Here is a 288,358-nt window from a genome sequence, read left to right on the forward strand (position 1 = left end):
AAGTTCCCTATCAGTATGTCATTGGAGTGTGGGAGGAAAACGGAGTACCCGGAGGAAATCCACACAAACACGGGGAGAACATACAAACTGTATGCAGATGTTGTCCTTGGTCGGATTCCAACCCAGGACTATGCAACCTTAGGACGCACAGACACTTGAAAGGTGGACATACCTAGGCGTCCCGGGACCACCGCCGAAATTGGCAGCTTTGCATCATCTCTGCTGTTTTTAGAAACAACAGTAAGAGAAGGACGCTGGAGACAGGGGCGACTATGAGGTGATTATTTTAGGCTACCCCTGTAAAGTAAATAACGCTCCTATTCAGTCTCGGACTTGCCCACAGGAAAATCCCCCGGTGGGCCCCCAGTCCACAAGCCCAGCATCTCAAATAACTGATATCAATATAATGAACTGGCTAGACTATCCAGTTTATTATTAGATGGCCTCTAGGAATAGAGGAGGGCCAGCCAGTATCTTGTCGTGTCTTGTTGCTATCTGTCTCTGTGTAAGCAGGTCATATTTGCATGTGGGCCCCCAGTATTAATTTTACTGGCCCTAGGTATCCCACACTGCTCCTATTACCCTGTACATCTACTTCAATGCATGCAGTGGCTAGTAGATAGGTGAAGATAGCAGGACCATTGCCTTGCCCAAGTGCAGTGTTCCCCAACCTGTGGTTCGGCTGTTGCAAAACTACAACTGCAATCCTGCCCTGACATCCAGTGGCTGATGGCAGCTGTAGTTCTACAACAGCTAAACAGCCACAAGTCTGAGATCACTGCCTCACACAGAGCGGTAAGCGACAGCTACGACACAAATCTTCGCCGAGTACCTAACACGCATGCGCACATCGGCGCCCACTACTGACGAAATAAGTGTTCGCCTACACTTCATCCTAACCATGGCGGGGCTCGGGGACTGTGAGTTCCTTGTACGGAGGGCGCGGGAGCTCGTCCAGGAGGACACCTGTGCGGCCCGGGCATGGCTGATCACCGCCCGCACCCTGTACCCGCAGGACTTCAATATCCAGGTGCCTGGAGCTGTAGGAGAGCTGAAGCTAGGGAAGACCTATGAAGGATGAGATGTGCAGGTCCTCCTGTGCCTGCACCCCTCATCCCCTCCATAGTCCTCCTGTGCCTGCACCCCTCATCCCCTCCATAGTCCTCCTGTGCCTGCACCCCTCATCCCCTCCATAGTCCTCCTGTGCCTGCACCCCTCATCCCCTCCATAGTCCTCCTGTGCCTGCACCCCTCATCCCCACCATAGTCCTCCTGTGCCTGCACCCCTCATCCCCACCATAGTCCTCCTGTGCCTGCACCCCTCATCCCCTCCATAGTCCTCCTGTGCCTGCACCCCTCATCCCCTCCATAGTCCTCCTGTGCCTGCACCCCTCATCCCCTCCATAGTCCTCCTGTGCCTGCACCCCTCATCCCCTCCATAGTCCTCCTACTGTGCCGCATACCTCCATCCTTTCCATAGTTGTTCTGCCCTATTGATCATTCCTATCCCCTCCATAGTCTGCCTGCCGCACACCCCCAGCCCTATCCATCCTTTCCATAGTTGTCCTGCCCTACTGATCATTCCTATCCCCTCCATAGTCCTCCTGCTGTGCCGCACACCCCCAGCCCCTCCATAGTCGTCCTGCCCTACTGATCATCCCTATCCCCTCCATAGTCTGCCTGCCGCACACCCCCAGCCCCTCCATCCATTCCGTAGTCGTCCTGCCCTACTGATCATCCCTATCCCCTCCATAGTCTGCCTGCCGCACCCCCCCAGCCCCTCCATCCTTTCCATAGTCGTCCTGCCCTACTGATCATCCCTATCCCCTCCATAGTCTGCTTGCCGCACCCCCCAGCCCCTCCATCCTTTCCATAGTCGTCCTGCCCTACTGATCATCCCTATCCCCTCCAAAGTCTGCCTGCCGCACCCCCCCAGCCCCTCCATCCTTTCCATAGTCGTCCTGCCCTACTGATCATCCCTATCCCCTCCATAGTCTGCCTGCCGCACCCCCCAGCCCCTCCATCCTTTCCATAGTCGTCCTGCCCTACTGATCATCCCTATCCCCTCCATAGTCTGCCTGCCCTACTGATCATCCCTATCCCCTCCATAGTGTTGCAGGTTCCATCATGTCACAAGTATGGTGTGCTGTACAGCTGTAGGGGCCAGCTGTCAGTCCATGACTTCTAGGAGGTGCAGGTCTGGGATCATTGCATGCATAAGGCCATGTTTGTGTCACATTCTCCTCGTGTTGCCTTTGTATAAAGGTACAAATAGCTTGCAATATGAAGTGACCTCATAAATAAGACGGGATCTTGCAGTTGGATCTCATGTGATCCCATCCATTCATCTCCATGGAGCCCTAGTTTCAAAATGAATGTGCATTCAACTTTCATGAGTTTCAGGAGCCTTGAATTCACATGTGTGGTGACCTCACGTCTGTTTTTCCCTTCTTCAGTATGAGATGTACACTATTGAAAGGAATGCGGAGCGAACCGCCTCAGCTGGAAGGCTGTTGTACGACATGTAAGTCTTCTTCACCAATAGTATTTCTATTAGTATATTAGGGCTGGGAGTAGTAACACGTAGCGGCACAATGATTCAAGTCAAGACTATATTGTATCTATACCAGTGTATTACTGTACTGCGGCAGCAGGAAGCGCATGGCGTCTTAGCAACCAATGGCGCCGTGCGCTCCTGCACTCAGAAGAAATCCAGGCCGGTATCACACGGTCTGTGTTCCACGGACGTGTGCATGAGGCTTAAAGCAGTGCTTCTTAAAGGGAACCTGTCACCTCCTAAATGCATGTAAACCCGCCCGCAGTGTGATACTAATCATACTTTTCATCCTGCAGTCCGATGCTGCATGAGGTCAGAAAACGATCTTTTATCCTCCGTCCGCGCTAATTTGCATGTCAGCTTGAAGTCAAGGGGGCAGCGGCCTCCTTGATTCAAGTCAAGGTAACCACGCCCCCTCTTGCCTTTGAGTGACAGCCTGCAATTCGGCTTCACTTTCCGAAGTCTTGCGCATGCGCGGTGCCCTCTGTTTTACTGCGCAATCCCATGTCAGGGCATGGGATTGCACAGTAAAATAGAGGGTGCCGCGCATGCGCGAGACTTCGAAAAGCAAAGCCAAATTGCGGGCTGTCACTCAGTCAAGAGGGGGCGTGGTTACCTTGACTTGAATCAAGGAGGCCGCTGCCCCCTTGACTTCAAGCTGACATGCAAATTAGCGCGGACGGAGGACTAAAGATCGTTTTCTGACCTTATGCAGCATCGGACTACAGGATGAAAAGCATGATTAGTATCACACTGCGGGCGGGTTTACATGCATTTAGGAGGTGACAGGTTCCCTTTAACCTTTTCACTGCAAGTACCCCTGGTGATAAGAAGTTTGAGCCAACTACCTACCTCCAAAGAAGCAATAGTGGTAAATGTGAACAAAATAAGGCAATTCTTACACACCTGTTAAAGGCTCTGTTCTAAGCCTCTGTTAGCATTCATTCCTTTTTGGCAGGAAGAATAACACAGCATGCAGCACCAATCTTCCTGTCAAAACGACAGACACCACATTAGGACCCATGATGGATGACTTCTTTTTAAATTACATTCTACACTACCTAACATACAGGAGAGCACAGCTCTACATGCCTCTTACATTCAGTGATATCTCCTCTGATTTACATATTCTCTTTCCTCATTTGGACCAGACCACCATGATAATCAATTCTGTACTGCAGAAACAGCCCCTTTGAAAATACTAGTACCAAACAGGTAGTATCCCCGTTAATACAGTAATTATTAGCACACTGTGCCCTAAAAAATAACAGCGCCCAGCAAATAGTGTCCCTGACAGTAATAGTGCCATAAACATAATATAAAAATAATTGTGCTAAGCGGATACTGTGCCAGGATGCCTCCCACAGTCATGGTGCTCCCAAAAGTCTCACCAATAGTAATTCTCTCCCAGGGTGTCCTTAGTGTGCCCAATAGTAATAATGTCCCCCATTGTGCCCCAGAAGTAATAATGCCCCCATGATGCGCAAAGTAGTAATAATGTTATCCTTAGACCCCTCAGTAGTAATAGAAAACGACCCTAGTGCCCTCAGTAGTAATAATTCCTCCTGTAGTGCCCATAATAGTAGTAGAGCCCACCATAATAGTAATACTGCCTCCAGAAGTAATCATGCTTTCCTATAAAGCCCCAGTGGTGATAAAGCCCACCAGAATGCCCCCATTAGTATTAGTAGTATGCCTAAAAGTAATAATGTCCACCTAATGTCTCAGTAGTAATAAAGCTTCCTTAATGTGTTCCAGTAGAAAAAAAGCCCCCTTATATTGCAGCCAGTAGTACTAATGTCTCCATAGTGCCCCCAGTAATAATAATGGCTCCCCTAAGGTGCCAAAGGAAAATGAACTCCAATCCCCCCATGCTGCTCAGGCAGTCCTGCACCCCTGCGCTGTTCTCTGATGAGTAAGTCCCCATTCCCAAATTAGTGCTGGATAAGCAAATGGGGCAATGGATAGTCGAGAGGGATCGTTGCTGCTCTGACGCTGCCCACTGCACCCTTTGTAATAAAAATGTCAGAACATTTGCTTCACATGCTTTGGTAGTGAAGTTCCCAAATTTGGGAAATGTGGGAAAAATGGAGTCGGAAGTTTGGCTTACCAACTTAACATCCTGTCCTGACCACTCAGTGTCAAAAAACTGGAAAAGGGAAGTTTTAGCACTTTGAGAAGATTCTGATAACCCCCCCTTTATTCCTTAAAGGGGTATTCCCATCTCAGACAATGGGGGTATATCGCTAGGATATGCCCCCTTTGTCTGATAGGTGCAGACCCCTCCTATTGTGTAAGCCACCCTCCTTTCATTTCTATGGGGCTGCCGAAAATAGCAGTGCTGGCTCGGCTAGTTCCGTCAGTCCCATAGAAATGAATGGGAGCGGTGACCCCGCAAGTGCGGTGCGCTCCCATTCAGTTTTATGGGGGGAGCGCTCAGTGGTGGCTGGACCCAGAGACCACCACTTACCCGGCTCCGCTCTTTTTTTTTTTTTTTTTTTTTGTTGCAAAGTACAGTACCAAAAATTACATCATTATTTCATCATACCCGGCTCCGCTCTTGATATAGGTGTGGGTCCCAGCCGGGCGCCCACACCTAAGAGACAATAGGGACGTATCCTAGCAATATGCCCCCATTGTCTCAGATGGGAATACCCCTTAAAATGTTCCCGCATGTATGTGGCCTGGTAAAAACTGCTTACGTATTTCAGATTAAGAGAAAAAAAATCCTTAGTGTTAGCGTAAAAAAAAGTGTGTTCCTTACTAATGGACTAGTCAGTAGGTTGAGCGCAGTTTCACTATGTCCCCTGTATTAAAATGTACCGGTCTCATTTGTTTGAGGCGCCCTTTCTTGGAGAACCTGACAGATTTTTACAGTTATATTTGTATTTTTAAGGTTTGTGAACTTTTCGGACCAACCTGTGGTTTGGAGGGAAATTAGCGTGATAACTGCTGCTCTTCGGAATGATTTACAGGACAAGCAAACACAGTTTTTAAGAGGTAAAATGTTACCTGGAATCTTTAAATACTTTGTTTGATGTTTGAAATATTGCATGCATTATCTTGGGCGTGGATTGTAGATCCAGGTCATAGAAAACAATGAGGCACATTTATTAAGACAAAGAAAATGAAAATATTCACATATAAGCTGATAATATGTAATTAAAAAGATCATCAATTATTATAATGTTTTTTTTTTTAAGGGTTTGTCCGGGTTCAGAGCTGAACCCGGACATACCCATAATTTCACCCAGGCAGCCCCCCCCCGGTCATGAGCATCGGAGTAGTTCATGCTCCGGTGCTCTACCTTGCCCTGCGCAGGGCAAGGGCTCTTTTATTTACTATAACACACTGCCGGGCAGAAGCTTCCGCCCAGCAGTGTGTTCAGTGATGTCACCGGCTCTGATGGGCAGGCTTTAGCACTGCCCTAGCCGTTTTACAGGCTAGGGCAGTGCTAAAGCCCGCCCATCAGTACCCATGACGTCACCGGGCTCACTGCTGGGCGGAAGCTTCCACCTGGCAGCCTGAAGGAGAGCCCGGTACGTCACCGGAACTCCACAAAATGCCTTTTCCCTGCGCGATTCAGCGCAGGGCAAAGGACAGCATCGGAGCATGAACTGCTCCAATGCTCTTGTCAGGGGGGCTGCCTGGGTGAAAATGGGGATATGTCTGGGTCTGAACCTGGACAACCCCTTTAAGACCCCAGCAATGACATTGTGGTGTACAGCTGGGATGAAACTACGACTCCCATCAAGCACACTTGCTGGGCTGCTCTTGTAACTCCCATAGAGGTGAATGGAGCTTGCTAGAATCAGTTGGACTGACGGAGGTTGCTGACCCCTGGTGTAGAGCATATTTAAAAGAAAAGAAAAGAAAATTCAAAAATTGTCCTACTGGTAGGATCCTCACCAATCTAGTAGCCCCTATCCACAGGGTAGAGGATAACTAACTTCTAACAACCAGAATACCCCTTTCACGGTAACTGAAGGGGTGAGCGTATGTTCACATGCAGCAGATTTGTTATAGAAATTTATGCAACTGTCCCATTCGTCTGAATGGAGCTTGTAGATATACATGCTCATTAAATAAAAACTAAAAAAACACACTTTCTGGTGAGTGGATTGAATGTTTCAAGGGGTTGTCTCACTTCAGCAAGTAACATTTATTATGTAGAGAGAGTTAATACAAGACACTTCCTTTGCTGGCTGGATTAATTTTTCCATCACAATATGCAATGCTTGTTTCCATGGTTACGACCACCCTGCAATCCAGCAGTGGTGGTCATGCTTGCACAATATATGAAAAAACGCTGGCCTCCTGGTGGCCGAGACCGTGGGACCGCACATAGGATAGTGCTTTTTCCTGTAGTGTACAAGCACGACCACCACTGATGGATTGCAGGGTGGTCGTAACCATGGAAATGAGCAGTGTATAATGTGATGGAAAAATGAATCTAGCCAGCAAAGGAAGCAATATGGATAATAACAATACATTAGCAAGTGCCTTGTAATAACTTCCTCTACATGATAACTATCATTTGCTGAAGTGACACAACCCCTTTCAGTCACAGATGTCACTGCTAGCTTCTCCCCTCCCAGGAAATAAACCTTTTCAATCTGCTCCCAGCACCCTGAGCATTGCTTCCTGATATAATATGGAGTTCAGATCTAAGTACCAGGTCTTGTTTCAGTCACAGCGGGTGTTTAAAGTCAGTAGGGCACCAGAAAGTCAGTAGGGCACCAGAAAGTCAGTAGGGCACCAGAAAGTCAGTAGGGCACCAGAAAGTCAGTAGGGCACCAGAAAGTCAAATTTACACCAACTATCATTCTTGATAAAGTTGAAATGCTGTGGAAGGCCACGCCCCAGCTAATAAGCCCCGCCCAGGTCATAGCCACACTTCAGAAAATGAGCAAGCATGGCGTCCAACCCTTTTCTGGCGTGCACAGGGGTTGATGTCTTACACCTGTCCTAAGATATGATAGCGGTAGTGCATAAACCTCTCCTTCACTCCATAGGAAGCTGTAGCTGCACCCACGTTCTTCCTTCTCCATGTCTTCAGTTTGGTAAATGAGGAGGAATCTGTGCAGGCTCTTCGTACAGTAAATACAGACTGAGATGGAAGGGGAGGAAAATGTCACTTTCCCTTATTAAGAATGTTTACAGAGTTTCTACTTCGGATTTAGAGTTGGCGCACATAGACATATTTTTTTTTTTTTTTTTTTCGCACCTGGTCTGCATTTTGTCCTGGTCGGATGTGGAACCTTTCACTTGAACGGGGCCGCAGAAGATGCGGACAGCACACGGTGTCGGGGGGCAGCGTCTGTTAGGCATTTTACTACCAGTAAGGGCTCATGCACACAGGCACCGACTGTGGGGCAGCCGCGTGCGGATTACGGACCCATTCACTTGAATGGGGTCCACGATCCGCATCAGACAGTCCACACTGCAAAAACGTTGTGCATGCACTACTTTTTTGCGTTGCGGAGGCACGGCCAGAAACAACACGGAAGCACTCCGTAGTGCTTCCGTGGGGTTCTGATCCGTGCTTCCGCACCGCATCTCTGGGTTTGTGGACCCATTTGCACACGGCCGGTGCCCCGTGTATTGCGGACCAGCCATATGGCCATGGCGGGGCAACGGCCGTGTGCATGAGCCCTTAGGGGCACAGACCATTTACAAATGCCAACATATGTGAGAATATAGGGCATATAGAGATTAGGAAAGTGGGTGGCAGCGCGCAGCCACAGACATGGCAAACCAATCTAAGTTCCTGCCACAGAGACATAAAGCAGGACGCCAAATACAGTAGTATCACGTGCCAAAACTGTGCCTCCTACTGATACTTTTAAATATGTCCTCATCAGAAAGATATATTAAAATAGAAAAGAATGAAAGTTACGTTTTAATTCTACTAGCTGGTGGAAAAAAGGCAATTGTTGGTTCCAAAGGACTATATGTAAATAGTGTGTCCGTTCTGTGGCACCCGCCGGAAAATAGAACATGTCCTATTCTTGCCCGTTTTATGGACAAGGATAGGACTATTCTATAGAAGGCAGGACATTCCGTTCTTCAACATGCAGAACGCACACGGCCGTATCTGTGCTTTGCGGATCACAAAACAGGCTATGGTCGTGTGCATGATCCCTTCTGGAGGGCTACATCTGAAGGTAGATGTTTTACTATAGCTCTACATATACGGTGCTGTAGTCCAATATTCCATGTCGTGATTAAGTGTTGTATTTTCCAGGCCTGTTTGAGGCACTTCCCGGTCGTGTGCAGTGTGAAATGTTATTGAAGGCTACCGAGCAGTGTTTTAATACACTGGAACGGGCGGAGATGCTGCTCCTTTTGCTGAGACGGTTTCCGGAAACCGTAGTACAACATGGGGTAAGGAGATTTACATTAACCTCACTTACACACAGCTAAAGGTGTGTTTACACCGGGTGAGGAGTAGACGCTTGTCGGGAAGGAAGTGTTCCTTCCCAACAGTCGGCGGTTCGTTAAGTGGAGGAGACTGCTACATTTACACCTCCATAGTATGAAGACAAGCGATCACTGCTGCTGTCTTTCATCCCCATACAAAATCTGTGCTGTTTATACTGCTACCTGGGAACCATGATTGAGGTGTCTGCACCAACTATCATTTCACCCGAATGGGTGATCTGCGGACCTTTAGATGGGCAGGTTATTGTATGAACGTTTGTTCGCAATATTTGGGCCGTGTAAACTCAGCTTAAAGTTTTCTCTCATGACAACATATCTCCTATCCACATAGTAGAGATAAGTGCCTGATAGATAGGGGTCCCCACTGATCACTAGAAGAAAGTCCTGTGCTGCTCAGTTTGGATAGAGCTGCAGACATGCATGCACGTCCACCACTCCACGTAACTCTATGTGGCTGCAGGAGATGACCAAGTGCATGTACTCAGGCATCCCCATAGAATTGAATGGGTTATCGTACATGCATGTTTGCCACTCCACTCACACTGCAGAGTGTTGCCCTCGTTCCAATGAGCAACCATCAGTTATCAATGGGTGGTGTGTGAGTGGGAGGCAATAAATGTCTGGTCTCTGAGGTATGAGATGATCCAGGAGAGGACCGAGTCTGTGCTACCAACAGATAGGTAAATCCTCTAACAGAAGGGAGAGATCAGCTTTGCCAAAGGCAGAGGACAGAGTAATATCATTTCGCTTTAGCAGGTTTTTGGTTAAGGCGGTTTTAGTTGATTGGTGTGAACAGAAGCCAGATTGAGCTGGGTGAAGAAGTAGGAAGAGAGGTGGGAGGATAGCTTAAAGTGGACGTGTTCAAGTAGCTTTGAGGCATTCGGGAGATGTGATATGGAGCAATAGCTAAAAGAGGATGGGTCAGCGGAAGGCTTTTTAAGGATGAGTGTGATGGTAGCATGTTTAAAACAGGGGAAGACACCAGTGGTTAGTGATGGGTTAAAGAGATGGGTTAGGGCAGGGATAAACACTGGTGAGGTTGGGGATGAGGTGGGATGGGATCTGGTCTAGGGCACAGGTTGGGAGAAAGTTGAAAAGTTTTCCTGCTGAAATGGTGGAGTAGGTAGTTTTGGAGGAAAGGGATGGAATAGCTGTATAGAGGGGCTGCGGGGACTGTAGGCTGAAGCTTTCTCTATCAGTCTGTAGTTTGTTGTGGCAAAGTTTTTAGCTGAGGTTAGGGAGTGCATTCCTTATTTATAACATTACATTTTGTGCACTTTCAGGAGCTACACATTTAACCCCCTTCGCTACCAGTGCCATACATGTACAGCGCTGGAGCGATAGGCTTGTGCATGCAGCAGGCACCATGGTCGGCAGGTCTCCGCTGTTTCAAACAGCAGAGATGCATGGCTAATGACTGCGATCTGCATTATTGTCTGTAAAGCCTTTAGATGTCGTGATCGTGTGATCACGGCATCTAAAGGTTAAAAAAAAAAAAAAAAAATAGAGGCGCTTCTTTACTGACATCATCTGTGGCCAATGAGGATGCCGGTAATTGGTTTCAACACAGCTGGGTCTCTCCAGGGCATTGAAGCTGCAATTCTTATTTTGGCCAGCAGGTGGCAGGCCAACATAAGAAGTGAGCAATTCTGTTCTCATCATGGATCTATAAGAACCATGATGGTTCAGAATCTAAAAAAATAAATAAAAAATTTGTAGCCTCAAACATCAGCTGCAATACCATAATAAAGTGAAATAAATAACAAAAAAGTACCTTTTTATTTGAAAAAAATCTATAAATAACAAAAAAAAATCATGGGCATCAAAGCATCTGAAAACGCCCGTACTATTAAAATATAAAAATATTTTTCTAATACGGCGAATGGGGAAAAAATTATCAAAATGGCCGATTTGCCTTTTTTTTTTTTTTTCTCATCGCTTCGCTTACCCAAAAAAGTAATAATATGTGATCAAAAAGTCGCACACACTCCAGGAGTCGCCCCCCCCTCTAATCTGTTATTGATGACCTGAGGGTAGGTCATCAGTATTTAGAGAAAAAAGAAAGACAACCTCTTTAATGATCAATGTACACTACAAAAAGCCACATTCTTAGACACCGCATCTGATATGGGGCTAACTGGGGTGTAGAAATGTAGGATCCACAATATCACATTAGTATCCATCCTTTGTTTGCAGCACAAGGTAGAGTGGTGCTGCTGTTGCATTAACACAGTAGAGGGGGGCGCGTTCTTGACTTTTCCATGTTTACACCTTAGAGTGTCCGTTCTGTCTTTTCTCTTTCACAGGTTAGCTTGGGTGAAACCTTGCTGGAAGCTGAGAGTCTGGAAGACCAGGAATCCCCTGTAAACTGTTTCAGGAAATTGTTTGGTAAATGCAATGGCATAAAATATAACTAGTACATCATCAAATATCTGAAAATGGGGTTGCTGCCTAATCCCTTCCTGCCCTGTGCTGCAATATTACATTACTGTGAACTAGCATACTAGTAAGGCCCGTGCAACCACTTGCTAGTGTCAGCTGGCACCCTGCTCTAACTGCAACGACTGGAGATAATTTGGATCCTGGTCATTTAAACTCCTTTGGGTAGAACTAGCTTATTTGCCCATTGCAACCAATCAGATTCCACCTTTCATTTCTGACAGCTCCTTTGAAAAATGAATGGTGCAATCTGGTTGGTTGCTGCAGGCAGTTTAATAAATGACCTCATAAGTGTTTAGAGAGAGGTAGGGTGCTCCTTTCTCCCCATTGTCTCTCCAGTCTGCAATTTTAGGGTGCTGAGGGATGCTGTAGCCTAACAGTGGCCTTCCCATGCTGCCATGTACAGAAATAATATTCAGCCTGCCTTTGGCCTTTTTGCTGTTATAATGCACTACAATACAGAAGTTTTGCAATGTTTTCCGTTGAGAAACAGAATCTCCCACATTACTGACTGGGTTTGGAAAAATGAAAAAAGGCGATTTTTTTTTTTTTTTTTTTTTTTTTTTTATAGAAATGCATTTAATTACATAAAGTAAGACAAAAAAAAACCTGTACATAATTGGTATTGCCACACTTGTAACAAGCAATACAGTAAGAAATGATCACACTATTTATCCCATGCAGTAAACATTGGGGGGGGGGGGGGGGGTGCCAAATTGCTGTTTCATTCCACTCTGCTGAAAAACGCAATAAAAATCATCACCACTGAAAATGACAACTCATTCTGCAAAAAAAAAAAGTCTCTTTCGATTGGAAAATAATAATGGGATTGTTCTTTGAATGCAGCAATGTAACACAAAAATACTGAATAGTATCAGATTATTCTAGAAGCAATAATAAAGGGATGGCACCAGATAGTCATAAGAATAGATGCTGTACAGCTGTTACAAGGGGCATGCCACTAATTACCAAAACAGAAAAAACGTGGATAGAACGGCACCCAAAAAAAGCGAATTCCTTTTATTGATTTAGAACATAGTAATAAAATATTAAAACGGACATTTCAGTAGAGGTTACAGGTCTGCTTTAACTTCTCTTCCTTTTTTTCTTTTTATATAGTGTGTGATGTTCTACCTCTTATTATTAACAACCTGGATGTCCGCTTACCCTCCAGCCTGTTATACAAATACCTGAACAAAGCTGCAGAATTTTATATCAATTATGTGACGCGATCGCCACAGACAGATGCCCAGCATCAAGGTATAAAGGACTGAATTCTCTAACTGTGAAATGCAGTTTGGTAATTGTTTACCTTCATTTCCACTTAGTTTAGATGTTTGCTTTAGAACATTTTCTATGTTATGATGTTACGTTCCTTCATGCTCAGGTACACAGGATACATCTGATTTACTGTCGCCTACCAAACGAACCTCCCAGAAATACATCATCGAGGGTCTGACAGAGAAATCTTCACAGATACTGGACCCTTGGGATCGACTTTTTAAAATCATATCTGTGGTTGGCATGCGATGTGAATGGCAGATGGATAAGGGAACCAGGTTGGAATGTATAATGTGCTAATCATATGAATTCTTTTATTTCTTGCGCCATAATAACTGATGATATAGAAAAATAGTTGTTTCTTCAGAATATATAGCGCCTCACTGTTGTATGGAGCGCTTTTAAAGGGAACCTGTCAGTGGCAAAAGCCATCCCAAACCGCCAGCAGAACCTTCAAGTAGACTAAGTGAGTTTCGAATGATGATTTTCTTACTGCATTCTGATGAGGCAGAAGTATGAAAAACGTTATTTTATTCTCCGTCTGCGCTATTTTCCAGTCAGGCTTGAAGTCAAGGGGGCAGCGGCCTTCTTGCTTCAAGTCAAGGTAACCGTGCCTCCTTCCCTGCCCCTTCGCTGTGACTGACAGCGCTTATGCCCCGACAGCTGGCTTTGCCAAACAGCCGGCTGTCAGTCACAGGAGAAGGGACCGGGAAGGGGGTGCGGTTACCTTGACTTGAAGCAAGAAGGCCGCTGCCCCCTTGACTTCAAGCCTGACTGGAAAATAGCGCAGACGGAGAATAAAATAACGTTTTTCATACTTCTGCCTCATCAGAATGCAGTAAAAAAATCATCATTCGAAACTCACTGCCGGCTACTTGAAGGTACTGCTGGCGGTTTGGGATGGCTTTTGCCGCTGGCGGGTTCCCTTTAAGTCTGTCAGCAGTTTTGACCATGCCAAACTGCTGACAGTGCTAGGTAAGGGGCTAGGAAGAGCAGGACAAACACACATTTTGCCAAGCTTTTCTTTTCAGGAGTAGTGTAAATATGGAATTTTATTCTGCCCTGCACTGCTTCTTCAGGTGGAAATGGAGCTTCATTGTGAAGTGGGACAGCTTGATGCTAATATCTGTAAAGCGCTGTAGAATATAGTAGCGCTATATAAGTGCATAAACTAAATAATAAAAGTGCCGTCTACACTGAGCTGCTTCACAGCTGATCTCCTCTGTTCTATAAGGCAGCTGTAGCATCCGACCAAGAGACCACTACAGCAGTCACTCGTCAGAAGAAGCCCTTCCCTGGGCAGTTCCAGGAGTAGAACCTGGCAGAATAAAAGTTCATACTCTCACCCTAACCCTAACTATAAAACTCCACCAAAGGTAGTACTTTAGTGCTCTCTTCAGCCCCTACCTAGTGCTGTCCAAAACTGCTGGTTACTCCCTGTAAATCCACTTTTGCTTATTCTATCATTCCAATTTGCCTTTCCTATAATTGATGATACTGGAAGGTTTTGTGGGATAATTTGTGTGTTGTATTTTTCTATGTAGGACTTTTAATGACCTTTTTAATCGCGTCAAGGAACTCTGTCGTTACATCAGCAATTTTGACAATGAAGCTCATGCAAAATATAAGAATCAGGTTGTGTACTCCACTATGCTGATATTTTTCAAAAGCGTCTTCCAGTACATCAGTGCTATTCAGCCTTCCCTCTTCCAAGGTGTGTGCATTATATATGTTACTTTACCCTGATAATGACCATACATCGTACATGTACAGGAGCTTTATGTATGGCGCAAGATTAGTTCTTATAAGAGCAGGTCAGGTCCCTGGCTGTATGTGACAGCTGGGAACCCCAAGAAGAAGACAGCAAAAATGAGTGGCGCTTGGGTGCAACAAGAGCAATGGAGACTCTCTCATTGCATTAAAGGCCTAACTTGCATATTAAGAAAAAGTATCATAACTGGAATGAACCCTTTAAAGTTGAAAAGTGCAAAATACAAAAAAAAATCCCCCCCCCCCCCCCCCCCCCCCAGAGGTCTTTTAAGGGCATATTTTGTGCCAGAAATATATTTTTTAAAAAAATAGTTTTTCGCTCTATAAGGCACACCTAGATTTTAGAGGAAAATAAAAAAAAAAAATTTCCTCACACCTAACTCCCAAATGTTAATTAGATCTTAGCTCAGTTCCCCAAAAAGACCTCAAATCAGACAAAAAAATTAATCAGCTCAACTCTCCTGCTGCTCCTGAGATCCAGCATTTTTTCCTGCCGCGCTGTGCTGGAACCTGACACCGCTCCCCATTCATACTGTACGAATAAGCACTTCCATAATGGAAGCGCTCATTAGTTTGTCCTATAAGACGCATTGACATTTTTTGGGGGGGAGGGGGAGTGTGTCTTATAGGGTAAAAATACAAAAAAATGTATAATAAAATACCAATGAAACTGCCTCCATTGTCGTCCCATGCAAGTGTAACCCATTTTAATAATTTATTTTTATTAGTTTGCATATTTAAAGAATACATTTATGATTTTATATATTATTTTTTTTTGCAGTTTTTCCTAAATAAAGCTTAAAAAGGGAAAAGATCTCTAACAAAAAAGTTAATAATGACCCCTAGGGCTCAAGTAGAATATCAGTCACATAAATGATTTTGGTAGTCCAGCAAATAAAGTTAGGACTGTTAACTCACAAAACGTGTCTGCTCATTAACCCCTTTACACTCCATGCAGTAAATGTACGGCCGTACATTTACTGCATGGAGATGGCAGCAGCTCCATGCTGGGACCCCCATCAAATTCAATCCCAAGAATGGAAACCCTGTATCCCCTGCAGCCCCCCTGAAATGAACGAAGCAGCCATTCACACATGTGGCTATCTCCAGAACTCCCATAGAAATGAATGGGGCAGCCACACACAAGTGCAACTGGGCGCTCCATTCATTTCATGGGGGCTGCAGGGGATACGGGCCCCATTCTCATGACCGGTGGGGGGGTCTCAGCAGTAGGACCCCCCACCCATAATGTTAAATAGGGGATAACTTCTACCAACTGGAATACCCCTTTAATTATGTATTCTAAGAGGGCTGGAAAGGATGGAACTCCTAACTGATTGATTCAAAAAGTAATACTGTTAATATATTTATTCATACTTATGTTTTCAAGGACCAAACCCTGCCAGCCAAGTTCCCATTGTCCTCCTGGAGGACACCTCAAACGTTTTCAGTGAAGTTGAGATTAATTCTGGAAAGCACTTGCACAAAAGGAGGAAACTTGCAGACAGCAGGGAGAAAACTATGGTAATTTTAATTTACTTTGTTTGTATTTTATTTCCGTATGAACTAAGCACAAAAACAATTGCTGAGAATAGTTTAGATGAAAAGCATGTTTTCGGTCGGCTTCAACTCTAAAACTGTAGTGAATAAGAAATGCATACACCTCTTATCCAGACCAGATTTTCAGTTTTGCCATATATTAGGCATACTGACCATCTTATTTAGGACTACTCCCCTTTACAATGCAATTTTGGATGGTCGCTTCAAAGGTATCACTGTATTTTATTTGGTTAAAGCAATATTTAGGCGTTTCTGTAATTTTTGTGGTCTTTCATAGACATTAAACTGTTATATAATCTAGTGTTGGACAGGGGTGCCTAGGGCCCACCAGTGAAATTCCTTTCTGGGCGCCTACTGTACAGCTACATGCAAATATTATGACCCACTATTCACATTAAAGCTGTTGTGTCCTGTAGCCCCTGTCAGTATCCTGTTGACTAGCTCTTGCCTTGAACACGTGTTCACACAGCGGCAGGCAGCGGCAAGGTGGCTGATATGGGGCTCCCCTTGGCAACTCTGAGACGATGGGTCCCTGGGGAAAGAGTATACTGGCTGCCCTGCTTCTTTACTTAGAAGTCATCTCATATAATCCATGTGGGAACATGTTCACGTTAAACATATTTATTGTGTTCTTTAGAGTTCAGATGATGAAGACCTCTCAGGAAAAGGTCGAAGTCGTCATGTGATTGTTAACAAGAATGATCTTGCTAACCCTAACGAAGTCTTAGAGAGCTTTAAAACTGCAAGAGAATGCTGGGATCTTCTTCATTCTTCAGAAGCTCTTGACAAAGGTAAAACCGAAAACTCAACGGATAGTACCAATCTTCTCACTTCTGCTTTACACACTGGTACCAGTGGCCTAGTTCTTCAGTTTCCCATTACTGCCGTGCCTTTTTTTGTCCTAATCAAAGTGCCACTTTCCATTAACACATGGAAAGGCAGTGTAACTGCCCCCCTGGGTAGTGGTACTAGAACCCTCCACCACCACCACCCTTCTACCTACCAGCCACAAGTAGTGGGTAGTGAGGTAATGTAAATAGCAGTTGGCACCGTTAAACCCTTAGATGCCTGCTCTCAACAGCCACCACCGCATCTAAGGGGTTCGACAGTTGTGTTGTCACACCTAATGGCCCCTCCAACATCATTACAGGGTACCGTTGGCTTGTGATACCAGCCAAAGGGGTCTAAAGGCCCCTTTACACTGGCAAATTTTGCAGGCGATTGTCAGAAGGAAGTGTTCCTTCCCGGCAATCACCTGCTTGTCAACAGAGAAGACTGCTGCATTTACATGCAGCGGTCTCCTCCACAGTATGGGGAGCAGAAATTGCTAATGCTGTCGCTCATCCCCATACGGGCTTGTTGTTTACACAGCACAATCTGCTGCCGCCAAACGACACTTTAGCTGCCTATACACATGATCCAATTACCTGCCGAACAAGCGTTTTGCCTGTTCATCGACGGCACCTGTAAAGCGCCAGATAATTTCCAACGAGCGTTACTATGAACTTGGCAATTATCTGGCGGATTCTCAGTTTGTGTAAAGGGCCCTTGAAAATGGCCTATGGTCAGCTGTCTACCGAAAGCTTTTAGGCTCTGCCAGTGGCAGGGTCTAATAGGCATTCTGTCGTTCAGTACTGACAAGTATTGCAGTAAAACCATGATCAGTCTGTTCCAGCCTCCTAGTGCCATAATCGTACTAACCCATAGAATAAAGTAACATGTTATTTATGTGCAAAGTGAACGGCAACTTAGTTCATGAGAATTGCTGATTTTTTTTCCATTTCATCCACCATAATGGCTACAGATCAGATTGACCCCTTGACCTCTGTAGGGGCAAGAATACACAGAATACACAGAGAGTTTGAAAGTCCCCACCCACTCTCCCTTCCCACACTCCCTTCATTGTTTCCTGTGACAACGGGGGCATTACACACAAAGGTCTCCCAAAAGGAAGGTGAAGAGTTTTTCTCGCCCAGTTTCCTTGGGGGACACAGAAGACCTTGGGTATAGCTCATCTCCATAGGAGGCGTGACACTAAGTGAAGACTGTTAAGCCCCTCCTCCACAGCTATACCCTCAGCCTGGAGAGAGAGACTGCCAGTTTTTGCTTAGTGTCCAAGGAGGCAAGACACTCCCTGCTCTGCAGGGCTGGTTTCTCCTTGTTTAAATTTTAGATTTTTACTTTTTTCTTTTCTTTTTGTTCCAGATCATCAGGGACAACAGAGACGCACTAGACCTCTCTGTTTCTCCCGGGGTTGAGCTGCGCCAGTGCCGGTCACCCGCACGGCTGCCTCCCCCACAGAAGGCAAGGTGGATCAGGGCAGCCCAGCTCCCCTACATCCCGCCAGCGCAAGGGTCGCCCGCACGCCAAGTCCCCCTTCCAGCGTCCTGCCACTACGGTGCCAGTAGCTGAAGGGGCGACCCTGCTGGAACGGACCGAGGGTGAAGACGTCTATGGTGAAAGATTGGCTTCTCCAGCCCAACGTCCCCGTCCCCCCCGGTCTCCTGCGTGCCTGACCCTATACTGGGCCTATGGACCCTTCTGTCCCTGCTAGACCTAGGCTGGCCCCTGGGCTGCCGCAGGGCGACATTCTGCTCCCTCTCTCCTGGCCTCCATAGGTCATTGGCACCCTTCTCCCTACAAGAAGAATGCCTGGGGAGCTGCAGAGGTCCGCAACTAGCTGCCCCTGACGGAGGGGTTATGCAGGCGTCCCACCCTCACAGGCACCCGGTCTCAGGGTCCCCCTCCCTCTTACCGGCTACTGCTTCAGGGCCAGAGCCTTGCTGCTCCTGACCCTACTCTGCCCTCACGGGCACCGGCCCAAGGGCAAGGTGGTTGTGGCTGTTGGCCACATGGTGCGCTGTTATAAGCCAGGGCCCGCTCCATGGGTAAAATGGCTGCCGAGCGCAGGGTCCTCGCTTCTGGGCAGCGGGGTGGGCACCCGCAGCCTGCAATATGAGCGCTATGCTTCAACAGCCCCAGGCCGACCGTCGGAACATTCCGGTCGGCCGGGCACCGCAGGCTTTACGGCCGCGATCCCGGCGCTCTATCCGGGTCCCCGACTCTTCCGGCCCGCGGGGTGGGCACCCGCGGCCGGCATGTGCATGCGCCGCTTCGTTCCCCGGCCGGTACTTGAATACTGTGCGGCCCCGGTCAGCCGGGCGCCGCTAATAATTTAGGCCCCGGCTTCACGGCCTACAATTACTAGGCCGCAAAATTCCGGCCTCTGTTGGAGGGGGCTGGAACTTCTCCAGGCGGGAATTCTTTCCGCCGGGAGGTTCCCCCGCCCCCAGGGGATCGCAGCGCCGCCCTCCAGGCCGGATCCCTGTTAACCCTTTGGGTACAGGCCGGCTTCAGATGGCCTGTATGGGTGCCCCCAGGGGATCGCAGCGCCGCGGTACAGGCCGGCTTCAGATGGGCCTGTATGGCTGCCCCCAGGGGATCGCAGCGCCGCCCTCCTGGCCGGATCCCTGTTTAACCCTTTGGGTACAGGCCGGCTTCAGATGGGCCTGTATGGCTGCCAACCCCCCCGTGCCCCTGTAGGTGGCTCCCCTTTCTGTTATATATATATATATATATATATATATATATATATATATATATATATATATTATAAAAAAAAAAGAAAATTGCAGCCTCATGTCAGTACATGCCCCCCTTCCCTAGGCGGCATGTCGCACTCCCCGGCTGCGGCGCTGCCAGGGTCATTTTACCCTCCTAGCCCTCTCTCACGATACGGCGCTGGTCAAGTGCATGCGGCCCTTTCTGTAGGCAGCATTCGTCACCCTCTTCAGTTATGGTACTGCCATGTGCGGGACCCCCCTCCTGGGCGGGATACTGTACTCTCCCTGGCTGCGGGTTGGCCTTGTGCATGATCCCCCTTTCATTGGCGGACTACTGCAGTTTCACCGGATACGGTGCTGGCCATGTGCACGACCTCCTTCCATAGGCGGAACGCTACACTCTCACTAGATTCGTTGCGATCTGTGCATGACCCCCTTTTCTTAGGCGGAATACTGCACTCTCACCAGATACGGTGCTGGCCATGTGCACGATCCCTTTCCATTGGTGGAACGCTGCACTCTCACTAGATTCGTTGCCGATCATGTGCGTGACCCCCTTTCATAGGCGGAATGCTGCACTCTCTGAATTCGCTGACGCCCATAGGCATGACTCCCTTCCGTGGACGGCATTCGGCACTCTCACTGGATTCACTGCCAGCCATGTGCATGACCACTTTCCATAGGTGGTATGATGCACTCTCATTGGATTTTCCCTGTGGCGGCATACATACACTCCCTCGGTCGGTGATGTTCTCTCGCCGGTACGTTGTTGGCCATGTGCATGAACCCCATACATGGCGGGGTGCTTGCACTCTCACTGGATCCGCTGCCGGCCATATGCATGACCCCTCTTCCGTGGGCGGTGTACGCACTCTCACTGGATTCGCTGCCGGCCATGGGCACGCCTCCTTCAGGTGACATGCACACATTCTCACCGACTGATCGCACTCTCCCTGGATGCGATGCTGACCGTGTGCATGACCCCCCCCCCTCTTTTCTGGGCGGCATACTACACTCTCACCGGATACGTTGCTGGCCTTGAGCATGGCCCTCTAACATGGGTGGAACGCTTGCGCTCCCATTGGATACCGTGCTGGCCTTGTGCGTGACCACCCCTCATTCCATGGGCGGAATTTTGCACGCTCACGAGATTCAAGGCTGTCCTTGTATGTGCCGTATTGGACTTGCACATGTTCCCCTTCATTGGGAGTAGTTACACTCTCACGAAGTTTCGGTGTTGGGTGAGTTGTTGCACACTCACTTAATGCTAGGATAGCCCTGTGCATGTCCCCCTTTCACTAGGTGGACCTCCTGCATTCCTGCTGGATACTGTGTGGCTATGTGCATGGCGCCCTTCGGGGCGAAGTATGGTATGCCCTACTTCTCTGACGTAGGTACGGCCTTGGGCATTCCCCCCTTTTTTTGGGGCGGGCTTTTGCACCCTTGCCGACTGCAATTTGCCAGGTACATTTCCCCCCTTTCGGGGCGGTCAGTTTTGCGTTCAATCGCATACCATACTAGTAACATAGTAACATAGTACATAAGGCCGAAAAAAGACATTTGTCCATCCAGTTCGGCCTGTTATCCTGCAAGTTGATCCAGAGGAAGGCAAAAAACCCTGTGAGGTAGAAGCCAATTTTCTCCACTTTAGGGGAATAAAAAATTTCTTCCCGACTCCAGTCAGAATGTTTTGTGCATAACTCCTTTTCAGTTTGCACTTTGCACTTCCGTAGATACTGTGGCACTCTGGCTGGCCTTCGCTGAGTGATATTTTTGCAGTGAGTGGACGTTTTTGTGCGTTGTTTGGGCCGTGTATACCTTCTCGTCCCGTAGGTGGGTTGGCCTTCTCACTGCTTACGGGGCTACTCGTACGTATCCCTCCTTTCCTCCTGCGACATATTTTTTTCTCTTGGGAGACGGTGTTTGCAGCAAGCCTTGCACTATTCTCTAAAGAGATCATTCTGTCCACCTGTGTAAGCCTAAGGTGTTGTCCAACAAACAATAAATGAATGCCTTATATATAAGTAGACGGCCTCTACCTGCTCGCTACTGCTCCGAGCTGGGCGGTGCTCATTCATTTCGTTGGCCCTTCCGCCGGGGAGTGTTCGTGGTTCCTAGACACGTACCCATTCGTCTTCCCGCAGCATTGTTTCCCTGCGCTAGTGGTCACATGGTCGAGAGTGCTGTCTGCAGCGCCCTTCGCATTCTATGTTGGCTCTGGCGGGACTACGGTCCCCTCGCCTACTACTATTTCCTCCTACCAGGTTCGGGCCGCTCTTCTTGAGAAGGTCACCCAACTTCTCTTGGGTGCTCGCTTACCCGGGTCCGGAGGACATCCACCTTGAGTTCTTCAGGATATTCGCCTTCTGCGAAGCGGTGAACCGGGCGTCTCAGTGTAGCGGGGTTCTGCTTTTGAGCTGTCCTATGGCTTCTCTATGCCCACTCCTCCTTTCTTTTGGAGGGTGTTATCCCGGCCTCTGTCTCGACTGCCTTTTCTCGCCGGTTCTGTTTGGCTCCCACTCGGTACGGATCTCTCCGATGTGGCTTCTGTTCCGGCCACGCTTCAGAGGATGTTCCTTCTCTGCCCTCCCCTCTGGGAAGAGCATGGTTGTTCAGGTGGATGGTTCTGGTGTCTTGTCCACACTGACTGTACTAGCTGTGTACCTATCTAACGGGTCTACCGCGTTCTGTCCTCCCGCTGGGTGCAGATTGCGTTTTTTCCATTCTAGGCAATGTTTCTGCTATGGATTTACCTTCTCGGTAACTTGGGAGGACTACCATTTAGTCAGTCTTCCTGTGGTGGCTACATCAGCTTGGGCTTTAGCCTGTCTTGTCCTGGCATCGGGCGGTTGCTGGGCGGACCCTTCGGTTCCTGTCCATCTGCTCCCCCACTCCGGGTGGATACGGGACAACATTGTTCGGGGCCGACGGGACCAGTTCTACCGACCGTTCTGCCCGTGTTACTGATCATTGGGTTTTCGCCCGCTTGCCCAGGCGACTCTAGTGAGCTCGCTAGTGTTCGCTTCTAGCCGAGTTTTCGTCCAGGATCTGTGGTAGGACTTAGGGCTTTACCTGGGGTTCTGTGGGAAGCTGGGCGTTCCCCCACTCTGCCTTTCTCTCTCCATGGTTCTGTCTTTCTCCAGCCCGGCCTGGACCTGGGGCTGGGACTCCGTTGCTTGAGGTATCAAGTGTCGTTCCTGTCCTTCCTCTTTCAGCGTTCCCCGACCCTCTGGGCCTGTCAGGAACTTCTTCCATGGAGCGGCTCTTGGGTTCCTTTGTACTGCCCTCCGTTACCGTCCTGGGAACTACATACTGGGCTCTTGGCGCTCCAATTTTTCCTTGGAGCCGTTACAGAAGTCCTCTCTACTCCTTCTGTCCTGTACGGTTGGGTTTCTGTAGCCATCGTGTCTCTGACTGGTGCCTGAGTGGCGGCCCTTCTTGTTCCGAGCCTTCTGTCTTCCCCCAGGACAGGGCTGTTCTCCATTCCGTCTCTTCCTTCCTTCTGAAGGTGGTGTTTGTCCTTCATTTCATTGAGGCAGTCGTCCTCCCCTTCCCACCCCCGGGAACGGACACTTCACCGATTTGGACGTTGTTTGGGCCTTGCAGTTTTTTACTTGGAGATCTCCGACTCTTGTCGACGTTCGGTCTCTTGTGTTCCCAGGAGGTCCGCGCAAAGGGTTGAGGGCCTCCAGGGTGGCTTTCCTCCGCTTTCTCAGTGTGGCTCTTGCTGTGGTTGTCGCACCAAGGGCAGGGTTCTGCTTTTGGTGTCACCATTCATTTTGCCAGAGCTGTCGGTTTTTCCTGGGCCGGAGGCATTAGGCTTCGGCCATGCATTTGTAAGGTGGTCACTGGTCTTCATTGCACACCTTACCGAGTTCTACAGGGTGCATACTCTGCCTTCGGCGTATGCTGCCTTGGGCCGCCTGGTCTGCAGGCGGCGGTTTTTTGTTGCCTTCGGGTGCTTCGCCTTGGTGCTGTGGTCCCTCCCCCTTTGGACTGCTTTTGAACGTCCCAAGGTCTTCTGTGTCCCCCAAGGAAACTGGGCGAGAAAACGAGATTTTTGTATAACTTACCAGTAAAATCTCTTTCTCGCTCTTTCCTTGGGGGACACAGCACCCACCCATTCTTTGTTCTTCTCTGACTGTTTCCGAGTTTGTTTTACCCTTTGGGTAGTTGGCTTGTTGGTTCCACTTTTTGGACTTTGCCTTTTCTCACTACTTGGACACGCAACTGGCAGTCTCTCTCTCCAGGCTGAGGGTATAGCTGTGGAGGAGGGGCTTAACAGTCTTCACTTAGTGTCACGCCTCCTAGGGAGATGAGCTATACCCAAGGTCTTCTGTGTCCCCCAAGGAAAGAGCGAGAAAGAGATTTTACTGGTAAGTTATACAAAAATCTCGTTTTTAGTTTTATACTTTTGTTCTTCCTTTTTCTTTTTTTTTTTTTATAATTTATTTTCCTTTAACCCCTTTCCGCCCAGCGCCGTAATAGTATGACGCAGCGGGACGTGACTTGCCGCCCAGCGCAGTACTATTACGGAGCGCCGATCAGTGACAGGGTCCAGAAGTCACTGATAGCCGGACCACTGCTGTATGCGCCCGCATCGGTGAAAACACTGATGTCGGCACATTAACCCTTGATGTGCCGTGGTCAGTTCTGACAGCGGCACGTGCGATATGTGGAGAGGGAGAGAGCTTCCAGCGGGTCCCCGCGCTGCTGTGACGGGGACCCGATGGCAGGGGAGGCAGCCCGATGCCTTACTTGGGCATCGTGGCTGCCTTCCATGACAGCCTGTGAGATCCAGCCCTCTGGATCTCACAGGCAAGCTGGCTGAAGTGTATTACACTGTGTAATACACTCACAGCCAGTGCATCACAATACAGAAGTATTGTGATGCATTGTAAAGGGGATCAGATCCCCAAAATTTGAAGTCCCAGAGTGGGACAAAAAATGAAGTGGAAAAAATATATATATTTTTTTAAAATTTAGTTTCAAGTAAAAAAAAAAAAAAAAAGCATCCTTTTCTCAAAATGAAGAAGTCTGCCACCTTATCCCATAGTTTCCAAAATGGGGTCATTTTTGGGGAGTTTCTACTCTAGGGGGTGCATCAGGGGGTCTTCAAATGTGACATGGCAACTTAAAATTATCCCAGTGAAATCTGCCCTCCAAAAACCATACTGTGTTCCTTTACTTCTGCACTCTGCCGTGTGCCCGGACAGCAGTTTATGACCAAATATGGGGTGTTTTTGTATACTACAGAATCAGGGCAACAAATATTTTTTTTTGATCAAATCTTTTTATTTAAGATCAATTTTTTTTCTTTTTTACATGTGAACAAAAGCAATAATACACATAAACCCACCCCAACCTCCCCACCCCCTTCCCCATCCCCAAAGTCCAGGTGCAGTTTTTCCTTAAGAAGAGAAAAAAGACAAGAGTCCACAGCGTATTACGGATTACAATCCAATGTACATTCACGCCATTCGCACAGCAGCTCCTTCTTATTACTTTTATAAGGTACCTTATGTTTTATTATTCTCATTTTCCTTTATTACTACCTGTAACTTCCCTTTCTCTTTCTCTTTCCCTTTCCCGTCGTTTGTACTAAACAGTAAGATGAAAGTGTTCAATCCATGCATACCATATTTTGTTAAACTTTTTGTTGTTTCCTCTTTTTTGATACACATAGCTCTCGAGTTGCACCAAGGTGTGTGTCGTTGTTATCAATTCACTTAGCTCCGGTGGGTCTTGAGCTATCCATCTGGATGCTATCCTCTTCCTAGCTTGATATAGAATGCGCTGGATTGCCAACTTGGCCTCTCTGGAACCTGACACTTCCCCAACACATCCCAAAATACATGCAATAGGAGAGCATTCAATCGAAATCTTATAAACCTTGATAATGAGGTCTACCACCTCCTTCCAATATCTGCGTAAACGTGGACAGTTCCACATTAAGTGTATTAAGTCTGCCGACGAAGCACCACACCTTGGGCATGTATCATCAGTACGAAATCCTATTCTATACAACATTTTCGGGGTCCTATATACCCTATGAAGCAGTAGCAATTGCGAGACTCTGTGGGCCTCACTCACCGCTATATTTGGAAAGTCCGCAAGCACCTTTTCCCATTGATCTTCCTTCAATCCTGGAACATCTTTTTCCCATTTTTCAAACAGTTGTAACGGATTTTTTTTATGTATGGCCTCCATCAAACTAAGGTAATGCAGCGATATCACTCCCCCCGAGCCACCACCAGTGGCCGTGAGGTCTATAATTAGATGCTTCTGGGCCGGCACCAATTTCTCCTGCCGCTCCTGCACTTGGATGGCGTGTCTCACTTGTAAGTATACATAGAAGAGGGATTTGGGCAATTTGAACTCCTGTTGTAATGTAGAGAAATCTTTAAGGGACGTGTCTCCAAATAATTGCCATATCCTATCCAAACCAAATTTCCTCCATGTCCTAACGCTTGAAACCTTATTAAGTTCTGTATACATGATATTTGGCCAGATTGGAGTATACTTCGTATATCCTTCGATTCCTGCCATTTTCCTGGTTTTCCACCATACCCTATGTATTAGATCTAGTACCCCATATTTCTTCCCTATTTCTTTAAAAGCACCTTCCTCTAATGCTGATAGGAGGCATCTCCTGTTAAGCAAGTGTTTTACTATTGTACCTGTCTTATTCACCTTCTCTACTTCACCCCAGCCCCTCAAATGCTGCATTTGGGCCGCCAGAAAGTAAGCCAGGGGGTCAGGGACATTCAGTCCTCCCTGGGTCTTAGACCTACACATGGTACTCAATTTAATCCGGGGAATTCCCTTCTTCCAGATCAAATCTCTAAAGATGGCATTGAAAGTATAAAACATCCTTAATGGAATCCACACGGGGGCGTTGTGTAGTACATAGAGGAGTTGGGGCATAAGGATCATTTTAAGCAGGTTTGTTCTGCCAACCATAGATAGAGGTAGTTTCGACCATGTCTGTACTTTCTTTCTGAATTTATCTAATAATGGTATTATGTTCAGCTCTATAAAATCCCTATTATTCCTGGATACCTGTATTCCTAAATATTTAAAGTTCGACACTACTTGCAGCCCCCCTGCCGAAACAGGATCTACCGCCACGCCATCAGCAAATGGCATCAGTACCGATTTTGACCAGTTAATTCTTAGACCTGACATTTGTCCAAACCTATTAATAATTTCCATGGCAGCTGGCAAGGACGTTTCCCATTCATCTAGAAACATGAGCAAATCATCCGCATATAATGCTACTTTTTCAGTTACCGACCCGTATGTAAGTCCTTTAACCTCCGTTGATAAGCGTAGAGCTTCCGCCAGGGGCTCAATTGCCACCGCAAACAGTAGCGGCGACAACGGACATCCCTGACGGGTACCCCTCCCTAAGTTGAATATGTCTGAAAGGCCCCCATTTACCTGTATTCTAGCCGTAGGACCTGCATACAGCATTTTAACCCAATCAATAAATACTGATCCTACTCCCATCTTTTCCAATACCAGGAATAGGTATTGCCATTCCACGCTGTCGAATGCTTTGGCCGCGTCCAAAGACGCGACCGCCGCATTCAAGGCGTGGACCTGGCCCACCTGAATATTCAGAAAGAGTCTCCTGATATTTATTGCAGTTGACATGTTTGGCATAAAACCTGCCTGATCCTTGTTTATAAGTGTGGCGATAACAGAGTTAAGACGGTTAGCCAACATTTTGGCCACTAATTTGATATCCGCTTGCAGCAATGAAATGGGCCTATATGACTCTGCCTCTACTGGATCTTTACCTGCCTTAGGTATAACAACTATAATCGCCTCGTTCATTGTATCAGGCAATTTACCTACCAATTGGGCCTCATTAAGTACTTCCAATAACTTAGGCAATAAAATTGGGGCAAATTGTTTATAAATCTCGGCAGGTAGGCCATCGCTCCCAGGAGCTTTATTGTTAGCCATGTCTCCCAATGCCACCTCTAGTTCTCTCAAAGTGAAGGGGCTGTCTAAAAGTGTCCTTTGGTCCTGATCCAAAGTGGGTAAACGTAAGGGACAGAGGAAATTCCGGATGTCTGCTTCTGTAGCTACAGTTTTAGAAGTATATAGATTCCTATAGAACTCCAGTAATACTTGGGATATTTTCCCTGCATTAACCTGCACCGTGCCGTCCGTGTCACGCAGCGCCGCCACATAATTAGACTTCTGCTGAGCCCTAGTGATCAGAGCCAGCATCCTACCTGCCTTCTCCCCCTCTTCATAATACGTTTGTTTCAAGAAGAACCGCTTATTACGGGCATTTCTAAGGAGGCGCTCATCTAGCTGCTGCTGCGCCTCTTTCCATTGAGTTTCAAGCTCTGGCTTTGGATCCGCTATATATTTGTTCTCGGCTGTCTCTACCGCTAGGAGCAACTGTTTGGTTAAAGCGCTATTCTCTTTTTTCCGCCCATTAATTTTAGCAGCCAGTATCCCACGCAGATAGGCCTTCATCGTATCCCATACTATTATCTTACTGGCAGAGGGGAGATTTCGTTCAAAAAACTCAGTTAAATCATCTTTTACATCTGACAGATCAGCTAGGATATTCAACCAGAAGGGGTTGAACTTCCATTGAGTAGTTCTGCGCGACACGGACGGCACCATCTGGAAGGTCGCCACGATTGGTGAGTGGTCAGAAATTTGTCTTGGTAAGTATCTAATGTCATGCAATAGGTGACCCATTTCCTCATTGCCCAGAATGAAATCGATTCTGGACAAGGAGCCAAATGTGCTGGAGCGACAGGAGAACTGCCTAGCGTCAGGGTACCTTAACCTCCAGAAATCCAGAATGGCTGCCTCCTGTAGTAACCGGCCGAAGGGAGTGAGATCGCTGCTGACAACCTGTGGGGAAGCCCAGAATTTATCCATTGCCAAACAAGGTATGTTATTAAAATCTCCCATCATTACGGTAGGTACATTTGGTCTTTCCGCTATCAAAGCAATTAGCTGCTTCATCACTTGTGGGGAATACGGTGGAGGGATGTAGACACCAATAATTACACATTCAACTGAGTATAAGGAGCCATGTATGTACACATATCTACCCTCTCTATCTATTTTTTGGGAGAAGCAGGAGAACGCGATAGATCTGTGTATCAAAATGCTAACCCCCCTTGCATAGGCAGAATAGGTGGCATGAAAACAGTGAGCAGCCCATCTCGGTGTAAGAATGTCGGTTTGGTCCGGCAGTAAATGAGTCTCCTGAAGACAACAAATCAGGGGCTGATACTTCCCAACACCATCTAAAACTGCCCTCCTTTTGTTTGCTTCCTTAATTCCCCTGACGTTCCAGCTGAAAAAGGTAACCTTACCAGCCATCAATACGAACCTTCCATCTATATATGAGTCGGGTCTTGGTCTGACCTGACTCAACAGCGTGTTTATACTGTGGTCTCATTAAGAATAGTAGTACATACCTGCATAACCTGGTTTCTAACTTAACCCAAACCCCAAACATAAAAACAGGACAGACAGAACAAACAACAAAAAGACAAGACAGGAGAGAAAGGAAGAGACCCCTCCTTCACTCCTACCTGAGGTAGTCTAAGATAAGGACACCGGTGTGTCCGACAGGTCCCTGCTATTACTCCCAAGGGGACTGCAGGTTTAAAGAGTCAACCGTGTCAGAACCACCAGCTCCTCTTACATGTTAGACCTTTAGCGGGAGAGGCGTGACGCACCCTGATTCTTAAAACTATACAGTGCTTCTAAGAATTCACAGTACATTTACATTTCCGCTCTCCACTTCCTCTCTGCTATAATTCGCCTAATGTCATATGAACCCATTAAGTAAGTAAAGTACACAGTTTTCATCAGTGTAAGGCATATTAAAACAATAAACTGTAGATGATAATGCAGCCGCTATCCCTACGTATAAACTGTCTAATCACACAGACACATTATCACGCATTCGCATATATGCAGTCACACAAACCGAACCGCTACAGCCGTCCTTCAGTCGCCATCCGCCTGTGGTTCAGCATTTCTCAGACGGCTTTCGTGACTGTCCACCCATCGGAGGGCCTCTTTGGGGTCTTCGAAGAAATTGGTTCTTCCCAGAGCAACTATCCGCAGCCGCGCTGGAAACATCATGGAGTAAGGAACGTTCAGGCTGCGCAGTCGCCTCTTTATATCTTTAAATCGTGATCTCCGCTTCTGGACCTCCATCGAGTAGTCTGGAAACAGCGACACCCTTTGGCCACCAATGGTTATGTCAGGCTGTTCACGGGCTTTACGCAGGAGAATGTCTCTATCTTTATAGTGCAGAATTTTCATGAGAACCGGTCTTGGCGGGGCCCCCGGTGGTAACGGTCTGGTAGGCACCCTGTGGGCCCTTTCCACAGCGAAAAGAGGTGTCAGAGTCTCTCTTCCAAAGGTATCTCTCGCCCAGGTTTCAAAATAATCTGACGGGTTAGAGCCCTCAATCTTCTCCGGTACCCCCACTATACGCACGTTATTTCTCCGTGAACGATTCTCAAGGTCGTCCTGCTTGGCCATTAGAAGGGCTATTTTCTGTGTATGATCAGCAGAGGCTCTTTTTATAGAGGGTACGATATCCTCCATTTCCTCCATTCTCCCCTCCAGGGCAGTTGTGCGGTCCGCCAGGCGCTTCAGATCATGGCACACTATGGACACATCTTCCTTTATGGAGCCCACCTGCATTCTCAGTGCCGTTAGTGATTTTCCACATTCGGTAACAGCTTTCAGCACATCCTTAAGGGTGGGTTCCTCTATATCAGGCTCCATTGCGTAGGTATCATCTGCCTCAGTGTAGCCTCGCAACACCTCATATCTGTTGGAACTGCTGGCGGGAATATCATGTGCGCTATTCTCCTCACCCTCACGGTTATGGCCGAGCCGAGACAAAGATCCACCTTGCTTCCCGCTTGACTCCGGTAAGTCTTCACGTTCCGGTGAGTGCGCAAACTTCCCCAGCTTAGCAGCCGCTTCCCGCTGGATGTCTTTCGCGCGGTCACTGCGCCGTGGCGTGTCAGGCCCGGCGCCATCTTGCAGCTCCCTGCTCGGGCCTCTAGAATCTTTCTTTGGTCCCATTTTGCCCACAAATCAGCACAAAAAGCTTCCGTTTCGGGCGGACCGGTGACAGCAGCACCAGAGCTTCAACTGTGGCAGGTTAAAGTCAGTTTTTTAAGGGTTCTTTTCAGGATAAAAGACGAGGTGAAGCGGGAGCTTTACTCAGCACGTCTGCTCACATCCTCTGCTAGCCACGCCCCCCCAGGGCAACAAATATTGAGCTTTGTTTGGCTGTTAACCCTTGCTTTGTTAGCAGAAAAAAATGGATTAAAATGGAAAATCTGCCAAAGAAGGGAAATTATGAAATTTCATCTTCATTTTCCATTAAAGGGAGTCTGTCACCACATTTAGGCATATTAGACCGATCAAATAGGGTTATATGATCCACCCAGAACTTAAAAACGGTACCTTTGTTGTAGAAAACGGACTTTTCTTTTAGCCGAAAATGAACTTATAAGGTTATGTTAATGAGCCCTCTCAAGTGCCCAGGGCGGTCTCTCAATCCTCGGAGCCCCAGGCAGCACCTCCTAAACGGCTCATAACCCCGCCCTCCGTGCGCCTCTGCCCGCCCGTTTACTCCCCTCCCCTGTCCTTTTCCACTGCGGCTGTGCGGTCCAAATCGTAGCGGGCGCATGCGCAGTAGGTATCGCGATGCCCTGCCAGGAGCGGGCATCGCAATGCGCATGCGCCCCTTACAATTTGGACCGCACAGCTGCAGTGGAAAAGGACAGGGGAGGGGAGTAAACGGGCGGGCAGAGGCGCACGGAGGGCGGGGTTATGAGCTGTTTAGGAGGTGCTGCCTGGGGCTCCGAGGATTGAGAGACCGCCCTGGGCACTTGAGAGGGCTCATTAACATAACCTTATAAGTTCATTTTCGGCTAAAAGAAAAGTCCGTTTTCTACAACAAAGGTACCGTTTTTAAGTTCTGGGTGGATCATATAACCCTATTTGATCGGTCTAATATGCCCAAATGTGGTGACAGACTCCCTTTAATTCTTGTGGATCACCTAAAGGGTTAACAAAGTTTGTAAAATCGGTTTTGAATTACCTTGAGGGGTGTAGTTTCTAAAATGGGGTAATTTTTCGGTGGTTTCTATTATGTAAGCCTCACAAAGTGACTTCAGACCTGAACTGGTCCTTTAAAAAGTGGGTTTTGGAAATTTTCTGAATAATTTCAAGATTTGCTTCTAAATTTCAAAGCCTTCTAACGTCCCCAAAAAATAAAATGGCATTCACAAGATGATCCAAACATGAAGTAGACATATGTGGAATGTAAAGTAATAACTATTTTTGGAGTTATTACTATCTATTATAAAAGTAGAGTAATTTGCAGGAAGCAGAGCGGGACGCCGCACGCGGAACGGGAGGGGGGGGGGGGGGACCGAGCCAAGATCTAGCTTTTGGATTCCCAGCAAGGTCCGGGGGCGGCGGACCTTCGGGACACGTGTGGGGACATGTCATCTCGCCTGGGACGCGGGCTGATGACCTCAGACGCCGTTCCATGTGAAAAAGAGCAGGCAATTCTGACAATGCTGTCTCCACTGAATCCAGCAGCATGTCAGCTCCAGAGGCTCCTGGGACCCGCACGGACAGCGCAGACCCACCTTCGGCCGCTCCCTCCGTGAGTTCCCCTGTGGGGAATCTGCTTATGTCTTCTTTTTTACTTTTATGATAGCTTCTGATAGCTGGTTGCTCTTCTCTTTTTAGGGAGTGAAATAAACTAAAATCAAATCTAAATATATTAAATGTGCCACTTGTGCTAAGAAACTTCCAGAAAGTTACAAAAAGAAACTATGCAAATCTTGCATTAGTGATCTGTTATAGGAAGAGCAACCATCTATCCTTATGGAAGTAGAGTCCATGATTCAGGATGAAATTTAAATCCTCCCTTACGCCGGTTCCTCCTATGCCTCCTTCCAAAAAAACAAGGTTATCAGCTCCATCCTCCTCTGATACAGAGGACATGGACGAAGAGGCATCCGCCTGTAGACATGATATTGATGAAGATCAGAGGGTGAAATAGTCGAAGACGATAAAAGGTACTATTTTTTTTATGGTTATTTTCATCTAAGTGAGCAAAAACTATAGCTGACAGCTAGTGGTTTGTATGGTGAGGTAGCTTTAGTTATGTATTATTTATACTTTGGTGCTATTGGCACTACTGGCCTTTAAGTGATGGTAGTCAATGTTTGAATACATTGATATGCTACGTATCATACATGTGGTATCAGGGAATGACAGACATTAATTCCCTTTTGAATATGGTTTTTCCTTCAGTGATATAACATCTATTCCTCACCGGAGATAAAGTTCCTGCGCACCTGCTGGCTGCGCAGGCCATGCGCACTGTTCATTCCTTCAGGTCACCTAACTCCAAGTTGACACGCATGGGCAATAGCGTGCTTCATTATCCATCCTTTAGAAAGGACATGAACATGCGTATTGGGCACTTCTTGAGTTTACTCACTTTTAAGTCGGCGCGCATGGGCAATGGCGCACCTTATGTTCAATCTACTAGAGACTAAGTGCTCATGCACCTACTGCCTGCGCAGTACATGCGTACTGGGGAGTATCATCCCGTGAATCTTCTAAGTCGGTGCGCAGGTTTTGGTAGCGCATGATGTCAGAAGGATACCTCCCCTGCCTCGCTTTTATTCGCTAACAACAAAATAGGGAAGGTGGTTACTTTAACTGTCTAGCTTTCCCATTCGCTACTTTTTGTAGCTTTGGATACCACGCTGATCAATTAGATAATTGAGGCAAATATACTTCCACTTTGGTTGTCGTCTTCAACTCTGCCCAAACCCCTGAAGAAGCCAGTGTTCTGGTGAAACATGTTGGGGGGCAGTTGCATGTTTTAAACAATTGTTGTCCATCCTAATGCAGCTTTCTAGTCTAGCAGTCCTCAGGTAGGACTTTTCATTCAATCATAGCAGCATAGTTGAGCTAGTTGTAATTTTCAGGCCAGTCAGCCCTTTCAGCTATTAGCCATAGGAGTGTTTGCTGTGTGTGAATGCGTCTTGACAGACAAGTGTGCTGTGCTGTGAGCTTTTGTGTACAGCAGCACAGTAACCTGCTTCGATCAATTTATTTTCGTATCTAACCACTGGTAGTTTTCCTACACTTGGCAACTCACACATTGCCCCCCCATGTTCAAGCGCTGCAGATATAGTTGTCGGGAATAGGAGATAGTTGCTAACGGGGTGAGGGGGATGTGCACTATGTTCAGTGCATTTGGGGTGGAAACGAAGTGTTTTAACTGTTTGTTATGTCTCACAGACGTTTTTATTATTATAAACAATTAAAAGTGGGTCAAGAAAGGTTTAGGCCATTTTTGGCGTTATTTTTGTAAATGTTGTAAAGAAAACTTCCCTGCCATTTGAGGATTCATCGCGGTTACGCGACCCAATGGAACGAAAGGCAGATGCCCTTTTGAGAAAATGCTGGGAAGCCTCCATGTTTGGGGTAAAGACAAATATTGCGGCAACTTCTGTGGCTAGGGCCATGTATTTCTACCTTTTTTAATTTGTTAGAAAATCGGATTAAAAATAAAACATTTTGCACTCCATTCCCCCTTCTTAGGTCCGCCACTGCGTTTCTAGCAGACGCCTCTGCGGAATCAGTTCAGATTTGCTGCCAAAGATGCGGACCTTTCAAATTCAGCTAGACGAGCGCTATGGATAAAAGGGGGCGACAGGACCTCCAAAGCAAAGTTGTGCTCCATTGCTTTCTCTGGAGAATATGTCTTTGGCCCTGTACTAGATAAAATCTTAGAGAAAGCAGCCGATAGAAAGTAAGGGTTCCGGAAGAGAGTAAAAGGAAACCTTTTTGTGCATTCAGTTCGCAATCCAGGAGAAGAGGAAAAACGGGGAGCTCGAGCTTTCAGAAGGGGGAGAATGTTGGGGATTCCTCCTTAATCCCCAAAATAAGCAGAACGAAAAACAATGACACCAGAGTAGGAAGAGGTTGAGAAAATTTCTGACCCGGTGGGAATATGTAACATCAGATCCCTGGGCTTTAGACATCGTGAGAAACTGTTACAAAATAGAATTTTCCTCAACTCTCCCGAGAAGATTTCAGACCACTTCCCACAGTTTCACCATTCTATCAAAGATATGCCAGGGCGTTCTAGAATTAAAAAAAATCCGGCGTAGTAAAAAATGTAACCGAAAAAGGGAAAGATTTCTATTTAAGGCTATTTCTAGTCCAAAAACCAGATTGATCTTTCCGTACCATCATAAACTTAAAGGGAACCCGTCAGTGGCAAAAGCCATCCCAAGCCGCCAGCAGTACCTTCAAGTAGCCGGCAGTGAGTTTCTAATGATTCTCTTACTGCATTCTGATGAGGCAGAAGTATGAAAAACGTTCTTTTATCCTTCGTCCGTGCTATTTTTCCAGTCAGGCTTGAAGTCAAGGGGGCAGCGGCTTCCTTGCTTCAAGTCACAGTAACCGCGCCCTCTTCCCTGCCCCTTCCCTGGGAAACCTATAAGACCTCTAGCGATCTAAAAGATGCCTACTATCCTATTCCCATCCATCTAAACTCACAAAAGGATCTCAAATTTGCACTAAGAGACCCCAAGGGCATATTGCATCATTTCCAATTCTCCGCTCTTAAATTTTGGTATTTTCTCAGCGCCAAGAATCTTCACAAAGTTGGTAGTCGAGATGATATCACCTCTCCGACAGGAAGGTCTATTAATCTTCCCATACTTGGCCGATTTTCCTTATAGTAGGAAGTTTAGAAACAGAAGCAGTCAGACAAACAGACTATTATTTGCAAAGGATAACGGACTTAGGTTGGTTAATAAACATAAAGTCCTACTTAATCCCGTCATCCAACAGAAAGTTTCTGGGAGTAATGTTGGACTCTGTATCCCAAACATCATTTCGCCCGCAGGGAAAGATAGAAAACTCCAATGTCTAAATCTGTGCTCTACCAGAATGGCTAGGATCATTCTAAGTCTTATGACATCCTGCATAACAGCTGTAGCTTGGTGTCAGGCTCACACCAGAATTATGCAAACCTGCATCCTAGGGAGTTGGAACAAAAAACAGTCGTCCCTAGACAGAAAGATAGTCATTCTATACAAAGTCTGATCTAAATTCATGGGGAAAAAAAAGCTAAACCTATCAAAGAGCGTCATCTAGCTGAAAGACCCAGAGATACAGATTGTGACAGACGCAAGCAGTGTGGGTTGGGGAGCAAAAGTAGCCTCCTCAACCTGGCGGAAGGTGGTCAAAATAGATAAAAAACACATCCTCAAATAACAGAGAGTTGCGAGCGGTCTGGGAGACTCTAAGACCCCTTGCAGATGAGCGAGTATTCCGCGTGGGTGCAATGTGTGATGCGAACGCATTGCGCCCGCACGGAATCCGGACCCATTTATTTCAATGGGTCTGTGTACATGTGCGTTGGTTTTCACGCTTCACTTATGCGTGGTGTGAAAATTTCAGCATGTTCTGTATTCTTCTTTTCTCGCCCAGTTTCCTTGGGGGACACAGAAGACCTTGGGTATAGCTCATCTCCCTAGGAGGCGTGACACTAAGTGAAGACTGTTAAGCCCCTCCTCCACAGCTATACCCTCAGCCTGGAGAGAGAGACTGCCAGTTGCGTGTCCTAGTTTTTGCTTAGTGTCCAAGGAGGCAAGACACTCCCTGCTCTGCAGGGCTGGTTTCTCCTTGTTTAAATTTTAGATTTTTACTTTTTTCTTTTCTTTTTGTTCCAGATCATCAGGGATAACAGAGTCGCACTAGACCTCTCTGTTTCTCCCGGGGTTGAGCTGCGCCAGTGCCGGTCACCCGCACGGCTGCCTCCCCCACAGAAGGCAAGGTGGATCAGGGCAGCCTAGCTCCCCTACATCCCGCCAGCGCAAGGGTCGCCCGCACGCCAAGTCCCCCTTCCAGCGTCCTGCCACTACGGTGCCAGTAGCTGAAGGGGCGACCCTGCTGGAACGGACCGAGGGTGAAGACGTCTATGGTGAGAGATTGGCTGCTCCAGCCCAACGTCCCCGTCCCCCCCGGTCTCCTGCGTGCCTGACCCCATACTGGGCCTATGGACCCTTCTGTCCCTGCTAGACCTAGGCTGGCCCCTGGGCTGCCGCAGGGCGACATTCTGCTCCCTCTCTCCTGGCCTCCATAGGTCATTGGCACCCTTCTCCCTACAAGAAGAATGCCTGGGGAGCTGCAGTGGTCCGCAACTAGCTGCCCCTGACGGAGGGGTTATGCAGGCATCCCACCCTCACAGGCACCCGGTCTCAGGGTCCCCCTCCCTCTTACCGGCTACTGCTTCAGGGCCAGAGCCTTGCTGCTCCTGACCCTCCTCTGCCCTCACGGGCACCGGCCCAAGGGCAAGGTGGTTGTGGCTGTTGGCCACATGGTGCGCTGTTATAAGCCAGGGCCCGCTCCATGGGTAAAATGGCTGCCGAGCGCAGGGTCCTCGCTTCTGGGCAGCGGGGTGGGCACCCGTGGCCTGCAATATGAGCGCTATGCTTCAACAGCCCCAGGCCGACCGTCGGAACATTCCGGTCGGCCGGGCACCGCAGGCTTTACGGCCGCGATCCCGGCGCTCTATCCGGGTCCCCGGCTCTTCCGGCCCGCGGGGTGGGCACCCGCGGCCGGCATGTGCATGCGCCGCTTCGTTCCCCGGCCGGTACTTGAATACTGTGCAGCCCCGGTCAGCCGGGCGCCGCTAATAATTTAGGCCCCGGCTTCACGGCCTACAATTACTAGGCCGCAAAATTCCGGCCTCTGTTGGAGGGGGCTGGAACTTCTCCAGGCGGGAATTCTTCCCGCCGGGAGGTTCCCCCGCCCCCAGGGGATCGCAGCGCCGCCCTCCAGGCCGGATCCCTGTTAACCCTTTGGGTACAGGCCGGCTTCAGATGGCCTGTATGGGTGCCCCCAGGGGATCGCAGCGCCGCGGTACAGGCCGGCTTCAGATGGGCCTGTATGGCTGCCCCCAGGGGATCGCAGCGCCGCCCTCCTGGCCGGATCCCTGTTTAACCCTTTGGGTACAGGCCGGCTTCAGATGGGCCTGTATGGAACCCCCCAGTGCTCCTGTAGGTGGCTCCCCTTTCTGATATATATATATATATATATATATATATATATATATATATATATATATATATATATATATATAAAAAAAATTTTTTTATATATATAACTTGTGGGCTGCGCAGGATGCTGCAGCCTCATGTCAGTACATGCCCCCCTTCCCTAGGCGGCATGTCGCACTCCCCGGCTGCGGCGCTGCCAGGGTCATTTTACCCTCCTAGCCCTCTCTCACGATACGGCGCTGGTCAAGTGCATGCGGCCCTTTCTGTAGGCAGCATTCGTCACCCTCTTCAGTTATGGTACTGCCATGTGCGGGACCCCCCTTCTGGGCGGGATACTGTACTCTCCCTGGCTACGGTTTGGCCTTGTGCATGATCCCCCTTTCATTGGCGGACTACTGCAGTTTCACCGGATACGGTGCTGGCCATGTGCACGACCTCCTTCCATAGGCGGAACGCTACACTCTCACTAGATTCGTTGCGATCTGTGCATGACCCCTTTTTTTCTTAGGCGGAATACTGCACTCTCACCAGATACGGTGCTGGCCATGTGCACGATCCCTTTCCATTGGTGGAACGCTGCACTCTCACTGGATTCGTTGCCGATCATGTGCGTGACCCCCTTCCATAGGCGGAATGCTGCACTCTCTGATTTCGCTGACGCCCATAGGCATGACTCCCTTCCGTGGACGGCATTTGGCACTCTCACTGGATTCACTGCCAGCCATGTGCATGACCACTTTCCATAGGTGGTATGATGCACTCTCATTGGATTTTCCCTGTGGCGGCATACATACACTCCCTCGGTCGGTGATGTTCTCTCGCCGGTACGTTGTTGGCCATGTGCATGAACCCCATACATGGCGGGGTGCTTGCACTCTCACTGGATCCGCTGCCGGCCATATGCATGACCCCTCTTCCGTGGGCGGTGTACGCACTCTCACTGGATTCGCTGCCGGCCATGGGCACGCCTCCTTCAGGTGACATGCACACATTCTCACCGACTGATCGCACTCTCCCTGGATGCGATGCTGACCGTGTGCATGACCCCCCCCCCTCTTTTCTGGGCGGCATACTACACTCTCACCGGATACGTTGCTGGCCTTGAGCATGGCCCTCTAACATGGGTGGAACGCTTGCGCTCCCATTGGATACCGTGCTGGCCTTGTGCGTGACCACCCCTCATTCCATGGGCGGAATTTTGCACGCTCACGAGATCCAAGGCTGTCCTTGTATGTGCCGTATTGGACTTGCACATGTTCCCCTTCATTGGGAGTAGTTACACTCTCACGAAGTTTCGGTGTTGGGTGAGTTGTTGCACACTCACTTAATGCTAGGATAGCCCTGTGCATGTCCCCCTTTCACTAGGTGGACCTCCTGCATTCCTGCTGGATACTGTGTGGCTATGTGCATGGCGCCCTTCGGGGCGAAGTATGGTATGCCCTACTTCTCTGACGTAGGTACGGCCTTGGGCATTCCCCCCTTTTTTTGGGGCGGGCTTTTGCACCCTTGCCGACTGCAATTTGCCAGGTACATTTCCCCCCTTTCGGGGCGGTCAGTTTTGCGTTCCATCGCATACCATACTAGTCTTGTGCATAACTCCTTTTCAGTTTGCACTTTGCACTTCCGTAGATACTGTGGCACTCTGGCTGGCCTTCGCTGAGTGATATTTTGGCAGTGAGTGGACGTTTTTGTGCGTTGTTTGGGCCGTGTATACCTTCTCGTCCCGTAGATGGGTTGGCCTTCTCACTGCTTACGGGGCTACTCGTACGTATCCCTCCTTTCCTCCTGCGACATATTTTTTTCTCTTGGGAGACGGTGTTTGTAGCAAGCCTTGCACTATTCTCTAAAGAGATCATTCTGTCCACCTGTGTAAGCCTAAGGTGTTGTCCAACAAACAATAAATGAATGCCTTATATATAAGTAGACGGCCTCTACCTGCTCGCTACTGCTCAGAGCTGGGCGGTGCTCATTCATTTCGTTGGCCCTTCCGCCGGGGAGTGTTCGTGGTTCCTAGACACGTACCCATTCGTCTTCCCGCAGCATTGTTTCCCTGCGCTAGTGGTCACATGGTCGAGAGTGCTGTCTGCAGCGCCCTTCGCATTCTATGTTGGCTCTGGCGGGACTACGGTCCCCTCGCCTACTACTATTTCCTTCTACCAGGTTCGGGCCGCTCTTCTTGGGAAAGGTCACCCAACTTCTCTTGGGTGCTCGCTTACCCAGGTCCGGAGGACATCCACCTTGAGTTCTTCAGGATATTCGCCTTCTGCGAAGCGGTGAACCGGGCGTCTCAGTGTAGCGGGGTTCTGCTTTTGAGCTGTCCTATGGCTTCTCTATGCCCACTCCTCCTTTCTTTTGGAGGGTGTTATCCCGGCCTCTGTCTCGACTGCCTTTTCTCGCCGGTTCTGTTTGGCTCCCACTCAGTACGGATCTCTCCGATGTGGCTTCTGTTCCGGCCACGCTTCAGAGGATGTTCCTTCTCTGCCCTCCCCTCTGGGAAGAGCATGGTTGTTCAGGTGGATGGTTCTGGTGTCTTGTCCACACTGACTGTACTAGCTGTGTACCTATCTAACGGGTCTACCGCGTTCTGTCCTCCCGCTGGGTGCAGATTGCGTTTTTTCCATTCTAGGCAATGTTTCTGCTATGGATTTACCTTCTCGGTAACTTGGGAGGACTACCATTTAGTCCGTCTTCCTGTGGTGGCTACATCGGCTTGGGCTTTAGCCTGTCTTGTCCTGGCATCGGGCGGTTGCTGGGCGGACCCTTCGGTTCCTGTCCGTCTGCTCCCCCACTCCGGGTGGATACGGGACAACATTGTTCGGGGCCGACGGGACCCGTTCTACCGACCGTTCTGCCCGTGTTACTGATCATTGGGTTTTCGCCCGCTTGCCCAGGCGACTCTAGTGAGCTCGCTAGTGTTCGCTTCTAGCCGAGTTTTCGTCCAGGATCTGTGGTAGGACTTAGGACTTTACCTGGGGTTCTGTGGGAAGCTGGGCGTTCCCCCACTCTGCCTTTCTCTCTCCATGGTTCTGTCTTTCTCCAGCCCGGCCTGGACCTGGGGCTGGGACTCCGTTGCTTGAGGTATCAAGTGTCGTTCCTGTCCTTCCTCTTTCAGCGTTCCCCGACCCTCTGGGCCTGTCAGGAACTTCTTCCATGGAGCGGCTCTTGGGTTCCTTTGTACTGCCCTCCGTTACCGTCCTGGGAACCACATACTGGGCTCTTGGCGCTCCAATTTTTCCTTGGAGCCGTTACAGAAGTCCTCTCTACTCCTTCTGTCCTGTACGGTTGGGTTTCTGTAGCCATCGTGTCTCTGACTGGTGCCTGAGTGGCGGCCCTTCTTGTTCCGAGCCTTCTGTCTTCCCCCAGGACAGGGCTGTTCTCCATTCCGTCTCTTCCTTCCTTCGGAAGGTGGTGTTTGTCCTTCATTTCATTGAGGCAGTCGTCCTCCCCTTCCCACCCCCGGGAACGGACACTTCACCGATTTGGACGTTGTTTGGGCCTTGCAGTTTTTTACTTGGAGATCTCCGACTCTTGTCGACGTTCGGTCTCTTGTGTTCCCAGGAGGTCCGCGCAGGGGTTGAGGGCCTCCAGGGTGGCTTTCCTCCGCTTTCTCAATGTGGCTCTTGCTGTGGTTGTCGCACCAAGGGCAGGGTTCTGCTTTTGGTGTCACCATTCATTTTGCCATAGCTGTCGGTTTTTCCTGGGCCGGAGGCATTAGGCTTCGGCCATGCATTTGTAAGGTGGTCACTGGTCTTCCTTGCACACCTTACCGAGTTCTACAGGGTGCATACTCGGCCTTCGGCGTATGCTGCCTTGGGCCGCCTGGTCTGCAGGCGGCGGTTTTTTGTTGCCTTCGGGTGCTTCGCCTTGGTGCTGTGGTCCCTCCCCCTTTGGACTGCTTTTGAACGTCCCAAGGTCTTCTGTGTCCCCCAAGGAAACTGGGCGAGAAAACGAGATTTTTGTATAACTTACCAGTAAAATCTCTTTCTCGCTCTTTCCTTGGGGGACACAGCACCCACCCATTCTTTGTTCTTCTCTGACTGTTTCCGAGTTTGTTTTACCCTTTGGGTAGTTGGCTTGTTGGTTCCACTTTTTGGACTTTGCCTTTTCTCACTACTTGGACACGCAACTGGCAGTCTCTCTCTCCAGGCTGAGGGTATAGCTGTGGAGGAGGGGCTTAACAGTCTTCACTTAGTGTCACGCCTCCTAGGGAGATGAGCTATACCCAAGGTCTTCTGTGTCCCCCAAGGAAAGAGCGAGAAAGAGATTTTACTGGTAAGTTATACAAAAATCTCGTTTTTTCACAACGCTGGCCCCATAGAAGGGAATGGGGCTGCGTGAAAATCGCATCCGCACTTGCTTGCGTTTTTCACGGATGGTTGCTAAGAGATGTTGTTCAGATATACCTTCAGTTTTTTATCACGCGCGTGCAAAACGCATTAAATCGCATTACACCCGCACGATAAAAACGCGATCGCATACAAAACTGAATGACTTTGCTTGCAAAATCTCGCATTTTTCACTGAAAGCATTCGTGATGCATCCAGACCTAATCCGCTAACGCTCGTCTGCAAGGGGCCTAAAGGTGACTCAAGGTCTTCTAAGCAAAAAACATCTAAAAATATTTTCAGACAATACAATAGTGGTCGCCTATTTAAACCATCAGGGGGGCAACAAGGTCCCCAAGTTTGAGATCTGTAGTGGGAAAAAAATAATTCTGGGCAGAAAAAAATGTCCTGTACTTTACAGCGGTTCATCTCAGGGTGTCAGAAATTTTAGAGGCAGATTTCTTGAGCAGAAAAACCCTAGACCCAGGGGAATGGTCTTTAACCCCTTTAGGACAGCCTTATTTCACCTTAAAGAGGACCTTTCACCTTGAAAAACATTGTGAACGAAGTATGCTGCCATGGAGAGCGGCGCCCGGCGATCTCACTGCACTTACTATTATCCCTGGGCGCCGCTCCGTTCTTCAGTTATGCCCTCCGGTATCTTCTCTCACTAAGTTATAGTAGGCTGAGTCTGCCCTTGTTCTGCTAGGCGTCTCCTTCTCCTAGGCTGTAGCGCTGGCCAATCGCAGCGCACAGCTCACAGCCTGGGAGAAAAAAAAACTCCCAGGCTGTAAGCTGTGCGCTGCGATTGGCCAGCGCTGCAGCCTAGGAGGGGGAGACGCCCACAGGACAAGGGCAGACACCGCCTACTATAACTTTAGTGAGTAAAGATACCGGAGGGCATAACGGGAGAACAGAGCGGCGCCCAGGGATAATAGTAAGTGCAGCGAGATCCCCGGGCGCCGCTCTCCATGTCTGTATGCTTAGTTCACAATGTTTTTCAAGGTGAAAGGTCCTCTTTTAGGACCAGGCCATTTTTTGCAAATCTGACCAGTGTCACTTTATGTGGTGATAACTTTAAAACGCTTTGACTTATCTAGGCTATTCTGAGATTGTTTTTTTTCGTCACATATTGTGCTTCATGACACTGGTAAAATGAAGTAAAAAAAATTCATTTTTATTTATAAAAAAAATACCAAATTTAGCAAAAATTTGTAAAAAATTGCAAATTTCCAAGTTTCAATTTCTCAACTTCTATAATACATAGTAATACCTCCCAAAATAGTTATTACTTTACATTCCCCATATGTCTACTTCATGTTTGGATCATTTTGGGAATGATATTTTATTTTTTGGGGATGTTACAAGGCTTAGAAGTTTAGAAGCAAATCTTGAAATTGTTCAGAAATTTTCAAAAACCCAATTTTTAGGGACCAGTTCAGGTCTGAAGTCACTTTATGAGGCTTACATAATAGAAACCACTACACCCCTCAAGGTATTCAATACTGATTTTACAAACTTTGTTAACCCTTTAGGTGTTCCACAAGAGTTATTGGCAAATGGGGATGAAATTTGAGAATTTAATTTCTTTGCCAAATTTTCCATTTTAACCCATTTTTTTTCTACTAACAAAGCAAGGGTTAATAGCCAAACAAGACTGTATCTTTATTGCCCTGACTCTGCCGTTTACAGAAACACCCCATATGTGGTTGTACACTACTGTACGGCCACATGGCGAGGCGTAGAGGGAAAGGAGCGCCGTGTGGTTTTTGGAAGGCAGATTTTGCTGGACTGGATTATTTACACCGTGTCCTGTTTCAAACCCCCTGATGCACCCCTAGAGTAGAAACTCCCTAAAAGTGACCCTATTTTGGAAACTTCGGGATAAGGTGGCGGTTTTGTTGGGACTATTTTTAGGGTACATATGATTTTTGGTTGCTCTATATTAATTTTTTTTGAGGCAAGGTTACCAAAAATTTTAATTCTGAAATTTCATCTCCATTTAGAAACATAGAATGTGTCGGCAGATAAGAACCATTTGGCCCATCTAGTCTGCCCAATATACTGAGTACTATGGATAGCCCCTGGCCCTATCTTATATGAAGGATGGCCTTATGCCTATCCCATGCATGCTTAAACTCCTCCACTGTATTTGCAGCTACCACTTCTGCAGGAAGGCTATTCCATGCATCCACTACTCTCTCAGTAAAGTAATACTTCCTTATATTCCTTTTAAACCTTTGCCCCTCTAATTTAAAACTATGTCCTCTTGTAGCAGTTTTTCTTCTTTTAAATATTCTCTCCTCTTTTACCTTGTTGATTCCCTTTATGTATTTAAAAGTTTCTATCATATCCCCTCTGTCTCGTCTTTCTTCCAAGCTATACATGTTAAGGTCCTTTTAATCTTTCCTGGTAAGTTTTATCCTGCAATCCATGTACCAGTTTAGTAGCATAGATGCACCCCTGTGCCATTAACTGTTGAGGAACACCTAAAGGGTTAATAAAGTTTGTAAAATCAGTTTTGAATACCTTGAGGGGTGTTGTTTCTTAGGGCTCTTTCACACCTGCGTTCTTTTCTTCCGGCATAGAGTTCCGTCGTCGGGGCTCTATGCCGGAAGAATCCTGATCAGTTTTATCCTAATGCATTCTGAATGGAGAGAAATCCGTTCAGGATGCATCAGGATGTCTTCAGTTCCGTAACGGAAAGTTTTTTGGCCGGAGAAAATACCGCAGCATGCTGCGCTTTTTGCTGCGGCCAAAAATCCTGAAGACTTGCCGCAAGGCCGGATCCGGAATTAATGCCCATTGAAAGGCATTGATCCGGATCCGGCCTTAAGCTAAACGTCGTTTCGGCGCATTGCCGGATCCGACGTTTAGCTTTTTCTGAATGGTTACCATGGCTGCAAGGACGCTAAAGTCCTGGCAGCCATGGTAAAGTGTAGCGGGGAGGGGGGGGAGCAGCATACTTACCGTCCGTGCGGCTCCCGGTGCGCTCCAGAGTGACGTCAGGGCGCCCCAAGCGCATGGATCACGTCATCCATGTGCATGGGGCGCTCTGACGTCATTCTGGAGCGCCCCGGGAGCCGCACGGACTATAAGTATACTGCTCCCCCGCTCCCCGCTCCTACTATGGCAACCAGGACTTTAATAGCGTCCTGGCTGCCATAGTAACACTGAACGCAATTTGAAGACGGCTCCGTCTTCAAATGCTTTCAGTACACTTGCGTTTTTCCGTGGAGTACACGCCGGATCCGGACAACGCAAGTGTGAAAGAGCCCTTAGATGGGGTCACTTTTAGGGAGTTTTTACTCTAAGGGGGCTTCAAAAGGGACATGGTGTCAATAAAAAAGGCCATCAAAATCGGCCTTCCAGAAACCATGTCGGTCCTTTCCTTTTGCGCCCTGCCTTTTAGTGATACTGCAGTTTACAGAAACGCCACATTTGTGGTCGTAAACTGCTGTATCGGGGTAATAAATATTAAGTTTTGTTTTTGGTTGTTAACCCTTGGTTTGTTACCGTAAAAAATGGATTGAAATGGAAAAGTGCCAAAAATAGCTGTTTTGGCACCGTTTTTTTTGGACCGTGTTAATCTTGGGGGTTGGGTCATGGGATATTTTTATAGAGGAGATTCTTACGGACGCGGCGATACCTAATAAGTTAACTTTTTTTTTGCAATTATTTAGGTTTTAGACTATTATCCTTTTTGATACAAATTTTTTTTTTGTATCCCTAAATTCAGAGTTTTTTTTTTTGTTTTTTTTTTGCCGATTTATCTTATGTGGGGGCTCATTTTTTGCGGGATGAGAGGACGGTTTTATTGGCACTATTTTGGGGGCTATATCACTTTTTGGTTGCTTGCTATTAAACTTTTTGTTATGTAAAAAGCAGTGGGTGCAAATGGTTGCACACAAGCTTCCCGCTAACACCCAGAGTGGGGGGACATTCTGGGGGTTGAATACGGGAATCTCGCCCCTCGTACACACAAAACTTGTAAGTGTACCCTGAGGTACTCTCACAAAGTTTGTACAGCTTCACGCCATATCTCGCCCGCTTTGAGGGAACATACTGGCGGAAAATGAGTCTCCCCTTGAACACAATGAGAGACTCATCAACCGCGACCTCCCTTCCAGGTACGTAGGCCTGTACAAATTTGGCCCCAAAGTGATCGATGACCGGCCGTATCTTATACAGACGGTCATAGGCAGGATCACCTTGGGGGGACATGCTGCATTATCTGAATAATGCAGGCATTTCCGGATGGCCTCAAACCGGGAGCGTGTCATGGCCGTACTGTAAAGTGGGGTCTGGTAGAGGACGTCCCCACTCCAGTAATGCCTGACACTAGGTTTCTTGACTAGGCCCATATGCAGCACGAGGCCCCAAAATGTCCTCATCTCGGCTGCACTGACCGGCGTCCAGCCAACGGGCCTAGCCAAAAAGGAGCCTGGGTGTTGAGCAACGAACTGTTGGTGGCGCAGACGAACCTGTACGCCCATTAGATTTACCAGTTGGTCACTGAAAAAATGACTAAAAAAAGTCATATTCAGTGAAACCCACTGTGGAAATCTGGATTCCTGGTTGGCCTCCAAAACCAGGAATCGCAGGCTCAAATCACTCTGGGGTACACCAGACAAGTTCACCGGCAGGGAGCTCCGGTTGATTTAACTGGTGGGCCGGAAAACTAGTATGAGCCCCAGAGCTGCTCGTACTAGGGTGGGCCACAGGGTTCCTAACATGGCCGTCCCCTTGCTCCACCTGGCGGCGTCTCCGCCGACTTGGGGGCTCATAATCATCGCTAGATGACGCGGATGACAACAGGAACTGGGACTCTCGGAGTCGGAGGCAAGCTGAGCGTATGCCTCCTCGGCCGAGAACGTCCGGCGGGCCATAGGGGAGTCTGCGTGTGCATGTGCGTGCATGTAAATCTTTATTTGGTGTGTGTGTGGGGCACGGGTGTTCACGTACTCGCCCTAAGCCTAACGGACAAAAAAAAAGGGAAAAAAAAATTCAAAACCGATGATCAATCGTCTGAAGTTGATCAGCGGTGGGGTGTGCGATGCGCTAACAGTGGCTGGACGCTAAGAGTGCCGGCCACAGTCAGCGTACGCACAAAAAACAAAAACAACTAAAAACTGCCTGCGCCCCAAAAAAGTTGGGGGGGGGTCAGGGGGGCAAGCAGCAGCAGGGGGTTTAGGGTCACACAGCTGTACTTTTTTTCACCACTAACTTTCCCTTTATTTTCCCTGCCTAGCCCAACCTTTCCCTAATTACCTGCTGATAAAGATGGGGGTGCTGGGGCACAGATGGGGTTGCGATCCACACGTGCAGGCAGCGCTCCTCTCTCCTCGGGCTCCGGACACAAAAGGAGGAGGAGAGGAGCGCTTCTATCATTTGAATCTCCCGCCGGCCTGCCCTCCTACCAATCAGAGGCGATCCTGAGAGGTGATGTCACCATCACCACTCAGGACCGCAGGATGGTGATTGGTGGAGTAAAATCGCACCACCGATCACCATCCTGTTCCGGGTTATCGGCTCACCAGAGACCCGAATAACCCGGAAACGCAGAAAACCGCAGGTCTGTATTGACCTGCGGTTTTCTGCGAACGCCGACATGGGGGGGTCACAGGACCCCCCGGCGCATCTAGCCAAGGTGCCTGCTCAATGATTTAAGTACCAGGACAACATGCCGTACCAGTACGTCATGTGTCCTGAAGAGGTTAAATCCAAGAATCTTTCAAGAAATATCCGCCAAATGGGGCTTACCGCAAATAGACCTGTTCGCCTCAAAACTAAATTAAAAAGTCAAGCGTTTTTGCTCCTTAGATCCCAGAGAGAGGCCATGGGCAGTAGATGCTTTTTCCATAAAATGGACATGAGATCTAGCATATGCCGTCCCTCCTTGGGCTCTAATCCCTAGTGTTCTACAGAAAATTCTAATAGACCCAGTAATGGTGATATTTATAACCCCCTACTTGCCCAGAAGAAGCTGGTTCTCCATTCTAAAGAAAATAGCACTGGAGGATCCTTGGTTAATACCCTTTCAGAGGTCTTTTCAAACTGTCAGCCTGGATCCTGAGAGCGAGGTCTTAGGGCTGTTTCACACGAGCGGATGCCGTGCGTGACATCCGCTGCGTGAATGACAGCCAAGACCCGATGCGGACAGCAGAAGCACGGAGCATTAACATGACTGATAATGCTCCGTGCCTCTCTGTGATCTCATCAATCATGTTAATGCTCCATGCTTCTGCTTCGGGTCTTGGCTGTCATTCACACAGCGGATGTCACGCACGGCATCCGCTCGTGTGAAACAGCCCTTAAGGAGTAAGGGACTCTCGGACAAATTTATATGTACATTAAAGGCCAGTAGAAAGAAGATTACTTCAGCTATCTACCAAAAAATCTGGAAGAAGTACTGTAGTTGGTTGGGGGAAGACTCTCCAAATATGTCCTCCCCATGTATTCAAAAGATTTTAGATTTTCTTCAGAAAGGGCTAGACCCAAGTCTTAGGCCAAGTACCCTAAAGGTCTATCTATGATACAAATCTAGTTGGTCATAGATGGGTTAGAAGGTTCATAAGTAGCATCCAGACTTAGACCATCATTAAATCCTAAGGTTTCTCAATGGGATTTAAATTTAGTCTTAAATGGGTTGACAAGAGCACCTTTTGCTCCCATTTCAGACATTTCAATTAAGCACCTCTCCTTTAAGACTGCTTTCTTAATAGCCATAACATCAGCTAGACGCCTGGGAGAAATCCAAGCCCTTTCATGTAGAGAACCTTATCTTTCAGTTTTTTCCGACAGGATAGTTCTAAAATTGGACCCAGGGTTCCTTCCTAAAGTGGTTTTAAACTTCCATAGGGACCAGGAAATTGTCTTACCATCTTTCTGTAGTGATCCAAAAAGCCCCACAGGAGAACAATTTCATCTTGTAGACGTGAGGGAGACTATTATCCAGTACCTGGTGGCCACTACTGTAAAGCTTTTAGGAAAGATGACAATCTATTGATTCAGTTTGCGGGACGCAATAAGGGGAAGAAACTTTCCAAAGCATCCATAGGTCGCTGGATAAAATCCACTATATCATGTTATGGCTTGTTCATGGGCGGAGAAAGCTGGTGTATCTCTTAATCAGATATGTAAGGCCGCTACATGGTCTAGTATCAATACATTCATAAAACATTATCGTCTAAATATCTCAGCTTCTACAGATCTGGCCTTCAGCCAGAAAGTTCTGCAAGCAGTAGCGCCCCCCCTACTGTATAATCTGTTAGTTGTCATCTGTAGCCGTCATGGTGGATTCAAGGAAACAGAATTACCTGTAAGTCTAATTACATTTTCCCCCTCATTGCCCCCCCCCCCAGAAAGACACCTTTACTCTTCTATTTTTCTACTTTTTGTAACCTTTGCAAATTATATCTGTTCTTCACTCCATTAATGTAGAGTTCTCCAGAATTTGTCTACCGTGGAAGACAGACACTTGGTTGTGGTTAAGGATATTCCTAACAGATATGGTCATTTATCAGGTAAGCACTTTTTTGTCTGTGTAAGTTATATTCTACTTAGATAATTGATTAGCCGGCACTCACCATCTGTATTTCATACATATATTGGGTTTATTTATAGAAGATAATTTTTAAGAACTGTAGGATAAAATCATCATAAAAGATGATTAAAAAACATGCAACATCGAATAAAACATTAAATAGACATTAAAGGGGTGAGCCACTATAGACCAAAGTCAATCAAGAAAGTGGAAAACCGCGCTGCTTAATACACCACCTCCCTTCTTTGTATGGGTTACAAAAGGCACAGGGAAGGATCTGCAAGGGGTATACCCGAGGATCCCTCCTCTCTCCAACACTCCTGTGGGTAATTAAAGGTCGCAACAATAGTGAAGCCTAGACTGCCACCGTCACGTGCAAAGATTTATTGTACTTACAACAGTATCTCTGATAAAACGCATAAAACAATGGTATGCACACTTCGGTATCGCCCGACCCAGGTTTCGCTGTCACGCTTCGTCAGGAGCTCCTTCCCGTGCCTCTTGTAACCCGTACCAAGAAGAAAGGAGGTGTATCAAGCAGCGCGGTTTTCCACTTTCTTGATTTACTTGCTTCTGTGATCTTCCCACATCGCATTGAAAACCTGCAGCGCAAGATTACAGATACGTACACTAGTGACTTTTTTACTGTGAATGACTATAAACCAAAGTGTTACCATATATTCTACTTAGTCCATCAACCACAGAGATGAATCTTTTCAGAGTGTCTGGTCTTTGCACTCATTATTGTTTGCATCACATTATTAGTAAATCTACCACAGTCTATCAGTTTTACCTGGATGCTTATCTTAAAGGGGTTCTCTGGGAATTGAGAAAATGAAAATACTTAATTACTTCATTATAAATATATTCCCAAATACCTTTCATTAGTTATAATGGCTCGGTTTGTCCTGGGAGCAGTCATTAGGAAAAATAAATGGCCGCCGTCCTACTAGTCCACACAAAATCTGTCCTAATAACAGAGGAGGACAAGTTAAAGAGCTGCGCCATCTTCCTCTCTTACTTGTCAGGGATTATGATTAGTTTAATATGATCTTCAGATGAATCTCTGTAGGAATAGAGTTCATTAGGAGACATGAAGTACAGAGAGGATAGTGGGGGTGTAGATAATGAGCAGCATCACTTGTATGCAGTCTCCATTACTACAGTCTGTCCGGTCCATCCTCTTTGTACTTCATCTCCTCATAAACCCCATTCCTACAGAGATTCAGCTGAAGATCTTATCTGTATAAGTAGGAGAAGAGGATGAGGCAGCTCTTTACCTCGGACGTGGCGATATGTAATATATATTTTATATGTAAAATTGGGAAAGGGGGTGATTTATACTTGGTGTGTGTTTTTTATTTTATTTTATTTTTAAACTTTTTATTTAATAGTTATTTCCCCCATTAAGGGTCTAGAACCTGGGATCTTTTGATCCCTTGTCCTATTCACCCTTATAGAGCTTTATTAGGGTGATTAGGACTTTACACTCTCCCTGCTGCCCTTTGCTTTGTGCACACAGCAGCAGGGAGTTTACCATGGCAGCCAGGGCTTCAGTAGCGTCCTGGCTGCCATAGTAACCGATCGGAGCCCCGTGATTACACTGCTGGGGCTTCGATCGGAACTTCTACCAATGAGGATGGGAGGGGACCCTGTGGCTACTGCCACCAATGATTTAATACTGAGGGGGTTGGGGGCGCACTGCGCGGCCAATGATTTAAAGGGAGTCTGTCACCAGCATTTCACTTTTTTAACCCTTCCCACAGCTCCCTAGCATGCTTACAGTTAATAAAAACGTTACCTCTGGCATCAATCCTGAACTTATAGAACCCTCAAAAACGATCTTTATAAGATATGCAAATGAGGGCTCGCAAGTGCCCAGGGCGGCGTTACTCTCTTAGGTGCCCTGCTTGCTCAGCCTTCTCATTGCGTCCCCCCGCCCCTTCCTACCCTCTGCCCGCCTTTAAGAGGTAACGTTTTTATTAACTGTAAGCATGCTAGGGAGCTGTGGGAAGGGTTAAAAAAGTGAAATGCTGGTGACAGACTCCCTTTTAATACTGGGGGGTGCACTGCACCACCAATGTTTTTAAACCATTAATACAAAAATACATGAGGCGGGTACCGGCGACAGAATCACATAGCCGGCACCCAACCTCTATGACAGAGAGCTGTGATCAGCGGCAGTTAACCCCTCAGGTGCAGCACCTGTTTCTGCCGCCGGAATCCACCTCCTGTTTTTGTATTAATGGTTTAGCTATCGTCATTGGTGGCGCAGTGGCCACAGTCCCTCCCCTCCTCCGCCCCTCTCTCTCCTCATTGGTGGCAGCAGCAGCAGCACAGGGGGGAGTGAGGAAGAGACTCCTTCTCCACTGTGCTGCTGAGGGAACATGGCACGCGCAGAGAGCAGCACGCTCCATGTTCTCTGATACTAGGCTGTGCAGTAGTGCAGCCTAGTGTCAGCAAATTGCAGATCATGGTATCGAATCGATACCTGTACAAAAGTATCAATTGGGTATCGATAATTCGATACCTGGTGCAACCCTTCTCCCTAGACAAAATGAACCATTATAGCTAATGAAATGTATTTGGGAATATATTTATAATAAAGTAACATTTAAGTATTTTCATTTTCTTAATTCCCGGAGAACCCCTTTAAGTGCTATGAACAAGTATAATTGCATTATTTGTCATTTGCATTATGCCTATTCTTGGAGAAAACATTTTTCCAGTTAGTCTTTATTAAAAATGTTTAACCATTTGTCTTCTGCAGTCAACATTTACACACATACAGAGCAGGTTGTTCTTTCTCTTTCACAGTGGAATCCACACAGGAGCTGCCTGATGCTTGTTTTCTAGAGCATAGAGCTCATAAATGCCCACTTAAGATTGAATCTGTATCTATTTCATAAGAATTAATCTTGGGGCTCATTCAGACTACTGTATTTGTGTCTAAATCTGTTCCGCAATTTTGCGAGTCGGATGCAGAGCCACCATGTGCTGTCCGCATCCCTACTTCTGTTCCTTGGCCCGGCAAAAAAGATAGATGTCTGTTTTTGCAGACAAGAACAGGCATTTCTATCATAGGGCTGGCTGTTCCAAAATGTGGAATGCCCGCGGCCTGTACCCATGTTTTATGGATCCGCAAATTGCAGGCTGAAAAACAGATACCGACCTCTGAATGAGCCCTTTAAAGAGGACCTGTCCTCTCCTGACACATCTGGTTTAGTAACGATTTCCATTCCCTATTAAGTAACAATTCTGGAGCATCTTTTCTCGAACTATATGTTGTGCTGTTTCTCTGTTATTCCCACTATAAGTTTGTTACCTTTCACCTTGTCATAGGGCTGTGTCCCTGCACTGATTGGACAGTGTCAGACTATGCAGGGACCCCCTTCCTCCCACAACTGGTAGCATCCAGCTGTCAATTAATTAATGAACTGGTTTTGGTAATATCGGAATGCGACGGCAAAGAGTCATAGGAATAGGCCAAAAAATTGTCATTTCATGTGACATACCATTAGTTACTGACAGTAGTCTAGATAGGTCATCTGTAAATGAGCTTATGAGCTCTCAGAAAAGCAAAGAAAAGACTTGGATCTTCAAACATCTCCTTTGATGAATTTCACTGTGAAGGGGGAAACGACAACATTCATTGTATGTGGAAAAAGACTAAATGGAAATTTTAGCCCAAATAAGCACAATGCAATAATAAAAAATGCAATCAAAGCTGCCTTTGCCTTTTAAAGAGGACCTGTCGCCACAAAATACTGTGTAATCTGCAGGCAGCAGACTGGATAAGCTCCAATGGACAATAAACAAGTCCATCGATGCTTGTTCACATCTTAGGCTACTTTCACACTGGCGTTTCTGGGTCCGCCTGTGAGATCCGTTTCAAGGCTCTCACAAGCGGCCCCAAAACGGATCAGTTCAGCCCTAATGCATTCTGAATGGATAAGGATCCATTCAGAATGTATCAGTTTGCCTCCGTTCAGCCTCCATTCCGCTCTGGAGGCGGACACCAAAACGCTGCAAGTAGCGTTTTGATGTCCGTCTGACGAAACTGACCCAAACGGATACAATGTAAGTCAATGGGGACGGATCAGTTTTTACTGACACAGTATGGTGCAATTGAAAACGGATCCGCCTCCCATTGACTTTCAATGTAAGACCAAACGGATCCGTTTGCATTATGAACAAAAATTGTATTTTATTTTTATTTATTTTTTGTTCATGGTAATGCAAGCGTTTGCATTATAGGTGCGGATCCGTCTGTGCAGATACCAGACGGATCTGCACCTAAACGCAGGTGTGAAAGTAGCCTTACACAGACCGTTATGGAATTATTGGTACTGCAGTTGTTCCTCCCTCATTCACTTCTATTCATTATCAACAGCCCATCCCTGATTACACAGACCTATCAAAAATGAAAGGAGAGGAATGCTTGTCGCTGACGTTGTCCCCCCACATCCCTGATTACAAAAGTACTGCCGATAATTTTTCATCCTTTATTCTGATGAAAGATTCAAATCAGGACAATTTATAGTTGCCAGTTATCTGGAATGAGCATTCCTGTGAGCTCTAGCTTCTGATAATAGGCCCGAAATTTACTAACTGGCCCTTTCACCGAGGGTGCTGTTGATCACTGCTAAGACTGCCCTTGTGTACAACTGAACTTAGGCTACTTTCACACTAGTGTTAGAAGAATCCGGAAATCTGCATGCATACAGAGATCATATGTGTGCGGATCAGTTTTTCCAGATGACACCGGAGAGACTGATCCGGTATTACAATGCATTTGTCAGACGCATCCGCAAACATATGATCTCCGTTTGCATGCAGATTTCCGGATTCTTCTAACGCTAGTGTGAAAGTACCCTAAGTTCAGTTTTTTTTTCACATTTTTAAAGGTCTGCGAACGCACAGACCGGAAAACTGGATTCGTCAATGCGGTAATTTCTTGATCACTTGGTACCGGATCCGGCATTAATACATTTCAACGGAAATTAATGGCGGATCGGGCATTCCGGCAAGTGTTCCGGAATTTTGGCCGGAGAAAATACTGCAGCATGCAATACCGTAAAAGAGAGGGAACTGAAGACATCCTGATGCATACTGAACGGATTGCTTTCCATTCAGAATGCATTAGGATAAAACGGATGCGGTTTTTTTCTGGTATTGAGCCGCTAGGACGGAACTCAATACCGAAAATCTGCCCAGCTCCTTCTGCGCTAATAACTTGTTACCTGCAGATTGCACTGCATTTTCTGGTGACAAGGTTCCTTTTAAGGCATTTGTGACTGATACAGTAATGTAGATTTAGAGAAGCGCTTTACTTTTCCTTAGATAATTCTTGTATACCTGAAAGTGAGGGAAACAAAACATGGTTTCTAGTTCATCTGTGCTTTATTTTTTATTTTTTCCCCCTCAAATTAAGTGTAATGTTTTTTTTTTTGTTTTGTTTGTTTTTACCTGCGGTTTGTCTTTTAGAAGTTTCTGGTTCTCCTTTGATATATTGTTTTCTTCCTAAAGGGGCAACACAAGAAAGCAATTAACAGCCTTCATCTCATGGCAGCCTTGCATGGGCCTCATTCACCAACACAGCAAATGATGACTCAAGGAAACTTGGAGCAGCAAAGGTCACTTATCCAACTTGCAGCCTGCCACTTTGCCCTCGGGGAGTATAAGGTTGGACTTTAGTTTGTGTCTATGCAACTTATTTAATATCCTAACAGATCCCCAGCTTTCTCTGTGCATTCACACTACTGTATTTTGCGGTCCCCAAAATGCAGATCTACAAAGTACAGGTGACGTCCGCGTTGCTTCAGTTTTTTTTTTGTGTTTTTTTTCTTTTGTGGAATCATTGACTTCCATAGGTCCATGGTCCTCATTTGCAGCCAAGATTGGGATATGTTTGTTCGTTTTTTGGAACGGAAATATGGATATGGAAAGCAAACTGATGTTTTCCATCTGCTATTGGTATGTCTATTCTGCAAAGGATAGAACATGTCCTATACTTAGTATTGTTCAAGGACCAATTGACATCAATGGATCTGAAAACAAAAAAAGGATGCAAAACAGATGTCAAACATATTTTACGGATCAGTGTTTTGCGGATCGCGAAATACATACGGTCTTGTGAATGTACTCTAATTGGTTGTAGTCCTTTCTGTAGTGGAAATAATTCCTACTTAACTTTAGAATTATGCACATCGACATCTAAAAAGCATACGTTACAGAGAAGACTGATGACCTTCACCAACATAGTAGGTGCGGGTCCATTTATTTGAGTGTTGCTAATCACACTTGATCACTCTTCACACAGCCAGGTATCTGAAATGGTCACCAAAAGATTTTAGACTGACACAAATTTTGGATTTCACAAAGTTTGCTGCTTCAGTTTTTTTTTTTTTTCAATTTGCATTAACTCTAGATTGTTATTAAGAATTATCAGATCAATTCCAAATGTCCCATTGAAATTAAGTCAATCACAAAAACCCTATTTCAACTGCATTCCAGCCTTGCCATAAAATGACCTGCTGATATAATTTCAGTGATCTTCTCGCTGGCTCAGGAGAAAGTGTTAACAAGGACAAGGCAGCTAATATCACTCCGTCATGCTGATTGAATTAGAAGAGCAGACTGGTTGCTTTTCAAGGGGGTGGTGCTTGAAGTCATTGTCTTCCGTTAACCATAGTTACCTCCAAGGAAACCTGTAGTCATGTTTGCTTTGCATCAGTGGGGATTCACAGGCAAGACCATTGCTGCTTGAAAGATTGCACCTAAATCAACCATTTATCTGATCATCATGAACTTCAGTTGCTGCGAAGAAGGCTTCAGAGCACCCAAGAAAGTCCAGCAAGTGCCAGGACCATCTACTGGATCGGGTCACCACCAGTGCAGAGCTCCCTCAGCAATGGCAGCAGGCAGGTGTGAGATCATCTGCACCCACAGTGAGGCGAAGGCATTTGGAGGATGGCTTGGTGTCAAGAAGGGTAGCAAAGCAGCTACTTCTCTCTAAGAAGAACATCAAGGACAGACTGACATTTTGCAGCAAATACAGGGATTGGACTGCAGAGGACCGGCATTTTCTCTGATGAAGCCACCTTCAGACTGTTCTGAATGTCTGGAAAAATGATTGTCCTGAGAAGAAAAGGTGAGCACTACCATCAGTCCTGTGTCATGCCAACAGTAAAGCATCGTGAGACCATTCATGTGTGGGGTTGCTTCTCCTCCAAGGGAGTGGTCTCACTCACAATTTTTCCAAAGAACACTGCCATGAATAAAGAATTGTATCAAAACTATTCCAAGAGCAATTTATCTCGATGATCCAGGAGCAATTTGGTGGTGAACAATGCTTTTTTCATCATATTGGAGAATCATGTCACAAAGCAAAAGTGATAACCAAGCAGCTTGGCGAACAAAACATTGAAAGTTTGGGTCCATGGCCATGAAACTCCCCACATCTCAATGCCATTGAGAACCTGTCATCAATCCCCAAAAAGCGGGTGGACAAACAAAAACACAGAAATTGTGATAAACTCTAAGCACTGATTAGGCAAGATTTGGTTGAAATCTGTCAGGATTTGGCCCAGAAGCTGATATCCAGCATGCCAGGGCTAATTGCAGAAGTCTTGAAAAGGGGTCAACACTGGAAATATTGCATCTTTCATAAATCTGTTGTATTTGTCAATAAAAGTAAAAAAAAAAAAAAAGAATGAAATGCTTATAATTGTATTTCAGTATACTATAGAAACATCTGACAAAAAGATTGAAAAACACTGAAGCAGCAAACTTTGTGAAAACCCAAATTTGTCAATCTCAAATTTTGTCCTTGGCTGGACATAGTGATCCTCTGTTCTCTGCAGAGCAGCTAATAGAAATGGCTTCTTATTAGCTCCTGTGGGGGAGCTAATAAAAATGTCTGTCTTCCTTGCAGAAAGCTATTTCTATTAAGACTTCTTCACATCTGCATTGGAGGCTCAAAAAGACCACACAAAGTCCTGTATGCAGAACGTGCAGGTTAGGCTTGTTTTGCATATGCGTGAAACAGGTCTGGCAGGCTGTTCTGGCTTGGAACAGCCTGCTGGGTCCGTCCCTGCCATGCGCAACCTCGGAATTCCATCAGGTCCCATTCACTTTAATGGGGGGGAGGCGGAGATCCGGCCACAGCCCAGAAAACATGATGGTGATTTGGACTGGACAGAATTCCAGCAGCAGGGACTGATCCTGCCGGATCTGTTTAATGTATATGTGAAACAAGAATTACCGTACAGACTTCATTGTAGTCAATGATGTCTGTTCAGCTCTATTCGTGAGAGTTATGTGCAGAATCTCTGTCACGTCTGTTATTTTTGTTCTGCTCCTATGACGTAGCGGATCAACGGAAATGACTACCGGTGATGTAAACTCACACTTAGCTGCTCTGCAATGAACAGAATCACTATGCAGAGATCTGGCTGTGAGGAGAGTGCAAGAGCATGTGTGACCAGCAGCACTCAGCTGAGTATATGGACCTGCACATACTATGTAAGTAAATGCCATCAATTCTCAATGGATCTTTAACAGCATGTAAATGGTAAATATACTCATTTTATAAATCATAAAAATGAAGCATAACTAAATCTAAAGACCTTTTTATTTTATGCCCACAGCCAGCCTCCATGAATAGAAGACTAATACTTACCTGCTCCACTCCGCTCTGGTCCTCCGTGCTTGCTCCTACATGTCCATGTTCTGCTCTCCGGGCTGTTTACATCCGGTGCTGCATGGGCATTGTCAAATGCTCTACCGCAGCCAATAACTGGCTTCAGTGGTGATATGTCGGCCACTTCACTGCTGAAGCCAGGTATTGTCTGCAGCGGAGCTTGTCACCATGCCCATGCACTGTAGGATGTAAACAGTTCGGAAGCATGGACATGCTGGATCCAACACAGAGAACCAGAGCGGAGGGAAGCAGGTAAGTATGAATCTTCTATTTATGGAGGCAGACTGAGGGGTCTTTCCAGAGAACCCCTTTAAGCTGTGGTCATTGCTCATTATATTGCTGTAATGGAGAATCGGTAACAAGTAGCCAGCAAAATAGCGGGTAAGCATTAGGCTGCGTTCACACGACCATATCCATTTTGTAGTCCGCAAATCGAGAATCTGCAAAATACAGATGCGGTCCATGTGCATCCTGTAAAGATGCCTACTCTTGTCTGCAAAACGGACAAGGTTAGGACATGTTCTATAATTTGCGGCACGGCCACAATGTTTCAGACAGCACACGGATGACATCCATGTGCTGTCCATGTTTTTTTGCGTGCTTGTACGAATGACCAAAAATATGGTCATGGGAACATAGCCTAATTCCTGGGTAGTGACTTATGTATAAATGTAAGTGCCCATTTACCACTTCTTAATTTCCCACATGTAGTTAGCTTTTACTCCCTAGGCATGCCCAGAGCAGCAAGGTGTAGTGTGCCTGGCTTCAGCACAGTACCACTCGCTGCAATGTGCATGTCCACAAATTAAAAGGCAATAATGCAACGACAGCTGGAGTGCACACTTGACTCTTCGGGACAGCTGGAGTGCACACTTGACTCTTCGGGACAGCTGGAGTGCACACTTGACTCTTCGGGACAGCTGGAGTGCACACTTGACTCTTCGGGACAGCTGGAGTGCACACTTGACTCTTCGGGACAGCTGGAGTGCACACTTGACTCTTCGGGACAGCTGGAGTGCACACTTGACTCTTCGGGACAGCTGGAGTGCACACTTGACTCTTCGGGACAGCTGGAGTGCACACTTGACTCTTCGGGACAGCTGGAGTGCACACTTGACTCTTCGGGACAGCTGGAGTGCACACTTGACTCTTCGGGACAGCTGGAGTGCACACTTGACTCTTCGGGACAGCTGGAGTGCACACTTGACTCTTCGGGACAGCTGGAGTGCACACTTGACTCTTCGGGACAGCTGGAGTGCACACTTGACTCTTCGGGACAGCTGGAGTGCACACTTGACTCTTCGGGACAGCTGGAGTGCACACTTGACTCTTCGGGACAGCTGGAGTGCACACTTGACTCTTCGGGACAGCTGGAGTGCACACTTGACTCTTCGGGACAGCTGGAGTGCACACTTGACTCTTCGGGACAGCTGGAGTGCACACTTGACTCTTCGGGACAGCTGGAGTGCACACTTGACTCTTCGGGACAGCTGGAGTGCACACTTGACTCTTCGGGACAGCTGGAGTGCACACTTGACTCTTCGGGACAGCTGGAGTGCACACTTGACTCTTCGGGACAGCTGGAGTGCACACTTGACTCTTCGGGACAGCTGGAGTGCACACTTGACTCTTCGGGACAGCTGGAGTGCACACTTGACTCTTCGGGACAGCTGGAGTGCACACTTGACTCTTCGGGACAGCTGGAGTGCACACTTGACTCTTCGGGACAGCTGGAGTGCACACTTGACTCTTCGGGACAGCTGGAGTGCACACTTGACTCTTCGGGACAGCTGGAGTGCACACTTGACTCTTCGGGACAGCTGGAGTGCACACTTGACTCTTCGGGACAGCTGGAGTGCACACTTGACTCTTCGGGACAGCTGGAGTGCACACTTGACTCTTCGGGACAGCTGGAGTGCACACTTGACTCTTCGGGACAGCTGGAGTGCACACTTGACTCTTCGGGACAGCTGGAGTGCACACTTGACTCTTCGGGACAGCTGGAGTGCACACTTGACTCTTCATAAAGCATGCAGCATTTTAAAATTTTGATTTTGTTGAATTTGCTGCATCTGAAAAAAATAGGCTTGTTTGAAAAACAAACTCAGGTTTATGGCATAGTGATATAGCATGGTAAAATGCCCCCAGATGTAACTGCATGTCCAAGGTTTGCAAAGTGCCTTTGGAGCAGGGTTATGAGCTAAGCCTACTCCATAGGCATGTAATACAGCCGACACCTTGCCACAATGACTGGATCGGAGATAACTGTAATCCCAGTCATGTATCCCCCAGGTGCCGTAGCGAATAGCGACCTTGCCATCTCTGATCGGACCCCTTGCGGAAAATCGCTGGTTTACAATTGGTTGCTATGGCAGCCTGGGGGCTTGTGAAGTCTCTAACACCTGTCATACCATTCTGCAGGACTTCACAGGCAGGCAGTAAAAATCCCATAGGCTGCAATACTATTCTATTGCAGTCTATGATATAAGTGATCAAAGAATCGTATGTTAAAGTCCCCATACTGTATTGGTATTGCTACAGCAGAAAATGTCCGAACAATTAAAATATTTGTGTGTGGTGAGCTCTGTATCACCTTGCCTCCTCCCCTCCAGAAAAATGTTAATAAGTCATCAAAAAGTCATATTTACTCATTCTGCAGACTAAAATATAAAAATTATGGGTGTCAGAATATGGTAAGACATGGTAAAAACTATATAAAATTGATATCGCTGTAATCATACTGAACCGCAAAATTAAATTTTTAACTCAGTGAATGCCATAAAAAATGGCACAACTGCATTTCACGCCTTGAAGATTTTTTTTTTCTCCCCCACGTTTTAGTACATTATAGGGTATTTTGAATGGTGCAATAAAAAAAAATACATTTTGTCCTGCAAAAAAACAAGTCCTCATATGGCTATGTGTACAGAAACGTACATATGTTTGACTCTTAGAAAGTGATGAAGAAACTAAAAGCGTAATAAAATTTGGGGGTTAAAATCAGTATGGTCCACTAGCTGTTGTAGTGGTCATGGTGCGGTATGAATGGAAACCAAGGCTTATTTAGGCTGTCCGACACATTCCCCTGGAGTAGAAGTCGCCTTCTGAAGTGCTTCCTTTTTTCTGTATATATTTGTAAATCTCAAAAAAGAGTTTGTTAGTGTATTTAGCTTCCAGCAAACCTACTTTATATGTTTGTAATGTATACTAATGTAATATTCTCGTCTCTCTTCCTTTTAGCTAACATGTGAGAAGGTCCTGGAGCTAATTAATTTTATTGTACCCCCACCACAAGAAGTTTCCAAAACGAGGGAGGAGCAGTCCAAAGTTAAACCGAAATTCAGAAAAGGTATTTTATGCAGAGTCCTACCACTTCAGAAATATCGCACTCCCTTTAAGATGTCGTGTAATGCTCCACTGTTTTGTTTCCTTATTAAAAGGAACTGTCGCCGGGTTTTACTCTCAGGGCTCATGCACACAAACTTACCATGTTTTACAGTCCGCAAACACTGATGCCGCCAATTTATGGAACGGGCGGCCCATTATAGAAACGCCTATTTTTGTCCGCAAAACGGGCAAGAATAGGACATTATCTATAATTTTTGCGGGACCACGGAATGGAGTAACGGATGCAGACAGCACACGGAGTGCTGTCCGCATCTCTTGCGGCCCCATTGAAGTGAATGGGTCCGCATCCTAGCCGCAAAAAATGCTGGTCTGGTGCGGAACCAAACCACATTGGTGTGAATGCGCCCTTATTAATAGTTGCCACATGGTCTTTTAATCAGATCCAGACAGCAGGGCTGAGCCTTTATCTAATTGTAGCGGTCTTCTGTGACTGGAGGTGGAACATGACTGGTCTCCAGGTCAGATCCTGGGGTTTGTCCATCTCTTCTACTGGTACTGACAAAACTATGCTTGATCTGTCACCCTTACCCTTCAAGTAGGAATTTACATTGTCTTACACCCTTGTGCTGTTAGCCCCCCGTCCCCCTCCATTCCAATTCCCATTGTGTTTTGCTTCTTAATCTTATAATATATCTGCTTTTCCCTCAGATTTATGGACTGGGTATTAATGTAACTGTCAGACTTTAATAAAAATATATTGAACCATAAATGGTTCCCATTATGCTGCATGCCTTGAAAATATATTTCTAAAGGTATACCTATTGGTTAACTACATACTTACGAAGCTCCGTAGGGAAATGAAAGGGGTTTTGAGAGTACCTTTTTAACTGTTGACCTGTCCTCTGAATAGGTAATCAGTATCTGGTTAGTAGGGATCCAACGCTTGGGACCCCCACCTTCTCACAGCTTTCCCTTGACCAGTGATGTCATTTTCATCGGTCACATGGCTTAGGATCATTCAAGTGAAGGGGGCTGAGCCGCAATACCAAGCACAGCCACTATACAATGTTCGGCGCTGTGCTTTGTGAGCTGAGAAGTACTGGACTATAACCTGACTAGCCATGTTCCTGCATGCCCCCTTAAAGTTCCAGCATCACACATGTCAATCTGAAGTGACTGTGCACAGAAGTGTGGCTAGCCACTATACTTCTTTGCAAGGGGAGGTTTCTCCTCGCTGGGACTATCTTCGTCACACAGGCCCTCCAGCTGCAGTGTGATCACCATGCTGCACACTTCCTTCAGCCGGGAGAGTGCTTCACTAGACTTAATGGTGCAGGGATTAGAATAAAATGCCATTGACACAAAAAAGGGCACCTCACGGGTGGAAAAAAACCACACTGCAAGAATATAAAAATGCCTGTTTTGTCCTGTATTTAATATTTCCCTTAGACTTCGATGCAACATCTGAAACTGGTGTTTCTTGCCTAAAAAAAAAAAAAGCAAAAAAACCACCAGAAATGCACCAAAAACTCAAAACTCTTCAAAAACGCCCCCCAAAACATGTGTGACATCAGCCTTAGGCTCCATTCACACGTCCGCAAATGGGTCCGAATTCGTTCCGCAATTTTGCTGAACGGGTGCGGACCCATTCATTTTCTATGGGGACGGAATGGATGCGGACAGCACACAGTGTGCTGTCAGCATCCGCATTTGCGGAGAGCGGCCCCGATCTTCAGGTCCGCCGCTCCGCAAAAGATAGAACATGTCCTATTGTCCGCAGCTTGCGGACAAAAATAGGCATTTCTATAGGGGTGCCGGGTGGGTGTGTTGCGGATCCGCAATTTGCGGGTCCGCAACACCCCATGGACGTGTGAATGGAGCCTTAGGCACTAAGAAAACCGACAGTTGGTACTAGGGCCATGAAACCGCATGACGAGTTGCGCCAACTTATCATGACACGTGATTTTTTGATAACTTTGCTGCAATTTGCCATTTTGACATTAATACAGTCATGCACAGTTCAACACTATTAATAAATCCAGCAACTCCCCCCAATTATGTTAGTCCACGGATGTGTGAACACTTGTATTGACTGTGCAGTGAAACGTCATCTCTCGCACAGGATTAATATTGCACCCCTGGATATCTGGCTTTATCGCTGTGTAATATGTAATGGACCCTCACTCCCAAGCAAGACCACCCAAACCAAAGATTATGAAAGAAATGCACAAAACACTTACATTGGGTTTTAAATAGAGATACTTTATTTAGAATCAAATTGATGTATTTTCTTTCAGTGCCTCAAATTTATTCTCAGGCCAATTGCTATGAATAGGGCACTGAACATGGCACAACCCCGACTCACAAAGATTCACCCCCCCGCACTCAGGAGAGGAAAACCCCCTGTGGGGGAAACCTCTAGGGAGCCATGGCTGGAGGGTTGCCCTTCCCTTGGGCTTAGGTTAATGCCAATATGTAACCACATATTTTCTCAGAAGGTGTACATTTACAATTAGATATGATAGAAATTCATTATAAATATGACAAAGGACATCGAATAGTCATACAGGTTAAAGAAACTGATTAGTAAGCAGTTACACAATATTAAACACTCTGTGCCAGCCTCTTACGGAGATAGCCAAATTCGACCACTCCTGGCCTTACACATAAATTTTCAGCAGCTGGCGCTGGATGGGAGGGAGATCTGGCTGCAGCATCTGTCGACCTATTGATGGCTAGGGCTAATTTGGCTGATCTGGCTGGCTAGGCGGATAGGGCTGATCTGGCTGGCTAGGCGGGCATCCCCTTCCTCCCTCTACAGATGGTGAAGCTCCAGGTCTCCAGACACATCAAGCATTGCTCTGCAAATGGCCGTTTGTCCTTCTGTTATGGAATCTTTTTCCATGGCTTCTTTATGTCATAGATATGTATCTATGACATCAGCAGCACCGTTGCCATAGTTACTACTTGTGTTTACTACCGATGCATGGCACTTTCACTTTGAACTCGCCCACAATGCTCCAAAGTATTAACCCTCTATTGACTGGCATTGTGCTTTTCTACAGAAGCCTGTAAGATGTAGTAGTCACTCGGCAGGCTTTTCATCAGTATGGCGATTTAAACCATTCCCTAATAAAGGGAAGTTAGTGAATGTTTCTCCAGATTTGGGGTGTGATGTGCACATTAATGGCCTAAAACCTTATTAAACATGTAAATGAACAATGTAAGAGTGAGTGTGCCATCACCAAATGTCTCATAGATCAGCTCCTCTTTCTCTTTGGAATCTATATAGTAAGGCAGGGTCAGAATAAGGTTTCTGGGAGTACGGAGCAGTCCATTTATTTAAGGGGGGGGCAGCCTGGACTACTGTGAGGCCCTCCTCCACCACATACAGGGGGACATTTAGTAAGGCTTGTAGTATACCAGATGTAAATTTCAGTGCAGCGTGTACCATAGCATAAGTGCCAATATTTCCTAGTTTGCCTACGGAGTGGGATGGTTGTAGCATGCAAAGCATTTTCTTCTCCAGGATAGAACCCTTGTGATCATCAATATATATAATATGCCCCACCTATTCCACGATGCATTACGCCCATTTTCAGGAGACGTCACACCCTTTTCCAGCACATATGGGCCCCAGGTGCTGATGAAACATTCCGGCACAACAACCCGACATGTCCTGTGAGGATGACGGGAGTGGTAGTCATGGCTTGGATGGGTGCATTAGTTGCTCATGGTGAAGTTCCCCACTCTGGTGTTCCCTGGGGCCACGCAGTGGATGGAGGGGTGCAACTCTGCCTCCCCTTGGGGCACACCCTGGTATTGGGTCTCCTGCCTGATGTTGGCTGTTGTGCCCTTGATGTTAAATGTGTGTAGTGATGGGTGCAAGCCAAGAGGACTGGATCGGCTGATGGTGGTGCAGGACAATGACCAGGTCATTTTTAAAGGCAACAAATTCAAGGACACTTTTACTGAGGTAGTTTTGTCAGATCATAAACAAAGTCACTGGTAGTAATAAGTTCAGTTTTTCTCGAGTACATGCACAATCTTTCCAAGGCTGAATATAAGATAGCAGGCTATAAGATGGCTGACTCCGGGTCTCTTTACAACTTCCCAATTCGACCAACTTCCCAAAGCGAGTAAGTATGCTTCCCTCCACAGATCTGGCAAGGAGGGGTTTTGAAAGCTTAATAACCCTTTTTAAGTTTATAGTATGGGTCATTATATGTATATGCAGCTTACCTAGGATCTCCACCTTTTCCCGCTAAAGGAATACCAGCCTAGTTTATGCGGGTAAAAAGGAAGTGTGGCTTCAGTGGCATTTCTTTGTACATATATTTGACACAACAGCTGTAGCCCAGCTTATCCGAACTTAAACTAAATGATAACTGTTTATACTGTAGCGACAGTCAGTGAGAGAAAATGTCTTTTCTGAATGCTAGAAATCTTTTTTTCATAGATATATATAAAATATTTAATTTTATCTAGTGGCAGTCATTATTGCTTTTATACAGTGTGTAATAGTATCCCTAGAAAAGCGGTGTGCATATTTCACTCTAAAGATCGGGTATAGACAGAACAAGGACAGTATAAAATTGAAAACTTTGATGTTTTTGGTGAAAAGTATTTAGTGCGACTTATTTGAGGCAGTGATGCAGAGGCTGGTAAACGTCTGGGTCATGGTGTCAAACTGCCTAATTAGGTGCAGAGGGGTGATCTTCTCAGGCCTCCTTCACACGTCCGTGATAACATCAGTGACAAGATGTTCAGTGGTTCATTTGTGAGGATGTCTAGAAGGATCCTTGTTTTGGCTGTTTTTTGTCATCTGTATTCCACGTACACTGCTAGGATGAAAATTTAATTTCCAGAGCATCTCCTACCAATGGTCTGTAAAAATCATTGACACAACATGGATGCCATCCGTGTTGTATCGGTAGTTTTCATGGTCCCATAGACTTTAATGGACGTGTTTGTTCTGCATCACAGACCAAAGTAGTCTTGTTTCTCAAATTTTTCCACTGACCCATGGTCAATGGAAAATCACTGATGTGTAAATAAACACATTAAAATCAATGGGTACATGTGCTGTCCATAAAGATCACGGACAGCACACATCTGTGAATCACTGACATGTGAGACGCCTCACACATTTTCTGGATGAAAATTAGACCCATATGTAACAATTGGAGCAAATATGCTGTCTGATGCACAGAAGTCCATGTTAATCCTCCGCAAGTGGTCATCTAAAGTTTTTTTTATAGGGAGAGGAGATCTGTGCCTTACTTCCTCTCCCTACAGTCTGTTGGCATGTCCCTTACTGCCCCCCTCCATCTCAACGCTGGATGAGATTACAGCCACTGAAGGGGGACTGCTTCAACCTGGTGTAGCTCAGGCTGCATAGCAGCTAGAGATATGAGCCAGGTCTTTTTTAAAGAAATGCACTGCAATCTGCATGCCTCAAGTTAGAGCAAGAGGAGCTGAGCAGATTGCTATAAAGTTTGGTGAGAAAACATTCAGTAAAACTTGTAGTTTAAATCTCTGCTGTTTCTGACTTCAGTTGTACATGGGAGGAGGTGTTACCAGTGATTGATAGTATTTTCTGTGTAAGTGTGTATACATAGGTGGCTGTCAGTCACTGATAGCTGGACATGGGGGTGGTCTTAAATTCCAAAAAAAGAGAGATTGATATTAATCTGCTGAGCTCCTCCAGCTCTATAACATGCTGCCTGAAGATTGCATTGCATTATGGGGTGACAGATCCTTTTTAAATCTGACATTTAGAACAAGACTAGGATCTCATTCCAGATTTGGTTTCCAGGTATGATGTCCAGCTGTATGGCATCTAGCGCTGCAATTCTGTTCTTTCTCTGAAGCTGATGAGCTTTAAAACGAGACCTTGCTCATAGCGCTAGCTAGCTACTATAAAGCCTCCACCTTAGCCAGGTTGTCAGCATTAAAACAAGACCAAAATCATTGCAATAGATCAGAAATAGCCCTCCGAAGCCGCCCTCCATCTGCAGCCACACAGCCCAAAGGGTTTATTTTAAACAGTATTGTCCTTTTGTACTTGAATGAATCCTGTTCAGGCTGATTAAAGGTAAAAAGCAAACTGCCTTGGGCAATTTATAAGGGTAGAACCTGGTGATAGATTCCCTTTAGAGGGGTGTTGCAGTCACCGTATATAAAGTTACGCCCTATCCACAGAATAGGGGATAACTATTAGATCTGTGGGGGTCCTCCCGCTTGGTCCCACACCAATCATGAAAACGGGTTTTCCATGCAGCTCCTCGAAATGAACAGAGTGGCAGGTTGGGCATGCACGTTGGCACACTATTTCTATGGGAGTTCTAAATGGTCCAATTAAGTCAATCAGTGCTTTTACAATGTTGAATAAACATAATGCCTACTCTGGAGTACCCTGAGCAGTAACGCTGTCAAAGACGCAAAGCTTGTTACTGTTACAGCCCATTTTGCTATTTAGTGTTAAATCCTGCTGCTAATATGCCGTACTCTTTTATGTTCTGTATATGTGATGGCACATCTGCCCTCGAGTAATGTCCAATCACATGTCTCTTACATTGGAAGTCCTCTGGACAACAAGTGGCTCGTGTTGCTAAAATTAAGGTATAGCTGCTCCAGTGAAGGCATCGCCTTATGTTTTCCTGGGTTTTTATTTTTACATTGTCTCCTTGTGATAATTGTAACTAGAAAAAAAAGACAGGGCATTGAGAATCTTTCATTTAAAGGGGTTTTCCAGGCTTTTTATATTGATGACCTGTCTTCATGATGGGTTATTAATATTCAATCAGTGAGGGTCCTACACCCCACACCCCCACTAATCGGCCTCTGGTGCTGGGACTGCCACTGTTGTGCTTCCTGTTCCATTCAAAGTGCTAGTTCCAGTGCCAAAGGCTGCAAGGAACAGCTGGTCAGTGGGGGTATCGGGAGTTGGATCCTTACCAGATACTAATGATCTGTCCTGAAGGTAAGTCCTCAAAATCAGGAGCCTGGAAAAGCCCTTTAAAACATGCTACAGAAGTATACACTATACTGAGTGATTGTTCCTGTTTGTATTTTAGGCTCTGACCTTAAGCTGTTGCCTTGCACTAGTAAATGCGTAATGCCTTACTGTCTTCAGCTGTTATTGGCAAGTATAAAGGTAAGTAACTTATCTTAAAAACAAAAACAAAAAACTTGAACCTATAAATTAAAGACTCGGACTGGAAATCCATGGTCAGGGGACTGAGGATTTTACCAAAAAGAAAAAAAAACCTCTCCGTACTCCAGTCTTTACTCCTTCCAGTCCCTGCTGGACCAGAAGTGTAATGTGCATGTCACTGCTGCCAGGCCAATCGGTGGCCTTAGCAGTAATTTCGGGCACGTCATGTGCCCTTTTCTGTGCGTCACCAGTGGGGTGTGGACGGAGCAGGGACTGGAGCTCGGTGCTAGACCCAGACTGCTTTTAACAAATGAGGTTTTCTGTTTTAACTTTGACACTGGGAATCCATGGCGCCAGAGAACTCCTTTTAAAGGGCTTGTTTATATTACAGAATCAATTTTACAAGGAAGTTAGCAGAGGAGGGGTCCCATGTTTAGGACTCCCCTTTATTAGCCAGATATAGGGGGAGGTTTCTCATTTAGTTTGCTCCAGAAAAGTGGTGTTCAAGTCGCAAACTGTATGTTTTCGACTTCTTAAATATGACTTTGGAAAAAATAGTTGCAAGTGCCATTTTTTATGACAGTCGCCACTTTTCTGGGGACGTGGCCAGCTCCTGCGACAAATCTATCTTCATTTATGCCAGTTTTCTATCGCAAATGAAGCTAGAAACCTATTGCAGCTCTGAGCTGCCGTAATTTTCTCCTTAGGTGCACGGACTGCCGGAGGATCCACCTAATTTATGATGAGACTTGCGTCTCATCATAAATTAGACACATCCTCCGGCAGCACAGCGGAATATCGGGAGCGATAGAAAGCGCCAGTTCTGAAAAGTCTCTCCCATAGTCATTCACGCAGCAGAAACACAGCTCATTGATCTTAGTGAGAACTGTGCAGTGTTTAATTTTACCTGCAGTAGTATTGCAGGGTAATGGAAAATTTTTGTTGAGTTCACCTGTTTAGAGCTGATCTCAGTAGCAGGACAACCTGTGATCGGGTGGCCCTTCTGACAAATATTCTACAGTTTTCAAACCAGCACCTGGATCTGAATTCGTTTCTAATTGCATGTAATTAAAAATTTTGTAAAACCACTAAGTTATTCAGTAAAATGTATCTATAGTGCCATCTGCTGTTTGTTCCCCCCCCCCCCCTTATTTCTTTGACCTGCTCACTGAGATGGCCGCACATGCTCAGTTTCATCTTTCAACTGCCTCCTGAGCTGTGATAGGGAGAGCTGAGACACGCCTCCTTAGCTGCAGCAGAAAAGACACTCCCCTTGAGCTGTCAGCTTGATATAAATCTAGCAGAGCAATGAATGAGGAGATGAGGTACAGGGCTGGTTCTAGCTTTGTTAGAAAGAGGTTGTCATGTATTATATATTGTCTGGTTTTCAAGTTTTACATTAGTCAGGGGATAACCCCTTTTATGGATACATACACAGAAATGTACATACTGTATATACAGACAGAATACTCGGCAACATCTACTTGCATTTCAAGCATTAAAGGGGTTATCCAGCAGATAAAAAACATCTTTTAAAAAGGGACAGAATGTGTGACAGAAAGGGAAAACCAGCAACATTCACCAGTACAGTCAACCAGTGCCGTTCTTACTTGGTCCTCGCTTGTCTTCCTGGTCCCTCTCTCCATACATAGAATATATCAACTGCTCATCAAATGACTGTCTGAGGTCGGTCACCATTGTGGCCAGTGAGTGGATTGGTTGAGCATGTGGAGAGCCACCAAGAAGTATAGTCCTGCTCAGGACCCTGTAATCATCAGAACACCAAGGGATGGCCTGGGTGATTTCCTTGTTTTTGTATTTTTAACCCCTTCTGACCCAGTTGTTTGGAGGACAAACCCTTTAGTATCTTGAGGGATCCGTATTAGAGATTTTCAGATTTCTTTATAATAGAAATGTTATATCTGGTCAGTGAGGGTATGATATACCTTTTTTAATGTGACTTTTATATGTCTAACATTCCTTCTCTTCCGGTGAATATGGTTTTAGCCTCCCAGATGTTTCCTCTCAGATTCAAGCCAACTGCGGATAATAGATGTCCACGAGATTCTGTTGTAAAATGTACTTTTTGCTTTGTGAGATAGCTGCATTCATAGAGATGCCTTTCATGTAGCACTTCATTTCTTACTTGTGTAAATGCATACCATGATTTCATGACCACCCTTTGCCTTTCCTTCTTTAGCTCAGAGCCTTCTCTGATAATAGAGATGATATGGCTCTTGGTCACCTGATTGTGTTGTTGCAGCATGACTGGCCGAAAGGAGAGAGCCTGTTCTTAAAAGCTATAGGAAAGATTTGCCAGCAAGGAAACTTCCAATATGAAAACTTTTTCAACTACATAACAAGTATGTTCATATGATATTTGCATTGTAGACTTCTTACCACAATTTAACAAATTACCATAATATGTTATTAAAATGGTATCAAACTGCTTTTAAAACATTTGCATGACACTGGACAGCCGATTGGTCCGTGAGCATTGATTACAATGATGCTGTGCACGTCCTGTGCCGCTCTGGAGAGTGTGCTCGGCTGGGCAGACTAGATGGGCCAAATGGTTCTTATCTGCCGACACATTCTATGTCTCATGACAGCTTAGCTGCTGCTCTAATAGCTGAGATTGGATGAACCTCAGATCCTGACTGGTCACCAGGGTAAGGACTGACCTACCGCAGCTTGATCAGTGGGGACTGGGGAACTCCTGTGCAGTTAGTCCTGGGGACCTAGAAAAGACCCCAGTGCTGTCTGTATTCTAAGCCTGCTGCTAGGATACACACAGTATGATGTATAGGCATATGGAAGTATGAGTGCATTATTAATGTAAATAATAATCCCTTAATGTGATTAAAGTGGAGGGAAAAAGTCTAAAAATTTTACTATTCTCTTAATTTGTAAAAACAAAGCAAAAAACTACACTTAGTAGGTATTGAGATGAGGGTAAAACCTGAAGAATAAATCTGTTAAATCAATGATTAAAGTGTCAAATGTGAGTAGTATAAAAATAGCAATTATGAAAATCGCTCTTTTCTATATCCGTGCAGCAAATAAATATTTGATATAAATAACACAATAAACCATGTACTGTTAAACACAGTGCCTGCGAAAATGCAATTTTCGAAAAAGGCATAAAACAGGGAGCATACAGCCATATCAGTTTAATTAGAATTTTTTTTTTTTATTACTGTGTCATTAAAGGGGTTGTCCGGGTGTTTAATATTAGGTAATCAATATCAGATTGGTTGGGGGGGCGCGACTCCTGGATAGGTCATCAGTATTAAACACCCAGAAAACCCCTTTAAAGCCCAGACTTTAAGAACAACACTCGGCCGTTCCCAGCCCACAGCAGTGACCTGCCTCTGCCAGTGATTGGCAGTTTATCAGCAGTCATTTTTTGTGTGTCAAAAGGCACCAGCAAGTACAGATCTGCAGGGGATCGGGAAGAGTTGGAAGTGGAGCAGTGAGGGATTGGTTAGGATATATATATATATATTAAATTTATTTTTTTACTTCCAACTCATATAAAGATACGTCAGAAAACAGACCAGAGTTTAAATACTGTTTAAAAAAATAAATAAAATGTATGTGTTCAGCACTATTCACACGGCTACAGAGGATATGCCATAAATGTCTGATAGATGTGGGTTCTGCACCAATCTCCAGAACGGGGACCCCTGTTCCAAATGGTGTGGCAGCTGCCACATCCATGGAGACAATGAGTGGGGAGATAGTTGCCCTCAGCTGTTTTTGTAACTCCCATAGAAGCAAATCAAAAGAGCTACAGGCATGCACAGCCACCTCTGTATTCATTCTTCGACAGGATTGACCAGGTTCCCCTGTTTTGGAGATAGGTGCAGATCCCAGAGGTAGGACCTGAATGTATTAGATATTTGTGGTGTATCCTGTGGATATGATTAACCCTTTAAGGACCCTCACTGTACATGTACGACGCTGGTGGACGTGACTTAAGGACCAGCGCCGTACATGTACGGCGGGTGCAGGAACTGCGCCCGCCCGATCACCGGCAGTCACTAACAGCCGAGCCTCTGCTGCATACGCCGGCATTGGTGAAAACACCTTATATGCCGCTGTCAAAGCTAACCGCGGCAAGCAGAGGGTTTGCGGAGGTTACGGGTGCCCTCTGCTTACCCATCGGGTCTCCGCGCTGTAGTGACGGGAGCCCGATGGCAGAGAAGGCAGCCCGATGCCTTCCATAGGCATTGGAGCTTGCCTTCTACAGAAGCCTGAGAGATCCAGCCATTAGGCTGGGTCTCACAGACAGGCTGTCAGCATACAAGCTGACACGCAATGAATTACAATACAGGATGTATTGTAATGCTTCGCAGAGGGGATCAGACCCCAGAAGTTGAAGTCTCAGAGTGGAACAAAAATAAAAAGTAAAAAGTGTTTTTCATAATGGGGAAAAAAAGTTTCAAGTAAAAATAATAAAATAGAATGTTGCCAAAATAAAACACAAAAAGTTGTAGACATATTGGGTATTGTTGCGTCCGTAACTATTGGCTCTACAAAAATATCACATGATCCACCCCCTCACCTGAACGCCGTAGAAAAAAATAAAAACTGTGCTAAAACGATCTTTTTTTTTTTTTTTTTGTCACGTTACCTCACAAAAGTGCAACACCGAGCGATCAGTCATATGCACCCCAAAATAGTACCCATTAAACCGTAATCTCATCCCGCGAAAAATGAGACCCTACCTAAGACAATCGCCCAAAAAATAAAAAAAAATATGGTTCTCAGAATATGAAGACACTAAAACATGATTTTATTTTTCGGTTTCAAAAATGCATTTAAGTAAAACTTAAATAAAAAAAGTATACATATTAGGTATTGCCGTGTCCGTATCAACCTGCTGTATAAAAATATCACATGACCTAACCCCTCAGGTGAACACCGTAAAAAAAATTTTTTTATAAAAACTGTCAAAAAGCCATTTTTTGTCACTTTACATCACAAAAAGTGTAATGCCAAGCAATCAAAAAGTCATATGCACTCTAAAATAGTACCAATCAAACCGTCGCCTCTTAACGAAAAAAATGAGCCCAAAAAATAAAAAAAACATGGCTTTCAAAATATGGAGACAGTAAAAAATCTTTTTTTTTCTAAAATACTTTATTATGTAAAACTGAAACGAGTTATATAAAGTAGTCATATTTGGTATTGTCGCATCCATAACAACCTGCTCTATAAAAATAGCACATAATCTAACCTGTCAGTTGAACATTGTAAAAAATAAAAACGGTGCCAAGACAGCTATTTGTTACCTTGCCTCAGAAAAAGTGTAATATAGAGCAACCAAAAATCATATGCACCCTAAAATAGTCACTTTTTTGCAGTTTCTACTCTAGGGGTGCATCAGGGGGTCTTTAAATGTGACATGGCAACTTAAAATTATCCCAGTGAAATCTGCCTTCTAAAAACCACATGGCGCTCCTTTCCTTCTGCGCCCTGCCGTGTGCCCTTACAGCAGTTTACGACCAAATATCAGGGTAATAAATATTCAGTTTTGTTTGGCTTTTAACCCTTGCTTTGTTCCTGGAAAAAATGGATTAAAATGGAAAATGTGCCAAAAAAGTGAAATTCGGAAATTTCATCTACATTTTCCTTTTAATTCTTGTGGAACACCTAAAGGGTTAACAAAGTTTGCAAAATAAGTTTTGAATACCTTGAGGGGTGTCGTTTCTAAAAGGGGGCCATTTGTGGGTGGTTTCTATTATGTAAGCCCCACAAAGTGACTTCAGACCTGAACTAGTCCTTAAAAATTGGGTTTTGGAAATTTTCTCAAAAATTTCAAGATTTGCGTTTAGCCTTCTAACGTCCAAAAAAAGAAAATGTCATTTACAAAGTGATCCAAACAGGAAGTAGACATATGGGAAATGTAAAGTAATAACTATTTTAGGAGGTATCACTATCTGTTTTTAGAAGCCGAAAAATAGAAATTTTGAAGATTGCTAATTTTTTAGTAAATTTTTTTTTTTTTACTTTATTTTTTATAAATAAAGGTAAAACATACTGACTCAAATTTACCATTAACATGAAGTACAATGTGTCACGAGAAAACAATCTCAGAATGGCTTGGATAAGTAAAAGCGATTTAAAGTTATCACCACATAAAGTGACACATGTCAGATTTGCAAATAATGGCCTGGTCTTTAAGGTGAAAAATGGCAAGGTCCTGAACGGGTTAAGGTGGGAATTCCCATTTAACTGGGGATGCAGTTTGCTCCTAAGCTGTAGTCAACCGGAATTTTATTGTTTTAAAATGTACTTCTAATTCTAGTCAATGATAAGCGTGCTTACTAATACTTTTTCTAATATTCCTCATCAATATTTTATCTCCTTAACCGCATTGCGTATAGAGTGCCATGTGTTGTATGCCTCTGGGCTCTGCCCTCTAAACCCCAATGCACTACACTCTCATCTTCTTATTGGAGGTGCCTAGGAGGCAAAGCTTGTACTCTGTGTCCTCTACATTATGTGAGCGTTGGATAGCAGACCCTGGTGAACAGTAGACTAAATGGTTGGTTATAGCTGTTTATCTACAAGACATCTGTACAAAAAGGAGTAGGACTTAGATATACATTTATCTGTGTTAGTGAGAGATCCCTTGTTGGACATCTTTCTCACCTGTATCATGTACTGAATTTTGTCCACAGACATTGACATGCTTGAAGAGTTTGCTTATTTGCGGACCCAAGAAGGGGGTAAGATTCATTTGGAATTGATCCCCAATCAAGGAGTGCTGCTCAAGTGAGTGTCTTTTATTAACTTCATTTCTTTAAATATTCTGTTACACATATGGTATGGTAGGGTTACCTACATTTTCCTAGCCTAGTAATATCAAACATAAAGGAAATTAGATGTTTAAGATAATAAAGAAGTCAGAAAACGTGCAATACTGTAGGCCTCAGTGGCATCTTTTTCTGTTTCCTTAAATATGCAACAATAGATCTTATGATTAGGGATGAGCGAACCCGTGAAAGTTCGGGCTCACCGGGTTCGCCCGAACTTCAGGTCAAAGTTCAGGTTTGGGACCCGAACGTGACCCTTAAACCAACCCCATTAAAGTCCAATGGGGACCCGAACTTCACTTTGTTATTTTCCGTTCTAACATGGTTATATCGGAAAATAATACCATTCTTAAGACAGAATGCTAAATAAAATAGCCATTGAGGGGTTAAAAACTCACCTCATCCACTTGATCGCGCAGCCGGTATGCTCTTCTTTCTTCAGGACTTGCAAAAAAGACCCGCGATGATGTCACCACAGGTCCTGCTGAATGAAGATAGAAGGACCTCACCACAGGTCCTTTTGCAAGTCCTGAAGAAAGAAGAGGATACCGGCTGTGCGATCAAGTGGATGAGTCTAGATCCACAGCTCTTTATAGCCAGGAACATGAAATAAAGTGTCTTAGAGAGTATGTCCGGACTTTATATAGCTACAGTATCTGCTATTAGTCTTTTTGTTTTTCACTATAGTGTTTTGCAGCTAAGGATAAGTTAATACTCTTTGCTGTTTTTGAAGGAGTTCTAGCACTACCCTGGGGTTGCTGCAGCAGGAATTCATGCCTGTCCTACAGGCCAGCATAGCAACCAGTGACAGGTACTAAAGTCCACAAAACCTGCTCATGATGTGCGGTGTCAGTCAACATTTTGTCACAGCCCCATAGTTTTTGATGTTTTATGTGCAGTACTTTGCCCATATATTCTTTTTATTTCAGTTTGATTCCTCATCTCAGTGTAAATTTGTGACATTCAGCATTCTCCCCATGAGTGACTGGTGTATGTTGCCAGCTGGCCGCTTCTACATCACATGTGACAATGACATAAATCACCCATTATATACTCTGTAGAACAGTATGACTATATGTTAAGACATTATTGGTACAGAAGAGAATGATTTAGGGCACTGTATTTTGAGTCTCCATGCCAGATATTGAGGGGGGGAGTGGTGAGGGAGTTGGGGTGTAAGCTGTGACAGGTGATCCAGTTAAATAAAAGTGCATCTATTTCCAATAAGACTTGATGGGTGACATGTAATGCAGAATTTCACACCACAGATGAATCAAATTTTATGCAAAAGGTTAAATCTGCATGTAATACGCTCATTGACAAAAATAACACACCAAGCAGTTGTTGGAATCAAATAAATCTGTATGAATGAATGTAATGGTATATGTTCAGTAGGTATTTATTATATTGGAGCCAAAGGAGAAGGTTATTGGGGAAAATTGTACAATTGTAAGGAAGCTCTAGTATCCTGTTGGGCCACCTCCAGCCTGGATAGAAGATGAGATACGGTTGGGCATGGAGGCATTCAGGTTCTGTATGGTAGCAATTACGCTGGGTTCACACCTGAGCGTACTGAAGGAGCGCTCTGTATGCGCGATTTTATCGGGCGTTTACTATTCACGGCCGGCAACAAGCAAACGCCCATTGTCGCGCGTTCCCGGAAGTCTATGTACGGGAACGCGGGACAATACGCCCCAAAGAAGCTCCTGTACTTCTTGGGGCGTAGGGCGTTTTACAGCGCGTTCGTACGCGCTGTAAGGCTGGGTTCACACTTGAGCGTTTTACAGCGCGTTCAAACGCGCTGTAAAACGCTCAACACATGAAAACCAATGCTTCCCTATGGCCCTGGTTCTCACTTGAGCGTTTTACAGCGCGTTTGAACGCGCTGAAAAACGCCCTACGCTCAAACAAGTTCTTGAGCTGCTTTGGGGCGTTTTACAGCGCGTTTGTGGCCATAGGACATTGCAGTCAATCACACAAACGCGCGTCAAACGCGCGTTTACTATTGCAAAAAACGCGCGTCAAAAACGCGCGTTAAGCGCGCATATCAAAGACGCTCAGGTCTGAACCCAGCCTAAAACGCTCAAGTGAGAACCATGCCCATAGGGAATCATTGGTTCTTGCCTGTTGAGCGTTTTACAGCGCGTAGGAACGCGCTGCAAAACGCTCAGGTGTGAACCCAGCCTTAGGGATGAGCGAATCGACTTCAGATGAAACATCTGAAGTCGATTTGCATAATACTTTGTTTGAATACTGTACAGAGCGAGCGCGCTGTACAGTATTAGAATGTATTGGCTCCTATGATTTGAAATTACTTTGTGAAGTCTCGTGAGACTTCGGGTAATAACTTCATAAATCAATTTCTACAGTAAAAAATTTCCCAAACTCTGGTTCGGTTCAAAGTGGAACCGAACCTGAGTTCAGAAAATTGTTTTTTTTTTACAGTAGAAATTGATTTATGAAGTTATTAGGCAAAGTCTCGTGAGATTTCACGAAGTAATAACTTCAGGTTATCTGAGCCAATACATTCTAATATTGTACAGAGCACTCGCTCCATACAGTATTCAAACAAAGTAAGGCTTCGTTCACATCACCGTTAAGCTTTTCCATTCGCCTGCTCCATTTAGGAGCAGGAGAACGGAAAGGACAGAGAAGGCACATAACTGAGCCCTTAGGACCCCATAGACTATAATGGGGTCCGTTATGTTTCCGCTCAGAAGATGATTTTGGAGCGGAGACAAAAGTTGTGCATGCAGGACTTTTGTCGCCGCTTCAAAATAATCTTCTGAGTGGAAACATAACTGACCCCATTATATAGTCTATGGGGTCCTAAGGGCTCAGTTATGTCTTCTCAGTCCTTTCTGTTCTCCTGCACCTAAATTGAGCAGGAGAACGGAAAGGCTGAACGCTGATATGAATGAAGCCTAAATATGCAAATCGACTTTGGGTGTTTCATCCGAAGTCAATTCGCTCATCCCTAGTAGCAATCCAACATTTCTATATGGTGGGTTTTTTAGTTTAGTTTTTGTTGAAGTGTGTATATGCAGATGTTGTGGTTGATTTGTCTGTGGCTTATAAGCAAATGCCCGTTCATCGAGTAATCAGGACCTTTTAACTTGTTAATTAAATCCTAGTTTGCCGGTGGCAGATCGCGCCGTGTAATAGACACTCTTCTGCCGGCAAACGACGACACAGTATAGGGATGAGCGATGCATTAGTGATCGCTCGTCCCTATACTGAGGAGGAGATCTCTGCATGTAATAGTAACGGTCTCCTCCGCTGACGAGCAGGTGATTGACTAGAGGGAACGCTTCCATTTGCCTGTGTAATAGGGCCCTTACACAGAGAATGCTATCAGTCATTGAGAACACCTCCCCTGCATGAACAATAAAATCAGGAAGAGCAGAGATTTAAATGTATAAACCACAAGTTTTACTAAATATTTCCCTACAAAACTATATACCAGTCTGCTCAGCTCCTCCTGCTCTATAACATGCTGCCAGCAGATTGCACTGCATTTTGTGGTGACAGATCCTCTTTAACTTGGGGTTATTTATGGCAGATAGTCCATTCAAAGTACACAATAGCAAGGTAAGTTTCCAATGATGGCATTGACCAGGAATATTTCTTTATAAAATGTTGCACACTTGACTTTGAGGTTATATAGGTTTGTAGCTTACATCACTACCATGATGACTAGTGATTGTGGAGCTGTGCTAATGCTGTCCAAGTGGTTTTTGTATGAGACAGAATTGTTTTCGTGTAGCGTGGCTAACATTATTTCATTGGGACTTCAAGTAGTCTGTGCTACTGTGACATTTATACTATTTAAAGGGAAGATATGACTTCCCTATTAATTTCTTACCTGCTCAGTGACAGGACTCCTGTGGTAATCAACATTTTTCCACCATTAACAATGAAGACATATCGATTTTAGGTTATCAATGTTTGTCTGATCAATGGGGGTCTACCCCTATGATGACTAGAATATGGGGAGGTTACACTTTTCAAATAGCTGTTGTGCTAGGCATGGATAGGAGCCCTACCACTCCGACTGATGGTATATTGATTGGATATGGCATCAACCTCAATGGCTGGAAAGCCGTGTAGATTAAAACACTGATATTTATATTTTGAAAGCATTTTTTTTTTTTTTTTATGGCAGACATCATACAGTGACCCGTGGCATTACAAAAGGAGTGAAAGAAGACTTCCGGCTGGCTATGGAACGACAGGTCTCCCGTTGCACAGAAAACCTCATGGTCGTCTTGCATCACTTTTGTATTAATGAAAAGATTTTGCTATTGCAATGCTTAGCATAACACTGACCATGCTAAGATTGCAGCCTTGTATTGTAAATATGGTTATTGTGTCCATGTATTTTCCACGTGTCACTGTAAATAAAGTGTTTTTTCCTTTAGACATTGTGCACTACATATACCTTGTGGAACTCTTGCTGCAGCCTGGATATTCACATACAGGTGAAACTCGAAAAATTAGAATATCGTGCAAAAGTTCATTTAGAATATTATGAAAAGGTTCAATCTTGTAGGCACAAAGGGGTACCTGAGATTGTGACTTTGGGGTTTTCATAGGCTGTAAGCCATAATCATCCAAATTATAACAAAGGCTTCAAATATCTCGCTTTGCATGTAATGAGTCTCTCATGTTAGTTGCATTACTGAAATAAATGAAAAATTTGAATATCGTGAAAAGTTTTGAGTTTCACCTGTAGGTCCAGATCGTCACTAACCTGAACCAGTAACATTTTTATCAAGCATGTGCACATACAGAGAGGATCCATCATTGCTGGAGTCTGGAAGCCTATATGTCAGGGCTAGGCAACCTCCGGCACTCCAGGTGTTGTGAAACTACAACTCCCAGCATGCATACTTGCTCTGCTCTTCTCAGAACTCTCATAGAAATGAATGTAGCATGCTGGGAATTGTAGTTTCACAACAGCCGGAGTGCCGAAGGTTGCTGATCCCTGCTCTATGTGAAGGCAGTATTCCAGCAGGTAGCTTTCCTACTGAGACTTAACATAATGCACTCATTCACCAAAAAAATAAAAATTTAATATTACTACATAAAGAAGTTGGAATCAAATGAAATGTAACAGTATTAAAGCTAAAGGAAGCTCTTGTGTCCTGTTGGGCCACCTCTAGCCTGGATACAAGATCAGATACAGTTGGGGGTGAAGGCATACCGGTTCTGTACGGTATCCTGAGGCACATTTGCCTACAGATGTTACAGCTGCGCCCGTGGATCCTGCACACTCATAGGTAGCTGAAATCTGGCATCCAGCTGGTCCCATAAATGCTCGATTGGTGAAAAATCTGGCTACAGCGCAGGCCAAGGAAGTGTGCAAACTGTATCCTGCTGGAAGCCTTGCCATGACATTTCTATCTGGGTGTGTTTTTTTTTTTTTCTTTTTTTTTTTCTCCTGGTCAGGTATCCTACTGAAATTTATGTTATAGCATTACTAACCTAAGCACCAAGGTTAGATGCCATGTCTGTTATTTCTTCTGGAAACATGATTAAATTGACAAACTGGGCGTTACCATTTTCCTCATGCTTTTTATCCCCCCCAGTAATAAAAGGAAAGAAACGCTGAACTTTACGTGGAGCGCATGGACCACAAAGGGTGCACAAAAACAACCGGTCATGGGCAATGTTTTGGTTTCGGCAGTGTTCAATTTATTCGTAAGACAACGTGTTTCGGGGTGCTAAAGTCCCCTTTATCAAGTCACCATCAGATTGTATCATCAGCATTGGGCTCCTGGATGTTTGTTTTTAGCATGCGTTTTTCTTATGTCTATTAGACGTCTTCAGTGCAAGTCAAGTGATGAAGTCTCCTTTAGACAGTTTAAGGAGTCCTTGTATTTTGGAGGACCTCTCATCATCAACCACCACTAGTCTAATAGACATTATAAGAAAAAACACATGCTAAAAACAAACAACATCCAGGAGCCCAATGCTGATGATACAATCTGCTGGTGACTTGATAAAGGGGACTTTAGCACCCCGAAATGCATTGTCTTACGAATAAATTGAACACTGCCGAAACCAAAACATTGCCCATGACTGGTTGTTTTTGTCCGCCCTTTGTGGTCCATGTAAAGTTCAGCGTTTCTTTCCTTTATACCGTTACCTGAGTGGCCCCTTCCCAAGGCGATCGGACGAATCTAGGCTGCACCAACCGTTACTCATCCATATTTGACCTTCATTGCGGTTGCGTCCAATTGATGCAAACTATTTTCTTTCAGTATAAATTTGATTTTCTGAACTTACTCACTCACCCTATGAGCGCCTTCTCTATCCCATTGGCCACTATTTGCTTTTTTCCCCAGGAGGAATACCAGAGGAACAGCAGAATGTAGAGTTCTAAAATAACCAGCATTCAGAGAACTGACGGTCCTCTTTAAGTGAATTACATTTGACAGTGATCTGACATGGTTCTCATATCCAACTACATTTCACAAATTCATAAACTGTAACATCTCATTCCAGACTTGAACCACTGTTTATTAAATGGACTGCTTCATAACCATTCATAGAATATTTTAAAACAATAAAAATAACATTTTACATTATTGGAAAAGTAGACCGCTCCAGGTCTGGCTAAAGGATAAAAAGGTGCAACTGGAGATAAACTTGCATCATTAGTGTTTGCTCGCATTTTAGTTTATACATGAATTCAATAGTGAGGCCACAGACAACTTTATAAAAGAAATGTGTTCCCTTTTTCCCCCTGCCCTTTTATACAGTGGCTTATGTGATGAGAAAGAAATTTTAAAAAAAATCCACAAATTGATGCTAGGTAGATATTACTGTATGGTCCAGTTCTTGATGAGAGATCTTTGCAGTCTAGGATTACTTGTGAATGAATCAGAGGTCAAATCTTCCAGAATATCCTCTTCTTGTACAGGATATATGCGATCAGGACCCAAATAGAAGTAGCTACAAGATTCTGGGTAAGGTGCTGTCCATGTGATTGATTGTCTTGCATCTTCCACTTGAACGGGAAATAGTTTTCAAAGACTTCATGGCCAACATAAACAAGAATAGAGTTCATCCCTGAGGAGGAAAAGGGATTCTATATAAAAGGGATTGTACAGTTGATTAAAATAGTTTTAAAGGGCTCATAGAGATGTGAACTTTGTCATTACTTCCTGGTACCTCTCGTCACAGGAAATGACCACTCAGTGGTGCCGTTTTTGGTAACCCAGAAAACCACCTTAAAAGGGAACCTGTCACCTCTACTATGCTGCCCTCACCGAGTACTGATCTGCCAAACCTTGCCGTTTGCAAGGGAGAGGTGTCTGAGACTCACTGGCCCTGCCCTCCGTCTCCTGACCATGACCGTCAGGTTTCTATCCCATGCATAACATGAAAATGAATTGTCAGGAGGTGAAGCCTCTCCTTGGACTCATCACCCTTGCAGTGAGGTTCATCAGGTCAGTACTCACATGGAATATTCTTTGCAATATAAAAGGTACATTTTATTTAGTGATTTTTTACAATCCAGATATCCAAAGGTCCCTATGGACCGAAATGTCCGGCTCACATATGATGGATAGTGGTTACGTAACATTTAATTACCTATAAACCTGGATCATGAACAGTTTATTGTGAAAATCACTAAATAAAATACCTTTAAATTGCAAAGAATATTCCGTGTGGCACATATTTATACTACTGTTGGATGACCGTCGGATTTTGCTGGCACCAGGAAGTGCAAAACAGTGTGCGGTACTCCATTCTCCAATATAGTACTCTTAAAGCACTGACTGTCATCACGGAAGGGACAGACCGCTGTCTCTACACTATGCTGTCCTCAGTGAAGGCAGCATGGCGCCAGTGACATATTCAAAGAAAACTTTTAAAGGGAACCTAATATAAAAACACCTGCAAAACTGCATTGTGCAAGGCTAGTTTAATTTGCGACATGTTTCTTGCATGTAGCTACTTTACAGCCCAAAGTCTAAAGCTTCCTTGATCTCAAAGGATGTGACCTGATCCTTTTCTTCGTTCTAACTGCTCATGTACCGAACTTGTATTACACCACTCTCATTACATGACTGATCGCTGAAGAATAAAATACAGTACCACTGACAGTGTTCTGAACTGCATCTTAGGGCAGGGGTCGAAATGCGGACTGGGGATGTCACACCAGCTGTCCGTACACAACTGACCTGCCATCAATGCATCTATGACTAAAGGCTTGCCATCAGAATCATAACTACCAGCTTGGCCAGGTACACAAGGTCCTGATGCTGGCCAGTGTCCGGACATTTTGGCATTGTATATGATGCTGCTTACAAAATCCTTAAAGAGGTTGTCTCACTTTAGCAAATAGCATTTACTATGTAGAGAAAGTTAATACAAGGCACTTACTAAGGTATTGTGATTGTCCATATGGCTTCCTTTGCTGGCTGGATTAATTTTTTCATCACATTATACACTGCTCGTTTCCATGGTTACGACCACCCTGAAATCCATCAGCGGTGGCTGTCCTTTCACACTATAGGAAAAAGCACCAGCCTATGTGTGCTCCCATGGTCCTGGCTGCCAGAGAGGCCGGCACTTTTTCCTATATTGTGCAAGCACGGCCACCACTGATGGATTGCAGGGTGGTCATAACCATGGAAACGAGCAGTGCATAATGAGATGGAAAAATTAATCCAGCCAGCAAAGGAGGCAATATTAGGTATACTGTCTGAGAGGTCTTTTTTCCCCCACTAACAAATAATACATCTTCATGTAATCAGTCTTCAAAACATTAACACATCTACTGTTCGTCTTCATGACATACCTTCATTTGAGTGCAGACTCAGGGAAGTGGACCCTTATAAAACCAGTTCTTATCATTAATCAACATTTTAGCCCGTAGGCATAGTCCGCATCTTTTTAAGCCAGATTGTGTTTATGGGCTGAAACACCATACTGTCATGGTATCACCATAATAAACACTAATTTTTGGCTAGATATGTGTACTGTTGTAATAAATAGTGTCTAAAATGTTGAGAAACTTAAGCCTAGGCAACAGGTGGACATTTTTTAACCTATGCAGCAAAAATATGTAAAAAAAAATAATAATAATGTTGATACTTTTTTTATTCTAACCACTGGTGCATTGTATATGGTGTTTTTTCATGATTTGACATTTTCTTACCTGGATAGAAAAATGGGCCACCCATCCAAACCCTTTTTACATCCACCAGAAAGTAAATCAGCATCAGCAGGAAGAAAGCAAAAGAACTTAACGTCGTCACATAGGAGATGGACCTATATGGGTTAAAAGTACATGAACATATGAAGGGTCATCTATGTGCTCTTGCAGGTAGACAACATGTGCATAGACATTCAGGGGGCTGAATGGAGACATGAGCTATGTACTTTCAGAGGACAGGAGATACTGTCACTGTAAAACAAAATGCCACAATAAGTGTAAACCTTATATTTCAAGCACAAAATTCCTTTATTTATTAACAGTCTGCCGGATCCGTGCTAACGCTAGTCCACCATGCCACCAGAAGTCCGCTCCGGCCCCATTCACTATAAGCAGAGAGGTGGCCGGACCAAAGCCGCAGCATGTTGTAGTCCGGCTGCCTCTCGGCATGTTTGCTGTGCTGCAGCCGAACCTGGACACGGTGGACTAGCAGTAGTACGGATATGGCAGGTTGTACAACCCATTTATATATTTGTGTAGATACCTTGGGTTTAAGTGACCTGAACTCACAGCATCATAGATTCCTATAAGGGCTCATGCACACGACCAGATGTATTTTGCGGTCTGCAAAAAACAGATCTGCAAAAAATACGGATGACGTCCGTGAGCATTCCATTTTTTTCAGAACGGAACAGCTGGCCCCTAATAGAACAGTACTATCCTTATCCGTAATGCGGAAAATAATAGGACATGTTCTATCCTTTTGCGGAACGGACATACGGAAACGGAATGCACACAGAATAAATAAAAAGAACGGACAAGAAAAAGAAAATACCGGTACATTTGTGTGCATGAGCCCTAATGCTGTGTGTTCAGGTCAGTTAAACTCGTAGTCAGGCCGTGACACATCCAAGTGATACAAATGTGTGAATCCAGCCTAACTGCATACAACCCCATCCAATGTTCAGACGAGGTGTACTTCATGATGGGGTTTACTGCTATTTTACAGTTATTGATAAACCTTTATCAGGATATGCATTATAAATGCTAATTATATTTACACACAGAGGCGAAATTAAAAAGGTGGGCACAGTACAGCTAGATGGTGATCGTGCCCAAGGTGCTCCAGTCCAACACTGGCTACATCTACAGTCAGGTCCATAAATATTGGGACATCGACACAATTCTAACATTTTTGGCTCTATACACCACCACAATGGATTTGAAATGGAACGAACAAGATGTGCTTTAACTGCAGACTGTCAGCTTTAATTTGAGGGTATTTACCAGAGGTTTTTGTTCACTGGAATAAAACCTTCATTTGTTGAGCATTTAGTCAAAATTGCAGAGATGACACCCTAGAAAGAAGAGAAATAAAAAATATTTTAAAAAAATAATTATAATCTGCATATTTTCTACACATTTGTTAATGCTTGTACAGTTTCTTCTGGAATGATGAATGGCCATCTTTTCTCAAGTACGTTCCATCATATTTTACAGAGGTATTCTGGTTCCATAACATACACTTTAGTCTTTGATGGAACCAGAATACCTCTATAAAATATGATGGAACGTACTTGAGACAAGATGGACATTCATCATTTCAGAAGAAAAACTGTTCAATCAAAATGTATATGATAAAAATGTATAAACTTTTTCAAAATACTTTCTGTATCAATTCCTTGCAACTTTCAAGATCTCTGCTTGCTATCATACAGTAGGAACCTTTATAGTTTACTGCCAGTGAATGAATGTCTGTCCTAGTTAAGAACTTGGTGCACAGGTGATCTTACAGTACAGTTATCATTGCTAGGTCTTCTAACAAGCTGTCACATGTGTGTCCCAATTTCTAGATTTTTATTCCCAGACAATTAATTTAATGACTGCTAGCAGGGATCTTGAAAACAGTGGAAGGGAAACAAATTATATTGGAGAATTGCATAACTTCTGTGTTTAAAACAAATGCTGAAACCGGAATACACTTTGTAACAGTAAATGCTTCTGATGGAATGTTCTAGTAATAGGTAACTGTGTTATTGTATTCTCCATTAACACCAATCCAATAAAATTATTTAAACATGAAATCCATTGTAAGGCCAGTTTGAGACAAGCATGTTCACTGGATAAAACACACTCAATGTGGAAGCAGAAACTCTGCTCCTTTGACTGGACCACATGGTATTATACTGATTTATAATGCTGTGCGTCTCTGCCCGACCTCAACTGTAATGATTCTTACTGATGGCATTATGTGAGTACAAGTATCTCCACACGTGTATTCCACGGACTAATATCGGCTAGTTCTCAATGCATCCTTTATTCATTTAAAACAGGAAATGTAATATTTCATATAAAAAGAGGTAAAAAATCCTTATATGTCACATTTTATCTTTCCGTATCCAGAAATACAGAAAGATAAAATGTGATGTATAAAGGTTTTTACCTCTTTAAATGAAATATTATATTATGTTTCCTGTTTTAAATGAATAAAGGATGGATTGAGAATTAGCTGATATAAGTGCGTTGATATGCAAGTTGGATGGGCAGCTAGTGGAGCTGCTGTGTATGAGGACCTTGCCATGTATTTTTCGATATTTGGGATTGATTAGGTTAGTAGAAATCATCATAGTGGAGGTCAGACAGACACACACAGCATTATGTTATAACTATTATACTGCCGTGCGGTTCGGTCATAGGAGCAGAGTTCATTACAGCAATTCGCTCTCCCACACGGACCGTGTGTCATGCAGTGATCATGCTCCTCTGAAACTGGCCTAAGAATCAATAACGTCAACAATCTGTAATAGATATTAATATATATATATATCTATATCTATATCTCTCTCCCATCACATACCATGAATACACCCCATGTGAAGAACCTCACCAGCACCTGCTTGTGTTGATTCTTGTAAAACACAAGAATTTTCCCAGCCTGTAACACAGCAGAAAGACAGAATTATTAAAAATGAAAATTGCACCCAAGAATAGCTTTGCAGACATATCATGTACACCTATTATGCATTTATCAGTTTTGACGTCTTCCTTGACATTCCGAGAAAATATGGGTATGAGCAGCTGTAAAATGCAGCCGTTTTTAAAACCTCTTCTGCACTGCAAATCGTTAGACTAATTCTTAAAAGGTGTTATCCGAGAATTTAATATTGATGACCTATCCTAATGATAGGCCATCAATATCAGATCAGCAGGGTCCGACTCCCAGAACCCTCGCGAATCCACTGTTCGAAAAGGCTGCAGCCCTCTGTGAGTGCTTGGGCCTCTTCCTAGACCAGTAACGTCACCATACATCGGTCACAAGGCCTAGGTGCAGCCCAGTCCCATTCAAGTGAATGGGGCTGAGCTGCAATACCAAGCACAGCCACTATACAATGTATGGCGCTGTGAAGAGACCGGAGTACCAGTGATTGGTGGGAATGCTGGGAGCTTGACCCTTGCCGATCCGATATGGATGACTTATCCTGAGGATAGGTCATCAAAATGAAATACCTGGATAGCCCATTTAACCGCTTATGCACAGGCCTCATGCAAACTATACAGTGGCTTTGTTTTGTACACAGCCGTAACAGAGTTCCCATAGGGCCTCTACTGTACCTCAGGCACAGCTGATAGGACAGGTCTACAGTAGATACAGGTTACAGCGTTTACTATGAAGACACGTGAATCATTGTCCTATGTAATTTACTATAAAGATCTAATTACCTGGAGTCCAAGAAATGCCATTACCACAGAATTTATAGTTCCTAATATTCCTTCGGGATCATAAGGCATTTTTGTTTTATAGACTACCTGCAGAAAAGTACATATGTTATCAGGGTGGCTGCAGAAGATTCTAGAACTTACATTCTATTCATATGTGAAACAACCATCTACATGGAGAAAACATGTTCTCAGGTGATCGCATTTGAGTAGTGTCTGTAGAAGAAAAACAATGTGTTCACTTATGGGACAACTTGCTTCCATGCCTTAAGGTCCCTTTACACGGGACAATATTACAGCAGATAGTCAGGAAGAAAGCGTGCCTTCCCGACAATCTGCTCATTTACATGCAGATCTCCTCCAGAATACAGGGAGGAGCGATCACTAATGCCATCGCTCGTCCCCATCTGCTGCCAGTAAACGATCATTTTTGCATGTGCACAAACGATCGGATTACACAATGACTGTACATTATCATCGCTAGGAACGCTCATTAGCCATAATCTGTGCGATTCTCAGCCCGTGTAAAGGGCACTTTAAGTATGGCAGGACAAATTGCACTCTGCACGACTTTACAGTACATGTACAGTATTTCAGCAGATCATTTCAATTCATCTCTGACTAAACATATTGTTATACAAATGCTTAGAGGGTGTCTGTCAGCAGGATCAACCGTATTAAGCCAGACATACTGCCTTGAGTGTTGACCCTGCTGATTAAACTGACGATTGTCTTGGGGGAAAAAGAGACATTCATTTATGTAAGTAAGGGCTTCAGTGCACCAAGTGGCGGGGTCTTCTCAATGCACTTCAGCTCCGCAGCTTTCCATTGCTGGCCATACCTCACAGTGCACTGAAGACCTTACTTGTATAAAGAATAAAAGCCTTTTTTTTCTCAGGAATGCCACAATTCATTTTCACAAGGCAAGCATCATTTTAATTTGCTCGAACAACCCTACCAGGCTTTATGCTTGGAGTAAGGGGGTTGACTCCTGCTTATATATGCTCTTTAAAGAGGGTTTAAAAAGAAAAGAAAAAGTAGCAACAAATGTAATAAGATTAGAAAAAATAAATAAAACACACACAACTTACCCTGTTTCTCCGAGAATAAAGCCTACACCGAAAATAAGCCCTAGTTTGATTTTTCAGAGTTTTTGGAGTAGGCTTGAAATATAAGACCTACTCCAAAAACAAGCCCTAGTTACAGTTCAATAAAAACAGTGCTCAAGCAGCTATACATGTAAAAGAAAGCAGAGCACTTGCGGCAGAGTGATTCGGCAAGCAGTTCCGTCGTCGGACAGCATTGTAGCATGCAAACGGACAGCATTTGTAGACTGATCCGGATCAGTCTTCCAAATCCATTGCAAGAACGGATCCATCTCTCCGGATGTCATCCGGAGAAACTGATCCGTTCTATATTTTTTTTCACATTTTTAGGAAGAACAGATCTGGCATTGCGGTATTTTTAATGCCGGATCCGGCACTAATACATTTCAATGTAAATTAATGCTGGATCCGGCATTCCGGCAACTGATCCGGAATTTTGGACGGAGATAATACCGCAGCATGCTGCGGTATTTCCTCCATCCAGAACGCCGTTCAGTGACTGAACTGAAGACATCCTGAACAGATTTCTCTCCATTCAGAATGCATGGGGAAAAAACTGATCAGTTCTTTTCCGGTATTGAGCTCCTGTGACGGAACTCAGCGCTGGAAAAGAAAAACGCTAGTGTGAAAGTACCCTTATGCTGATGTTCCAGAACATTATGACATGATTACATTTGAATAAATGTTTTTTTTCTTTAAGAATAAATGTGTGATTGTTCATGGAAAAAATAAGACATCCCACGGAAATAAGACCTAGCTTTTTTTTTTTCCTAGCAAAAAATAATATAAGACCCTGTCTTATTTTTGGAGAAACACGGTACCTTCTGTGGTGCCCTTCCGGCTTTGCTTACATCCTGCAAGTGATGGTGGCCAAAATGGCTGTCACATGCCGTACCAACTTGTTCCTAGGATGTAATCAAATGCTAACAGGAAACCACTAAACATTGAGGAGGTGAGTGAAGAGTACATGTGTTTTTTACTATATTACATTTGTTGCTACTTTTTTTTTTTTGCCTTGCATAAAATGGTAAGCATCTCACACCAAGCCATGTGTCCTAAAAGCCTCTCATCAATTTTTGAAATTAAGGAAAAAAAAATACATTCCAAACAAATTCTGGGAGGCCTGTATTAGGCCTCATGCACACGACCGTTGTGTGCATCCGTGCCCGTTGTGCCGTTTTCCGGTTTTTTTTCGCGGACCCATTGACTTTCAATGGGTCCGTGGAAAAAAATAAAAAAATGAAAATGCACCGTTTTGCAGCCGCATCCGTGATTCCTGTCCGTCAAAAAAAATAGGACCTGTCCTATTTTTTTGACGTACAACGGTTCACGGACCCATTCAAGTCAATGGGTCCGTGAGAGAACACGGATGCACACAAGATTGCCATCCGCGTCCGTGATCCGTGGCCATAGGTTACTTTCATACAGACGGATCCGAAGATCCGTCTGCATAAAAGCTTTTTCAGAGCTTAGTGTGAAAGTATATATCCGACAGTATATTCTAACACAGAGGCGTTCCCATAGTGATGGGGACGCTTCTAGTTAGAATATACTACGAACTGTGTACATGACTGCCCCCTGCTGCCTGGCAGCCCCCGATCTCTTACAGGGGGCTGTGATCCGCACAATTAACCCCTCAGGTGCTGCACCTAAGGGGTTAATTGTGCATATCATAGCCCCCTATAAGAGATCAGGGGCTGCCAGGCAGCAGGGGGCACACCCCCCTCCCTCGTTTTAATTTCATTGGTGGCCAGTGCGGCCCCCCCTCCCTCCCTCTATTGTATTATTTTCATTGGTGGCACTGTGCGGCCTCCCCTCTCCCCCCCCCCCGATCATTGGTGGCAGCAGAGAGTTCTGATCGGAGTCCCAGTTTAATTGCTGCAAACGGATCCGTCCCCCATTGACTTTCAATGTAAAGTCAGGAGTTAATATACCATCAGATCGGAGTTTTCTCCAATCCGATGGTATATTTTAACTTGAAGCGTCCCAATCACCATGGGAACGCCTCTATGTTAGAATATACTGTCGGATATGAGTTAGATCGTGAAACTCAGATCCGACAGTATATTCTAACACAGAGGCGTTCCCATGGTGATGGGGACACTTCAAGTTAGAATATACTAAGAACTGTGTACATGACTGCCCCCTGCTGCCTGGCAGCACCCGATCTCTTACAGGGGGCTGTGATCCGCACAATTAACCCCTCAGGTGCTGCACCTGAGGGGTTAATTGTGCATATCATAGCCCCCTATAAGAGATCAGGGGCTGCCAGGCAGCAGGGGGCACACCCCCCTCCCTCCCCAGTTTTAATTTCATTGGTGGCCAGTGCGGCCCCCCCTCCCTCCCTCTATTGTATTATTTTCATTGGTGACAAAATGTGCGGGCCCCCCCCGGCCCCCTCCCTCCCTCTATTGTATTATTTTCATTGGTGGCACAGTGTGCGGCCTCCCCTCTTCCCCCCCCGCTTCCCTGATCATTGGTGGCAGCGGAGAGTTCCGATTGGAGTCCCAGTTTAATCGCTGGGGCTCCAATCGGTAACCATGGCAACCAGGACGCTACTGCAGTCCTGGTTGCCATGGTTACTTAGCAATATTAGAAGCATCATACTTACCTGTTGCGCTGTCTGTGACCGGCCGGGAGCTTCTCCTACTGGTAAGTGACAGGTCTGTGCGGCGCATTGCTTAATGATCTGTCACATACCAGTAGGAGGAGCTCCCGGCCGGTCACAGACAGCGCAGCAGGTAAGTATGATGCTTCTAATATTGCTAAGTAACTATGGCAACCAGGACTGCAGTAGCGTCCTGGTTGCCATGGTTACCGATTGGAGCCCCAGCGATTAAACTGGGACTCCGATCGGAACTCTCCGCTGCCACCAATGATCAGGGAAGGGGGGGGGGGCAGGCCGCACACTGTGCCACCAATGAAAATAATACAATAGAGGGAGGGGGGGGGGGGGGGCGCACACTGTCATCAATGAAAATAATACAATAGAGGGAGGGAGGGGGGGGCCGAGGGCTGCCTGGCAGCCCCGGATCTCTTACAGGGGACTATGATACGCACGATTAACCCCCTCAGGTGCGGCACCTGAGGGGTTAATCATGCGGATCACAGTTCCCTGTAAGAGATCAGGTGCTGCCAGGCAGCAGGGGGCAGTCATGTACACAGTTCTTAGTATATTCTAACTTGAAGCGTCCCCATCACCATGGGAACGCCTCTGTGTTAGAATATACTGTCGGATCTGAGTTTCACGATCTAACTCATATCCGACAGTATATTCTAACATAGAGGCGTTCCCATGGTGATGGGGACGCTTGAAGTTAAAATATACCATCGGATTGGAGAAAACTCTGATCCGATGGTATATTAACTCCTGACTTTACATTGAAAGTCAATGGGGACGGATCCGTTTGCAATTGCACCATATTGTGTCAACGTCAAACGGATCCGTCCATATTTACTTGCATTGTAAGTCAGGACGGATCCATTTGGCTCCGCACGGCCAGGCGGACACCAAAACGACTTTTTTTTCATGTCCGTGGATCCTCCAAAAATCAAGGAAGACCCACGGACGAAAAAAACGGTCACGGATCACGGACCAACGGAACCCCGTTTTGCGGACCGAGAAAAAATACTGTCGTGTGCATGAGGCCTTATAGTGAATATTCTTTGTGATGAAATGGAGGAGGGATTTATTGGCCATTTTTCTCCACATGCATTACTGTATATATAGTCTATGTAGCTTATAAAGGGCTATAAACTGCAAATACATCTGGAGAGCATGGGGCCCATCTATAAGGAGAGCACTGTACAAGGTGAATGAAGATCAATCACATTACTAGGCTATATTAGAAAGATTAAACGGGTTGTCCAGGATGTTACTACTGATGGCCTGTCCACAGGATAGACCATCAATAACTGATAGGTGGGGGTCACTACTTTAGTGTAGATCCAACTCTGGGAATCGACACCAGAGGTACACAGCTCTGTCCATTGCGTAATTCATGGAGCTGGATACTGCAGCTCTCCTCCCACTGAAGTAAATGGGGGGGAGTGTTGCAGTTACCAGCTCCGTCTACTACATATTGAATGGAGCTACCCTTTGAAGCTACCTCTTAACAGCAGACTGTCGCAGGTGTCAGACCAATGCTGATCAGATATTGATAGTCTAATCATGAGGATAAGGGTTCATGCACACGGCCATTGCCGTATTGCGGCCTGCAAACAGCAGGTCCGCAATACACGGGCATGGCATTGTGCACCCCGTTCACTTGAATGGGTCCGCAATCCAGGAGATGCGGTGCAGAACGGAGGCACGGATCGGAAGCACTATGGTGCGGACCGTCGGATGCGGATCGCGGGCCCCATTCAAGTGAATTGGTCCGCGATCCGCATGCGGCGGCCCCACAGTCGGTGCCTGTGCATGAGCCCTAAGCCATTAATAGTATAATCCTGGACAACCACCTATATGTTTTGGCTACATCACCATGTGTCAGCAATTTCAGCTTTAGGCTCCATTCACATATTATCCGTGAACATTTGGTGTTTGCGCCCAGAAAGTATTTATATTATCCATAGGGCCCCATTTACCTAGGATATGACAGAAGTGTTTCATTGTGGTCTACACTGGGCCAGTATGCATTAGTAACTCTGTTTTTTTTTGTTTTTTTACAATGAGAGCCTTTTAGCAACGCAAGTCTATGTAAGGTCACACATTGCAGTCTTCAGTCAGAAGTATTCTCATAATATTCTCCCAACATTTCCCTCCAACAGTATGCAAACACCACCTAAGCTTACTAGTAGGACCTATAAAATACAGGAAAGAGAAGACCCAACATGACCTACAACTCACTGGTGCTGATTTAGGCCTCATGCACACGACCGTTGTTTGGGTCCGCATCCGAGCCGCGGCTTGGATGCGGACCCATTCACTTCAATGGGGCCGCAAAAGATGCGGACAGCACTAAGTGTGCTGTCCGCATCCGTTGCTCCGTTCCGTGGCCCCGCAAAAAAAACAGAACATGTCCTATTCTTGTCCGATTTGCGGACAAGAATAGGCATTTCTACAATGGGCCGCAAATTGCAAAAGGCACATGGGCGGCTTCTGTTTTTTGCGGACTGCATGCCTGACATGCATACACTTAGTACACACTAATAACATACAACATCGCTCCAAATGACACTAGGCAAAGCAAAATAACTATCTGATGCCAGTAAGATGAACTCTGGAGTGGTAGGAAGCTTGACCTTACATTAGAAGATGGATGTTGATACATATGATCTTCACTAAGAACTATGCGGTCAATGTAACCAGCTGCCCCTCCTGTGCAGTTTGGATATTTTCCAAAATCACCAATACCTCCTGGTCCAAGATAACCCCTATAAAATAGATAATTCTGGAAGATCACAATTGAGTCAACACATTACTATACAACACAAGCAATTAATAAGTTTGAAGGCTAAATAATCTAAGTGCTATGATGCTGAAATTAGGCTCCATAGCTCATAATGGCATTCAAGCCTTATAATGATGCTTTTATTCACTTAGCCAGAGAATGCAGTATGTGTAAGGCCTCGTCCACTTCCGTTTTTTCACGGACGCATGCTGTCTGTTTTTTTTTTTTTACAGACAGCGTACTGATTCATTTAGTTTAATATGTTTGTCCACATTTCCCTGATTTTTCTGCTGTCGTTGTGTCCGCAAAAAATCCACGGATGCATGCGCAACTTTCATTCGTTCCCCGGGCTGCACACATCCATGTAAGTATATGGGTCAGTGAAAATCACGGAGACAACTTGGATGGCATCTGTGGTGCGGCCGTTTTTCACAGAAGCCAGATAGAAAATGCTCATGAAATTAATTTTTATCACACACAGAAGTGTGGACAAGGCCTAAGGCAAAACCCAAAGTTGACTCAAAATAAAGAACAAGTGAAAACCTTTCCATTATACTTTTTCTGTCAGCTCCACTCCTGGTTTTGGCTTACAACTACTAATTGCTCAAAATTCTAAATGCTGAACTAAATACTGCCATGTGAAAGTCATCTTAATGGAGACATCATGTCACTTTACCTTTCAAACAGTATCTGTCTGTATGACCATCATTACAAAAATGGTTTCCATTAACCCATTTACGCACCTCGACATGTGCATAACAGGTGTGTACAGGGTTGCTCAGGAGCTGAGCCCACTTCATACACAACAGTGCCAGCTATGAAAGGGGCTGTTCACATCTCGTTTTTGTTGTACATCAAGCTGATACATTTGTAAACAGAAAAAACATTAAACGGCTATGGCTTGACATACCCATAGACTATAGTTGAGTAAACGTATTTCAAAAGTGCATACTTTTGACTAAGTGTGTCATGGTTTAAGTTTCTATTTTATTTATTTTTTGCAGGACTGAATTCCGTACGTACCATGCCACACTTTTCTGTCCTGCAAATAAAAAAATTAAACAATGTTTTTGTTTTTTATTTTTTTTTAACCAACACCGGATAGCAGCTCACTGTTATTGGAAAATGTAGGTGGTCTAGCTTACTGGCTGTCCAAAAAGCCTCTCACACACCTGGTAAGCATTAGGCTTCTTTCACACTTGCGTTCGGGGTTCCGCTTGTGAGTTCCGTTTGAAGGCTCTCACAAGTGGCCCCGAACGGATCCGCATCCACTCAGAATGCATTAGGGCTGTACGGATCAGAATGCATCAGTATGGCTCCGTTTGGCCTCCGTTCCGCTCAGCAGGCGGACAGCCGAACGCAGCTTACAAATGCAAGTCAATAGGGACGGATCCGTTTGAAGTTGACACAATATGGTGCAATTTCAAACGGATCCGTCCCCCATTGACTTTCAATGCAAAGTCAGGACGGATCCGTCTGACTAACTTTTAGACTTCGATTTTTTTTTTTTAAATATAATGCAGACGGATCCGTTCTGAACGGATACCATCGTTTGCATTATAGGAGCGGATCCATCTGTGCAGACACCAGACGGATCCGCTCCGAACGCAAGTGTGAAAGTAGCCTTATATCAAAATAATGTATTTATTAAAACTTTAGTTCAGAATTACTGATAGATTAGATTAAGGAGTGAATGATCTAGTTATTGCATTCTATCCCTCACTTTAATAATTATCGCGTGTACCTCGTAGTAAAATAGAAAAAAGGAAAGAAATTTATAGAAAAAAATAAATAAAAATAGCTAAAAATATAAAATATGTAAAAAAAAAAAAAAAATTGTTAAAAAATGAATAGGATTATTAACATAAATTAAAAAGGTAGGCCACACTTATATGATTTTCAATATTCATGTCCATCTATAAGCATATATTTATGTTTAATGCCACATATGTACATTTACATAGTAGCACCAATAACGTCTGTATTTAATGGCACAATTATCAAATAAATATTAATATAACACGTATTGTCTTCAATAGTAAGGACAAGTGTTTGGTTGTGAAAAAGGCGCCGCTTGGCTTACAATGTATATTATAGCTTCAAATATGCTGTAACACAGTGGCTAATTTGATTGTGGTATAGCTGAACAGACTGCAAAGGAAAAAATGGGGTTAGTCAGTACATCCTAGTGCGCAGGTGCACGTAGCCATGGCTTAAAGGGCAAAAGCAAACACAATGCAACAGGACTCTGCAAACACATATAATAAAGTAAATACAATAGCTCCATACTCACTATAGAAAATGTACCAATGCTAATGCTACTGCTACATTATAAATGTGAGATTCTTGGCAAATATATTTTGTACAAAATGATTTGTGCCTGTCCACCATTGTGCCACCAAAAGAGGTATAATACAGTATGGGCTCAGCATGCATGTGGATCCTGCATTCTCTGAATTTAATGGAGGCCAGTATGGCACCAGTGGAGCTAGTATTTAGTCTAGGTCCCTGTCCACCTTGACATTGGTGGACAGGCACAAATTATTTTGTACAAAATTTACATATTTTACTGCGAGGGCCCCACGATAATTATTAAAGTGAGTAATTGAATGCATTAACTATCATTCATTCATCTATCAACTAATTTATCGTTAAGTTTGAACAACTGCTTTCATAAATACAATATTTTGATATAACACGTGAGAGTGTGCCATGTTTTTTTTTACGTTGCAGTGAATGGGAGACGGATGGAAACACAAGAGAATACGTTTATTATCCATTAAACGTATCTGTTTTAATCCAGAAACTTCATACTTCCTTTAATACACTGCAAATCTTTATTTAAAAAAAGAAAAAAGTTTAACAAAAACATAGAAGTTTTTTGTTAAAAAAAAATAGACAAACGTATTGAAACATTTGCACATACATCAATCATATGCATAAAAAAAAAAAAAAAAGAAAACCACAAAATTGGATACATTTGTGAATTTTTTTTTACTGTATGTCCAAACGTATCCACTTAACATACAGGTGAAACTCGTAAAATTAGAATATCGTGCAAAAGTTCATTTATTTCAGTAATGCAACCAAAAAGGAGTTGCATTAATGCAACTCAAAATTAGAATTTTGTGAAAAGGTTCAATAGTCTAGGCTCAAAGTATCACACTCTAGTCAGCTAATTAATCCATACCCCCTGAGCAAAGGGTACCTGAGATTGTGACTTTGGGGTTTCAAAAGCTGTGAGCCATAATCATCCAAATTATAACAAAGGCTTGAAATATCTCGCTTTGCATGTAATGAGTCTATCTAATATATTAGTTTCACCTTTTAAGTTGCATTACTGGAATAAATGAACTTTGCACAATATTCTAATTTTTTGAGTTTCACCTGTACAACAAAAACAAGATACGAACAGCTAATGCGATGTGAACAGCTAACGTGCTAGCAGCAGCCAAGATCAAAGATAACTCTTATGCCCAAGACGCATATTTGGTGTGCCATGCAGTTGATGTGGCAGTCTGGTGCCTTCTAAAGACCGCCAGGCCTACCATGTTAGGATTCCTATTACATGTTTCTGACAGAGTGTAATAGGTCAGTATAATAACCAGAAGTGACTGAGCAAGTTATGGAGTGACTGGAAGTCCCCTAAGAGGATTAAAAAAAAGTGTATGTGTATTATATATATATATATATATATATATATACACTGCGTGCAGAATTATTAGGCAAATGAGTATTTTGACCACATCATCCTCTTTATGCATGTTGTCTTACTCCAAGCTGTATAGGCTCGAAAGCCTACTACCAATTAAGCATATTAGGTGATGTGCATCTCTGTAATGAGAAGGGGTGTGGTCTAATGACATCAACACCCTATATTAGGTGTGCATAATTATTAGGCAACTTTCTTTCCTTTGGCAAAATGGGTCAAAAGAAGGACTTGACAGGCTCAGAAAAGTCAAAAATAGTGAGATATCTTGCAGAGGGATGCAGCACTCTTAAAATTGCAAAGCTTCTGAAGCGTGATCATCGAACAATCAAGCGTTTCATTCAAAATAGTCAACAGGGTCGCAAGAAGCGTGTGGAAAAACCAAGGCGCAAAATAACTGCCCATGAACTGAGAAAAGTCAAGCGTGCAGCTGCCAAGATGCCACTTGCCATCAGTTTGGCCATATTTCAGAGCTGCAACATCACTGGAGTGCCCAAAAGCACAAGGTGTGCAATACTCAGAGACATGGCCAAGGTAAGAAAGGCTGAAAGACGACCACCACTGAACAAGACACACAAGCTGAAACGTCAAGACTGGGCCAAGAAATATCTCAAGACTGATTTTTCTAAGGTTTTATGGACTGATGAAATGAGAGTGAGTCTTGATGGGCCAGATGGATGGGCCCGTGGCTGGATTGGTAAAGGGCAGAGAGCTCCAGTCCGACTCAGACGCCAGCAAGGTGGAGGTGGAGTACTGGTTTGGGCTGGTATCATCAAAGATGAGCTTGTGGGGCCTTTTCGGGTTGAGGATGGAGTCAAGCTCAACTCCCAGTCCTACTGCCAGTTTCTGGAAGACACCTTCTTCAAGCAGTGGTACAGGAAGAAGTCTGCATCCTTCAAGAAAAACATGATTTTCATGCAGGACAATGCTCCATCACACGCGTCCAAGTACTCCACAGCGTGGCTGGCAAGAAAGGGTATAAAAGAAGAAAATCTAATGACATGGCCTCCTTGTTCACCTGATCTGAACCCCATTGAGAACCTGTGGTCCATCATCAAATGTGAGATTTACAAGGAGGGAAAACAGTACACCTCTCAGAACAGTGTCTGGGAGGCTGTGGTTGCTGCTGCACGCAATGTTGATGGTGAACAGATCAAAACACTGACAGAATCCATGGATGGCAGGCTTTTGAGTGTCCTTGCCAAGAAAGGTGGCTATATTGGTCACTGATTTGTTTTTGTTTTATTTTTGAATGTCAGAAATGTATATTTGTGAATGTTGAGATGTTATATTGGTTTCACTGGTAAAAATAAATAATTGAAATGGGTATATATTTGTTTTTTGTTAAGTTGCCTAATAATTATGCACAGTAATAGTCACCTGCACACACAGATATCCCCCTAAAATAGCTAAAACTAAAAACAAACTAAAAACTACTTCCAAAAATATTCAGCTTTGATATTAATGAGTTTTTTAGGTTCATTGAGAACATGGTTGTTGTTCAATAATAAAATTAATCCTCAAAAATACAACTTGCCTAATAATTCTGCACTCCCTGTATATATATACATACATACATACATACACACACACACACATATACAGTTGTGTTCAAAATAATAGCAGTCAGACATCACTGTTTTTAGTAGAAATTATATTAATTTACTAGCAGGTGTAGTAGAGTAATTGAAATCCAACAGTGATGACATGCATGCTGCTGATTCTCTATAATTCAATCACAAAATAATAGTGTGGAGTTCAATTAGTGATGTAATTCATTCTTTGAAAAACAGGTGGCAATTATTGCCCTTATTTAAAGGGAACCTGTCTTCTGGATATTTGATTATAATCTAACTAATTATATACAATCATTAACTACTAAAAAGTACCTTAGATGTATTCACTTACTGGTGTGACAGATGGTTACCTCATAATATACACACAAAGATGCCGCATGCTAATGAGTTGATTTGAGTCCAGCGTGATGTCAGCGAGTCCAGCGTTTATTTGATTAACAGCTATAGCCACTCCCCTGCCCACCTGCTGCTGATTCATATGGAAAATAACTGTCAATCAGCAGCAGGTAGGCGGGAAGAGTCAGGAGCTCATGAATATTCAGGACTCATAATTATGAGCTGGAGCTTTTCAATACAAGATGTTGGCAGATTGACTGGGTCAATTAAAGAAAGTGACCCAGCATTTTGCTAAGAGAATCAGTCACTTATTTATGTTGCCCTTAGTTAGGACACTATAAAACTGGTGACAGGTTCCCTTTAAGGAAGGAAGGCAGCAAATGTTGTACATGCTGGTTACAGTGCATTTCTTTCTGAAATTCTGAGGAAAATGGGTCGTTCCAGACATTGTTCAGAAGAACAGCGTACCTTGATTATAAAGTTGATTGGAGAGGGGAAACCATATAAAGAAGTGCAGAAAATGATAGTCTGCTCAGCTAAAATGATCGCAAATGCTTTAAAATGGCAACCAAAACCTGAAAGACGTGGAAGAAAGCGAAAAACTACCATTCGAATGAATAGAAGAATAGCCAAAATGGCAAGGACTCAGCCAACAATCAGCTCCAGGAAGATCAAAGAAGGTCTAAAAGTTACCTGTGAGTACTGTTACAATTAGAAGACACCTATGTGAAGCCAAGCTATCTGCAAGAAGCCCCCACAAAGTCCCACTGTTGAAAAAAACGACATGTGCTGAAGAGGTTACAATTTGCCAAAGAGCACATTGACTGACCTAAAGAGACATTTTGTGGACTGATAAAAGTAAGATTGTTCTTTTTGGGTCTAGTGGCCAGAGACAGTTTGTCAGATGACCCCCAAAAACTGAATTCACGCCACAGTACACTGTGAAGACAGTGAAGCATGGTGGCACAAACATCATGATATGGGGATGTTTCTCATACTAAGGTGTTGGGGCCTATTTATCACATACCAGGGATCTTGGATCAGTTTGAATACATCAGAATACTTGAAGAGGTCATGCTGCCTTATGCTGAAGAGGAAATGCCCTTGAAATGGGTGTTCCAACAAGACAACGACCCCAAACATACCAGTAAAGGTGCAACATCTTGGTTACAGACCAACAAGATTGATGTTATGGAGTGGCCAGCCCAATCCCCGGATCTAAATCCAATAGAAAACTTGTGGGGTGACATAAAAAAATGCAGTTTCTGAGGCAAAACCAAGAAATAGAGAAGAACTGTGGAATGTAGTCCAATCATCCTGGGCTGGAATACCTGTTCACAGGTGCCAGAAGTTGGTTGACTCCATGCAACACAGATGTACAGCAGTTCTCAGAAACACTGGTTATAAAACTAAATATTAGTTAAGTGATTCAAAGGAAAGCAAAATCTTCAAACATTTCTTAGTTTATATAGTGAATGTTTCAGTTTGTAAAGAAAAATACAGCCACTTATTTTTTTTTTTAACAGTCTAATATTCACTTTTCTTTAATTTTTTTTTAGAGGAACAACACAAATTTGATATATTTTTCTTCATGTTTTGATTTGGAATAGAATGTGCAGTGTTCCCAATGCATTTGTGTGTATGGAAAGCTATTCGAAGGATTTTGAGCTTTATTAACTTTTTTAAACACACTGCTATTATTTTGAACACAACTGTACATATACATACATTCACACACATTATATACGTATAAAAAAAAAAAAAACACATTTCAAATTTTTTAAAATATTAAACATAATTGGTATTGCTGTTATTTATCAGTGAACACTGAATAAAAAAAAATCCCAATGCCAGAATTGCTGTTTTTTGGTCACCTTGCCTCCCCCAAAAATATAATAAAAAAAATTATTCTAAAGTATTTTATATCTAAGTAGTTAGACCCCCACCAATCAGCTTTTTGAAAAGCTAACAGTGCTCGTGTGAGAGCTGCTTCCTCTTCATATATACCTGCGCTTCATCTTGCTTGTAAGGATGAAGATAGGCCATCACTTAAAGGCTGGACAACCCCTTTAAGAAAAATGAAAGCTTGAATATGCGACTTCCTCTTTGCACTACTTCTGATATGTTTTCACACTACATACACTGCAGCCCCTTAGTGCTCAGCTTACATATATTCTAAAGTACAGTATACTGGATACATAAAATGTGTTTTTGAAACTCACGTGGGACATCCGGGCACAGGAAGTAAGAAAGTCAAACATAGCCAGACTGCTTCCAGAACCAATATTATCAGCCACTGAGGCCAGTAAGGGACCACATCTTGTAAAAGGAAACATGTGCGGCTCTAGAATATAAAATTGGCATTTGCAAGCAATATGAGCACCATCATAGTTTAAGATATAGGAGCTGCACAGTTACTACAAGACTCATTCTGTTGTAGGGAATAGAAGAAAATCTTTTATATTTTAGTCTTCATATTTAAAAAAATATATGAGGGGAATTTATGAAACGGTCTACAAGAAAAAAAACTGCCTTTGTTTCCAATAGCAACCAATCATAGTGCAGCTTTGATTTCTTCTAGTCCTCTTGGAAGATAAAGGGGTTGTGCATAACTACAGTAGTTATGATCTATCCTCAAGATAAGTCATCCATATATGATTGGCGGGGGTGTGGCTCCCAGGACCCCCACTGATAAGCTGTTTTAAATGGGTTACTGCGTTCGTGCAAGCACTGCGTCCTGTTCACTGTTTAAGGGTCCATCCACACGTCCGCAAAATGGGTCCGCATCCGTTCCGCAATTTTGTGGAACGGGTGCGGACCCATTCATTTATCCGCAGCCACGGACAAGAAAAAGCATTTATATCATAGTGCCAGCCATGGCGGGGGTCGCAGCAGAAGGACCCTGTAGATGGGGGATCATTTTTAACAACTGGAATACAACTCTGGTCTCATGTACACCTGTATCTCTCATCATTTTAAGCTTGTGCAGTGTAGATAACTTGTGTGTCTGTCACGCGACATAAAAATCTCTTCTGTTTTGCAGAGTTGCATCAACTGCAAAGTTATTGCAATCAGATGTTACAATTAAGAACATACTGACACATGTATCAATGTGCTTATGTATGTGAACATGTAATGCCATTACCTGGGGCATGGGCTCTGGTAAAGGCTTTGTAAACAGTAATTCCAAAACTGAAACCACAAGGTAAGTAAGGCTGAGCCTCTGAAGAACACCCATAATTCGGATATCACTCCAGGATACTGAAAAGGAAAATATAATATTCATATACACACACAAACATTTCCCATACAGATAGTAGATTTGATTTAGAGCATAGATCATAAGCCATGATGTGCCTGCATTCTGCCAAATTTCTTACATTTTGTTTTCACCTCATCTCTGAATATTTTGGCAGTTTGCTTCCAACAGAATTAACTCACAAGGATGTAATATTACTACTTTACAAAGCATTGGTGCGGCCTCATTTGCAGTTCAGTTCTGGGCACCAGTCCATTGAAAGGACGCTCTGCAGCTGGAAAAAGTACAGAGGAGAGCGACTAAACTGATAATGGGCATGGAGGGTCTTACTTAAGATTAAAATAATTAAATGTATTTAGTCTTGAGGTACTAAGAGGGGGAGGGACACAATTAATGTGTAGAAATCTAGAAATGGCCTGTATAAAAATACGGTGAAAAGCTGTTCCACGTAAAATCCCCTCAAAAGACAGAGGGGCACTACCTCCGACTGGAGAAGACAAAGTTCAGTCTCCAGAGGCAGAGGCAACAAGGCTTCTTCACCATAAGAACTTTAGATCTGTGGAATAGTCTACTTCAGGACGTGGTCACAACAGGAACAGTGGGCAGTTTTAAAAAAAGATGAATTCTTAGGGCCGGTTAAATTTTCTTACGCTGTTTTTCACATAGATTCCGCGCCAAAAAAGGTCTTTAAAAAGCCTCTCATTCATTTCAATGGGAGGTAGAACTTCTGCTAAAGGAAAAAAAAAAAAAAAGTGGAAAAAATAAGCAACATGCTCAATCTTGGAGCAAGATCTGTGCCAATTTTCCCATTGAAATGAAAGTTAATATTAGACCCCAGGTTGTGCACCAATATAAGCCATGTTCTTGTGAAGGAAGCTACCCTTTTATAATAAAAAGGAAAATGCTCACATGGTCCACGGCAGTAATTTTCATTTATCACAAACAATCCAATAAGGAAAAGCTGAATGCTTCTCCAAAGAACTTTCCAAAACAGTTTCCATCTGGAGTTTCCTTTGCGTAGCATCGAGTTCACGGACAAATGGATAGAAGTTCCCATAATGAAGACAAACCTAGAAAAAAAATTAAAAAAATTAAAAAGAAGATGAAAATGACATCAGAAATATAAAAAGACACACATACAAAAAGAAAGGTCTGGCAGGTCACAGTAGTAAAGTACTAGGTAGCCGATTGACTCGTATACAACACATGGTACAGTCCAAGTACCTGTGGTGTAGACAGACGCCTGCGCAGCGAGCTGTAAGGAGCAGAACTGGCTGTTAGTATGCATGCCATAGTATAATAAATAGATAAATGCACAATGCTTACCATGGAAAAACCAGATCAGCTATTGTCAGACCTATAATTAAGAAAAGAAAAGTTCCTATAAAGTAAATGCACCAGTTATGATTTATGAATGCACTGTATACATCAGAAGTCAGCAACCTCCGACAATCCAGCTGTTGTGAAACTACAACTCCCAGCATGTACACGTGCTCAGCTGTTCTTGGAACTCCCAGAGAAGTGAATAGCGCTGTACCCTGCAGCTGTGTTCCCATGAGACCGGCACACTGAACTGTATTAGAGCACTGTGTGTTTGTATACAGCATGTTCATATCATACCTCTATGTAGATTTTAGTGGGGGAACACAATCATTTAAAAAAAAAAATTCACGTGGATTAATACCCTAATGAAACTCACCATTCCAACTCTGGTGCTTGAAGAACCAGTAGCCTCCTCCACCATAATTTACAAAGACCATGATTATAAGAGAAAGCCTACGACCAGAAAAACAGGACTACATGCATCAAAAGGTTTTCAATAAGCAAATACAAATGTACAATACTTCCACCATCAGGAAAAACAATAGCCCCCCCCCCCCCCCCCCCCGTGACTTGATTTTCTTAGGGAATTGGTCCCTTTAAACAAGGGCAACTACAAGATGCCCATTATGGGCTAGTCATATGTAAGGTTCTGTACTGATAATGGGGTCTTCGGGGTTCCATTATGGTGTCTGTCATTTAGACGAGAAGAATAGTGCTGCATTCCTCTAGTTCAGGGGTCAGCAACCTCCGGCACTCCAGGTGTTGTGAAACTAAATCTCCCATCATGCATATTTACTTGGCTCTTCTCTGAACTTCCACAGACGTGAAAGGAGCATGCTGGGAGTTGTAGTTCTGCAACAGCTGGAGTGCCGAATGTTGCTGATCCCTGCTCTAGTTAAATCGGATGAAAATTCAACTGCATCTTAACCATCCCCTACACAGGAACTACTATGATACTTAAAGGGCATCTCTGAAACTGGGAATCTTTTTATATGGCCAGGCAGGATGCAGGCAAAACATAAAAAAAAAAAAATCCCCTGTCACCGCCACTCCCTCCTCCTTAGCTTCCAGTCCCTTTTGAACCAGAAGTTCCAGCCACACTGATGTACGGTTCACCAATGCCAGCCAATCAATGGTCTCAGTGCTGACATATGCAGGCATGTCACATAACCGCTGGCAGCAGTGACGCGTGTGGATGGCACATCACACTTCTGTTTCATCGGGAACTGAAGAAGGACAAGAAGGGAGCTCATTGTTTGAGCCAGAGTGGTGGTAACAGGTGAGATTTTGTTTTTTTAACCCCTGCCTGTCCACATGAAAAGAGGTTCCTGATCTTGAAGAACCCCTTTACACCGGAGCCAAGCTTATGGACATGTTACATTTTTTTATTTTTACACCATTTGTATATTATGTTCCTTCTGAGCCAGATTTTTATGATCATTCTCGAGCAAGAATTAAATAAAATAAAAAAAATGCAAATCAAATAATTACCCTCTAAATGTGTCAAGGGAGCGGAGTCTTTGGGGAACATTATTCCAGGTAGCGTAATGTGCGTCCTGACATAGATCAGCCCTATTAGGGGAACCAAGCTCCTACAAACCAAACACACACAAAAAAACTCTGCTGTCAATGCATGAAAGAAAGTGGAGATGTCAGCTGCCAATTCCATTCATTCAGACTATGTCGGCTGTGTGAATTCTGCATTTTGTGGACCGCACATGGCCAGCGCTATATAGAAAATGCCTATTCTTGTCTGTGACTGCAGACTAGAATGGGACATGCTCTATATTTTTGAGGGGGCCATGAAACGGAACAGCGGATGCGGACAGCACACAGTGTGCTGTCCGCATCTTTTGCGGCCCCATTGAAATGAATGGGTCCACAAAATTGTGGAACTGACGCAGACCCAGAATTACGGTCGTGAATGGACCCTAGCCAAAAGAAGGCTTTGTTCAGTGAAACAGAGATGGGGCAGTGAAGATCCAGTGATAAACTCACAGAGTTGATTAGTCGGTCAGTTTCAACAGGGTTAATCTGCTTGCATAGCCAATTCTGTACAGTAGTCAGCCTGAAAAATAGAAAAAGTGCATTTTACATTGACATGAGGATATGCTGGACGACACACATCGAGCAGATGACTTCTGGTGAGACACTGTCCCACCTACTGACTAGCACCAAGCCAGATATACAATCTACAGGGTTAGCTGTTAGATACAAACCATAGGGATATCGCAAACAACCACATATGCAAAGCGGTATATTGTAGCCTTTCCTGTGCACATACATTCACCTAAAAAGTATATGGCACACACACAATGGCGTAGAATATTGACCTGATACATTATAGCATACTGAATATTTTTCTCTTTATCACATAGAAAGTATTTGTACTACAAAGTCCTTTAATTTCTTATATACATCTGGGATTCCATATAATGTATATCTTATACACAGGGCTGTGGAGTCGGAGTCAGTGTCCATTTTGGTGGAGTCGGAGTGGTTATAAAATGGACCGACTCAGACTACAAAAATATATAATAAATTGGTACAGTTAGCTCAATGCAGTATGTGATGAATATAGTTTCATAAGAATTTGGGAAAATGATGAAATGTCCTATAGAGAGGCTGTTCTCTAGCCTTAAAATAATTTGATCAGATTTGAGGTCATCTATGAAGGAGGCTCTGATAGAGGCAATACTATTTCTCAGAACAAATTCATAGACTCACCCCACAAATGATAGTCAGGACGTTTTTGTTGTAAACAGTTTTTTTCCCCACTTACTGCAGCGTTTTGCATATTTACAATTTATTAAAGTTTTTTGTGTTCTAAAGTTGTATCCAATAAATATATTTTATGTTCTACCTACCGTAAATAGCTTGATTATTGTGTCATAAGGGTGATAAAAAGCTTAAATTAAGTTATCGCTTAAACATGCGCCATGTATGAGGGAGTGGGAGTCGGAGTTGGGGGAAATTGAGTGGAGTCGGAGGCTTTGGCTTAACGACTCCACAGCCCTGCTTATATATGCATCCATGTTCTAAGGCACAGGGCAGCATCAGCAGAGGGGGGGTGGAAATTAAAGCCTAGTTGTAAATGAGGGCCATCTTATCAGTGACTGACAGCTATGCATCTAGACACACTTGCACAGAGAATGCCATTTCAGTACCCCAATACAGAGGTATCTGCAAAATGGTTTGTTCCTATTGTAATGTTACACTATGTTTATGTGCACCCAGTATGACCCAATATGGTTGGCAGGGACAGTGTTAACCACCCTGTTCCTCCCTTGTTTGAAGGAGTGGGCTGGTCTGACTTCCTGTCTAGAGGAAGGAAAGACTAGTGTGAAAGTGTGAGAAGGGAGGGAGCAAGTCCAAGTGCTACTTGGGCCTCAGGATCCAGAGACTAACTGATGTCTGTTAAAGTCACTGGTTCTGCTACAGCAAGAAAGAGAAAAAAAAAAGAATAACTTAGAATCTAGGACTCAGCAAGGTAAGACTTTGTTGCTTGTGAGGGATTACATTCTAGACAACCATCACACTTAACAATGCCCTGGCCAGACGTGCCTCTAAGACCTGTGGATAAGCAAATCGACTTCAGATGAAACATCCGAAGTCGATTCGCATAAAACTTAGTTCTAATACTCTATGGAGCAGGAGCTCCGTACAGTAATAAAATGTATTGGATCCGATGAGCTGAAGTTATCGCTTTGCGAAGGCTCGTGAGACTTCGCGCAATAACTTCATAAATTAATTTGTACTGTAAAAACCCATTTCCCAAACTCAGGTTCGGTTCCAAGGTACCACTAGATTAAAATAGATTTAATCTAGAACAAAGTTTTATGCGAATCGACTTCGGATGTTTCAGCTGAAGTCGATTCGCTTATCCCTAGACACTACAGCCAGAATTGCCAGATTACAGTTGCTAGCCAGAGATTCTAGTAATAGAGAGACTTTAGCAAGATAGCATACCAAGAGTGCCATTATTTGCCACTTTGCCAGCCTCCATACCTTACTATCTGGGAAAAGGAATTGCACTGTTTACAGATTGTTGGATGTACTACAACTCCTATTTCGCACTCAAATAAAAAAAGACAATATGGTACTGAGGGGAAGTCAGCTCTGTGTTTTCTGTCAATAGGGTGACTGGCAATTTGTTTGAACAGCAAGTATGCTTTTGTAGAGTATATGAATTTGGGCAGTTAATGTGCATAGTCTGTACGATGTGTCGGTGAGTAAGGGCATAAGGTGGTGCCTGTAGGAGTTCCATAATGAGTTAGTGTGGGCACCGCATGGTACTATTTTGGATGCACAATTCACAGTATTATTAGTACCGTATGACATAGGCGTGCGCACGAGGTGTGCCTGGGCACACCCTAATCAAGCCTCAAAATTGAGGTTCTGTCATCTCCATGCTGCTGCACTGCCGTCTGCCGTTTGTCCTGATCCGATCCTTCACTATGCGAGCGGAAGCACAGCATAGAGAAGGACGGACTTGCTCCTCCTCCACACCTCCCCTGTAATGTACGCGGTCACGCGTTCCATGATGTCATGCAGAGGCGGAGTCACAGCAACGCTAGGGCGAGCCCCGGCGGTGTCACAGTGCAGTGCCAGAGCAGAGCCCAGCGTTTTCTCCCAGAACGGGTTCCAGGCGGCAGCCAGGTAGAGTAAGTAAGTTTAAAAATGATTTCTTCTCCGTTCATCAGGCTGCAGCATTTTATTTCACTCCAGGCATTATCAATTTACTTTCAGAGTCAGGGCAGCTCAGCTGTATCATCTAACTTAAAGGAGGACCTTTCACCTGTATAAACTATATGAACTGAGTATGCTGCCATGTAGAGCGGCGCCCGGAGATCTCACTGCACTTACTATTATCCCCGGGCGCCGCTCCGTTCTCCCGTTATGCCCTCCGGTACCTTTGCTCCTTAAGTTATAGTAGGCGGGTCTTCCCTTGTCCTGTGGGCGTCTCCTTCTCCTAGGCTGCAGCTCTGGCCAATCGCAGCGCACAGCTCACAGCCTGGGAGAAAAAAAACTCCCAGGCTGTGAGCTGTGCGCTGCGATTGGCCAGCGCTACAGCCTAGGAGAAGGAGACGCCCACAGGACAAGGGAAGACCCGCCTACTATAACTTAAGAAGCAAAGGTACCGGAGCCTATAACGGGAGAATGGAGCGGCGCCCGGGGATAATAGTAAGTGCAGTGAGATCCCCGGGCGCCGCTCTATATGGCAGCATACTCAGTTCATATAGTTTATACAGGTGAAAGGTCCTCTTTAAAGGGTCAAATGTCTACTGCCTACTACTGATTAATAGATAGTTTAGATTCAAATACAGATTTTTCTGACTGTTTTAAACTTGGAAGATATACACAGTCTGTTATTCTGAAAACAGTAATTGTGAGATACAGAATTCCTAAATATGGATCGGTTTGTCATGACCAAACAGAAGACATTACATATTTTAGTTCAGGTCTTTGTTCAACAAAGCAATCAAACATAGCAGCTGATGATCCAGTCTGTAGTATTCCCCAAAACAGATTTGAACGCCAGAATCGAGTAGCTAGAGGCCCTTATTAGCCAAAACTGAGCATGTTTCCGAGAACTATAATAGGGAAAAGAAATTAATTTTCAGAGTGATTGGTATGGAAAATACAGGTGGCTCGAATACAGTCCAGCAAAAGATGCAGAATTTTGTTTCTACTGCCGTTGCTTTTCTTCTAATGATGCAACACAAAAAGGTCACGCTGATCCAGCCTTAATGAAAGGGGATTCAGAAACTGGCACAGGGCTAATGAATGTTTCAAAACTCACCAACAATCAAAATCTCATATGCCGAGCACTTTTGCATGGCCAAGCTTTAGTGAAGGAAAACCTATTGATGTGTTACTAGATGAGAGCAAAAAAGTTTATCTATCAAAAAAAGAAGAAAGGTGCAAGAACAGAAATCTAATGCAGCGACTGATTGACATTGTTCGGTGTTTGGCAACAGGTGGCAGACCATTTCGAGGTCAAAATGAAAAAACCAATAGCCACTAGAGGTTTATTTCTAAATATTGTCAATTTACTAAAAAAGTATGATCCTCTCATGCAAAGACATTTGCAAGAATCTCCTCGAAATGCTACGTATCTGAGTAACCGCATCCAGAATGATTTTATTATGGCTTTACATAATATTGTGCAACAAAAAATGGTGTCAGCAATACGATATTTTAATAATGAACAGCAAGGTCCAGTTGAGCATTTTGTTTCAATTCAAAGGCTCTTAAAAGTTGATGCTCAGTCGATTTTTGACCAAATAAATAAATGTTCTTGAAATTATTAAAACAGACTGGTCATCAGTGATCTCTGTGTGCTTTGATGGAGCATCTACTATGTCCGGATGCGCTGCAGGTGTTCAGAATGTAAAGAAGAAAAAAAAAAACATTAAATACTCTATGTACACTGCTATGCACATTGTTTAAACCTTCTCCTAGTTGATGCATCCACCTCAAGTAGACAAAACAGAACAGTGTTTGGCTTCTTTGGCATTATTCAGACTCTTTATGCCTTCATGGAGGGAAGTCCTGTGAGACGTGCTGTAATTGAGAAGATTTCTCAAGAAGTATGAGCTCAGTTGAATACTCTAAAGTCACTGTCAAACACAAGGTGGGCATGCAGAGCAGAAGCAGTGACTGCAGTAAAAGAAAACTCTTCAGTTATTTTACAGGCTTTAAATGAGATCATCGAATCAAGTCGCTTAGGTGGTGCTAAAATAAAAGCAAGGGGCCTTATTTGTGAATTAAATTCTTTCAAGTTTATCTTTGCTCTGCACATGATGCACCCTATTCTCCAAATGGTGGTAAAAGTTAGCAAGCATCAAAATCTCAACTTGCTTACTGCAATGACAGTGGTGAAAAACCTGCGCAACTCTTTGGTTTCCATGAGAAGTGACCCAGATTATTTTCAGTCCATTTTCCGTGCAAAATAAGTGTGCCAAAAATAATATCGCCATTCCCCCAGTTGGGAAGAGAAAACATTCTGTCCTTCTTGATAAAGCAGCACAGTCTCAGTATCACTATGAAACAAAAGAGGAGCAGGAGGGGATAACTTCATTTTACCCACTACTGGATTCATTGATAACTGGTATTGACCAGCGTTTTGAACAGGAGTCGTGTGATATTGTAACTGCAGTAGGAAAACTGCTAAGCTTGAGAGGTTCCTAAAGGTGACATAGAAATCCTTGCCAACAAATTTAAGGTGTCAGTGGATGAATTGGAAGCAGAAGCCGCACTACTAAGGGAGTATGATGGACCTACTCCTAAAGGTTGCACCACAAATACCATCAAAGAGTGGCTTGATTGGTTTAAAGAATCAGATCGATCCAACACATTTAATGCTTTTTATAAGTGTGTTCAGTGCTTTACAGTGTTACCTGTGACAAGCTGTTCATGTGAAAGAGCCTTTTCAAAACTGACACATGTAAAAACCAAAAAGTGAGGACTACAATGTCCCAAGAACGCCTGGATGCACTCATGATATTATATTTTGAGCAAGAATTGGCTTGGTTGGCAACTTATAACGAGGTCATTGAAGAATTTAAGTCCATAACACCTTCTGTGCAAAGACTTCTTTTCTAGAGCATAAAGAGGAGGAGAAATTCCCATGTACTTTGTGTAAAAATGTTTACTTAGATTTGTTAGTTATAACAGCTTATTTATTTTAAATGTTTTTTTTAAGTTAAAAAATTTGAAATGTTTGTTTACATTGCTAAATGCTTATTTAATAAAAAAGGTTTTAATACGTTTTTTAAATATTTGTTTATATTGATAATTATATATATACACACACACGCCTATGCCGTATGGCACTATTGAGTTTTGTCATTTCATAGGATAATTTTTAATTATCACGAGGCGTTACTGGGCACAAGTACCTATTGTACGCTTGCAGCACAAAACAGCTGTTTGCACAACACAGCACTGTAATTTGGGTTTTATGGGATGATATCGGCACAGTTTTTGTGCTACACAATAGTAATATTTTCTCCCTGCATCCGAAATTTTTTATTTTTTTAGGCTCAGAATGGTTTAAAAAAATAAATAAATATGTATACTCACCTTAAAAAGGAATGTTTAATCCGTAAATGACCTATTGTTTAAATTATTTTAAATAATTTTTTTTTTTTACTTTTGATGTCTAACTATAGAATTTTAGAAATTTATGTAATAATGCAATTTTTGCGCTGGCCACTAGGCCTAATAATTGGTCATGATTTCCTGTCCTGTACAAGTAACATTTCAGTTATCATATTACCATCACAGGCAGATATACAATGGCAAGTAAGACCTTTGTATAGATAACACAGTAGCCACCATTCACAATAGGCGATATCACGGCTTATCTACTCCCCAAAGACCGCTACACGGATCAGAAAGCATGACCAGAAAAGTCTCCCATAGAGGTCAATGAGATCAGCTCCTGTCCATTATGGTTACAGCCCATGTGGCTGCTCTCAAAAAACAGGAAATCTTGAAATATTTTAGGCCTAGTGGACAGTGTGAAAACTGCATGATTTTAGGATTATTTTATTTTTGAAATATAGATAATAAAATAAAAAACATCTCCAAGTTCTAAAAAGTTCTGTTTAACCTAAATAAATTTAAACAATAGGCCATTTATGATGACACATTCCTTTTAAGGATCCTCCTCAGCTCCCTTCCAAAGCTATGTAGTTCTCCAACAGAGGCTTCTCCACATATAAAAAATAAGTCACTTACTGAGGTGGGTCACCACCACGGCCAGTGAATGGCTAAACGGATATTTACTGTGATTTCTTGTGTTTGTTAAGTCATAAGCAGGAAGAGGAGAGCTGGAGAGGCAATGTTCTTTTCTTAACTCATCCTGTCCCTTTAAATAAATTGTCCCTTTCCCCTCCCTTGCAAAAACCCTTCAAGCCACACTGAACAGGTTGTGTTTTGAATAATAATAGTTGGCACAGATGTATAAAAAAGGGAAGAATAAATGCTTTGTAAAAACAAAAAAAAAAGGGAAGAATAAATGCTGATGTTTTTTTTTTCTAAAACAAGTTCCTGTTTTATTGCAAAACAGGGAATTCAAGTGTTCCAGTTCTATCCAACAAAACAATATAACACAATTTATTAACAAAATACCACTAATAACCATATTATATTCACATTTTTAAACATTAACTTCTGGAAAAGACCATCAAAGGGCATAGACATAGCTCTGGCATGATCAGCATGAATGTCTAGTTTTTAAATTTTTAAACTGAATATAAGACGCTGACTGCATTACAAGGAACACGGATATTCATTTAATAAGGCATCAAGAAGACAATTCTAAAAGTTAAAAATACTTATCTTACATAATAATTGTCAAATTGGATTATGCTCACCTAAACAAAAATGATCCCAGAGACAGTAATATAAGATGGCCACGTATATAAAAATGCAATGACAATGGCTGTAGAGATAGGAAAATATAGGTGATTTTTGTAGAAGAGTATTGTGCAAGAAGTGCCTTAGAGTTAAAGAAGTTTTCCAGGATTTTGATATTGATCACCTGTCCTGGCAGCCAGTATGGCACTATAACAAGTAGTATTTGGCCCCTTTCACACGGGCGAGAATTCCGCACGGGTGCAATGCGTGAGGTGAACGCATTGCACCCGCACTGAGTCCGCACCCATTCACTTCAATGCGACTGTTCAGATGAGCGGTGATTTTCACGCATCACTTGTTGTGCGTTGCATGAAAATCACAGCATGTTCTATATTCTGTGTTTTTCACGCAACGCAGGCCCCATAGAAATGAATAGGTCTGTGTGAAAATCGCAAGCACCCACAAGCAAGTGCGGATGCGGTGCAATTTTCACGCACGGTTGCTAGGAGATGATGTAAGTAAATTGATAAAAGTCAATTTACTGTATTATTTTCCCTTATAACATGGTTATAAGGGAAAATAATAGCATTCTGAATACAGAATGCTTACTAAAATGTGGCTTTAGGGGTTAATAAATAAAAATAAAAAATTAACTCACCTCATCCTGTTGTTCGCGCAGCCGGCATCTTCTTTCAGGACCTGCCAAAGGACCTTTGATGACGTAATGAATATAGAATCTTCTATCTTCATTCAGCAGGACCTGCGCTGACGTCACCGCGCTCACCACGTGGTGAGCGCGATTACGTCATCAAAGGCCCTTTGGCAGGTCCTTAAAGAGAAAGATTCCGGCTGCGCGAACAACAGGATGAGGGGAGTTAATTTTTTTATTTATTTATTTACCCCTAAAGCCACATTTTAGTGAGCATTCTGTATTAAGAATGCTATTATTTTCCCTTCTAACCATGTTATAAGGGAAAATAATAAAATCTACAGAACACCTAACCCAAACTTCAGTAAAGAAGTCCGGGTTCGGGTCTGGGTACCACAGTCAGTTTTTTATCACGCGCGTGCAAAATGCATTGCACCCGCGCAATAAAAACTGAACATCAGAACGCAATCGCAGTCAAAACTGACTGCAATTGCATACCTACTCGCACGATTTTCCCTAATCCGGACACACTCGTCTGCAAGGAGCCTTTAGGCTTAGGTTCCCGTTTTATAAAGATCGCCGGCAGACAGACCCAAATAATTTTGCACAAAATATATTTGCCAAGAATCTCAAATTTACAAAATAAGAGTAGCATTAGCACCAGAATATATTCAATAACTATGGCATTATTATACTTTATTTGTGCTTGCAGAGTGCTGTTGCATTGTGTTTTTTCTTTGTGTTTCTAGCTATGGGCGATGTGCACCTGTGCATTAGGATATAAGCTAGTGGGGCTCCTTTGAGCTTTGCGGCCTTCACTGTGCTAACCAAGCACATCACCATACACTGTATAGTGGAGGTCCTTGGTATTGCAGTTCAGCCCCAGTCACTTCTATGGGGCTGAGCTGCAACTAGGCCATGTAACCTATGAAAGTGTCATCACTCGGCCTAGGAAAAGCTGAGAGAAGGCCACGGCACTCAAAACAGTTCATAGGTGGTGCTCCCGGGTGTCAGACCCCCACCAATTAGATACTGATGATCTATCCCGAGGACAGGCCATCAGTATCAGAATCCTGGAAAAGCTCTTTAAAAAGTACTTACGAAGGTTAGTGTAACCAGGGTTCTGATTAATAATTATTTCACACGTTACATCTTTGGTACTCGAATGGTTGGTCTTCACCCACAAGGAGTAGTTTCCAAATTCTCTAAACCTATAATGAATTCTGTAGAGAGAAGAAGAAATAAAACATCTAACAAATCTAAAGTTGGAACATTTTGGAGTAAACGTTTTGCACCCCAAACGTCATACAAATCTCAGAGTGCCTAACAGACAAATTAACCACATCAGATACAAGGAATCAAGCAATTTCGTAGGTCACATCCTTCACAGACAATGCAATTGGGAATGGGAGAAAACTGTAGCCAGACACTTCTGCCAGCAGCTTATCTCCCCAAAAACAACAGGATCGGACATGTTGAAATCCAACAAGACTGACCCTTCTCTCCCCCAACCACTGCCATAGGGGAGAGTTGGGAGGTCCCCCATACATGTTAGATTGTTGGCTGATGCCACAAAAGTACATGGCTAGCTGAAGTCACAAAGGGGTATAAGCTCACCTTTAACCTCTCAGAATTGTGGGCTAAGACTCCCAACTAAAGTGTGTACGTACCCAAGACAGAGCATTTGACTGCTATAGGGCCCAGCCCTGCTTAGTCCCATTCACTTTGTAACTGAGTGGTGAGAAACTGCGCAGAACGCCTTTCTCCAAAGCATTGTTAGCATTTGGCTAAAAGGCCACAGAAACACAATTAGATAAAATAGATAAAAGGCCCTTATGCCCTGGGTAGCAAAAACCAGGTACCGTGTTGGGAGGCCCATTGCTGTCCAACTGATATAAATGAAAGTGCCATCAACCTAGCTTGTAACTACAAAAATTGAAGAATTATGCTTAAAAAGGGGTTTTTCACCTTCTAACGCTATTTTCAATGTGCAATGAAAAATATAAAACAAAAATCCACTCACTTGTTCCCTGGTGCACTGTTACAGTGCAGAGACTTTGTTTCCTGCTCCTTCCGGTCCCCAGTGTCATGAGTGCCACTGCAGGCATTCACTGGCCTCAGCAGTGACAGGCGAGTCAATACTTTATTTTTCTCTTAGGCTACTTTCACACTCGCGTTTTGTGCGGATCCGTCATGGACGTTCAGATAATACAACCGTCTGCATCCATTCAGAATGGATCTGTTTCTTTAATCTTTAACATAGCCAAGGCAGATTCGTCTTGAACACCTGTGAAAGTCAGTGGGGGGCGTATCCGTTTTCTATTGTGCCATATTGCATCAGTGAAAACGGATCCGTCCCCATTGACTTACATTGTGTGCCAGGACGGATCCGTTTGGCTCCGTTTCATCAGATGTACACCAAAACACTGCAAGCAGCGTTTGGTGTCTGTCTCTGAAGCGGAATGGAGACTGAACTGATGCAAACTGATGCATTCTGAGCGGATCCTTTTCCATTCAGAATGCATTAGGGCAAAACTGATCGTTTTGGACCGCTTGTGAGAGCTCTGAACAGATCTCACAAACGGAAAGCCAAAACGAGAGTGTGAAAGTAGCCTTACATGTTGCAGGACGTGAATAAGGGAATACATACAGAACATGCAGAAATCAGGAAAGAGTGGTATTGACTCACCGACAGAGCTCTGTTTTCCCTGAGGAGGCATTAATTTGCAGCGTCATTGGGTGTCGAGTATCTACTACAGTTACATCACTAGCACGTTCTATCCGTTGGTATGATATAACTAAAGTTTGATACAGGCACTATCAGGAGAAGGGAAGAAGAAGTTACCACCATCATTATGCTGGATTCTATAAAATGATCACAGTTTCAAATTTATTTAAATGCCACAGGTTTAGGAACAATTCTTTATCATTTGTATTTTATTTACTTTGGTTCAATATTGTTTTTCAATTAGTCGTTATAAAAAATAAATAAAAAATGTACATTCTTTCCTCTAGAGACTTCAGTTCCCTGCTTCACACTGAATCCATGAGGGAGCTGCTCTGACAGCTCAAACACTCATTATACTTGTATTGTAAGGGTATTTTTGAAGTACTGATTGCTTCTGTCCCTTTAATTCTATTCCCTTTTATTATTATCAGTCTGTGTAATGATGTGCCTTGTAAATTAGCACCCACCCCCTATTGTGCTGGTAAGACCACATTCCTCAGTGATCTCAGAGACACTGTAGGAGGGGCTGATGGGGAAAACTGTAGTCTGCACTAACCATTAATTGGGATTCAACCAGGCACTTTATCCTAGGTAGGATGTAAGTATTGATTTGCCCTATCTCTTGTACACCCTGGGGTCTCTGTCATGTGTTATAACGTGGTAGATAGCCACGTGTTATTGCATGGCCGACCGGATCCCTACCCCATATTTAGGCTAGTGATGTTTATTTACTTTTTATTATTCTGTATGTCATTTGTTTGTGTTATCGTGTATTTAATCACACTTAGTAAATATAATTATTCACTTAGCCTGCGTAAGTTTATTCATTCTCAAATCTGTTGAATTCACGTTACGTTAAAGTAGTTAAACTCTTACCAGTTTGAGAAGAATGGAGCTGAAATGAGTGTTTATTAGCTGTCAGGAATTCAGAGATAAGTTCTACAGATCAAGCCAACAAAGCAGCTTCCTGACGGATTCACTGTGAAGCAGAAGGCAATAGTCTGTATATGCACTGAATGTGAAAGCTGCACAGGAAACACTATTGACATTTTTTTTATAAAGACCAATTGAAAAACTATTTTTAGCCAGAAATTAGTAAAATGCAATGATAAAAATTGCCTATAAAAGGTGTCCAAAGCGACTGCTTATATGTATAGGTATAACTGTAAAAGTTCTCCAGAATAAAGCAATGGATCATTGCATTCTGCTGAACTAGTCCTATAAGGCATTGTGCCCCGTTTATCTGCGATTTTCCTGCTGACAGACTTCCTTTAAAACAGCAATTTCCTAGTCAATAATATAAACAGTAGAACTTTTCAGGTAATTTATCAAACTAGTGTAAAGCAGAACTGGCTTAGTTGCCTAAAGCAGCTGATCAGATTCCAGGTTTCTTTTTTGACAGCTGAAAGGAAGAATCTGGATGGTTGCTATGAGCAACTAAGCCAGTTCTACTTTACCCCAGTTTGATAAATGACCCCATTTGTTTCCATTACTCTACAATACCTCCTGCTATTTGAATAACCATCCAAAGTAGACCAGAAGACTACTGCAAAGGAAGTACAAATGGTGAGCGAGACAAACATACCCTACCTTGGAACTTTTTCACCTTCAATATCTGCATGATCAAATGTAATAGTTTCTTCTTCTACTCACCCCCATTTTTAGAAACCTTCAATCACACTTCATGCAAAGATCAGACATGCTGCAATATTGGTGGTGGAAAAGTTTCACAATCAATCAGCCAATGGTTTAGAGAATAGTCCTAAACACAACACATGGCAATATATACGTGGGTCAATAGGTCAGAGAAGGTTGGGTAAAGACCACTTGGGGCTGATTCACATAACCGTGTAAGTCAAGGAAACACTGTCCATGACCTACCTCCACTACCCTGAGCTGAACTGACTGCACCATAATATTTTATGACACAGTCAGTTCCTAACTGATTGTGGGTCTATTGTACTGTACTCACATGATTATGTAAGTACAGTACAATAGACCTGTGATCACATATGAACTGACTGTATCATAACACTATGATTCAGTAAGGTCAGGTAGTCGCGGTAGGTCAAGGAGATGCACCCGACATATGGACAGTGTTTCCCAGACAGTATGAGTACAGTCCTGTAGTCCTTAGTAGAATTAACAGAGCTCTAATTCTAATCATAAATGTCTAAAATATTCCCTAGCTAACAACTACCAGTACTTGTGACAGGTTTAAAGGGAGCCTGTCACCTCAAAAATACGTTTCAAAAGTAAGCACATTGCCATGTAAGGTAGGTGTCCTGAAGCATAACCATACTTTTCTTGTGAAAATCCAGTCCTCTATACCTGAGAAATCCCTTTTTTTACCTTTTTCGGTGCACCTGGTTTCAACTTTGTCATTGATACTGGCTCTAAAATCTCTTGGACTATCATTTAAATGAGAGGAGGCACTGGGCAGTTTTGCTAGTGTAGCGATGGTGCACCAAACAAAGCGCCCTCACACATGGTCCACTCAAAATCTTAGCTGCATAAAAATAAAAAAAACATTTCTCAGGATTAGAGGACTAGATTTCCACAAGAAAGCAGTGGGGTACCTTCCATGGAGGCAAAGCACACAACTATTATAGTCCTGGGGGGGAAGGGGCTGGCACTGAAACTCCATTGTCCGTTCCCAGCATGAAAATATTGCATTTTCATAGAACCACCACTAGGGGGGCACTGTTGCAGTGAATAGTAACTAAAAATTCCTATGCATGGAGTTCCCCCTAGTGCTGGATGCAGACAGTTTCATAGTATAGTATATGATGAGAAGCAGCAGACATACTGTAGATCTGCACAGGGAGATTTATCAGTGTATTTATGCCAATATGTTTATTACATTTTTTACTTTAATTTTTACTCAAAATTTCTTCAACTTAATATTTAAAAAAAGCCAATTTGTCAGAAATGTGACGGTGGCACTTTGTGTTCTGCATTGTGAGATAATGATTTCCACACACATACTGTGACGGGGGACCCATACTAAGTCCTGAGACCCCCTAAAAGAAAAAAGGTATGGTATTGGTTTCAGGGCACCTACCCTACAGAACGGTATGCTTTTTTTCAAATACATTTTGGAGGTGACAGACACCCTTTAAGCGCTTACATCTCAGAAAATAGAAAAAAAAAAAAAAAAAGACAAGAATAACAAATGGCTTTACCTGGTAACACTGGTCGGAACGCCAATAAACAATAAACTTCTCATGGGGCAAATTATTGTTAATTAGCAGAAGAGCTTGATCCATTTTTAGATTAGATGATCTTTTTGAAAGACCTATATTAAGAAAAGCATAAAAAAAAAAAAGATATTAGAATATAAAAAAAAAAAACACTGTAAAAGTATAAAAATAAAGTTAGTGAAACCTCTGAAACAACCACCCAAAACTGCAACAAAAAGTCGTCTGCTATAGGGACAGCCCTCTTATAGAAGAGGACAAGGATGCATAGTATATGATAGCATTAGAATCTGTCTTAAGAAATCTACCCCATTTTTCCAAAAAGGTGGCCTTTTGGAGAGATTTTTCTGTACTTTCAGGGTATGTCCACATGTGACTGAAAATACAGTGGAAAAGTCAGCTGGAAAAATAGCAGCAATAACTCCATGTATTGTATGAGGTTTTGCCTTGGAAATGGCTGTGGGTTTCACCTTCTCCATTGCAAAGGGCGAGATCCATGGTGAAGATCTGCAGCATAAACGGACAGTCTGTAAATTTCAAAACCACATTCCAGGGCAATTTACGCTGCAGCTTTTTTACACATCGAATGGATGTGATTTCTTAAATTCGTATCGACTTTGTTGCTACTGTACAACACTGCAGAATTGCTAGCCACAACAGCAAATCTGGGAATTCTTCACCATTTACTTATGCCCCATGCCCCCTAGAGTGTATGGTCTAATGAAAGGCCCCCTGCTGCTCCTGTCTTGCACCATGGCTCCCATTTGGCTATTTCCTGTACCTTGAAAAAATGTGGGGGATTCAGTCAGCACAACCCTGTATGCAGGTGCACATCGCTATTGCGAAATACATATACAAACTCAAAAACACAAATGCAATAGCACTCTGCAACCAGCACTCTGCCCTGCCTCTATGCTGGATGTTGAATGAGGCATTGGTGTACATTTTTTTTTTTCTTTGTAGTATATATTGGAGGCGTGGCGATCTCCATGCAGTCATGCACACCTGACCAGTTAGTCTGCCCTGGAGGCTGGTTTTAAAGTCAGTATAAAACTGAGTTTGCTTATATAGCACCTACCAGTAGCCATTTGGCTCCAGGAGAAGTATATAGTGGGCTCAGCATGCATGTTGGTACTTGCATCCCTGGATCCGATGAAAGCTGTAATGGCACCGGACGGGGTTAAAAGCAGAGTGTGCTTGGCGTGCATGCTGTACCTGCGCTCCCTGGACTTTGTGTGGCTGTCATGGCCCATAAACAGGTAGGAACTAGTGTTAGGGACCACTCATAGAGGCGACCTTGACGTGGTGAGTGGCTTATTACGCTTTGGCCAAAATGTACACCAATGCCTCATTCAGCATCCAGCATAGAGGCAGGGCAGAATGCTGGTTGCAGAGTGCTATTGCATTTGTGTTTTTGTATTTCCTGTACCTTGCCTGTTTATTTCCAGGGTATGGACATTGTCACTAGTGCCACTGCGGTCAAAGACTGGCTTCATCAGTAATGTGCCTCCAAGCGATATGATATGTTCCACTTGGGGACGCATCACCACTGAACCCAGTCACTGGCTGCAGTGGCACAGGTGACCATGTCCATGCCCTCGCCAGAAGTAACACCAGAAGATAGCTGAAAGTTCCAAAGAGCACAGTGGCCACCATAACTCTTAAATGGAAGAAGTTTGGAACAACCAGGACTCTTTCTAAAAGGTGACTGTTCCACCAAAGTAAGTAACCAGAGAAGAAGGGTCTTGGCAAGACAGGCGACCAAGAACCAAATGGTCATTCTGTCCGAGCTCCAAAGTTCCTGTGTGCAGAGAGGGTAAGAAACTTGCAGAAAGTCCACCACCACTGCAGCACTCTAGCGACATGGACTTTAGAGTAGCCAGAAAGATGCCTCTCCCAGTAAAAGACATGACAGCCCACCTAGAGTTTGCAAAAAAGAACCTAGAGGACATGGACTGTGAGAAACAAGATTCGCTGGTCTGATGAAACCAAAATTGAACTCAATTCTAAGTGTTATGTCTGGAGGAAACCAGGCACTGCCCAATATCATCCATACACATATTAACATATACTTTTTTTGCCATACTCTGCAGGATAGAAATATGTAGTGTACTTTGCTTTTGCATGCTTTACCTCCAAACATAAGACAAAAACGTGATGTGAACGCAGTCTAAAAGGACCTTTACTGGAGATTTGACTGCTGCCAAAGAGTTCCATTCTCTATATTCCAGGAACTGTTGTTGGATAAGCTCCTACATGCACTTCATAGATAGGACATCTATCTAGGTGATGACATGGGAATTGTTTCAAGCTGTATCTTCATTTTAAAGTTTTTTTTAAGTTTTTTCATTTTAAAATGTACGTCATACTTCACAAGAGAAAGTGATGCGTAGAATGCAATTCATTAGATCAGGATTTGGATTTTTTCTAACAAAAACACAACTTAAAATATTAATGTAAGGCAATATAAGACAATGATGGGGAAACCACAATGGGGGAGGTTATACTGATGAATGCAATTTTAAAAATGGGTTGTTGGAAAACACCTTGTAGCTGGTAGATGGGCCCGACACAATTTTGATTAAAAAAAAAATGTACACAAAAAGCTTCTGATTTTCAGATAGTAGGTATAGCAGTAATGCAATTCTGATTTTATCCATGTTTCCAGTGTTTGCATGTGTCTTTGCACATGGAGCAGTGTGCCACTGCATATAGTGTGTACTTGCTTTTGAACTGCAGCTATAGTAGCATGCCTCTGTACTTTATTTCATATTGTTTGGAGCTGTCACTTTGTTTTTTTTGCCGCAACCAAATGTCTATGAAATACCAACATACTCCCATGTGATAGCATCCCTTCCGTCAATTAGTATAAAGTGTTCCAAATAATGTTCCCAGCAGATCTAGAATAGATAAAGCCATACTGCTTAACCACCACTAGAGGTCTCCATTTCTCTCTGGTTGTTATAACAACTGGCCACTCAGAGCTCAGCTACGGAAGCCTGTATGAGACAAAAAACCCATAGAGTGTTCGAAATTCTGTTCCCGTCCGGTAGCTCTCGGACTTTTCTCTGCTGCTACTTAACGTGGCCCTGTAGGTAAGAAACCGCACTAATCATGGATTGTTAGTGGTCTCATTTAAGCTTTCAGGGTACATTGCAATTTAAAAATCCAAAATCATTCACATCTGGTCAGAAGAGATGTTTATTAGAAGGGGTTGTGTCATATCGCTAGGATATGCCACCAATGTCTGTTAGGCGCAGGTCCCACCTACCTATAGAACGGAGAACGCAATTTGAAGAAGAACAGATGGCACATGTGCGGCCGCTCTCCATTTATTTCTATGGGAGCGCCGAAAATAGCTGAGCTCTGGCTCGGCCAATTCTTTCACGCCCATAGAAATAAACGGAGAGCAGCCGCACATGTGCCGTCTGTTCTCCTTTACATTGCGGTCTCCATTCTAGAGACAGTTGAGGGTTCCAGAGGTGGGACCTGTATCTATGAGACATTGGTGGCATATCCTAGAAATGTTTGAGATGATACAACCCCTGTAAGACATCATTCAGTACATTCTGATGTTCCAATTTAATATATCTATATGTTGCATATAAAAATACAAATGAAAGGTCTGGCTGCACACTATTATAAAGTGTATACATGGCTAGTATCTAATTAAAGAGCATTTCCACCCAAAATGTGTAAAACTGGTTGAATATTAGTATTCTGGATCAAGGGTATCATGTCCCCCTGGATTATTTGTATTTCACTAAATTTCTTAACACCTACCAATATTTCCAGTGGTAAGGAATGACTGATGTACACAGTTTATTGCTTGTTTGAGATTTCATTAAGAAATTTGGTGAAATAAATTAAAATAAATAATCCAGGAGACATAATCTTCACTCGATCCGTATTCTCATTAGATTTACCAAGCAAGAGTGAAGCTTGATCGACCAACAGCCATCTCTCCCAACTTCCACATAAACATATACACTCGCTTTGGCCAGACACCTTTGGCAGTGGCTCTTCTACCAGGAATTGGGCACATCGATGTCAACTATTACAATCCTTTCTCCCCTTAAAAGGGTTTTCCGATATTTTAATACTGATAAACCATCCTCTGGATAGGTCATCATTATCTGATTGGCAAGGGTCAGACACCCGGGACCCCCGCCGATCATCTGTCTGAGAAGGCACCTCCGCTCTCTTTAAATCTGCCCACATACATTGTTAGCTGATCCTGCAAAAAAAAAAAATGCAGGTTCAGTAACTTTTATGTAATAAGGCCAACCTGAGTCTTGATGGGTTTCAACAACTAACAGTCTGATATGCCACAAATGCCTGAACAGTAGCAGTCCAGGTGTGGCCACCACTGATGCTGAAAATGGAGGTTCACTGTCCATCAATCCCCGGAGAGAGGTCGTGGTGCACGAAGATACAATGATAGAAAAATATCTAGTCAATGTATTCCACAGTAACAAGGTTTAAAAGGCTCATGAAGACATATGGTCCTTGTGGATAAAAACTAATTCCTAGGGCACATACTTTGGGTTACTTTTAGGACACTTCACCATGCATTGTATTTGCTTATTACTAGATGAATGCATGTCACTCATGTGAAACGGGTTTCTGTCACGCAGAATAATTTGTTGCATAAGGAGTTAGCAGAAGGGACATTTTATTACTCGTTTTTGGAAGATGGAAACCAAGAGGAAGCATATAAGGCTACTTTCACACCAGCGTTTTTGCTGGGTCAGTCATGGATCAGCAAAAACGCTTCCGTTACTGATAATACAACCGTCTGCATCTGTTATGTAAGGATGAGTCTCTAAAATCATTGTAAGTCAATGGGGGGGCGGATCCGTTTTCTATTCTGTCAGAGAAAACAGATCCGTCTCCATTGACTTACATTGTGTGTCATTCTGGATCCGTCTTGCTCCGCATCTCAGGACGCACTGAAAAACACTGCTTGCAGCGCTTTTGTGTGCGTCATGGGAACGCAATGAAACAAAACAGAATGCATTCTGGTGCACTCCGTTTTGTTCGGTTCAGTTTTGTCCCCATTGACAATGAATGAGGACAAAACTGAAGCGTTTTCCTCCGCTATTGAAACCCTATGAGGGATCTCAATAGTGGAAACGGAAAGCGCAAGTGTGAATAGTCCTTTCTCTTGATGGGAGAGAGAAAAATGCAGAATTCACATGGAAGGTGTTTTGTGGAATTGTTGTTTCTGAACATGGACGTGTGCATGAAGCCGTAGGGACCTTGCTAAAGAGCACCATCATCTACTTGGAAGGTGCCTCCTCCACAATGAAACTTCCTGTAAGATCATGCAAGGTGAGCCTGTACCCATGATGTATAATAATTACTAGAATGCCATTACAGAAGGCCCGTAGTACATCAGTACTAGACAAATCCCAGGAACCAAGCACTTCTACAAAAAGGTCACCAGTGCCTAACTTCTTGGGTAATTTAAGGGATACTGCTGAAAGTGCTAACTACCTGGCTAATGAATTACACACAATGTCAAGCTGACACCTAAATCTGTAGTCATTTTGGCCACAACAGTGGTATATAGGAATGTGGTAACACCATGTTCAGACTATTTATTTTCTGCCCCTGACAAGAACATGGGTGCCTACATTTTCTTAAAAGGGGTTGTCCGAGTTCAGAGCTAAACCCGGACATATCAATAATTTCATGCAGTATCGCACAGGGCAAGGGCTCTTTTATTTACTATAACACACTGCCGGGCGGAGGCTTCCGCCCAGCAGTGTGTTCAGTTAGGTCACCGGCTCTGATGGGCAGGCTTTAGCACTGCCCTAGCAGTTTTACAGGCTAGGGCAGCGCTAAAGCCCATCCATCAGTGCCGGTGACATCACCGTGCTCACTGCTGGGCGGAAGCCTCCGCCTGGCAGCCTGAAGGATAGCCCGGTACGTCACCAGAACTCCACAAAATGCCTTTGCCCTTCACACGTAAAGCTAAAATGCCAGAATTCTTGCTATTTTTGTCCCAAATCCTGGTGTACATGCCTTGCACCAGATATGCATGTACTGCAAAAACAAACAACAAAGTTAGGGCTCATGCACACAACCGTTGTCTGTTTTACGGATCCGCAAGACGTGGATACTGGCCGTGTGCATTCCACATTTTGCGGAACAGAACAAAAACTTTTTCCGTGCCCGTACAGTTTTTTTTGTGGAACCATTCCCTTCAATGAGGTCACAAAAACAAAGGAAACAACTGTGTGCATTCCGTGTCTGTATGTCCTATTATAATCTGCATTACGGACAAGGATAGGGCTATTCTATTACGGCCCGGACGTTCCGTTCCACAAAATGCACACAGCCAGTATCAATGTTTTGCAGATCTGCAATTTGTGGACCACAAAGCAGGTAAAACGGTTGTGTGCAGGATCCCTTAATCAACACAACCTATAAGAAAACCTGCAAATTTATTTCACTTTATAGGATGCGCTGTTTTTTTTTAGTGCAGGCCTCTACACAACTTTGGCGCTTCCCCTAGCAAGCCGTGCAACATACTAAAATTAGGGCTGAAGCGATTACTCGATTAAGTCGAGTAACTCGACACCAAAAAAAAACTTGGGGCAAATTTTTTGCATCAAGGATTCGTTTGTGCCATGTGACCATTGAGCGTTAGTGAAGCACTTGCTATTACTCACCGCTCCCTGGTCACCCGCCGGCCGGCACTGCACTGGTTCCTGACATACACAAATTGTCAGGATGTAGTGTACATAAGCGCCCACTATGACCTGACGCTGTGTGACGTCAGGTCCTAGTGCAGAGTGTGAAGAAGATGATCTCTGGAGTGTCGGCAGCGCCCCTACAGGAGAGGTAAGCATTTTATTTCACTGGCGCTGGGGACTTATGGCTAGGAGGGGGAGATGGTGGCACTTGGATGGGGGGGGGCGGAAGCCGATGGCACTGGGGGACAAAATCTGCAACATTAAATACGCGTATAATTCATAATGTATGTGGCATATAATTTGGCACATAATTCATTATAAATGCCCCCCTTAGCATGTATATTAGACATTTAGACAAGTAGAGAGAAAAGGGGGCATGGCTTAATAGTCCTAAGAGGGGCCAAGCTGTGCCAACATTTTGACAAATTATATTGGTCTAAATTAAGCCAACCAAGAGGTGGCATAAGAAAAAAGAAAAAACACTTAAAGGTCACAGACGAGCCATTTATCGGGGATGTCTACTTATGGAGACACTCATTTCCATTGGTCCAGGTGGCAGCAATCATATGGTGAAGGAATGAACACTCGTTCTCTGGCTAATCATGTCTTTTAGGCTGGCACCAAATTTTTGGTGTAAACAGCCCAGAAACCATTATTCTCTACAGGGACAAGAGACCGCTATTTTCCATACCGAGGGGATGAATACTACATGTCAATGCAACTCTCACCTCCTCTGACGATCAGGCAATTATCAGGAACGAATGGTTCATTCTCAATAATTACCAGTAAGGTGCACCAGAGATGGAAATCTACCACACAGCATGAGCATGTCTGTTTTAGGCCTCTTTCACATGGGCGCGTGTGCCCCGTGGTCGTGCTGCGGCCTGCAATGCACGAACACCCACCATGGGGCAGCCGCAGCTGCACTTGAATGGGTCCGCGATCCAGCCGTTCCGCAAAAAGATAGTACATGTCCTATCTTTTTGTGAAACGGAAGTACGGGACGAAACCCCACGGAAGCACTCCGTAGTGCTCCCGTAGGGTTCCGTTCCGCACCATTCTGCATCTCCGGACCCATTGAAGTGAACGGGTCCGCATCCGTGATGCGGAATGCCCACGGAACGGCACCCGTGTATTGCAGGTCCGCAATACGGCAACGGGGCGCACACGCCCGTGTGAAAGAGGCCTTAAGCCGTCTAAATTAAAGGGGTTGTCCAGCTCTTCAACACTTCGAGTTTTTTATTATTTATTTTGTACATCCTTTTTTTTTCCCTACCATTTGTGGTCTTATCATAGAAGCCTATGAGAAAAATGCCAAAAAAGCATGCTGAATTTTGAAAAAAATAAAAATACAGCATTGATCGAAACGCAAAATCAAAAACATTTCAGCACAAAAAAAAAGAAATGATATAATATATACAAACACCGCAAAGTTCCATATGTGGATCCAGCCTAAATGACACAGGCATCTGAAATGTATGGATGTAATTAGAGATTAGGGCTGCCAGGACCAGGTTCTGCACCAGGTTCGGTTGCGGTGGTCTCCACGGGCAGCATGTCTTCTCCGCCCTATGGGGTAGCCACTTGTTGCACGACCTCCATGGTGGAGCCTTACTATGTACATATTATTTACCCCAACAAAATAACCACATGTATCATTTTATCAAAATAATACTGAAAGGTCATGGCCTGCTGGATTATGCCCATCAGAAGGGGGAGGGCATGAAGCTCACCTTTCAGGAACCCTCATTCTATGGCAAGCTGTCCTAGATGTAAGCACTGGGGCATTGCCCACTGACCTGGCATCAGTTAGCACCAGGCTATGGTACTTACCGTCTGCATGCTGGCTGGTGCAGTTGACCAGCAGGATGAGGCTCAGGGTGGACAGTAGGCACAAGCAGTGGGCAGAGGTGGGCCATGCCAGCCCCATCCTTCTCCTGTCACTGCCGCTCTCCTCACTCTTCGGCTCTTTCCACCTCTTCTTCCGCCTCCCCCTCCGTTTTCTTACTTCCTCCCTCTTTTCCAGGGTTTTCTCGCCGAGAGGAGCCCTCCACCCTAGCTCAGAAAGCAGCCGTATATCGGAGTCTTAAAGCTGCAGCACACGGGTCCGTGCTTCCTATTTGTACTATCTGGCCGTGTATGTCCAGTCGGCTCCCCTCCAGGGAACTCTCTGTTGGTATATTCCTTCCTTCTCGTAAAAACTGTCATCTCACACAGCGTCCAGCCGTGCTCCACCTTAAAAGTCGCCGGCTGCAGTCAGAACTCCAGCAGGCGGGGGGCGGGGGAAACTACCGGCAGCCAATCACAGATCAGACACATATGGGCGGGTGACTGAAGCGACCAATCCTTGAAGACGAAATGAAAGCCTAGCGAGCGGCCGTTTTGTGTGTTAAGGTGGAGAAGCTGTCTTTATTATGGTACCTGCCAGGAACCAATCACATCCTGCCTATAGGGGGCGCACAAGGTGTAGTGTTATGCTAGTGCCCATGGGACCCATACAACATAAAAAGCAGCATTAGGGCTCATGCACACATAGCAATAAGAAGCAGCTCAGAGTGATCAGATGTAATCTGTGGGGAGACCTGACGGTATGTGTTCATTTCCCTGCAGCGCCCCCACAGGAGACATAAAGCAGTGACACGCTCAGTACCCTTACACATCAATAAAGGAGAAGATGGTCTCTGGGTTTTGCTGCCAAGAACATGCAGATCTACTATTACTGTGCATAGTAAATTTTAATTTATTCTGTGTGTTTATAATTGTAAGGGTCATATGGAAGAAACCGCAGCACTCTCCTGTCTTCAATTCAGTGGAATTTATTTCACCAGCAAAAAAAATGGCTTGAGAAAGACCTTTACGGTCGAAACGTCGCATCTTTTTTGCTGGTGAAATAAATTCCACTGAATTGAAGACAGGAGAGTGCTGCGGTTTCTTCTATATGACGCATCCAAGGGGGAACTTCTGACTGGCTCCCAACACGGCTGGCACCACCACAAGATAAGACTTTAATTTTTCGTTGTGCTGCTATATGCATTTTTTCCTATAATTGTAAGGGGCCAGTCCTGAGGGAGATACTGTAAGGGCTAGTCCTGAGGGAAATACTGTAAGGGGCCAGTCCTGAGTGGGATACTGTAAAGGCCAGTCCTGAGGGGGATCCTGTAAGGGGCCAATCCTGAGGGGGATACTGTAAGGGGCTAGTCCTGAGGTGAATACTGTAAGGGGCCAGTCCTGAGGGGGATACTATAAGGGGCCAGTCCTGAGGGGACACTGTAAGGGCCAGTCCTGAGGGGGATACTGTAAGGGGCCAGTCCTGAAGGGGATACTGTAAGGGGCCAATCCTGAGGGGGATACTGTAAGGGGCCAGTCCTGAGGTGAATACTGTAAGGGGCCAGTCCTGAGGGGAATACTGTAAGGGGCCAATCCTGAGGGAGATACCATAAGGGGCAAGTCCTGAGCGGGATACTGTAAGGGCCAGTCCTGAGGGGGATACTGTAAGGGGCCAGTGCTGAGCGTGATACTGTAAGAGCTAGTTCCGAGGGGAATACTGTAAGGGACCAATCCTGGTGGATACTGTAAGGGCCAGTCCTGAGGGGGATACTATAAGGGGCCAGTGCTGAGCGGGATACTGTAAAGGCTAGTCCTGAGTGGAATACTGTAAGAGACCAGTCCCGAGGGGGATACTGTAAGGGGCCAGTCATGAGGGGGATACTGTAAGGGCCAGTGCTAAGCAGGACACTGTAAAGCCCAATCCTGAGGGGGATACTGTAAGGGCCTAGTCAGTCCTGAGCGGGATACGGTAAGGGGCCAATCCTGAGGGAGATACCATAAGGGGCCAGTCCTGAGCGGAATACTGTAAGGGCCAGTTCTGAGCGGGATACTGTAAGGGGCCAGTCCTGAGGGGTATACTGTAAGGGGCCAGTCCTGAGGGGGATACTGTGAGGGACCAATCCTGGGGGATACTGTAAGGGGGCCAGTCCTGAGAGGGATACTGTAAGGAGCCAATTCTGAGGGGTATACTGTAAGGGGCCAGTCCTGAGGGGGATACTGTAAGGGACCAACCCTGGGGGATACTGTAAGGGGGCCAGTCCTGAGGGGGATAGTGTAAGGGGCCAGTCGTGAGGGGGATACTGTAAGGGACCAATCCTGGTGGATACTGTAAGGGGCCAGTCCTGAGGGGGATACTGTAAGGGACCAGTCCTGAGGGGGATACTGTAAGGGCCAGTCCTGAAGGGGATACTGTAAGGTGCAAATCCTGAGGGAGATACTATAAGAGGCCAGTCCAGAGGGGGATACTGTAAGGGGCCAGTCCTTAGGGGTATACTGTAAGGGCCAGTCCTGAGGGGGATACTGTAAGGGGCCAGTTCTGAGGGGTATACTGTAAGGGGCCAGTCCAGAGGGGGATACTGTAAAGGGGCCAGTCCTGAGGGGGATACTGTAAGTGCCAGTCCTGAGGGAGATACTGTAAGGGGCCAGTCCTGAGGGGGATACTGTAAGGGGCCAGACCTGAGGCGGATACTGTAAGGGACCAAAACTGGTGAATACTATAAGGGGCCAGTCCTGAGGGGGATACTGTAAGGGGCCAGTCCTGAGGGGGATACTGTAAGGGCCAGTCATGAGGGGGATACTGTAAGTGGCCAATCCTGAGGGAGATACTATAAAAGGCCAGTCCAGAGGGGGATACTGTAAGGGGCCAGTGCTAAGTAGGATACTGTAAGGGCCAATCCTGAGGGGGATACTGTAAGGGCCTAGTCAGTCCTGAGCGGGATACTGTAAGGGCCAATCCTGAGGGGGATACTGTAAGGGGCCAATCCTGAGGGAGATACCATAAGGGGCAAGTCCTAAGCGGAATACTGTAAGGGCCAGTTCTGAGCGGGATACTGTAAGGGGCCAGTTCTGAGCGGGATACTGTAAGGGGCCAGTCCTGAGGGGTATACTGTAAGGGCCAGTCCTGAGGGGGATACTGTAAGGGGCCAATTCTGAGGGGTATACTGTAAGGGGCCAGTCCTGAGGGGGATACTGTAAGGGACCAATCCTGGGGGATACTGTAAGGGGGCCAGTCCTGAGGGGGATACTGTAAGGGACAGTCCAGAGGGGAATACTGTAAGGTGCCAATCCTGAGGGAGATACTATAAGGGGCCAGTCCAGAGCAGGACACTATAAGGGCCAGTCCTGAGCGGAATACTGTAAGGGCCAGTTCTGAGCGGGATACTGTAAGGGGCCAGTCCTGAGGAGTATACTGTAAGGGCCAGTCCTGAGGGGGATACTGTAAGGGCCAGTTCTGAAGGGTATACTGTAAGGGGCCAGTCCTGAGGGGGATACTGTAAGGGACCAATCTTGGTGGATACAGTAAAGGGCCAGTCCTGAGGGGGATACTGTAAAGGGCCAGTCTTGAAGGGAATACTGTAAGGGCCAGTCCTGAGGGGGATACTGTAAGGGGCCAATCCTGAGGGGGATACTGTACGGGGCCAATCCTGAGGGGGATACTGTAAGGGGCCAATCCTGAGGGAGATACTATAAGGGGCCATTCCAGAGGGGTGTTCTGTAAGGGGCCAGTGCTGAGCGGAATACTGTAAGGGCTAGTCCTGAGGAAAATACGGTAAGGGGCCAGTCCTGGGCGGGATACTGTAAGGGGCTAATCTTGAGGGAGATACTATAAGGGAACAGTCCAGAGGGAGATACTGTAAGGGGCCAGTGCTGAGCAGGATACTGTAAGGGCCAATCTGAGGGGGATACTGTAAGGGTTTAGTCAGTCCTGAGGGGGATACTGTAAGGGCTGTTGTGGAAATTGTATTAGGATGTGTATTTAATATATTGTGTACAGGGCCAATCCTGAGGAGGATACCGTAAGGGGGACAATCCTGAGGGAGATATCATAAGTGGCCAGTACTGAGCGGAATACTGTAAGGGGCCAGTCCTGAGCGGAATACTGTAAGAAGCCAGTCCTGAGGGGTATACTGTAAGGGACCAATCCTGGGGGATACTGTAAGGGGCCAGTCCCGAGGGGGATACTGTAAGGGGCCAGTCCTGAGGGGGATACTGTAAGGGGCCAGTCTTGAGGGGGATACTGTAAGGGGCCAGTGCTGAGCGTGATACTGTAAGAGCTAGTCCCGAGGGTAATACTGTAAGAGGCCAGTCCCGAGGGGGATACTGTAAGGGGCCAGTCCTGAGGGGGATGCTGTAAGGGCCAGTCCTGAGGGGAATACTGTAAGGGGCTAATCCTGAGGGAGATACTATAAGGGGCCAGTCCAGAGCAGGATACTATAAGGGCCAGTCCTGAGCGGAATACTGTAAGGGCCAGTCCTGAGGGGGATACTGTAAGGGGCCAGTCCTGAGGGGGATACTGTAAGGGCCAGTCCTGAGGGGGATACTGTAAGGGGCCAGTGCTAAGCAGGATACTATAAGGGACAATCCTGAGGGGGATACTGTAAGGGCCTAGTCAGTCCTGAGCCGGATACTCTAAGGGCCAATCCTGAGGAGGATACTGTAAGGGGCCAATCCTGAGGGAGATGCCATAAGGGGCCAGTCCTGAGCGGAATACTGTAAGGGCCAGTTCTGAGCGGGATACTGTAAGGGCCCAGTCCTGAGGGGTATACTGTAGGAGCCAGTCCTGAGGGACTGTAAGGGGCCAGTTCTGAGGGGTATACTGTAAGGGGCCAGTCCTGAGGGGGGTACTGTAAGGGGCCAATCCTGGGGGATACTGTAAGGGGGCCAGTACTGAGGGGGATACTGTATGGGGCCAGTCGTGAGGGGGATACTGTAAGGGACCAGTTCTGAGGGGGATACTGTAAGGGCCAGTACTGACGGGCCCTTAGAGTATCCCGCTCAGGACTGACTAGGCCCTTACAGTATCCCCCTCAGGATTGGCCCTTATAGTATCCTGCTTAGCACTGGCCCCTTACAGTATCCCCCTCAGGGGGATACTGTAAGGGGCCAGTCTTGAGGGGAATACTGTAAGGGGCCAGTCCTGAGGGGGATACTGTAAGGGGCCAGTACTGAGCGGGATACTGTAAAGGCCAGTCCTGAGGGGGATACTGTAAGGGGCCAATCCTGAGGGGGATACTGTAAGGTGCCAGTCCTGAGGGGGATACTGTAAGGGGCCAGTCCTGAGGGGATACTGTAAGGGCTAGTCCTGAGGGGGATACTGTAAGGGGCCAGTCCAGAAGGGGATACTGTAAGGGGCCAGTGCTGAGCAGGATACTGTAAGGGCCAGTCCAGAGGGGGAAATTATAAGGGGGCAGTCCTGAGCAGGATACTGTAAGGGCCAGTCTTGAGGGGGATACTGTAAGGGGACAATCCTGAGGGGGATACTATAAGGGGCCAGTGCTGAGCGGGATACTGTAAGGGCTAGTCCTGAGGGGAATACTGTAAGGGGCCAGTCCTGAGGGGGATACTGTAAGGGGCCAGTCCTGAGGGGAATACTGTAAGGGGCCAGTCCTGAGGGGGATACTGTAAGGGCCAGTCCAGAGGGGGATACTGTAAGGGGCCAATCCTGAGGGAGATACTATAATGGGACAGTTCAGAGGGGGATACTGTAAGGGGCCAGTGCTGAGCAGGATACTGTAAGGGCCAATCCTGAGGGGGATACTGTAAGGGCCTAGTCAGTCCTGAGGGGGATACTGTAAGGACTGTTGTGGAAATTTTATTAGGATGTGTATTTAATATATTGTGTACAGGGCCAATCCTGAGGAGGATACTGTAAGGGGCCACGCCTGAGGGAGATACCATAAGGGGCCAGTCCTGAGCGGAATACTGTAAGGGGTCAGTCCTGAGGGGTATACTGTAAGGGACCGATCCTGGGGGATACTGTACGGGGCCAGTCCTGAGGGGGATACTGTAAGGGGCCAGTCCTGAGGGGGACACTGTAAGGGCCAGTCCTGAAGGGGATATTGTAAGGGCCAGTCCTGAGGGGGATACTATAAGGAACCAGTGCTGAGCGGGATACTGTAAAGGCTAGTCCTGAGGGGAATACTGTAAGAGGCCAGTCCCGAGGAGGATACTGTAAGGGGCCAGTCCTGAGGGGGATACTGTAAGGGGCCAGTCGTTAGGGGGATATTGTAAGGGACCAATCCTGGTGGATACTGTAAGGGGCCAGTCCTGAGGGGGATACTGTAAGGGGCCAGTCCTGAGGGGGATACTGTAAGGGCCAGTCCTGAGGGGAATACTGTAAGGTGCCAATCCTGAGGGAGATACTATAAGAGGCCAGTCCAGAGGGGGATACTGTAAGGGGCCAGTCCTGAGGAGTATACAGTAAGGGCCAGTCCTGAGGGGGATACTGTAAGGGGCCAGTTCTGGGGGGTATTCTGTAAGGGGCCAGCCCAGAGGGGGATACTGTAAGGGGCCAGTCCTGAGGGGGATACTGTAAGTGCCAGTCCTGAGGGGGATTCTGTATGTGGCGAAAGCCACTTCGCCACTTTGTTTTGGAGGGGGCTGTTTGCCGGCCTCTTGCCCCAGGATTATGGCCCATACTAACTTTGAAGGAGAAGACAGACCGTGGAACTGTTTTGGGCAGGAAAGCCATGCTTGCGGCCGGCCAAATGTGACTTCCATGGAATTCGGGAACCCCTGTTAGGATCTTGGTGATTTTTGGATATGTTGTTCACCCAGATCAGAGCTATCCATGGATGTATACATTATGGGGATATGTGGGGTTTTGGGGTGTTTTCTGTGTTTGGGGGAAAAATGTGTGTTTTCTGTCTGTGAGTGATTAAGTTAGCCCATTACGTTTGGTAATTGTATTTTGTTGATTGCGTCTCAGACAATGCCAGTGTGTTAGTTAATTGCGTCTCAGACAATGCCAGTGTGCTAGTTAATTGCGTCACAGACAATGCTCATTGTATTTTGTTGATTGCGTTACAGACAGAGGGAAGGGGATTTTGTGTACAATTGCTGGGAAGGTTTCAATACTGTAAATGCATGTGATTGGCTAAAATATAAACTGTCACAGTTTTTTACAAGGGCCCCAGGGGGAGTGTCTCTTGCTAGGAGACCTGCATAAAAGGCTGAAAAATAACCCATCAAAGTGGTCTGCTTAACCCACAAGCGAAGTGTCGTCTCGTTCTTGGGGGGATTGGATTGTATGCTGATTGCCAGGAGTGTAAGCCGATTGTATGCTTTTCCTGTTAAGCTGTTTCCAGTGTTCGTGTGTTTCCTGCTCTGGAGTTGAAGGATTCGTGTAGTTTGCAGTTCGGCAGACTGGTGCTTGCAGTAGCTGCCTGTCAATCTGAAAGGAGGATATAGTCTGAACGGAGTTGTGTGCTGAACGGTGCGTTACAATTGGTGGCAGTGGTGGGATCATTCTCATGGCCCAGAAGGATAGCTACAAGGCAACACCAGTTCCTGGATTACAAATTGAGGGCGACGCTAGTACCCGTACAGCGCCTCTATCTACAAAGGAACCAAAATCAGCAGAGCAAGCATGGAGCCCTGCTACACTCAGGAGGAGTTTGATAGAGAGGTTAATGGGGTGCTGTCTCTCTTGGGACCCATCCCCACGGAAAACCTCGTACAGATCGTGAAGTGGAGGATCAGAGAGTACCTGCAGGCCATGGCAGCGGTAGACAGGAGGGAGATACCCCAGCGGCCGAGCAAGTTCCCGGGAGCTGAAGGTGCCGTCCTTGCTCCCCAGAGGCAGTGTGAGTTACAAGGAGATGAAGGTGCCGTCCTCTCCTCCCCAACAGCCGAGTATTGTATTGGGAGCAGAGACAACCGGTCTCTCTCTCCAGCGGCAGTGTGTACCCTTAGGAGAGGAGACAGTTGATCCCTTCCCACAGCAGCCAAGTGATCCACAGGGAGCTGAAGGTGCTGTCCTTCCTCCCCAGCAACAGTGTGTCCTGCAGGGAGCAGAGATAGTTGGTCTCTCTCCCCAGCAGCCAAGTGAGTCCCAGGAAGCTGAAGGTACCGTCCTTGCTCCCCAGCGGCAGTGTGTATTCATGGGAGAAGAGACAGTCGGTCCTCTCCCCCAACAGGGACCAGAAGTACCGGAGGTCGCGGACCTCATAGACTGGTCCTGGGAGGACTCCCAGCAGGCAGGGATAGATGGGACTGAAGTCTCTCTACCAGCCCTACAGGGATGCTGGGCAGTCGGCCCAGATCTCCAGCGGCAGTGTGAGTACCAGGAGGAGGAGGTAAGCGATCCCTACCCTCCCTACCGAGGTACTGAGGTCAGTAGAGGAGCCGTTAGCTTCCTCTGACCCCATCCCAGCAGAAGAGCTGGCATCTGGGCAGAGCGCCGCTGGCCTCTGCACTAACTTTCCCTTTGTCACCGGGCAGGACTATACCCCGGTTGCTCCAGCGGAAGAGCTGGCAACTGGGCAGAGCACAGGTAGCCTCTGCCCTCCTTTGTCCCCTTGTCCCAGGCTTGTCCATCTGCAGGTCCCCCCAGCTGAAGCGCTGGCACCAGGGCAGATTACCGTCGGTCTCTGCTCACTCAGCGACCCACAAAGCCAAGAGACCAGTGCCCAACACAGCCATGGTGAAGCCATGGGACTGAAACAAGCTACAAAATTCCCTGGGTGCAGTAACCAAGTGTTGGGGGGGGGGGGGGGACTGCACTGCAGATTGTATATTATTGTGGGGGGGGGGCTGCCTTGTTGATTGCAATTTACTGTGGGTGGGTGACTCAACTAACTCAGGCACTGACCGACAGAAGGTCAGCTACCTGGTTAGTCTCCCCCCGAATGAAAAGATATGTGGCGAAAGCCACTTCGCCAAGGTGTTTTGGAGGGGGCTGTTTGCCGGCCTCTTGCCCCAGGATTATGGCCCATACTAACTTTGATGGAGAAGACAGACCGGCCGCACAGCTTAAACCTATGGAACTGTTTTGGGCAGGAAAGCCATGCTTGCGGCCGGCCAAATGTGACTTCCATGGAATTCGGGAACCCCTGCTCGTATCTGGGTGATTTTTGGATATGTTGTTCACCCAGATCAGAGCTATCCATGGATGTATACATTATGAGTGAGTGATTAAGTTAGCCCATTACGTTTGGTAATTGTATTTTGTTGATTGCGTCTCAGACAATGCCAGTGTGTTAGTTAATTGCGTCTCAGACAATTCCAGTGTGTTAGATAATTGCGTCACGGACAATGCTCATTGTATTTTGTTGATTGCGTTACAGACAGAGGGAAGGGGATTTTGTGCACAATTGCTGGGAAGATTTCAATACTGTAAATGCATGTGATTGGCTAAAATATAAACTGTCACAGTCTTTTACAAGGGCCCCAGGGGGAGTGTCCCTTGCTAGGAGAACTGCATAAAAGGCTGAAAAATAACCCATTAAAGTGGTCTGCTTAACCCTCAAGCGAAGTGTCGTCTCGTTCTTGGGGGGATTGTATTGTATGCTGATTGCCAGGAGTGTAAGCCGATTGTATGCTTTTCCTGTTCAGCTGTTTCCAGTGTTCGGGTGTTTCCTGCTCCGGAGTTGAAGGATTCGTGTAGTTTGCAGTTCGGCAGACTGGTGCTTGCAGTAGCTGCTTGTCAATCTGAAAGGAGGATATCGTCTGAACGGAGTTGTGTGCTGAACGGTCCGTTACACTGTAAGGGTGCAGTCCTGAGGGGGATACTGTAAGGGGCCAGTCATGAGGGGGTTACTGTAAGGGGCCAGACCTGAGGGGGATACTGTAAGTGACCAATCCTGGTGGATACTGTAAGGGGCCAGTCCTGAGGGGGATACTGTAAGGGGCCAGTCCTGAGGGGGATACTGTAAAGGGCCAGTCCTGAGGGGGATACTGTAAGGGGCCAGTCCTGAGGAGTATACTGTAAGGGACCAATCTGAGCGGAATACTGTAATGGGCCAGTACTGAGGGGTATACTGTAAGGGACCAATCCTGGGGGATACTGTAAGGGGCCAGTCCTGAGGGGGATACTGTAAGGGGCCAGTCCTCAGGGGGATACTGTAAGGGAACAATCCTGGTGGATACTGTAAGGGGCCAGTCCTGAGGGGGATACTGTAAGGGTCCAGTCCTGAGGGGGATACTGTAAGGGGCCAGTCCTGAGGGGGATACTGTAAGGGCCAGTCCTGAGGGGGATACTGTAAAGGGCTAATCCTGAGGGGGATACTGTAAGGGCCTAGTCAGTCCTGAACGGGATACTGTAAGGGCCAATCCTGAGGAGGATACTGTAGGGGGCCAATCCTGAGGGAGATACCATAAGGGGCAAGTCCTGAGCGGAATACTGTAAGGGCCAGTTCAAAGCGGGATACTGCAAGGGGCCAGTCCTGAGGGGTATACTGTAAGGGCCAGTCCTGAGGGGGATACTGTAAGGGACAGTCCTGAGGGGAATACTGTAAGGGGCTGTGGCGGAACCCGCCTCGCCACTGGGCATTGGAGAGGCCTGGCTACCCGCCTCCTACCTACTGACTATGGCCCCTGGTGAATTTGTACGTGGAATGCAATTTGGGCATGTGGTATTTTTTATTGCTGTGTGTTGTGGACTGTATATATCTTGCCCTGGCTGTAAAGTTTGCTATGTTACAGGCATTGGTGTTCTGTGCCTCTTCTCCTCCCCCTTTTTTCTGTCCCATTGTTTCTCCAGCAATGTGTTGTCGCAGGGACACCAGTTTAAACCAGCTGTTCTGTCCCTCCTCAATCTCCCATCAGCCCTTGCTATTGTCTGGCCCCCACCCTTCCTTGTACCAGAGTCCTCTAGGTGCCCTATTGTATGTAAATGAGGCTGTTGGGGAGTTTAAAGTAGGTGTGCTGTGTCTAAATAAAGTCAGTTCCTGTTTTAACCCTCAAGGTGAAGTGTCGTCTCATGCTTGGGGGAGGATTTATTGCATGCTGTCCCAGTTTGACTGCTAGGAGTGTAAACCTATTCGTATGGTTTCCTATTCAACTGTCTACAGCATTCATATGCTTGAAGAGGATTTATCTGCTTCTTCGGTTCGGTGATTGTGGTGTCTGCCAGAGTGCTTGGAACCCTCAGGAAAACGCTAGGAGCATCAGTCAACGGAGGTACTCAGTCGGGGTGCCAGGTGATCCGTTACATTGGTGGCAAGCAGTGGGATGGCATCCTGGTGTGAGAGGAACAACACCCTGGAGACACAGGAATTATTATGGAGCGGCATAGAACCAGCGAGTCCCTGGACAACGCTCGAGGTAGAAAAGGAATGTAACTGGAGGTTACAGAACCTCTTGGCACCACTGGTCAAGCCAATAGGAGAGGCAACCAGGTTGGACTGCAGAGAGAGCGCCCGACAAGAGATGTGGGAAGAAACCCTAGAAGGTGTCCAGCGTTGGCGAGGTGAGCGTCTTCCCAGCAAGGAGCAGCGGTTACAAGCCAGAGTGGCCCTATGGATACCTATGCTGGGAGAACAGGCCCAGGAGGAATTGGTGATGCAAATTAATTCACTGGCATGGAGGGAACTGGGTCTCGATGATGCATACCAAGCGCTACGTTGGTAAGCGGTTCAGCGGGTTCCCGGAATGGCCAAATTTGACAAACCCGAGGGCAAGGATTATAATGGTCCTGGCTTATTATGGGGGGCCTTTGAAGAACCGGAATTTGGGAGTGCGGCAGAGGCACGGCTTTGGGACATATTTGACTACAGAGAGGCCGTGCTGGATCTCCCTATGGCCGAAGACCTAAGGCCAGACCTGATTGAACTGGCTGTCCAGGAATGGGAACTGGAGCAGGATTACCAGCACCTGGTCAGCTCCAGTCAGTCACCCTATACCCTGCAAGTACCACCAGAGCAGTGGGAGATCGAACGGAATTATGCGGACTTATATGATCAAGTGACACCGCCTGTCTCTAACCTGATGGGGCTTATGGACTGTACACCATTGGGAGCGTTGAGTTTCGTTCCCCCTCCCCAACAACTAAGCCCGTCATCAGGAGACCTGCATTCGGTACCTCCTACTCCCCAACCAGCCCCAGAAATGAGGGACCTTATCGACTGGTCCTGGGAAGACCCACAGATGGCAGGTGGAGATGGGACCAAGATCTCTCTACCGGCCCTACAGAGATACTGGGCAGCCGGCCCAGATCTCCAAATCCAGATGGGGTAATACAGGGAGAGAAGTGTGTCGTCCTTCCTTCCCAGCGGCTGTGTGCTTTACAGGGAGGGGAGACAGCCGGTTTCACTCCCCAGCGGCAGTGTGAACTACAGGGAGTGGAGACAGCCGGTCTCACTCCACAGCGGCAGTGTGAACTACAGGGAGGGAAGACAGCCGGTCTCACTCCACAGCGGCAGTGTGCTTTACAGGGAGGGGAGACAGCCGGTCTCACTCCCCAGCGGCAGTGTGAACTACAGGGAGTGGAGACAGCCGGTCTCACTCCCCAGCGGCAGTGTGCTTTACAGGGAGGGGAGACAGTCGGTCTCTCTCCCCAACAGCAGCAGTACCAGGAGGAGGAGGTAAGCAACCCCTCCCCTCCACAGCCAACTCCAAGCCAGGTACTGGGGTCAGTAGAGGAGTCGTTAGCCCCCTCTGGCCCCCTCCCAGCAGAAGAGCTGGCATCTGGGCAGAGCGCCGCTGGCCTCTGCCCTACTTGTCCCCTTACCACCCCAGCAGAAGAGCTGGCATCAGGGCAGAGAGCCGCTAGCCTCTGCTCCACCGACCCCCTTGTTACAGGACTGGCTTGTACCCCCCTCGCCCCAGCAGAAGTGCTGGCATCAGTGCAGAACACCGCTGGCCGCTGTTCCCCAAGTAGCCCCAGCGGTTTGCCTAGCACACCAAGGGGAGACAGTAAGCCCCACAACAGTGCAGATGGGACCGTAGTCTCTGTACCTGCACCACTGGGGATATGGACAGTCTGTCCTGGTCCACAACAACAGGACAATGTATTGGAAGGAGAGGCAGTCTGTTTTCCCCTACAACAAGGGAGGGTGTCGCAGAGAGAGGAGCCTGTTACCCCTTCCCCCAGCAACAGCTTTGTTCAACCAGGGAGAGGGCACCCTGGTTACCTTCCCCCCAAGCCATGGATCTACAACTGGGCACAAGCGGCAGGGGGCCATAGGGACAACTACACCCTTGGAGAAAAGCCGGCTGACTATCAGAGCCCCAGACCGCCTGGAGGTCTGGAGTCTGGATAGTCTCAATGGGAAAGGGGAGAAATGTGGCGGAACCCGCCTCGCCACTGGGCATTGGAGAGGCCTGGCTACCCGCCTCCTACCTACTGACTATGGCCCCTGATGAATTTGTACGTGGAATGCAATTTGGGCATGTGGTATTTTGTATTGCTGTGTGTTGTGGACTGTATATATCTTGCCCTGGCTGTAAAGTTTGCTATGTTACAGGCATTGGTGTTCTGTGCCTCTTCTCCTCCCCCTTTTTTCTGTCCCATTGTTTCTCCAGCAATGTGTTGTCGCAGGGACACCAGTTTAAACAAGCTGTTCTGTCCCTCCTCAATCTCCCATCAGCCCTTGCTATTGTCTGGCCCCCACCCTTCCTTGTACCAGAGTCCTCTAGGTGCCCTGTTGTATGTAAATGAGGCTGTTGGGGAGTTTAAAGTAGGTGTGCTGTGTCTAAATAAAGTCAGTTCCTGTTTTAACCCTCAAGGTGAAGTGTTGTCTCATGCTTGGGGGAGGATTTATTGCATGCTGTCCCAGTTTGACTGCTAGAAGTGTAAACCTATTCGTATGGTTTCCTATTCAACTGTCTACAGCATTCATATGCTTGAAGAGGATTTATCTGCTTCTTCGGTTCGGTGATTGTGGTGTCTGCCAGAGTGCTTGGAACCCTCAGGAAAACGCTAGGAGCATCAGTCAACGGAAGTACTCAGTGGGGGTGCCAGGTGATCCGTTACAGGGGCCAATCCTGAGCGGGATACTGTAAGGGTCCAGTCCTGAGGGGTATACTGTAAGGGCCAGTCCTGAGGGGGATACTGTAAGGGGCCAGTTCTGAGGAGTATACTGTAAGGGGCCACTACTGAAGGGGATACTCTAAGGGGCTTATAGTATCTCCTGAGGGAGATACTATAAGGGGCCAGTCCAGAGGGGTGTACTGTAAGGGGCCAGTGCTGAGCGGAATACTGTAAGGGCTAATCCTGAGGGGAGTACTGTAAGGGGCCAGTCCTGGGCGGGATACTGTAAGGGGCCATTCTTGAGGGAGATACTATAAGGGGACAGTCCAGAGGGGGATACTGTAAGGGGCCAGTGCTGAGAAGGATACTGTAAGGGCCAATCCTGAGGGGGATACTGTAAGGGCCTAGACAGTCCTGAGGGGGATACTGTAAGGGCTGTTGTGGAAATTTTATTAGGATGTGTATTTAATATATTGTGTACAGGGTCAATCCTGAGGAGGATACCGTAAGGGGCCAATCCTAAGGGAGATACCATAAGGGGCCAGTCCTGAGCAGAATACTGTAAGGGGCCAGTCCTGAGCAGAATACTGTAAGGGGCCAGTCCTGAGCGGAATACTGTAAGGGGCCAGTGCTGAGGGGGATACTGTAAGGGGCCAGTCCTGAGGGGAATACTATAAGGGGCCAGTGCTGAGCGGGAAACAGTAAAGGCTAGTCCTGAGGGGAATACTGTAAGAGGCCAGTCCCGAGGAGGATACTGTAAGGGGCCAGTCCTGAAGGGGGATACTGTAAGGGGCCAGTCCTGAGGGGGATACTGTAAGGGGCCAGTCCTGAGGGGTATACTGTAAGGGGCCAGTGCTGAGCGTGATACTGTAAGAGCTAGTTCCGAGGGGAATACTGTAAGAGGCCAGTCCCGAGGAGGATACTGTAAGGGGCCAGTCCTGAGGGGGATGCTGTAAGGGCCAGTCCTGAGGGGGATGCTGTAAGGGCCAGTCCTGAGGGGAATACTGTAAGGGGCCAATCCTGAGGGAGATACTATAAGGGGCCAGTCCAGAGCAGGATACTATAAGGGCCAGTCCTGAGCGGAATACTGTAAGGGCCAGTCCTGAGGGGGATACTGTAAGGGGCCAGTCCTGAGGGGGATACTGTAAGGGCCAGTCCTGAGGGGGATACTGTAAGGGGCCAGTGCTAAGCAGGATACTATAAGGGAAAATCCTGAGGGGGATACTGTAAGGGCCTAGTCAGTCCTGAGCGGGATACTCTAAGGGCCAATCCTGAGGAGGATACTGTAAGGGGCCAATCCTGAGGGAGATACCATAAGGGGCCAGTCCTGAGCGGAATACTGTAAGGGCCAGTTCTGAGCGGGATACTGTAAGGGCCCAGTCCTGAGGGGTATACTGTAAGGGCCAGTCCTGAGGGGGATACTGTAAGGGGCCAGTTCTGAGGAGTATACTGTAAAGGGCCAGTCCTGAGGGGGACACTGTAAGGGACCAATCCTGGGGGATACTGTAAGGGGGCCAGTCCTGAGGGGGATACTGTAAGGGACCAACCCTGGGGGATACTGTAAGGGGGCCAGTCCTGAGGGGGATACTGTAAGGGGCCAGTCCTGAGGGGGATACTGTAAGGGGCCAGTCATGAGGGGGATACTGTAAGGGGCCAGTTCTGAGGGGTATACTGTAAGGACCCAGTCCTGAGGGGGATACTGTAAGGAGCAATCCTGAGGGATACTGTAAGGGGGCCAGTCCTGAGGGGGATACTGTAAGGGGCCAGTCCTGAGCTCTGAAATGCGTTGCAAATGTGCAGCAGAAAATAAGTATTTACTATTGTAATGGACCGTTCAGCACACAACTCCGTTCAGACGATATTCCCCTTTCCAATGCACAGGCAGCTACTGCAAGTACCAGTCTGCCGAACTGCAAACTACACGAACACTGGAAACCGCGGAACAGGAAAAGCATACAATCGGCTTACACTCCTGGCAATCAGCATACAATCCAATTCCCCCAAGAACGAGACGACACTTCGCTTGAGGGTTAAGCAGAGCTCTTTAATGGGTTATTTTTCAGCCTTTTATGCAGGTCTCCTAGCAAGGGACACTCCCCCTGGGGCCCTTGTAAAAGACTGTGACAGTTTATATTTTAGCCAGTCACATGCATTTACAGTATTGAACCTTCCCAGCAATTGTACACAAAATCCTCTTCCCTCTGTCTGTAACGCAATCAACAAAATACAATGAGCATTGTCTGTGACGCAATTAACTAACACACTGGCATTGTCAGAGACGCAATCAACAAAATACAATTACCAAACGTAATGGGCTAACTTAATCACTCACAGACAGAAAACACACATTTTTCCCATGGATAGCTCTGATCTGGGTGAACAACATATCCAAAAATCACCCAGATCCGAGCAGGGGTTCCCGAATTCCATGGAAGTCACATTTGGCCGGCCGCAAGCATGGCTTTCCTGCCCAAAACAGTTCCACAGATTTATGCTGTGCGGCCGGTCTGTCTTCTCTTTCAAAGTTAGTATGGGCCATAATCCTGAGGCAAGAGGCTGGCAAACAGCCCCCTCCAAAACACTGTGGCGAAGTGGCTTTCGCCACAACTATATGAAGTACTAATTAGAAAAAACAATAAAGACCAAAAGTGCCCAATTGGTAAAAAATGGAAAACAGTGTCCACCCAATACAACCAAAAGGACACCCGTAGTTGTAACTCGATACTAGCTCCCAAGTAAAACAGGCGAAAAAACAAGAAAACAGAGCTCATGGTCTCAAAAGTAAAAATATTATTTTATTGTAACATAGTTAAAAAGTATAAAACAATAAGTGATATGCCGTAAAAAAGTGAATGGAAGCAGAAAAAAGAACGCCACCCTGGGATAGCACACGTGTCAAATGTAAAAAATAATAATGATCAATGGAATGGATTATATACGGTACAATGACCGACCAATGACCAAAAAATACAGCATATATAATGGTTGAGTCAGCAATCAAAAGAAAACCTACACGGCAAAAACTGAAACAGGGTTTGCATTGCAAGTGCAGCATAAATGAAATAAGAGCAAACCTCAGTAGTGACTAGGTATGAAATAACCTGAATCAAATGCCGTATATGAAAGAGAGCAAAGACTCACCAAAAAAAGCAGTGTGCTATGTCACCCAGGATGGCGCTACCCCAACGCGCGTTTCGGCGTGCGTGAAGTACTAGTAGATGTGCCCAGTTATCATTTTTCCCTTTGTTTATTGATATGACTGGACATAGTGTAATGCCTTATGTGTCCTGTGGCAGCGCTATGGGGCAATTGATCACTTAGGGTGTTTTCACATCACGTTTTACCCATGCGTTTAGCATAAACAAAAAACTTATATGTTAAATGGATGCCTCAGACTGATGACATACAAAAAGGCACGTTTTTCTTACTGGACTCTGCAGGATACAAGAACGTGGCATGCTGCGTTTTTGTATCCTTTTTTTTTGCAACGTATACATAAAATGTGATGTGAACCCAGCCTTACTGCCAGGTTTCCCCACAAATAACAGCTGATCTCTTTGTGATCTGCTTACTGCGAAATGACCTTTCTTAGTAGGCATTGTCTAAAGTGGAGAACCCCTTTAAAAGGTTTGTGTTTTTTTTGTTATTCAACCCTATCACTACTACATTTTATATGCTCATATATGAGCTTCAAAATCATTACAAAAAAAAAAAAAAATATATATATATATATATATACAGTGCTCAAAAAAATAAAGGGAACACAAAAATAACACATCCTAGATCTGAATTAAATAAATATTCTTCTGAAATACTTTGTTCTTTACATAGTTGAATGTGCTGACAACAAAATCACACAAAAATAAAAAAAATGGAAATCAAATTTTTCAACCCATGGAGGTTGGTGGATAGAGCGAGACATGATGTCCCAGATGTGCTCAATTGGATTCAGGTCTGGGGAACGGGCGGGCCAGTCCATAGCATCAATGCCTTCGTCTTGCAGGAACTGCTGACACACTCCAGCCACATGAAGTCTAGCATTGTCTTGCATTAGGAGGAACCCAGGGCCAACCGCACCAGCATATGGTCTCACAAGGGGTCTGAGGATCTCATCTCGGTACCTAATGGCAGTCAGGCTACCTCTGGCGAGCACATGGAGGGCTGTGCCACCCCACACCATTACTGACCCAATGCCAAACCTGTCATGCTGGAGGATGTTGCAGGCAGCAGAACGTTCTCCACGGCATCTCAAGACTCTGTCACGTCTGTCACATGTGCTCAATGTGAACCTGCTTTCATCTGTGAAGAGCACAGGGCGCCAGTGGCGAATTTGCCAATATTGGTGTTCTCTGGAAAATGCCAAACATCCTGCACGGTGTTGGGCTGTAAGCACAACCCCCACCTGTGGACGTTGGGCCCTCATATCACCCTCATGGAGTCTGTTTCTGACCGTTTGAGCAGACACATGCACAATTGTGGCCTGCTGGAGGTCATTTTGCTGGGCTCTGGCATTGCTCCTCCTGTTCCTCCTTGCACAAAGGCGGAGGTAGCGGTCCTGCTGCTGGGTTGTTGCCCTCCTATGGCCTCCTCCACGTCTCCTGATGTACTGGCCTGTCTCCTGGTAGCGCCTCCATGCTCTGGACACTACGCTGACAGACACAGCAAACCTTCTTGCCACAGCTCGCATTGATGTGCCATCCTGGATAAGCTGCACTACCTGAGCCACTTGTGTGGGTTGTAGACTCCGTCTCATGCTACCACTAGAGTGAAAGCACCGCCAGCATTCAAAAGTGACCAAAACATCAGCCAGGAAGCATAGGAACTGAGAAGTGATCTGTGGTCACCACCTGCAGAACCACTCCTTTATTGGGGGTGTCTTGCTAATTGCCTATAATTTCCACCTGTTGTCTATCCCATTTGCACAACAGCATGTGAAATTGATTGTCACTGAGTGTTGCTTCCTAAGTGGACAGTTTGATTTCACAGAAGTGTGATTGACTTGGAGTTACATTGTGTTGTTTAAGTGTTCCCTTTATTTTTTTGAGCAGTGTATATATATACACTCACCTAAAGAATTATTAGGAACACCATACTAATACAGTGTTGGACCCCCTTTTGCCTTCAGAACTGCCTTAATTCTACGTGGCATTGATTCAACAAGGTGCTGATAGCATTCTTTAGAAATGTTGGTCCATATTGATAGGATAGCATCTTGCAGTTGATGGAGATTTGAGGGATGCACATCCAGGGCACGAAGCTCCCGTTCCACCACAACCAAAGATGCTCTATTGGGTTGAGATCTGGTGACTGTGGGGGCCATTTTAGTACAGTGAACTCATTGTCATGTTCAAGAAACCAATTTAAAATGATTCGAGCTTTGTGACATGGTGCATTATCCTGCTGGAAGTAGCCATCAGAGGATGGATACATGTTCTCATTCTGTTTACGCCAAATTCGGACTCTACCATTTGAATGTCTCAACAGAAATCGAGACTCATCAGACCAGGCAACATTTTTCCAGTCTTCAACAGTCCAATTTTGGTGAGCTCGTGCAAATTGTAGCCTCTTTTTTCTATTTGTAGTGGACATGAGTGGTACCCGGTGGGGTCTTCTGCTATTGTAGCCCATCCGCCTCAAGGTTGTGCGTGTTGTGGCTTCACAAATGCTTTGCTGCATACCTCGGTTGTAACGAGTGGTTATTTCAGTCAACGTTGCTCCTCTATCAGCTTGAATCAGTCGGCCCATTCTCCTCTGACCTCTAGCATCCACAAGGCATTTTTGCCCACAGGACTGCCGCATACTGGATGTTTTTCCCTTTTCACACCATTCTTTGTAAACCCTAGAAATGGTTGTGCGTGAAAATCCCAGTAACTGAGCAGATTGTGAAATACTCAGACCGGCCCGTCTGGCACCAACAACCATGCCACGCTCAAAATTGCTTAAATCACCTTTCTTTCCCATTCTGACATTCAGTTTGGAGTTCAGGAGATTGTCTTGACCAGGACAACCCCCCTAAATGCATTGAAGCAACTGCCATGTGATTGGTTGACTAGATAATTGCATTAATGAGAAATAGAACGGGTGTTCCTAATAATTCTTTAGGTGAGTGTATATATATATATACATATACAGTTGCAAGAAAAAGTATGTGAACCCTTTGGAATTATATGGATTTCTGCACAAATTGGTCATAAAATGTTATCTGATCCTCATCTAAGTCACAACAATAGACAATCACAGTCTGCTTAAACTAATAACACACAAAGAATTAAATGTTACCATGTTTTTATTTAACACCATGTAAACATTCACAGTGCAGGTGGAAAAAGTGTGTGAAACCTTGGATTTAATAACTGGTTGAACCTCCTTTGGCAGCAATAACTTCAACCAAACGTTTCCTGTAGTTGCAGATCAGACGTGCACAACGGTCAGGAGTAATCTTGACCATTCCTCTTTACAGAACTGTTTCAGTTCAGCAATATTCTTGGGATGTCTGGTGTGAATCACTTTCTTGAGGTCATGCCACAGCATCTCAATCGGGTTGAAGTCAGGACTCTGACTGGGCCACTCCAGAAGGCGTATTTTCTTCTGTTTAAGCCATTCTGTTGTTGATTTACTTCTATGCTTTGGGTCGTTGTCCTGTTGCAACACCCATCTTCTGTTGAGCTTCAGCTGGTGGACAGATGGCCTTAAGTTCTCCTGCAAGATGTCTTGATAAACTTGTCCACAGAATATTTTGCCAGTACTGCTGTGGAACATCCAGGTGTTCTTGTGCAAACTGTAAACGTGCAGCAATGTTTTTTTTGGACAGCAGTGGCTTCCTCTGTGGTATCCTCCCATGAAATCCATTCTTGTTTAGTGTTTTACGTATCGTAGATTCGCTAACAGGGATGTTAGCATAGGCCAGATACTTTTCTTAGTCTTTAGCTGACACTCTAGGATTCTTCTTCACCTCATTGAGCAGTCTGCGCTGTGCTCTTGCAGTCATCTTTACAAGATGGCCACTCCTAGGCAGAGTAGCAGCAGTGCTGAACTTTCTCCATTTATACATGTAGACAATTTGTCTTACCGTGGACTGATGAACAGCAAGGCTTTTGGAAATACTTTTATAACCTTTTCCAGCTTTTCCAGGCAAGTCAACAATTCTTAATCGTAGGTCTTCTGAGAGCTCTTTTGTGGGAGGCATCATTCACATCAGGCAATGCTTCTTGTAAAAAGCAAACCCAGAACTGGTGTGTGTTTTTTATAGGGCAGGGCAGCTGTAACCAACACCTCCAATCTCATCTCATTGATTGGACTCCAGTTGGCTGAAACCTCACTCCAATTAGCTCTTGTAGATGTCATTAGTCTAGGGGTTCACATACTTTTTACACCTGCACTGTGAATGTTTACATGGTGTGTTCAATAAAAACATGTTAACATTTAATTCGTTGTGTGTTATTAGTTTAAGCAGACTGTGATTGTCTATTTTTGTGACTTAGATGAAGATCAGATCACATTTTATGACCAATTTGTGCAGAAATCCATATCATTCCAAAGGGTTCACATACTTTTTCTTGCAACTGTATATAAAAAAAAATTAAGAAAATAAATACCTAAATAAAAAATATAAACATCATGGGTATCACCATGACCGAAAACACCTGTACTATTTAAATATAAAAATATGTTTCCAATATGGAGAATAGCGTAATGGAAAAGAGGGTCAAAATGGCCAATTTGAAATTTTTTCATTGCTTCTCTTAGGGTACTTTCACACTAGCGTTTTTCTTTTCCGGCGCTGAGTTCCGTCCTAGGGGCTCAAATCCGGAAAAGAACTCATCAGTTTTATCCCCATGCATTCTGAATGGAGAGTCAGTCCTTCAGGATGCATCAGGATGTCTTCAGTTCAGTCTTTTAGACTGATCAGGCTTTTCAGAAAAACGTAGCATGCAGTATTTTTACCTCCGGCCAAAAAGCCTGAACACTTTGACTGAACGCCGGATCAGGCCTTTTTCCCATTGACTTGCATTAACGCCGGATCTGGCACTGTGTGTTCAGTCAAAACGGATCCGGCTTTTGCATGTTAAACCCGAAAAATGTGAAAAAAAAGTTAAAGTCCATAAATGGCGGATCCGTTTTTTCCAATGCATTTTTTCATTGTGATCAAAATCCTGATCAGGATTCAAATGTAATCCGTTTTCACACGTTTTTCCGGATCCGGCGGGCAGTTCCGGTGTCGGAATTGAACGCCGGATTAAAACAACGCTAGTGTGAAAGTAGCCTAACCCAAAGAAATGTAATAAAATGTGATCAAAAAGTCACACACACTCCAAAATGGTATCACTAAAAACCACAGATTGTCCCACAAAAAATTATGCACTTCACATTTGCATGGTTACGACCACCCTGAAATTCGGCTTTGGTGGACGTGCTTGCACATTATAGGAAAAAGCTCTGGCCTATGTACACTCCCGCAGTTCCAGACACTGGTTAGGCTAGCAATTTTTCCTATACTGTGCAAGCACGACCACCACTGCTGGATTACAGGATTACAGGGTGGTCGTAACCATGGAAACGAGCAGTGTATAATGGGATGGAAAAAAGAATCAAGCTAGCAAAGGGGGCAGTAGGGTTGCACCGGGTGTTAATACTCAATCAATACTTTTAGACCTGGATTGATTCGATACTAGGATTTGCTATTTACCGATACTAGGCTGCACTACTGCGCAGCCTAGTATCTGTTAGATAACGTGGCATGCGCCACTCTCAGCGCACACCATGTTCTCCTCAGCAGCACAGTGGAGAAGGAGTTTCTCCCTCCCCCCCCCTGTGCCGCTGCCACACCTGAGAAGAGAGGGGAGGGGCTGTGGCCACTGTGCCACCAATGAAGATAATTTACCTCTAAATACAAATGTAGGCTACGGGTGGCGACGGTATCACATACCCGGCACCTGACCTCAATAACAGATCGCATGCCCTGTTATTGAGGCCGGGCATGTGATACCGCCGTCACCCGTAGCCTATATTTGTATTTAGGGGTAAATTATTTTCATTGGTGGCACAGTGCGCCCCCCCACCCAAGTATTGTAATAATTGGTGGTGCAGTACGCTACCATCCCCACCACAGTATTGTAATCATTGGTGGCGCAGTGCGCCCCCCACACCCAAGTATTGTAATCATTGGTGGTGCAGTGCACCCCTCCCCCCCTCAGTATTCAGTATGCATCATTGGTGGCCCAGTGGCCACAGTCCACTCCCCTACTCATATTCATTGATGGTGCAGTGGCAGCTTCTGGTCGGAACCCCAGCAGTGAAATGGCGGTGCTCTGATCGGTTACCATAGCAGCCAGGGCGCTACTGAAGCCTTCCTTGACTGCCATGGTAAGCTCCCTGCTCTGTTAGGGTGAATAGGAAAAGGGATTAAAAGATCCCGGGTTCTTGCCCCTTAAGGCCTCTTGCCCACGAACGTTGTGTACCTGTGGCCGTATTGCAGCCCCCATACGGCAGGTTCGTAATACACAGGCAGCAGCCCATGTGCACTTCACATCACGGATGCGGACCCATTTACAATCGGAACGGAAAGCTTCCATGGCGTTTCTGTCTGTGCCTCCGTACCTTGTTCTATTTTTTTGCGTGCAGACGGATCATGGACCCATTCAAGATGAATGGGTCCCCAATGCACGGAACGGATGCAAAATGTTTGTGTGCAAGAGGCCTTGGGAGGCTAATAGTTATTAAATAAAAAGTTAAAAAAATAAAAAAAATCTTAAAGCAAAACACCCCCTTTCCCAATTTTACATATAAAATATAAAAACTATTTAGAAAAAAACATTACGTATCGCTCGAAAAATGTAAATATCAAAAAAATCTCCTATGCTGTGAACGTCGTAACAGAAAAAAAAATAATCGCCAATTTTTGGTCACCTTGTTCCCCCAAAAAATAGGATAGGACTCTTCTAATATGGGCCGGACGTTTCATAAAATACGGAATGCACGCGGCTTTTTTGGTGTTTAATTTTTTTTGCGTGGTATCGAATGGAATTGAGTATTGCAATCCTTTTTTCTGGTATCGAAATCAAATAAAAATTTTGGTATTGTGACAACCCTAGGGGGCAGGATGGACAATCACAATACATTAGTAAGTGCCTTGTGTTAACTTACTCTACATGATAAATGCTACTTGCTGAAGAGGGACAACAACTTTTAAAAATATTTCATAACCCCTTGTATTTTCTGGTTGAATACAATTGCTCAGTAGGTGGCAGCACTACCCCAGTGTTGCTCTAAACAAATTTTCTCTGCATGGACCATTACTACTGTAAATTGAATGAATGAGTCTCCGTTCACTTTACTGGACCGGTATGCAGTCCTGGCGCTGTCCGTTTTAGGGCTCATGCACACGAACGGAGCACAAATAGTGGTCTGCAATGTACGGGCACCGGCCGCTATTTGCGGATGCGGACCCATTCACTTGAATGGTACCGTGATCCACTAAATTCAGTCTGCAGCTCAAACAATAGTTCTATTTTGCGGATTGCGGACCCATCAAGTGAAGCCATTTGTGCGCCACACATTTGTGTGCATGAGCCCCTAGACTCAGATAGCACCCAAATGGAAACATTGCACATTTCTAAGGGGCAGGAAAACCCCTTTAACTTTCTCTTTCATATTGTTGAACAAAACATATCCAGCACTGCGCTGCTGTCACGGCCTATTGTGTGTTTTGTGACACTTTCCTTCACTTGCGGTTGCCCGTGGCAACGTGTGGTGTTGTGTGCATGTGGTGGCAGTGTCTCGGCCTTGTGGCTGTTTCCCAGGACATGGTTGCCTCGCATGCCGTTGCCGGCAGTAACAGGTGGAGTGTGATGTTTGCGTGTACACTTCCCCTTTAAGTGGCTTTCTTCCCTTGCCTGGTGTTGGAAGGGTTAATTCCCTTCCTAGTGAGTGAACACTGGGTGTGTCTGTGTGTGGGTGTGGCTACTTGGGCTATTTAGCTCCTGCTGGATGCCAGTAGCTGAGGGATACTCCAGCCATGGTGTTTGCTGGAGTCATCCTCCTGGTCTTATATACCATCTGTCCAGTGAGGGCCACCCTTGTGGTCATAAGTAATGTTTAGACATACAGTCGTGGTCAAAAGTTTTGAGAATTACATAAATATTTGAAATTGGAAAAGTTGCTGCTTAAGTTTTTATAATAGCAATTTGCATATACTCCCGAATGTTATGAAGAGTGATCAGATGAATTGCATAGTCCTTCTTTGCCATGAAAATTAACTTAATCCCAAAAAAACCTTTCCACTGCATTTCATTGCTGTCATTAAAGGACCTGCTGAGATCATTTCAGTAATCGTCTTGTTAACTCAGGTGAGAATGTTGGCTAGCACAAGGCTGGAGATCATTATGTCAGGCTGATTGGGTTAAAATTGCAGACTTGACATGTTAAAAGGAGGGTGATGCTTGAAATCATTGTTCTTCCATTGTTAACCATGGTGACCTGCAAAGAAACGCGTACAGCCATCATTGCGTTGCATAAAAATGGCTTCACAGGCAAGGATATTGTGGTTACTAAGATTGCACCTCAATCAACAATTTATAGGATCATCAAGAACTTCAAGGAAAGAGGTTCAATTCTTGTTAAGAAGGCTTCAGGGCGTCCAAGAAAGTCCAGCAAGCGCCAGGATCGTCTCCTAAAGAGGATTCAGCTGCGGGATCGGAGTGCCACCAGTGCAAAGCTTGCTCAGGAATGGCAGCAGGCAGGTGTGAGCGCATCTGCACGCACAGTGAGGCGAAGACTTTTGGAAGATGGCCTGGTGTCAAGAAGGGCAGCAAAGAAGCCACTTCTCTCCAAAAAAAACATCAGGGACAGATTGATCTTCTGCAGAAAGTATGGTGAATGGACTGCTGAGGACTGGGGCAAAGTCATATTCTCAGATGAAGCCTCTTTCGATTGTTTGGGGCATCTGGAAAAGGCTTGTCCGGAGAAGAAAAGGTGAGTGCTACCATCAGTCCTGTGTCATGCCAACAGTAAAGCATCCTGAGACATTCATGTGTGGGGTTGCTTCTCATCCAAGGGAGTGGGCTCACTCACAGTTTTGCCCAAAAACACAGCCATGAATAAAGAATGGTACCAAAACACCCTCCAACAGCAACTTCTTACAACAATCCAACAACAGTTTGGTGAAGAACAATGCATTTTCCAGCACAATGGAGCACCGTGCCATAAGGCAAAAGTGATAACTAAGTGGCTCGGGGACCAAAACGTTGACATTTTGGGTCCATGGCCTGGAAACTCCCCAGATCTTAATCCCATTGAGAACTTGTGGTCAATCCTCAAGAGGCGGGTGGACAAACAAAAATCCACTAATTCTGACAACTCCAAGAAGTGATTATGAAAGAATGTGTTGCTATCAGTGAGGAATTGGCCCAGAAGTTGATTGAGAGCATGCCCAGTCGAATTGCAGAGGTCCTGAAAAAGAAGGGCCAACACTGCAAATACTGACTCTTTGCATAAATGTCATGTAATTGTCGATAAAAGCCTTTGAAACGTATGAAGTGCGTGTAATTATACACTGCTCAAAAAAAATAAAGGGAACACAAAAATAACACATCCTAGATCTGAATTAATTAAATATTCTTCTGAAATACTTTGTTCTTTACATAGTTGAATGTGCTGACAACAAAATCACACAAAAATTTAAAATGGAAATCAAATTTTTAAACCCATGGAGGTCTGGATTTGGAGTCACACTCAAAATTAAAGTGGAAAAACACACTACAGGCTGATCCAACTTTGATGTAATGTCCTTAAAACAAGTCAAAATGAGGCTCAGTAGTGTGTGTTGCCTCCACGTGCCTGTATGACCTCCCTACAACGCCTGTGCATGCTCCTGATTAGGTGGCGGACGGTCTCCTGAGGGATTTCCTCCCAGACCTGGACTAAAGCATCTGACAACTCCTGTACAGTCTGTGGTGCAACGTGACGTTGGTGGATAGAGCGAGACATGATGTCCCAGATGTGCTCAATTGGATTCAGGTCTGGGGAACGGGCGGGCCAGTCCATAGCATCAATGCCTTCGTCTTGCAGGAACTGCTGACACACTCCAGCCACATGAGGTCTAGCATTGTCTTGCATTAGGAGGAACCCAGGGCCAACCGCACCAGCATATGGTCTCACAAGGGGTCTGAGGATCTCATCTCGGTACCTAATGGCAGTCAGGCTACCTCTGGCGAGCACATGGAGGGCTGTGCGGCCCTCCAAAGAAATGCCACCCCACACCATTACTGACTCAATGCCAAACCGGTCATGCTGGAGGATGTTGCAGGCAGCAGAACGTTCTCCACAGCGTCTCAAGACTCTGTCACGTCTGTCACATGTGGCTCAGTGTTGAACCTGCTTTATTCTGTGAAGAGCACAGGGCGCCAGTGGCGAATATGCCAATCTTGGTGTTCTCTGGCAATGCCAAACGTCCTGCACGGTGTTGGGCTGTAAGCACAACCCCCCACCTGTGGATGTCGGGCCCTCATATCACCCTAAGGAGTCTGTTTCTGACCTTTTGAGCAGACACATGCACATTTGTGGCTGCTGGGGGTCATTTTGCAGGGCTCTGGCAGTGCTCCTCCTTGCACAAAGGCGGAGGTAGCGGTCCTGCTGCTGGGTTGTTGCCCTCCTATGGCCTCCTCCACGTCTCCTGATGTACTGGCCTGTCTCCTGGTAGCGCCCTCCATGCTCTGGACACTACGCTGACAGACACAGCAAACCTTCTTGCCACAGCTCGCATTGATGTGCCATCCTGGATAAGCTGCCACTACCCCTGAGCCACTTCGTGTGGGTTGTAGACTCCGTCTCATGCTACCACTAGAGTGAAAGCACCGCCCAGCATTCAAAAGTGACCCAAAACATCAGCCAGGAAGCAATGGAACTGAGAAGTGTCTGTGGTCACGACCTGCAGAACCACTCCTTTATTGGGGGTGTCTTGCTAATTGCCTATAATTCCACCTGTTGTCTATCACATTTGACAAACATCATGTGAAATTGATTGTCACTCAGTGTTGCTTCCTAAGTGGACAGTTTGATTTCACAGAAGTGTGATTTACCTTGGAGTTACATTGTGTTGTTTAAGTGTTCCCTTTATTTTTTTGAGCAGTGTATTTCACTACATCACAGAAAACAACTGAAACAAAGAATCAAAAGCAGTTTAGCAGCAAACTTTGTGAAAACTAATATTTGTGTCATTCTCAAAACTTTTGGCCACGACTGTAGATGTTCTTATGTTATTATATGTCTAGTGGTGTCTCTATGTTTATTGCAGCTTATGGTTTCTGGGTTCCTGTGTGTGTGCTGTGTCCTTTTGTGTTTGGTGTGGACATTAGCACTTTGCACGGGTTACAGTCTGTGTGTCTGTGACAGGTAGGTGTCTGTACTAGTTTCACTACCTGCCATTGCCCATCTGCTGTATATGTTCCCCATTCCTAGCAGCTTGGCCAGTGAGACTCCTGTTCATCCGTGCCTAGGAGGACAGGTCGTCTTACCCCTGCTCCTAGTTCCGGGGCTATCCTGAGGGCTAGTAGGGACCCTATGTTCCGGAGTTATGAGCCCTCCTACCATCAGGGTTGGCTCATACAGCTAGGGATTCAGGGTCAGATTTAGGGACGCTATAGGAGGTGACCCTGCTCCAGGTTTCCTGTCCTGGCCCCAGCAGCTACCCTTTATTATTGACATCGCACGGCTGAGGGTTTCCCCCACCCTCAGCCGTGACAGCTGCCCAAAATGTTGACAGTCTAAGCGGGTCTGAGTGTACATAGCTCACCCTGTCCTTCAATAGTTTATTCAGTTTGTACTGCTGACATCAGGCGTCCCTTGTACCGTCATGTCATATCACAAATCCTAGATTATGGGTGGTTTACAGCACAAATGTTTTTTCTTTCAAAAACTCTGCATTTATTTCTTGCCATTTTCTTTTGGAGCAAAAAACCTCCGCAGTCAGATGTTACATGTTGCCCCAATAGAAAATTATAAAACCCCCTATTTTTTTAGAAAGGTGCTTTGAGACAGTTTCCTAGCATATTTTGTCTTTAGGCTTCTCTATTGACCGCGCTCATCTGAGTGATTGAAAGGGTTTTCCGAGATTTTCATACTGATGAGCTATCCTCTGGATAGGTCATCAGTATCCGATTGGTGGGGGTCCAACACCTGGGATCTGGGCCGATTAGCTGTTTGAGAAGGCAACTGAGCTTCCAGTAGCGCTGGGGCCTTCTCAGAGCTTACCAAGCATAGTACCGTACATTGTATAGCAACAGTGCTTGGTATCACACTCAGGCCCATTCACTTTAATAGGGCTGAGCTGCTCCTAGACCATGTGGACAATGAATGTGTCGTCAGTGGCCTAGGGAAAGCAGCGGCACTACTGCCTTCTCGAACACCTGATCGGCGGGGGTCCAGGGTGTCGGACCCCCACCCATCGGATACTGATGACCTATCCAGAGGATTGGTCATCAGTATTAACATCTTGGAAAACCTTTTACCTTTAACTGACAGGGGTCAGCATTATCTCCAGTCTTGGTCATTTCAGCCGGCACTTGCCGTGTATGCAACCTATAGTGGCCAGGTTAAAAAGAAACTAAAATCTTCAGGTGAAACACGCATACAACTCCACATTTAGAGGTCCGACTGTGGTGGCAGGGAGAGATGCTGCATTGCACCAGATTCTGTCCAGGGGGGTGAGGAGAGGTATGATCTCCTGTATATACAAGCTGTTGCTTGATGAGTTTCTACTGTTGCATCCGCTTGCGGCTAAAGGTAAATGGGAGAAAGATGTTGGCGAGCTAACAGATGACCAATGGTCTGACATACTGGAGGCGATACCTCTCTCTTCCTTGAGTGAAGGGCGTAAACTCTCGCAGCTGTTCATTGTCCATAGGTCTACAAGACGCCGTTTTTTTTTTGTTTCGCATAGGGGTTAGACCCACGGCTGAATGTCCAAGGTGCTCTATGGATTCTGCAGATTTGTTGCATATGATGTGGACGTGCGAGAGGCTAGGGAGATACTGGGAGATGGTATCTAAGACTATACAGGACGTTTACAAAGTACAGATACCGCCTGACCCTAGAGTGTGTGTGTTGGGATATGTCTCTGAACTGGCCTATAGCCAGGTGCATAAAATAGCTATAGGTAGAGTGTTATATGTTGCTAGAAAGTTAATCGCCCTACATTGGATACAGAGAGCGCCGCCAACCCTAGGCGAATTCTTGAGTACTGTTGACACGATGTTAAGCTATGAGCGGATGGTGTTTCAGAAGCGTGGCTGCCCAGCAAAATTTGAGAAATTATGGGAACCGTGGCTGTCGTTTCGACGTTTGAACAGAAATGTTTAACAGTGTGCCTTTGTAATGTGCAGGTTAGTGTGGGGTGGGAGGAGAGGGGTTGGGGGGATGGGTTGAAATTTGAGTACTACACATGGTCTGGTATCCTGACTGCTATCTGCCTTACGGAAATTATGTCTCTATGTCATCCTTGTTTGTGATATGTTAAAATGTGTATTTACATTGTAAAATGTTCAATAAAAAAAGATCTGATTCAAAAAAATAAAAAAAATAAACTAAAATTAATACACCAGTGTCTGCAGTGCAGCAAACATACTCCTTTTGGCCTGAGACATCTGCATATCAGTACATGTGCTTGCAATGATGTCAATGCAATGCATGAGACCTAGCACAGGCATTGGCGATGATGTCATTGCTTCGTGACTGTCTACTGCCTCAAAGGATTCAGATCTAGTGTCCTGAGGCCTATGAGGGTGAACTGCAGTATTCTTCTGTATCACTGTCCTGAGTACAGACATAGGGGTGAACTCAGGAGGGCACTGAGGTACATAAGTATCTGATATGCTCCCACTGTTAATTAAAGATGGGAGCGTCATTTATCCGGTAGGGTCTTTGGCCACTCCGCCCCCATTGACATACCGACTTTCAATTCAGTACCCTACAAATAAGATTTCCATAAAGAAGGTAAAAATAGTGCTGTAGACCAGGGATGCTCAACCTTCGGCCCTCCAGCTGTTGTAAAACTACAACTCCCATCATGCCCTGCTGTAGGCTGTCCGGGCATACTGGGAGTTGTAGTTTTGCAACAGCTGAAGGGCCGCAGGTGGGGCATCCCTGCTGTAGACTATGCTGTTCTTGCTATCACAAATACCAGAACCCCTGACAAAAAGGCAAGTGTGAACAGAGTCCAAATGTAAAATTGCATTCTAGAAGCTGGTGGACTGATTTGTTAGGGTGCCAATATTTACTGGGCCATGCATAGCACCCTTTGAGGAGTTTTCCAGTGAGAAACATTTATCACCCATCCACTAGACAGGTGATAAATAAGGTTCTGATATCTGGGACCCCCACCAATGACTAGAATGACTGCACAATATATGTATGGAGCGGCTGTCAATCATGCCAACAAGCTGTGTGAGAGTAATGGAATCAGAATAGTAACTCCATAGAGTTTATATGAAGTGGCGACGTGCATGCTCGATGACCGCTACATAAAGACCCCCCTATTCTGGCTACCTGCCTCCATTATTGATCTGCTCATTTCAGCACTCTTCTTGCGTGGGCTGGCTAACAATCTAAAAAAAAAAAACTCTCAAAAAACACAGTAGTGGGTAGCATGGTGACGACTCCAGCCCTCCTGGGCTCAGTCACATATTTATTGCGAACAGTATACACTGTTGATAGACAACTCATTCAGATTACCGTCTGAAACGTGTACAACAAGAAAAGGAACAAAAACACATTAAAACAACACTGGGTTAGAACAGTCACATTTACTATGTGCATGCTTCACAACATTTGTCTAGCCTCGGACACCGATAGCTCCTTCACCAGCAAAGTCATAATTCTCTTATAGGTGTCTAAGACGGTCTGTGCTGATGGCCTCTCTGCCGGGTTCTTCTGCTTACACTCCTTATGGATCTCAAACAAGTGAAGACGAACAATGTCACTGCCTTCCACAAGACCCAGTAGATAGTCCGTTACTGATGGGATCTTCCAAATATCAGTCTTCTCATCATATGGAGGCATAAGATCACTTCTAAACTCCTTATCAGGCCCATAAGGCCACAGTTGTTCTGGAGCCACAAAGTCACCAGTAATTTCTCGTGGACCACATTTGACTAAAATGCCTCTCTCTTTGTCAACCAGAGGTAGGGCATCCAAATCATTGGCCACCAAGCGGAAGTCACTTGTTAGCAAGTACTGAGAGAGTACTTTGTCCAAATCATTGGAGTCACACATAACCAGTACTCCAAGGGGACTATTGTGCAGGTAGCGGATAATACTAACGTAGTCTATGGCCAGCCCTAGACGATTTTGCCAAGTGTTAAAACTTTTGTATTTAGGAAGGTTAAATGTGATGTCCAGGTTTTTTAAAGATCCCAAGGGGTGATACTCTGTAACGATACTGTAATTTTCTTCACAATAGCCCACAAGAGTAACCACATGCCTGCTCTGTAGGGACTGCAGCATCCGTAGTCCATGAAAAAAGTCGTCTTGTAGATCTGGTGTTGTGATTTGAGACAGAGCCACTTTCATTTCTTTCCACTCTGACAAATACACCTAAAATGGAAAAAAAATATTCTGATACAGTTAGTGCCTCAACTACTCAATGGTCATTTACTAACCTGATGGAATGGATCATTCACAAACTTCACTCCAGCAGCACACGTGCTAACACGGGTATTAAAGGGGTTTTATGGCCCATAAAAACATTTTGAAAAGGGTTAAAAATACTCTACAAAAGGACATCGGATCTGCCAGTGATTTCCGTATTGAGAGGGTCTTTGAAGTAGCGACCCTCAAGGGAAACAGTTAGAATAGGCATGGTGGGGATTGGCGAGCTGCATATGTCTAATTTTTTTTAAATGTTATTCTGACCCTTTTTTAAAGAATTACCAGTTGGACAACCCTGCGATAGGGGCTCTCCGATAGTACAGGCAAGGGTGCACCTAACCTTTCTGCTGCCTGAGGCGAAAACATACAGGGTAATACAGCACCACATACTGTGCCCATTGTGCTTCCCAATACTATACTGCAGAAACGGATAATCCCCCTTCTGCTGCCCCCCTCTTGCCCCTACCAATCACCTCACCTCGCCTCACTGGTGGTGCACCCCTGAGTATGGGTCAATAATAATAACTGGAGTACATAGTGAGGGAGATTTATTATTACTGGTGTGCCAATTTCTCACAAAGCGGTCACAATATAAAAGAGTGAAAGAGCTACACAATATTTCAAGCCAAAAACCTGTGTCATATGGATAAGAAACCAAATAGTTAAAAGTGATTTACTAGCCACAGATCGAGGAAATGGTGACAGACCAGAAAAAATAAATAAAAAAAAAGTTAACATTTATGTTGTTTTACAGTCTCGTCTTAATGGTAAGATCACAGGTTACATGCAGCTTTCACCCTTCTACATTGAGTCGGCGAGATCCACTGTGAAAATCCATAGAATGAGAAGCACGCTTGTTTCCGTTGCAGAAGGTTTCAAAAAACCCATCCACATGCAATTGTAGCAAGGGATCCACACCAAATCTACCAGGTCTGACCTTACCAAGGGGGCTCATGCACACGATGGTAGTTTCTGCACTCATCCGATCCACATTTTTTGCCGACCCATTCATTTCAATGGGACCACAAACACACTACTGTCCGCATTCGCGGCCTCGCAAAAAAATAGAACATGTCCTATTATTGTCCGTTTTGTGGACGAGAATACATTTCTACAGAAGTTTAAAAAGTAAATGGTGGCATGCACTTGGCTGGGATCTGTGTTTTGCAGATTCGCGATTTGTGGACCGCAAACCACTTAAGCCTGTGGGCATGAGCCCTAAGGGTCCTCGACATGGCCCAATGCGGAGCCCCGACGCATGCCAATCGACAAGATAAGTGAGCTTGTTTAATGTGGACCTGCCACCATATTACTACTGGGCTAAACTGGGCTTCTTCCATGAGCATATCATTGTTTATATCTCCATGTACCACCCCCCCCCCCCTTCTTGAGATCTGCATCCCTAAACTTGCAGCCACTTTGCTAAACTAACACAGGATGGCAAAGCAGCTTGCTGGAGAATGATCTCAGAAGATATAGCAAGTTTAAAGAGACCACGAAGTATACTCACCTCAGACAGGACAGCATCTTATTCAGGATCCCCTGAGAAGATGTCCCGGCTAGTTAGTTAGTATACAGTGTGGTCTTGTGAAATTTGCTTGCAAGATCACGCTCCAGCAGTCCACTCTGATGCTGCCTGTGATGACTGGACCTCGGCCAGGACATCTAAATCAGACCAGAGTGACTGAGAAGATGTCCTGGCTGCAGTTAGTAGACAGTGAAATTCCAGAAGACAGGACATCATTCGGTAAAGTGAAACAATCACCTTTTTCACAGCCCCTTCTCCCACAAGCTTTAGTCTGTGGACCTCCTTATTGATGCCCTCACAGGTCAACCATGCAGAGCAATTCTTCATGTTACCAATCCTAAAGTACCCTTGAGGACAAGTACTGGGATCTGCGTACGGGTAACTGGTTGACACGTAGACATGTTCCAGGTACACATAGAGTAGCACATTTATGAACACTACGGTGAAAAGGAGCAAGATTATCAGCAGCAGAAGACAAGTCCAGTTGCCATTCTTTCTACTACCATGCCATTTTTTATCCATTCTACTTTGTCTTGTAAGATCTTGTCACATCCTAGAACAAATAAAAAAATAAGAGAAAATGTTTAAAAACATAAGGAAAAAGGTACAGAAATTCAAGATGTATCAAACATATTAGAGAGGGAGACAATGTTAAAAAATTAAACCAATGCAATCAATCCACATAATGTCACGGCTGTATGTGAGCAACAATAGTATACACAGTAAAAGAGCTACTGACCGGACCCAAACTAGGGAGGATAAAGGGTGACCCCTGTCCGACCCTCAAAGCTCTCCCTATGCTGCTAAAGCACATGCCCGGATCCAAATGGCGGAACGAGGCATGCCCACGTGCCTAAGACTGAGGACCACTGTAACCCCTACAATAGTGGAAGGGGCACGGCCACCGGTGCCCTACTCAGTATATGGAGGGAACCGTGGCCACCTCAGATCCAGTCAGAAAATAATCAGGTACACAACAATGTCTGTACACTTAGCTGAAGGTGTTGCAGCCGCAGAGAAGACGGATCCAAGGACAGCTGGCAATATCCGGAGTGCTTGCTGCAGCAGAACACAGGTCCAGTGAACTGATAGCTACAAGTGAAGATACTAAAGCAAGAGCTACAACTGAAATGAGAACTATAATCCACGTCCTACAATAGGAGGAGGGGTGATATAAAGAGAGGGAAATCAAACGCATGAGGAACAGCTGGGAGGAAGGAAACCAAAAGTAAACAGAGCAGTGAGAACTCCTCCCAGCTCTAGTAGTGACATCATCACAGGGGTGGAGAAACAGAGCTGTGAGAACGTCCCAAAGCTCTGGTAGTGACAGTACCCCCCCCTCTACGGGTGGACTCCGGACACCCAGGACCCACCTTCTCAGGATGAGCCCTATGAAATGCCCTGATGAGGCGAGAGCTTTAATGTCCGACACCGGAACCCACATCCTCTCCTCAGGACCATAACCCTTCCAATGAACGAGGTACTGAAGAGAACCGCGGACAATGCGAGAGTCCACAATTCTGGAAACCTCAAACTCCAGATTGCCATCAACCAAAATCGGAGGAGGAGGCAAAGAGGAGGGTACCGTGGGCTGGACATATGGTTTTAAGAGAGATCTGTGAAATACATTATGTATCTTCCAAACCCGTGGAAGATCAAGACGGAAGGCAACAGGATTGATGACTGACAAGATTTTATAAGGCCCAATAAACTTGGGACCCAATTTCCAGGAGGGAACCTTCAGTTTAATGTTTCTTGTAGACAACCACACCAGATCACCCACATTCAGGTCCGGACCAGGCACACGTCTCTTATCAGCCACACGCCTATACCTCTCACTCATCTTTTTAAGATTACTCTGAATCTTTTGCCAAATGGTAGACAAAGACGAGGAAAATCTCTCCTCCTCAGGTAAACCAGAAAGAGCCCCTCCCGAGAATGTCTCAAACTGCGGATGGAACCCATATGCACCAAAGAATGGTGACTTATCAGAAGATTCCTGACGACGGTTGTTCAGAGCAAACTCAGCAAGAGGGAGAAATGAACACCAATCCTCCTGGTTCTCTGCCACAAAACAGCGCAAATATGTCTCCAGATTCTGATTGAGGCGCTCAGTCTGACCATTCGACTGCGGGTGAAAAGCAGAAGAGAAGGACAGCCGAACTCCCAGGCGAGAACAGAAAGCCTTCCAGAACCTGGACACAAACTGCGTGCCTCTATCGGAAACAATATCAGAGGGAATGCCGTGCAATTTAACAATATGGTCGACAAAAGCTTGCACCAATGTTTTAGCATTGGGTAAACCAGGGAAAGGTACGAAATGAGCCATCTTGCTAAAACGGTCCACCACCACCAGGATCACCGACTTCCCCGAGGAAGATCCGTGATAAAGTCCATGGACAGGTGTGTCCAAGGACGGGAAGGTATGGGTAACGGGAGAAGGGAACCTGAAGGCCGTGAACGAGGGACCTTAGCGCGAGCGCACGTCTCACAAGCAGCCACAAAACCCTCCACCGACTTACGAAGAGCCGGCCACCAAATCTCCGAGCAATGAGATCTACCATGGCTCTACTCCCGGGGTGACCAGCAAGAACCGTATCATGATGCTCCTTAAAGGGTTTGTGACGTAGCTCAGGAGGCACAAACAACTTCCCAGAAGGACAACGGGCAGGTGCCTCAGTCTGGGCAGCCTGGACCTCGGCCTCCAAATCGGAATATAGAGCAGAAACAACTACCCCCTCCGCCAAAATGGGACCCGGGTCCTCGGAGTTTCCTCCTCCCGGAAAACAGCGAGAGAGAGCATCAGCCTTCACATTTTTTATCCCAGGTCGGAATGTAACAACAAAATTGAATCTGGAGAAGAACAGAGACCATCTGGCCTGTCTCGGATTCATACGCCTGGCCGACTCCAAGTATGCCAGATTCTTATGGTCGGTAAAAACGGTGATAGGGTGCCTGGCCCCCTCCAACCAATGGCGCCATCCTCGAAAGCCAACTTGATGGCCAACAACTCCCTATCTCCCACATCATAGTTTCTCTCTGCCGGGGAGAGTTTTTTAGAGAAAAAGGCACAGGGTCGCCATTTGGCAGGAGAAGGGCCCTGGGACAAAACCGCACCCACACCCACCTCGGAAGCATCCACCTCAACAATAAAAGGTAAGGAAACATCGGGATGCACCAAGACGGGAGCAGACGCAAAACTCTCTTTAATCTTAGAAAAGGCTGCAAGCGCCTCCTCCGACCAAGAGGAAAAATCCGCCCCCTTTTTTGTCATGTCAGTGAGGGGTTGACAACAGAGGAATAATTCAAAATGAACTTTCTGTAATAGTTCGCAAAACCCAGAAAGCGCATCAATGCCTTCTGATTCTCAGGAAGCTCCCACTCAAGTACAGCACGGACCTTCTCCGGATCCATGCGAAAACCAGAAGCAGAGAGGAGAAAACCCAGAAATTGAATCTCCGATACCATAAAAAGACATTTCTCCAGCTTGGCGTACAATTTATTTTCCAGCAGAATCTGCAGAACCTGAAAAAGATGATCCTGATGGGTCTGAACATCAGGGGAAAAAATCAAAATATCATCAAGATACACCAATACAAATTTCCCCATTAAATGGTAGAAATACTATTAACAAAATGCTGAAAGACGGCCGGAGCATTCATCAGGCCGAAAGGCATAACGAGATTCTCGAAATGCCCGTTAGGGGTATTACAGGCCGTTTTCCATTTATCCCCCCTCTCTGACCCTGACCAGGTTGTACGCGCCTCTCAAATCCAATTTGGAAAACACCTTGGCCCCAACAATTTGGTTGAAGAGGTCCGGGATCAGAGGAAGGGGATAGGGATCGCGAATCGTGATACGGTTCAGCTCCCTAAAATCTAGGCAAGGTCTCAGAGAGCCATCTTTTTTTTTAACAAAAAAAAAAACCCGCGGCCACAGGTGACTTTGAGGGACGAATATGCCCCTTCTCGAGACTCTCGGAGATATAAGTTCGCATTGCGATTCTTTCCGGTTGTGAGAGATTGTAGAGGCGTGCTTTTGGCAGCTTGGCGCCGGGAATGAGGTTAATGGGACAGTCAAACTCCCGGTGAGGAGGTAGCTCCTGAACACCGCTCTCGGAAACACGTCCGAGAAATCAGAGAGAAATGATGGCACAGTTTTAGTAGACACCTCTGCAAAAGTCGCTGTGAGACAATTCTCTCTACAAAAAGTCACTCCACTCATTTATTTGCCTTCCTTGCCAATCAATAGTGGGGTTATGTCTAGTGAGCCAGGGTAACCCCAAAACTAGAGGAGAAGGCAATCCGTTAAGGACAAAACAAGATATATCCTCCACATGAGTGTCACCTACAGCTAGCCGGATATTGTGAACAATGCCCTTCAGAGATCTCTGTGAGAGTGGAGCAGAGTCAATAGCAAAAACAGGTATATCCTTTTCTAATGTGCAAACCTGAAAACCATGCATGGCTACAAATTGAGTGTCAATAAGATTGACGGCCGCTCCACTATCGACAAAAATCTCACAAGAAATGACTTTGCTCTCTAGCGCCACCCTGGCAGACAGGAGAAAACGGGAACTGCAGGTCAGAGGAAAAGCATCAATTCCTACATCAACTTTGCCCAAAGTAGCAGATGAAGCAGAATTTGATGATCTACCTTTTGAGGTGTTTCTCTTATTATCGCTCTTAGTACAGTTCAAGAATCTCCTAGACAGACAAACATTTGCCAAATGACCTATGCCCCCACAACAAAAACACACCATACTCTGAGGACTAAATCCTCTTTTATCAGGGGCAAGTCGACCTAGCTGCATGGGCTCCTCCTCAGAGGGGAGCGAGACAGGATGAGGCCCCTGCACACTGAATGAGTCCGCACCATTGCCCCTAGACTGACAATGGCTGGACAGAGAGGTCTTGTTTCTTTCTCTTAGACGCCTGTCAAGGCGTACCGCCAATGACATGGCAGACTCTAAGGACGTGGTCTCTCATGGAAAGCAAACGCATCTTTCAATCTCTCTGAGAGACCATGACAGAACTGACTCCGGAGTGCAGCATCATTCCAACCCGAATCAGCTGCCCATCTCCGAAATTCAGAACAATAAAGCTCCGCAGACAGTTTGTTCTGGCATAAAACACGTAAGTTAGATTCGGCCAGAGCAACACGATCCGGGTCATCATAAATCTGCCCCAGGGCCACAAAAAATCTTTCCACGGATCGAAGGGAGGGATCCCCTGATGGCAGCGAAAAAGCCCAAGTCTGAGCATTACCCCTGAGCAGGGAGATGACAATCCTCACCCTCTGCTCCTGATTACCAGAGGAGTGGGGACACAAGCAAAAATGAAGTTTGCATGCCTCTCTGAAGCGAACAAAATTCTCACTGCCCCCGGAGAACGTTTCCGGAAGTGAGACCTTTGGCTCGCAACAGACTCCATGAGCCGGAGCAGAGCCCAATGCTTGAAGCTGAGTCATAGATTGACGGAGATCCACTACTTCCAAAGAAAGACCCTGCATGCGGTCAACCAGGCCAGAAAGCGGATCCATGTCAAAAAAGGACGGTTTTGGTGGATTATAATGTCACGGCTGTATGTGAGCAACAATAGTATACACAGTAAAAGAGCTACTGACCGGACCCAAACTAGGGAGGATAAAGGGTGACCCCTGTCCGACCCTCAAAGCTCTCCCTATGCTGCTAAAGCACATGCCCGGATCCAAATGGCGGAACGAGGCATGCCCACGTGCCTAAGACTGATGACCACTGATAACCCCTACAATAGTGGAAGGGGCACGGCCACCGGTGCCCTACTCAGTATATGGAGGGAACCGTGGCCACCTCAGATCCAGTCAGAAAATAATCAGGTACACAACAATGTCTGTACACTTAGCTGAAGGTGTTGCAGCCGCAGAGAAGACGGATCCAAGGACAGCTGGCAATATCCGGAGTGCTTGCTGCAGCAGAACACAGGTCCAGTGAACTGATAGCTACAAGTGAAGATACTAAAGCAAGAGCTACAACTGAAATGAGAACTATAATCCACGCCCTACAATAGGAGGAGGGGTGATATAAAGAGAGGGAAATCAAACGCATGAGGAACAGCTGGGAGGAAGAAAACCAAAAGTAAACAGAGCAGTGAGAACTCCTCCCAGCTCTAGTAGTGACATCATCACAGGGGTGGAGAAACAGAGCTGTGAGAACGTCCCAAAGCTCTGGTAGTGACACATATGTACATCAGCAGGCCCACCGCCAGTAACCTAAGAGGCATGGGCAGCTTCCCATACATGGTGGTGACTGGTGCATCACTTTCTGGAATAAAATAGAGGCTTTTCACTTCCTAGGTTTGCTAGGGTAGGAATTTCATGAGTAGGCACGGCTACTGTCACGGAAAAACACTGCTTGCCCAGTTATAAGAGAACTCTCCCAGTGCCCCAAATATAACGAATAAAAGAATATACTATATACTTACCACATAGTCCCCTGCCATTTCCAGCGCTGCAGCAGTGACATAACGGTATATGACATGTGACCACTGCAGCCAATCACTGGCCTCAGCAGTATACAGCACAAGACCACTGAGGCCAGTAAGTGGCTGCAGCAGTTGTGTCCCGTTCACAGCTATGTCAATTCTGCAGCCTCTATACAGAAACCAGAGGCGAGGACCAGAGAGGCAGCGGAAGTGGGGGCACAGGAAGTGAGGACTGCAGCGTCAAGGGACTAAATAGTAAGTATGTGTTCTTCTATTATTTTATCACATTTGGTGACACTAGCGGAGTTTCCTTACAATTCAGACAGCCCCTTTAATGAACAGGGTCTTCACATACAGCTGTATAACGGCTAGCCCACCCTTCAGTGCTGGTGACGTCACCGGGAAGACTGCTAGGAGGAAGCCTCCGCCTGGCAGTGCAAGAATGTAAACAATAAAGCTCTTGCTCTGTGCGATACTGCGCAGGGCAAGGGAGAGCATCGGAGCATGAAATTCTCATGTCAGAGGGGCTGAGTGGGGGAAGAAGGGGATATGTCAGGGTTAACCACCTTTAATTACTACTTTATTAAAGTTAAAATACATTTTTGTTAAATAATATGTCCCCGAAAAGGTCATAAAAGACCACTGGGCATAACAATTTTTTGTGTACTTTTTCTTAACTGGGGTACCCGCAGCCCTTTATTGTGACAATAGCTCTGCTATGCCATCCAGACATGCAGCAGTCATGTGATCGCCAGGTTCAATAGGGGCAGAGGCAGTGCCGCTTTCTCTATTCACTACATAGCTTACAGAGTGCTACGCAGACTTCCGTCTTCTTCTCAGGACCCTGACTGACTGACAGCCTCCAGCCAGGAGCGTCACTGGAGTAACGCCAAGAGACTTCATTGCAGACTCGCCTTCTGCCGTCGAAAGACTTTGGGGCACATTTATTAAGACCGGCGTTTTAGACACCAGTCCCCTAAGCTGTGCGTTGGTTCCGCCAAAGTTTTGAAGAGACGCTGACCTCTACATAACTTTGGCGCATCCAACGCCAGTTCTAAATGTTAGACAGCTTCTGAGCGGTCTTACATTTAGCCCATTTTCTACGCCTGAAACAGGCATAGAAAATGGTAAATGAGACGGCCCTGCCGGTCCATCCCCTTCCACTTATTTACACCTGGCGTGAGCGGGGCAAAGTTACAGACTGCGGCGCAACTAGCTGTTGCACCGCAATCTGTACCTGAAATATGGCATGGGGTGGACACTAAGCTGTCATAAAATCAAATCAGCACATCGAAAACAGTGAAATAAATGGGCCCATCGGCATAGACTGCAATGCTGAAGGAGCGCTGCTCAACCCACACACGGATTATCCCATGTTGCACTACTGCAATATTCACTTAAGGTTCTTAGTGCACGTTTGGTGCACACTGTGTGAGCCCACCTGCACAGGGGGTACAGGGACAGCTAAAACTCAACAAACTACTCCCAATATCTCTGCTGCTTCCACTTAGGTGACCTAGAGGAAAACATCAATCACAAGATCACAGTGCTGGAGACTCTAAAGTCCAAACTGACTGGAGATTGTCACAGAGGCTCAGGTTCAGACCTCATTGACAATGGCCAATGAAGACCTCCAGGCTGTCAGTTTATGGTGGGGGGGATCAGAAGTGCCAGCTATAAAAGGCATGCTGTCAGTTTTAGTCCTCTTTAGAGGGGTTGTCCAAAGCCTCTATATGTGTTCAAATAATAGAGACTGTATACTCGCCATTCTTACTATATGCTGTACTCCCCATTTCCAACACTGCCATTCTGGTCTGTGTTTACAGGCTTCAGCGGTGACATGGCCCTATATGGTGACTGCTGCAGCCAATCACTTGTCTTGCGCTGTACACCGCTGAGGCCGGTGAGTGCAGTATCCAGCTATGTCACCAGCCTGTTCACACAGACCTGAGTGGCTGGTTGACCGGCCTAATAAATGAAAAAAACAAAAAACCTTATGGTCACCTGCAGTGTTTGGAAGAAATAAGGGAAAATTGTAAAAATCTCTCACCTTTCCACATGCCCTCCATTCTAGTGATGTGGCTCCTGTCCCCAACGGACCAGTGAGGGCGCCCATTCTTGGTTGCAAGACTCAGCAGTGATGTGTCTGAGACCACATCACTTCTGGTCCAGCAGGGAGCCACGTCGCTGGAACGGAGGGTGTCTGGAATGGTGAGTGAGGATTATTATTTTTTCATTACTTCAATACCCTGCAGCCATACTTTTTTTTTTAATGTTTTAAATTTTATTAGGCCCCCCCTCCCCTTTAAAGGGCACCTGTCAGTAGATTTGTAGCTATGAAACTGTCTGACCTGTTACATGTGTGCTTGGGCAGCTGAAGACATCTGTGTTGGATCCATGTTGTTCCATATGTGCCTGCATCAATGAGAAAAATGATGTTTTAATATATGCAAATGAGCCTCTAGGAGCAACGGGGGCGTTACTATTACTCCTAGAGGCTCTGCTCTCTCTGCACTTTGATTGACAGGGCTAGGCAGTGTAAATGTGATTACTCCTGGCCCTGTCAATCAAAGTGCAGTTGCAGAGAGAGCAGAGCCTCTAGGTGTTATAGTAACGCCCACGTTGCTCCTAGAGGCTCATTTGCATAGATTTAAACTTAGTTTTTCTCAGCAATGAGGACACATATGAACATGGGACCAACACAGATGCCTTCAGCTGCCAAGCGCTCATGGAACAGGTCAGACAGTTTCATAGGTACAGATCTGCTGACAGGTGCCCTTTAAGTGGGGTGTATATAAGCTTTTATTATTTGGGGAGGTTTTAAAATGAGTCAATCCCTTTAAGCTTCTAAGAATGAGCTGCAGATTAGGCCACCATGACCGGCTCCTTTATTATGGCATACAGTGTGCGGCATTACCATTCAGGCAAAGAGTAATGCTTAGGTTTTACAGAGTACACTGGGGTTACCAATCCAGCTGTGCACCCCCGCGAGCAGACCGCAATGGATACAACGCAAATGGGAATATTTACCTACGTCCTCGCAGACTATAGGTGTAAAACGTGCGCGGCTGTCAGTCTGGACCCACTTCCGGTCAGTCAGAAGGCGGCGCCATGACACCCCGTGCATGGGATGGCTTGTATGTGCAGATCTGGAACGTACACTCTGTACATCCTGTCAGGAGCCATGTACGTCCGCCACACAGATGACAACAGCAGAAAGTTCCCATGCGTTAGAAGGACCTTGGTCACGTCAGGATCACATGACCGACCATCACATGACCTATGTATCATGTGACCGCCCTGGCAGAAATGTGTGGTGTCAGGTTCTCGCGCCTGTCATTTACAATCTTGTAGCTGTTCTGTATGTCATGAAGCACTGGCTAGAGCTAGAGTAGACTGTGCCTGCTGCTTATTAAGCCATACATTCTTATAGTTTCGGCAACTAAAGAGTGCAGAATTTTAATAAAACTTTTGATATTTTGTAGAGACATATTGATTGGTGGGGGACTTAGTGCTGAGACCCCCATCGATCCCTAGAAGGAGTAGAGAGAAGTGCTAGCAGATTGCGCTCTCTCTCCTCACTGCAAGGGATGGAACAGGTGGACTCAGTAAATGACCCCATCTGGCTATGGGGCGGGAGCGCAATATGCGAGCACTTCTCTCTCCTGGTTGTAGCGGTCAATGGAGGTCTTAGCATGCGCCCCCCGCCCCGCATAATCAAACCGGTTTACCTAGGGTCGTCTCTTTAATTGACCAGAGGCATTGGAGTTTCCCGCCTTGAGTGGACAACTCTTGACATAGTGCCCCTTGCCACCACAGTAAAGACATTGCTGCATCCATGCTGGCACTTCTCCTCAGACAGCTTTACTATCCAGCTGCTTGGGCTCCGCTGAAGAGGTAAGCAAAGGCTTCTAGAAGGGAGGTACCAATCCTGAGGTTCACCTCTCAGGATTCACTTTTATGATAAACCGTGAAGTGCATATCAATAGTGATGGCCTTGCCGTTCGCTCGGCGGTCGTTTTTGGGCGAACTTTGCGTTTCGCCGAACATTGGAACATATGGCGATATGTATTCTTTTACATTGTGAAGAACTTTGACCCATGACACATCCATCAGGTGGTACAGGACAGCCAATTGTGACGTTTCAGCACATGGACATACCCCCTCTACCTTATAAATAGACCCGATCTGGGCACCATTTTACATTCAGTGTTTTGTCAGTGTAGGGAGAGGCTGCTGTGTGGAGCAGGGACAGACTGATAGGGACACAAAAGTCATTTTAAGGACTGGTATAGGTATGCTATCGATAGGTGTGACTTACTGAGTGGTGTGATATAATTATAATATACTTTCTAAGGGCTCTTTCACACTTGCGTTATTGTCTTCCGGCATAGAGTTCCGTCGTCGGGGCTCTATGCCGGAAGAATCCTGATCAGGATTATCCTAATGCATTCTGAATGGAGAGAAATCCGTTCAGGATGCATCAGGATGTCTTCAGTCCGGAACGGAACGTTTGTTGGCCGAAGAAAATACTGCAGCATGCTGCGCTTTTTGCTCCGGCCAAAAATCCGGAACACTTGCCGCAAGGCCGGATCCGGAATTAATGCCCATTGGAAGGCATTGACCTGGATCAGGCCTTAAGCTAAACGTCGTTTCGGCGCATTGCCAGAGCCGACATTTAGCTTTTTCAGAGTGGTTACCATGGCTGCCAGGACGCTAAAGTCCTGACAGCCATGGTAAGGTGTAGCGGGGAGCGGGGGAGCAGCATACTTACCGTCCGTGCGGCTCCCCGGGCGCTCCAGAGTGACGTCAGGGCGCCCCAAGCGCATGGATCACGTCATCCATGCGCATGGGGCGCTCTGACATCATTCTGGAGCGCCCCGGGAGCCGCACGGACTGTAAGTGAGCCGCACGGACTGTAAGTATACCGCTCCCCACTCCTACTATGGCAACCAGGACTTTAATAGCGTCCTGGGTGCCATAGTAACACTGAAAGCATTTGGAAGACGGTTCCGTCTTCAAATGCTTTCAGTACACTTGCGTTTTTCCGGATCCGGCGGGCACCTCCGGCAACGGAAGTGCATGCCGGATCCCAACAACGCAAGTGTGAAAGAGGCCTAACATAGAAAGTACATTATAGTGCAATTGTATTGTGCAGCAGTTGTGTGCGGTTCTGCTGCGATACTGCAGCTACGCAGAGTGCCAAACGCTATTGGAACAAATAATTTCTACTGGTGTGATTTACCAGTTGTCCCCCCAAAAAACTGATTGAAGCAGGGGTGTGATATACCAATTATATACTTTCTATATAGTGCATTTGGGTAGTGCAGCATTTATTTGCAGTTTTGCTGCATTACCGCAGCTACACAGTGTGACAAACGCTATTGCAGGGATGGCCAACCAGCGGCTCTCCAGCTGTTGTAAAAAATACAACTCCCACCTTGCCCAGCTGTAGACAGTCTGGGCCTGCTGGGAGTTGTAGTTTTGCCACAGCTGGAGAGCCTCAGGTTGGCCATCCCTGCGGTATTCCGAACAAATAATCTCTACTGGTGTGATTTACCAGTTTCTCCCCCCAAAAATCTGATTGAAGCAGGGGTGCTATATACCAATAATATACTTTCCAGGACGTCCCTCCATGACAGTACCCACTGGAGGATGTCCTATTGGATCTCTGTAGGGACAGGAAGCGTGAGAGGTTAAAAGGCCCCTCCCCTACCCTCCCACCAGTGTTCTTCCTGTCCCTACAGGGATAGGAGCAGTGAGTGGATCCCTGCTTAATGTAGGGAGCAAACACTAGGCCGAGGCTGGTCGGGGGGCTCTTGCCTCTCCTCTTCAGCCTCCGTGGGGCCTAAAAGCCAGCACCCCTCTGGGAGGGGTCCCCTAGCTTGTCCGGTACCTTTTTTTCCTGAGCAGGCCGCAGGTACCCGGACGCTGAGCGGCTTCTCCGACGGAGCTCTGCGCTCAGCAGCGGCTCCGCCCTCCTCGATGATGCGATCGGCGTCTCTTCCTGATGACCCGGAAGTGACGCGTCCAAGATGGCGGCGCGCATACATGCTGGAGGCCTCGGTTTGGGGCCTCGCATGTGGGGTTGATTTTTCTATGGAAGAGTCCCCCAGAAGAGGAGGCGGTCCCGGCGGCGATGAGGGGAGGGCCTGTAAGGTAGGAACCTTATTTAAATGCTATGATGTATGCTTATGTGGCGGTTGCATCATGGAGGGCCAAGGTGTGAGCAAGCTAGATGCGGTAGCTGACCCCCTCGTCCAGAGTAATGTAAGTAGTATCCGGCTGGCAGGTGTATAGTTCCCCCTAGGCTGGTTTTTATATCTCCTTCTCCCCCTATTAAGGTGGAAAAAGAGGCGGGACATAGACCGCATGGAGACACCAAGAAAAAAGCTAAGAAGTGTGCGACATGCACAAAAAAGCTGTCTGAGTCGTATAAAAAGGCCCTCTGCATGGATTGCTTAGCAAGGATCCTGAAGGAAGAACAACCATCCTTCCTGGAAGAGCTGAGAACCATCGTCAGGGAGGAAGTACAGGCGGCCGGAATGAATCAGCCCCCTTCTCTTCCAGTTCCCGCTTCCCCTCCGTCCAAGCGTACCAGGGTACACTTAGTATCGGATTCAGAGGAAGAAACCGGGTACCCTTCAGACGATCGGGAGGATCAGATCCCCCCTTCGATGTCAGAGGAGCCAAGGAAATACCTGTTTTCCTCGGATCAGCTGGACTCGCTCCTTACTGCAGTAAGGCAGACCATGGCAGTGGAGGAGGAGGAACCGAAACGTTCTATACAGGACGAGATGTTCGGCGGATTAAGGGCCAGGAAAAGAAAGATTTTCCCGGTGAATTCTTACCTTCAAGATCTGATCAAAGAGGAATGGGAAGAAGGTGACAAAAAGCTCTATATTCCCAGGGAATTCAAGAGCAGACTGGCCTTCAATCCAGAGGAGACTAAACTTTGGGATGAAATTCCAAAAGTCGACATCCAGGTGGCCAAGGTGGTGAAGAAGACATCTATTCCATTCGAGGATTCTTCACAATTAAAAGACCCCATGGACCGGAAAATGGATGGACTCCTGAAGAAGGCCTGGGAATCCTCAGCGGCCACTATTAATGCTAACATTTCAGCAACCTCAGTGGCTCGAGCTATGTGCTTATGGCTGGAGCAACTGGAGGAGCATCTCAAGATGAAAACCTCCAGGGAGGAAATTCTTGAGTCCTTACCCTTATTAAAATTTGCTGCATCCTTCATGGCGGATGCCTCAGCAGAGTCCATTCGTTTCGCTGCCAGGAACGACGCTCTTACGAATACTGCAAGACGGGCCCTCTGGCTCAAATCCTGGACAGGAGACATTGCCTCTAAAAACAAATTATGCGCAATTCCCTTCACCGGAACATACCTTTTCGGCCAGGTCCTCGATTCCATTCTGGAAAGCGCAGCCGATAAAAAGAAAGGGTTTCCGGAGGGAAAAGCAAAAAAGCCTGTGCAGCCCTTTCGTAAGACCTCCAAACAGTATACACCCTCAGAGAGAGGGAAAGGTAAAACAGGTAGATGGAGCTACCCTAAAGGAGGGAGAGGTAGGGGGTTCCTCTTCAATCCCAACTCAGGCCCAAGTAAGCAATGACATCAGGCCAGTAGGGGGCAGGCTCCGCTTATTTTGGGAATCCTGGACTCGGATTACCCAAAACCAGTGGATCCTAAAAACCATCCGAGAAGGGGTAAAATTAGATTTCCGTGGTCCTCCCCCGGAAAGATTCCTGGTTACAAAAGTCCATTCAGTGAGTCAGCAGAATCAATTAGGTCTGGACGTGCAGAAGCTACTAAAATTAAATGCTATCGTCCAGGTTCCGGAAAATCAGAAATTTCTAGGTCATTACTCAAGTCTCTTTCTAATAAAGAAACCAGACGGATCCTTCAGGACAATTATCAATTTGAAGTCCCTGAACAAATCATTAACCTATCACAAATTCAAAATGGAATCCATAAAGTCGGCAATTCCGTTGATTTCAGAGGGAGACCTTCTATGCACCTTGGACCTGAAGGATGCGTATTACCACATCCCGATTCACCCCCTACACCAGAAATATCTCAGGTTTGCAGTCATTCAGGAGGGGACGGTTCTTCATTATCAATTCCAGTGTCTCCCCTTTGGAATCTCTTTACAAAAGTCATCACGGAAATTGTGGCGCATTTGAGAAAGCAGCAAATAAGGATTGTTCCATATTTGGACGATTTTCTTCTTATAGCCAACACAAAACAAAATCTAGAGGGCAGTATTCATCAGACCTTAGCCCTCTTCAAGGATCTAGGTTGGGTGATAAATTACCCCAAATCCGACCTGGTACCAAACACCAAAAAACAGTTCTTAGGGGTTCTCTTGGACACAGAAAGTCAGTTCTCCTTCCTTCCAGAATCCAAACAGGAGACGATAAGGAGAAAGATTTTGACCTTCCAGAAACAGAAGGGTCATACTTTAAGGGAGGCAATGAAGATCCTTGGCCTAATGACTTCATGCATCTCAGTGATCCCGTGGGCCCAGTTCCATTCCAGGGGCCTACAGTCCGCAGTGCTGGCAGCTTGGGACAGGGATCATCAGTCCTTGGACTCGAAGGTAACACTTACAAAGCGGTGTCTAGATTCTCTATCCTGGTGGACCAATCCCGGAAACCTAAAGAAGGGGGTTGCCTGGAACCTTTCTCCTTCTATAATCATCACCACGGATGCAAGCCAGTGGGGTTGGGGGGCCCATCTGGAAGGACATGTCTTCCAGGGCAAATGGTCCACCCTGGACAGCCGCAGATCATCAAACTACAGGGAGCTGAAGGCGGTATGGAAGACACTAATGTCAGCCGAATATATTCTCTCCAACCACCACATCAGAGTGCTGTCAGACAACATAACCACCGTATGTTACCTGAAGCGTCAGGGGGGTACCAGGAACCCTCTACTTCTGGAGTTATCCGGAAAAATATTTCACTGGGCAGAGAGGAAAGTCCTCTCGGTGACAGCGGTCCACTTAAAGGGGACAGAGAACTCCACGGCAGACTTTCTGAGCAGACACTGTCTCGATGCAGGCGAATGGTGTCTAAACCGGGAAGTTTTCCTTCAAATATGCCATCAATGGGGGTTCCCACAGATAGAGCTATTTGCCTCCAGAAGGAACACCCAGGTAGATCAATTCTTCTCCCTGAACCCCAGAGACAATCCGAGGGGGGTAGACGCCTTATCCCACAAATGGGACATGGAATTAGCTTATGCCTTTCCTCCGTTTCCTTTAATTCCGCTGGTCCTGAAAAAACTAAAGGCTTGCTCAGCGACCCTTATCCTGATAGCCCCAGCCTGGCCAAAGAGAGCCTGGTTTCCGCTCTTGACGGACTTACTCCTAGAAGACCCAATAGCCCTTCCAGCAAGGAAGGACCTTCTCGTTCAGGGGCCCCTGGAACACCCGAATCTCGAGAAGTTAATGCTAACAGCCTGGATCCTGAAAGGCAGATCCTGAGAAGTAAGGGCCTTTCGGATAAGGTAATCTCAACCTTGCAGCAGAGCCGAAAACCGGTAACCTCTGCCATATACTTAAAGATATGGAAAAGGTTTTTATCATGGCTCGCAGACACTCATCCAGGAATCTCGGTCCCATCTATAGGCTGCATTCTGGACTTTTTACAGGCAGGGTTCGACCTGGGCCTAAAGCCCAGTACCCTTAAGGTCCAGATTTCGGCTTTGAGTAATTTTCTTGACACCCCTCTGGCCGACCACAGGTGGATTAGGAGGTTTGTTAAATCGATTTCCAGGTTAAGACCCACTGTTAGACAGACGGTTCCCCCATGGGACTTAAATGTAGTCCTAGAGAGTCTTTGTAGGCCCCCCTTTGAACCTATTGACCAATTATCAGATAAAATGCTTTCCCTTAAAGCTGTCTTCTTACTAGCTATTACCACAGCTCGTAGAATTGGGGAGATTCAGGCCCTCTCCATCAGAGAACCATTCTTGAGGATTCTGGATGACAGAGTCATTCTGAAATTAGACCCATCTTTCTTGCCAAAAGTGGTATCACCGTTTCACAGAGAGCAGGAAATAATTCTTCCCTCCTTTTGTACCTCCCCCAAGAATACGAAAGAAGAAAGGTTCCATTGCCTCGACGTAAGAAGAACCATTCTCGCCTACCTCCAAAGGACGGAGCCGTGGAGAAGATCACAGAACCTCTTTGTTTCCTTTGGGGGAAAGAACAGAGGCAACAAGGCCTCGAAACAAACTCTAGCCCGCTGGATCAGAGACTTGATTCGAGAGACTCTCTCACAGAAAGGACTTCCTTGTCCGTTTCCCTTAAGAGCCCACTCCACCAGAGCAGTCGCATCATCGTGGGCAGAGAAAGCAGATGCTTCTGTAGAGCAGATTTGCAAGGCCGCAACCTGGTCCAGTTTCTCTACATTCATTAAGCACTATAGATTAGATTCCCTGGCCAACCAGGATCTGGCATTTGGTCGCAAGGTCCTTCAGGCTGTGGTCCCCCCCCTAGTTGTTTAGCTGGTAGTTCTCCAGTGGGTACTGTCATGGAGGGACGTCCTGGAAACGAAGGTTTAGTCTTACCGGTAAACGGTTTTTCAGGAGTCCGACATGACAGTACCCGTTATTTTCCCCCCCATAATTCTTTTCGGTTATTGCCAGGATCCTTAAAATTATCTTTCCGATGTGTGTCTAACATGGAAGTTCAATAAATACGTTGGATCCTATCTGGTGTAGTAATTGGAAAGAACACTGGTGGGAGGGTAGGGGAGGGGCCTTTTAACCTCTCACGCTTCCTGTCCCTACAGAGATCCAATAGGACATCCTCCAGTGGGTACTGTCATGTCGGACTCCTGGAAAACCGTTTACCGGTAAGACTAAACCTTCGTTTCTATATAATGCAGTTTGGTAGTGCAGCATTTGTTTGCGGTTTTGCTGCGTTCTATGAAATCAAATACACTGCTTTAATGTCAAATTATTAAGGCTGGGTTCACACTTGAGCGTTTTACAGCGCGTTCAAACGCGCTGTAAAACGCTCAACACATGAAAACCAATGCTTCCCTATGGCCCTGGTTCTCACTTGAGCGTTTTACAGCGTGTTTGAACGTGCTGAAAAACGCCCTACGCTCAAACAAGTTCTTGAGCTTCTTTGGGGCGTTTTGACACGCGTTTGTGGCCATAGGACACTGCAGTCAATCACACAAACGCGCGTCAAACGCGCGTTTACTATTGCAAAAAACGCACGTTAAACGCGCATATCAAATACGCTCAGGTCTGAACCCAGCCTTACAGTGAAAAGTTTTTCCTCAATGTTGCGAAAATTGTTGCCAACCATCTTTTCTGATCACGTCCAACTTCGGTCTGGTGGAAACCAGTTGCTGTAGTAGGCCGCGCCTATTTTGCGCATGCGCTTCCGCAAAAATTATATTGACGATATTTCACATTGAAAAAAATAATGAATGGAGATCGCAAATTCGAATAATACATCTGGTATGTCACTATCCATGTTGTGGGACTATTTGAGCCCACTGCAAACACACGGTTCGCGAACATTTCAGCGCGAACGCGTCCCGGACAATATTCGTCAATCACTACACATTAATACGTGTGGCCAATGTGATCAAATATTCCACAGAAGCTGGAAGATCCCAATCCGCTAATTCATCCTTATTGTGACCTGCAAGACCCTCCCAAAAAGCCAACACCAGGACCTTGTTGTTCCAGTACAAGTCTGAGGAGGGTATGGAACTGGATGGCATACTCTCTGACTGTATGGTTTCCCAGCCCCAATAAGGAGGATGCTGCCAGGCTCGTCAAAGGAAGAACAGGAGGAGCACTATCCAGAGCCCTAGAAAATGACCTCCGGTGGGCTAGTGGTCTGCATGTTTGTGACCATACTGTCAGAAACAAATTCCATGAGGGTGGGCGCATGAGGGCCTTTCATTATCTAGAGGGACCTGTGCTCACAGTCCAATCCTGTTTAGTTCAAAAGGGTTTTTCCAAGATTTTTATACTGATGACCTATCCCCTGGTCGCAGTAGCATCATGGCCTTCTCACAGCTCACCAAGCACAGTGCCATACATGGTATACCAGCTGGGCTTGGTCTCGCACTCAGCCCCATTCACTTGAATGGGGCTGAGCTGCTCCTAGGTCACGTGACCCATGAACATGCAGTCAATCAGCTTAGGAAAAGCAGAGAAATGATTTGGCGGGGGTCCCAGGTGTCAGATCCCCACCAATCAGATACCAATTACCTATTCAGAGGATAGGTCATCAGTATAAAAATCTCAAAAACCCCTTTATCTGGCATTCACCAGATATCACCAGAATTGACAGGTCCACCATTGCCATCCTGTTCCCTTCACAGATGAGTTCAAGTTCACACTGAGCACATGTGACACACATAAAGGTATGAGTCTGAATACAATGTAGTGAACCTTATACTGCCTGCAACATCACCAAGCATCACTGGTTTGGTGGTGGGTCAGCGACAGTCTGGGGAGGTATATATCCTTGGAGCATCATACAAATCTCCATGTGATAGTCAACATTACCCTGACTGCTGTAGGTATCAGCATAAAAGCCTCTGAGACATTGTTAGACCTTATGTTGATGCAGGACGATGCTTGGCCCCATATAGCCAGGGTGTGTAGGCAGCTACTGTACGAATGTATTGGTACCATTGACGGGCCTTCATGTTGCCTAGACTTAAAGGGATTCTGTCACCTCGTTTTCGGTTATAGAGATGCGGACATGCACGGCTAGATCGCCGCTAGCATGTCTGCAATATACCGGTCCTATAGCGCTGTGTGCTTTTATTTTGTTTAAAAAATGATTTTAGAGATATGTAAATGAGCCTTGTAAGGTGCCCAAGGGGCTGTACGAACCTTCCTGGTGCCCAGCCACGCCCACTGTGAAGGAGCCTAGCAACGCCTTATGTCCTCCGAATCTCCTCCTTTCGACACAGTTAGATTGCTGTAATCTCTGATGCCAGCACAGGGAAGGAACACTATACCGGCACTGCGCATGCGCGAGCTTGCGGCAATCTAATTGTGTCGAAAGGAGAAGATTCGGAGGATGCAGGCGGTGCTGGGCTCCTTCACAGGCGGCCGTGGCTGGGCACCAGGAAGGTTCGTACAGCCCCTTGGGCACCTTACAAGACTCATTTACATATCTCTAAAATCATTTTTTAAAATAAAAGCACGCAGCCCTATAGGACCGGTATATTGCAGACATGCTAGCAGCGATCTAGCCTTGCATGTCCGCAGCTCTATAGCCGAAAACGAGATGACAATCACTTCAAATCCAACTGAGAAACTCGGTAACACTGTTTCAGTGCATCCGGCACCCTCAAGTCTGACTGTCCAGAACCACACTGATGCCAATGACTGCCTCGGTGACGTGCCTCTTGAAGACATGTCACCCCTTAGGCCAGTCTCTGCACCAAAAGTACAATACCATGGATGCAAACTGGATTTAAGCTATACACTGGAAAAAAAATTGCTGAAATTTGAGAACATGTTGCAGGCAACTCCACTACAGTCATTGTCATTAGTGGCCTACCAGTGAAGACATCACTAACACTGTTATGTACAGGTGTACAGCATGTGACTGCTGCAGCCAATCACTATCCTCAGCAGTACAGCACTTATGACGGTTTGTGGGCAGTGGGGCTCTCCATATTCATTAGTTGCTTGCAGCATGTTCTCAGATTTGAGCAGATTTTTTTCCATTGCATATGTAAAATCCCATTTACTGTATTGTACTTTTGGTGTACAGTAGACTCCATAAACAGCTACTGAACAGCTAATCCTTTCTGTGAAAATGGACAAGTTACTTGAAGTAGGGGAATTAGTCAGAAAGAATGCAATTTTTTTTATAAATGAGACTCTTACTTTGTTTGTCATACACAATGTATTGTCTAGGGATGAGCGAACCTGGACCGTAATGTTCGGGTTCGTACCGAACATTACTGTGTCCGGTCACCCGAAAACGGATATTGGCGCGAAAGTCTGTGTTTGGTGTTCAGATTTTAGGCTGCAGCGCATCTAATCAACAAGCTTTTAACCTGTGGGCACTTGGAAGCCATCACAATCATGCCTATTATTGGCATAGCTTTGATTGGACGGCACACCATGTGACCATGCATGTATAAATGCCGGATCACGTGTTACACCGCCATTGCTCTGACTAGCGTAGGGACAGGACTCTCCTGCAGTGAGGGACAGTGTTAGGCTTTAATGTCGCTGATAACTCTATGGGTGATATATAGGAATTTATGTGGGTGCAGTACAACACCGTTGCACCAATGACACAGAAATACAATACTTAATTGGGCTGTTAATTTTGTGGGTTGACCTAAAGCCATGTTTGGGGTTCAAAATCTGTATTTGCATCCGTCTCAGGGCTCATGCACACAAACGTTTTTTGCGTTCCGTATACGGGGCGGATTTTGATTCCGCATACAGTCCGTATACGGAACCATTCTTTTCAATGGGTCCGCAAAAGATGCGAACAGCACTCTGTGTGCTGTCCGCATCCGTTGCTCCGTTCCATGGCACCGCAAAAATTATGAGGCATGTCCTATTCTTGTCCGTTTTGCAGACATAAATAGGTATTTCTATAATGGGCCTCCTGTTCCGTTCCGCAAATTGCGGAAGGCACACAGGCAGCATCAGTTTTTTTGCGGATGCAGAATTTGCGGACCGCAAAAAAGGCACGTTCGTGTGCATGAACCCTTACTGTTGTAGGAGAGTTAATTGTGTTGGTGACTTGGGGCTACAAACTCCACATTTGCATCCGACTTACTGTAATAGGAGAGTTCGGCCGAACCCTAACATCCATGAGTCCGCTCATGCCTAATTGTCACTTCAAACCACTGTCCTCAAGACATCTTGCTAGTGCCATCTTTTTAACAAGCCTTGGTACATGAGGGAAAATAGCCAAGCCAAATATCCATACACAGACAGCTGTTTCGAGGTGCTTGCCCCCTGTCCGTATGGAGTATGATTCTGGCTGGCTGGAGGTGATTCCTTGGATACAGCTTAGGCAGGGTGCTGAATCTCCTTGAAGAGACCAGTCCTGTATGGAGACTTACTGGCAATGCTCCATGGAAAAATAATATTCAAAGAGGTATCTCCCAGGAAAGAAGAACCATATTTTTTTTAAAACTACCTATAGGTCAGGGCTTAGTTAAAAAGTTTGACTTTGACTCATAGGGAGCCACTTACAAAATGTAGCGATAGCGAGATTGTTCTCCTTACCTGGGAAATACCTCTTCATATTATTTTCTCATGGGGCATTGCCAATAAATGTCTCTTTAAGGAGAGCCAGCACCCTGCTTAAAGGGGTTGGCCGCCATACACATAAAAAAATAAAATAAAGGGTCTCAGATAATAACTAAAGCCACAAGGTATTTGTATAATTTTTCTAATGTGTTCAGCATAGCATGCTCCCATTGATGAGAGGCTGTGTGGGTGGAGCAGCTTCAAAGTGAAAGTAAAAATCCCAGCATGCATCACAGCAGGCATCTTCAGAGGAAGTGGTCACATGACATCCCTGACCAAACAAAACAAATAGTATTTTTTTGTTTCACCATTTTCTGAAAGCTACACTTTTTTTTATTTTTCTGCCAATCATCTTGTGCACAGGCTGATTTTTTGCGGGAAGAGTTTGTTTTTATTAGTAAAATTTTTGGGTACTTATGATTTTTTGATCGCTTGGTATTACAACTTTTTGTGATGTAAGGTGACAAAAAATTGCTTTTTTGGAAGTTTTTATCTTTTTCTTGCCGTTTACCTGAGATGGTTGGTCATGTTATATTTTTATACAGCAGGTTGTTACGGACATGGCGAATATATATATATATATATATATATATATATACATACATACATACATACATACATACATACATACACATACACATACACACAGATGTATATACACATATATATTCCATTTTACTACTGAAAAATGGACTTTACTGGGGCTCTGATTAGGGCTGCATCACCCTCCCCCCTACAGGGGGCTCCTCTTGCCTGCTATCTGTCAATGAGAACACACGGCATCAGTCACAGAAAGCAAGCAGGCAAAAAGAGCTCCCTGTAGGGGGGGAGGTATTGACTGTGGCTGGATGAAGTGCGGGTTATTTTACTGCTGGACACCCTTTCAGTGCTGGTGCCCTGGAGCGCACGGCATCAGTGTGTACAGAGATGCCGTGCGCTCCCATTGCTCTGAGGTTTGTGAAATACAGCCAGGAGATCAGACGCGCTCTTACTAGGCTCCCTGCGCCAAACTCTTGTACTGACAGAACAAGCAGCGGATTCCTGTCAGAGACGGAACAGGGAGCGCGCCAGGGGCAGGGGCAGACTGGACATGCGCTGCTCTTAGGCAGATTAGGAAAAGCAGTGCATGTGCAGTTACACTACAGGCGTGGACGAGCTTTCTCCATGTCGCGTGCAGCCACGGACAAACAGGCTGCACAGCACAGCGGGACTCAGGGGGCGTGGCTTACTATAGAAAGATTACCAGACAGATTTTTTAAAATAAAGTATTTTTGGAATCTCTTTTTTTACCCTGCCTCCAACAATGTTGTGTAAAGTACTGATACAGTGGCCAACCCCTTTAAGCTCCATTACATTAGATATGTACAATTATGTGTAGATGCTTCTTACAAGACAAACGTGTTCTGTTCTAATTTGGTCTCAGATGAAACTGGAGAATACAGTAAAAAAATATATACAGTGCATCATGTCTCACTTTTAGTTTATTCCAAGAACAAAAAAAACAGGCTACAATAAAGTAAAGTTTAGTTTTTACAGATGAAAAGTCCAGTTTAAAAGAAAACTCCTAAAAGAACAGAGTGTAAAAGTTATCTGGAGTTTTCTAGAAATGGGGTGGTTCTTAATGGTTATTAATTATAATCCACATCATTGCTAATACCCGGATAGTTAGGGTAAGGGACGCTGGATTAGGAGTCACACAGTGTTCCCATGACAAAAGATGACCAGTAAGAGCACTGGACCCTATTACTGGGGTCCGCAGTTATTACATCCCTGGAGCGCTGTCAGTAGTACTACATGAATATTAGCGCTCCTGCTGAAATGACATTGCAAATTTTTATGTTCATACCCCTCTTTGAATTCTTCTGCTGTGCACCCGCCACAGAAATACATTGAGAAGACCTGAACTGCATGCACATGATGGGGAGGACCTCTGGTATGTGAGCTCTTGAGGCCTCTATGTATTCCAGCATTGCTCTAAGGGCACACAGCAGGGGAACAGCTGGGGTGGGTTATATGAACACAAAAATTAGCAATCCCAGAACTATTCATGTAGTTCTACTTCTAAGGCTCGATTCACACGTCCGTAAAAATGGGTCCGCACCATTCCGCAAATTGCGGACCCATTAATTCCCTATGGGGCAGGAATGGCTGCGACAGTGTGCAGTCTGCATCCGCATTTCCAGAGCGCGCCACCAATCTTCCAGTCCGCGGCTCCGGCAAAATATAGAACATGTCCTATTCTTGTCCGCAATTGCGCACAAGAATAGGCAGTTCTATGGGGGTGCCGGCCAGGAGTATTGCGGATCCGCAATGCACTACAGATGTGTGAATGGACCCTAAGGCTACATGCACACGACCATATGTGTTTTGCGGTCCACAAATGGCGTATGCCATTTTTTTTTTTTTTTGCGGATCCATTATAACTGCCTAAAATGGACAATAATAGGAAATGTCCTATTTTTTTTTTGCAGGGCTACTGAACGGACATACTGATGCTGACAGCACGCAGTGTGCTGTCCGCATTTTTTGCGGACCCATTGAAATGAACGGGTCCGCATCCTATCAACAAAAACGGAACGGACACGGAAACAAACTACGTTCGTGTGCATGTAGCCTTATACTGTAGGCCTGTTTCACACTAGGCTGTACCTGCGGCAAACAACCTGCCAGATTTCTCTGCATTCCTGCGCTGCTGGAAGCTTGTAAGGGTCCGTCCGGCCCAATCTACTATAATGGGAACCGGCGGAGATCAGGGCGTGCCTGTGGATGTCTGCTGCAAGTGTGAAACTAGCCATAGCGATTCAGGGAGATGACAGACCTCCTTTAAAATTGTACATTTTCTAACACATTTTAAGAGCCCTTCCGCTGCCTCTTTTGTAAGTTCACCCTTAGTATTAAATACCTGTAATTTGTATGCACGTGCTCACCGTTAATACTACTAAACACTAGTACAAGCTTTTATGAAACAACTTTTCTAAGGAAGAACGACATCTTGTATAGAAAAGCTTAAAGCCACAGTGCACTGCAAAGCTACTGGGTAATGGCTATTCTTCAAAGTAAATGGAGCACAAACTGTTAAATGGAACTTGGTCAGCCTTTTAAATAAAGTTACGGGGTCATATAAGAGAATTAATAAGATTAATCATGGCCGCGTTCATTTTATGCACTTGTAAAAATAGGAAAATATCTTAAATAACCCAATTCTTTTTACTGCATGTCATTTTCCACAGAATTACACTCTTCTTTCTGGGACTGATTTGCGTCATATTTTGCCTTTAGAGACCGGCCAATGTACCGCCAGTATTCTTTCCTAATAGTGTCCTTCTCCTTTGCCAGCATCTCACACAGCTAGAAGTAAATGGTATATTATGTTATAATACAGAGAGATACACAGACTATGCATTGCACATATACATTCATTTACAGCAAAATAAAGTATCTTAATTATAAATTATTACAGACAGGTTTATGAACGGATACAACAATCAAGTAAAATTCTAAATAAAGGCCTTAAGCACACACCCGTCTCCGTATTTCAGTCCGCAAAATATAGATACGTTCTGTGTGCACTCCGCATCAATAGAAAGAACAGGACATGTTGTATTTGCAGATCTGCCACATGGATCCACGTAAAATATAAATGTGTGCATGGCTCCATAGAAATGAATGGATCATTATGCGATCCACAAAAAAAGAAAAAAAAAGAAAATGCAGATCGCACCATTGTGTGCATAAGACCCAAGGTGTACAGTTTGGTATAAACGGTAATGTGTTGTGTGTTCATTTAAAGGGTTTATCCCACAAAAAGTATTGACATGCAACGAGTAGGGCATTACAAATGAAGCATTGCAATATATTATATGCAAAAAAAAAAATATGTAAAGATTACATTTTTTCCTTTTTGTACTACCAAAACATACGGAAAAATCCACTCATAAATGTAATTAGTTCATAAATAGACTTTATTCAAGAAAATATCATGCGTTCCATATGAACATTCCTCTTCTTCCAGACACCATTTTCTACTAACTGCACACTAATACATAAGGCTACTTTCACACTGCAGTTTCTGGGTCCGCCTGTGAGATCAGTTTCAAGGATCTCACAAGCGGCCCCAAATGGATCTGTTCAGCCCCAATGCATTCTGAATGGATAAGGATCCGTTCAGAATGCATCAGTTTGGCTCCGTTCAGCCTCCATTCCGCTCTGGAGGCGGACACTAAAACGCTGCAAGCAGCGTTTTGGTGTCCGCCTGGCGGTGCGGAGCCATACGGATCCGTCCTGACTTACAATGTAAGTCAATGGGGACGGATCCGTCTACATTAACACAATATTGGTGCAATTGTAAACGGATCCGTCCCCCATTGACTTTCAATGTAGAGTCAGGACGGATCCGTTTGACTTACACTTTTTTTGACTAAGTTATGCAGACGGATCCGTTCTGAACGGATACCATAGTTTGCATTTATAGGTGCGGATCCGTCTGTGCAGATACCAGACGGATCCGCACCTAATGCAGGTGTGAAAGTAGCCTTAATCAGTATACAACTGAATATCAGTGGTGTAATCCTTACTGGCTTGGAATGTTTTCTCGTCACATATTGTACTTCATGACAGTGGTAAATTTGAGTCAAAATATTTCATTTTTATTTATAAAATTTAAAAAAAAAAATTTACAAAAAAAATCTAGGGAAATTCGCAAATTTCAATTTCTCTACTTTTATAATAGATAGTGATACCTCATATAATAGTTATTACTTTACATTTCCCATATGTCTACTTCATGTTTGGATCATTTAGAAAATGACATTTTATTTTTTTGGGACGTTAGAAGGCTTAGAAGTTTAGAAGCAAATCTTAAAATCTTTAAGAAAATTTCCAAAACCCAATTTTTTAAGGACCAGTTCAGTTATGAAGTCACTTTGTGGGGCTTACATAATAGAAACCACCCATAAGGCCCACTTGCAGACGAGCGTTCCTCCCGCAGCGAGTCCGCAACGCAGCACCCGGCCTGACCTCCCAGCACTGCCAGGATTCACATAGCATTATATTGATTTATGATGCTATGTAACCCTTACAGTTCTGGAATGTATTCGATCACACTGGCAGCATTATGTCAGTGTTATCCAGTACATTCCAGAACTGTAAGGCCTCTTTCACATGGGCATTGCGGGAAAATGTGCGGGTGCGTTGCGGGAACACGCGCGATTTTTCAGCGCGAGTGCAAAACATTGTAATGCATTTTGCACTCGCGTGAGAAAAATCGCGCATGTTTGGTACCCAAACCCGAACTTCTTCACAGAAGTTCGGGCTTGGGATCGGGGTTGTGTAGATTGTATTATTTTCCCTTATAACATGGTTATAAGGGAAAATAATAGCATTCTGAATGCAGAATGCATAGTAAAATAGCACTGGAGGGGTTAAAAAATAAAAATAAAATTTTACCTCACCTTAGTCCACTTGATCGCGCAGCCAGCATCTCCTTCTGTCTCCTTCATTGCAGAAACAGGACCTGGGGTGAGCATTCATTGCAGGAACAGGACCTGGGGTGAGATGGATCACGTGATGGCCGGAGTGACGTCACCACAGGTCCTGTTCCTGCAATGAATGCTCACCACATGTCCTGTTCAGCAAAGAAGGAGACAGACGAGATGCCGGCAGCGCGAGCAAGTGGATTAAGGGAGTTAAAAAATTGTATTTCTTTTTTTAACCCCTCCAGCGCTATTTTACTATGTATTCTGTATTCAGAATGCTATTATTTTCCCTTCAAACCATGTTATAAGGGAAAATAATAATGATCAGGTATCCATCCCGATCGTCTCCTAGCAACAGTGCATGAAAATCGCACCGCGTCCGCACTTGCTTGCGGATGCTTGCGATTTTCACGCAACCCCATTCACTTCTATGGGGCCTGCGTTGCGTCAAAATCACCGCTCATGTGAACAGCCCCATAAAAATTAATGAGTCGGTATTCAGTGCGGGTGCAATGCGTTCAACTCCCGCATCGCATCCGCGCGGAATACTCGCCCGTGTGAAAGGGGCCTAAAGGGGTTGGCCACTGTATCAGTACGTTAAACTTTTTAAATACATTTTTTCTGCAACACACCAAGGGTTAATAGTCAAACAAAACTCAAAATCTATTACCCTGAATCTGGAGTTTACAAAAACACCCCTAATATGCTAAAAAAAAAAAAAAAAAAAAACAAGATGTACAGGCTTGTTGCGATTTTAATTTTTTTTTCTCCCCTCTTCCAGCGTTCACCACATAGATTTTTTTCTATTTTAATACTTTATATTTTATATGTAATTTATACTTAATATTTTGGTGTGTTTTTTTTAAACTTTTTATTTAATAACTATTTCCCCCCTTAGGGGCTAGAACCTGGGATTTTTTCATCCCTTGTCCTATTCACCCTGATAGAGCTCTATCAGGGTGAATAAGACTTCACACTCTCCCTGCTGCTCTGTGCACTATGGCATCCAGGGCTTCAGTACGCCCGCCCCCCCAAAACCTCCCCCAGTATTAAAATAATAGGTGGCTCAGTGCCCCCTCCCCCCCAAGACTCTGTGGCCACTGCCACCAATGATTTTAATACTGGGGGGGTTGAGGGGGGGCAGGCGCACTGCGCCACCAATGTTAATTAACCTTTAATACAGGAGGCGGGTACTGGCAGCAAAATCAGCATCAGTTAACCCCTCAGGAGCCGCACCTGAGGGGTTAACTGCTGCTGATCGCAGCTCCCTGTGAAAGGCAGGGTGCCGGCTATGTGATTCTGCTGCCGGCACCCGCCTCCTGTATTAAAAGTTAAAGATTACCTTTCGTGGGTTCGGACTTAGTTAAGTTAGCAGGACATGTAGAGCGGCGCCCAGGGATCTCCTTGCACCTACTATTATTCCTAGGCGCCGCTCCGTTCACCCACTGTGCCCCAGTTACACCTGCTCCGTATGCCAATTACTACTATGGAGCTATGGGGAGGAGACATCAGCTTCTCTCCCTGGGCGTTCCTTCTCTGAACGCCCAGGAGCGAAGCTGGTGTCTCCTGCCCATCGCTCCAATAATAGTAATAAGAATATGGAGCAGGAGACTAACTGGGGCACAGCGGGCGAACGGAGCGGCGCCTAGGAATAATAGTAGGTGCAGGGAGATCCCTGGGCGCCGCTCTACATGTCCTGCTAACTTAACCCCTTAAGGACACAGCCTTATTTCACCTTAAGGACTTGGCCATTTTTTGCAAATCTGACCAGTGTCACTTTAAGTGCTGATAACTTGAAAACGCTTTGACTTATCCAGGCCGTTCTGAGATTGTTTTTTCGTCACATATTGTACTTCATGACACTGGTAAAATTGGGTCAAAAAAGTGAATTTTTTTGCATAAAAAAATACCATATTTACCAAAAATTTAGAAAAATTAGCAAATTTCAAAGTTTCAGTTTCTCTACTTCTGTAATACATAGTAATACCCCCAAAAATTGTGATGACTTTACATTCCCCATATGTCTACTTCATGTTTGTAGCATTTTGGGAATGATATTTTATTTTTTGGGGATGTTACAAGGCTTAGAAGTTTAGAAGCAAATCTTGAAATTTTTCAGACATGTACAAAAACCAAATTTTTAGGGCCCACTACAGGTCTGAAGTCACTTTGCGAGGCTTACATAATAGAAACCGCCCAAAAATTACCCCATTCTATAAACTACACCCCTCAAGGTATTCAAAACTGATTTTACAAACTTCGTTAACCCTTTAGGTGTTGCACAAGAGTTATTGGCAAATAGGGATGAAATTTGAGAATTTAATTTTTTTGCCTAATTTTCCATTTTAACCCATTTTTTCCACTAACAAAGCAAGGGTTAACAGCCAAACAAGACTGTATCTTTATTGCCCTGACTCTGCCGTTTACAGAAACACCCCATATGTGGCCGTAAACTACTGTACGGCCACACAGCGCGGCGTAGAGGGAAAAGTGCGCCGTATGGTTTTTGGAAGCCAGATTTTGCTGGACTGGTTTTTTGAAACCATGTCCCATTTGAAGCCCCCCTGATGCACCCCTAGAGTAGAAACTCCATAAAAGTGACCCCATCTAAGAAACTACACCCCTCAAGGTATTCAAAACTGATTTTACAAACTTGGTTAACCCTTTAGGTGTTGCACAAGATTTAATGGAAAATAGAGATAAAATTTCACTTTTTTGGCAGATTTTCCATTTTAATATTTTTTTTCCAGTTACAAAGCAAGGGTTAACAGCTAAACAAAACTCAATATTTATGGCTCTGATTCTGTAGTTTACAGAAACACTCCATATGTGTTCGTAAACCGCTGTACGGGCACACGGCAGGGCGCAGAAGGAAAGGAATGCCATACGGTTTTTGGAAGGCAGATTTTGCTGGACTGTTTTTTTTGACACCATGTCCCATTTGAAGCCCCCCTGTTGCACCCCTAGAGTAGAAACTCCAAAAAAGTGACCCCATTTTAGAAAGTACGGAATAGGGTGGCAGCTTTGTTGGTACTAGTTTAGGGTACATATGATTTTTGGTTGCTCTATATTACACTTTTTGTGCGGCAAGGTAACAAGAAATAGCTTTTTTGGCACGTTTTTTTTTTTTTGTTATTTACAACATTCATCTGACAGGTTAGATCATGTGGTAATTTTATAGAGCAGGTTGTCACGGATGCGGCGATACCTAATATGTATACCATTTTTTTTATTTATGTAAGTTTTATACAATAACTTCATTTTTAAAACCCAAAAAAGTTTTAGTGTCTCCATAGTCTAAGAGCCATAGTTTTTTCAGTTTTTGGGCGATTATCTTGAGTAGGGTCTCATTTTTTGCGGGATGAGATGACGGTTTGATTGGCACTATTTTGGGGTGCATATGACTTTTTGATCGCTTGCTATTACACTTTTTGTGACGTAAGATGACAAAAAATTGCTTTTTTTACACCTTTTTTTTTTTTTTTTTTTACGGTGGTCACCTGAGGGGTTAGGTCATGTGATATTTTTATAGAGCCGGTCGATACGGACGCGGCGATACCCAATATGTATACTTTATTTTTATTTATGTAAGTTTTACACAATGATTTCATTTTTTATAACAAAAAAAAATCATGTTTTAGTGTTTCCATAGTCTGAGAGCCATAGTTTTTTCAGTTTTTGGGCGATTATCTTGAGGAGGGTCTCATTTTTTGCGGGATGAGATGACGGTTTGATTGGTACTATTTTGGCGTACATGCGACTTTTTTGATCACTTTTATTACCTTTTTTGGGAAGTAAGGTGGGCAAAATTTCAATTTTCTCATAGTTTTTATTTTTTTATTTTTATGGTGTTCACCGTGGGTGGAAAGTAACATGACCGTTTTATAGATCAGGTCGTTACGGACGCGGCGATACCTAATATGTGTAGTGTATTTTATTTTTTTAATTTTTATTCAGTGATGAATGTTTTTTTTTTTTTATCTTAAACTTTTTTCACTTTTTTTTTCATTTTTTTTGACCCAGACCCACTTGGTTCTTGAAGATCCAGTGGGTCTGATGTCTGTATAATACAGTACAGTACAATATATATTGTACTGTATATTACTTACACTTTGTCTGAACAGATCTATGCTTTTAGCATAGATCTGTTCAGCACCATGGACAGCAGGACGCCTGAGCAGGCGTCCTGTTGCCATGGGAACCTTCCCAGTCTGCTCAGAACTTCGCAGACGGGGAAGGGTAAGCACAGGGCTGAGGGGGGCTGTCGGGAGGCTCTCTCCCTCTCCATCGGGGGGCTGCAAAGGCACAGCAGCCCCTCGATGGAGAGGGAGGGAGCTCCCTGACCGATGACCGTTAACTTTTTCCATACAGCGGTCCGTACGGACCGCGGTATGGAAAGGGTTAAACGGCTGACATCTGCACAGATGTCAGCCGTTTATACCAGGGTGCCAGCAATGTGCTGGCACCCTGGTATAACCCACTAGAAGCCAACGAATTTTCAAGGGGAGGCGGGCGGGGGATCGCGATCCCGCCTGCCGCACCGCCCGCCTCCCGCAACGCCCCCACCGCCTGCTACACCCCCCACCCCGCCGGCATCAAATCGTGCAGGGGGGGGGGGGTGAAAAATATTGATTTTAGGCACTCAAAAGTTTCAGAAACTGCAAAAAGCGCAGCAAACCGCAGGTCTGAATTGACCTGCGGTTTGCTGCGATCGCTGACACGGGGGGGGGGGGTCACATGACCCCCCCTGTCGTTGTGACAGGATGCCGGCTGAAGGATTTCAGCCGAAATCCCGTTCCGATTAACCCCTGGGGCGCCGGAATCCCGATTTAAAGTTCGGACGTACCGGTACGCCCTGAGTCCTTAAGGACTCGGGAAATAGGGCGTACCGATACGCCCTGCGTCCTTAAGGGGTTAACTAAGTCCGAACCCAAGAAAGGTAATCTTTAACTTTTAATACAGGAGGCGGGTGCCGGCAGCAAAATCACATAGCCGGCACCCTGGATCTCCCTGCACCTACTATTATTCCTGGGCGCCGCTCTACATGTCCTGCTAACTTAAGTCTGAACCCATAAAAAAGGTCCTATCATTGGTGGCGCAGTGCGCCCGCCCCTCTCTTCTCATTGGTGGCAGCGGCACAGGGGGAGGGAGAAACTGCTTCCTTCTCCCCTGTGCTGTTGAGGGAACATGAGCGTGCTGAAAGCAGCGCGCTCATGTTCAGAGATACTAGACTGCGCAGCCCAGTATCGAAAAAATGGAAAAGATACCAGGACAAAAGTATCGATTGGGTATTGAAATTTCGATACCCGCAACAACCCTAGTATGGGGAGGCTTCAGAGTGGAAGGAGCACCATATGGCTTTAGGAGAGCTGATTTAGCTGGAATGGTAATTGGGAGCTATGTCGCATATTAAGACACCCTGAGGTGGCCCTACAGTGGAAACCCCCAAAATTGCATTTTCTTTCACCAAAAAGTTTCTTTACACCCACATTTTTCACTTTCCCAAAGGGTAACAGGACAAAATGCACCCCACATTTTGTTCCCCGTTTCCCCCCGAATACGCCCACACCCTATATGTGCTCAAAAAATGATGTATGGGAGCACAGCAGGGCTCTAGAGCCAAACAGCAAAATATGGATTTTGCTGACCTGAATTAGCAGATGTTGATTTTAGGTGCCATGTCACATTTAAAAGATTCCTGAGGTCCCCAGAAATTAAAAACACCAAAAATAACCCCATTTTGGAAAGGGCACCCCCGTATGAACATTTTAAGGTGTCTCACAGAAGGCAGAAACACTTGTTAAAGGATTTCAAAAGCACACATTTGTAAAAATGAAAAATTACTAGCAGACCCCAATTTTTCACTCTCACAATGGGTTAAAAGGAAAAAATGCACCCCATTATGTGTTCCCCATTCAGGAAACACTCCATATGTGCTTGTAGCTTGCTGTATGGGCGCACAGCAGGGCTCTAGAGGCAAAGTGCAAAATATGTTTTTTGCAGGCTTGAATAAACAGACATGGATTTTAGGTGCCATGTTGCATGTTAAAAAATTCCTGAGGTCCCCAGAAATTAAAAACCCCAAGTAGTGACCCCATTTTGGAAAGAGCACCACTGTACGAACATTTGAAGTACTTTTGACCTAACAGGCGTTTCACAGAAATTAATACACTGCTCAAAAAAATAAAGGGAACACTTAAACAACACAATGTAACTCCAAGTCAATCACACTTCTGTGAAATCAAACTGTCCACTTAGGAAGCAACACTGAGTAACAATCAATTTCACATGCTGTTGTGCAAATGGGATAGACAACAGGTGGAAATTATAGGCAATTAGCAAGACACCCCCAATAAAGCAGTGGTTCTGCAGGTGGTGACCTGACCACTTCTCAGTTCCTATGCTTCCTGGCTGAAGTTTTGGTCACTTTTGAATGCTGGCGGTGCTTTCATCTAGTGGTAGCATGAGACGGAGTCTACAACCCACACAAGTGGCTCAGGTAGTGCAGCTTATCCAGGATGGCACATCAATGCAAGCTGTGGCAAGAAGGTTTGCTGTGTCTGTCAGTGTAGTGTCCAGAGCATGGAGGCGCTACCAGGAGACAGGCCAGTACATCAGGAGACGTGGAGGAGGCCGTAGGAGGGCAACAACCCAGCAGCAGGACCGATACCTCCGCCTTTGTGCAAGGAGGAACAGGAGGAGTACTGCCAGAGCCCTGCAAAATGACCTCCAACAGGCCACAAATGTGCATGTGTCTGCTCAAACGGTCAGAAACAGACTCCATGAGGGTGATATGAGGGCTCGACGTCCACAGGTGGGGGTTATGCTTACAGCCCAACACCGTGCAGGACGTTTGGCATTTGCCAGAAAACACCAAGATTAGCAAATTCGCCACTGGCGCCCTGTGCTCTTCACAGATGAAAGCAGGTTCACACTGAGCACATGTGACAGACGTGACAGAGTCTGGAGACGCCGTGGAGAACGTTCTGCTGCCTGCAACATCCTCCAGCATGACCGGTTTGGCATTGGGGCAGTAATGGTGTGGGGTGGCATTTCTTTGGAGGGCCGCACAGCCCTTCATGTGCTCCACAGAGGTAGCCTGACTGCCATTAGGTACCAAGATGAGATCCTCAGACCCCTTGTGAGACCATATGCTGGTGCGGTTGGCCCTGGGTTCCTCCTAATGCAAGACAATGCTAGACCTCATGTGGCTGGAGTGTGTCAGCAGTTCCTGCAAGACGAAGGCATTGATGCTATGGACTGGCCCGCCCGTTCCCCAGACCTGAATCCAATTGAGCACATCTGGGACATCATGTCTCACAATATCCACCAACGTCACGTTGCACCACAGACTGTCCAGGAGTTGGCAGATGCTTTAGTCCAGGTCTGGGAGGAGATCCCTCAGGAGACCGTCCGCCACCTCATCAGGAGCATGCACAGGTGTTGTAGGGAGGTCATACAGGCATGTGGAGGCCACACACACTAGCCTCATTTTGACTTGTTTTAAGGACATTACATCAAAGTTGGATCAGCCTGTAGTGTATTTTTCCACTTTAATTTTGAGGGTGACTCCAAATCCAGACCTCCACGGGTTAAAAAATTTGATTTGCATATTTTTTTTTTGTGTGATTTTGTTGTCAGCACATTCAACTATGTAAAGAACAAAGTATTTCAGAAGAATATTTAATTAATTCAGATCTAGGATGTGTTATTTTTGTGTTCCCTTTATTTTTTTGAGCAGTGTATATAGCGGTTGGTGAAAAGTGGATCTGTAAGCTATGTGGACTAAAATCAGAGATATAAGGTGGTAAAACTACAGGGTACATCAAGGATGAAATTAAATTGAATTAAATTAATGCTCCATGATTGAGTGGTAGATTTTAAAACACTCCTGCATGCACAGGCCAGGTTTTTCAGGGCAGGTTTCGCAGTGGTAAATAGTGTCTTTCCTTATCCCCCCTTTTGGAACACACCCTGCACCTTTTTTGGGTCCTTCTCTTCCTTGCTGTCTGGGGGACTTGACCTGGAAAATGTTGCCCTGGAACAACACAGGCACCATGACTTCCTGAAGTACTGGAACCCTCCCCGGCCTGACTTTGAAAAATTAGGGCCTTGATAACCACCTCTTGGAACTGAAGGAAAGTTCCTGTGTGGCCTGTAGATTGAAATAGCACGTACGCATTGCACATTGCCATCTGTACAATGTGTAAGGCCATCTTTTTGTACCACACTTTCGTTTTTCGTGTGGCACTGTAGGGCTTCAGGAGTTGATCTGAAAGATCCACCCCTCCCATGTGCCTGTTGTAGTCCAGGATACAAACTGGTTTGGGGGTAGTGGTTGTAGTACCTCGTACAAGAGCAGGAGAGCTGGCATTAGTGTGAATGGTGGTCAGTAAAAGGACGTCCCTCTTTTCCTTGTAGTTAACCACCAGCCTGTTCTCATGGAGGAGAGCCCTACTTTCACCCATTCTCAGTAGTTGCCCTACCAGGGATCTAGGGAGGCCTCTCTGATTTTTGTGCACTGTGCCGCAAGCCACAGTACCTCTGGCAGTTAGGGGCATGAATAGGGGTATGCTGGTATAATAGTTATCCACATAGAAGTGGTAACCCTTATCCATCGTTGGGTGCACTAAGTCCCACACGATTTCCCACTAACTCCTAGAATGGGGGAGGGGGGGGGGGGCAATTCTGGGGGTTCTCTCTGGGAATCTTTCCCTTCCTAAATGCGTAACTTGTGGGTGTACCCGGAGCTACTCTCACAAAGTTTGTATATCTTTATGCCATACCTTGCCAGTTTGCTAAGCAGGTACTGGCGGAATCTAATTCTCCCTTTGAAAAGTAATAGGGACTCATCTACACAGACATTTTTATCTGGGTTGTACACCTCAGCAATTCAATCAACTGTTGCTCCACCTGTAGTATACCACGACCTGATTCAGAACCTCACTCAGGCTCCACAATTATATCCACATAATCCACTCAGTCGTATTAGTCTTATTGAAAAGGTTATTCGTGAAGTATAAATAATGCTCACTCTTTTGAAGCTTTGCTTGTATTTTTCAGTCCTTTTATTCATATAAACAAATCACTATAATGCATAGTAATCCCGAGAGCGTTAAACTGATTGCTGCCCCATGCTGCGTGATGTTTCGGGGGTCACGCCCCGTTAATCATGCGTGAGGTAGCAATCAGTTCAGCGCTTTCAGGATTACTATGCATTATAGCGATTTGTTTATATTAATAAAAGGACTGAAAAATACAAGCAAAGCTTCAAAAGAGTGAGTATTATTTATACCTCACGAATAACCTTTTGAATAAGACTAATACGACTGAGTGGATTATGTGGATATAATTGTACACCTCAGCAAACCTGGTGTTAAAGTGGTCAATGACAGGCCTAACCTTGAACAGGCGGTCAAATGTCGGGTCGTTTTGGGGTGGGCACTGTGCATTGTCGTTGCAGTGTAGGAATTTCCAAATTGACTCTGGGTCATGGTCTTACTGTAAATTGGAGTCTGGTAGAAAATGTCCAAATTCCAATATAGTCTGACATTTGGCTTCTTTACAATGCCCATATGCAGCACGAGTCCCCAAAACTTAATCTCTGCTGCACTTACTGGGGTCCAACCTAAGGGTCTAGCGTATGCCAATGTAGGGTTCTGATCAATGAATTGTTGGGAGTATAAATTGTTTTGGGCCACTATTACATTTACAAAATCTTCAGAGAAGATTAAAAAAATATATATATAAATCTAGTTCAGTTAAGCCCGCACAGTCTATCTGTATTCCAGAGCTGCCCACAAAATCCAGAATTTGGGGCTGATAATAGTCAGGGGGTGGGGTCCATAAGGGTTCACTCTGGGGGCTGCTTCCACTGTTACCCTGGGGCGCCTTCTAGAGGGTCCCTCATCAGCAGATGATGATGAGGGGGTAGAGGAAAGTGGCATCCTCTTCTCCCTCACTGGCAGTTGGGACGGACAGGCCATTTTTATTTTATTGGGATGTGATGTGTGAAATGTGTAAACCTTTAAGTCTTTTCTGCAAAAAAAATTAAAAAAAATTTGCTGTGCAAACTGAGCAGATGCGATCGGTGCTTAGTGGTTGCCATCTACCTAAAACTAACCCTAAATTTTGTTGCCATGTAGAAATATATATGTGGATGTTAGCCTCAATGTACTACGCATTTTGTCTTTTGATGTGAAGCTAGCGGCTCCCCTGCGCGGGTTGCAACTGCTTCAGGATGTAATGTTCCATGCCTGTTAAACTTCAATAAAACGAGTTAAAAAAAAAAAAAAAAACTAACCCTAAAATGTTCTTTAAATATATAAATGGTAAAAAGTATAAATCTGAAGGTGTCGGCCCTCTACAGAGCAATGAGGGGGAGGGAGTTGCAGAGAGAGACACGAGGAGAAAGCAAAGCTATTAAATATTTTTTTCTCCACTGTATTCACTGAAGAAAATAAACTGTTAGATGAAATGCAGAATGTAAAAGTAAATTCCCCATTAAAAGTGCCCTGTCTGAACTAGGAACAAGTACAACAGACTTAAAAAGATTAAAATAGACAAATTGCCAGGGCCAGATGGCATACACCCCCATATCCTAAGAGAATTAAGTAATGTCACCTTACATCACAAAAAGTGCAACGCCAAGTGATCAAAAAGGCCTATGTCCCACAAAATGGTACTAATAAAACAGTCACCTCATTCCGCAAAAAATGAGCCTCTACATAAGAAAATCATTTAAACAATAAAAAAAACTATAGCTCTCAGAACATGGACACATTAAAAACATATTTATTTGTTTCAAAAATGCTATTATTGTGTAAAACTTAAATAAATAAGAAAAACTATACCTATTAGGCATCGCCACGTCCGTAACCATCTGCTCTATAAAAATGTCACATGACCTAACCCCTCAGGTGAACGCTGTAAAAATAAATAAATAAAAGCTGTGCTAAAACTACAAATTTTTTGGTCACCTTGCCCTATAAAGTGTTATAATGAATGATCAAAAAATCATATGTACCCAAAAATAGTACCAATAAAACTGTCACCTTATCCCCTAGTTTCCAAAATGGGGTCACTTATTGGGAGTTTCTACTGTAAAAGGTGCATCAGGGGGGCTTCAAATGGGACATTGCATCTAAAAACCAGTTCAGCAAAATCTGCCTTTCAAAAACCATGTGGCACTCCTTTTCTTCTGCGCCCATACAGCAGTTTATGACCACATGTGGGGTGTTTCTGTAAAACGCAGAATCTGGGTAATAAACATAAAATTTTGTTTGGCTGTTAAACCTCGATGTCTTAAAGAAAAAAATTGAATTAAAATGGAAAATCGGCCAAAAAAGTGAAATTTAAAAATTTGATCTCCATTTTCCTTTAATTCTTCTGGAACGCCTAAAGGGTTAACAAAGTTAGTAAAATCAGTTTTAAGTAACTTGAGGGGCCTAGTTTCTACAATGGGGTCATTTATAGGGGTATCCACTATGAAAGCCCCACAAAGTGACTTCAGACCTGAACTGGTCCTTAAAAAGTGGGTTTTGGCAATTTTCTTAAAAATTTTAAGAATTGCTTCTAAACTTCTAAGCCTTCTAACGTCCTAAAAAAAAAAAAAAATGACATTTTCAAAATGATGCCAACATAAAGTAGATATATGGGGAATGTTAAGTAATAAATATTTTATAAGGGAACACTTTCTGTTTTGAAAGCAGAGAAATTAAAATTTAGAAAATTGTGAATTTTTCAAAACTTTTGGTAAATTTGGGATTTTTTCATAAATACAAGGTAAAATATATTGACTCAAATTTATGACTATCATGAAGCACAATGTGTCACGAGAAAACCATCTGTGAATGGCTTGGATAAGTAAAAGCGTTCCAAAGTTATTACCACAAAGTGAGAGATAGGTCCGATTTGCAAAATTAGGCCTGGCCAGGAAGGGGGCAAATGGCCCGGATGTGAAGCGGTTAACAGTTGTCTTGAATAAAGATCATTTATTACCGTATTTTTGGGCTTCCTGACCAGGAGAGGTGAGTTTTTTTGGTCTGATCTGAAGTCTGATTTGGGGTCTTAATAAACTGAGGGTCCGATTAGGAGTCGGAGATGAGGGTCTTAACATTGGGGGTATGAGCTGAGGTCTGATGAAAAATATTGTTTCCCATTTTCCTCCTCTTAAACCTAGGTGCGTCTTCTAGGGCAAAAAATATAGTAATTAATGACATGTACAGTATGTGTGGATTTTCCCCATATATTCTTTTTGATAGTTCTGTTGTAGTTTATCTATGGGCGTTTCTTTAATGACTACAGTATTTATTATGCCAGTCCCCTTTTTATAGGCGTTATACAATTTTCCTCTTTGGCAGCTTTCCATGCTGTTCCTTTTTCTGGTCCTCCTCCTAGATTCAGTGGTGGACTAATATGCTCAGTGGCTTCCCTGCACCCTCCCCTCAGTGCTGGCCTATTGATTTTATTGTGAAGTGGTCCAGATACATTTCATTTATTCATCCCCACTTCTAAATTCTTATATGTATGTAGCTACAGCTCTGTCTAGACACTGGAGAAGTAAATTGTTAACCCTTTCCCGACACATGACGTACTAGTAAGTCATTAAAGTCGGTGACTTACCGCATCTTGACGTAATAGTACGTCATGGATAACTCCGGTCACTGCACCGAATCGCGCGGTGACCGGAGTAAGCTGACTGCACTAAATCGGCAGTCAGCCTTCTTGGCTGAGGGAGACCAGGAGTTTTTCCGCCCCCTGCAGCCCCGATCACTGCGATTGGCTGGCTAGTGAAGACCAGTCCATCGCAGCGCCGGCAATGTATGGAGCTGCAGGGGGGCTCGGCTAGAGGTGGGAGGGGGCTGATGACATCAGCCCATGTCTCCTCCTAGGTCAGGGAGAGGACACCAGACAAAGGTGTCCCTTCCCATCGCTCAAGAAGACGCCCCAGGAGCCTATGGCAGTGCTATACTACAATTATCCAATCTGTGGTGCTGCTGGTGGCTGGGACGGAGGTGATTGGGGCTGATTGTCCCCTCCCAGCGCTGCGATTGGCTGGAACAACGCTCCAGCCAATGGCAGCACTATGCAGCAGAAAGAACCGTTGGTGCCTCTCTGCAGGCAGCCATTCTAGCTTGGTGACTGCTTGCAGAGAGGACCTGTGCCTTTCTGTGCTGCTCTTTGTCGGCTGGGACTTGTGGTACTACCACAATTCACTGCTTTTCATTCAGAGCTTTTTAGAAGAAGAAAGAAAACGAACATCTGGAACAGCTGTTGTGCTCTTTGGCTCACCTGCAGCTGTTTCATATCCCCATTCTCTGTCCCCCCCTCACCCCCCTCTGTCTTTTTTTTGGGGGCTTTTTGTTGGCTTTTTTTGGGCTCTGCACCACATTTTCTGTGTGCGAGCTGTGACTGGCACATGCTGATCAGCACTTATGTTTTTTTGGTGCTAGCTAGCTATATATAATCAATTTTAGTTAGTAGTATTTTTGATTTTTGAACCAGCACACATGCCGTCTGTGTGCTTGGGTCCTGCACCTGCTGAGCGCCGGTCAGTACTGTCAATTACTGACTGCGTCTGCTCAGGTTTAGTGCCTTTTTTTTTTTTGAGCTTTTTTTCAAAAATTTTATTTAATTCTCTCACTTTTCTCTTTTTTTCTTTATCATAAATGTTATTTTAAATAATTCATTACAAGTCCCCTCACGTGTTAAATCACTACATACACCCCCCTGACACTTTTCACTTTACATACACCAATAAAAATAAAAATGTCCAATTCATCCCAGAGAATGTACTCCGCTGAAGAGGCATACGCCATCCTTGCCTCCGAAACGGAGTCTGCAAGTGAGGGAGAAGAGGATGCCACATTCCTCTACTCAATCATCATCCGGTGATGAGGGACCCTCAAGAAGACGCCCCAGGAGAGATGAAGTAGTCCCCCCAGTGATCCCTTATGGTCCACACCGCCTGAGGATTAAGAGCCCCAAATTCCAGAGTTTGTGGGAAACTCTGGAATCCAGATTGACTGCACGGGCTTCACAGAAATAGATTTTTTCTAAATCTATTTCTCTGACAATCTTATAAATTTGATCGTGACCCAAACAAATTTGTACGCCCAGCAGTTTATTTCTCAAAACCCAACATCCTCATATGCTAGACCCCTAGGTTGGACCCCTGTAAATGCAGCAGACATTATGAAGCTTTGGGGGCTGTTGCTGCATATGGGCCTTGTAAAAACCCTGAAATGAGACAATATTGGAGTTCAGATTTCTTATACCACACTCCAATTTACAATATGGCTATGTCCCGCTCAAGATTTGAATCCATTTTGAAATTCCTACATTACAATGATAATGCACAGTGCCCCCCCCCCCCCCCCCAAATGACCCAAATTTTGACCGTCTATTCAAAATAAGACCCCTCCTGGAGCACCTCAACTCAAAATTTACAGAGGTGCTCACCCCAGCAAAAGAAATTAGCATAGACGAGTCCCTTGTACATTTTAAAGGAAGGGTTAAATTTCGCCAGTACCTGCCCAGCAAGCGGGCACGGTACGGAATAAAAATGTACAAGCTGTGCAAGAGTACCTCTGGGTACACCTACAGGTTCCGTGTTTATGAGGGGAAAGATTCCCGGATACAACCCCCTGAATGCCCCCCCCGTCCCACAAACAGCGAAGAGGGGAAAGACCCCAAAAAGATGTTGGGTTTGTTACAAAAGGGGAATACGAAAGGACACCATTTATCAGTGCGACACCTGCCCTGATAAACCTGGCCTCTGCATGAAGGAATGCTTCCGAACCTACCACTCATCCATGGATTTTTTATTTCATCCTTTATGCTCCCTGTAATATTTCCATATCTCTGATTTAGTCCACCTCACTTGCATACCCACTTTCCAACAACCACTACATAATCTTTTCTGCGAGACTCTCGTTTGGTAAAAAGTACCCTTTCCACCACTTAAAATGTTCGTATGGGGGTGCTCTTTCCAAAATTGGGGCACTTTTGGGGATTTTTCATTTCTGGGGACCTCAGGAAATTTTTTAAATGTGACATGGCAGCTAAAATCCATGTCTGCCAATTCAGGTCATCAAAATCCATATTTAGCTCTTTGTATCTAGAGCCCTGCCTTGCGTCCATACATCATTTTATGAGCACATATTGGGTGTTGGCATATTCGGTGGGAAATGGGGAACAAAATGTGGCGTGCATTTTGTCCTGCTACCCCTTGTGAAAGTCAAAAATGTGGGTGTAAAGCTACTTTTTCTGGAAAAAATTGTCATTTTTTATTTTCACAGCCAAGCGTTTCCTAATTCTGTGAAACGCTCAATGGGTCTAAGTGCTCACTACACACCTTGAAATATTCCTTGAGGGGTGTAGTTTCCGGAATGGGGTGACTTTTTGGGAGTTTCCACTGTAGGGCTACTTCAGAGTGTCTTCACATGCGACATAGCTCCCAATTTACCATTCCAGCTAAATCCACTCTCCAAAAGCCATATGATGCTCCTTCCACTATGAAGCCTGCTGTGCGCCCATACATCAGTTTTTGAGCACACATGGGGTGTTTCTGTAAACCCCAGATTCAGGGTAATAGATTTTGAGTTTTGTTTGGCTCTTTACCCTTGCTTTGCTACTGGAACAAATGGATTAAAATGAAAAATCTGCCAAAAAAGTGAAATTCTGAAATTTCATCTCCATTTGCCATTCACTCTTGTGGAACGCCTAAAGGGTTAACAAAATTTGTAAAATCAGTTTTGAATACCTTGAGGGGTGTAGTTTCTAAAATGGGGTGATTTATGGGTGGTTTCTAATATGTAAGCCCCAGAAAGTAACTTCATAACTGAACCTGAAAAATTTGGGTTTTGGAAATAGTTAAAAAATTTTAAGATTTGCTTCTAAACTTCTAAGCCTTCTAACATCCCAAAAATATAAAATGTCATTTTCAAAATGATCCAAACATGAAGTAGACATATGGGGAATGTAAAGTAATTACTATTTTTGGAGGTATCCCTATCTATTATAAAAGTAGAGAAATTGAAATTTGGAAATTTTCTAATTTTTCGTAAATTTTGTATTTTTTTTTTATAAATAAAAAATAATTTTTTGGACTCCATTTCACTAGTGTCATGAAGTACGATATGTGACGAGAAAACAATCTCAGAATGGCTTGGATAAGTAAAAGCGTTTTAAAGTTATTACCACATAAAGTCACACGTCAGATATAAAAAAAATGGCCAATGTGCCATTTCAAAGCATCTAATAACTGTACTATTGATTTGTGGAAAGTTTCTATCTGGAGGGACACTTTAAATATATAGCAGTAGTACAAACCTCTAATGCTTGTTTCAAGATTTCCTCGGTGTTGTCACACTTTTTCTCCAACAGGTCATCATATAAATCTATTAAAAAGGCCACAAGAAATGGAGAGCTGTGCGTTTGCTGCAAAGCCTGGATTTGCTCCAACAGGTTTGGATAATCTGACATGCCTCGGTCTTGCAATATTCTAAAAGCAACATATTGGTTACATGTAAGGCTTCAGTAACAATGATGGATCAAATAAGAACGAAGAACATTAAAGAGTAGGAAGGAGACGTGTTAAACATTTACACAACTCCTGCAAAAATTGTTATTCTCTGACCTGTTAGAAAGGTGCATGATGTAAACTTCAGTGAATGTAATCTTCTCATCAGTGACTGTATTTGTGAGTTATCCCCTCACTTCTGATACTCAGCTGTGTCATGTGACCAACACCGATCTCCAACTGACACAGGACAGGAAGTCAGTTACTTCTCTATTTATTCCTATGAGACTGACATGGAGGCTCCTATAGGAATACATGGAGAAACTGACTTCCTGTCCACAAATTAGTTGCTGTGTGGACTGATTGCTTCAAGTTACTTCTGTTCGCACTAGCCATATCGAGCTGACCACTATAGGCACCTCCACCCCAGACTCCTGAAGGAAATGTACTTTTTTACATTTCGACTAATCTCATATGCACACAGGCTCCTTCTCAGGGTATCTTTACCATTGCTGTGCCATGCAAGTATGGTTTATTGTTCACCTTTGTTATAACTTTTTTTTTTTTTTTTGGTTTGCTTATTTTTTTGTCTTTTTTACCCAAGGCTTAGGGAAATACTGTACCTTTTTTACATTTATTTTTTCAAAGAAGCAGTTATTAAAGGGCTTCTGTCACCCCACTAAACAGATTTTTTTTTTTTTTTGTGTACTTATAATCCCTATCCTGCGATATTGCTATACCTTATGTTATTAATAATTTTCGTTCAGTAGATTTTGCAAAAAACGTACTTTTATGATATGCTAATTACCTTTCTACCAGCAAGTAGGGCGTCTACTTGCTGGTAGCAGCCGCAGAAAACCGCCCCCTCCTTCTGTTGATTGACAGGGCCAGCAAGCGCTCTCCTCCTCCGGCCAGCCCTGTCAGCATTTCAAAAATCGTGCGCCTGTGTTGATTCAGCGCAGGCGCTCTGAGATAAGGAGGCTCGGCTCCTCAGCACTCCCTCAGTGCGCCTGCGCCGATGACGTCACCGAAAGACGCCCTACTTGCTGGTAGAAAGGTAATTAGCATATCACAAAAGTAAGTTTTTTGCAAAATCTACTGAACGAAAATTATTAATAACATAAGGTATAGCAATATCGCAGGATAGGGATTATAAGTACACAAAAATAAAATAAAAATCAGTTTAGTGGGGTGACAGAAGCCCTTTAAACTTGTACTTGGAAATCACTTCTGTAAAAAAAACTGCAATCATTATACTACACATGAAAATGCCAAGTAAAGCATATATCTTACCCTCGCAAATAGTTCCAAGCGCTCTCGTTATGAGGAGCAACCTTGATCATCGCAAGAGCATACCTGGTAGGAAGAAGTGTGCCAAAGATCAAAAGTAAGAATTCAACAAGCTATTCTTTTAAACATATTAATGAGTAGAAGAGTGACATCTTATTCAAATTTGGCATCCTTTGTCTGGCTCTAAAATGAATGACATGGATCCTCACAGTGAAACAGATTTTTTTTTTTTTTTTAACAGTGTCTTACTTTGCACTGTTTAAAAATACAAATTAGTCTTAGGCTATGTTCACAAGGGAGTGGTGCCGCAAAACATGGGCACCGGCCGTGTGAGATCCACATCACAAGTCAATGGGTCAGCGATCCATGAGATACGGTGAAAGATAGGACATGTCCTATCTTTGTGTCCATGCCTCTGCTTAGCTAGAGGCCCATGAGAGGGCTTCTGGGTCTGTGCCTCCACACCACAAAACATAGGACATGTCCTATCTTTCGCCATATCTTGCAGATCGCACTTCAATTGGTCCGCACCATGATGCAGAGTTCACACACTAGTGTATCCGTTTTGCAGACCCTCTGTTTGCTTTCTGCAACACGAGCAGAGTCGTGTAACTGTAGCCTTAATATTAGGCAAATTTACTATTGTGGCGCATGGACCTTTGTAAACTTGGAGCATCATAAATCTTGTGCCAAATTTACGCTAGAATGCCATTCATGCACCAATAATTTGTCAGTGAAAAAACAAACTAAAAAAAAAAAAAAAACACTAGTCTAAGTTCGCGCCACCTATACGTTGGTGTAGTTTAACTCCAAAAAATTTTGCCGCACAGAGCAGCAATTAGGCCACATTCCTTTCCCCATGAACCCACGCCCCCTTGTCAAACACGGCATAATGTTTAGAAGAGTGTAAAACAGTAATCTTGCTGATTTATTGAAAACATAATGAAAATATTGCAGTGACATAAGTATTCAGACCCTTTACTCAGTAATTAGGTGGAAGCACCTTCGGCAGCAATTACAGCCTCCATTCTTCTTGGGAATGATGCCACCCGGTTGGCACTTCTGGATTTGAGGATTTTTTGCCGTTCTTCCCTGTAGATCCTCTCAAGCTCTGTCAGGTTAGATGGGGACCATCTGTGGACAACCATTTTCAGGTCTCTCTCCAGAGATGTTCAATTGGGCTTAAAATAAGGACTCCGGCTGGTCCACTCAAGGACATTCATAGAATTGTCCCTAAGCCACTCCTGTGTTGTCTTAACTGCGTGCTTAGGGTAATTGTCGGGTTGGAACTTAAACCTTTGGCCCAGTATGGGGTCTAGAGCACACTGGATCAGGTTTTATTAAGAATATCTCTTGCTCTATTCAGCTTTCCCTCAACTCTGACCAGTCTCCCTGCCCTGGATGTTGAAAAATACACCTACAGCATAATGCTACCACCATGCTGTAGGGATGGTACTGGGCAGGTGATGAGCAGTACCTGGTTTCCTCCAGAAATGACTTAGAATTGAGGCCAAAAATTGGTTTCATCAGACCAGAGGAATCTTGTTTCTCACATTCTAATAGTCATTTAGGTGCTTTTCTGCAAATTCCAGGTGGGCTTTCAGGAGTCTTTTTTTACTGAGAAGAGGCTTATTTCTGGCCACTCTGCCATAAAGCCCATATTGTACATATATAATCTCATGCATTCACATCACGCATTGCACCCGCGCGGAATACTCGCCAGTGTGAAAGGGGCCTAACACCAATCTGTATATAGGATCATTTCTCTGCTATGTACGGTTTAAGTAGACTGTCAACAATTGGTAATTCCACTATGAACCTTAGTCTCGGGGGCGTGGTCTAACCTGCATGGTGTGAGGAAGCAAAGACACAGTGCTCCACCAAAATCCTGTTAAAAACCCTATGAACACCTGGCAGAACCCAGATTATTTGAGCTCCCACCGGCAACATCAGGCGCCCTAAGCTTTGGGGACACGCCATTCTGACCTGAACGCTGCGGCTTAGGTGCTATCCTGAAAACGCTGACGGCGCAAGGGAGAGAGCGGGAAGGTACTGGGTTAAGAGAGTGTGGAGCGGCGCTGTGTCAGGACCTGACGAAGTGGAGGAAACACACTGCAGGGACGACATCATTCCAGTGGCTGACAGCTTACGGTAGGGCTGCTGCCGGTGCCTGGTGGACGCACGCGACCCGCGGCTAGAGCGGAGAGGGAGCCGCGTGGTGAGCGCCATCTTGAAAGCGGAGGTAGTGCGCCAAAGTTCTCCTCTCTGATCTAGCAGACAGAGCGGGGCAGAGTGTGTGAGCGTCTCTCCCCTGATAACACTGCAAGTGTGAGACCTATTGCGGTCTTCCTACTAGAGGATAGTTTACATAGACGCTGTAGTGGCTGCTAAAGGATCCTTTTGACATATACAGTGCTCCTTGAGGGTGGGATTGACATACTTACCCCCCTTTACAGTAGGAAAAATTAATAGCAGTCTGACTGACTGCTCTACCGAATCCAGCAAGTCCTGAGTATCAATTATCTGCTATACTGCAGGAGTACCATACCTAAGCTGGCCATTTAAGTATCTGTGGACTGTCTCTATGGGCCGCAAAACCTCTTCTGTGGCTCCATCAACTGTTAAACAATACATGGATGCCATGAGTCAGACAGAGCAAGAAAGTGAGGGTTCTCGAGTCTCTGTGACCTCTGCTGAAGCCTCTAAATTATGAAAGCTATAGCAGCTTGTCAAGCTGCTCTTACATCAAAAATAGATCTTCAGTCTGATCTTAGCTGTTTACGGCACGACTTTGACAAAATACGAGAGAGAACGTCTGCAGTGGAGCAAAGAGTGAGCAACGTGGAAGATGCATCTAGAGCTGTTGGAAATGACACCAGGCAGCTATTACAGCAGGTTCAGATGCTACAAGTCAGAGCGGAAGATGCTGAAAATCGTAGCAGACGTAATAACATCCATATTCTGGGCCTACCGGAGCGTGTGGAGGGGTCTACCCCAGAAGCATTTGCGGAACAACTCATAAAAGAAGTACTGCATCCTACCACTCTCTCCAGTTGCTTTGTTGTAGAGAGGGCACATCGGGTCCCGACTAGACCCTTACCGCCAGGATCCCCTGCAAGGCCTTTCATTATGAGAATCCTGAACTACAGAGATGCTATTTTGTTGGCCGCCAGACAGAAGGGTAACATCACCTATGAAAATGTCCGCTTGTCATTCTACCCGGACTATACTAAAGGAGGTTAAAAAAAAAAAAGGAAGCAATTTACTGAGGTCCGATCACGGCTGAGAGATAAAAATGTGAAATATGCAATGATTTACCCTTCCCGTTTGCGGGTGCAAGATGGAGAAACTGTCCATTTCTTTAATACTCCTGAAGAAGCAGCAGATTGGATCGACAGGAATCTAAATGCAAGGCCTCATCGCTGACGGACTGAACCCTGGCAGTGACAACTGGAAAAGCTAATAATTGCTTAAACGTTAGATTGCATTACTGACAGGTATGTTAAGGGTGGAAGAGGGGGGTCGGGGGGGGGGGGGGGGGGGAGTGTTAGATTCCACCGCACTACTGTTATTCCTGTTATAATTCCTAATCTTGGGTGTTGTCCATTAATAAGATTTTAACCCTATATACACTGCTCAAAAAAATAAAGGGAACACAAAAATAACACATCCTAGATCTTAATTAATTAAATATTTTTCTGAAATACTTTGTTCTTTACATAGTTGAATGTGCTGATAACAAAATCACACAAAAATAAAAAAATGGAAATCAAATTTTTTAACCCATGGAGGTCTGGATTTGGAGTCACACTTAAAATTAAAGTGGAAAAACACACTACAGGCTGATCCAACGTTGATGTAATGTCCTTAAAACAAGTCAAAATGAGGCTCAGTAGTGTGTGTGGCCTCCATGTGCCTGTATGACCTCCCTACAACGCCTGTGCATGCTCCTGATGAGGTGGCGGACGGTCTCCTGAGGGATCTCCTCCCAGACCTGGACTAAAGCATCTGCCAACTCCTGGATAGTCTGTGGTGCAACGTGACGTTGGTGGATAGAGCGAGACATGATGTCCCAGATGTGCTCAATTGGATTCAGGTCTGGGGAACGGGCGGGCCAGTCCATAGCATCAATGCCTTCGTCTTGCAGGAACTGCTGACACACTCCAGCCACATCAGGTCTAGCATTGTCTTGCATTAGGAGGAACCCAGGGCCAACCGCACCAGCTTATGGTCTCACAAGGGGTCTGAGGATCTCATCTCGGTACCTAATGGCAGTCAGGCTACCTCTGGCGAGCACATGGAGGGCTGTGCAGCCCTCCAAAGAAATGCCACTCTACACCATTACTGACCCAATGCCAAACCGGTCATGCTGGAGGATGTTGCAGGCAGCAGAACGTTCTCCACGGCGTCTCCAGACTCTGTCACATCTGCTCAGCGTGAACCTGCTTTCATCTGTGAAGAGCACAGGGTGCCAGTGGCGAATTTGCCAATCTTGGTGTTCTCTGGCAAATGCCAAACGTCCTGCACGGTGTTGGGCTGTAAGCACAACCCCCATCTGTGGACGTCGGGCCCTCATATCACCCTCATGGAGTCTGTTTCTGACCGTTTGAGCAGACACATGCACATTTGTGGCCTGCTGGAGGTCATTTTGCAGGGCTCTGGCAGTGCTCCTCCTGTTCCTCCTTGCACAAAGGCGGAGGTAGCGGTCCTGCTGCTGGGTTGTTGCCCTCCTACGGCCTCCTCCACGTCTCCTGATGTACTGGCATTTCTCCTGGTAGCGCCTCCATGCTCTGGACACTACGCTGACAGACACAGCAAACCTTCTTGCCACAGCTCGCATTGATGTGCCATCCTGGATAAGCTGCACTACCTGAGCCACTTGTGTGGGTTGTAGACTCCGTCTCATGCTACCACTAGAGTGAAAGCACCGCCAGCATTCAAAAGTGACCAAAACATCAGCCAGGAAGCATAGGAACTGAGAAGTGGTCTGTGGTTACCACCTGCAGAACCACTCCTTTATTGGGGGTGTCTTGCTAATTGCCTATAATTTCCACCTGTTGTCTATCCCATTTGCACAACAGCATGTGAAATTGATTGTCACTCAGTGTTACTTACTAAGTGGACAGTTTGATTTCACAGAAGTGTGATCGACTTGGAGTTACATTGTGTTGTTTAAGTGTTCCCTTTATTTTTTTGAGCAGTGTACGTGTGCTGGGTGGCAATACCCTGAACAGGCACGCACTGGAATAGGAGGAAGTGTTTATTTGCTTTTTAGCACAAAAATATCTATATGGTATACATGTTCATCTAAAGGGTTAGGGTAGTGCGATCATACCCAAAAGTTTGCTAGTTAAGGGATAAAGGCTCAACCATGTTAGGAAGGATTGGGCAGGGTGGGTTGGGGAGGGTGTTTGTATTGGAATTATCTTTGAGAGGGCGTGTATGTGTGTGTGATTGTACCTTCATCGGTCCGAGATATTGGATATTTTTTTTCTGGTGGGAAAAATGGTGTTAATTAAGCTACTTTCCTGGAACATTAGGGGAGAAATATAACCCAGATAGTGTTATTACAGGAAACGCACCTTCAAGGGCAGAAAGTGCTCGCTTTGCTACGTCCTTGGGTGGGCCCCACGTATCATGCAGTATACTCAAATCACGCTAGAGGAGTTTCTGTTTTAATTGCTAAGAGTCTCCCGTTTCAAGTACTCTCTGTACAATTAGATCCTTATGGTAGATATGTGATTCTACATGCCAATGTTAGAGGGTTGCAATATTTAATTGTGGGACTTTTAATATCCCACCGCCATTCTGCAGAGAAGTCCTAGACCTGATTATAGCTAAGATAGCAATGTTTCCAGTAACACCCTACATTATTATGGGTGACTACAATGCCACTTTAGATCCAGTACAAGACAGATTGAATCCCCAGGCCTTTCACAACAATGCGCTTTCACGTTGGGCTGATGCCTATGGTCTGATAGAGACGTGGCGTTATTTTCATCCCACAGATACACAATTCTCGTGCTACTCGGCTTTCACTGGCTCATTATCCCGTATAGATTTGGCCTTTGTCAGTAAAGATCTGTCTCCTTATATCAGGTCTAGAGATTATCTGCCGAGAGGTGTTTTGGATCATGCCCCCCTCCTTCTAATTTTGTCCCAGCCGTTGGCTTCAACCGATAAGCAATGGCGGTTGAATCCCATGTGGCTAGAGGTCTTACCGGTGGTGAGTGAGTGCCTAGATGTTATGGGAAACTATTGGATAGAAAATGAAGGATCTATAAATCCCCTAGTAGAATGGGATGCTTTTAAGTCAGTAATGAGGGGAGAATTGATTTCTGCAATAGCAACTCACAGAAAAGAATTGAGTATCAAGCGGACAAAATTGGAGATGGAACTGGCAGATAGTGAGGCTGTTCATACTAGATCCGTGTAGTGAGAAGCAGAATATGTGGTTAGATGCACAACGTAGGTTTAATCTGCATTTAACTGAGTATACTTAAGAAACTCTTAAAATCAGAGATTCCCAGGACTGTGACTGTGACGAGGGGACATCCTCTGCGTTTGGAGGAAAGAAGGTTTGTACACAAACATAGAAAAGGATTCTTTACTGTAAGAGCAGTGAGACTATGGAACTCTCTGCCTGAGGAGGTGGTGATGGGGAGTACAATAAAGGAATTCAAGAGGGGCCTGGATGTATTTCTGGAGCATAATAATATTACAGGCTATAGCTACTAGAGAGGGGTCGTTGATCCAGGGAGTTATTCTGATTGCCTGATTAGAGTCGGGAAGGAATTTTTTATTCCCCTAAAGTGAGGAAAATTGGCTTTTTACCTCACAGGGTTTTTTTGCCTTCCTCTGGATCAACTTGCAGGATAACAGGCCGAACTGGATGGACAAATGTCTTTTTTCGGCCTTATGTACTATGTTACTAAACCATTTTTTCAGATGGTGATAAGTGTGGCGGGAGTCCTGAATGACCAGGGAGTGTTGTTGAGGGAGGCTAGATATGTCTGCCGTCAGTTTGCCTCCTACTATACGAACTTGTATGCCCCCAAAACCACGAGCTCTCCGGGAGAGATTGCCAAATTTCTGGCAGGTATTAACATTCCCTCACTTGATAGGGATGACAGGGAGGCCCTAGCGGCAGACATATCAGACTCAGAGATTGAAGTAGCTATTAACTCTTTAGCAACCAAAAAGACCCCGGGTCCCGATGGATTCCCAGCTGAATGGTATAAGCGTTTTTCGAAGGACCTTGCTACTAGAATGGGGAAGTTGTTGAGATACGCGCTGGTACAAGGTTCACTGCCTCCTTCCTTTTCGGAGGCAACAATAGTAGTAATTCATAAGCAGGGGAAGCCATCTGACCAGTGTAGCTCTTATTGACCTCTCTCACTTCTGAATCTTGACGTCAAAATCTTTGCGAAGGTACTGGCATTGAGATTGAGGGAGGTAATGCTTTCCTTAGTTGGGGTAGATCAGTCAGGTTTCATGCCTGGGGAGACGACCGATATTAATCTAAGACGTTTGTTCACTAATCTTCAAGTCAAACATGATAATCGAGGTATGAGGGTTCTCGCCGCCTTGGATAATGAAAAGGCCTTAGATTCAGTAGAGTGGGACTTTATGTGGGCGGTGTTGGATCGAATGGGATTCCCTACGAAATTTCTGCACTGGCTGCAGATGCTTTATAGATCCCCTTCGGCGAGAGTCAGGGTAAATGGGTATACATCGGATTCCTTCTCCTTAGGTAGAGGCACTAGACAATGCTGCCCTCTCTCCCCCTTGTTATTTGCATTAATAATGGAACCTCTATCGATACTCATTTCCTCTGACTCAAGTATAGAAGGCTGGGAAATAGCCGGAATAATAGAAAAACTTTTGTTATATGCTGATGACATGTTGGTATACCTAGCTCATCCGGTGAAGTCCTTAGATGCCCTTTTAAATGTTGTGGATTGTTTTGGTAGCTTCTCGGGTCTTCGTGTGAACTGGGCCAAGTCAAGTCTCTGCTAAATTGATGGATTTAATCCAACTCACATCTCATTGAATACTAAGCTTCAGATTGTAGAGCAATTTACATATTTGGGGATTATTATTCACAGAGAGGTGGCAAAGTTCTACGACCTAAATGTTGTTCCTACAATGCAATATATTATTAAAAAATTAGAAGCATGGGAAAACCTACCTTTGAAAATCTCATTGGGCGTATCAACATTATAAAAAAGATTCTTCTGCCAAAGTTGCTATACCTATATAGGGCTGCCCCAATACTACTCCCCAGGAAACACTTTACTGCAGTGGATAAAGCCATCACTCCCTTTCTATGGAACAAATATTCTCCCAGAATAGCGAGATGCACCCTTCAGGTATCTTACCTGCAGGGAGGCCTTGGTTTGCCCAATATGTACATGTACTATGTAGCTGTGCAGCCGAGCTACGTGGCGTGGTGGGTGCGGGCGGACTCGGGCAAGCCGGCAGTAGTGCTGGAGGCAGCATTGATGGGGTCCTATGAAGCACTTACGAATCTGGCATATAGGAAGGGAGTTGGCTCTGCAGAATACTATACCCAATCAATGGCTGCGACAGTCAAGATCTGGGTTAAATGGAGTCAGATGAGCAACTCAGGCGAAAATAGTGCTACTTGGTCACCATATTTGCCTTTGTAGAAAAATAGAGGGTTACCGTAATTGTTCTTATTAATAGAATTTTAATTTTGGCCCCAAAAAGGGGTGCGCCATCTTACCCAACTATATAATAGGGTTTTTTAAGATCTTTTAGCAGCCTGAAACAGGAGTTTAATTTGCCCCAACATAGTCTGTACAGATACTTTCAGCTTAGACATGCCTGTCATGCGCAGTTTGGTAGAGAACCTCTGAAGCAGTAGTTAGGAGGGTTCCTTTGGTCAAACCAGTGTCGGCTCTCTATGCATCGCTAAATGATGTTACAGGATTCTCCCCTCAATAACTCATTTGTCAAGTGGAGAAGGGATGTAGAAAATCTAGAAGATACACATATTAAAGAATTTAGCCATACATGGAGATCCACAGTGGTGAGTGCTAGAGATCAGTTGATTCAAGCAAAGTGGCTTCATAGGATATACTATACCCCTGAGAGACTATTCAAAATGGGTAAATTACCAGACCCTCAATGTACACGGTGTGCATATGAAAAGTGCTGCCCAATTCATATGATTTGGCAGTTTCCGGTCATCTATAGCTTCTGGGAAGGGATTCATGCCTACATTAATGATAAACTGGGTTTTCCTATTGTCTGTACTGCACTGACGAGTCTGCTGGAGATAGCTAATGAGGTTGTTCCCACCAAATTCGGTAGGAAACTATACAGAATACTCTTGTTCTATGCTAGGAAAACCATCCTCCTAAATTGGAAACCCCCTAAGAATCCTACTGTACAAGAATGGATACAACTAGTCAATACTGACCTTGAGTTATACAAGTTTATATATGAGCGACGAGGGACCCCCAACCGGTTCATGAAGATTTGGGATCCCTGGATTGTAGCCCAAAAGCTGATACCCTAGGAGGTAGTGGTGTTTGTCTCTGGCCGATGAAGGTGTGTATGAAGTACTCTTTATTATTCCATGACATAATCTATTGGGTGCTATTCGTACTATTAAGTTACTATCCGCTTCTGACCTGAGTAAGGGCTAAAGGAAGCTGTTGTGATTAATTCCATGTTGATCGATGTACTGGACTTATGTGTAGTTTGCCTGCCAAAGGAGTGTTTGGCTAACAGGGGTGTATTATGGCTAGAAATAACGTTCTGAAAAACATAAAAAATGCCACTCAAGAAAAAAAAAAAAATATATATATATATATATATATATATATATATATATATATATATTACTTACTGGACCTCTCTTTCCAGAATCTGGGGATTGCTATACCCCGATGTATTAGAAATAATAAAGTATCTTTGGTTCCATGCAGAATTGTTTCGGAGATCTCGTGCTAACAACAGGTCAACAAACTGCAATTCACCTTCCCACAAATTGAACTCCTATAAAAAAAGAAAGAATAAATAAAATCTTAGAATGCCAAAAATGAAGATCGATTACTATAGTATAAACCTGCCTAGTATTACTAAGGAAACACAAAAGGGGAGATTTATCGAGATATCCTCTGGGCTGCCGGAGGGTGCACGCCTCGACATAAATTAGGCACATCCTCTGGCTGTCCGTGCGCCTCAGATCTATGACAGCTCAGAGTTGCTGTAGATTTCTGGCTTTGTTCATAACTTCGTTGCGGAGGCTGGTCTAACCCCCTAACCATCGTTGCCATGCCCTCTTTAAGGAAAGTGGTGAGGTTGGCATAAAAGATGCAACAATTTTTTACCACCACTTTTCAGGTGCAAGGGAGCTGATAAATCTCCCCCAAAGTGTAGGTGATATTATGTAAATGTACGATATAAAGACGTAAAAATGTGAAACAGTGATATTATATCATGAAAGTAGGGCATTTAAGAAGAAGCATGCAATGGTGTTTTTCTCATCTCAAACAAAAATGTCATGTGGCCTTGAGCATCAATTACAGCTTGACAAAGACGTCTCATGCTGTTCACAAGTCGACTTATTGTCTGCTGAGGCATGGCATTCCACTTTTCTTGAAGGGTGGCCCTCAGGTCATTGAGGTTCTGGGGTACAGTTACGAGCCTCAACACAGTGACTTAGCTGATCTCATAGGTTTTCAATGGGATTCAGGTCTGAAGAAAGTGCAGGCCACTCCATTTGAGGTATCCCAGTCTCCAACAGCCGTTTCCTAATAATGCGACCTCGATGAGCTGACACGTTCTCATCCATGAAAATGAAATTAGGCTTGTGTTGTTCATGCAGAGGCACAATGACTGGATTAATGATGTTATTCAAGTAGTATGGGATTGTCACTGTACCAGTCACAAAGTCTAGGACAGTTCTGTATTGTCTAGACACACCTGCCCACACTGTAACATCACCACCAAAGGCTCGTCTGGTGACAACAGTGCCTGATGCATAGCGCTTTCCTTAACGTCTCCAACATCGATGGCGGCCATCATTTCTGTTCAGTGTGAATAGACTTTCATCAGCGAACAGCACTGAGGCCCACTGATCCCTTGACCAGCGTAGATGATCCCTGGTCCATGCAAGACAAGAATGCCTGTGGTCAGGTACCTTGCAGGTCATCTAGTACGCAGACCACACTGATGTAAACAGTTTCCAATGGTTTGACGTGACAATTGGGTGCCTCTCACCTCCCTTAAATGTGCCTGGAGTTGTGTGGTATTCATCATCCGGTTCCGCAGGGCATTGTTCACAATGAAGCAGTCATGAGTGTTGGATGTGGCCAAAGGACTTCCACTTCTATGGCTTTCTGTGACTCTTCCAGTCCCTCTGTATCTCTGTTGCAACCTGCTGATGACACTGACACTCTCAGTGGCCACTTCCGTCTGAGAACATCCTGCTTGAAGCCTCGCAATGGCGAGGTACTGTGGATAAATTTTTAGGTGTCGTCTTGGTCTAATGATGTTAAAATGTGAACAGCATGATGAGGACTGTTTAAATACCAATTCTAATTGAACCAGGAAGTGGATCAAACACCTGTTGTGAATTTTGCAGTTAAGCTCCTTGTTAGAGAACAGCAAGATGTGCAAAAAGTACCTAAAACATTGAACACTTGGACATTTGCATTCAAAAGTTTAGAGAAGGTCACATTAAAGGGAACCTGTCATTAACTTTATGTTGACCTCACTGAGGGCAGCATACATTAGTGACAGAAATGCTGACTTCATCAGCGGTGTGTCACTCATCAGCTAAAAGTAAGTGGTTGCCGAGAACCAGCATCATAAGAACTGCAAAACAGGCCTTGAAAAGAGTCAAATCTACTTGAGAAGAGTAATGGTTATTCCTAATCTCCTGCTCTACCGCCCATCTGCTGATGATTGGCAGTTCTCTCCTAGAGAGAAAGGTAGAAAACTAGGTAGAAGACTGTAAGTCATCAGCAGGTGGGCAGGAGAGCAGGACTTCATGTATAACCAGGACTCTTCTCAGGTGGCCGGGACTCTTTTCCAGGCCCAGTCTGCAATGATTGTGATGTTGGTTCTTGGCAACCACTTACTTTTAACTTTTAAATGACAGATCGCTGAAATCAACTCACCTTTCTCTACTTTATTCTGCCGTTAGTATGGGCAGCATAACGTTGATGACAAGTTCCCTTTAAGTTTACCTGTAAAGGTTAGAGTGCATTTTAGGTTCATCCTGCCCAACAAAGGAAACCAATAAGGCAAACTTTACCCTAATATTGCGAGATATTCCGTTTAATGTTCTGGAAATCATTAAAAAATTTGTGGGATGTAATGGAAACTCCCAATTCTGCCATTGGTTTTTTGGAGTATCATCTATACAAAGGTCATTGTACAATAAAAAATAAAATAAAAATGACATATTGCCTATTCTGGGCCTCAAAACTAACTAAATCATTGCTCCAGCTCTGAGTGACAAGGTACCTGAATGACCCACTGCCTGTGCTGCCAAGCATGATAGTTCTTAGAGTCCTGGTTTAAGATATCTGCAACAAAATCAAGTTCTTCTGAAGGATCTTTTAGCAATTCAACAAGGACTCTTCTGTGGTGCCTAAAAGGTGAAAGAATAACCATATATTAAAATCAGGATAAACACCAGTTTCTCATCATAAGTTTCTAATCTCAGAGCTCCTTAAACTTCCTAATGGATATATTTTTAGTATGCTATGTACCCATTAAAAGGGTTTACCACCGCGGTGACCCGCCTCAAACAATGACTGGCTTAGGCTACTTTCACACTAGCGTTCGGGGCTCCGCTTGTGAGCTCCGTTTGAAGGGGCTCACAAGCGGCCCTGAACACATCCGTCCAGCCCTAATGCATTCTGAGTGGATGCGGATCCGCTCGGAATGCATCAGTCTGGCAGCGTTCAGCCTCTGCTCCGCTCAGCAGGCGGACACCTGAACGCTGCTTGCAGCGTTCGGGTGTCCGCCTGGCCGTGCGGAGGCAAGCGGATCCGTCCAGACTTACAATGTAAGTCAATGAGGACGGATCCGTTTGAAGATGACACTATATGGCTCAATCTTCAAACGGATCCGCCCCCATTGACTTTCAATGTAAAGTCTGGACGGATCCGTTCAGGCTACTTTCACACTTAGAAATTTTTCTAAGTTATAATGCAGACGGATCCGTTCTGAACGGATGCAAACGTCTGCATTATAGGAGCGGATCCGTCTGATGAAACATCAGACGGACCCGCTCTGAACGCTAGTGTGAAAGTAGCCTTAGCTGAAGACTTGCCTTTTTTTCCATAGGAATGTATTAGTGCCTGATCCGGCATTCAAAATACCGGAATGCCGGATCCGTCCTTCCGGTCTGCGCATGCGCAGACCTTTAAAAATGAGAAGAAAATAAATACCGGATCCGTTTTGCCTGATGACACCGGAAAAACGGATCCGGTATTGCAATGCATTTTTCTGACTGATCAGGATCCTGATCAGTCTGAAAAATGCCTGATCAGTCAGAAAAAATTACATGCTTTTGCATACAGTTTGCCTGATCAGGCAGCAGTTCAGGCAACTGAACTGACTGCCGGAGTCAAACAACGCAAGTGTGAAAGTACCCTAAGGAATGCCTTCCCCTTGCTGAGATAGCAGTGCTACCATGTTTTCATGCACTCAGATGCCGTAGTCACTTTTGACCAGAGCATCTGAGGAGTTAAAGGGAACCTGTCATCAACTTTATGCTGCCCATACTAACGGCAGTATAAAGTAGAGACAGGTGAGTTGATTTCAGTGGTCTGTCATTTATATGTTAAAAGTAAGTGGTTGCCGAGAACCAACACCACAATCATTGCAGACTGGCCCTGAAAAAGAGTCCCAGCCACCTGAGAAGAGTCCTGGTTATTTATAAATTCCTGCTCTCCTGCCCACCTGCTGATGACGGAGAGGCTTCTACCTAGTTTTCTCCCTTTCTCTCTAGGAGAGAACTGCCAATCATCAGCAGATGGGCGGTAGAGCAGGAGATTATGAATAACCAGGACTCTTCTCAAGTAGATTTGACTCTTCTCAAGGCCTGGGCTGCAAGGATTATGATGCTGGTTCTCGGCAACCACTTACTTTTAGCTGATGAGTGACACACCGCTGAAATCAACATTTCAGTCACTACTTTATACTGCCCTCAGTGAGGTCAGCATAAAGTTGATGACAGGTTCCCTTTGAAGGACTGCGATTAACGTTATTGCCGATTACAGACACTAATGCCGGGTGTCTGCTGTGAAACAGCAGGAACCTGGCAGCTATGGCACACACTCCGCTCCAGAGCAGGCCATCTTTAAAGCGATGACATCTGCAGTATATATATGGCAGATGTCATCAAGGGGTTATCCCCCTAGATGCCAAGGGTCAATAGCGAACAAGTGTTCATATACTCATTGCTAATAATTCCCCCAATCCTTGGCCTTTGTAAAAAGGGCCTTTAGTCCAGTCAACCATACTTGCCACTTTGATATCAGTTCAGTTCAATTCTAACTTCCACTGAAGATTTCAGTAGTGTCAGCAGGACTGTACGGCTTTTACAGACAAAAAAAAACATCTGTCGTGTTTTAGGCTGGGCCGTCACATAGAGCTTGAGGACCAGTGAAGTGAATGAACTGTTATAGGCACTACCAAGATAAAAATATAATGCCTGGAGCAAGCCTGTAGTGTAATATCTTGACATTCTTTGTGAATGTAGATTTGCAGATGCACAAGTACAGTACATTTCTGTATGTCCCTGAAAGTTCTGCAATCTAATAATGGACAAAGAATTGTGATATGGTACCCATGACTGTTTGTCACTTCCTAGCTTCTTCAGCAATTTCAAATTTACACTTACCAGACTTGATAATTTTTTGGCTGGTCCTCAATTATTGCTGTAATGTAGTTCATTTCCTCACGTAGGTCCATTTTCAGTGACTGCAAAAGTACCCTTCTGTAATGCCTGTGATACAAAGCATAATATGGGCAACAACTGCCATTCATACAAACAAAAATAGTGGTAGGAAAAAGAAAGGCAAAACTATAATGGAACTTTCATTTTGCAAATTAAAGTAAGGCCACATAGGGGAGGTTTCAGGTGCACAGAACCTCCATATGGCGTAACAGGACATATTGCTATGCTTCTTGTCGCTTTTCATGCAATTCATCAAGTCTTAAAGAGGACCTTTCACCGCCCCTGACATGCCGGTTTTTAATAGCTTCATGCATTCCTCATGTAATAACAATTCTGGAGCATCTATTCTTATGACTGTGTGTTGTGCCATTCCTTTATTATTTCTACCTGAAGTTATAAATGAATTGCTAGCAGTCTGCAGTAAGGGTACAGAGGGGTGGTAACCAGTTGGGGGGGGGGGGGGGGTGTACCTGCACGGTCTGACACCAGCAGCACTGATTGGATAGTGAGTCTGTGCAGGTACACACCCCCAACTGGTTACCACCCCTCTGTACCCTTACTGCAGACTGCTAGCAATTCATTTATAACTTCTAGTAGAAATAATACAGGAATGGCACAACATAGAGTCATAAGAATAGATGCTCCAGAATGGTTATTACACTGGGAATGCATGAAGCTATTAAAACGGGCATGTCAGGAGTGGTGAAAGGTCCTCTTTAAAAGAGGTCCAACACAATCGTAGAAGCTGCCCCATAGACATCCATTGTAATGCAGTTTTGATGCTGCCTCAATTTCAGGACTTGTGGGGGAAAATTTGTAGAATATAGATGTAGTCGAAACAGGTCCTAGATATTTTATCCAGAAAGTGTTCTAGAGAGCTCTACTGTCCACCTTATAAATACCGAAATATAAAGTTTTATAACCTGCCTGTCTCGTCACCAATCTGCCCAAGGGGCGGCGTTTCATCTCAAAATGCGCCCAGCCAGCTGCTCCCAACTGCCGTTCTGAAGCCCCGCCCAGCTCATCAATATTCACTTCGCTGGGCGGCGGCTACAACTCTCCCCAGTCACGATCCTGCGCATGGGCAATTGAATCCTCCTGGCATCGTTCATGTCTAATCTTCTGCGCCTGCGCCCCGCCGTGGTTACATCACGCCTGCGTACACACCCAGCCTGCGTCTTCGAGGCCGCTGCAGCCTCTGCCTCATGCGCATGCGCCATGCACTGTTCAGAGCAGCGCTTCAGAGCACTGCTCACTCACATCTCAAAAGGGGTTAATGATAGTGCGTCCGACCTCCAAATCTTCACTCCGCCCTCATTGTCTGTGTGTACACAGTGCAGACAAAGAGAGGCGGAGGAAGAGTTTGAGGTTCGAGTACGTCTAGTGTCAATTTCTGGTGGACCAATTTTTCATAATAAAAAGGTAAATAATGTTCCCCCCATTAGTTTCTGTTATACATTTATTTCCCTGCAATTGTAAATGAGATGTGAGTGAGCAGCGCTCTGAAGCGCTGCTCTGAACAGTGCCTGGCGCATGCACATGAGGCAGAGGCTGCAGCGGCCTCGAAGATTAGACATGAACGATGCCAGGAGGATTCAATTGCCCATGCGCAGGATCGTGACTGGGGAGTTGTAGCCGCCGCCCAGCGGAGTGAATATTGATGAGCTGGGCGGGGCTTCAGAATGGCAGTTGGGAGCGGCTGGCTGGGCACATTTTGAGATGAAACGCCGCCCCTTGGGCAGATTGGTGACGAGACAGGCAGGTTATAAAACTTTATATTTCGCTCTTTATAAGGTGGACAGGGGGGACACTTAGATGCTTTTAATAGACTGTATAAGACCTGTAATGTCATATATATAACTATATATGCTGATTTGGCCTGTCAGTGTCCCTTTAACCCATATTTTAGTCACTTCTAGACAAGGTGTCTCAAAAGAACCGAGACGCGCTCTACATTTTCACTGCTGCTGCCCACAAAGTAGGATAGGGTGGGACAAGGAGTATATCAGAAAGTTGGAACCCTTCCCAGCTGCTAGCTTTGAGGCTACATTTTATTACAAGTGTTGCCCCATCTGGACATCCCTGCAGACATGCTCTAATGTCCCTAATCCATAGAATCCATGAGACTGAGAGGACAGTCTTAAAGGAGTTATCCTGGAAATGACTGTGCTACGATACAAGCTTTCAATTGTGTTGAGCCTATTAGGATAACATTCAAGCTGTGAGGTATGCAGCCAGCGGGTAGGATGCCTCAAGATGGAGATGCCTGATCTCCCAGGAGGAAAGGAACAAGGTCAAATAATTTCACCCTTCATAGCAAGGAACAGTCAATAAGCTTCAGTAGGTAAATCGTTATTTGCTGAATAAAACAAAAAAAGATGTACCTACTGAAGCTCTTGTGACTATTCCTTGCTCTTAGGAAGAGGCTAAAGCGCTCAAGGCCTCTAACAGCTGATTGGCGGGGGTCCCGGGTGTCGCATTCCTGCAGATCTGATACTAATGACCTATCCTGAGCACAAGTCATAAATATTATTTCCTGGATAACCCTGCAGTGGTGGACTTGAGGTGACTTTGTACTATATCACATAGTGCCAGATCTGGCAATTCCGGTATTGTTCCTTTGCCAGGAGAAAATACCGGAAGTGTAAATGCTAGTGTGGACGTGGCCTAGCACTGTATCTTCTGCATTGCGCGTATGAGGATCTGTCTGCCTCTGTCTAGGTCATGCACCCTAAACACCTGTCCAAGGCTTTATAATTACAGCAAAATATAGCTGGATCCTACATTCTCTATTTTCATTTAGGCTACTTTCACACTCGCGTTTGGTGCGGATCCATCATGGATCCGCACAAACTCATTAGTTCAGATAATGCAACCGCCTGCATCCGTTCAGAACGGATCCGTTTGTATTATCTTTAACATAGCCAAAATGGATCCTTCTTAAACTCCGTTGAAAGTCAATGGAGGACGGATCCGTTTTCTATTGTGTCATATTGTGTCAGTAAAAACGAATCCGTCCCCATTGACTTACATTGTGTGTCCGGACGGATCCGTTTGGCTCAGTTTCGTCAGACAAGCAGCGTTTTGATGTCCGCCTCCAAAGCGGAATGGAGCCAAACTGATGCCTTCTGAGCGGATTCTTATCCATTTAGAATGCATTAACCACCTCCGGACCGCCTAACGCAGATTCGCGTTCCGGAGGTGGCAGCGCTGCGCAGAGTCACGCATATACGCGTCATCTCGCGAGACGCGAGATTTCGCTCAAAGCCGGCCCGCGCATGCGAATCGTGGGCCGGCAAAGGTTAAAGGACAAGTTCGTCACCAGCCTGCCAGCTACGATCATTGGCTGGCGATTTTCAAAAAATCCAATCACAAGTCATATAACAGATCATATTAGTAAATATGATCTGTTATATGGCTTCTCTGCTCCTCTGCTGGTCCTTTTCGTCGGTTGGATCCAGCAGAGGAGCAGACTTTCACAGTGAGTAGCACCAACACTACACCTTAGCCCCAGATCACCCCCTGCACCCCAATTAACCCTTTGATCACCCCTGTCAATCACCTAGTGAAAGGAAAAAAGTGATCAGTGTAAACTGTCACTTTTTTTTCCCACTCGTATTGACTGATAGGTTTTAGGATAGTTTAGGTCCCTTGGTTAGGTAGTTAGCGCCCAGCCCACCGCAGTCACTTATTCGCTGTTTAGCGTATCGCTAATCAGCATTTGTACTTTTATAGTATCTGTAAGTGATCAAAACTGATCACGGTCAGATCTATAATAGTATTAGTGTCACCTTAGCTCACCCTCCACCCAAAACACAGTGTTTGCCCGATCAGGCCTGATCGGTCGCCCACACGTGCGTTCACCCACGCCCGCCCCACCGCAGTGACAAAAAATATATATTTTTTGATCACTGCACATTCACTTTACACGCACTGCGGCGATAAAAAAATCAGTTTTGATATTTTTTATCAACCGCAGCGGCCTCCGGTACTTCGCTAGCCTCCCCTTTGTAAGACAGGCTTGCTTTTTTTCTTGGGTAGCCTCAGGGAATACCCCTAAATTTAGTAGTCCAAAATGTCAAACAGGGGGTATTCTTCTGAAGAGGCCTAAAGGATTCTGACCCAGTCGGATAAGGAATGGGAACCCTCATCTGAGGAATCTAGCGGGTCAGAATATGAACCTGTAGAAAGCAGTGGCTCTCTGACCCAAAGTTCGGACGAGGAGGTTGAGGTCCCTGACAGCACCAGGCGTACCCGGCCCCGTGTCGCTAGACCACAGGTTGTGCAGGATCCGCTTCAAGAGCAGCAGAGTGGGGCTGGCGCTGCCGGATCACGTGGTGAGGCATACACCAGCAGCGCAGCCCTCCCTGGACCTAGTACCAGCACTGCCGTACAACATGGTGACGTGGCGAGCACCAGAAGGGCAGTTGAAGCTGGTACGGTGGCACGTGCAGTAGTTACCCCGTCGCAGCCACCGCACAGACAGGCCCGTAGACCCCCTAGAGTCCCTGAGGTGCTGGCAAACCCTGATTGGCAGTCACCAACTTCAGCCACACCATTAGTTCCCCCTTTCACCGCCCAGTCTGGAGTTCGGGTTGAGACGGCTCAGATCGGTTCGGCCCTGGGATTTTTTGAGCTGTTCTTGACTGCGGAGCTCTTGGACTTAGTCGTGGCAGAGACAAACCGGTATGCCACACAATTTATATCCGCCAACCCGGGAAGCTATTATGCCCAGCCTTTCCGGTGGAAACCAGTCCAAGTTTCCGAAATTAAAAATTTTTTGGGCCTTCTCCTCAACATGGGTCTAACTAAAAAGCATGAATTGCGGTCATATTGGTCCACGAACCCAATTCATGACATGCCCATGTTCTCTGCTGCTATGTCCAGGGCACGTTTTGAGACCATCCTGCGTTTCCTGCACTTTAGCGACAACACCACCTCCCGACCCAGAGGCCACCCAGCTTTTGACCGGCTCCACAAAATTCGGCCCCTCATAGACCATTTCAACCAGAAATTTGCAGATTTGTATACCCCCGAGCAAAACATCTGCGTAGACGAGTCCCTAATACATTTTACCGGGTGCCTTGGCTTCAAACAATACATCCCAAGCAAGCGTGCCCGGTATGGGGTCAAATTGTATAAGCTCAGGCTATACCCACAAATTTCAGATCTATGAGGGAAAAGATCAGACCCTGGAGCCGGTCGGTTGCCCTGACTACCTGGGGAGCAGTGGGAAGACAGTCTGGGACTTGGTGTCACCCTTATTCGGCAAGGGGTACCATCTTTATGTGGACAATTTCTACACAAGTGTGGCCCTCTTTAGGCATTTGTTTCTAGAACGGATTTGCGCCTGTGGCACCGCGCGAACTAGTCGCGTGGGCTTTCCCCAACGGCTTGTAACCACCCGTCTTGCAAGGGGGGAGAGGGCTGCCTTGTGTAACGAAGAACTGCTCGCGGTGAAATGGAAAGACAAGCGTGACGTTTACATGCTCTCCTCATTCACGCAGACACGACAATCCAAATTGAGCGAGCAACCCGTGTCATTGAAAAGCCCCTCTCAGTCCACGACTATAATTTGCTCATGGGAGGGGTGGACTTCAATGACCAGATGTTGTCTCCGTATTTAGTTTCCCGACGCACCAGACGCTGGTATAAGAAGGTGTCTGTATATTTAATTCAATTGGCGCTGTACAATAGTTTTGTTCTCTACAGTAAGGCTGGGAGAACAGGATCCTTCCTCAAATTCCAGGAAGAGATCATTGAGAACCTCCTTTATCCAGGAGGTTCCGTGGCCCCATCCACCAGTGTAGCTAGCCGTCTACAAGAGCGACATTTCCCCAGTGTCGTTCCTGGTACCTCAACCCAACCGTCACCCCGAAAAAGAGGTAGTGTCTGTAGCAGGAGTGGAATAAGGCGTGACACCCGCTATTTCTGTCCTGACCACCCTGCCCTATGCTTTGGAGAGTGTTTCCGGAAGTACCACACACAGGTACACCTAGCATAGGGATCACATCTCACAGGACAGGCACACAGGGCTATTAGGGCCCTTTTACTCACAGCTGCTGCAAACCTCTCCTTTCACCTGGGATGAAGTGCATAACGTACTTCGCCACATCTTTGGGCGATTTGCGCTTTGCACATTGTCCCATGGGGAAGGAGAGGTTTGTTCTATAAAGGTAAAAAAAACTAAACAAAAAAAAAAAATACCGGTAAGTATAAAAGTTAACGTTCAGTTAAAAAAAGTTTATATGTTCTGTTCAAAAGTTAATAAAATTATTGTGTTGCGGCCTGGTTTTTTCTTTTTTGTTTTGTTTTTTTTACCTTCCAGGTGGACCAACCGATCGACTAGCTGCAGCACTGATGTGCATTCAGACAGAAGAAATGCGCTGCTGTCAGATTACACGCAAGTCGGTGTATGCGGCGCTGCAAGACGAGATTTCTCCTCTGCAGTAAAAGATACGTTTGCCGAGGCATATGAGCTGAGGAGGTGGCGGTGGTCATATACTTTGGCAAACACTTTGTATATATATATAAAAAAAAAAAAAATCCCGGCAATGATTTATTCATCCACATCGATTGATGTGAATGGAGAAATCTGGTTTGCCAGGGCATACGAGCTAAGTGGGTATGGATGTTGGGCGGAGCTCCTATGTCCTGGCAGACGCCTTTCCCCTCCTTTTTCTTTTTTAGGCAGAGATTTTTTCATACACATTGATCGATGCGAATGAAGAAATCTGTGCCGTTCATTTTTTTCTTTCAGCCCAGAGGCTGAACGAAAAAAAAAAAAATCATTACCCGTATGCTTAATATAAGGAGAATAGCAGAAACTCCTAATGCTGGGCATACATGTAATGATTGCGGAGACCCTCAAATGCCAGGGCAGTACAAACACCCCACAAGTGACCCCATTTTGGAAAGAAGACACCCCAAGGTATTCGCTGAGGGGCATATTGAGTCCATAAAAGATTGAAATTTTTGTCCCAAGTTAGCGGAAAGGGAGACTGAGAAAAAAACCTCAAAAAAAATCAATTTCCGCTAACTTGTGCCCAAAAATTTTTTTTTCTATGAACTCGCCATGCCCCTCATTGAATACCTTGGGGTGTCTTTCCAAAATGGGGTCACATGTGGGGTATTTATACTGCCCTGGCATTTTAGGGGCCACAAAGCGTGAGAAGAAGTCTGGTATCCAAATGTCTAAAAATGCCCTCCTAAAAGGAATTTGGGCCCCTTTGCCCACCTAGGCTGCAAAAAAGTGTCACACATGTGGTATCTCCGTATTCAGGAGAAGTTGGGGAATGTGTTTTGGGGTGTCATTTTACATATACCCATGCTGGGTGAGATAAATATCTTGGTCAAATGCCAACTTTGTATAAAAAAAAAAAGGGAAAAGTTGTCTTTTGCCAAGATATATCTCTCACCCAGCATGAGTATATGTAAAATGACACCCCAAAACACATTCCCCAACTTCTCCTGAATACGGAGATACCACATGTGTGACACTTTTTTGCAGCCTAGGTGGGCAAAGGGGCCCACATTCCAAAGAGCACCTTTCGGATTTCACTGGCCATTTTTTACAGAATTTGATTTCAAACTCCTTACCACACATTTGGGCCCCTAGAATGCCAGGGCAGTATAACTACCCCACAAGTGACCCCATTTTGGAAAGAAGACACCTCAAGGTATTCGCTGATGGGCATAGTGAGTTCATGGAAGTTTTTATTTTTTGTCACAAGTTAGTGGAATATGAGACTTTGTAAGAAAAAAAAAAAAAAATAATCATCATTTTCCACTAACTTGTGACAAAAAATAAAAAGTTCTATGAACTCACTATGCACATCAGTGAATACCTGAGGGTGTCTACTTTCCGAAATGGGGTCATTTGTGGGGTGTTTGTACTGTCTGGGCATTGTAGAACCTCAGGAAACATGACAGGTGCTCAGAAAGTCAGAGCTGCTTCAAAAAGCGGACATTCACATTTTTGTACCATAGTTTGTAAACGCTATAACTTTTACCCAAACATTTTTTTGTTATCAGACATGTAGAACAATAAATTTAGAGCAAAATTTATATATGGATCTCGTTTTTTTTGCAAAATTTTACAACTGAAAGTGAAAAATTTCATTTTTTTGCAAAAAAATCGTTAAATTTCGATTAATAACAAAAAAAGTAAAAATGTCAGCAGCAATGAAATACCACCAAATGAAAGCTCTATTAGTAAGAAGAAAAGGAGGTAAAATTCATTTGGGTGGTAAGTTGCATGACCGAGCAATAAACGGTGAAAGTAGTGTAGGTCAGAAGTGTAAAAAGTGGCCTGGTCTTTCAGGGTGTTTAAGCACTGGGAGCTGAGGTGGTTAAGGGCAAAACTGATCCGATTTGGACCGTTTGTGAGATCTCTGAACGGATCTCACAAACGGAAACCAAAACGCCAGTGTGAAAGTAGCCTTAGAAAATAAAGTCAGTTTTATGTAGGGTCTTATCTAGAACAGATCACATAGCCAGGCCAGATGGCCTCTCACAGTTATTAAATATGTGCTAGGAACCTCACATAGTGAATACAGCATTAATGCCATTTTAAATCCATATATCCAATATTTCCAGTGTGCCACTTGATCTTGTGGTTACAGTACTGGTATGACAAGTAATTTCAGTGGACAAAGTCCAAGTTAATCATGAAGTTTTATGAGTTTATCCTCAAGATTTTACAATGCGCTTTGAGGTAGATATCTCTGTCAGATAAAAGAGACATGTGTAAAACCAATCAAAAGAAAAAAGAAAAAATAATCACCAAAAACTTTACAAGTAGGGGGGTTTCAAGAAAATGAGATGAATAATCATAAAACACATTATGCAATACAACAACCTTTATAATAGATATCTTAACCAATTGTGGACTGACCATTGACTATAAACGTCCAAGCAATACACACATCTCTGCAAGGACATCACTAAAATAAAATGTACATAAAAATAAAAGCACCTTGCATCACTGAACAAAAATGCAAAATAGGGGAAAAAAGTTCAGACAACTACAGACAATTTACCTTCCTGACCACAGAGGATAAAATGACTCAAAGTTCATCAAAACAGAACATACAATGAAGAGGAAAGGAGAGATGCTAAAAGTAAAGTGTGCTCTACAAAGGAACACTGGGTTGTATGCAGAGGCTGTGGCGCTCATGTGAGCCCCGAATCCACTTTGTAGCAGGAGTGCAGTGTAATTACAACTGCTCCTCCCATTGACAGGATAGACGGCATCCAGTTAAACAGTGAAGAGGACGCAGCACTCACAGGAGCGCTGCAGCCTCTTCTAACAACTGATCAAGGGGATGGCAGGAGTCAGACCTGATGCCGATGACCTATCTTATCAGTATACTAGCACTGCACAACCCTTTCAAAAGAAACCACAGAGAATGTGTTTGGTTGAAGGGTTAAAGCTTTTTGCAGCAGTTTGTGTTAAAAGGTTAGTCCAAAATGATACATTTGTTTTAGAAAAGGGGCAGAATTATGGACCCTGCTGGTCTTTATTTCGTGGTCTCGTCCAATCAATTTCAGCAGCTGTAACCCACCTCTGCCAGTGACTGGCTGAGCGGGCATTCCAGTGTGCCGATACAGGACCAGAAGTGGAGACTATGAGGGGCTGATAAGAGCCTGCAACAGCACTAGATCATTAAATGAGTAATGCTTATTTTATTTTTTACCCATTTTGTACCTTTTCTAAAAAAAAATTCTACTGCTGGACAAGCCATATAAAGTGTTGTGCAGCTTTTACTAAAGGAAAGCCTTAGGATAGGCCATAGCAGGCTGATCTGTGGGTCCAACTCCCTTGTCCCTCAGCTGTTTGGGTGCAGCTCCATCGGCAGAACTACACAGCACCGTCAACTGTAGACAGAGCTTGTTACTACAGTGCTGTAGTAATAACCAACCTCCAACACACAGTACCTGGCGCTGTGTAGTTCTGGTGCCAACCTCTGGCGATGGAGCTACACTTGAATGGGGGTGTTGGGTGTCGAACCCCCGCCAATCAGTTAGAGATGACCTATCTTAAGTATAGGCCATCGCTTAATAAAAGCTAACAAACCCCCTTAACTAGTACTTTGGGAGGATAGCTTGCCTCATGGGATGCAGATATGAGTTGGGCGGTGATGATAAATACCTGCACATGTTAGGACCTCTTACTTGGCACAGTTTTTGGCGATTTTTGCCTATATAAACCACCATTGTGTTAAGTTTTCACAAGAGTCTCATTTATCTGATGACGGGGTATGTATACTGAAACGCGTTGTAAACTTGAGACTATAAACATTTGTTTACTTCTTGATTAATATGGCCATTTCTCTACTAAAACTACTCAAGAGGGCATTGCCAGTCTGGTTGTAGGGACAGCGGCACCCTGGGTTTTACTACACTCCATGTTGCTTGGGTTGTTGTTCCCCTCCCATAACCTCAACAGTCTTGTAAATGTCATCCTGTTTCTCTTTAATCTTTACTTGCTGCTTCATACTGTCCTGTGGAGGCGCTCTTTGAATTTTCTTCTCCTAGTGCCCTCTATTCTTCCCTGATTGCTGGAGGTTAGAGAAGTCACGTTCATGACGTTTAGCTGTTGTCACAACTGCAAAAATCAAGAATGTTTTTGGAATTTTCTACTGAAATAATTGGTGTCAAGTACGTGAACGAACATATTTCTCTATAGTCCTTAGTACGTTTAAGTCAACATGACAAAGGCTTTGCACTTTAGCCCCCTTTCACACGGGCAAGTATTCCGCGCGGGTGCAATTCATGAGGTGAACACATTGCACCCGCACTGAATCCGGACCCATTCACTTCAATGGGGCTGTGCAGATGAGCGGTGATTTTCCCGCATCACTTGTGCATTGCATGAAAATCGCAGCATGTTCTATATTCTGCGTTTTTTATGCAACGCAGGCCCCATAGAAATTAATGGGTCTGCGTGAAAATCGTAAGCAAGTGCGGATGCAGTGCGATTTTCATGCATGGTTGCTAGGAGATGATAGGGATGAGCAACCCCATTAAAGTCTAATTACTGTAATATTATTCCTTCTAACGTGGTTATAAAGGGAAAATAATAGCATTCCTAATACAGAATGCTTAGTAAAATGTCCATTGAGGGGTTAAAAAAATAAATAAAAATTAACTCACCTCATCCTCTTGTTCGCGCAGCCGGCATCATCTTCTTTCAGGACCTGCCAAAGGATCTTTGATGACGTAATCATGGTGAGCGCGGTGACGTCAGCGCAGGTCCTGCTGAATGAAGATAGAAGGATCTTCTATCTTCATTCAGCAGGGCCTGCGCTGACGGGTGAGCGCGATTAAGTCAAAAGGTCCTTTGGCAGGTCATGAAAGAAGATGATGCCGGCTGCGCGAACAAGAGGATGAGGGGAGTTAATTTTTTATTATTTTTTAACCCCTAAAGCCACATCTTAGAAAGCATTCTGTATTAAGAATGCTATTATTTTCCCTTATAACCATGTTATAAGGGGTAATATTACAGTAAATTGACTTTAATCAATTTACTAACATCTCCTAGCAACCATGCATGAAATAATGCGATTTTCACGCATCCCCATTCATTTCTATGGGGCCTGCGTTGCGTGAAAAACGCAGAATATAGAACATGCTGCGATTTTCATGCAAAGCACAAGTGATGCGTTAAAATCACCGCTCATGTGAACAGCCCCATTGAAGTGAATGGTTCAGGATTCAGTGCGGGTGCTATGCGTTCAACTCACGCATTGCACCCGCGTGGAAAACTCGCCCGTGTGAAAGGGGCTTAAGGCCCCATTTCACACGACCGTATTTTAGTTCCTGCATTCTTTCCACTATTTTGCGGATCGGATGCGGACTCATTCATGTCAATGTGCGCATCCACATGTCCACTACGCGTCCCTGCAAAAAAAGACAGAACATGTCCTATTCTTGTCTGTTTTCTGGACAATAGGCATTTCTATCATAGGGCAGGATATTCCGGTACGCAAAATGAGGAACTCAAATGTGTTTTTGCAGATCTGCAAACATGGATTCGGTCGTGTAAAAGAGCCCTTATTTCCATGGAGTCTGGAAACATAGGAACCGTTGGGTACTGACTTGCGTGTTACTCACCACACTGTGTAGTTAGCAGCGTTTAGTTCAATGGCATCAGTTGTCAGTTTGAAGGCCCTTTCACTCCTCTCATCTCGCTGAAGAACAGCACGAAAGTAGTCATATACATCACGGACTGGAAAGGTAAAAGTCATCATTCCTGTACTAAACGGACATTTGTAAAACATGTAAAAATCACAGCACATGGCACTACTTACTGGCTCTAAAATAGGAGACACTGAACTGGTCTAATATCATCTACAGTTTAGGCGAGAATATTCTTCATAAAACCAGACTGGTGATGACCACTACAAGGGGGGCTTCCTACCTTGTACGGTGCAGCATTGAAGTGGCTGACTGCTGATAACAGAGTTTTCTCTGATCCTGCTGCTCATCTCCAGAGTTTACATGACGAAAACGTACATCATGGTGCAGAACAGACAGCAGCCCATGAAGAACAAATTCAGCAAGGTTAAAAGGGTTTTCTGAGATTTTGATACTGATGACCTGTCCTCAGGATCAGTCATCAGGGTCTGATCAGTGGGGGTCCGACACCAAGGGCCCCCACTGATCAACTGAGCACTACAGCCTTCTCTCTGCTTTTCCTAGACTTTGTGATGTCATGTTCATCAGTCAGGTGGCCTGGGGGCAGCTCAGCCCCATTCAAGTGCCTAAGGACACTGGCAAACATGGCAGCAGTGGATTTCCGGAGTGGTGGCCAGTTTGACATGCAGTACAAGGCGACAGCAGTGTAGTGCAGCTAGTGTGACGGCTGCCGCGCTGTGTGTAGTGAATGCAGGCAGGCAATTAGAGCCAAGTGATAAAGTACAGGGAAGATACAGTATAGTGGACTGTACTTTATAATAGCCTGATGATATTTAGACTAGTAACAGTTCCTCCGGACCCTCTAACTCCGATTCTCTCCATTGTTTGTTTATATTTTCACACTGCTAGGAGGAGGCTTCTGCCTAGCAGTGTTCCCAGTGATGTCACCGGCACTCATGAGCGGGCTTTAGCACTGCTCTAGCAGTTTTACAGCCTAGGGCAGCGTTAAAGCCCGCCCATCAGTGCCGGTTACGTCACCGGGCTCACTGCTGGGCGGAAGCATCCACCTAACAGTCCCTAGAGAGCCATTACCAAAAATGGTAAGAGGAAAATTTTACTGTGCCGGAAAAAAATGTAGTAAAACCTCGGTCACTGGCCGAGGAAGAGATCACGGCACTTACCAGAGCACAGCAGTCTCTTCAATCAGCTGAGAAGTGGAGGGGCCTTTAACCACTTGACATCCGCCCATAGGATATAAACGTCATATGGGTAGATGTTCATCTCTGAATGGACGTTCTGGAACGTCCATTCAGAGATCGCAGCTGCACGCTAATCAGGGTTGCCCGCTCAACGAGCGCTGTGTATACAGATCAGGAAGCGCTATGTGACCGCCGGGGCCAGGAGAGTGCAGGAGCTGTTGGGTCTTCTACAGACCTCGATCAGCCCTGCACTGAGGCTGTATAGCGCTGTATTCTACTGTACAGCCTCTCTGGGGGGGTGTATTTCCCCTCTAACTGGGGCTACTATGTCAGCCCCAGTTACAGGGGAAACCAATGGTGGGAGAGAAAAAAAAAAAGTAAGTGAAGGTAAGGTCTTGTGGGGGGGACGCAAACTGTAAAATAAAAACAATAAAGTGTTTAAAAAAAATAAATAAAAAAAGTTTCACATGTAAAAAATAAATAAAAAAAAATTTGTATTGCCACGTCCGTCTCTATAAATATATCACATGATCCACCCCATCCAATAAACACCATTAAAAAAAAAAAAAAAGCCATTTGTCACCTTACCATCACAAAAAGTGCAATCCAAGTGATCAAAAAGGCGTCTGTCCCACAAAACGGTACCAATAAAACAGTCACCTCATCCCGCAAAAAATGAGCCCCTACATAAGAAAATTATTTTTAAAAAAAATAAAAATTTAACTATAGCTCTCAGAACATGGAGACATTAAAACATTTTTTTAGTTTCAAAAATGCTATTATTGTGTTAAAGTGAAATAAAAAATAATAATAAGTAAACATATTAGGCATTGCAGCATCTGTAACAACCAGCTCTATAAAAATATCACATGACCTAACCCCTTAGGTGAACACCGTATAAAAAAAAAAAAAAATAAAAAAAAATTTAAAAGTGCCAAAAAAAGCAATTTTTTGTCACCTTACATCACATAACGTGCAACACCAAGCGATCAAAAAGGCGTATGCCCCCCAAAATTGTATCAAACTTTCACCTCATCCTGCAAAAAATTAGATGCTAACTAAGACAATCGGTCAAAAAATAAAAAAAAGCTATGGCTCTCAGACTATAGAGACACTAAAACATAATTTTTTTGGTTTAAAAAAATGCTATTATTGTGTAAAACTTAAATAAGTACATATTAGGTATTGCCATGTCTGTAACGATCTGCTCTATAAAAATGTCACATGACAAAACATTTTTTGGTCACCTTGCCCCATAAAGTGAAATAATGAATGATTAAAAAAATAAAATAAAATCATCATATGTACCCAAAAATGTTACCAATAAAAACGTCAACCCTTCCTGCAAAAAACGAGCTCCTGCACCAGACAAATCGGCAGAAAAATAAAAAAAATATGGCGTTCAGAAAATGGAGACACAAAAACTTAATTTTTTTTTAAAAAAATGCTTTATTATTTAAAACTGAAACAAAGAAAGTAGACATATTTGATATCATTGCGTCCGTAACTACTTGGTCTATAAAAATAGCACAAGATTTACCCTGTCAGATGACTGTTGTAAAGAATAAAAAAATTAAAACCGTGCTAAAGCAGCCATTTTTTGGTTACCTTGCCTCACAAAAAATGCAATAGAGCAATTAAAAATGATATGTACCCCAAAATAGTACCAATAAAACTGGCACCTTATCTTCTAGTTTCCAAAATGGGGTCACTTTTTTTGAGTTTCTACTCTAAGGGTCCATCAGGGGGGCTTCAAATGGGACATGGCATCTAAAAACCAGTTCAGGTAAATCTGCCTTCCAAAAACTATATGGAGTTCCTTTTCTTCTGCGCTCTGCCGTGTGCCCTTACATCAGTTTACGACCACATGTGGGGTTTTTCTGTAAACCGCAGAATCAGGGTAATAAATATTGAGTTTTGTTTGTCTGTTAACCCTCAATGTGTTAAAGAAAAAAAATAGATTAAAATGGAAAATCTGCCAAAAAAGTGAAATTTAGAAATGTCATGTCCATTTTCCTTTAATTCTTGTGGAACACCTAAAGGGTTAACAAAGTTTGTAAAAATCTGTTTTGAGTAAGTTGAGGGATGTCGTTTCTAAAATGGGGTCATTTATGGGGGGTTTCCACTATGTAAGCCCCACAAAGTGACTTCAGACCTGAACTGGTCCTTAAAAAGTGGGTTTTGGAAGAATTGCTTCTAAACTTCTAAGCCTTCTAACGGCCTAAAAAAATAAAATAAAATGACATTTCCAAAATGGTGGCAACATAAAGTAGATAACAAGTTAAGTAATAAATATTTTATGGAGGAATCACTTTCTGTTTTTAAAAAGCAGAGAAATTGAAATTTGCTAATTTTTCTAAATGTTTTGTAAATTTTGGAATTTTTCATAAATAAATCTGAAATATATTGACTCAAATTCACCACTATCATGAAGTACAATGTGTCACGAGAAAACAATCTCTGAATGGCCTGGATAAGTAAAAGCGTTCCAAAGTTATTACCACAAAGTGACATATGTCCGATTTGCGAAATTAGGCCTGGTCAGGAAGGGGTAATGGCCCGGATGTGAAGTGGTTAAGCCAGACCCCTTGTCCTGCTACCTCAATATCAAAATCTCAGACAACCCCTTTAAGAGTAAAAGTGGAGGGCAATACCACATGTATTAGGCACTGATATGGCGCAGATTCTGTCACACACAGTACAGACAGGGCAGCTAAGGGTAAAACGCTTGCATGAGGTTATTCCCTTCCTATGACGGCACATAAGAGCAGAAAACCGGATGTGAACGAGGCCTTACGTAGGATGTCCAGCTATGAGAATTGGACGTCTGCTGAAGCTAACTTTTCTGGGATCACTGCCCTATACCAGAAACGTCCACCATTGTAGTATGCCAGCCTTGTTACCGGGTCATCAAAAAGGCCATGACCTTGGTACATTCATCCCAAACTCCTCACCTGCAACTGGTCCATGACATCAGGGGCCAAGATATTGGCGCATGCTCATTTTCTTCCCGTAGTGCCCCTCTAATAGGTTTGCCCATTATCAACGCCTACTTACACTTTTCACTATAAACGATCTGGACAACTGGGCTTGGGCCATCGTCTTGAGGAACTGGGCTCACATCTGCCCATTCTTTTCGTTCTCTGTGAATAGAGAAGTAAAGAACTGATAAATGTTACCTGGGCACAATCATTTAAAGGAGTGGTCCACCTTCACCACTGGAAACAAATGACTACAAAAGGTGGATCTCCCCTCGAACTGCTCTGCACTTTCCCATACATAACATCCTGCACCACTGTGACCAGAGCACATGGGAAGTATGTGCAAGGAGAAAATGAGTCCGTGTAATGACAGCAGCCAGGTGCGCGGATGGATACCTGTAGGGAATGTAGCGGTCAAACAGCGCCTCATAATCCTTCTCACAGTCACCGGCTCCGTCCACCTCGTCCGGTTCTCCTGGCCTCTGCCCGGCCACCTCTCCATCTTCTTCCCCCGGGGACTGCATCCTCACCCACCCAGCTAGAAGGAAGAGGAAGCTGCGGTATTAGCCTGGGCCGGGGACAAGCCCATACCGTGTCTTCCGTGTGCGCTCAGTTTTGAGGATACAATGGCCACCAGGGGACAACCTACATTCTATAGTGTGGTCTGCAGCGGTAGCCATTTTGTTGGAGACCAGTATTTATCTTACAGGGATAAAAGCGGTACATAATGCGACGGTATTCGGTTATGAGAGGGTTATGTGGTAATAGTGAAGTGACCTAATATTTCTAAGACCAGCCATTGTTTATGCATTTCTACCTGGAGCACATCAGCAAGTAGGGGAGTCTGAAGCAGACTGCTATTATGGCAACCTTTTTTTTAATTGGAATTATGATTTAGGGAATATTCAGGGCAGATGGAATAAGATGTTTAAAACAACTACAATGAATCAGATGTCATGTATGATTTCAGAGTACCTTGGGGAAATGAATGCAGTAATAGACAAATACTCCACTTTTCCTTTTTACTAGTTTTGATACATCTATCTCCTTCATGCATCTAGAAATCCACAATCCAACTACGTAAAGTCAGTTGAACGGGAGCTGAGCTGCAGTAATCTGGCATGGCCAGTATGCAACGGCAGCCAGGGAGGAATGAGTGGAGGATGGGAGTGGTAGTGGTTCTAGCAGGAATTTGTGTACAGTCGTGGCCAAAAGTTTTGAGAATGACACAAATATTAGTTTTCACAAAGTTTGCTGCTAAACTGCTTTTAGATCTTTTGTTTCAGTTGTTTCTGTGATGTAGTGAAATAGAATTACACGCACTTCATACGTTTCAAAGGCTTTTATCGACAATTACATGACATTTATGCAAAGAGTCAGTATTTGCAGTGTTGGCCCTTCTTTTTCAGGACCTCTGCAATTCGACTGGGCATGCTCTCAATCAACTTCTGGGCCAATTCCTGACTGATAGCAACCCATTCTTTCATAATCACTTCTTGGAGTTTGTCAGAATTAGTGGGTTTTTGTTTGTCCACCCGCCTCTTGAGGATTGACCACAAGTTCTCAATGGGATTAAGATCTGGGGAGTTTCCAGGCCATGGACCCAAAATGTAAACGTTTTGGTCCCGAGCCACTTAGTTATCACTTTTGCCTTATGGCACGGTGCTCCATCGTGCTGGAAAATGCATTGTTCTTTACCAAACTGTTGTTGGATTGTTGGAAGAAGTTGCTGTTGGAGGGAGTTTTGGTACCATTCTTTATTCATGGCTGTGTTTTTGGGCAAAATTGTGAGTGAGCCCACTCCCTTGGATGAGAAGCAACCCCACACATGAATGGTCTCAGGATGCTTTACTGTTGGCATGACACAGGACTGATGGTAGCGCTCACCTTTTCTTCTCCGGACAAGCCTTTTTCCAGATGCCCCAAACAATCGGAAAGAGGCTTCATCGGAGAATATGACTTTGCCCCAGTCCTCAGCAGTCCATTCACCATACTTTCTGCAGAAGATCAATCTGTCCCTGATGTTTTTTTTGGAGAGAAGTGGCTTCTTTGCTGGCCTTCTTGACACCAGGCCATCTTCCAAAAGTCTTCGCCTCACTGTGCGTGCAGATGCGCTCACACCTGCCTGCTGCCATTCCTGAGCAAGCTCTGTACTGGTGGCACTCCGATCCCGCAGCTGAATCCTCTTTAGGAGACGATCCTGGCGCTTGCTGGACTTTCTTGGACGCCCTGAAGCCTTCTTAACAAGAATTGAACCTCTTTCCTTGAAGTTCTTGATGATCCCATAAATTGTTGATTGAGGTGCAATCTTAGTAGCCACAATATCCTTGCCTGTGAAGCCATTTTTATGCAACGCAATGATGGCTGCACACGTTTCTTTGCAGGTCACCATGGTTAACAATGGAAGAACAATGATTTCAAGCATCACCCTCCTTTTAACCACCTCAGCTCCCCTAGCTTAAACACACTTAATGACTAGACCACTTTTTATACTTCTGCACTACACTACTTTCACCGTTTATTGCTCAGTCATACAACTTACCACCCAAATGAATTTTACCTCCTTTTCTTCTCACTAATAGAGCTTTCATTTGGTGGTATTTCATTCCTGCTGACATTTTTACTTTTTTTTTGTTATTAATCGAAATTTACCGAAATTTTTGCAAAATGACATTTTTCAATTTCAGTTGTAATTTTTTTTTTAAAAAACTACATTTCTATATAAATTTTTCTCTAAATTTATTGTTCTACATGTCTTTGTTAAAAAAAAATGTTTGGGTAAAAAAAAAAAAAATGGTTTGGGTAAAACTTATAGCGTTTACAAACTATGGTACAAAAATGTGAATTTCCGCTTTTTGAAGCAGCTCTAACTTTCTGAGCACCTGTCATGTTTCCTGAGGTTCTACAATGCCCAGACAGTAGAAAACCCCCACAAATGACCCCATTTTGGAAAGTAGACACCCTAAGGTATTCGCTGATGGGCATAGTGAGTTCATAGAACTTTTTATTTTTTGTCACAAGTTAGCGGAAAATGATGATTTTTATTTTTATATATTTTTTTCCTTACAAAGTATCATATTCCACTAACTTGTGACAAAAAAATAAAAACTTCCATGAACTCACTATGCCCATCACCAAATACCTTGGGGTGTCTTCTTTCCAAAATGGGGTCACTTGTGGGGTAGTTATACTGCCCTGGCATTTTAGGGCCCCTAATGCGTGAGAAGTAGTTTGAAATCAAAATGTGTAAAAAATGCCCTGTGAAATCCTAAAGGTGCTCTTTGGAATGTGGGCCCCTTTGCCCACCTAGGCTGCAAAAAAGTGTCACACATGTGGTATCGCCGTACTCAGGAGAAGTTGGGCAATGTGTTTTGGGGTGTCTTTCTACATATACCCATGCTGGGTGAGAGAATTATCTCTCTAAACGACAACTTTTCCCATTTTTTTATACAAAGTTGGCATTTGACCAATATATTTATCTCACCCAGCATGGGTATATGTAAAATGACACCCCAAAACACATTGCCCAACTTCTCCTGAGTACGGCGATACCACATGTGTGACACTTTTTTGCAGCCTAGGTGCGCAAAGGGGCCCAAATTCCTTTTAGGAGGGCATATTTTAGACATTTGGAGTCAAGACTTCTTCTCACTCTTTAGGGCCCCTAAAATGCCAGGGCAGTATAAATACCCCACATGTGACCCCATTTTGGAAAGAAGACACCCCAAGGTATTCCGTGAGGGGCATGGCGAGTTCATCGAAGTTTTTTTTTTTTTGGCACAAGTTAGCGGAAATTGATTTTTTCTTGTTTTTTCTCACAAAGTCTCCCTTTCCGCTAACTTGTGACAAAAAGTTCAATCTTTCATGGACTCAATATGCCCCTCAGCGAATACCTTGGGGTGTCTTCTTTCCGAAATGGGGTCACTTGTGGGGTATTTATACTGCCCTGGCATTTTAGGGGCCCTAAAGCGTGAGAAGAAGTCTGGAATATAAATGTCTAAAAAATTTTACGCATTTGAATTCCGTGAGGGGTATGGTGAGTTCATGTGAGATTTTATTTTTTGTCACAAGTTAGTGGAATATGAGACTTTGTAAGAAAAAACAAAAAAACAAAAACAAAAAAAATCAATTTCCGCTAACTTGTGACAAAAAAAAAAATCTTCTATGAACTCGCCATGCCCCTCAAAAGTGATCTTTTTATAGCGCCGCAGCGATTTTACTGTGTTTTTGCAGTGATCAGAAAAAAAAAATTTCTGTCACTGCGGTGGGGCGGACTGAACGCAAGTTTGCGCACAAGATCAGGCCTGATCGGGCGAACACTGCGTTTTTTGTAGAGCCTATAGAACATGTCCTATTCTTGTCCGCAATTGCGGACAAGAAAAGGCATTTTCTATATAGTTCTGGCAATGTGTGGATCCGCAAAATGCGGAAAGCATATTGCCGGTGTCCGTGTTTTGCGGATCCGCGGTGTCCGTGTTTTGTGGATCCGCGGATCCGGAAAACACATACGGACATCTGAATGGAGCCTTACAGGGGGGTGATCAATGACAGGGGGGTAATCAGTGACAGGGGGGTGATCAGGGAGTCTATATGGGGTGATCAAGGGTTAATAAGGGGTTAATAAGTGACAGGGGGGGTGTAGTGTAGTGGTGTTTGGTGCTACTTTACAGAGCTGCCTGTGTCCTCTGGTGGTCGATCCAAGCAAAAGGGACCACCAGAGGATCAGGTATATTAGACGCTGTTATCAAAACAGCGTCTAATATACCTTTAAGGGGTTAAAAAAAATCGGATCTACAGCCTGCCAGCGAATGATCGCCGCTGGCAGGCTGCAGCCTGTGTGTGCGCGTTCACAGGAAATCTCGCGTCTCGCGAGATGACGTGCCGGCGCGTCCACTCGGAATAACAGGGCCGCCGCAAGGACGCAATCCTGCGTACGGCGGTCCTGTAGTGGTTAACATGTCAAGTCTGCCATTTTAACCCAATCAGCCTGACATAATGATCTCCAGCCTTGTGCTCGTCAACATTCTCACCTGAGTTAACAAGATGATTACTGAAATGATCTCAGCAGGTCCTTTAATGAAAGCAATGAAATACAGTGGAAAGTTTTTTTTGGGAGTAAGTTAATTTTCATGGCAAAGAAGGACTATGCAATTCATCTGATCACTCTTCATAACATTCTGGAGTATATGCAAATTGCTATTATAAAAACTTAAGCAGCAACTTTTCCAATTTCCAATATTTGTGTTCGGATAGGCTAACAGAAAAGCGTGCCCTATCGTAACCCCCTTATACTAACAAGCAGTAGAATTATGCCATAACTGCTGTTGTAAAGTAGCCTAAAGTGGGCCACCTTAGTAGTCTGAGAATTAAAAAAGGGGGAATGGGTGGGTGGGTGGGTGAAAAGCGATGAGCCGTGCGATGTAGGCTATGGGGGTGAGATTTATACTGTGAGAGGGAGCCTCCCCTCACACAAATACGGCAATACATTTGCCTAACACTTGTGTTCGGATAGGCTAACAGAAAAGCGTGCCCTATCGTAACCCCCTTATACTAACAAGCAGTAGAATTATGCCATAACTGCTGTTGTAAAGTAGCCTAAAGTGGCCAAAAAGTACAGACGTTAGAGTAATTACCCTTTATTGAAAAACGTATCACGACAACAGATTGTGAAAGGCAACAGACATTTCCTGACATGGGTCTGGGATGTACGTAAGGTACGACGAGGACTTCCATCTACCTAATTTTTTGATGACATGGACCGGGACATTGTTCTTGGAGGCGGCTGAGGCGGCACCGATGCGGAACGAGTGACCCGTGATGCTGGCTGGGTTAATATTGATATTGACAAGGAGTGTTCTGACGTACTTGAGGAAAACCTGAATGCTGAGAGCTGCACTGTTGTGAGGCAGCAATGGCGAGTCCGGTGGCGACGTACATATATGAAGTAACCATTGGTTCAGGACTTCGACTGGACACCATTGGTTACCGGTGGGAAAATACCTGATACGTACCACTTCCCCTGGTCGAGCGGCTTTAGATTGTTCTAAGTTTAGCAAGTACCCTGAACCATCGCGGATTAAATCTTTCTTACGGAGAAACTTAGTGGAAGTGGTTGCACACGTGAATTCCCTGGGTCTTAAGAAGCCGTAGAAAGATAGGTATAATGCCGTTTCCACTAATCTACTAATCTCGAGACCAAAGGGGCAACCGCGTAGCATGTCAGTGACTGACCTAAACATGGGACCTGTGAAAGGCTGACGGCCCGTGGTTTTGTGAAAGGTGGTTTTCTGTATACCCCGTAACATAGCTTTGATGGGATAGGCAGAAAATAAGGAAGGCTGCTCAGGGTGAGCCAGATACCAGTGATGCTGGATTCCTGCTAGATATAGCTTGATTGTGTTGTAAGCTAATTTCAGATTTGAGTGGCAAAACCCGATAAAAGCCATTAGGTAAGTTATGTGTCCCATATCTAGCGGTGGATGTGAAACTCTGAACTTGTTAAATAACAACCAGGCTGTTTTATACACCTTCAAGGTATTTTTGGAGAGGGATTGTTCCACCAGGGATCTGGCAGTGAGCAGTAGTGGTGCTAATGCATGACTAGCAGGTTGTGCTGCGGGATCGTGGCTGGTAGTGGATCTGCCCCTGGAGAAACCTGTAAAAAGAATGGAACGTTAAGTCTGGATAGAGCGTCTTCAGCAACATTCCTCTGTCCTTGAATATGCGCGCAAACAAAATTTAACCTATGCTGTAACGACAACCACACAAATCTCCTCAGAAATGCCATGACTTCTATGGACCCAGACCTGCCCTTCATGAGGATATCCACCAGCACTGCGTTATCTGTTAAAAACACGGTCTGATTACCCCACAGACTACCCCACACTCGAGCTGCTGCCACTATAGGATATATTTCGAAAAGGGGGGATGACTGTAGAAAGCCTGGAATAGCTAAAACCTCAGGCGGCCAAGGACTGGCCATCCACCGTTTCCCGTAAATGGCCGCGAATCCGGTGGAAGAGGCTGCATCCGTGTGGACGATCGGGGAATGCCTGGATACAGCGGGAACAAAAAATATGATACGCCGTTCCACAGCGCTAAAAATTCATCCCACATCATGAGATCTGCTAAGGCATCCTGATCTAATCTAACTATGCTATCCTGATCCGGGGCTATGGGTAGAAGCTTCAGCAACCTGGATATGAATGATCTACCTTGTGGGATTATTCTCATTGCAAAGTTTAACATGCCAAGGAGACTCTGGAGATCTGTTTTAGTGGTGACTCTGACACGTGCGAGTTTGTGTACTACCTCTCTGATCCTAATTAACTTGTCCTGAGGTAGACTTGCTTTCATGCTACCTGTGTCCAGGCGAATGCCTAAAAAGGTAATGACATTACCTGGACCCTCTACTTTATTGGACGCTACGGGGACCTTAAGATCTTCAAAAACTCCTCTCAACACCGTGAGGTCTCGTGGCACCTGTGTGGGTGGCTCGATTAATAGGAAGTCTTCCAGGTAGTGGATTACGTGGTGAACCCGAAAAACATTTGATAGTATCCAATGCAAGCTTTGAGCAAACTGATCAAATAACCAGGGACTCAACTTAGCGCCAAAGGTCAACTTGTTCGCAAAATAATACTGCCCTTGCCACTTAATGCCATGCCACTGCCATAGCTGGGGTTTAAGGGGTAATAACTTAAACGCGTCCGTGATATCGGCTTTTGATAACCATGTCCCCTTGCCTAGTGATAGAATGACGATAGAAGAATATTTCATAGAAACTTCCTCAGAAGGTATCAGCGAATTCAAACTTGGAATGGAGAGTGAATGAGGAGCTGACAAATCGTAAATTACCCTCTTTTTATTGGAAAATTTCCCTGTGACAACCCCTATAGGGGTTAACCCTCCAACACTCATATGGGGACTGCGCCATTGGACCTATCAAGTATCCCTTCTCTAACTCGACAGCTAGCAAATGTGAAATAGAGACCGGGTCTCTGACGGCTGACAACAGGTTTTTGCATTCATATGTGACCTGCGGCAGTGCCACCAAACCAGTATGGAAGCCATGCCGAAGACCATCAAGTAAAAATTGTGCCCAACTCTGATCTGGATGGCCTAGCAAATATATGGCCAGTAAATCCGTATCTACAACGCTTAGTCATGCTGACTGCTGCCCTTTCTGTGGGCACACGGTGTTGGAATGAGCCCTGAAACAAAGGGTACACAAGTGCAGCAGCCTACACTGATTATAATAACAACCTGTGGTGTTAAAGTTGTTACATCTGTGATTTACCAAGGTATTTGATTGGGCGCCCTAATTTGTCTACGCCTGTTGAAAGCCTGGCAAGTGGAGGTTGGGGGGTATGGCTACTTTGTGCACGTTCTGGCTTAGCACTAGCGCACCAATCTGTTGCATGTGAATAAGAGCCGCAGTGACTACACGCCGGAGCTTTGAGACCTGCAAAATGCCGGCAAAACAGCTCAGTATCGACTATGGACCAGTCAACGGTATGCTGAAACTGTCTCTGCGCAGCTGCAGCTTTGGCTGAAAACGATCTATGATATTCATAGAACGCTGTACCGCCATATTTGTTGGCTAAATCCACAACTTTGTATAAATACAGATCCAGCTCCTCTCTTCTATTAGGACTCACCGAGCACACCACATCTCTAAACAAGCTAAATGCCAGGACAAACTCTGCTACAGTGAGTTTCCTGTTAAGCCTGACATCTCTGGACTTCAAAATTACCGAAACCTCCCCACACGCTATGGTCTTGTTATCCAGTATTTCGTCCGTGGCTATCAGCAAGGAAGCTAAGTTGACGTCCTTACCATCTAATATGTCTTGACGCATGTTGGCCGGAATGAAGTGAGATGGTGCTATGTTAGGAGAGTTGAAATGGGAGCCAGCAATTGAGGACTGGGTGAGTAGCTGCACGGCAGCACTGGGGGTGACAGCATTTGAAGTAGAGGCCGTACTTTCTACTGCCTCTAATCTGGTCTGAAACTGAGACAGAGAGGATGCCATCGTATTGACTACTGCGTGAAGTTGTGACAATGAAGTTTGGATCATGTTCATTGATACCGAATCCTCCCCTGAAGCAGGGGGTTCTGAAAACAGCAATCTGTAAAGTTCCGCTTTCCTGGCGGAGGCTGGAAAAGGAATTCCTCTCCATGACAGCTCTGGCGTGAGCCTTGGCACAGTCCAGGACCTGATAGCTGGAACCGCCTCTCTCTCGGATTGGGAGTCTTCATTACTGTGGGATGCCAAACTTCCTTCCCCAAGGGATTGCTGAGACATCCTAACTAAAAGAAACTGTAGTTACCTATGGGTACCAACTCTCGTGCTCCCAACACCAAGCGTCACCGGATACGTGATACATGACCCTGCTACTAGGATAGCTGTCTTGCCCCGTGAAGCGGGAATTGTACTCCTGAACCTGTTGACGAGCCCAAGGCTACCGAAAGAGATATCATTCCCTCGTGACCTGTAGTCGTGACAGACTTCGAGCGTCTGTAGTCGTGACAGACTGCGAGCGCCTGTAGTCGTGACAGACTTCGAGCGTCTGTAGTCGTGACAGACTTCGAGCGTCTGTAGTCGTGACAGACTTCGAGCGTCTGTAGTCGTGACAGACTTCGAGCGTCTGTAGTCGTGACAGACTTTGAGCGTCTGTAGTCGTGACAGACTTCGAGCGTCTGTGACTTCGGGTGCCTGCAGTCGTGACAGACCCCGTGCGCCTGTACCAGTGACAGACTGCGCATACCTATTGGTAACAGGCCACGAGCGTCTGCACTTGTGACAGGCCACGAACGTCAGCACTCGTGACAGACGACACAAGACCTGCGGCAAGGTCTATGTGACGTAACCATGCCCATGAAGGACTTAAAGAATCCTGTATTCGTGACAGGACCTACTGATCTGCGGACATGACAGACAACGAAAGGTATAATTAATAAAAAATATATATATATATTTTTTTATTTTTTCAGGAGTAGAATACCCTGTATTGAATGTGCATCACCCTCGTGCTTCTAGACCGTGACACAACTCCTGCACCAAGAAGGACCCTGTGTCACCTACCTGTACCAACGCGGGTATGCCCTACCGCTCTGAGTTGAAGGAAAAAAATAAATAAATGATTTACCCGACGGGTTTTCCCTTTTTTTTTTCTTTTAAAATTTATTTTTCATTTTTTATTATAAATTTTTTTATTATTACCTGCCGGAAACAAAGTAACAGGAGACACGTTGTGGCAAAAGGGTGCCGTGGGAAGATGATCCTACTGACCTGTAAGAAATACTGCGGTTACACCTTACCCAAAGAAACCTAATATACCTAGATTCTATGAGCCGTGGTTCTAGTGTTGGGTATGCAAACAAACTATGCGTTTCCCTTGTGCTATCTGGAGATGCCAATGTATATGTAACAATAAGAAGGCCATGAGGTAGTTTGGTGTGTGAGCTGATGCCAGCACTATTCTTCTCCCTAGTTGTAGTGACACAGTAGACGTAACCGGACATAGCAATATGCGCTCAAATCCCTAACTGAGTGCACTGAAAGGTACTGCAAGACTGCCCTGCCAAGCACCACCGTGATTGTGGCCCCCGCCAAAGGGCCCATGACCTCCCAGCACACGTGTACCGCACTCAGATGTCGACCAGTGAGGCATATGCAGCAGCGGTGCATACACCAGTAACGTAACACACGCCCCTAACATGCGCAAGGATTAGAATGCAGACGCACCGGCTGTGACTGAACAGCCGCAGAGTGAGAAGTGGAGTGGCCGGTGATCGCAAGCGCACACGTTACAAAGTCAGCATTACAGCAATTATGTGGTTTCTACCCTTGTAAAAAATGCATGGGATGTAAGAAATTCACGGGACAATAAAATTAAAACACAAGTATAAGGCACAGCAGGTTCATATAGGCAGGACATTAAGCAATTTATAACCTGCAACAGTAGCGGTATAATATATGTAATAATCTGTCCTTGCAACAAAGTGTATGTTGGCCGTACCAAGAGCATGTATATAATATACAGCGAAAATATGAAGGACACCCTTTGTCACGCCACTACAGAGAAAAACATAATGGAAATTTTATTGGTTAAAATTTTTGTGGAGTGGAAATGGTTAAGGAGAACAAAAGGGGTGGAGATTTTGTAACAGACGACACAAGATATGTATGTATACTAATGCCAGAAGTCTGACTAATAAAACTGGTGAACTGGAATTAGTGATGTGTGAGGAGGACTATGACATAGTGGGAATAACTGAGACATGGCTGGATGATAGCTATGACTGGGCAGTTAATGTACAAGGTTACAGTCTGTTCAGAAAGGATCGTCAAAACCGGAGAGGTGGAGGGGTCTGCCTTTATGTAAAATCTTGTCTAAAGCCCACACTCCGTGAAGATATAAGTGAGGGACATGAACATGTGGAGTCACTGTGGGTAGAGATACATGGAGCTAAAAACAACAATAAATTACTAATAGGAGTTTACTATAAACCACCTAATATACCAGAGTCCACAGAAAATCTACTACTAAACGAGATAGACAAGGCGGCAAATCATAATGAGGTGGTTATTATGGGGGACTTCAACTACCCAGATATAGACTGGGAAACTGAAACTTGTATATCTCATAAAGGAAACAGATTCTTGGCAATAACCAAAGACCATTATCTCTCCCAACTGGTTCAGGACCCGACTAGAGGGGCGGCCATACTGGACTTAATATTAACCAATAGACCTGACAGAACAACAGACGTGCAGGTTGGGGGACACCTGGGAAATAGTGACCATAAAGTAATAACCTTCCAATTATCATTCAAAATAGCGTTTCTACAGGGAAAAACAAAAATACCAAACTTCAAAAAAGCAAAATTTAGCCAACTAAGAGAGGCCATAGGCCTAACTAACTGGGACAAAGTCCTCAAAAATAAAAATACAGCCAAAAAATGGGATATCTTTAAAAACATCCTAAAATCTCATTGTGAGAGGTACATACCGTATGGGAATAAAAGGTTAAGGAACAAAAAGAAACCAATGTGGATAAACAGAACTGTAAAGAAAGCAATAAATGACAAAAAGAAAGCATATAAAACCCTAAAACAGGAGGGTAGCACGGAAGCACTGAAAAACTATAAGGAAAAAAACAGAACATGTAAAAAACAAATAAAAGCGGCCAAACTAGAGACCGAGAGATTAATTGCCAAACAGAGTAAAACTAACCCTAAAATGTTCTTCAATTATATAAATGTTAAAAAGTATAAATCTGAAGGTGTCGGCCCTTTAAAGAGTAATGAGGGGGGAGTCGCAGAGAGCGACGAGGAGAAAGCAAAGCTGTTAAATATTTTTTTCTCCAATGTATTCACTGAGGAAAATAAACTGTCAGATGAAATGCTGAATGCTGAAATAAATTCACCATTAAAAGTGTCCTGTCTGACCCAGGAAGAAGTACAACAGCGACTTAAAAAAATCAAAATAGACAAATCGCCAGGACCGGATGGCATACACCCCCGTATCCTAAGGGAATTAAGTAATGTCATAGCCAGACCCTTATTTCTGATATTTGCGGACTCTGTACTGACAGGGAATGTCCCACAGGATTGGCGCATGGCAAATGTGGTGCCAATATTCAAAAAGGGTCCAAAAACAGAGCCTGGAAACTATAGGCCGGTAAGTTTAACATCTGTTGTGGGTAAACTGTTTGAAGGTTTTCTGAGAGATGCTATGTTAGAGCATCTTATGGGAAATAAGCAAATAACGCCATATCAGCATGGCTTCGTGAGGGATCGGTCATGTCAAACTAATTTAATCAGTTTCTATGAGGAGGTAAGTACTAGACTTGACAGCGGCGAATCAATGGATGTCGTGTATCTGGACTTCTCCAAAGCATTTGACACTGTACCTCATAAAAGGTTAGTATATAAAATGAGAATGCTCGGACTCGGAGAAAACGTCTGTAAGTGGGTAAGTAACTGGCTCAATGATAGAAAACAGAGGGTGGTTATTAACGGTACACACTCAGATTGGGTCACTGTCACTAGTGGAGTACCTCAGGGGTCAGTATTGGGCCCTATTCTCTTCAATATATTTATTAATGATCTTGTAGAAGGCTTGCATAGTAAAATATCAATTTTCGCAGATGACACTAAACTGTGTAAAGTAATTAACACTGAAGAGGACAGTATACTACTGCAGAGGGATCTGGATAGATTGGAGGCTTGGGCAGATAAGTGGCAGATGAGGTTTAACACTGAGAAATGTAAAGTTATGCACATGGGAAGGAATAATGCAAGTCACCCGTACATACTAAATGGTAAAACACTCGGTAACACTGACATGGAAAAGGATCTAGGAATTTTAATAAACAGCAAACTAAGCTGCAAAAAACAGTGTCAGGCAGCGGCTGCCAAGGCCAATAAGATAATGGGTTGCATCAAAAGGGGCATAGATGCCCGTGATGAGTACATATTCCTACTACTTTACAAATCACTGGTCAGACCACACATGGAGTACTGTGTACAGTTCTGGGCTCCTGTAAACAAGGCAGACATAGCAGAGCTGGAGAGGGTCCAGAGGAGGGCAACTAAAGTAATAACTGGAATGGGGCAACTACAGTACCCTGAAAGATTATCAAAATTAGGGTTATTCACGTTAGAAAAAAGACGACTGAGGGGAGATCTAATTACTATGTATAAATATATCAGGGGGCAGTACAGAGATCTATCCCATCATCTATTTATCCCCAGGACTGTGACTGTGACGAGGGGACATCCTCTGCGTTTGGAGGAAAGAAGGTTTGTACACAAACATAGAAAAGGGTTCTTTACGGTAAGAGCAGTGAGACTATGGAACGCTCTGCCTGAGGAGGTGGTGATGGTTAGTACAATAAAGGAATTCAAGAGGGGCCTGGATGTATTTCTGGAGTGTAATAATATTACAGGCTATAGCTACTAGAGAGGGGTCGTTGATCCAGGGAGTTATTCTGATTGGAGTCGGGAAGGAATTTTTTATTCCCCTAAAGTGAGGAAAATTGGCTTCTACCTCACAGGGTTTTTTTGCCTTCCTCTGGATCAACTTGTAGGATGACAGGCCGAACTGGATGGACAAATGTCTTTTTTCGGCCTTATGTACTATGTTACTATGTTACTAGAAATGTCTAGAGCTGAATCAAAATGGATTTTTAATATGGATTCCTTGATACCAAACGGCCTGAATGCTGAGATAGAACCTTTTGCGTTTGAGTAAGGCAGCACTGTAGAGGTAAAACCCAAGTCCTGACAAAGGAGGGGTGAAGGGGTTAAAGAGGAGTATCTATGGAGCGCATAAATAGGGAGCACTAGAAGAGCCCTGTAGTACTCCCTGAGGAAGGACAGCGTCTGTCCGAAACGCGTTGAAGGTTTTTTTGGCACCTGCAGCATCCCATAGCTGCAGGAGTGACATCACTAGTGCTCTGGGAGAGGGCAAATAGCCTACTCCTATTTCCACAGCATCGCATCTCCGGCCAGGGCGCATGCTGTCAACTTGAAAGAACTACCTACCAGCCGTGAGAGCCTGGACTTGTAATAAGAACATACGCACTTCAGCACAGAAGCACCGTTTGGAAAGCGAGCTGTGTAGAAGAGTGCGGCACAGAGGGGAAGACATTCTGTAAGGTAACATCAGTACTTTTCCCCTTCCCCCGCCTTCCACTTTTCCCTGTGCGCGGTATCATTTATATTATATGCGTTCTAATAATCTATCAAGTTTTTTATATGAACATAGGCTAGTTGAGGTGCTGTACATTGAATATATGTATGTAGTGCAGGGGGTGGGAGAATAGGGGCCAACCAGGGATTCCCCTGTAACCCTGTGGTCTAGTACGAGCCTGGCTTCATGCATTCCCCAGTTGGGGGTGTGTACCTGCACAGACTCTATCCAATCAGTGCTGCCATTGTCAGACAGGTACACACTCCCAACTTAGTACCACCCCTCTGTACCCAGTGGCGTACCGCCAAAATAGGCAGGGTACACCACTGCTATGGGGCTCGTGGCACAGGGGGGCCCGGAGCGCACAGAAGGCCCCGCCCCCTGCAACTGCGCTCACTGCAGGCTCAGCTTGAAGCCCCCCTCCCCCGAACTCTCACTGACTTTGCGCGCTCCCTCGGCTCATGCACCTGCACAGCACAACACATTGGGCCAATCAGCATTAGAAGTGTGCAAAGATCCTGCTGCTGATTGGCCCAGTGTATAGCTCGCAGGCAGCAGGCGCGCACCCAGCGTGGAAGAAGTTGAGAGAGACTTGTGCTGCCCGCCCGCCCGCCTCGTCAGTGTCGCCAGCCAAACCATCATCCCACAGCCAGTCTGGACCTGTGCCACTGCCAGCCCGCCTACACAGTAAGACTGCCCCAGCCCCCAGTCACTATCTTTTTAATTTAATTTCTGTACTAATAACAGTCTCTCTTACTGGCACTGGCGTAATTAGAAATGACTGGGCCCCACAAGAAAATTTTTGAATGGGCCCCGCCAGTTGTCCGGCACCTCTGACCGGCAGAGACCCTTGACTTCTTCCCTAAAACAGTTCAATTATCGTCCAATAGACAATAGACAGTGTCAAAATATCAATACTACAGTATACATATATTTCCATGACTTGTCTATTGGACGATAATTAGACTGTATTAGGGAAGAAGTCAAGTGTCTCTGCCGGTCAGAGGTGCCAGACAACTGGGGGGCCCCAATCAAAAATTTCCTGGGGGGCCCAGTCATTTCTAATTACGCCAGTGTCCCTAACGTTTTTGGTAGGTCATGTATACATTTCTTTATTGGCAAAAGGGGGGCTGGCAGGGGAGGAGCCAGGGCAAGAGGTGGGATGGGCCAGCCTAGGGGGCAGGGTTAGGGGGCCCAATTCAGATTCTTGCTATGGGGCCTAATGATTTCTATGTACGCCCCTGTCTGTACCCTTACTGCAGACTGCTAGCAATTCATTCATAACTTCTGGTAGAAATAATAAAGGAATGGCACAACACACAGTCATAAGAATAGATGCTCCAGAATTGTTATTACATGGGGAATGCATGAAGCTATTAAAACAGACATGTCAGGAGAGGTGAAAGGTCCTCTTTAACCCCTTAAGGACTTAGGGCGTACCGGTACGCCCTGTTTCCCGAGTCCTTAAGGACCCAGGGCGTACCGGTACGTCCTGTGTAGTTTTGATCACTGCCGCACGGCCGGCAGTAATCAGAACAGGGTGCCTGTTGAAATCATTCAGCAGGCACCCTGTGACAATGCCTAGGGGGTCCTGTGACCCCCCCGCATTGCCGATCGCTACAAACCGCAGGTCAATTCAGACCTGCGGTTTTTAGCGCTTATGCAAGTTTCTGCTGTAGGGACCGCTGTATGGAAGAGGTGAAGAGGGAGGGAGCTCCCTCCCTCTCCCATCGGGGGGCTGCTGTGCCTTTGCAGCCCCCGGACAGGATGGGGTGACAGAGGGAGGGAGCCCTCCCCTTCCCCGTCTGCTCAGTTGTGGCAGACGGGGAAGGTTCCCATGGCAATAGGACGCCTTCTCAGGCATCCTGCTGTCCATGGTGCTGAACAGATCTGTGCTAAAGGCATAGATCTGTTCAGACAAAGTGTGAGTGAAATACAGTGCAGTACACTATATAGTGTACTGTATTGTATTATACAGACATCAGACCCACTGGATCTTCAAGAACCAAGTGGGTCTGGGTAAAAAAAAAATGTTAAAGTGAAAAAAAAGTAAAAATAAAAAAAAATACATTTATCCCTGATTAAAAATTAAAAATATATAATTCCCTACACATGTTATATATCACTGCGTCCGTAACGACCCGATCTATAAAACGGTCATGTTACATTTCCCGCACGGTGAATGCCATAAAAAATAAAAACTATGATTAAATTGAAATTTTGCTCACCATACTTCCAAAAAAAGGTAATAAAAGTGATCAAAAAAGTCGTATGTATGCCAAAATAGTACCATTCAAACCGTCGTCTCATCCCGCAAAAAATGATACCCTACCTAAGATAATCGCCTAAAAACTGAAAAAACTATGGCTCTCAGAATATGGAGACACTAAAACATGATTTATTTTTTTGTTTCAAAAATGATATTATTGTGTAAAACTTACATAAATAAAAAAAAAGTATACATATTAGGTATCGCCGCGTCCGTATCGACCGGCTCTATAAAAATATCACATGACCTAACCCCTGAGATGAACACCGTAAAAAATAAAAACTGTGCTAAATATACCATTTTTTGTCACCTTACATCACAAAAAGTGTAATAGCAAGCGATCAAAAAGTCACACGCACCCCAAAATAGTGCCAATAAAACCGTCATCTCATCCTGCAAAAATCATACCCTACCCAAGGTAATCGCCCAAAAACTGAAAAAATTATGGCTCTCAGACTATGGAAACACTAAAACATGATTTTTTTTGCTCAAAAAAGAAATCATTGTGTAAAACTTACATAAGTAAAAAAAGTATACATATTAAGTATCGCCGCATCCGTGACAACCTGGTCTATAAAAATATCACATGATCTAACCTGTCAGATGAATCTTGTAAATAACAAAAAATAAAAACGGTGCCAAAACAGTTATTTCTTGTTATCTTGCCTCACAAAAAGTGTAATATAGAGCAACCAAAAATCATATGTACCCTAAACTAGTACCAACAATACTGCCACCCTATCCCGTAGTTTCTAAAATGGGGCCACTTTTTTGGAGTCTCTACTCTAGGGGCTTCAGGGGGGCTTCAAATGGGACATGGTGTAAAAAAAAACAATCCAGCAAAATCTGCCTTCCAAAAACCGTATGGCATTCCTTTCCTTCTGCGACCTGCCGTGTGCCCGTACAGTAGTTTGACCACATATGGGGTGTTTCTGTAAACTACAGAATCAGGTCCATAAATATTGAGTTTGGTTTGGCTGTTAACCCTTGATTTGTAACTGGAAAAAATGGATTAAAATGGAAAATTTGCCAAAAAATGTAAATTCTGAAATTTCATCTCCATTTGCCAATAACTCTTGTGGAACACCTAAAGGGTTAACGACGTTTGTAAAATCTGTTTTGAATACCTTGAGGGGTGTAGTTTCTTAGATGGGGTCACTTTTATGGAGTTTCTACTCTAGGGGTGCATCAGGGGGGCTTCAAATGGGACATGGTGTCAAAAAAAACAGTCCAGCAAAATCTGCCTTCCAAAAACCGTATGGCATTCCTTTCCTTCTGCGCCCTGCCGTGTGCCTGTACAGTAGTTTACGACCACATATGGGGTGTTTCTGTAAACTACAGAATCAAGGTCATAAATATTGAGTTTGGTTTGGCTGTTAACCCTTGCTTTGTAACTGGAAAAAAAATATTAAAATGGAAAATCTGCCAAAAAAGTGAAATTTTGAAATTGTATCTCTATTTTCTATTAATTCTTGTGGAATACCTAAAGGGTTAACGACGTTTGTAAAATAAGATTTGAATACCTTGAGCGGTGTAGTTTCTAGAATGGGGTCATTTTTGGGTGGTTTCTATTATGTAAGCCTCGCAAAGTGACTTCAGACCTGAACTGGTCCCTAAAAATTGGGTTTTTGAAAATTTCAGAAAAATTTCAAGATTTGATTCTAAACTTCTAAGCCTTGTAACATCCCCAAAAAATAAAATATCATTCCCAAAATGATCCAAACATGAAGTAGACATATGGGGAATGTAAAGTAATAACAATTTTTGGAGGTATTACTATGTATTATAGAAGTAGAGAAATTGAAACTTGGAAATTTGCAATTTCTGAAATCTTTTTTGTAAATTTGGTATTTTTTTAAAAAAAAAAATGTTTTTTTTTTTACCCAATTTTAGCAGTGTCATGAAGTACAATATGTGACAAAAAAACTTTCTCAGAACGGCCTGGGTAAGTCAAAGCGTTTTAAAGTTATCAGCACTTAAAGGGCTTCTGTCACCCCACTAAAGTCTTTTTTTTTTTTTGGGCTAGTTAAATTACATATCCTGCGATATATGAAAATATAATGGTGTTAACTTACTTTGATTCAGCAGTTTCTTCTAAAAACGAACTTTTATAATATGTAAATTAGGTCTCTACCAGCAAGTAGGGTGGCTACTTGCTGGTAGCAGCTGCAGAAAACCGCCCCCTCGTCGTGTTGATTGACAGGGCCAGCCGGGATCTCCTCCTCCGGCCAGCCCTGTCGGCATTTTAAAAATCGCGCGCCTGTGTTCATTCTGCGCAGGCGCTTTGAGATGAGGAGGCTCGCCTCCTCAGAACTCCCTCAGTGCGCCTGCGCCGATGACATCACCGAAATAGAAGACGTCATCGGCGCAGGCGCACTGAGGGAGTTCTGAGGAGGCGAGCCTCCTCATCTCAGAGCGCCTGCGCAGAATGAACACAGGCGCGCGATTTTTAAAATGCCGACAGGGCTGGCCGGAGGAGGAGATCCCTTCTGGCCCTGTCAATCAACACGACGAGGGGGCGGTTTTCTGCAGCTGCTACCAGCAAGTAGCCGCCCTACTTGCTGGTAGAGACCTAATTTACATATTATAAAAGTTCGTTTTTAGAAGAAACTGCTGAATCAAAGTAAGTAACACCATTATATTTTCATATATCGCAGGATAAGTAATTTAACTAGCCCAAAAAAAAAAAATTACTTTAGTGGGGTGACAGAAGCCCTTTAAAGTGATACTGGTCAGATTTGCAAAAAATGGCCAAGTCCTTAAAGAGGACCTTTCACTAGAATAAAACATCTAAACTAACTATACAGACATGGAGAGCGGCGCCCAGGGATCCCCCTGCACTTACTGTTATCCCCGGGCGCCACTCCGTTCTCCCGTTATAGCCTCCGGTATCTTCATAGTTAGGCTCCACCCAGGGGAACCTGCCGGGGTCCCCTTCTCCCATGCTGTAGCGCTGGCCAATCGAAGCGCTCAGCTCATAGCCTGAGAGAAAAAAAAGCCTCTCAGGCTTTGACCTGAGCGCTGCGATTGGCCAGCGCTACAGCATGAGAGAATGAGACGCCGGCAGGTTCCCCTGGGTGGAGCTTAACTATGAAGATACCGGAGGCTATAACGGGAGAACGGAGCGGCGCCCGGGGATAACAGTAAGTGCAGGGGGATCCCTGGGCGCCGCTCTCCATGTCTGTATACTTAGTTTAGATGTTTTATTCTAGTGAAAGGTCCTCTTTAAGGTGAAATAGGGCTGAGTCCTTTAAGCGCTTCTGTCACCCCACTAAACAGTTTTTTTTTTTTGTGTGTACATATAATCCCTATACTGCGATTTATCCATACATAATGTGATCATTTTGGTTCAGTAGATTCTGCTAAAAACATACTTTTATAATATGTAAATGACCTGTCTACCAGCAAGTAGGGCGGCTACTTGCTGGTAGCAGCCGCATCCTCCTATCATAATGACGCCCCCTCCGCATGTTGATTGACAGGGCCAGCGGACGGGATCTTTCTCTGCTGGCCGTTTGCATTCAAAATCTGGCGCCTGCGCCGTACCTGTCTTCAGTCGGCGCAGGCGCACTGAGAGGAGGACGCTCGCTCGGCCGCTCCATCCTCAATGCGCCTGCGCGGGGTGTAGATGTGACGTCATCGGCGCAGGCGCATTGAGGATTGAGCGGCCGAGTGAGCGGCCGCCTCTCAGTGCGCCTGCGCCGATTGAATACCGTTACGGTGCAGGCGCGAGATCTTGATAGCAGACAGGGCCAGCCAGAGAAAGATCCCGTCCGCTGGCCCTGTCAATCAACATGCAGAGGGGGCGTCATTATGATAGGAGGATGTGGCTGCTTCCAGCAAGTAGCCGCCCTACTTGCTGGTAGACAGGTAATTTACATATTATAAAAGTACGTTTTTAGCAGAATCTACTGAACCAAAATGATTAATCACATTATGTATGGATAAATCGCAGTATAGGGATTATAAGTACACACAAAAAAAATAAAAAATGTTTAGTGGGGTGACAGAAGCCCTTTAAGGGGTTAAGTGTTTTAGCAGGGTGCATGGCATAAGATAATGGAGTCAATGACCACGCCAGTTGTAGTGAATAAATGTCTCTCTTTAATCAAGTACATCCAACAGTAACAAGACACAGTCCAAGCAAATTCTTCTTCAATGGATAGCAGCATTGATGGGGTTTGTGGTACTCTTCTCTTTCTAAAGCAGGGGTGCTCAACCTTTTCTGGTTGGGGGCCACATTGTCAGCCTGAACAAAACTTAAAAGGGGTATTACCAACTGAAATACTATTTTTTTATGGAATATTGAACATACAGTATATATCATAAATGTCTAGAGACTACATGAAAGATACATGTGAGCAGCCACAAGACATAGACATACATGTCTGTTACCAGATGGTTGGGGGCCGCACAGAATGGTATCGAGGGCCGCAGGTTATGCACCCCTGTTGTAAAGTATCTCTGCAGAATCTTAGGCTAGCAATGAGGTTCTTGGTGGATGCTCTGTAATTTCCAGGCTAAGACGTACAGGGATAACATACAGCTGGCCATCCATCTCAAAGTGTGGAAGGATACACTGGCAATATTCCCCTCACAGCGACAAAGTCTCTGAGCCTTCAACGTGCACAGTCATTAGTTGACTGACTCCAATGCATGGCCTTGCAAATTCTGAACCTCCTAAGCCAGGGGTGCACAACCTTTTTTGGTCTGGGGGCTGAATTGTCACATTTCAAAATGTTGATAGGTGCTCATCAGCCTATTACACAGGGCACTGCAAAGTGAATGGGGAGGAATGATCACCACCACAGTCATTCCTCCCTCATTCACTTCTATTGATTATCGGTAGCCCATTCCTGATTACACAGAGAAATGTGCTGACAATAATTGTACATCTTTCATCCTGATAAAATATGCAAATCAGCCGACAAACAAGCGATTCCTTGTTTATTGGGTGATCAGCGGCACGATTATACAGGACAGATATCAGGAATGAGCGTATCTTTGAAGACTTGCTCCCAGTAATTGTCCCGACAGGAGATCCATACTGTCATGCTCCCTGCCGCTCCTGCTGTCTCCATCTTCCAGTCCTGGCGCTGTTTAAATCCGGCTGACCAATACAGGAGAAGTTTTGTTCCTGCGGGACCAATCATTTTGTCGACTAGTAATGAGGAGCAAGTACATGTAGGTCCCCTCTCCTCCTTAGTTTACACTAGATTTTTTACTAACAAGGGTCGGACCCAGGCCCATCTCCTAGCATCCTAAAGGGACTGAGTCAAGGTTGTTAACCCTGACCTTTCCAACTGAGTAGGCAAATAAAAATAATTAAAACATTTAAATCAACCAAATAACAGTTTAACAATTAACCCTTTTGCAGTTACCTTGAAAATACACAATAGATGGAGTTTTCTGCTTCTGGCTGCCTCCGCTGTTTTGTTTCCGGTGATTGCCAAAACTAACTTACCGGTGTGGGTGCTGGTTGTCAGACCCCCAATGATCTTATACTGACAACCTGTCCTGAGAATAGGTCATCGATACCTAGGATCCGAACAACCCTTTTAACATGACAGTAAGGCTACTTTCACAGGGTGTATTGCTGTGATGTATTATTCATACTGCATTATTCTACCGGTGCCTACACAAAGTTCAGAGCTTCAGCAGCTTAGTAACCATTAAATAGAAAGTGCTTCTGCTGTAATGGAAATTGCAACACCTTATGTGGTGGAAGCCTTTGTTTTAATCTGACCACATTATAATGGTCCTAATTCATGTTTGTCATTTTCCACATTTACTTTTGCTAGTATTACATTTGTTCTTCCTGTTCCTTACCGGAATGGACTACGCACTACTTTGTAAATGGTTTTGTAAGATGTTATCACGGACGCTCGGCTATTTTCGCCGACCCCATAGAAAATGAATGGAGGGCGGCTGCGCATGCGCGGTACGCTCCCATTAACTTCTATGGGGAGCCGGCTTGGTGGTGGCCAGATCGGAGTCCTCCAGCCACCACCTTACGGGGCTCCGTTCCCGCACCTATAAGACAATGGAGGCATATCCTAGCAATATGCCCCCATTGTCTATGATGAGAAAACCCCTTTAAAGGCTACTAGTAAATGGAGGAAGACTTTGCGTGTCATGTTCTAGCGAGGGTCCTACCAACCCCTAGAACATCTCAGGCAAAAAAACACAAGGCAAGCAATCAGATAAAGCAATGACTAAAACCGAATACTTTATTAAGAGACTCAGGACATGACAGTGAGCTGGACCAGCAGGTAAGGGTATAGTAGCAGTTAATACCACTGGACCAAGTGCACCGGTTTGACTCGGGGCCAAACCCAGAGTGAAAAGACTCAGTGAGCCCCGTTCTTCACAGAGCTCCTGATGGTGGGGATGAACTTAACCAAAGGCTCACTGGTCGCACCTCCAGGATGGTCCCGGTGCACTTGGCCACTTACCTGCAGAGACTGACTGTGGAAGCACCAGCGGTCCACACACACATAAGGACTGGAACCCAAACAAACAGCACAGGACACAGTTCAGACAAGACAGAACTAAACCAGAACACAAGCAGATGCCTGGACCCCATGCGGAACGTATGCATGGCGGTCACAGGCAGAGCTGCCCATACAGGCAGACAAGCAGATGCCTCGACCCCATGCGAAATGACACATGGCGGTCACAGGCAGAGCTGTACACATAGACTAGATGTCCTCCCTCCGGAGAACCCAGGAGCCCTCTCACTGAAGGCTTAGACTCAGACTAGCAGATGCCTGTTTCCCATGTGGAGTCCATGGGCGAACAGAGCTATACACAGGACACAGAACTCGACTATTAGATGCCACGGGCGAACAGATAGCTGCACCATAAGACACAGAATGTCACGGTGGGGAGTGGGGGAAACCCCCCCCCACCGTACAATGTGGGGAAGATGGGTAGAAACTAGCCTGGATGCCGGGAAAAGGGAGCTGATCACCTCCTACTGCAACCCTCATCCTAGTCCTGACCACCTAACCACATGAGCGAACCCAGATGGTAGGAGGGCTCATGCACCGGAACTTTGGACCCTAACTGGCCCTGATGATCCCTGGGATAAAGGACAGGAAAGGGAGACGACCAGTTCATCCACAACACAGATGAACCGGAGTCTCCAGCAGGCCTAAGTGCAAGGAAGGGAAAGTCAGAAAACAGCAACTGGATAGGCAGGTAAGAGCCCAAAACGACAAGCACTCACCTGCTGAGGCAACAACGACTGGAACCCGTGCCTCCGTACTGAAACCCAATCACCTACAAGGACACAGCAGAAAGACAACAAACACCAGAAACTGCCTGGACCCCCATGCGGACAGGATGCATGGCAGCCCCAGGCAGAGCTGCTAACTTACTGGTAGTTCCCCCTCCGGGGAACCCAGGGACTCCCTTCCGGAGGACACAACAGACAGGGGAAATGTCTAGCAACCATGCTGGATAACACCAAACATACCAGACATGGAACACCAAACTAGACATTACAACACACCCAAAACATAAACTCACACCAAACATGTAAGGAAGGGTACAAAACAGAGGCTACAAAGGGAAGAGATCATGGTGACATCACTGTCCAACTAGGTGGCCCTCAAACTGGATCGATGACATATCCAGGACAAGAGCAACTCCAGCACACACCAAGCCTGGAAGACAACATACTCCAGCCTGGAAGCCACAGGCAATATGAACCCAGTGGCCACACCCAGGACACACCTAAATCCCCACCAGCTAGATAATTAACCCCTGCGGCACCAGATAGGGAAGGCCCAAGGAGAAAGGAGGAGGCACCTACATGCTGCAACCACAACACGTTGCCGCTGGCAATAGCATGCACGGCAAGGTGACCTTGATGTCTCACTAGGTGACCACACAGATAGGGCAGATGGACTATCCCCAGGTCAGCTGCATAGATCCTGCACCCAACAAAGCTGGAGACAGACTGACCTCCAAACCCACAGCAAACAGATTATAGGACGGTGACAAGGTCATCTGACACCTAGCAGACACACGCAGACCAGACTATTAACCCCACCAGAACCGAGACAACAGGGAGGAGAACATGCATACAAAAGGAGCAGTTGACACACAGGCTGCCGCAACTACACGTAGCCCCTGGCAACCAGCCTACATGGAATCCACCACAGCCAGTATGCCAGAGAGCTACTAAAGCAAGTACATACAGCAACCCATGACACAGTGAACCACATTGTGACGTTGCAGTTAATTGTCCAATTTCAGGGACAGTATAAAAGAGACAAAGTTACCAGTCGTACCATAGCTAGATTGATCACTAGGGCTATAGGATTAGTTTATACTTCTGCAGGGTTGCAAATTCCATCCAGATTCACAGCACATTTCACCAGGGTGTTAGCAGCTTTCTGGGCAGAAAGGAGATGTGTATCTATAGACCAGATTTGTAGGAGTGCCACTTGGAGCTCCCCAAATACCCTCTTTAAGCATTATGGGATAGATCTTCTTACTAATCAAGACCTGGCCTTTGGAAGGAAAGTCATTCAAGCAGTAGTCCTTGCCTAGTTGATAGGTGTTGTCATAGGGCGTTATGGAAGCACTTAGACTACACTTACCGGTAATCTGTTTTCTATGAGCCCATGACAGCACCTAATTTATACCCACCCAATTAGCCATTTTCCTTCCCTGATGACATTTGACAAAGTGAAAGTGCATGGGGAGCAGGTGTGTTAAATTTGGTGTTATCACTCTCATACAAATCACTGGAAGTTCAACATGGCACCTCATGGCAAAGAACTCTCTGAGGATCTGAAAAAAAGAATTGTTGCTCTACATAAAGATGGCCTAGAGTATGAGAAGATTACCATCACTCTGAAACTGAGCTGCAGCACGGTGGCCAAGACCATACAGTGGTTTAATAAGACATATTCCACTCAGAACAGGCCTCACCATGCTCAGCATCAAATCCAGAGGTTGTCGTTTCAAAATAGATGCATAAGTACTGCCAGCATTGCTGCAGGTTAAATGGGTGAGGGGGCCAGCCTGTCGGTGCTCAGACCATACGGCGCACACTGCATTAAATTGTTCCTCATGGCTGTCGTCCCATAAGGAAGCCTATTCTAAAGATGATGCACAAGAAAGCCTGCAAACAGTTTGCTGAAGACAAGCAGACTAAGGACATGGATTACTGAAACCATGTCCTGTGGTCTGATGAGACCAAGATAAACTTATTTGGTTCAAATGGTGTCAAGCGTGCATCGGGTGAGGAGTACAAAGACAAGTGTGTCTTGCAAACAGTCAAGATTCAAAGAGATCACGGAACCGGGCTTGTGTAGGGCTCCCAAACTCCAGCTCTGAAAAAGTCTCCCATAACAAGCCAGGACCATCAAACTCCTCTCCCTCTGGCTTGTCATGCTCAGCTGTCCTGGGTAGGTACTGTGCCCCATACCACCAGAGCACCTGGTAGGCATCTTCCAGCCACAGCTCCTGCCATACTAGGTGTTCCAATTTCTTTACCCATTCCTCCCGGGGCTGCTCTCCCAGGAAGGGCATCCGCAGGACTTCCGTGGGGAGTCTCTCGTCCCGCAGATACTCCACAATACCCAGTGCCTGGTACCAGATGCCTTTGCGGACTGCATCTCGGTCATCCATGACACCTTCATCGTACTCCACTGCGGTTTCCATTCTGTTATATCTTAGGGTCGCTGTACTGGGACATTGCCCCCAACTTGTAAATCCACGAAATGGTGTCTCTTGTAGCTGTCCCTCTGGCTGTGGGAACGATCCCGCCACTTGCCACCAATTGTAATGGCACCCTGGGCATAAAAGGGGGTAAAAGCCGTTTAAGAGATATTCCCTTTCTAGATGCAAAGGCAGCTACTAAAGACACCAATCTCCCGAACTGGAAACCATATAAATGCTGCATACAGCCGAATAGGAAAAACCATATGAAAGGTTTACACTCCTAGCAGTCGGACTGGAACAGCATACAATCCCCCCAAGAACGAGACCAAGCTCTGTGTTGAGGGTAAAGCAGTGGACAGCCAGAGCTGTGGGTTTATTGTTCTTATATACACATTCTTACACATTAGTACCACCCACAGGGTTTTGTAAAACAACCAGTAACCCTGTACAATACACTCAGACACTCCCACACAAAATCTTCCCCTCTGCCTGTGATACAATTACCTTAAACAATGGGTTAATGTAATTATCACAGGCAGGAGAATACACAGTTTTACACAATGTCTTCTGTCCTGGAGACAATTGGGAAGTAATCCTATTTATCTCCAAGGGCAGAGGCAAAACTCCATTAGCCACATGGTAGCAAAAGACAATAAAAGACATAAGAAGATTTAACTGTGCAGCTATTGCATAAAACATAGACATTTAACATATCCCCAGATAGCTTGAGTGCATTCAATTATTAGGTGAATGGCACTCAGACTACACGAATACAGTTCAATTGCCATGGAGCCAAATCCTTTCACATAGTCTTTGCAGGGGAAAATCAAGCGTTTCAACATGGGGCCATAGTCTAATGGAAGCAGGCGGGCAACCAGGCTTCTCCAATGCAATGTGGTGAGATTGGTCTCGTCACAGACACCATGTCCCATTTGAAGCCCCCCTGATACACCCCTACAGTAGAAACTCCCAAAAGTGACCCCATTTTGGAAACTAGGGGATAAGGTGACAGTTTTATTGGTACTATTTTGGGGTACATATGATTTTTAATCGCTCTATATTAGTTTTTTGTGAGGCAAGGTAACCAAAAAATGGCTGTTTTGGCACTGTTTTTATTTTTAATTTTTTACAACGTTTATCTGACAGATTAAATCATGCGCTATTTTTATAGAGCAGGTTGTTACGGACACGGATATATCAAATATGTCTACTTTGTTTCAGTTTTACATTATTATTTTTTATTTTTTTTAAATGTTTTTGTGTCTCCCTTTTCTGAACGCAATACTTTTTTTTTCTTTTTCTGCCAATCGTCTTGTGCAGGGGCTCATTTTTTGCAGGAAGAGTTGACATTTTTATTGGTACCATTTTTGGGTACATATGATTTTTTGATCATTCATTATTACACTTTATGAGGCAAGGTGAGCAAAAGAATTGGTTGTTTTGGCACAGTTTTTACAGCGTTCATTTGAGGGGTTAGGTCACGTGATATTTTTATAGAACAGGTCGTTACGGACATGGCAATACCTAATATGTATACTTATTTATTTAAGTTTTACACAATAATAGCATTTTTGAAACCAAAAAAAATTATGTTTTAGTGTCTCCATAGTCTGAGAGCCCTATTTTTTTTATTTTTTGACCGATTTTCTTAGGTAGGGGCTAGTTTTTTGCGGAATGAGATGACGGTTTGATTGTTTTTTTTTGAAGGGGGAGGGCATAAGCCTTTTTGATGGCTTGGTGTTGCACTTTAAATGATAGGTGACAAAAAATGGCTTTTTTGGCACTGTTTTTATTTTTCACGGTAATCACTTGAGGAGTTAGGTCATGTGATATTTTTATAGAGCAGGTTGTTACAGACACGGTGATATCTAACATATCTACTTTTTTATTTATTTCACTTTAACACAATAATCGCATTTTTGAAGCAAAAAAAGTCATATTTTAGTCTCTCCATTGTCTGAGAGTCATATTTTTATTTATTTATTGGGCGATTGTCTTAGGTAGAGTATCTTTTTTGCGAGATGAGGTGACGGTTTTATTGGTACCAGTTTGGGGGGCATACGTCTTTTTGATCGCTTGGTGTTGCAATTTTTGTGATGTAAGGTGAAAAAAATGGCTTTTTTTGGCATTGTTTTTAAAAAATTTTTTTACTGTGTTCACCTGAGGGGTTAAGTCATGTGATATTTTAATAGAGCTGGTTGTTATGGACGCGGCGATACCTAATATGTGTGTGTTTAAATTTGTTTTATATAAGATCAGGGAAAGGGGCGTTTTTCTTTTTTTACTTGAAACGTTATTTTTTTTATTAAAAACTTTTGGGGGTCTGATCCCCTCTGCAATGCATTACAATACATCTTGTATTGTAATGCATTGCCTGTTAGTGTATGACACTGAGTCATACACTAACAGGTTGCCTAGGAGACCCAGCCTGAGGCTGGATCTCCTGGGCACCCATAGAAGGCTGGTCCTGATGCCATGCAAGGCATTGGGAAGCCTCTGCACGCCATCGGGCTGACTTTTCGGGTCCCCTCTACAGCAGCGCGGGGACCCAATGGGCTCCCTCACCCGCCGCAAATCTGTTCTATGCTGCGGTCAGCGCTGATTGCGGCATAGAAGGGGTTAATCCTCTGGCATCGGCTTGTATAGTGATGCCGACGGATACAGTAGGTTCCCGGCTGCCAGGGACTGGTGGGCCCCTGCAATGATCAGGCGCGCACCTCTCCGGTGCCTGCCCGATCACCATGACGTAATAGTACGTCAAAATGCGGGAACGCACCTGCCACCATGACGTACTATTACGTCATATTACAAGAAAGTTTAGACTGGCATATTCTTATTCATAATCATAGTCATGTCGGGAAGGGGTTAAGGCAGTGCTGGAAAATAATGGTGACCACACAAAATATTGACACTTTGGGCACAATTTGCCCATTTTCACTAAAGGGGTGTACTCACTTTTGTTGCCAGCGGTTTAGACATTAATGGCTGTTTGTTGAGTTATTTTGAGGGAACACCAAATTTAGGGCTCGTTCACACGAATGTGTGCTGCCCATTGCCATATTGCGGACTGCATTTGCAGATCCGCAATACACGGGCACCGTTCCGTGTGTATTTCGCATCACGGATGCAGACCCATTCACTTTAACGAGTCTGCAAATCCGGAGATGCGGAACGGAAGCACGGAACAGAACACTACGGAGTGCTTTCTGGGGTTCCGTTCCGTGCCTCCGCACTGCAAAAAGATAGAACATGCTCTATCTTTTTGAGGAACGGAGGGATCGCGGACCCATTCAAGTGAATGGGTCCACGATCCCCATGCGGCTGGGCCATGGTCGGTGCCCGTGCATTGCAGACCGCAATTTGCGGTCCACATCACGGGCTTCACACGGTCGTGTGAACGAGCCCTTACACTGTTATACAAGCTGTACACTGACTACTTTCCTATGTATCAAAATATCATATCTTCAGTGTTGTCCTATGAAAAGATAGAATAAAATATTTACAAAAATGTGAGGGGTGGACTCACTTATGTGAGATACTGTATGTACTGTATATATGTATGTAAATATATAGAATGGATACGTTTCACTATATAGAGAGTCTTTCAGACCAATGGATCTTATTACAAACTGAGGAGAAGGATGAGGTGGATCCTTTTAAAAGATCTTGGAAGTTCCTGTTTCCTGTCCAGATAGGGAATGGCCTCTCACAGGTGCTGTCATGGGCTCATGAAAAACAGATTAGTGGTAAGTGTAATTTAAGGGGCACATTTATTAAGACTGGTATTGTAGACACCGGCCTTAATAAAGCGCCATAGCTTGAGGGAGGATCCGCTGAAGTTATGAACAGGCGCAGGCCAGCACCAGGTCTAAATGTAAGACAGCTTCTTAACTGTCTTGCATTTAGGAAAAAAGAAGAGTGCTACAGCACAACAGTGGGATTGTATAGTGGTGGTGCCCGCGGTGTCAGGTAACAGTCCATACATACCCTGTCACAGCAAATAAAATGTTCAAAATATACCGCAACACTCTCTTTTCTTCATCAATTCAGTATTTATTCACCAATTCAAGCAATTCTCAAGCTTGAGAAAGACCACACTGGTCGAAACATCGCTAAGAATTGGTGAATAAATACTGAATTGATGAAGAAAAGAGAGTGCCGCGGTATATTTTGAACATTTTATTTGTCTTGCATTTAGACCATTTTCTAAAACAGGTGTGGAAAATGGTGAATGAGAAGGGCCTGCCCTTCCCCACCCACAATTTTAGAACTGGCATGAGCGGGGCAAAGTCTCAGGGGTATTTCAGCTTAGTAAATGACCCCCTAAGGCCACTGCTCCATTCACTTCTATGGGGGCTGACGGAATAAGGTTGGCTCGGCTATTTTCAGCGCTTCCATAAGAATGAATGGAGGGCGGCCACGGATGAGTATTGCGCCATCCTTCACTTTATGGTCTCCGTTCTGAAGGTAGGTGTGACCTGCACCCAGTGGTGTGCCCAGGTAGGGGAGGGGGGGGCCCGCCCTGCGTGCCGGCTCTCACAGGGGTGCCACTGCCAGGCTCAGAAGCAATGAACGCTTCTATTAATACAGATGGAAGCGCTCATTGCTGAAGCGCTGACACTCACATACTGCGGCGGGGCACGGGCGCGTAGCCCATAGTTCCCTGCCCCGCCGCTGATCACCGCCATAGGCTTCATGCCTAGTAGGCCTGAGGCCTATGCGGTAGTGAAATCCCGTCACAGGCGAGCGCGATGACGTCATCGCGCGCGCCTGTTTCGGGACTCAGCAGCACAGTGCCAGGACTCTGCGAGCAAGTGCAGGTGAGTATTTCGATTTTATTTTTTTATGTGCCAACTTTGGAGGACATGAGGGGGGTGCACACGGGAGGAAATATGGTGGGATACTGTGTGGGGGCAAATTATTATTTTTTTATTTTATGTGCCAAATTTGGGAGACATGAGGGGGGTGCACACAGGAGGACATGTGTAGGGAAAACATGGTGGGATACTGTGTGGGGGCAAATTATTATGGGAGTGATTACTGTATGGGGGCAGTGTGGGGGTAACTACTGTATGGGGGCAGTGTGGGGGGAAACTACAGTATGGGGGCAGTGTGGGGGAAACTACTGTGTGGGTGACACTACTGTGTGGGGGACACTACTGTGTGGGGGCAGTGTGGAGGGAAATTACTATGTGGGGGACACTACTGTGTGGGGAAAGTGTGGGCAGGGCCGGCGCCACCTGTAAGGCGACCTAGGCAGCCGCCTAGGGCACAATTTAGCAGCGGGTGCAGGAACCGTGCGGTTAAAAAAAAATATTATGGGAGTGATTACTGTATGGGGGCAGTGTGGGGGTAACTACTGTATGGGGGCAGTGTGGGGGGAAACTACAGTATGGGGGCAGTGTGGGGGAAACTACTGTGTGGGTGACACTACTGTGTGGGGGACACTACTGTGTGGGGGCAGTGTGGAGGGAAATTACTATGTGGGGGACACTACTGTGTGGGGAAAGTGTGGGCAGGGCCGGCGCCACCTGTAAGGCGACCTAGGCAGCCGCCTAGGGCACAATTTAGCAGCGGGTGCAGGAACCGTACGGTTAAAAAAAAAAAACTTTGGTTAAGTGGCCAGCAGCGCCCCTCATGCTGCGCCGCCGCTCTAGTAAGCAGGGCCAGTGCTTCCATAGAGTCCATAGGGGCCCCCCGCGCCGGCCCGCAACTAACTATAGGCAGGACACGTGTCACACAGAGATGAGCGCTTCCATTGTGCTTCCAAGGGCTCATCTCCAGTCATCTGTATCACCGTCCTCAGGACAGCGATACAGATGGCTGTGCAGCAGGGCAGGGGAGGTGTGTCCCTTCCCCTTCCTCTGATAGGCTGCAGGCACTAGGCCGCCGCCTGAGCCCTGAGCCATACAGTGCGGGACACAGGCCGGAAGAGGCCTGCATCGCATCGCTGACATGGAGGTAAGTATAAGGCCCCTTTCACACGAGCGAGTATTCCGCGCGGATGCGATGCGGGAGGTGAACGCATTGCACCCGCACTGAATACTGACCCATTCATTTCTATGGGGCTGTGCACACGAGCGGTGATTTTCACGCATCACTTTTCCGTTGCGTGAAAATCGCAGCATGCTCCTCTTTGTGCGTTTTTCACGTAACGCAGGCCCCATAGAAATGAATGGGGTTGCGTGAAAATCGCAAGCATCCGCAAGCAAGTGCGGATGCGGTGCGATTTTCACGCACGGTTGCTAGGAGACGATCGGGATGGAGACCCGAACCTTATTATTTTCCCTTATAACATGGTTATAAGGGAAAATAATAGCATTCTGAATACAGAATGCTAAGTAAAACAGGGCTGGAGGGGGTTAAAAAAAATAAAAAATCATTTAACTCACCTTAATCCACTTGCTCGCGTAGCCGGCATCTCCGTCTGACTCTTTTACTGTATAGGACCTGTGGAGAGCATTAACTATAGTTTAAGGACCTGGGATGACGTCACTCTGGTCATCACATGGTACGTCACATGATCTTTTACCATGGTGATTCACCATGGTAAAAGATCATGTGACGTACCATGTGATGACCAGAGTGACGTCATCCCAGGTCCTTAAACTATAGTTAATGCTCTCCACAGGTCCTATACAGTAAAAGAGTCAGACGGAGATGCCCGGCATCGCGAGCAAGTGGATTAAGGTGAGTTAAATGATTTTTTATTTTTTTTAACCCCCTCCAGCCCTGTTTTACTTAGCATTCTGTATTCAGATTGCTATTATTTTCCCTTATAACCATGTTATAAGGGAAAATAATACTATTTACAGAACACCGATCCCAAGCCCGAACTTCTGTGAAGAAGTTCGGGTTTGGGTACCAAACACGCGCGATTTTTCTCACGCGAGTGCAAAACGCATTACAATGTTTTGCACTCGCGCGGAAAAATCGCGGGTGTTCCCGCAACGCACCCGGACATTTTTCCGCAACGCCCGTGTGAAAGAGGCCTAAGGCCCCTTTCACACGGGCGTTGCGGATTGGGGCCGGATGCGTTCAGGGTGCGTTCAGTGAAACTCGCACCACTTTGCAAGTAAGTTCAGTCAGTTTTGTCTGAGATTACATTCAGTTGTTCAGTTTTTTCCGCGCGGGTACAATGCGTTTTGATGCGTTTTTCACGCGCGTGATAAAAAACTGAAGGTTTACAAACAACATCTCTTGGCAACCATTAGTGAAAAACGCATCGCACCCGCACTTGCTTGCGGAAGCAATGCGTTTTTCACTGAAGCCCCATTCACTTCTATGGGGCCAGGGCTGCGTGAAAAACGCAGAATATAGAACATGCTGCGTTTTTCACGCAACGCATTACTGATGCGTGAAAAAAAACGCTCATGTACACAGACTCATTGAAATGAATAGGTCAGGATTCAGTGTGGGTGCTATGCGTTCACGTCACGCATTGCACCCGCGCGGAAACCTCGCCCGTGTGAAAGGGGCCTAAGGCTGGGTTCACACGAGCGTGTCTGGATTAGGTCCGGATGCGTCCCGGTGTGTTGCGGCAAACCCGCGCGAGTAGGAATGCAATTGCAGTCAGTTTTGACTGCGATTGCGTTCCGATGTTCAGTTTTTATCGCGCGGGTGCAATGTGTTCTGCACGCGCGTGATAAAAAACCGACTGTGGTACCCAGACCCGAACTTCTTCACAGAAGTTCAGGTTTGGGTTAGTTGTAGTGTAGATTGTATTATTTTCCCTTATAACATGGTTATAAGGGAAAATAATAGCATTCTGAATACAGAATGCTTAGTAAAATAGCGCTGGAGGGGTTAAAAAAAATAAACAAATTAACTCACCTTCTCCACTTGTTCGCGAAGTTCCCGGTATGATGAGTTGTGGGCTAAAGGACCTTTGGTGACGTCAGATCACATGCTCCAATCACATGGTACATCACCGCGGTGATGGACCATGTGATTGGAGCATGTGATCTGACGTCTTTGGTGACATAGTTTAGCCCATAGTTCATCTTTTGAGAAGTAAAGAAGAGACCGGGACCTACGCGAACAAGAGGAGAAGGTAAGTTTATTTTTTTAACCCTCAATTGATCACCTACTAAGCATTCTGTTTTCAGAATGCTATTATTTTCCCTTATAACCATGTTATAAGGGAAAATAATATAGTGAATAGACTGTCACCTAGCAACCATGCGTGAAAATCGCACCGCATCCGCACTTGCTTGCGGATGCTTGCAATTTTCACGCAACCCCATTCACTTCTATGGGGCCTGCGTTGCGTGAAAAACGCAGAATATAGAGCACGCTGCGATTTTCACGCAACGCACAAGTGATGCGTGAAAATCACCGCTCATCTGAACAGCCCCATAGAAATGAATGGGTCGGTATTCAGTGCGGGTGCAATACGTTCACCTACCGCATTGCACCCGCGCGGAATACTCGCCCGTGTGAACACAGCCTAAGTGTTTTATTTTTTGTTGTTGTTGTCAATACTTGTGGCTACTGGGCTGGCACATGATGTGGGGCTCTGGCTACTGGCACATGATCGGGGGGGCCTATGGCTACTGGGACATGATAGGGATAGGGAGGGCCCCTATGGCTACTGGGACATGATAGGGATAGGGGGGGCCCCTATGGCTACTGGGACATGATAGGGATAGGGGGGGCCCCTATGGCTACTGGGACATGATAGGGGGCCCCTATGGCTACTGGGACATGATAGGGGGGCCCTATGGCTACTGGCACATGATAGGGGGGGCCCTATGGCTACTGGCACATGATAGGGGGGGCCCTATGGCTACTGGCACATGATAGGGGGGGCACTATGGCTACTGGCACATGATAGGGGGGGCACTATGGCTACTGGCACATGATAGGGGGGGCTATGGCTACTGGCACATGTTGATGGGGGGGCTCAGACTACTGGCACATGATATAGGGGGGCTCTTGCTACTGGCACATGATATAGGGGGGCTCTGGCTACTGGCACATGATATAGGGGGGGCTCTGGCTACTGGCACATGATATGGAGGGGCTCTTGTTTTTTTTTTTTTTAATAGGCTTTATTTTTAATTTTCAAGAAATTAAGAGTAACAACACACATCAGACTCGCAGGTCTCAAGACTAGTGCCAACAGAGTTGCATAGACATCACACTGTTAAAGTGTTACAGGAGTTTACTTCATGACAGTGCAGAATATCAGAGTACATCACCCCACATTATACTGTTTTGCATCCGAAGCTCCAGAGTTAAGACCACTTTCACACTCACAATCACACCTACCACAGCGCTGCAGCTTCCCCCAAGGAAGGAAAGAGTCGTCAGCCGAACCACTCATATGTATCACCACCTATGTAAGAGTATTGAGGTGACTCATTCTTATAACATAAGACTGCACTCCTCTGTTCATATTAATAATAATAAGCCTACTGCACTCCACTTTCTTCTTTCCTGTAAGAAATATATTCACTCATGTTATCTCATGCGCTGGCCTCGCTTGTAGCCAGAGTCCCCAAATTTTCTCAAATTTCTCTGCATTGCCTCTCGCCAGAAATGTTAGTTTATACATCGGCAAAACCGCATCTATAATTTGGATCCACTTTTGTACTGACGGGACTGCCGGAGGTTTCCAATTCAGTAAAATGACCTTCCTGGCGTAGAACATTAAGAGTCTATACAATATCCTAGCATACTTAGTCTGGATCAGATCATTCACTAGTCCCAATAAGCTATTCTCTGGGGAGCATACTGCTGGCAACCCTAATTTCTCATTAAGAAATTTGTGAATTCCCGACCAAAACTGTGCTATCACTGGGCAACTCCATATCATGTGAATCAAGGTTCCCCTTTCTGCGCCACATCTAGAGCATTGAGGGGTATCCAATTTACGCATACAATGTAGCCTTACTGGAGTCAGGTATGTGCGATGCAGCCATTTAGCCTGTATTAATTGGTCCCTTGCACTGATTACCGAGTGCCTCCAAGTGTGCACTAGTTCTTTCTCGTGCTTATCCTCCAGTTGCGGAATATCCACCTTCCACCTAGCCAAAGATTTAGATAGGGGGGATGAGGCCTGCGACATCAGTTCCACATAGAAGGAAGATACTGGTTTACACAACTCTCTCAATCTAGCAACCTTTTCAATGGAATTATATTCTAACTTAATGGGATCCTTACCAAATTGTTTAGTACATGCATGTCTAAGTTGGAAGTATCTAAATAAACTAGATTTGGGGATCTGAAATTCTTCCCTGAAGTCTCTAAATGTCTTGAAGCCTCCCTCTACATACAATTGGGTAACGTACTTCACCCCATGTTGCGGCTAGAACTCAAAATCCTGCAGCTTATACAATTCCTGTAGTCCTTGATTACGCCACAACGGCGTCACCGGAGACAACTTCTCTCTGTCTTCCCTATTCTTGTTCACCCATACTGTTTTCCTCCAAATGGTCAATACCGCCAACATATTAGAAGTAAGACATCTAACCGGATATTTACCCTCCCTATATATGAAGTTTGTTAAAGCTTCATAGGATCCCAACAATGCAGCCTCCAGAACAGTCGCCGGATTATTGGCGTCTGCCCTGATCCACCAACTGGCATATGTCAGCTGCACTGCCTGGTAGTACTTGTACATATCAGGGAGAGCCAAACCACCCCTGACATAAGACGCTTTCAGCATATCTCTAGCAATTCTGGGCTCTGTATTGGGCCATAGGAAAGGAGTCAGTAATTTATCAATCGCCTCAAAATGGGATTTCTTTAAAAGCTCCAGCGCCGCCCTATACATATATAATAATTTTGGTAACAAGGCCATTTTGAAGATATTTATCCGCCCCACCAGGGAAAGCGGAAGAGCTACCCAAGCCCTCAATTTTTGCATAATATATTCCATAGTCGGAAGCAGATTGAGAGAGGTAAACTGTTTAGGCTCTTTATGCACTATGACTCCCAAATATTTGAACTTATCAACCACTAAGAGTTTTGACCTTGCCGATACTTTCCTATTCTCTGTGTCATCCACCAAATACAACACGGATTTGGCCCAATTAATTTTAAGTCCTGAATACCACCCGTATTCATCTATCACTTCTAAAAGTGTATCTAGTGATTTCTCCGTATCTCCCAAATATACCAACATATCATCGGCATAAAGCGATAATTTCTCTGTGATGCCCGCAATATTCCAGCCCTCTATCCCTGGGCTGTTATTTATCAAAATAGATATTGGTTCCATCACCAGAGCGAAGAGTAACGGCGATAGTGGACACCCCTGTCTGGTCCCTCTACGTAAATGAAAGGGCCTGGATAGCGTCCCGTTCACACGCACTCTCGCCAAAGGATCCGCATACAACAGATGCAGCCATTTCAAGTTCTTTGGGAACCCAAACTTTGCTAATACTGCCCATAGAAATTGCCACTCAACAGAATCAAATGCTTTTTCATTGTCTAAAGACGCTATCGCCCTATCTCCCACATTGTCATGTTGAACTTGCAGGTTGGTATAAAGTCTCCTAAGATTTATATCAGTTGACTTCCCAGGCATAAAACCTGACTGGTCTGGGCCCACCAAGGATAAAATAATCCCTGACAGACGCGATGCCAGGACCTTCGCCAATATCTTAGCGTCTAGATTTATGAGGGAAATAGGGCGATAGGAGCTGCATTGTTCTGCTGGTTTCCCAGGCTTATGGATTACCACTATGATAGCTTCAGAGAACGATGGAAGTAACTTTGAGACTTCCAGCGAGTAGGTAAATAATTTGCTCAATCTCTCACTAAGCTTTTCCGCATATAACTTGTACCATTCTGCAGGAAACCCATCTGGGCCCGGGGTTTTATGTGGTGCCATGGAGCCTATGGCAGCCTGAATTTCTAAGGGTGTAATTGGAGAATCCAGCATTCCCTTATCTGTCCTAGATAGTTGTGGAAACATCAGCCTACCCAAATAACCCTGTATCTCTTCCGGAGTATACGCAAGAGTGGAAGAATATAAATTGGTGTAATATCTAGCAAATTGAGCACAAATCTCCTCAGGTCTATGGACCTCAGTCCCTGAATCCGTTTTTATCATTGCCACCACAGTCTGCGGATTCTCAGCCTTGGCCAAATATGCTAATGCCTTCCCATTCTTATCTCCATCAGAGAATACTATCTGGTTTTGTGCAAGAAGTCTCTTCTGCGTGTACTCCGTAAGATGTAGCTTATACTCCCTTTGAATGGCTAGCCATTTCTCTCTACATTCCCTAGAAGGAACACTAATGAAAGCCTCCTCCGCCTCTGCCAGTCTGCCTTCTATTCCAGCCAGGGTGATTTGCAACTGCGCCCTGTGCGTAGCTATAGCTGCTATATATGCTCCCCTTAAAACTGCCTTACAGGCCTCCCATTCTGTTATCGGGTCAGTGGATCCCTCATTAGATTTCCAATATTCTTCTAACTCAGTGCTGCAGGACGACTCCACCGGCATCACCTGCAGCCAAACCGGATTCAATCTCCATACCCTCTCTGGTTTCCCTATGGCTTGAGACAGAACAATCTGTAAAGGGGCATGATCCGAGATACCCCGTGGTAGATACGTCGCCCCCCGGACCAAGGGTAGAACATCCTGACTTCCAAAAGCCAAGTCAATACGTGACATACTATCCCCTGAAGCTGCCTGACAGGAGAATTGCTTAAGGGATGGGTTCCTCCATCTCCAAATTTCTATCAGATTGTGTGCCTGCGCCCAGTGTACCAGAGCTGCATTGTGTCTATGTGGAGGTCTCAATCTATGAAGTTGGCTATCTAATACTGCATTAAAATCCCCTAGTATTACAAATGGGGCCAGGGGCAGTAGTGCAATCTTCACCATGAGCTCATCCAATAAGGATCTGGCAAATGGTGGAGGCACATACAATCCCACCACTATCAGAGGTTCACCCCTGACAACTCCATGCAGGATAATAAATCTACCATTCATATCTACCTGGACTTTGTTCAGCTGCCACGGTAAGGTTTTACTAATCAGGATTGAAACCCCTCTTGCATTGTTAGTATACGTCGCATGGTATGCCTGTCCCACCCATGGTCGTCGAAGAGACAGAATTTTCCGATCTCTAAAATGCGTTTCCTGCAAGATAAGAATGTCCGGAGCATGCACTTTGACATAATTAAACACCAGTGATCGTTTTATTTTACAATTAAGACCCCTCACATTCCAAGAAATTATTTTAATCATAGCCATACTCTCCGTTCAGTGCTATATACTTCTTGACCAACATCTGCAGCGCTGCGGTAGCACACACACATCCATTCACACCTATCTAAAGATCCCATTATTGTTCCCTTTGTCCCACCCTGCCCACACATCCCCAACCTGTCTGGGCCTCAGATCCCGAACTAGTGATTAACAATGGCTAAGGGCGTGCTCCTAAGCCTCTAACACAACCCAACTAACTATGTTCACCATATAATCCCGGCGAACGTTCCTTACAATGCTCCCCCCCGGACCCCTTCAAAAGGGACCCCTCAACTAGCGGCTAGCACCACTTCTGGCTAAGTAGGACTGCACTCAACCCCAACCTGCCCACTAAACTATTGAAAAACAATTCTCAACAGGAAAAATCCTTTTGTAGAAAGGACAACTTTCAAGAGGTAAGATAGAAAAGACCCTCCTTTCTAAGAAAAAAGCTCTCCCTCTAATAGCATACTACCTCCCAGTTTTAATGTACTCCCTAATACTACAACAGAGAATAAGCATATCACCTCCAGCCTCTTTACCTTCCCCTTGCTATTCCTCCCCCCTCTTTTCAATCAAAATAGACAAGGAAATAGAGAAGGAAACAATAAACTGAACTCAACAATTATATCGAACCAGTCCATTATAATTTTTCACTGCTGCTCCTCCCGCGACCGACGAGTATCCAGCCAATCCGAGGCCTCTTCCGGAGTCAGGAAAAACTTTACTCCTCCATCAACTTGGATCCGTAACCTCGTAGGGTACAGCATGGCATATTGTATACCCAGTTCTCTGAGCCGTGCTCTGACCTGGTTGAACTGCTTCCTCTTCTTCTGTATCTCAGTGGTGAAGTCGGGATAAAAGGAAATCCTAGTGTTTTCATAAGAGATAGTTCCTTTTTTCCTTGCCGCTGCCAGGATCTCGTCGCGGTCTCTATAATTCAGAACCTTCATAATGAACGGTCTCGGTGGTGCCCCTGGGGGCAAAGGTCTTGTCGGAATTCTGTGGGCCCTTTCTATCACAAAGCACTGGGATAGATGCAGTGGAGCCAAATGTGTTTTTATCAGATTTTCTGCAAACGACTCGGGCTCAGCCCCTTCAACTCTTTCCGGCAGGCCCAATATACGGATATTGTTTCGCCTATTTCTATTTTCCGCATCTTCCGTCCTTGCTTGTAGAGCCTTAACTTGCTGCAGCAGTGAAGAGGTTAAATCATTATGGCCTCTAACAGTCCTCCACCTCCTCCACTCTGCGTTCCACTTCCGTTGTTCGTGTTCTCATCTTTTCTATATCGTGGCGCAGAAAATTAATGTCGCTTTGAAGATGATCAATTTTCGCTGTCAAGGCCGCTTGACAGGATGCTATTGCTGACATAATTTTGTCTGTGTGTGCCTGTTCCGCCACTATATTGCCCGCGGCCCCTTCCCCTTCGGTTTGGCTCATGTTATCCATGAAGATTTTATTTGGGGTCTGAGGAGGCACTGATTGGTTTTTCCGCCCCATATACCGGCCGACCGAAAGCTTAGGGAACCCGGTTGATCTCCCTCTACACTGAAGGGCGGCCTTCCAGAGGTCTGCAGATGAGTTGCGCCCCTAAATAATCTCAGTTTGCACTGCCTCACCAATATGCACGGGACGCGCTGTGCTAACCGCTTCAAACCACTCAGTTGTTGAATATAATGAGGCTGGACACACCGTTGTTGAGTTTATTGAGGCTGAATACACGACTATAGAATATATTCAGGCTGAGCACACATGTGCTGGACACAGGACTACATTCAGAATGCAGGCAGACTGACTGGATACATGCAGGCTGAGCCCAAGCCGACCGATTCTAGCAAAGCTGGGTACATATGAGCTGAGTACACACAGCTCTATAATTATATCACAGGGCGATCTGCTTTTCCCCTCTTCAGCTGTAGAATGGCGCTAATACAGCCACGTGATGTCCCTGTAAAATGGCTGCCGGCGCACACAGGGTACTGCCGCCCTGCCCTCCTTCTTCTGCTTGCTGCAGACCCGCACCAGGGGATCCCCTTATAACCTGTTGTAATCTTCCCCAGCCGACTCACCACCAGGCAGTCTCTTTAGTAGCTGATCTCAGCATGAAAGTTTGTCCGTCGGCCGTGCGCTCCTCCTGCCTCCCTGCAATGGCCACTTCACATGTGAGCGTCTGCCCGCCAAATCAGGTCCTCTCCTGCCACGATCGTCCGTGTAGAGCAAGGGACAATCCCCAGGAGACTCTCCGGTAAGTTTATCGGCCAAATATAAGTATGGGAGCTCAGGATTAGTCAGGATTGCGGGAGAGCTCTCTGCCGCACGTCTTTACTCCATGCCGGTTAGGCCATGCCCCCCGAGGGGCTCTTGTTACTGACACATGATGGTGGGGGGCTCTTATTACTGGCACATGATTGGGGGGCATCTATGAGGGCACATTTTACTGGCACATTATTGGGGGACATCTATGGGGGCACTTATTACTGGCACATTGGGGGCACTTATTACTGGCACATTATTGGTGGGCACTATAGGGGCATCTACTGAGGCCACAAAGAACAGCTATTTTATATGGGGGCTCTGTATAGGGGCATTTTATACTGGGACACATTATGGTGGGTACTATGGGGAAGGTGGGAAAGGAGTACTATGGGGTCATCTACGGGGGCACTGAGAAGGGGTATTTTATACTTACAAATTATGGGGGACACTGAGGGCATCTACTGGGGCACTATATATGGGGCATTTTATACTGGTACATTATGGGGGGCACTAGGAGGGAGGGGGGAGAGGAGCACTATGGGGGCATTTACTGGGGGCACTATATAGGGGTATTTTATACTGGCACATTATGGGGGCACTATGGGGACATTAGCTCAACTGGGGGCATTACAAGGGGGTATTTTTTGCACTGTCACATTATAAGGAGAATTATTTCTACTGGGGGGGGGGGGCATTATGGTGGGCTTTATTACTCCCCCATGGTATGACCCCCTAGTAGCAGCACCAGCCTCTCCCTGCTCTGCTATCCCTCTGCCCATTCTCCAAATTCTTATTATGAAATCTTTCTCATTAGGATAAAACACATCAGCTCCACCGAGCCCCCCAGCCAAAGTGTTGAAGTGGTGTCCGAGATCCCCAAGGGTCAAGCCAAGTAACTGTAAGTTTTTATATAACATATGTTTATGTTATACACATATAGCATACACCGTGCCCCACAATATACAGTTTCTTCTGTAAAAGTCATCAAGTGTCATGGGGGGGGGAAGCTTATTGTTTTTCGCCCCAGGCTTGTTTCTTTAGCTATGGCTTAAGTTATGGTAGTTATTCTCCACCATTCTTAATAGGGGGCTTTATTGCAACATATAACTCTCTTTTAATTTAAATGCTGTGAAACGGGTGGAACATATGTGATATGGGCAGATCATCTGATAAGGGGGGGCGGCAATTTTTATCTTGCCTAGGGCGGCAAAAATCCTTGCACCGGCCATGAGTGTAGGGGACACTACTCTGTGGGGGAAACTAATGTATGGGGGAAATTACTGTGTGCGGGACACTACTGTGTGGGGGCAGTGTGGGGGAAATTGCAGTGTGGGGGACACTACTGTGTCAGGGAAACTACTGTATGGGGGAAACTACTGTGTGGGGGGCAGTGTGGGGCAAATTACTGTGTGGGGGCAGTGTGGGGCAAATTACTGTGTGGGGGCAGTGTGGGGAAAATTACTGTGTGGGGGCAGTGTGGGGGAACTTACTGTGTGGGGGCAGTGTGGGGGAACTTACTGTGTGGGGGCAGTGTGGGGCAACTTACTGTGTGGGGGCAGTGTGGGGGAACTTACTGTGTGGGGGCAGTGTGGGGGAGATTACTGTATGGGGCAGTGTGGGGCAAATTACTTTATGGGGGCAGTGTGGGGCAAATTACTATACGGGGGCAGTGTGGGGGAAATTACTGTGTGGGGGAAATTGCTATATGTCGGCAGCATGGGGGCCTTGCTATTGGGGAGGCACTGTAGGGGCAATTCTATTATTTCTGGGGACACTATACAGGGATTATTGCCTGGAGCACAATATAGAGTGTTATTATTACTGGGGGCACTCTAGGGGACATTATAGCTGCTGTGGACACTATAGGGACATTTGGGGTAAATCATCAAACTGGTGTAAAGTATAATTGGCTTAGTTGCATTGCAGCCAATCAGATTCCACCTTTAATTTTTGACAGCTCTTTTGGAAGTCCAGTTCTACTTTACACCAGTTTGATAAAGTACACCAATTATGTTACTATTTTTTCTGCAGTATAGTACCTGGGGCATTGGGGGGCACAACGGGCACAGTATTGGGGGTGGCAGCAGGATGACACTGTGGGGACACCAGAATGGGGAGGTTGATGGAAAAAATTGAGAAATCTAACATGTCTGTGTTACAAACTCTGTAGAGATGAGATGTGGCTGAAAGAATTTGTCATGGCGGTCTAACGGAGGAGAAGAGGAAAGAGAAGGTCTACATGACAGTCGATGTCCCTGGATGTAAGAGGTATGTGGTCAAGTATTGGGGGGGGGGGGAGAAAAGACCCGCCCCGGGTGCCAAACACCCTAGGCATGCCACTGCCTGCACCTATCAGACATTGGGGGCATATCCTAGCAACCCCCTTAAAGAGGACCTTTCACTAGAATAAAAAATCTAAACTAAGCATACAGACATGGAGAGCGGCGCCCAGGGATCTCCCTGCACTTACTATTATCCCTGGGCGCTGCTCCGTTCTCCCGGTATAGGCTCCGGTATCTTCATATTTTCGGCTCAACTGGGTGGAGCCTGTCGGCGTCTCCTTCTCCCAGGCTGTAGCGCTGGCCAATCGCAGCGCTCAGCTCATAGTCTGAGAGGAAAAAAAAACTCTCAGGCTATGATCTGAGCGCTGCGATTGGCCAGCGCTACAGCCTGGGACAAGGAGACGCCAGCAGGCTCCTCCCAGTTGAGCTGAAAATATGAAGATACCGGAGCCTATACCGGGAGAACGGAGCAGCGCCCAGGGATAATAGTAAGTGCAGGGAGATCCCTGGACGCCGCTCTCCATGTCTGTATGCTTAGTTTAGATTTTTTATTCTAGTGAAAGGTCCTCTTTAACATCTGCATCACAGGTCAATTTCTGCTGCAGATGTTTTCCAGGCTCATGCACAAGAACGTTTTTTTATGTTCCGTATACCGGCCGTATTTTGATTCCGTATACGGTCCATATACGGAACCTTTCATTTCAATGGGTCCGCAAAAGATGCGGACAGAACTCTGTGTGGTGTCCGCATCCGTTGCTCCGCAAAAATTATGAGGCATGTCCTATTCTTGTCCATTTTTCGGCAAGAATAGGCATTTCTACAATGGGCCGCCAGTTCTGTTCCGCAAATTGCGGAAGGCACACGAGCAGCTTTCGTGTTTTGCGGATCTGCACACGACGGAACGATCGTGTGCATGAGCCCTTAGACTGTAGTTCCATAGAACTACAGACTAAGGTCTCATGCACACGACCGTTGTTTTGTTCCGCATCCGAGCCGCAGTATTTGCGACTTGGATGCGGGCCCATTCACTTCAATGGGGCAGCAAAAGATGCGGACAGCACTCCGTCTGCTTTCCGCATCCATGGTCGGAACGGTCGTGTGCATGAGCCCTTAGACTGTAGTTCCATAGAACTACAGACTAAGGTCTCATGCACACGACCGTTGTTTTGGTCCGCATCCGAGCCGCAGTATTTGCGACTTGGATGCGGGCCCATTCACTTCAATGGGGCCGCAAAAGATGCGGACAGCACTCCGTCTGTTTTCCGCATCCGTGGCTCCATTCCGTGGTCCGCAAAAAAAATATAACCTGTCCTATTGTTGTTCATTTTGCAGACAAGAATAGGCAGTTATATTAATGGCTGTCCGCGCCGTTCTTCAAATTGCGGAACGCATACGGACGCCATCCGTGTTTTGCGGACTGCAAAACACACAACGGTCGTGTGCATGAGGCCTAAGTTCTACTTGCGGTTATGCAATGGAGGCCTGCCACCTGCAGGCCTCCCTAGGAACTGCAGCTGTGATTGCTGGGTCTCTTCAGAGAGACTCAGCGCGTTAGAACGAGAGAATGGCTTCCCTGAGCACTTGCTTCCAGGTTTTTCATCAGGTCATGCTTGACTGTATTATTGCAGATCACAGACCTTATCCCCAGGCCTCTGCTGTTTGAACCAGCAGAGACACGCCAGCTATGGTGCTCATAAGCGGGCACCATATTTGAATACCCTCCTAAGTGTTAAAGCCTAGTGCCTGTACTTCATAAACTGGGGGGGGGGGGAGATAATTTATCACCGTTGTTTGGGGCTTTATTATGTTTCGTTTTCGGCTGTATTTTTTATGTAGTCAAATTTACTGTTGTGTTTTGTCCTTGTTTTCCGTCTGTTTTTTCAGGTAAGACTGTTTATTTGGCATTTCTGAGTTAGGGTACCTGCACACTGGTGCAGATCAACATGATCCACACGAGTTTCTGTGCGTTTCTGCAGCATATCCGCACCAAAATCTGCAATTTCTACCAGCGGTTTTTGATGCAGATATGATGTGGTTTTTCTGCAGATCTCACCCTATATTAGAAAAGGGTGAAATACACAGGCTACATGCACACGACCGTTGTGTGTTTTGCATTAATATAACTGCCTATTCTTGTCCGCAAAACGGACAAGGATAGGACAGGTTATATTTTTTTTGCAGACCATGGAACGGAGCAACGGATGCGGACAGCACACGGAGTGCTGTCCGCATCTTTTGCGGCCCCATTGAAGTGAATGGGTTCGCCTCCAAGCCGCAAATACTGCGGCTCGGATGCGGACCAAAACAACGGTCGTGTGCATGAGACCTTAAATTGCAAACATAACTGACATGCTGCAGATTTCGAAATCTGCACGGCCGGTCAATTTCCGCACAGAATAAATATGAAACGTCCACATAATATCTGTGCTGGTAATGTACTATACTGCATTTTTTCTAAACGAGGAATCCATGCAGAAAAACCGCACATATTCCACAATGTGTGACGATGGCTTTAGTGTGATTTATGTATTTGCTCCTTTTTTTTGGGCTGTTTTAGTTCCAAATTTTGTCTAATTTGTACACCTCTTTATGGGTGGCATAGTTTTCCTCAGTTGGTCTTGTGCAACTTTTTTTTTTTTTTAAGCCGCAATTGCGCCACTTGCTACCTAATTTGTGACTTTTCTACGGCACATTTTCAACTTTTCCGTACACAGATGTACCAAAACAGACAGAAACCACTAGACGTAAAAAGGAAATATGTCACCAAAAATCATATTTGCCCGTTAAAACCAGAGAGGAGCACATATCCTTTTTTCTAATCTCCTTATTTTCTGATTGCAGATTTTTGTAAACTCTTTCCTGAACATGATTATCAGGGCGGCCATCTGTCACCGCCAGTTCTGTGAGAAGATCTGGCAGACGTTCTTCTCTACCTCTTGTATGATGTTCTTTGTTTTGGTTTCACTTTCTCATCTCCTTTCCTTCTGCCAGGTGTCACTTATTTAGACTAATCGTCTTCCTTTATATTCCCTCCTATACTGCCTCACTTTGCGGTTTATACTACTTCCTGGATGAAGTGTTCACTGCTGGAGGCTGCTTCTGCTGTTTGCTCAGATAAGTCCTTTACTTTATTGTGTTTCCTTGCTGGCTTGATTCTAGGTGACCCTGACTCCGTCCGTATTAAGTGCAGGGAGCCGGTGGTCCTGTCCCCTCACTATTATAGGGTTTTCAGGTGTCACACAGACTTAGGTACGTGGGCATGCAATCGTCTACCATCGAGACCCTTGCATGTGCATAGCGGTCAGGGAGAGCTCTTAGGCCTAATTCACACGAGCGAGTATTCCGCGCGGATGCGATGCGGGAGGTGAACGCATTGCACCCGCACTGAATACCGACCCATTCATTTCTATGGGGCTGTTCACATGAGCGGTGATTTTCACGCATCACTTGTGCGTTGCGTGAAAATCGCAGCATGCTCCTCTTTGTGCGTTTTCAACGTAACGCAGGCCCCATAGAAATGAATGGGGTTGCGTGAAAATCGCAAGCATCTGCAAGCAAGCACGGATGCGGTGCGATTTTCATGCACGGTTGCTAGGAGACGATCGGGATGGGGACCCGATCATTATTTTTTTCCCTTATAACATGGTTATAAGGGAAAATAATAGCATTCTGAATACAGAATGCATAGTAAAACCGCTGGAGGGGTTAAAAAAAAAAAAAAAAAAAAAATTTAACTCACCTTAGTCCACTTGTTCGCGTAGCCCGGCATCTCGTTCTGGCTTCATCTGATCTCTGTGCAGCAACAGGACCTTTGGTGAAGTCATTCCGGTCATCACAT

The 288,358-nt window shown here is 45.1% G+C and overlaps 4 protein-coding genes across 10 annotated transcripts; 1 reads left to right on the forward strand and 3 right to left on the reverse strand.

Moving 5' to 3' along the window:
• Positions 1-871: 871 nt before the first annotated feature.
• INTS10 (integrator complex subunit 10) lies at positions 872-85,999 on the forward strand. Of its 4 annotated transcripts, XR_005776292.1 has the most exons (19): positions 872-1,030; positions 2,456-2,523; positions 5,453-5,556; positions 8,804-8,943; positions 11,307-11,388; positions 12,559-12,699; positions 12,827-12,998; positions 14,265-14,434; positions 15,881-16,014; positions 16,688-16,841; positions 49,516-49,598; positions 55,148-55,303; positions 61,563-61,671; positions 68,750-68,829; positions 71,030-71,192; positions 75,522-75,615; positions 76,390-76,467; positions 79,822-80,082; positions 85,985-85,999. XR_005776292.1 is itself a non-coding variant. In XM_040417906.1 (18 exons), exons 1-18 carry the CDS (start codon positions 902-904, stop codon positions 79,976-79,978), a joined length of 2,214 nt encoding a protein of 737 aa, XP_040273840.1. In that variant the 5' UTR covers positions 872-901; the 3' UTR covers positions 79,979-80,137. The 4 variants fall into 4 exon arrangements, 3 of the variants coding, with proteins under 3 accessions (XP_040273840.1, XP_040273841.1, XP_040273842.1); XM_040417906.1 differs by lacking the exon at positions 85,985-85,999 and having other exon boundaries at positions 79,822-80,137; XM_040417907.1 differs by lacking the exons at positions 76,390-76,467; positions 85,985-85,999 and having other exon boundaries at positions 79,822-80,136.
• HGSNAT (heparan-alpha-glucosaminide N-acetyltransferase) lies at positions 82,161-130,106 on the reverse strand. The gene is given in 20 exon segments (XM_040417909.1): positions 82,161-82,513; positions 82,552-82,733; positions 84,832-84,944; positions 86,116-86,186; positions 87,686-87,763; positions 88,549-88,635; positions 94,901-95,027; positions 102,889-103,010; positions 103,812-103,927; positions 104,835-104,995; positions 105,252-105,282; positions 105,625-105,701; positions 106,740-106,840; positions 107,247-107,316; positions 114,635-114,682; positions 114,684-114,702; positions 116,368-116,489; positions 117,956-118,083; positions 121,180-121,292; positions 129,732-130,106. Coding segments are annotated over 19 exon segments (1,863 nt in total). The 5' UTR covers positions 129,829-130,106; the 3' UTR covers positions 82,161-82,513.
• A 31,161-nt stretch (positions 130,107-161,267) lies between these two features.
• On the reverse strand, positions 161,268-173,519 carry POMK (protein O-mannose kinase). Of its 4 annotated transcripts, XM_040417912.1 has the most exons (5): positions 173,296-173,519; positions 172,316-172,468; positions 172,040-172,233; positions 164,042-164,357; positions 161,268-162,222 (listed from the first exon to the last, which is right to left on the reverse strand). In XM_040417912.1, the coding sequence occupies exons 4-5, from the start codon at positions 164,324-164,326 to the stop codon at positions 161,449-161,451; spliced, it is 1,059 nt and encodes a 352-aa protein (XP_040273846.1). In that variant the 5' UTR covers positions 164,327-164,357; positions 172,040-172,233; positions 172,316-172,468; positions 173,296-173,519; the 3' UTR covers positions 161,268-161,448. The 4 variants fall into 4 exon arrangements, with proteins under 4 accessions (XP_040273846.1, XP_040273847.1, XP_040273848.1 ...); XM_040417913.1 differs by lacking the exon at positions 172,316-172,468; XM_040417914.1 differs by lacking the exon at positions 172,040-172,233.
• Positions 173,520-188,400: 14,881 nt separating this feature from the next.
• FNTA (farnesyltransferase, CAAX box, alpha) lies at positions 188,401-240,725 on the reverse strand. The gene is made up of 9 exons (XM_040417915.1): positions 240,514-240,725; positions 240,194-240,279; positions 235,914-236,028; positions 223,740-223,844; positions 221,351-221,477; positions 218,724-218,872; positions 208,847-208,909; positions 207,364-207,535; positions 188,401-188,902 (listed from the first exon to the last, which is right to left on the reverse strand). Exons 1-9 carry the CDS (start codon positions 240,639-240,641, stop codon positions 188,762-188,764), a joined length of 1,086 nt encoding a protein of 361 aa, XP_040273849.1. The 5' UTR covers positions 240,642-240,725; the 3' UTR covers positions 188,401-188,761.
• Positions 240,726-288,358: the final 47,633 nt, after the last annotated feature.

The sequence above is a fragment of the Bufo bufo genome, chromosome 2, assembly GCF_905171765.1.
Source record: "Bufo bufo chromosome 2, aBufBuf1.1, whole genome shotgun sequence".
NCBI lineage: Eukaryota > Metazoa > Chordata > Amphibia > Anura > Bufonidae > Bufo > Bufo bufo.

Coding starts and splice junctions, on each gene's coding strand:
- POMK (XM_040417911.1), bottom strand. CDS start 164,326: ATGGATAAAAAATGGCATGGTAGTAGAAAGAATGGCAACTGGACTTGT. Junction 162,223..164,041: donor GAGAAGGGGCTGTGAAAAAG/GTGATTGTTTCA, acceptor TTTCCATTTTAG/GTGTATTTGTCAGAGTGGAA.
- FNTA (XM_040417915.1), bottom strand. CDS start 240,641: ATGCAGTCCCCGGGGGAAGAAGATGGAGAGGTGGCCGGGCAGAGGCCA. Junction 236,029..240,193: donor GATCGTTTATAGTGAAAAGT/GTAAGTAGGCGT, acceptor TTACCTTTCCAG/TCCGTGATGTATATGACTAC. Junction 223,845..235,913: donor GCTGCTAACTACACAGTGTG/GTGAGTAACACG, acceptor TTTGTATCACAG/GCATTACAGAAGGGTACTTT.
- INTS10 (XM_040417906.1), top strand. CDS start 902: ATGGCGGGGCTCGGGGACTGTGAGTTCCTTGTACGGAGGGCGCGGGAG. Junction 55,304..61,562: donor TTGCCCTCGGGGAGTATAAG/GTTGGACTTTAG, acceptor TCTTCCTTTTAG/CTAACATGTGAGAAGGTCCT. Junction 75,616..76,389: donor AATCAAGGAGTGCTGCTCAA/GTGAGTGTCTTT, acceptor CTGTTTTTGAAG/GAGTTCTAGCACTACCCTGG.